At 40.1% G+C, this 288,358-nt stretch overlaps 1 protein-coding gene and 1 long non-coding RNA gene across 12 annotated transcripts; one reads left to right on the forward strand and one right to left on the reverse strand.

The window, feature by feature from the left end:
- The first annotated feature begins 12,694 nt into the window (after positions 1-12,694).
- DISP1 (dispatched RND transporter family member 1) lies at positions 12,695-237,794 on the forward strand. 11 transcript variants are annotated; one of them, XM_069545416.1, is made up of 9 exons: positions 12,713-12,829; positions 55,573-55,635; positions 178,580-179,105; positions 214,816-214,845; positions 222,432-222,555; positions 223,383-223,510; positions 223,871-223,968; positions 226,314-226,411; positions 234,164-237,794. In XM_069545416.1, exons 1-9 carry the CDS (start codon positions 12,778-12,780, stop codon positions 237,773-237,775), a joined length of 4,731 nt encoding a protein of 1,576 aa, XP_069401517.1. In that variant the 5' UTR covers positions 12,713-12,777; the 3' UTR covers positions 237,776-237,794. The 11 variants fall into 11 exon arrangements, with proteins under 11 accessions (XP_069401516.1, XP_069401524.1, XP_069401518.1 ...); XM_069545415.1 differs by lacking the exon at positions 55,573-55,635 and having other exon boundaries at positions 12,695-12,886; XM_069545423.1 differs by lacking the exon at positions 55,573-55,635 and having other exon boundaries at positions 12,705-12,829; positions 178,580-178,743.
- On the reverse strand, positions 210,264-228,471 carry LOC138416380 (uncharacterized). The gene is made up of 4 exons (XR_011247658.1): positions 227,487-228,471; positions 226,821-226,881; positions 223,705-223,842; positions 210,264-212,762 (listed from the first exon to the last, which is right to left on the reverse strand). It is a non-coding gene; the product is annotated as an uncharacterized lncRNA (long non-coding RNA).
- Positions 237,795-288,358: the final 50,564 nt, after the last annotated feature.

Raw genomic sequence — 288,358 nt, forward strand, 5'->3', positions numbered from 1 at the left:
TGGGGCAAAAGGCTAATAAGACTGATTTAAGGGTACTTTCCTGGTGGTCTAGTGATTAGGTCTCCATGATTCCACTGCAGAGGATATGCATTTGATCACTGGTCTGGGAACCAAGAACCGCATGCTGCAGGGCCGCAAAAACTAAACCAAAAAAGACCTATTTAAAAAGACTAACAAGGACAGTATGCTGTCTTCGACATATTGATTTCTGTTCTACAGAGAGAGAGCAGTTGCAAGAAGAAAATGAAGATAGTGTTTGACAAAGTATATTTGCTAAGATGGGTTTCAGCAGCGCAACTTTGTGTTTAGGGGATAGAGTGAGACCTGAGTGGGGAGACAACGTTGGCAAGTACCTCCACAGCGGCGCCTCAAGGCTTAGCATCTTAGATGACAGATGTAGACAGGTTCCTTGGCCCAGGGTAGCAGCAATGTCTCAGAAATTATTTTATATACATTTATCTCTCTTGGAGTGAATACTAAACAGAGTGTGGAGGCAGATAGGTCAGAAAAGTTCATATCTACTTGTTAATGCTTTTTTAAATTTTATTTTCTAAAATTTATTTGTTTTTAATTGGAGGATAACTGCTTTATAATATTATGTTGTTTTCTGCCATATATCAACATGAATCAATCATAGGTATATGTCTATTTGTTAGTGTAATCTCACTTCTCCATTTTCTAAAAATGCCGTATAAATTTCTCCAGCATTCTTTGGGCTATAGTCCTCTAGTACCAAATTTCTACTTGATTGCCAAAAGAAAAAAAAAAGAAAGAACAAAAAATACAGAACATAATTAAAAAAAAACAAAACTAACCAAATCCACCCTACAGAAAAATACTTTAAAAGTAACTACAGTGAAAAGACTAATCTGGTTCAGTAGTACTTGTCCACTTTGTGCTTAGGTAAAAACTAGACTCATATACTAAATAACACCCAATCCACAAGTTATTACCTTTTAGCTACATGAAAATCAGATCAGTTTCTCTAATTCAGTCTTATATAATTTCTATTTAGTCCTTAACAATATTTACCACAGATCTTTGATCTTGCTTCTCTTCTTTTTTAATTGTAAAATGTTAAGATGGATACAAAGGTGGGCAGTTGTCATATAGTGTGTTAACAGTCCAATAGTTTGTTCATAGTTTTGTGGGAGAAAAGTAGCCTTGATGTATTTAAGAAATCTTTCCTTTAGTAATGTTTAACAAATTCTCTTGTGTGCAAAAGGGGTACTAGATTTAGCAAGCAAAAATATAGGATTCTCAGTTAAATTTGAATTTCAGATAAGCAATAATACTTTCTTGCTAGAAGTATATCCATGCAATATTTGGGAACATATTAATACTTACATGAAAAAATAGTCTGAAACTCAAATTTAAGTGGGTGTCCTGTGTTTTATCTGATGACACTGTGTTCAGGGTACTTTCCTGGGCAGTGAGTATTTGCCATGGAGAAAGTCTACTTCAGGATGAAAAAAAAGAGGACTCAGAAAATAAAACCCTCTATGATTCTGTCACGGCTACTCATGGCAGATACATTCAACACGTGCAGTATTGTTTGATTTGTAACATTCAGGAAGCAACAGTTAGAACTGGACATGGAACAACAGACTGGCTCCAAATAGGAAAAGGAGTACGTCAAGGCTGTATATTGTCACCCTGCTTATTTAACTTATATGCAGAGTACATCATGAGAAATGCTGGACTGGAAGAAACACAAGCTGGCATCAAGATTGCTGGGAGAAATATCAATCACCTCAGATATGCAGATGACACCACCCTTATGGCAGAAAGTGAAGAGGAACTCAAAAGCCTCTTGATGAAAGTGAAAGAGGAGAGTGGAAAAGTTGGCTTAAAGCTCAACATTCAGAAAACGAAGATCATGGCATCTGGTCCCATCACTTCATGGCAAATAGGTGGGGAAATAGTGGAAACAGTGTCTGACTATTTTTCTGGGCTCCAAAATCACTGCAGATGGTAACCACAGCCATGAAATTAAAAGACGCTTGCTCCTTTGAAGGAAAGTTATGACCAACCTAGACAGCATATTGAAAAGCAGAGACATTACTTTGCCAACAAAGTTCCATCTAGTCAAGGCTATGGTTTGTCCAGTAGTCATATATGGATGTGAGAGTTGGACTATAAAGAAAGTTGAGCATGGAAGAATTGATGCTTTTGAACTGTGGTGTTGGAGAAGACTCTTGAGAGTCCCTTGGACTGCAAGGAAATCCAACCAGTCCATCCTAAAGATCAGTCCTGGTTGTTCATTGTGGGGACTGATGTTGAAGCTGAAACTCCAATACTTTGGCCACCTGATGCGAAGAGCTGACTCATTTGAAAATACCCTGATGCTGGGAAAGATTGAGGGCAGGAGGAGAAGGGGACAACAGAGGATGAAATGGTTGAATGGCATCACCAACACAATGGACATAGGTTTCGGTGGACTCCGGGAATTGGTGATGGACAGGGAGGCCTGGCATGCTGCAGTTCACAGGGTCGCAAAGAGTCGGACATGGCTGAGTGACTGAACTGAACGGAACTGAAAAATAAAGGAAGTGCAGTCTTCCCTGGTGGTTCAGTTAAGAATCCTTCCAATGCAGGGGACTCAGTTTTGATTTCTGGGTGAGGAACTAAGATCCCACTTGCTGCAGGGTGGCTAAGCCCAAGCCCCACGACTAGAGAACCTGTGTTCCACAACTAGAGAAGCCCCCTTGCATGGCAACTAGAGAAGCCCCCTTGCATGGCAACTAGAGAAGCCCCCTTGCATGGCAACTAGAGAAGCCCCCTTGCATGACTACTAGAGAAGCCCCCTTACATGGCAACTAGAGAAACCCTGCACATGGCAACAAAGACCCAGCACAGCCAAAAAAAAAGGAAGTGACTTCTTACTAATTCATCGTGATACTTTTGTAGAGAGGGCATATTCCTCTTTAAGACATACTCCTGTTGTTTTCACAAGGAAAGTTTTGTCTCAGTCTTCTTAGACTGTAGTTAATTTCTTCTTGGGAAATAAGTTTGTATTGTTGAGACCCTAAAGTAGAAAATGGCAACCAACTCCCGTATTCTTGTCTGTGAGATCCCATGGGCAGAGGAGCCCGGCAGGCTACAGTCCATGATGTTGCTAAGAGTTGCACACAACTTAGCAACTAAACAACGAAATTGAGATTCAGGGCTAAAAATTCAGTCTATTATTCTACCTAATGGTGAGATTTTTAAGTTAGAAGTAGAACTGTGTGTCTGTTTCAGTTACCAGGCCAGCGAGAGAAATCTTTATTGAAGAGGAAAGGCTTGTTTTCTTAGACTTGTTGGAATTTAGCAGGTGAAGCTTTTTCTGGCAGGAGCATTCCTGTTTAGTTTTGATTTTGTTGGAAAGAAAACAAAGTGAGGTTTGTGCCCCAGTCAGATGTGTGGAATGTCCATGGCTTTTGCAGAAAGGAAAACAAGGATTGCAGTTTAAAATCGTTAATGTGTATAAAAGTCCTTCCAAACATAGCCACCCAAACTTTCAGTTAATGAGTATCATGTCAAGTGTCCCTGGTGTGTTTCTCCCTTACATGTGGAATTCCCATTCGTGTGGATGTTAAAGAAGTAGAAACATCTGATCATTGTACAATGTGCCCCATGGAAATGATATGTTACATTTGAATTCCACAGGGGAAAAGAGGTGAATAAGTTCAGTTCAGTTCAGTTCAGTCGCTCAGTCGTGTCCAACTCTTTGCGACCCCATGAATCGCAGCACGCCAGGCCTCCCTGTCCATCACCAACTCCTGGAGTTCACTCAGACTCACATCCATCGAGTCTGTGATGCCATCCAGCCATCTCATCCTCTGTCGTCCCCTCCTCCTCCTGCCCCCAATCCCTCCCAGCATCAGAGTCTTTTCCAATGAGTCAACTCTTTGCATGACGTGGCCAAAGTACTGGAGTTTCAGCTTTAGCATCATTCCTTCCAAAGAAATCCCAGGGTTGATCTCCTTCAGAATGGACTGGTTGGATCTCCCTCTCAAGAGTCTTCTCCAACACCACAGTTCAAAAGCATTAATTCTTTGGTGCTCAGCTTTTTTCACAGTCCAACTCTCACATCCATACATGACCACTGGAAAAACCATAGCTTTGACTAGACAGACCTTTGTTGGCAAAGTAATGTCTCTACTTTTCAATATGCTATCTAGGTTGGTCATGACTTTTCTTCCAAGGAGTAAGCGTCTTTTCATTTCATGGCTGCAGTCACCATCTGCAGTGATTTTGCAGCCTAAAAAAATAAAGCCTGATACTGTTTCCACTGTTTCCCCATCTATTTGCCATGAAGTGATGGGACCAGATGCCATGATCTTCGTTTTCTGAATGTTGAGCTTTAAGCCAACTTTTTCACTCTCTTCTTTCACTTTCATCAAGAGGCTTTTGAGCTCCTCTTCACTTTCTGCCATAAGGGTGGTGTCATCTGCATATCTGAGGTGACTGATATTTCTCCCAGCAATCTTGATGCCAGCTTGTGTTTCTTCCAGTCCAGCATTTCTCATGATGTACTCGGCATATAAGTTAAATAAGCAGGGTGACAATATACAGCCTTGACGTACTCCTTTTCCTATTTGGAGCCAGTCTGTTGTTCCATGTCCAGTTCTAACTGTTGTTTCCTGACCTGCATACAGATTTCTCAAGAGGCAGGTCAGGTGGTCTGGTACTCCCATCCCTTTCAGAATTCTCCACAGTTGATTGTGATCCACACAGTCAAAGGTTTTGGCATAGTCAAGAAAGCAGAAATAGATGGTTTTCTGGAACTCTCTTGCTTTTTCCATGATCCAGCAGATGTTGGCAATTTGATCTCTGGTTCCTCTGCCTTTTCTAAAACCAGCTTGAACATCAGGGAGTTCACGGTTCACGTATTGCTAAAGTCTGGCTTGGAGAATTTTGAGCGTTACTTTACTAGCATGTGAGATGAGTGCAATTTGAGCATTGTTTGGCATTGCCTTTCTTTGGGATTGGAATGAAAACTGACCTTTCCAGTCCTGTGGCCACTGCTGAGTTTTCCAAACTTGCTGGCATATTGAGTGCAGCACTTTCACAGCATCATCTTTCAGGATTTGAAACAGCTCAACTGGAATTCCATCACCTCCACTAGCTTTGTTCGTAGTGATGCTTTCTAAGGCCCACTTGACTTCACATTCCAAGATGTCTGGCTCTAGATTAGTGATCACATCATCATGATTATCTGGGTCATGAAGATCTTTTTTGTACACTCCTTCCGTGTATTCTTGCCACCTCTTCTTAATATCTTCTGCTTCTGTTAGGTCCATACCATTTCTGTCCTTTATTGAGCCCATCTTTGCATGAAGTGTTCCCTCAGTATCTCTAATTTTCTTGAGGAGATCTCTAGTATTTCCCATTCTGTTGTTTTCCTCTATTTCTTTGCATTGATTCCTGAAGAAGGCTTTCTTATCTCTTCTTGCTATTCTTTGGAACTCTGCATTCAGATGCTTACACTATTTTATTTCCTGTTTATAAATATGTTTACTTCAAAAGGGTATGAATTAGTGTTGAAAATATTTTAATGAAATATAGAAACCCATAAAATTAGACCAAAATTAAATTTAGGGGAGGGGAGAATGGGGAATCATTGTTTAACAGGTACAGAGTTTCAGTTTTGGAAGATGCAAAAGTTCAGGAGATGGATAGGAGTGATGGTTATTCAACACTGTGAATGCACTTAATACCACAGAAATGTGTAATTGGACATGGCTCAAATGAGCAATTTTATGTTTTGTATATTTTACCACAAAAAATTTAGACGAAAATATTAAAGACCATGTTTTCAAAAATATTTCAATTAAACTTGAGCATTTCTGGGGCAGCTCCCCCTTTAGGAAGAAGACACCACCCTCAGTGTAATAAGACTCATCTTTCACTTTAAGTGATATTATTTGAGCACAGAAGACTGAGATCTTCACAGAAAACACCTTTACTTTTTACCTTGCGGTAGAGCTGGGAATTAGTAACTGGAGAGCACTGGATGACCTTAATTGTCATTCAATTCATAATCTTTTACTAATATAATTTTATTTATACCTCAGAGAACATGCTATTGTGATTGCTTCCAACTATAGACTAGTTTGGGCTTCCCTGGTGGCTCAGGTGGTAAAGAATGTGCTGGCAATGCGAGAGACCTGGGTTCCATCCCTGGGTCAGGAAGATCCCTGGAGGAGGGCATGGCAACCCACTCCAGTATTCTTGCCTGGAGAATCCCATGGACAGAGGAGCCTGGTGGGTTACAGTCCGTGGGATCCCAAAGAGTCAGGCACGACTGAAGCGACATAGCACGCACGCACGTAGACCTGTTTATTTTGCCACAAATTACTAAACTACTGCATGTACTGCTTGTTCATGACCCAGATAACCATGACGGTGTGATCACTAATCTAGAGCCAGACATCCTGGAATATGTAGCCAAGTGGGCCTTAGAAAGCATCACTATGAACAAAGCTAGTGGAGGTGATGGAATTCCAGTTGAGCTGTTTCAAATCCTGAAAGATGATGCTGTGAAAGTGCTGCACTCAATATGCCAGCAAGTGTGGAAAACTCAGCAGTGGCCACAGGACTGGAAAGGTCAGTTTTCATTCCAATCCCAAAGAAAGGCAATGCCAAACAATGCTCAAATTGCACTCATCTCACATGCTAGTAAAGTAACGCTCAAAATTCTCCAAGCCAGACTTTAGCAATACGTGAACCGTGAACTCCCTGATGTTCAAGCTGGTTTTAGAAAAGGCAGAGGAACCAGAGATCAAATTGCCAACATCTGCTGGATCATGGAAAAAGCAAGAGAGTTCCAGAAAACCATCTATTTCTGCTTTCTTGACTATGCCAAAACCTTTGACTGTGTGGATCACAATCAACTGTGGAGAATTCTGAAAGGGATGGGAGTACCAGACCACCTGACCTGCCTCTTGAGAAATCTGTATGCAGGTCAGGAAACAACAGTTAGAACTGGACATGGAACAACAGACTGGCTCCAAATAGGAAAAGGAGTACGTCAAGGCTGTATATTGTCACCCTGCTTATTTAACTTATATGCCGAGTACATCATGAGAAATGCTGGACTGGAAGAAACACAAGCTGGAATCAAGATTGCTGGGAGAAATATCAATCACCTCAGATATGCAGATGACACCACCCTTATGGCAGAAAGTGAAGAGGAGCTCAAAAGCCTCTTGATGAAAGTGAAAGAGGAGAGTGAAAAAGTTGGCTTAAAGCTCAACATTCAGAAAACGAAGATCATGGCATCTGGTCCCATCACTTCATGGCAAATAGATGGGGAAACAGTAGAAACAGTGTCAGACTTTATTTTTCTGGGCTCCAAAATGACTGCAGATGGTGACTGCAGCCATGAAATTAAAAGACGCTTACTCCTTGGAAGAAAAGTCATGACCAACCTAGATAGCATATTCAAAAGAAGAGACATTACTTTGCCGACTAAGGTCCGCCTAGTTAAGGCTATGGTTTCTCCAGTAGTCACGTATGGATGTGAGAGTTGGACTGTGAAGAAGGCTAAGTGCTGAAGAATTGATGCTTTTGAACTGTGGTGTTGGAGAAGACTCTTGAGAGTCCCTTGGACTGCAGGGAGATCCAACCAGTCCATTCTGAAGGAGATCAACCCTGGGATTCCTTTGGAAGGAATGATGCTAAAGCTGAAACTCCAGTACTTTGGCCACGTCATGGGAAGAGTTGACTCATTGGAAAAGACTCTGATGCTGGGAGGGATTGGGGGCAGGAGGAGAAGGGGACGACTGAGGATGAGATGGCTGGATGGCATCACTGCGATGGATGCGAGTCTGGGTGAACTCCGGGAGTTGGTGATGGACAGGGAGGCCTGGCGTGCTGCGATTCATGGGGTCGCAAAGAGTCGGACACGACTGAGCAACTGAACTGAACTGAACTGCATGTGCAAAGGGAAGAAGGGTGTGGTTTTGGATGTGACTGTTAATGACATTGTTGTTTATACTGGTGATGAAACAAACAAAGATAAGAAAAACGATCAGGTATGAACTTAAAGAGAATAGAGAATTTGTGAGTACACTTTTTAAACATCTAACCTTATTAGCTCTGTTAATTAACCCGTCTATCTGTCTGAGCCAGTCAGAGAGTACTGAAAAAAAAAGTAGGAAAACATTCCTTAGGATGTTCTTTCCTGGTTCAGAGGAATTATCTATCACCGGTGACACTCACAAGTGTCTTCTAAACAGTTGCCATGGTTCTGCAGTCAGATTGATGCCATTATATAGACATGAGTGAACTCTAGAGGCCAGGAGAGAGTAGGCTGGAAAGTACTGTACTTTTAAAAATATATATTTAATTATTTTGGCTGCACCAGGTCTTAGTTGCGGCAGGAGGGAGCTAGTTCCCTTACCAGGGATCCAACCTGGACCCCCTGCATTGGAAGTGCAGAGTCTTAGCCACTGGACCACCAGAGAAATCCCTATAGGACACTTTTAAGGTTTTCACAATAGCCTTTTGAGAGTATTAGACTCTTTCCACAGCAAATAATCAGGTAAGTGGACTGGGAGAGAGATTTTTGAACTAGTCCTATCTCTGGGACTATTGAACTATTCAACCTTAGAAAAACTGCTATGTTTAGCTGGACTTTAGCTCCCGCCTCTGTATAATGAAGAATTTGAAATGTTGGTTTCTATAGAAAGACTCATAGACTTAGAAAACGAACTTATGGTTTTTGGGAGGAGGGGACAGTTAGGGAGTTTGGGAGGGTCATGTACTCACTGCTATATTTAAAATACCAACAAGAACCTATACAGCACATGGAACTCTGCTTAATACCTTGTGGCAGACTGGATGGGAGGGGAGTTTGGGGGAGAATGGATACATGTGTGTGTATGGTTGAGTCCCTTCGCTGATCACCTGACCCAATCACAACATTGTTAACTGGCTATACTCCAATACAAAATAAAAAGTTCACAAAAGAAGTGTGGGTTTCCAAAATCTTCCTCCATATTTATATACTGATGGCGGTATGATTTGCTCCACCCATCAACGCCATGGTAACGGACAGTTTTCCTGTAGGCAGCAGTGGAGGTGTGATCATCTTGCTCCTGCTTTTGGGCCTGGGGCGAGAAGCTGACTCCAAAGTTCTGGGGAGAAGAGAGTGATGCAGAAAAGGGAGTGAACAGGCAACCTTGAGTCTTGTGGACTGATGTCTTGGCATTTCATTGCTAGGAGTAAAAACCTACTAATACTAACCCAAGTCAAATGGCAAATTTACTGGAAGGACACAGCATTTCCATAGAATTTAAGGACAGAAAGTTTAGCTGGACCTCATAAAGGTTTGGATTAAAAAATGGAAAAGATAGAAACTAAGATGACCTAATTGTTTCTCAGATAGTTGTCTTCTCTTTCCCCTTCTTTCTCTCTTCCATATTGTTTCTCTCTCCTCTTCCTTCTGGTTCCCCTACCCACTTTTTTTCTACCAGTGTGGGACAACTTGCTCATGCCTAACCCAATCCTAGGTTTATGTTACATCTCTATTTCAACATGAAAGGGAGACCAAGTGGAGGGCTATATGTCAATGCGTAAATCCATGCATGAGAGACCCTCTTAGCCGATTTGGGTTGTGTCTACATCCACTTCAGCTTCCTAGGTAGCTCATTGGTAAAGAATCTGCCTGCCATGCAGGAGACACAAGAGAATCAAATTTGATCCCTGGGTCACAAAGATCCCCTGAAGGAGGGAATGGCAATTCAATCCAGTATTCTTGCTTGGAAAATCCTATGGACAGATGAGTCTGGTGGGTTATAGAGTCACAAAAAGTTGGACATGACGGAACACATGCTACATCCATTTCAGTTTGCTGTGGCAATGAATGTGCATCATTTGACCCAGTGCCTATTCAACAGGAGCTCTGGGAGCAGATTGTCTTAAGCAAAATTACTTTGGTTACAAATAGCAGAAATCTTTCTTGCCTAGTCAAGCAAAACAAAAAAATGTTTCAGAAGTACACAGGGATATTTCCTGTAATCAAAGAAAACAGGTCAGGTCCTGGATCTTTGGTAAGGGGTGTTAATAGATCTTTTCTTTAGGGCACTGCCATGTGACTCAGCTTTAATGGCCATTTTCTCTCTGTGTTCCCTCAGTTCAGTTCAGTTCAGTTCAGTTCAGTTGCTCAGTCCTGTCTGACTCTTTGCGACCCCATAGACCACAGCACACCGGGCTTCCCTGTCCATCACCAACTACCGGAACTTACTCAAACTCATGTCCATCGAGTTCGTGATGCCATCCAACCATCTCATCCTCTGTTGTGTCCTTCTCCTCCCACCTTCAATCTTTCCCAGCATCAGGGTCTTTTCCAATGAGTCAGCTTTTCACATCAGATGGCCAAAGTATTGGCATTTTAGCTTCAGCATCAGTCCTTCCAGTGAATATTCAGGACTGATTTCCTTTAGAATGGATTGGTTGGATCTCCTTGCACTCCAAGAGACTCTCAAAAGTCTTCTCCAACACCACAGTTCAAAACCATCAATTCTTCCATGCTCAGCTTTCTTTATAGTCTAACTCTCACATTCATGACTACTGGAAAGACCATAGCTTTGACTAGACAGACCTTTGTTGGCAAAGTAATATCTTTGCTTTTTAATACACTGTGTAGCTTGGTCATAGCTTTTCTTCCAAGGAGCAAGCGTCTTTTAATTTCATGGCTGCAGTCACCATCTGCAGTGATTTTGGAGCCCAAGAAAATAAAAGTCTCTCACTGTTTCCATTGTTTTCCCATCTATTTGCCATGAAGTGATGGGACTGGATGCCATGATCTTAGTTTTCTGAATGTTGAGCTTTAAGCTAAAATTTGTGTTTTTCTACTCCATCCAGAGGTGATACTATGCCCTCTAAGTATATAGACGTTCTACAAGATGTCCAGTCTTCCTTTTATTTTACCTTAATTCTATCTCCATATATTGCAACATAGTTTGTTGCTGGCAAAAGGAAAAGAATTGGAAAAAACTGTTATACCATTTATTTCTAAAAAGGAAAAATGGGGTTTGGTGTGCAAGAGGGTACTGATTAAACAGTAGTAATAGCAAGTAAGAGAATAGAGGCAACAGTCCTCATTACTGTAGCTGGTAATGAAGTTTCTTCCTTCTCAGCCCCTTCATCCCATGGTTGCCACAGCTTCAGCTGGCCACTCAGCTGGTTCGGGTGATTTGCCCAGTAGAAAACCCCAGGGGTCTGAGCTCTGGTGGCCTTGCCTTTGTAGGGTTGTTGTAGTCATCCATTGTTTTTACATCTGGGTATACCAGTTTAAATTGATGCTTTTGCACTATGGTGTTGGAGAAGACTCTTGAGAGTCCCTTGGACTGCAAGGAGATCAAACCAGGCAACCCTAAAGGAACTTTGTCCTGAATATTCATTGGAAGGACTGATGGTGAAGCTGAAGCCCCAATACTTTGGCCACCTGATGTGAAGAACTGACTCATCGGAAAACTGACCACCACTCATCAGAAAACTAATGCTGGGAAGGACTGAAGGCAGGACGAGAACGGGCAACAGAGAATGAGATAGCTGGATGGCATTACTGACTCTATGAACGTGAGTTTAAGTAAACTCCAGGAGATGGTGATGGACAGGGAAGCGTGGCCTGCTGCAGTCCATGGGGTCACAAATAGTTGGACGCAACTGAGTGACTGAACTGACGACAGCTTGAGTAAACACCCTCACAATGTTTTATCCATGATCTTTCAAGTTATTTTCCTTTGATGAGTAGGCCAATCATCCTAATCAACCCATGACTCAGTGTTTTGTCTGTTCCCCTACAGATAATGCACTGATTCCCTGTTGCCTGGAGTCTAAAGTCTAAATTCCTTAGTATAATACAAAGCAGTCTTCCAGATCTGGGCTTGCCTCCTCTCATTGTTCTTCCTCCCGCCTTTCCGATCGCAGACCTTGCTAAATTAGCTGTACCCTCCTCTAGATCCCTAATTAAACCAAGGTTTCTCTGGCATCCTTCTCCTCTGCATGCCCTTCCCTACCTTGTTTGACCTTTAACTCTTATTCATCATTCATTTCAGACTCACTGAGGAGCCGGTATTTCTATAGAGTCTTGTGTCTGCTCACCTTCCCACCGCCACCACTGCCTTCAGCTCGGCCATAGTTCCTCTAATGCTCGATGGTTTCATTGCACTTATTTGCCCATATATCTGCCCCTATACTACCCTAAGTTTCCCGAGGGACGAGTAGCTGTTTGATTTACTCTCTGCCTAGTTCATTGCCCTCAGTGCCTCCCTCGCTTGCATCTGTTTACAGCCTAGTCGTTCAATAAGTGATATATAGCAGGTGATAAACATCTGGATTAAGGAATGAAGCAGTGCTGCCTTGTGGTGTTATTCATCTCTGTTTATGTCAATTTTCAACTAGATTGTGGGGGCAGGGGTCAGGGTCTGAGTCATCTTGTTCCCCTGGGGGCGTCAGCAAGAACGGCCCCTTGGTCAAGCGATTGCAGGTGCGTTGGCTCAACGGCTGTAAAGAGAAGCTGCAAGGAGAAAGACTTTTGGCGCCTTGGCCCTTAACAGTAAGCCTGTTTTCTCTCGGCCGGGTGCCTACGACCCCTGTTAACCCCCAGACAGTCCTCCTCACGCCCTGGCTAGACCCCACGGTGCGGTCTTTGCCCGCCGGCCGGCGGGGAGCGGGCGGGACTTCCGCTCCCGCTCGCGAATGCCTTCCGGCGCGAGGCGGAAGCCCGGCTCCGGTCCAGATCGGAGCCGGAGAGTCCCCAGGCACTTGTCTCCTCAGTGGATGCTTCTCGGCGCCCCTGTCGCCGCCCCGCCTCGCGGGACGCGGAGACCGGGTAGGGACGGGAGAATCGGGACTCCCCGCGCGGGCAGAGGGAGAACGGTGACCCCAGGTTTGAGGGAGGGGACTAGAATTGGGGGTCGGGGACCGGGGGCGGGGAGCTCAGGGAAGCTGTGAGGGTCTGGGGAGGGAGGCACTGGGGACCCTGAGGCCGGAGAGGCCCTGAGAAGGGGAGGGGGAGTGGCTGGTGACACTGGGCAGGAGGCGTCTCGGAGGAGGGCTGTCCTGCTTGGGGGAGTGTCCCGGGACTTGGCAGATCGTCTGTGAGGGTGGCATGAGTTGGCAAAGGTTGGCTTGCTGAGGAGGTTTGAGAGCAGGGAGTCAGCCCTTCTGTGAGGGTCGTAGGTGAGACGGACTCTTGACCTAACGGATTAGAAAGATGATCAGACCACCTATTGGATGCTGAACTCCTGTTGCCTCATTTGCAATTAATGCTGGTTTACTGATGCGGCTTCTTTTTTTTTTTTTTAAACCCCTGTGAATTTCAGGGAAGAATTTACATTTCCAGGGAAAACTTGAGCTCTTCCGCACCCAGGTTCAACTCATGTTGCATTTCTTTGTCAAATAGATAGTACTTTAAAGTTATCCTTATACCAATAAGCCAGCCAAAGTTTCCCTTTTGGAATCTTTGCTGCCTTGCAGAGTTCAGGTTGTCTTATTTCCTTTGTCATGCAATCAGCTTCTAAGTGCGTTTAGAATTACAGTGATAATTACATGGAAAGCCAGTGCAGTCACGTTGTCAGTTACTGTCCATTGTTTTTCTGCATGACTTTGTAATGTATTTTTACTAAAAGTTATCCTGTTGTGTTTACTTTGTAATGTATTTTTACTAAAAGTTATCCTGTTGTGTTTAGTTTTTGAGTAGCAATTCCCATGGATTTACTGTTACTTTTTATTTCTGCTACAAGGAGAACATGTTTTTTCCATTGATAGATTTAAAAAAATACTGATAACCCAAGATCTGTTGTTATATACACATTAGCATATTTAGTTTTACTTATTGGCGACTGAGTAGTGTGTGGGCTTGCTTTTATCATTACCAGAGGTAATTATTATCAATTTTAGTTATTGTCTTCATTTTATTTATGTTTTATTGACCACAATTAATATGTAGTTCCTAATCTACATCATTATAGTGTCTCACTTCTGTGTACTTACAAAGAGTGTTTTAGCTTTAGGTAATGGCAAATTTTGTTTTTTTGTGACAAACTGGGCAAGGTACTTAGGGAGAGAGTTATCCTTGGTGGAGGGTGATATCTGATGATTGAGTCTTTTGCTTGTTTCAAGCAGTTTATATTTAGGATGTTAACATTTTTTTAGTTTTAAAACTACAGTATTGGTTTGTAGAGCTTTTAGATCTGATTTAGTGGTTTGACTTGCACTAATTCAAGTAAACCTGAGTAGTTTATGTATATTGATGGCTTGGTGTCTTGCTAGCTTGTAAACTCTTTTCCTCAGCTTTAATGAGGCATAATTGACAAATCAAAATTGCGTATACTTGAGGTGTACAACGTGATAGCTTGATATGTACATATATTTCGAAATGATTATCACAGTCAAACTAATTAACCATCACTTCACATAGTTACTAATTTTTCTCTTTTGTTTTGTGGTGAGAATGCTTAAGATGTACTCTTTTAATAAATTTGAAGTATACACCATAGTATTATTAAGCTAAACTCTTGATGGCCTTGAAAATTTATGTTTGCGTAAGATTATTATAACTTCCTGTGTTTAGGGGCACACCTGAAACTTTCAAGTGGAAAGCATTACGTAAACATAAACAATGCTGTAACATGAAAGGAAATTGAATAATTTTTCAAATTAGTGAAAAGATGACACTGATCTTTAAAGCTATTGAATTAAATGTCAGGTAGATTTCTATATGTTTTAATTCAATCTTATTTCTTTAGAAATTGTACTGTTTTTCTGAAAAGGCCTTTTCTGATTTTTCCATATGTTGTTGATTTTAAAATGTTTTCTTTTCCCCTTTCTTTTGGTTTTAGGAGAAAGCCTGTAGGTTCTTAGACATTAGTTCATAGGAGAGGAAGTGCTCATTTTTGAAACATAAGAGTGCTGCCTTCTGTAGCAAGTTTCTAGATATGTGTTAGAGTAGTATGTTTGAAATTTGATTGCTTTGTGTTCTGGATTATCTTTGGAATTTTTGTCTTTTGTTCTAATGTTGAGTAAATTTCTTAGCCTTCCCTAGATAAATTCTAAGTATTATTTTGTAGGATTTAGATGTATTTTACAGTTTAACCAGTAGTGGCATTTAAAAAAAATCAGGGTGTGGGAAATTACTCATTATTCTTATGAATTTACTATTTTTTATTTCTGCTGCACTGAAACATGTATCTGTGCATTGGAAGAACTGTTAAAACAGCTATAATCAAAACTGCCTTGATATATACATGCTAGCACGTTTCTTTTTAATCACCAGTTTGTAATACGTGAAGTAGCTTGTTATATTGAGTTTTCTGGTTCTGTACTCTGATTGGGCTTTCTTGGTGGCTCAGTGCTAAAGAACCTGTCTGCCAATGCAGAAGATGTGGGTTCGATCCCTGAGTGGGTAACATCCCCTGGAGAAGGAAATGGCAACGCACTCCAGTATTCTTGCCTGGGAAATCCCATCACCAGAGGAGCCTGGCGGGCTACAGCATGGGATTGCAAAGAGTTGGACACGACTTATTGACTAAACAACGACAGCAGCTCTCTGATTATCAATTTTACGATTATGTAGTCCATTTTCACTTACCTGCACGCCCTAGTGGGCAGCCATTCCCTGCCTTTTGATGCAATCAGAAGGATTTGTTACAGCTGAGGAGTACAGCTTTGAACAGGGAGATACCAAGCAGAGTGCTGATCTGCTGATTTTACCATCCAGCTGTGTACTGCCTTTGATGCAGGCCCTTGGCAAGATTAACCGAGGCATAGTCGACCCCTTCTTTTAAAATCTCTTTCTGTCCTTTTTCTTTCTCTGAGTTAGACCTTTTTTTTCATAGTGACTAAGATGACATGGCCCTCCGTATGATGCAAGGTGAGCAGCGTGGCCGAAAGGACTGCAGTTATGCGAGTAGAGCCTTGTTCATTCTGCTGAGTCTGAGCCCATAAATCTTGGCAAATTTTCCAGCCTTCAGGCGTTGGGTTATGGCTGTGAACCACTTGTTTACATTATTGTTGTTTGAAAAATAGTTTTAATGCTAAATCATAATTGATTGAGGTGATATATAGAGACTCTTCTTAGTTCTGTTTGAGAGAAGCATCACATTAGATTTTATATGAGCTTTTCTATTAAAGTAATAATGATATGCCTCACAGTTACAAATATTGTAGAAAGTACACTGATTGCTTTTAATATTTGTTGTTCTTATTATTATTAGTTTTTGTTTTTATTTTGAGATCCCAAGGTAAAGAAAAACTATTGGATAAAAGATTTGGGCAGAGGTTGAAGAGGCTGACCATTACTGATGATGTAAGGGGTAATGTTTGAAGCTGTCTGCAGTGGTTGGAAGGAGTGTCTAAACATTAAGATTGTTTCATATTGCCAGTGCCTGGTGATGATAAGAAGCAGAAAGACTATTAGTTGCTTTTATTATTGTTTTAAAATTCCCTGCAGACAGTGTGCTCCCTCATTGCCAGTAGCGGGCAGGGAAAAAAATCCCTTCCATCTCTCCCACCTCTGTGAGAATGACCTGGCAGAGGCTGGAAAGTCAGAGTTTATATGGTAATTAGGAGTGTTGGAGAGGTTTAAGGGGAGGGTTGAAGGTTCAAGAAGTATCAGTCGCTTAGTCCTGTCCAACTCTTTGTGATCCCATGGACTATAGCCCGCCAGGCTCCGCTAGTCCATGGGATTCTCCAGGCAAGACAAGAGGGAGACGATATATATGTATATGTTTGTATGTGTGAAAGTCACTCAGTAGTGTCTGACTCTTTGCGACCCCATGGACTATACAGTCCATGGAATTCTTCAGGTTAGAATCCTGGAGTGGGTTGCTGTTCCCTTCTACACACACGCACACACAAACACATCCATGAAATACTCCAGGCACACGCGCACACACACACACACATGCACACACACAATTTTGATTTGCATTGTTGTATGGCATAAACCAACACAACATTGTAAAGCAATTATTCTCTAATTAAAAAAACAAATTAAAAACACATGTGAATAAAAACAAATATCGAAGTTTATTTGCAAAATTGAGAGGAAGTAAGCATTGGGATCAGAGAAGGCAATGGAACCCCACTCCAGTACTCTTGCCTGGAAAATCCCATGGACGGAGGAGCCTGGTGGGCTGCCATCTATGGAGTCGCACAGAGTTGGACACGACTGAAGCGACTTAGCAGCAGCAGCAGCAGCAGCAATAGCAGCAAGCATTGGGATTGATGAGAACACTGCAGATGCCAGAAGACCAAGCACCATTTATGAGTGAACTTGTGTTAATTACAACAGAGGAGGGAGGGCAGGCCCTAGGAAGTGATACATAATCAAGTTATAGGCTTTCCCACAAGAACTGGTAAGATAAGCAGTATCAGTCAACTCCTAATATTTTAAACCTAAATGATGACTATTTCATAGTAATGGAATAAAGTTGCAAAAATAAAAATAGTTCAGGGAACCACCTGGATACTGTTTACTCAGATTCACCTATTTTTTAACGTTTTACCTTATTTGCTTTATTACTTAAGTAAGAGCACTTTGATGAAAGTAGAAAGTTCATATAAAACATGCTCCCAAGTACAACTGCTAACTTTATTTCTTTTCCTAGTAAAGTTATTTATTGGTTCTAACTCTGAGTTCTAGAGCTGGAAAGGACCTTGGGAAATAATCTGATTTGACTCCATTAAGCACATCGTGAGAAACACTGGGCTGGAAGAAGCACAAGCTGGAATCAAGATTGCTGGGAGAAATATCAATAACCTCAGATATGCAGATGACACCACCCTTATGGCAGAAAGTGAAGAGGAACTAAAAAGCCTCTTGATGAAAGTGAAAGAAGAGAGTGAAAAAGTTGGCTTAAAGCTCAACATTCAGAAAACGAGGATCATGGCATCTGGTCCCATCAATTTATGGGAAACAGATGGGGAAACAGTGGAAACAGTGTCAGACTTTATTTTTCTGGGCTCCAAAATGACTGCAGATGGTGACTGCAGCCATGAAATGAAAAGACGCTTACTCCTTGGAAGAAAAGTTATGACCAACCTAGATAGCACATTGAAAAGCAGAGACATTACTTTGCCAACAAAGGTCTGTCTAGTCAAGGCTATGGTTTTTCCAGTAGTCATGTATGGATGTGAGAGTTGGACTGTGAAGAAAGCTGAGCGCCGAAGAATTGATGCTTTTGAACTGTGGTGTTGGAGAAGACTCTTGAGAGTCCCCTGGACTGCAAGGAGATCAGTCCTGGGATTTCTTTGGAAGGAATGATGCTAAAGCTGAAACTCCAATACTTTGGCCACCTCATGCGAAGAGTTGACTCATTGGAAAAGACTCTGATGCTGGGAGGGATTGGGGCCAGGAGGAGAAGGGGACGACAGAGGATGAGATGGCTGGATGGCATCACCGACTCGATGGACGTGAGTCTGAGTGAACTCCGGGAGATGGTGATGGACAGGGAGGCCTGGCGTGCTGCGATTCATGGGGTTGCAAAGAGTCGGACACGGCTGAGCGACTGAACTGAAGGATATTAAATGTTGACCAATCCAGCACAAGTAGGTTTTGAGTTCTAAATCTCTGTAGCCTCTTCCAGGGTCTTATCATCTTGACATGTTGGATTCGTTTCATTTGATCTCAAAAGAAGTATGTAAAATGTTATTTTCTAGACCTGTCTGTAATCTCGCTTGCAACCATTTAAGTCCACCTCTTCCGAGTCTCATTTCCTTTTCCTATAGAAAACAGCTGAACAGCATTCTTTAGAAGAACACACAACTTCTTCTATAATAAGTACCTTGTTACTTTTCTTTGGATAAGACTCTCTTTTCCTTGACGTTTTCTACCCAAAACATGCTTTCTGTGTCTCTACTTAAATCACAGGATCTGAACTTGGTTGATTTTATATGATAATAGGTTTTTCATATCCTTTTTAAAGTGAGGTGAACAGAGCTTAGAAGAGTCTGACTAATGTAGAACAATAACAATGATAAGTTATGTATAAATTATTTAGGTAGTGCTTTTCTTATTTGGTCCTCTGATCCTTGAGGCAGGAGAGGTGGTATCCTTAGTTCAGAGGTAGAAAAACTTGAGCCATGGAAAGGTTCACTGACTAGCTGGGCTGGGCTGGAACTGGGATGCAGGTATTCAGCATTTTTGAAAGAAAACGCTGCGCTTGTATAACTGATTTTTAAATTGAGATGCATGACTTTATACTTGCTTCCTGTTAAATTTTATCCTGCCTGTGTTTCAGCTATTCACGATTTTAAATGAAAAGTCTTCCAACCCTAAATCCGGTTCTCTTTTCAACTGCATCTCACTTTGAGGTCCTTACATACCATGTATTTTAAAATGTACCTTAAAATCACTTGGCTGTCTTATTTCTTCTCTCCATTCTCTAACATAGCTTGCTACTAGGGAAATAAAGTGTCTGTTGCCTCAGCTTGTACTTTTTCTTCTGCACTTAAAAGAATGTTATTGCAGAATTGGATGAACCTGTAACAGTTGCTTAATCTATTCTTCTACCTGATTTGGGTACCCTGATAACACTTCTTATCCCAGAGGACTTCAGGCCCTTGCCCAAATACATAGAGTGACTAGGTGTTCACTTCCTTTTTATGCAACAGATCCAAATTACCTATTGTGTGTATTTTTAAAAAATCTAGTTGGTTTTAGTTGTAGAGAGACACAGAAGAACTATTTCCTCTTTGCTATGTAAAGTTTTGTCACATATTTAAAGATAACTGTGTCTTATTATCTCTTCTTCAGGCTAAATAATGCCAATGTCTAGATCTCTCACTATCCCAATTGTCTTATTCTGGATGCAGTAGATTGTCAGTATTCTGAAAATTCAGCTTCCATAACTGTCTACACTAGTTTAGATGTCTGATCAAGGCAGCAAATAGTGGGACTGTTAACTTCCTGTAAGGTGGACACCATACTCTTTTTGTCCAAAATTGTGTTAATATACAAGCCGACACATCTTGCTCTTAAGCATTTGGTAAGCCAAAGCCCCCTAGATTTCTGCAGGAACTCTCTGTTCTGTTAGTGGTCCTTGTACCTGCAGAGCTGAGTTTTAAATTGAAATGCATGACTTTACACTTACTCCCTATTTAATTTTATCCTACCTATGTTTCAGCTATTCAGCATTTTAGCTTGTAAAGATGTATATTGGTCTCAATATTCTTATTTGTGTATTAGCCATCCTTTTCAGCTTTGTCCTTTCTGTTTATAATACTTATTCCTCAGAGATTGTGTTGAGTCAGGGCTGGCTTTGGGCTGTTTGTGGCTAAGTAGCTAATGCACCTTGTAGGTTTAGAAGTGGGTCATATAGAAAGTTCTCTGCAGAGAAATGTGAGAAGTGCTAGTTCCCTGGACCTGGTTGCCTTATTCCCTGGGAGACCCAAGAATTACTTATAGACCATTTCAAAGCCTTGCTGTTTTTTTCCTCTTCCTTCCACTCACTTTTACATGCATGTCTCTGAAGAATAGAAAAATAAATAAATCATTGAAATTATGTTCTAATGTGCCTGTCTCTCTTAGTTCTCAAAACTGAATGTCACTATTTAACCTAGAATAGTTGGAAACTTGGTTTAAAGAAAGTACCTGGGACCCACCCTTTCTTATGTCTACTGTGTTGCTTTGGGATTTAGTCTTTGAAATACTTAAAGACTATAGATGGGGAAACAGTGGAAACAGTGTCAGACTTTAGTTTTTTGGGCTCCAAAATCACTGCAGATGGTGACTGCAGCCATGAAATTAAAAGACACTTACTCCTTGAAAGGAAAGTTATGACCAACCTAGATAGCATATTAAAAAACAGAGACATTACTTTGCCAACAAAGGTTTGTCTAGTAAGGCTATGGTTTTTCCAGTGGTCATGTATGGAAGAAAGCTGAGCGCTGAAGAATTGATGCTTTTGAACTGTGGTGTTGGAGAAGACTCTTGAGAGTCCCTTGGACTGCAAGGAGATCCAACCAATCCATCCTAGAGGAGATCAGTCCTGGGTGTTCATTGGAAGGACTGATGCAGAAGCTGAAACTCCAGTACTTTGGCCACCTCATGCGAAGACTTGACTCATTGGAAAAGACCCTGATGCTGGGAGGGATTGGGGGCAGGAGGAGAAGGGGACGACAGAGGATGAGATGGCTGGATGGCATCACCGACTCGATGGACATGAGTTTGGGTAAACTCCTGGGAGTTGGTGATGGACAGGGAGGCCTGGCGTGCTGCGATTCATGGGGTTGCAAAGAGTCGGACACGACTGGGCAACTGAACTGAACTAATGACTTACTTACACTCTAGGGCTTCCCTGGTGGCTCAGTGTTAAGAATCCACTTGCCAGTGCAGGAGATGCGGGTTTCATCCCTGAGTCAGGAAGATCCCTTGGAGAAGGAATGCGAGCCCACTCCAGTAGTCTTGTCTGGAAAAATCCCATGGACAGAGGAGCCTGGTGGGCTACAGTCCATGGGGTTGTTAAGAGTCTGACGTGACTTAGCCACTGAGCATGAGCACGATTCACACTCTAAGACTTAAAACTGCCATGAACTATAAAAAGGTATTTAAAGAGAGACTTGTACTTGGAAACAATAATTAACATTCTTAGAAACTAGGCTTGCCGTTGGCCTTAGTCTATTATATAGGTGTGTGTATAATATGTAGACTTATGTGGAGATTATTTCCACTTTTGAATCTAGTAATTTTGAATTTTGAATCTAGTAATCTCTTACATAGACGGTGCAGATACTGAACGTTTCTGCCCTCTTGAATGCTGTTCTAGAGTTGTTCTGTGCAGAACAAGAGACAGCTCTCAATAACATAATTGAATGTGGAAAATGGACTGGCTCAGAGTAGAATCTTTCTGTCTGATACTCAAGGGCAGTTGCCTCGGTGATGACTGGGTTCTTTCACTGACTCTGTAACAGTGCCAGTTCTCTTCACAATTGGTTGGAAATAATCACAGTGACAGCTCCAGTGTGCTGGAAGACTTAGAGGTCCTAAGCCATTTCTTGTGTATTTAATACAGCAAGGGAGAGGAGATATAGAAACTGCACCTACATTGAGAGATCTGTGTTTTTCTGTAAAAATGACTTCAGCTAGCCAGTGAAAGTTGTGTTTAAACTCTTGAAACACATTAGATTTGTTTCAAAATTGTGGGCAAGATTGGTGTCTTTGTTAGTGAAATTTGGTCAAAAAGATTTCATTAGTTTAGACCAGTGGTTTTTAACCTGGCAGAGCCGATGCTCTGTTTTTAAAACATGTCTTGTAGTCCCCCCTTTACTATGCTGAAGTGAATTCATAGATATATTGTAACTACTTGCAAACCTGACTGCAAAGAAATGAACATAATGTTCCAACTCTAAATATAAAGGAGAAATAAAAATAAAGTCATTAAATATATTTTTCAAAACGTATATGTTCTATACATAGCAAGTGGTAAACTTTGTTACCTGTATCTGGAATTATTATAAGTAAATAAGTAAATAAGTAAAAATTCAGGTTTATTCAGATAAATTGTACTTACATACACTGAATTATATTGCAGTCATTGAGATGATTTTCCAAAATGTTGAATTAACTCTTGGCAGAATTCAGAAAAAAATTTAAATACAGTCTTGCCTTGACTTTCAGAGCAATTACATTTTGGGCGAGCTTATGTATTATTAAAGATGAGAAAAAGAGAATTCCTATTTGTATGTTAAATGGAGTTACAGTCTAGACTTAGTAATTTAAACAGGTCTGTTTCTAGTGGGATATTAAAAAATCGAGGAGGATGCAGGATTATCCTTTGTTGTACAGCAGTGCCCCTCATTCCTCAGTGTGCCAAGTGCTTTCGGTGGCCCCGGTCATTGTCAAAACCAAGAAATGTTCACACAAACTTTCGAAACATCCCATAGGGTTTAAAATTAAACCATATTATTTTTCAGCTTCATAAGCTTGAAGGCGATGGCATCCCACTCCAGTGTTCCTGCCTGGAGAATCCCAGGGACGGGAGAGCCTGGTGGGCTGCTGTCTATGGGGTCACACAGAGTTGGACACGACTGAAGCGACTTAGCAGCAGCAGCAGCAAGCTTAAAGGAAGCCAGTTTCTTTTCTGTGTGTGTGTGTGTGTGTAGAACTATCTTTTTAGATTAGGGATAACAAATGTGTTTTAATGTCACAGTTCTGGTTCATTGGTGATGGTTGCCTTGAGCATTGTATTAAACATTTTGAGGCGAAGTCCAACCTCAGTAGGAAATAGTATTGTGATTGATTAGTCATGTCTGCCCTAGGTAGAAGGGGAAATGGCTGCGTGGACAGCTGCCGCATATCCCATCTCAGGATAGCTCAATATATCTTCACCCACTGGGTACCAGTACCCGCACCTTATGGGATTTGGGAACACGGGGTGGGGAAGGTTTTGGTTGTCATAGTGATGGATGTGTATTTGTGACTGTTCATGAAACCAGGAATGCTAAACGACCTACAGTGCTCTAGATAGATAGTTCCACACTGTAGGAAAATATCCTATCCAAAAAGCATGAAGTCGCTTATTGAGGACTAACCAATCTAGCTTGGAAAACAATTTGTTTATAGAACCTGTTCTGAGCCAGATGGTCACTGGCATTGGATATAGAGATATCTTGGCATTGAATGGGAGTTTGCCATATGATCTCCAGGGTCTTTTCTAGCTCCTTGATTTCATGTGTATAAATCAGAGCTTAGCAAACTATGGTCCACAGGCCAAATCTGGCCTGTTTTAGTAAATCAAGTTTTATTGGAATATCAGCCATACTCATTCATGTACTGTCATTGGCTGCCTTGGGGCTACAGTGGCAGAGCTGAGTAGTTGCCAATGAGACTTTATGGCCTGCAAGGCCTAAATATTACTGACCCTTTACAGAAAAAAAGTTTATAGGTACCTAGAATCAGTAACACTTTTTGAATGAAACCAGCATATGAACTGATATTTCTAAATATGTCATTCTATGTCTTTAGTAGTTTCTGTGTATCTTGGGATTTCTAAAATCTTCTTCTGTGTCAGTATACCATGGCAGGCTAACTAGTTGATGGATCAACAATAAAACTTAGAGCTGGAAAATTCCCCGCTTGATTCTGCAAATATACCTCAGTAAAGTACTGCAAAGTCTACTACTTCTCTTTGCCTGATTCCTTAGTCTTTAAAATTGGGCCGGTAAGTGACTTTCTTCAGTAATGTTATATAATGTCTAGTTATGAAACTCTTTGAAGGCCATGAAAATGAGAAAAAAAATTGAATCTCAGAATTTTCTGAAATCAGTTTTGGAACTTAACAGTTCAGTGTGGAAAACATCACTATTCTTTTTCTTCCTATGTATTTTAATAAAGAAAAGCACAGTGAGATAATTGTTGCAGTAACATTCTGAATACTTATTTAAAATCCTTTAATATTTTAAAGAGGTTACCAGAGACAGACATCTGTTAATTCTTACTTAAAAAGGAAAATACTAGTTTGAGTATTTAGTATGTTAGTGTAGCAGTCAGGGTTCTCGAGAGAAACAAAACACTCTCATTTGTAGTGCATCTGTGTATTTTTAAAAAGAGATTTGTTTTCATGAATTGACTCATGACATTGTGGGGGGACAAGTTCAAAATTTGTAGGAAAGACTGCCAGATTTAAGGTCAGGTGATGCTTCAGTATTGAGATAGGATTCTTTCTCTGGGAAAACTCGGTTTTTACTCTTAAGCCCTTAGGCTGATTAGATGTGTCCCACCCACATTGTCAAGGGTAATCTTCTTTACTTAAAGTCAACTTACTGTAGATATTAACTATATCTACATAATACCTTTACAGTAACACCTAAATTAATGTTTAATTAAGTGACTGGGTACTATATCCTAGCAAAGTTGACAGATAAGACTAATCTTCACAGTTAGCATTTGGAATACTTTTGGTGTGTTAAACACATATGTGGTATATGAAATATTGCAGTAGTGATTAGTTAATAGGAGAGTGTGTATGTTCACAGCCCAGTAGTCTTTAAGGGATTACCTGGGTTTTCAGTCATGTGTCAAATAGAGAATTGAAAATGGACAACTTAATCCACCTTGTCACCCTTTGAAATTTAAGTTTTTCTCTGTTTTTGTGGTTTTAATATATTGTATATTAATTTTTTAAACTGTAAGATGGCTTAAGTAATTTTAATCATTTCATAACAATTCTTCTGTTTTTACAAGTTAATGGCTTTTGGTAGCCTTTTTATAGGAAAAAAAAAATGTAGATCTAGGAATTAGTCTTGAACTTATTTAGTCTAATTCCCTTCAGTAACAGTTGAGAAACTAGTCCTGCAAAAGTGGAGTGATTTGCCCTGGTAACATATCCTACTGTAAAAGAACCAAGATTAGAAGCCAGATCTATCCAGATCTGGTTTCCAATCCAGCGCCTTTTCTGCCACCAGAATGGTTACAGTTAAATGATGCTAATCATGGGCAGGTTTTCTGAAGAGAAAGTCATTTTGAGTCTTATTTAAGGGAGTGAATATGAATTAATAGTTAAGAGAATAGTGGTGAAATTCATGCCATTCAGTGACTCTGAAAGGAGAGGGAGGACAGAGAGAAGTGTGATACTGTAAGATATTTCCAGTTGGACCACATATCCAAGTGACATGGGATACCCTTGGGGCTTGAAGAGATTTTACTAGGAAATATAATACAGGCCAGCCACTGGATGATTCACAGGGGATATTGCAGAGGATCTTAAGAGTAGGTAACACTTGGACCAAGATAAGTTACTGAAAGCTTTCTTTGTTGAGGAGATTGAGAATAGAGAAAAATGTAGCTGTTGTAACTCAAGTGCTCTCTGTAAACCCACATAGGGCAAGGGTTTGGAATTCCTCTAGGAGGGAATTTTAAGGACCTTGGGGCATAGAGAAAAGTTGTAGGATGTAAAGGGATCCTTTAGAAGGTTGCCAGGTTTCAGGTATGACCTGAGCTTCCTTATCTGTAAAATCATAATACCTGATTAACATAGTTGTTATAAGGAGTAAAGGGGATACTGTATGTAATGTGGTTAGCATAACGTCTGGCACATAGCATTCAGTAAACAATAGCATTTATTTTATTATGTCATAGCAATTGGCTGAGGGTCTAGAGTGAGATCCTTTTTTTCCCTACTTCCTTATTCTTTATGTCTCCTCCATTGCTCTTTATCGTGACTTTTCCCCCCTCAAGTATTTTTTTAAATTTCTTTATTTTTAATTAGAGGGTAAATGCTTTACAATATTGTGTTGGTTTCTGCCATATATTGGCATGAATCAGTCAAAGGTATATGTGTGTCCCCTCTTGAACCTTCCTGGCACCTCCCACCCCATCACACCCCTCTAGGTTGTCGCAGAGCACCAGATTTGAGCTACCTGCACCCTGCGGCAAATTTCCACTGGCTGTGTCTGTTGTACATAGGTAATGTGTATGCTTCTACGCTGCTCTCTCAGCTTGTCTCGTCCTCTCCTTCCCCCACTGTGTCCATAAGTCAGTTCTCTTTGTCTGTCTCCATTGCTGCCCTGTAGATAGGTTCATCAATACCATCTTTCTAGATTCCATATACATGCATTAATATATGATATTATCCTTTCAACAAAGGAGAAAGTTATATGAATATGAAACAGTGGGGAACTCTTCAGCATGCTTTCTGTTTCAGGTTTCTTACTTCTGGGAAGGTGCATGTCTCTGACTCTGCTTAGTGCTTCTCTACCTCTGTGACCCTCAGGCTAGCTCTTTTTTGAATAAACTGTGCACTTTTTTTGCGGGGGGGGGGGGACCATATTTCAATTTCAAAATCCATCTCCTCAAATTAAAAGGATGTACTTTCCTAACAGCACTATCTCTAATTAACTTTTTGCCTCTTCCCCCACCCCGCCGCCACCCCCAACACTCTTTGGAATTTAACTGTGAAGATATGGTTGGAAGGGAAGTGGAAAGTACAAGACTTTGGAGTAACTTCTCACTTTCCTCTTCAGAGGGTTATTTCTTTTAGTTTTGAGAAAAAAGTGAACTCTTTGATGGATGTCAACTCCTAAGATAACTGGTTTAAAAAAAAGGAATTTTCTATGTTTATTGTGTGTTAAGATAGAAAAACACTCAAGAATGTAGACTCAGTGGTAATCAAGTGACAGATTTTTTCAGTGTGTAGGCTTATGGGTTTTTTTGTTTGTTTTTGGGCCATGTCTTAGGGCATACAGGATCTTAGTTCCTTGACCAGGGATTGAACTTGTGCCCCCTGAAGTGGAAGCACAAGGTCATAATCACTGGACCATCAGGGAAGTCCCATGGGCTAACTATGAGGCTTAGAGTATATATCTCAACTTTACTGCAACTGTTTCTGAACCAAACCTGGAAACCATTGCCCTAGTGTTCAGAGGCTGGTAAAGTTTACACTTAACTTGGAGTGACTTAGTATGTTATCATTTGAAGGAGCCTTTGCAGTGCTTGAAGATCTGTTAAAGAAGGGTTCTTTCTTGGAACCCTTAGAGGTGAAAGAGAGGTTCTGTGCACAATTTTGTATGCTAGGCTTTTAAATTTAAACTGAGAAATTTGTTGTATGTCTACATTCATAAGCAAAGGAGTTCAGAAAAGCTTGAAAGAGGCCTTTAAGGAGAAGTGAATTTGACCCTTTCTTTCTAGCTATCCCTATTTTTTTCCCCAAAGATGCAACTAAATAAACATCACTTTTTTAGTGATTTTTGATTTTTCTATAGTTTGATCATAAGATAGAACACCTTCCTGTTTTCAGGCCCCAGTGTTTCAAATTGTATGGTGTTCTGTTTCACAGTCCTACAGTTGATAAGTATTGGTGGTCTGTAGTAGCATTTGGTCAGTGAGACATGCTGGTGATTATTGTCTCAAAAAAGCAAGTGCTGTGTTGATCATTAGTGTTTGTTCTCTGATGCATACTCTCCTGCATTTTCTTCCTGTCCTGGCTGTTATTTCCTCCATTGGATATAACGACGCTTTCTCATCTCACAAGTGCCCTATGCATTCATAACACTGTGTTTTTCTTTGTTTTGTCCTTTAATCTCTCCCCCAAATGAAATCTCCGTTTGTCTCATAACTGATAGCTAATGTGTAGTTATTTGGTTAATTCAGAGTAGGAATGGAATGATTGATAGACCTAATCACAAGGTATATTATGTAAGTTAGATGTATTTTAAAGTGAAATTTATGAAACTAAATAAAAAAACCTGTCAACTCAGAGAAATAGCAGATGGTTTCATATTTAGAGATGACGTGTTTGCTTTATTACTTCTGACTTCCTTTTTTTTTTTGATTGCCAATTTCTGTGAGAGCATATTTCTTCCCTCCAGAAATTGAGAAAGAATAAAAGGAAGAGACAAGGTGTTTGACAAATAGGGATAGCTACTTCTTGACTCTTCCTTCTCCAGGCCTTCCCTCTGTAATGTCACTATATGTTTTTTGCTTGTTTAGTTAGATACTCTTCTTGTGAAATATAACTCATCTCTTAGTTCAGGTTCCTGTCTTCCAACTTGTCAAAAGAAATTTTCCTTATTTAAATGTTGTCAAATCATGTGTTCGTCTATGAAACTTATGATTTTACTTTCTTTTTCAGAACAGTTTTAAGTGACATGAAGAATTTTTTCCATCAAGGAGTAAAAGTCACTACTAACTGTGTCCTGTTGTTGAAAATGTCTCTAATAATACTAGTCTCTCTGTATTGACAATGTATTCAATACTATATTCCAGGCGCTACACTGGGCATTTAATATATATATTATATTCAATCCTTATAACAACCTTTATATAAGGTAAATATTTATATTTCCCTTTTAGAGATGAGGGAAGTTTGGAGAGAGTAAATCATTTGTGTAAGTTTATACTACTTGTAAATGGTGGAACTAATTTTAAAACTGATCTGCTTTTGGTTGTACACTGTTTTCCTCTGCATTTGAAAAGCACCTGAAATATTTTGGTGCCTGTACCTACAGTACTTTTTAGAGAGCATGAGCAGCATATTGAATATAGAATTTTTTTGTTTTGTACATCCGTGTACTCCTGAAAGTGTTTTATGATTCATTTGTTCCACTTTAAACTTTTATTAATGCAATCAATTTATTGCTGATAAATGTTTTGTTTTGTTTTTTTTTTTTTTGTTCCCCAATGATGGTACTATATAAATGTAGCATCTAGCATAAGGAAGTAGATACCTAATATTTGCTGCATGAATAGAAACAACAACAAAAAGAGAAATGACAGGTAACATGAGGGGGTGTTCACATAAAAATTCATTTCTTTTGGAATGTGAGGCAGGAACATTCCTCATATTACAGCATGCTGCAGGGCAGGGTTAGAATCCAAGCTTTGATTAAAATCATCCAAACTCTTTTATTTCTTTGCTTTACAACCACAGATTTTTGCAGGCTGAAAAGAATAATGGAGAGAGTAATGATGAAATACATTTCCATCTGCTGCAAAAAAAGCAACAAAACGACATTTAGACAGTTTCATTTTTTTTAAACCTAGATTAAAAAGGCTGCTTTGAAATGAAGAGTAAATTAGTGACTACCTAATAAGTAGTTATTACGTTCCTGTGCTGGAAGCCTGTGCAGGTGATACTGAAGGTGCGGCTGCCAGTTAACAGTTCAGTCTCAAATAGTTTCTCCCTTGGGGATAGTATAAGCATTCAAGCATTCTTGAGAAGCTTTCCTTTTCATCCCCAATTGAGAGGTTTTAGATAAAGGTGTTACCTTCCCTGAACTACTTAGGTTTTCTTAGGCTGTCAAGGTCAAAAGCAAACCAAACATTTAGAATTATCTGCAGTAGATCGTTTTACTCACTGGAACAAGAGAGAATGAAGCTGTTTTGAATAGCTACTATCTCGAATATATTTCCCTTCTCACCAGCCACTAGAGCTATCGGATTACGGGGGCATACTGAATTTCTGTGTTTACAGAATAGTTTATGGTTCTTGATTCTTTTAGACATTGTATGGTTTATTGTGGTTGCCCCTCAGATCACTTTAGCAGCAATATGTTGTGTAGTCGCTAAGTCATGCTCAACTCTTTTGTGACCCCGTGGGCTTCCATGGTGGCTCAGATGGTAAAGAATCTGCTTGCAGTGCAGGAGAACACATTTAATCCCCGAGTCGGGAAGATCCCCTGGAGAAGGAAATGGCAACCCACTCCAGTATTCTTGTCTGGGAAATCTGGTGGACAGAGGAGCCTGGTGGGGTACAGTCCATGGGGTCGCAAAGTGAGTGGACATGACTGAGCGACCTAACACTTTGACTTTATTTCACTTCCACTGTAGCCCACCAAGCTCCTCTGTCCATGGGATTTCCCAGGCAAGAATACTGGAGAGGGGTGCCATTTCCTCATCCAGGGGATCTTCACGACCCAGAGATTGAATCCTGGAACCAGTGTCTCCTGAACTGCAGATGGATTCTTTACCACTGAGGCACCTGAGAAGCAGCAGTATAGTGTAGAAGAAATTCATTAGTCACTTAATACTGTAATCCAATTATTAGTAATTAGATCTCTGAGCTCAAGTGAGTAGATTAGTAGTCACCTTTATGGATGTGAGAGTTGGACTGTGAAGAAAGCTGAGCGCCGAAGAATTGATGCTTTTGAACTGTGGTGTTGGAGAAGACTCTTGAGAGTCCCTTGGACTGCAAGGAGATCCAACCAGTCCATTCTGAAGGAGATCAATCCTGGGAGATCTTTGGAAGGAATGATGCTAAAACTGAAACTCCAGTACTTTGGCCACCTCATGCGAAGAATTGACTCATTGGAAAAGACTCTGATGCTGGGAGGGATTGGGGGCAGGAGGAGAAGGGGACGACAGAGGATGAGATGGCTGGATGGCATCATGGACTCGATGGACGTGAGTCTGAGTGAACTCCGGGAGATGGTGATGGACAGGGAGGGCTGGTGTGCTGCAGTCCATGGGGTCACAGAGTCGGACACGACTGAGCGACTGAACTGAACTGAACTGAACTTATGCTTTACTAATTTTTAATGATTTAATTTGTGGTTCTTCGGTGTTGGCTTCCAGGTTATTATATTTGCTGAATGTTGTATGATGGGCATTAGGATTATCTGGTCCCATCAAGGAGTGAGAACATAATTTCTTAATTTAACTCCTTCAGGTGATTTTTTGACACTTCTGCTAGTGTGGTGCTACAAAGCAGTTTTAGATAGAGGATAATAGTTATACAACTAGCTAATAATAAATATTTACTATGTGCCAATCATTGTGCTCAGTGGTTTACACCTGTTATCTAATTTAATCCTCGTTGCAGTTTTATTAAGGACCCTTATTGTGCCAACTTCATAGATACAGGAGAAGGCAATGGCACCCCACTCCAGTACTCTTGCTCGGTAAATTCCATGGATGGAGGAGCCTGGTAGGCTACAGTCTGTGGGGTCACGAAGAGTCGGACATGACTTCACTTTCACTTTCACTTTAATGCATTGGAGAAGGAAATGGCAACCCACTCCAGTGTTCTTGCCTGGAGAATCCCAGGGACGGGGGAGCCTGGTAGGCTACCGTCTCTGGGGTCGCACAGAGTCGGACATGACTGAAGTGACTTAGCAGCAGCATGGAGGCTAAATAGCTTGCTTACGTTACACCGGAATTAGAGGTGGGATTTGAATGGGGACAACCTGACTTCAGGGCTTTAGCCCTTAACTGCTCTACTGTACAGCAAGTTGATGCCTTTTGTTTTATGCATAACAACTCTATTATTAAGATTTCCACTTGTAAAATTCTCCCATATTGTTTCCTGTTAGAGTCTGTATACAGATTTTCCATTTCTATTCTTATAAAACTTTCATCTTTAGTTTTAGAGGTTACCAGTTGGTTTCCTGCAAAACTTTTAAAAGTTTTTACCATTTTTATTCCAGGTAAGAGGGTTGTGTCACCTTGGTATTTGACATATGTGCTTTAAAGTTGGCAGTAGTCAATCCTTTGTCTCAGTAGAAATGAACAGTTAAAGTACTTATACTTTATTTCAGATTAGAAAAGTTTGTGGGTAGATTTGCCATTTTATGTTTATCTTAGACACATGTAGAAGTTCATTTTTATTCTGTAAATGTGCAGATGGGGAACTTCTGGAAGCATCCTTATGCAAAAGAGAAAAAGAATCCCCTCTGAATTAAGAATTGGTCATGCTGAATTTAAAAAGTGAGTGGGAGTGTGGATAATCCATATATAGGTTGTTGAATGAAAAGTTTTTAACTTTTTTGTCCTTAGTGCCAACCCTTATAACACTGTTATTGGGAAATACTTAACTGAACTTTTACTGAGGACTTTAATTTTCAGAGCACAATATCTAATCCATGAAAATAATCTTCATGCAATAAGGTATTTTATTTTATTATGGGATTACATCCTCATTCTGAATTTCAACAAATTGATTAACCAAAGTGAGTTACACATCTTTGAGGTGACATAACTAATAGTCATTTCTTTTTCTCCCAGCAAGTTATAGATAGGAAGAGTAGGTAGCTATTTAATAAAGCAGCCACTGGGTTTTCTTTGTCTTATATGAAGTGTTAACCTTTGCCTTTTGCTATGGAAGAGGTATTTGCTTCAGGTTAAACTTAATCTTTCTTTGAAAACCTAAATATGTTTAAGCATAGTTTTGAAGCAGTAATAAACTGGAGGTACTTACACATAATGTGATTTTATTTGGAAGGTTTTTAGTCCTGAATAAGGAAGGCATATAGCAGAAAGCTGAGGAAGCAAGGATGACAATCGTATGTAGTAGTTGTGAAATTCATGATTAAAGTGTCTCATTTAGACTAAAACAATGACCTGCTTATTAGTGAATGTACTTCAGTGTCATGAAAAGGGAAAGGAAAAAGGTATTTATGCATCTTTATGGCAGGCACTGTGCTACTATTGTATGTTTGCACAGTAGCTCAGGTCCTGGGTTTAATGACTTTGAGCTTTTATCTCTTTTTTTAAAGATGAGGAAATGGAATTTTAAATAGCACATGATTCGTCTGTGGTTAGAACTAATACTTGGCAGGGCTGGGATTTGAACTCAGTAATATCTTATTCTAAGGTGTTAATTGATATCCTGTGCTGTCTTTTTTGTTTCCCCTTGTTTTCTTATTCCATTTTTACCTTTCAACTCTGTTGGAAGTTTTCAGTTTTATTTCTTTTCTTTTAGTGGTTACCCTAAGAAATATTGATATGTATACTTAACAAATTCTAAATATGCGTAGTATTTTTACCTTCTTCCTGAGCATGACCAGTGATGCGAAGAAGTTGAAGTTGAATGGTTCTATGAAGACCTACAAGACCTTTAAGAACTAACACCCAAAAAAGATGTCCTTTTTATTATAGAGGACTGGAATGCAAAAGTAGGAAGTCAAGAAATACCTGGAGTAACAGGCGAATTTGGCCTTCGAGTACAGAATTAAGCAGGGCAAAGACTAATATAGTTTTGCAAAGAGAATGCACTGGTCATAGCAAACACCCTCTTCCAACAACACAAGAGAATGCTCTACACACGGACATCACCAGATGGTCAGTACTGAAATCACATTGATTATATTCTTTGCAGCCAAAGATGGAGAAGCTCTATACAGTCAGCCAAAACAAGGCTGGGAGCTGACTGAGGCTCAGATCATGAACTCCTTGTTGCCAAATTCAGACTTAAATTGAAGAAAGTAGGGAAAACCACTAGACCATTCAGATATAATCTAAATCAAATCCCTTACGATTATACAGTGGAAGTGAGAAATAGATTCAAGGGATTATATCTGACAGAGAGTGCCTGAAGAACTATGAACAGAGGTTCATGACATTGTACAGGAGGCAGGGATCAAGACCATTCCCAAGAAAAAGAAATGCAAAAAGGCAAAATGGTTATTTGAGGAGGCCTTCCAAATAGCTGTGAAAAGAAGAGAAGCAAAAGGCAAAGGAGAAGAGGAAATATATACCCATTTGAATGCAGAGTTCCAAAGAATAGCAAGGAGAGATAAGAAAGCCTTCCTCAGTGATCAATGCAAAGAAATAGAAGAAAACATCTAAAACTTAAAAAAAAAAAAAAAAGAAATAGAAGAAAACAATACAGTGGCAAAGACTAGAGATCTCTTCAAGAAAATAAGATACCAAGGGAACATTTCATGCAAAGATGAGCACAATAAAGGACAGAAATGGTATGGACCTAACAGAAGCAGAAGATATTAAGAAGAGGTGGCAAGAATACACAGAAGAACTGTACAAAAAAGATCTTCATGACCCAGATAATCACGATGGTGCGATCACTCACCTAGAGCCAGACACCCTGGAATGTGAAATCAAGTTGGCCTTAGGAAGCATCACTATGAACAAAGCTAATGGAGGTGATGGAATTCCAGTTGAGCTATTTCAAATCCTAAAAGATGATGCTGTGAAAGTGCTGCACTCAATATGCCAGCAAATTTGGAAAACTCAGCAGTGGCCACAGGACTGGAAAAGGTCAGTTTTCATTCCAGTCCCAAAGAAAGGCAATGCCAAACAATGCTCAAACTACTGCACAATTGCACTCATCTCACATGCTAGTAAAGTAATGCTCAAAATTCTCCAAGCTAGGCTTCAACAGTATGCGAACCGTGAACTTCCAGATGTTCAAGCTGGATTTGGAAAAGGCAGAGGAACCAGAGATCAAATTATGAACATCTGTTGGATCATCAGAAAAGCAGGAGAGTTCCAGAAAAACATCTATTTCTGCTTTGTTGACTGTGCCAAAGCCTTTGACTGTGTGAATCACAACAACTGTGGAAAATTCTGAAAGAGATGGAAATACCAGACCACCTTACCTGTCTCTTGGGAAATCTGTATGCAGATCAGGAAGCAACAGTTAGAACTGGACATGAAACAACAGACTGGTTCCAAATAGGGAAAGGAGTACGTCAAGGCTGTATATTGTCACCCTGCTTATTTAACTTGCATGCAGAGTACATCATGAGAAATGCTGGGCTGGATGAAGCACAAGCTGGAATCAAGATTGCTGGGAGAAATATCAATCACCTCAGATATGCAGATGACACCACCCTTATGGCAGAAAGTGAAGAGGAACTAAAAAGCCTCTTGATGAAAGTGAAAGAAGAGAGTGAAAAAGTTGGCTTAAAACTCAGCATTCAGAAAATGAAGATCATGGCATCTGGTCCCATCACTTCATGGCAAATAGATAGGGAAACAGAGACTGTTTTTCGGGGCTCCAAAATCACTGCAGATGGTGACTGCAGCCATGAAATTAAAAGACACTTACTCCTTGGAAGAAAAGTTATGACCAACCTGCTGCTGCTGCTGCTGCTAAGTCGCTTCAGTCACATCCGACTCTGTGCGACCCCATAGATGGCAGCCTACCAGGCTCCCCGGTCCCTGGGATTCTCCAGGCAAGAACATTGGAGTGGGTTGCCATTTCCTTCTCCAATGCATGAAAGTGAAAAGTGAAAGTGAAGTCACTCAGTCGTGTCCGACCCTCAGCAACCCCATGGACTGCAGCCTACCAGGCTCCTCCATCCATGGGATTTTCCAGGCAAGAGTACTGGAGTGGGGTGCCATTGTGTTCTCCATGACCAACCTAGACAGCATATTAAAAAGCAGAGAAATTACTTTGCCAACAAAGGTCCGTCTAGTCAAGCTATGGTTTGGTTTTTCCATTAGTCATATATGGATGTGAGAGTTGAACTATAAAGAAAACTGAGCACCGAAGAATTGACGGTTTTGAACTGTGGTGTTGGAGAAGACTCTTGAGAGTCCCTTGGACTGCAAGGAGATCCAAGTAGTCCATCCTAAAGGAAATCAGTCCTGAATATTCATTGGAAGGACTGATGCTCAAGCTGAAACTCTAGTACTTAGGCTACATGATGCGAAGAACTGACTCAGTTGAAAAGACCCTGATACTGGGAAAGATTGAAGGCAGAAGGAGAAGGGGATGACACAGGATGAGATGGTGGATCATCTCCGACTCAATGGACATAAGTTTGAGTAAACTCTGGGAGTTGGGGATGGACAGGGAGGCCTGGCGTGCTGCAGTCCGTGGGGTCGCAGAGAGTTGGATACGACTGTGCGACTGAACTGAACTGACCGAACTGAGCAATAAGATCAACCTCCTTCTGGTATAAATTATTTTTATTAGATGTTATATTCCTCATACTTGATCTTTTAACCACAGAAATGACAGAATAACAGTGTTTAGATTTATCTGTATTCATTTATAATTTCTTTTTCCTTCTCATTGTATGCCTGTTCTTCATGCATATTAGCTGGAAGATGAATTGGTTTTTAGCCACCCCCCGTACAGAGTTCCCCCAGCTCCCTGGTTCTCCAGCTTCCCTGTGGAAAGGCTGCTGCCCTAGCTCTCCACCTTGAACAGGCCTTTGAATTCTGCTTCCTGTTACCCTGTGTCATATGACTTCCTTACTTTCCTCAATCAGAAGAATTTTAAACTATTGTCTCTAGCATTTTTAGGCAATTTCCAAGCATCAGATCTACACTGCCAGAAACAGAAGTTCGTGCTATCATTGTGCTTGACTGGAGTGTTTTGCATTGACCCTGGGAGGTGGGGAGAGGACCTTTATTTTAGTCTACCATACCTATTCCTAGTAACTGGCAAAAATCTTTTATTGAGAGCATATGAAAGAAACTATTTGAGGGAGAATAATGGGATTCAGGACATTCTACCCCCCAAATATGACACCTAGACATATTGAATATTTTAAGCTGAAGGGGTTTGAGAAATGGCAAGTGTAGCTCCTAACCTTCCCCTAGGCAGGCCATACGACACCTCAGTGTATGAGGTGTCCTCCATGTACACTAAGGAAAAGAGCATCCTTATCTCCTAAGATGGAGGAACACCAGAGAAATCTAAATGTACAGTCCTTACTAGGTTTTCCCCAGTTCACTACTCTTAGCTCATACAACTTTTTGTCCTATCATATTTTTACATGACTCTTCTTTTCATCAAACTTGGTATAAAGGCCCAGGTTTAACCATTTCTTCGGTCTTGATATCCTTGTGAAGGCTCTTATGCCACATAAAACTGAATTTGTATGTTTTTCTTTTGTTAATCTGTCTTTTGTTACAGAGAGCCAGCTGAGAACTTAGAACCATAGAGAGAAAAGATAGTTTTCCTCCCCTACAGTTTCTGGTGACCAGAAAATGATGACTGGGGCACCCTGTTTGCTCTAGAAGCTGCAGATGGAATCTTGGGAAAACTGACAAAAGTCAGAGAAAGAAAACAATTCTTAACCAGTCAGTACTCCCAGATCTCTGTCTATAGTGCTCAGTCAAGAGAGGAGGGTAAAAATTGCTTTGTCCATTCTTTTCCAGATTCAGATCAGCAGGAGAAAAACAATTAGTTGTAACAATTAGTTCTTTGAAGTTTGACTGTTGTGAATATGTCTTCTAGTAGCTACTGATTATTAATCCTGTCCCTCTCAGGGATTGCTGTTGTTCTCTTCCTTGTCTCCTTTTGTGTCCTGAGAACTTGGCTTGGCTTTCCTCCTGCTGGGGCATTCGGGTTGTTAAATCAGTGTGAGTGGGCATCAATTGTCAGATTGGAGGTACCTAGAATGTGAATGGCACCTAGAATGGGTTTCCCTGGTGGCTCAGATGGTAAAGAATCTGCCTGTAATGCTGGAGACCTGGGTTCGATCCCTCGGTGGGGAAGATTCCCTGGAAAAGGGAATGGCTCCCCACTCCAGTATTCTTGCCGGGAGAATTCTATGGACAGAGGATGAGGTCGAGAAGAGTCAGACATGACTGAGTGACTTAACACTTTCAGAATGTGTCTGGACAGAAATGTGGAATGCACCCCATTTGCGGGTAGTGTCCTCCCCACCATTGCCAGTTCTTGGGTAGAGTGGGGGGTTGGGATCTTGGGAGGGCTGTATCTTCTGCACCCTCTTTGAGGAAGCCTCTTGTGTCCATGATTGAGCCGTAACAGGCTCATTGGTTTTAAGTCATGAAAAGCTTAACAGTTTCGAGTCACTTGAGATAGGCATAGCTTTGGTTTTAAAAACAAAACAGAACAAAAAACAGGCAAAACTTCCAAATATTTACTGCTTGCCTTATGTGATACCTGGTTTTAAGATATTTGAAAGGATACAAGAGCTCTATGGTCAGAAGTTGGCATAATTGAAAGCTGATATTCATTACTTTATAGGAGTTTTTTGGTTTGTTTTTTAAAGTCCTTTCTGTTTTTCCTCTTTGATCCTGCTCTTCTAAATTGAGTGAAACTCTCTTCTGGAACTCTTGCTGACTGTCTGTTCCACCAGCTTTGTCTAATTCACTTCTGACTGGCACAGTTTTGCTGAGGATGGTTTAGAACTTTGCTGGCTTCTTTGGGAGACTTAAGATCTCAAACTGGCTCTTCTGCGACCTCTCTTCCTTCGCTTATGATTCTATTTCCTCATTTTGCCACCTTCATTCTTCCAGCTTTCTGGAATCCTTTGATAGGTCCCTCTCCAAGCCCCTGTCTCTTCCCCCCTTATTTATCTCTGCCAGATATTCTCCACTCCAGCCCCTTGGTTGCTTACACTCTGGCCTCCTGTTCTCAGGGGACACAGGGTCCCCCCAACCAGAGTAACTGTCTGAGGTCGAAAAGGAAAAAGGCTAATTGGATGGAGTATTTTATGTCCTCAGATGAGCTTTAGAGACATCCAGACAGCTGCTCAATGTCTCCTCAATCACTTGCCTAAAATGTAGTTCACAGGCTGCATCAGAGTATATATTAGAGAAGGTGAAAATTTAAAAAGTCTTCTCCACAAATATTGATAAAAAACATTAACCTCATGTTGAATAAATTACCTCAACTGATCCCATTTTCTGGAAATAAAAATATAAAGTGAGTAAAATCCAGTGATTTTTGTATTACTATGTTTTACTGACACATGGCTAAAATTTTAGAATAAAGGTTATAAAATCTTTGTTTGCGTTTATCTGTGTGTATATATATGTCTCGGAGAAGGCAATGGCACCCCACTCCAGTACTCTTGCCTGGAAAATCCCATGGACGGAGGAGCCTGGTGCTATTTTTCTTTCTTTGGAAGATATTACCAAATTAATTTATAAGATCCCTTGAAGTTCTGTTCAAATTGGCTTAGAGATGAATGAACATTTATATAAACTAAATATTCCTAAAATTCTTAGGAGTATAGAAATTAACCCCAACCTTAAAAAAAAGTTAACCCAAACTTTTTAAAGTTCGCATTATCTGGGATACCCTATGGTAAATAAGGCTAGTTTTAATAGTCTTTGTAAAATAAGAACAGGTATGCTCTCATAGTTTTCAGTATTAAATATAATGCAGAAGTACACTTTTTTTTTCTACCTAGGTTTACTAGTCAAACAAACCTGTATTAGATATTTAACATTATGAAACTGTAAGTCCAACCTAGCAGCAAAATATGTAATAAAAATAAATTGCTTGATGTATGTCAAGCGCAGCAGGTTAAAAATAAAAACAGTTGAAGGGAATCTTGTTTAACTTTTTGGGTTCTTTGTGTTTGTGATATTTTTTATATTTGCCTGATTTATCAATAAGAAAAATAAAATGATGGCTAGCTTTGTTTAATGTCTCATGAAATTTTCATGAACAAGTCAGGCATAATTGTTAAGAATAAGTGAGTTAATGTAAGTAGGATAAAAATTTATAAATGAAATTTTCAGTGATAATTATATCTTATAATATGTCTACTTGAGAATAATTTCCAAAATCTTTTTGGTAACTTGAAACAGAGCATACTAAGTTATATTGAAATGATGGGTGTTCATTGAATATCTGATCATTTCCACATAAAATGAAATACTGAAACGTTGATTGCTGGACATGGCTTATCTTCTTGTGGCATCCTAAATTTTGTAGAGGCCAAAGATACTTCATTCTATTAGCAAACATCATCTTTGCCACATGGAAAAACTATACTAAGAAGAAGTATATGCCTCTAGAAATTGTGAAATGGCATATTTATAAATTTTCAAAGCTACCACATAATGTTAGTATGAGGTAGGCTGTTCACAAATGGATGCTTTTTATTATGTTTTCACTGAAAAATAGAATGACTAGGGATTAAAAATTTTTATCAATTATGTTAATGAAACTGCTAAGAATAATAAGGACAAAGGAAAAAAATCTCTGTATCCAAAGTATACAAGGAAAATAGAATGTGTTTCTGATAAGGAAAAATATACACGGTATGAAGAATATGTTTTTGTTAAGGGGAAAGGAAGGTAATCTTATCCTAAAATAGAATGACTGGCTATTCCACAATGAGAAAGAGGAAAAGCATGGGACAAAAACATAGTGTATATATAGAAAAAAAGCAGGAGTGTAAAAGGTTTGAGGGAAAGGAATTTTATGTGTGGTCAATCTTCTAAGATTGAATAGATTTATTTATAAGTTAAAAATAAAAAGATAAGCCTCAATATCAAAAGGATACTGGATGTAACTAGAATGACAACATTTTCTTGGATTACTGGTCTTCCCTTATTAAGAAATTGTTTAAAAGTTTTTCTTTTAAGTAATCTGTTTGAAGAACCAAATTTTTCTGTCTTATCAGAATGATTTCTTGTACTTCACAGTTGTCTTTATCAGATCTTTGATTACTTAAGATTAAAAAATCTAAGGGTTTGTTGACTATATTATCTTCTGTATCTGCCTTTTAAATTTTTTATTGTTACTTTGGTTAAGTAGATAATTAAGTATTATTTTATAATCATCTGCATTCCTATTTAATCAGCTGCTCAAACCTTTTGACATTTTTGACAAACTTCCCCAAATCAAATTCTAACTAAAGTGTTTTTTTTTTTTTCCACTTTGGGGTTTCCCAGAGAGTCCTCAGAAAATCTTAAAAGATTTGTCTCTCATCTTGTTAAAGGAGAGATGTTAAACTAATTAGGTTTATTTGATATATTAAGCTGAGTAGGAAGCATTGTCAAATAAGTGGTGATGTACTTCTTTAAGCTGTATTTGTGGGGGCATATGTTATATAAGTATTTCAGAAATGGTATGAAGTTCAAAGCAATTTGTCAATACTTGGTGTTCATATGTTCAGCATTATGTTATCAGTCATGTTTCTGGTTATTATGTTAAAATATTGTATGTCACTGAAATAAACAAAGTTCCATGTCAATTATAATGACCTCGCATCAGATTTTTAACCATGGTCATTTCAAAGTCTTTTGTCATTTCCAGACAGTTTTGTTTTACTCCTAATGCTTCTCTGAAAGTGTTTATAGTCAGCTGCAAGCGAGACAGCTCCGTGATGCCATCACTTGAATAGCTTCGAGACCAGGCCAGTGGAATAAGAATTTTCTGAACTAATGAAGAAGTTCATGGATTCACAAAACTGCTAATCCAAGATCAAACAGAACAAGTACTAATCACATGAGACTGGATGAACTGATGAGGATGATTATAGTTTTTTAATGACATTTGTTTGAAACATTGCCTATTCCTTAATGTTCTGTTTTTCTCTTTTCTCTTAAGCTATCTATCAGTCAGTCAGTCAGTCAGTCAGTTCAGTCGCTCAGTCGTGTCTGACTCTTTGCGACCCCATGAATCGCAGCACGCCAGGCCTCCCTGTCCATCACCAACTCCTGGAGTTCACTCAAACTGACATCCATCAAGTCGGTGATGCCAACCAGACATCACATCCTCTGTTGTCCCCTTCTCCTCCTGCCACCAATCCCTCCCAGCGTCAGAGTCTTTTCCAATGAGTCAACTCTTCGCATGAGGTGGCCAAAGTACTGGAGTTTCAGCTTTAGCATCATTCCTTCCAAAGAACACCCAGGGCTGATCTCCTTTAGAATGGACTGGTTGGATTTCCTTGCAGTCCAAGGGACTTTCAGGAGTCTTCTCTGTAAGTTACAGCAATTTGGTAAAATATACATTTATGAACAAAGATGAAACAGTTTATTTTCTCCCTACCTGATCTCTTCAGAATTCAGAAACTTATTAAGTATTTTTATTTTCATGGCAATATAGTTATTTGCACAAGTTCAATAAGAATCTGTTTTCCTTGTAATAGAACATAATAAAACATCACTTGTATTACCAAGGCTTTAACTGGACTTTTATATTTCAGAATGATGTATAAAATCAGGTATGACCAGACAGCTTTAAGGAACTATGGTGGTCTTTATGGAACTAATGCTTATAAATCTCTTGGAAAAAAACAAAACAAAAAACTGGCCTGGTACCTGGCTTACAGGGTGCTCAGTATTAGAGGCAAGTGACAAATATCAGTTCCATGGAGACTCAGTCAGTCAGTCAGTCAGTCAGTCAGTTCAGTCGCTCAGTCATGTCCGACTCTTTGCGACCCCATGGAGGGCAGCACGCCAGGCCTCCCTGTCCATCCCCAACTCCTGGAGTTTACTCAATCTCATGTCCATTGAGTCAGTGATTCCATCCAACCATCTCATCCTCTGTTGTCCCCTTCTCCCGCCTTCAATCTTTCCCAGCATCAGGGTCTTTAAACATGAGTCAGTTCTTCACATCAGGTGGCCAAAGTATTGGAGTTTCAGCTTCAGCATCAGTCCTTTCAATGAATATGCAGGACTGATTTCCTTTAGGATGGACTGGTTGGATCTCCTTGCAGTCCAAGGGACTCTCAAGAGTCTTCTCCAACACCACAGTTCAAAAGCATCAATTCGGTATATTCAGCCAAATCTGCACGTTTGAAGGGAAGTCTGGTGGCAAGTTTCTGGCTTGACTTCATAGCCTTGAGAGGCTTTTAAAAGTCTCACTTGAGATTCCTTATTTTAAGTTTTAGCAAACTTTAAAAAGAGTCTGTATGGTCTATCACTATTCTTGCTGCATTTATGTAAATATCAGGCCAAATTTAAGAAGATGAGGCTAATTTTGCAGACAGATTAGTCATTTATTATCTTTGCTGGAAATGGGGGTGACTACCAAGATCATGGCATCTGGTCCCATCACTTCATGGGAAATAGATGGGGAAACAGTGGAAACAGTGTCAGACTTTAGTTTTTGGGGCTCCAAAATCACTGCAGATGGTGACTGCAGCCATGAAATTAAAAGACGCTTACTCCTTGGAAGAAAAGTTATGACCAACCTAGACAGCATATTAAAAAGCAGAGACATTACTTTGCCAACAAAGGTCTGTCTGGTCAAGGCTATGGTTTTTGCAGTGGTCATGTATGGATGTGAGAGTTGGACTGTGAAGAAAGCTGAGCGCCAAACAATTAATGCTTTTGAACTGTGGTGTTGGAGAAGACTCTTGAGAGTCCCTTGGACTGCAAGGAGGTCCAACCAGTCCATCCTAAAGGAGATCAGTCCTGGGTGTTTATTGGAAGGACTGATGCTGAAGCTGAAACTCCAATACTTTGGCCACCTCATGTGAAGAGCTGACTCATTGGAAAAGCCTCTGATGCTGGGAGGGATTGGGGGCAGGAGGAGACGGGGACAACACAGGATGAGATGGCTGGATGGCATCACTGATTCGATGGACATGAGTTTGAGTAGACTCTGGGAGTTGGTGATGGACAAGGAGGCCTGGTGTGCTGCACTTCATGGGGTTGCAAAGAGTCGGACATGACTGAGCAACTCAACTGAAATGAACCAAGAGAAAAATAATGTTTCAATAGGAAACTATAGTACGCCCTTGTGTGTCTTAAGTTCTAGTTCTGACCATTGTTTTTAAGGTTTTATCTACCTGTAATTGGACTGGATCCTGAATTCTTCTAGTTGCCTCCAGTGTTTAGCTATAAGTGAGCATTTCCAGTTTTTCTCCCACCCTTCTGACATGGAATCATTGAGAAATAAAACTGTCCTTTTTCCTGAATCCTGGAATCTGAGGCTGGCTGACTTGAGTTAAACTTCAGAGAAATCATGACAATAGATCAAGTATGGGCAATTTCATGCCTGTTGCTGTGTAGGCTACTCAGAAAGTTCATGGACCTCACTAAAGACATTTTAAACAGCCAACCAGGAAAATCCATCAGATTTCTACTACCCGTCCTCACTCTACCATCTAAAGGTACTTTTAAGCCCAACATCAAGAAATTTTAACTGACTGCCCTCTGGACTCAAAAACTGAGTTCATGTTTGTTCTAACCATTAACCTTTACATATTTTTCTGTTTGTTTTGTCCCTTATTAAGTGCTTGATTGCTCATACTGTATAGAGAACTAATTGGTAGGCATTTACTCCTGTCTATGCCACCACCTCCTGAAATGAGACACAACTGTTTGAATGGACTGACCATTTTCCAGGACTGAGATTGATTCAATTGGTTATGGGATAGTCTACCAACTCAGTTTCTGGGAATGAAAAGTCTTTGGGAAGTTTCATATGGGAGAGTGACAGGGTTTAGGACATGCTGTCCCCAAATATGGCATCTTGGCATGTTGATTGTCTTAAGATGAAGGAATTCGAGAAATGACAGGTACGGGACTTTCTGATTTCCCCCTGAAGCATGTCATAAGATCTCATGTAAGAGATGCTGTGCCCATCCCCAAAGGAGAAGGATTTGAACAAACTGGCCTTGCTAAGTTTCCCTCTGTTTACTCCTCTTAGGTTATAGTGCTTTTTGTCCTGTAATACTTTTCCATCACTCTCTACCCTCATCAAATGTAATATAAAAAACTCAGGCTTAACCATTGTTTTGGTCTTTATTTCTTTATGAAGATTCCTATGGCACATACAATTTAAGTAAATTTGTGTGCTTTTCTCTTGTTAATTTGTCTTTTGTTATAGAGATCTAAGAGGGGTAGAAGGAAAAGATACTTTTCCTCTCCTATAAGACCAGATGGTTTCTACCAAAGGACTTTCCAAAAAACTTTTTAAAAGCTCTCTTTAGTGGAGACTTATGTTGACTGCCCTCTGGAGGAAGAAAAAAATATTTGAAAACAAATCTTTAATGAGACATTAAATTGCTTTCTCTTGCATCTTATTCTGAAATAAACAGGAGCTAAGGATTACTTGATATGAGCATGGATTGTCACTTATAAAGCTCAGGTAGGAGCAAATGTTCTGAGATTTATTTAAGCTGAAATTCCCTGGTGGTTCATATGGTAAAGAATCTGCCTGCCATGCAGAAAGCCAGGTTTTGATCCCTGGGTAGGGAAGATCCCTTGGAGAAGGGGATGGCTGCCTGCTTCAGTATTCTTGCCTGGAGAATTCCATGGACAGAGGAGCCTGGTGGACTACAGTCCATGAGGTCACAAAGGTGTCGGACGCGACTGAGTGACTAGCACTGAAATGACAGTGAACATGTAAAAATGTATTTGTATTGGAATTTTGCAGAGTTTGTATCTTCTTCAAGGGCCTCAGTAATCTTCAAAGAGAAGATAACCATACTTTATCAGTTCTCATTAAATTTTAGGCTCAAAAGTAGTTTTTCATTTTTTTATAAAACATTTATACAAGACAAGCTTTTCTCATGTGTTTTAATTGATTTTCAAGTGAAAAAATCATGCATTATGAAAAATGGTGCCTGTACTGCTTTTTACTTGTTCTCCTTATTTATTAATAAATATTATGAGGATATCTAGAAGTAGAAAATAACTTTAAAGGAGTATTTTCTTTATTCTTCTTTCTTTCGTATGAACCTGTGACCTAGTTTCTGTATAAGATGTATGTGTTTTTCTTTGCTCACTAGATAAACACTGTAAAAATAATATTTTAATTGAAGAGATACTTACACCATATTTTTTAATAGTTAAGGTTAAAGTTTTATCAAGTTATTATTTTGTAGTGGGAAGTGTTAATTTACTGTTTTTAGCAGTGATTTTGTTAGTGCTAATACAAAGGATGAGCATTCGAAGGGAAGCAATTGCTTGCTTTATGAGTGGTGATGTTGAGTAATGACTAAATACATTCATTTGCATGGCCATTATAGACTCCAGACAGATATTTCCATATTTTTCCACAAGTGGGTCATGTGATTTGGTGTTTATCACTGACTTGAATTATCTTCAAGTCTTACAAATCATATAACTTGACCATGAAATCAAGCAGGTGTTTCAAAGGACTCTTTACAAGTAGATTTTCATTTTAATATTTTTTGGCCACTACAATGAAAAGAAGATTGTGCAGTTTGTGTATGCGTATTGGAACTTTGTTTCTCTCCCTCTCTGCCTCTTTTGTTCATGGAATTCTCCAGGCAAGAATACTGGAGTTGGTAGCCTATCCCGTCTCTAGTAGATCTTCCCAACCCAGGGAACGAACCTGGGTCTCCCGCATTTCAGGCAGATTCTTTACTGTCTAAGCCATAGGGGCTTTCCAGGTGGCACTAGTGGTGAAGAACGCACCTGCCAGTGCAGGAGATGTAAGAGATGTGGGCTTGATCCCTGGGTCGATCCCATGGACAGAGGAGCTTGGCAGGCTACAGCCCATAGTCGCAGAGTGGGACATGACTGAAGTGACCTACCACGCACACACGCTCCCTCCTTTCCTTTCATCCTTTCTTCTTTCTTTGAAGCAAGTTTCAGTGGAAAGATTTCTATAGTACTTTTTGGTTGGTCTTCCCCGCATGATCCCTTTGTGCTAGGGCTACTAGGCCATTATATTTTTCTAGATCTGAGTCAGCATCTCTGAGATTGCAACCTCTGCATTTTATTTAAATCTGCTCTCTGTGCTTTTGCTTTATGGTTAATGGAGAAGCCTAATCTCTATAAAGAATGGTATCTAAGTTTGCGAAGAACCTGCTGGGGTTGTTGTGGTGGCACATGTGATTGGGGAATCTTTTAGACTTAGATTCCTTCAGTGTTTTCAGCACATGTTTAGTATTAGAATTGTTCCTAGCTCCTTTCTTTTGCAGGATATATATACAGATTGATTGTATAGAATCTTTAATATGCCGACCTTCAATTGTGCTAAAGTGAAATGATTCTCTGACCTCCTACAAACTAGGTTCTTTTTTTTTTTTTTTTTTTTTTACTGTGCCATGTGGCTTGCAGGGTCTTTGTTCTGCATCCAGGGATCAAATCCATGCACTTCCAGTAGAAGTGCAGAATCCTAACCACTGGACTGCCAGAGAAGTCCCTAGGTTATTTCAAGATTGAGAATTTCAACATTATTATCTGATAAAAGCTATTACTCTATTTTAAGTATTACACAGTTTGGCATTTACATACACAAATATATATGTGGAATATTGAATTAAAGTTAGGTTAAAAAAATGGGACAGTTATATCAGAGGCATTGTTTATTTTTTGATAATAAAGGCATCTTAAGTTGACAGATATAAGCTAAATGCCCACGTAGAACTTGTTTGATACTGGATAGAATTTATAAACAGCCATAGCTTCTTATCCCTTAACCTTAAAAACCCTATAGCTGTACTTGGTGAATGTAAGTGTTGTAGTAGTTCTGATGAGAGATTATCACAGGATTAGAGAAAACTTTTTGGACACTGAAGATAGGATTTGGAAGGCGTAGGTGTAGAGGAGGAAGTACCCAGTAGAGGGCGCTGAGGTGAAGGTGAGACATTGCAGATGTTTGAGACCAAGCTGGTTGTAGTGGTATGAAACACATGTTAGGGGAACAGGGAAGGTAAGACTGGAGCTGGGGCATATAGGACACTGAATACCATCATGAGAAAGCTCTAAGTCTTGTAAAACTATGGGTTGATTGAGGGCCTAAACTTCCAGGTCTGAGTCCTGATTCACTACTTGATGGCTTAGTAATCTTGTACACGTGTTTGGATCCTTTCTGACAGAGCTAGATTGGTTCTAGTTGACAAATTTGCAAATCACCAAATCATTGATTTTACCAAAGTTTCTAATGTTTAAGGTCTTAATAATTCTTATAAGAAAGACCCTGCGTTTTGGGTTACTGATCGTAAAATACATAGAAAATTATCTTCTCATCACTAACAAAAATTTTATTACCTAGCAGTTTTCTAGTTGAGGATTTTTTAAATAAAGGACTGTTTTATATAGTTTTGCTTTCTTTTGGATATTGTTGATTTAATTTTGAGTTAACTTTAAGGTGAAAGTAACTGTAAGTTAAATTAACATTTTAAGTTTAAATAAGTTAAAGTTCAAAAGCACCCCAAAGAAATCAGAGCTAATAAGAACAGTTTTGTACCCATCCTGTGGATGGAATGGAAACATTGAGGCTCTTGAAAAGAGCCGTGTCTTTGAGAACAGACATTTAATGAAGTGGTATGGATAGCTGAGATAAGTCACAAGTACAGCTTCATAGGAGCTTATATTAGAGTGGCCACAGTGTGGGTATTAAGTAGGTCCTTCCAGACTGTCTCCTTTCTTGTTGAGGGCTACTCTGCGGGCTCTGATCTTGGGTTGACAGTAGTGTTTGGATAATCCACAACTATCCTTTTGTACCCTGCTTTTTGTGACCATAAACTACCTTTTGACCTCTGAGACTGTTGGACAGTTTAGTTATATATTCAAACTGCATGGAGAGACTTGTAACTGAGAGTGGTAAATGGGGTTTTGTTCCAGGAGAAAGGGGGTAAGAGAGGCTTGGGCCTGCTGCTGTACCTCAGTCTTTAGAATCTGTCCCTTTGGTTGTTGACCGCGTTCCTCAGATGACCACTGGCTTGCCATGACGGTGTGAAACTATAATGTGATGTGTGGGTTACGAGGAATTCATTTCAGATGTTATAAATTGGGCTCTAAATTCACCTGACAGAAACCAGACTTCAGAGATCATTAGTGAAGGAGAATTGGAGCCAGAGGACCTGCTTCTTGGCTCCTGTTCTTACTATTTGTGTCACTCTGCAAAAAAAAAATGTTTTTCTTAATCTTTTTTGTCTTGAATAAAGGGAGGGATAGTCATTTCTATCGCAGGTTGTTGCTTAGATAGGATGCTAAGAGAGGATTTTATAAAATTCCAAAGAGCTAATTAAATGTGAAGCGTCATTGGTAGGTTGTGAGTCTTTGGAGGCAGGCATGTGTCAAGAGTACCCACAGTGCTAAGGCACAGGTCTGTGAGGGCAGGAGCTTGTTTGTTTCACCACCATGTACCTAGTGTTTTAATTTGGTTGTACTTACATCATGTTCTCTATTTCTTAGTTTAACAACTTTTACTTTTTTTGTTTGTTTGTTTCTCTATTTCCTCAGAAGTTTGATTATCCCTTCTCCGTCTTAGAGAGGATTCCTTGGAGAAGGGTAGGCTGCCCACTCCAGTATTCTTAGGCTTTCCTGGTGACTCAGATGGTAAAGAATCCATGTGCAATGCGGGAGACCTGGGTTCGATCCCTGGATTGTGAAGATCCCCTGGAGGAGGACATGGCAACCCACTCCAGTATTCTTGCCTTGAGAATCCCATGGACAGAGGAGCCCAGCGGGCTATAGTCCATGGGGTCGCAAAGATTTGGACGTGACTGAGCAACTAAGCATGCAGGCGCATCATAGAGAAATAGTGTAACAGAACGTAGCACCATATTCTGTGGCTGGAGAGATAAGCTAACTCTTTGTTGGCTAATCCCTCAAGTAAAGAGGTGGGATCTTAACAGCAGGTTCGCTGTCTGCCTCATATAAAAAGGAGCAAGATAGTAGGTGGGAATCTGGAGGACGCAAATATTGAAAAAGAATGTTTGGGTCCTTCTTTAAGGTAACTTTGGCATCTGTTGAGAAATTTAGCTTAATTCAGCAGACATTCTGGATTTCTGTTTTGTATTTAGGACAGTAGCAAAAAGTATCAAATAGAGTAAACAGACCTTGTATTAGAGTATGAATAATTTTGACTGAGATGGAAGGAATATGGTGTTTCATTCTCTGAGGGAAAACTGGTTACTGGACTCTTTCGGTGACCATGAAGGTAAACACAATTAAGAGAAAAATCAGACTTCAGTTATTCTATTCTAATGATGTTTGTAAGTGAGCACACTAGATTTTAGAAATATCTGTACAGACAAACTGTTGACTGTGAAGGTTTCCTCCTTTAACTTTATGTTGGTAAAATAACATTGCTTGATACATTTTCAGTAAATGTAGAGAAGATTACTAGTGTGGCCAAACTTTAGGATTTACTTGGGATTGGAGCTTTATAATCACCTGAAGGAAAAAATTATCATTTAAACTATTTAACATCTGGGAATGACTATAATTGTAATAGACAAACCTACTCCACTACAAGATGGGATAGTGAAAAGAATGCTGCAATGGAAGTCAGGAGTCTCGAATCTGTCTACTTACCTTGTATATCCAGCAGAACCGTCTGTCAACCAGACCCAAACCTCCTCTTCCTCTCAGGTGACTGACTACGTAGGTGCAGGTGCACAGGGGGAGGAAACAGAGGCAGCGTAGCAGAAGTGGGACCATGAGCATCTGGGCTGCTTCTTTGCATGTCTTACCTATGCCTTCATGGCCTGCTGAGCCTGATCAGGTGCACACTGCTTCCATTTGACAGTGATGTGTTGCTGTGCATGCCCAACTTCAGGGCTCGATGGGTCATATAACACTCAGTTTGTGATGGGCAGCTCAGGTCTCATGGTAACTTGGTAGCCTGTGGTCAAGCATTTGATTTGAAGCCCAGTAGCAGGCCAAAGGAGAAGGCAATGGGACGCCACTCCAGTGTTCTTGCTTGGAAAATCCCATGGACAGAGGAGCCTGGTAGGCTGCAGTCCATGGGGTCACTACTAGTCGGACATGACTGAGCGACTTCACTTTCGCTTTTCACTTTGATGCATTGGAGAAGGAAATGGCAACCTACTCCAGTGTTCTTGCCTGGAGAATCCCAGGGACGGGAGAGCCTGGCGGGCTGCCATCTATGGGGTCACACAGAGTCAGACACAACTGAAGCGACTTAGCAGTAGCAGCAGCAGCAGGCCAAAAATTGTCTCTTAAAGGGAGAGTGATTATCTGGAGATGATGTAGGGTCTTGCTCCCACATCCTAAAGTTCCACGCTTCCAGTGTGAGGGCCTGCCAAAGGCTCACACAGCATCGCTGTCTGACAGTGATCTTTCAGGCACTGTGGGATCTACTGCGTCATGTGGCCCGAGTGCAGAGCTGCTTGCCCAGCAGCCGAAACCTGTCATAAACCTTCTGTTATTCTGGGACCCCCTCAAACCGCAGCTCTTCTGATCACTTGGTAAATGGGCTGGAGTAACACAGCCACATGAGGACTGTGTTGCCTCCAGAATCCATCGTGGTCCCCTAAGCGTTGTGCCTCTTTCTTGGTTGTGGGAGGGGCCAGATGCAGCAACCTGTCTTTTAGCTCAGGAGGGATGTCTCGACCTGCCTCATACCAGTGCCCCCTAAAAATTTCACTGAGGTAAAAGACCCCTGAAGTTTAGTCAGATTTGTCTCTTGTCTTCTGATATACAGATGTCTGGCCAATTAGTCTAGAATAGTTGCTGCTGCTCTGCAGTTAGCATCATGTCGTGGGTATAATGGAACAATGTAATATCTTGTGGAAGGGAAAGACAGTAAGATCCCTGTGAAGTATACTGTGACACAGGGCTGGAGAGTTGATACACCCCTGAAGTAAGATAGTGGAGATGTATTACTGCTCTTACCAGCTGAGAGCAAACTCCTTTTGTTGGGTCTTATGGACAGGATAGAGGAAAAGGCATTTGCCAGGTCAATAGCTGCATACCACATCTCAGGGATTGTATTAACTTACTGAAGCAATGAAAACACATCTATTGAAACTCCTGCTATTGGAATCACCACTTGGTTAAACTTAGCATTAATCCGTCACTCTGCAAGATCCATCTGTCTTCTGCACAGGCCAAATAGGAGATTGAATGGAGAGTGGTGGGAATTGCAACTCTTGCATTTTTCAAGTCCTTGTTGATAGCCTGATTTCTGAAGTCCTCCCAGGAATGTGGTATTGCTTTTGATTTACTGGGTTTTCCTTGGTAGAAACAGTTTTAGTAGCTTCCACTCAGCCTTTCCCCATATGGTAACCCCCACTCCACAGGTCAGGGAGGAGACAGTGTGAAAATTCTGTCATCTAGTAAGTAGGTGTGTTATAATTATGTATCCTGGAACTGGGGAACCCACGGAGTGGGTTTGGGGACCCACTGGGCCCACTGTAAATGGACCTGAGCTAAAACTCCATTGGTAACCTGTCCTCCGTAAACTCCTACTCTGATTGGAGGGCTGTTGTTTTGGGTTCCTGGAATCAGTGTCAGTTCAGAGCCAGTGTCCATCAGTCCCTGGAAGTTCTCATTATTTTCTTTTCCCCAGTCCGTAGTTACTAAGGTTGGGAGAATGATTAACAGCATACGATTTCAGTAGTCTACTAGGGTCCTTCTTCAAGGGAACTGACCTTTTCATTTAAGGGGTTCTGGGTCTGTAAACTGGCTGAAGTCTGTGATCAATTGAGGGGCCATGACTCTCTGTTTTTATGATTTGAATTAGTATTTTGTTCCTTTGACCTAGAGTTTTCTGCTTATTCAGATCAAATAAGAAGTTAGTAAGCTTCCTATCTATTTCACTTCTAGCAATGCCATGATTAGCCAACACCGTAGGTCTGTATGAGTCATACTATTCCAATTGCTTTGACTCTGTTGTTCATTACAGTGACTGTACCCACCTTGCTTTGGCAGCTAAATGCTGCCAGTTGGTCCCTGCCACCTTGGGACCCAATTACTTCCATTGTGTGTAGGTTTTCTGGTTGAATGGTTGGGGTTCCCAGTGGAAGGTCTAGTTTACAGGGAAGAGTAATCAGAAGGCTTTTCAAGGATGTTGGGGCACCTGTCACAGATTTATTTCTCGGACTTTTCTGGATCCTTGCATTCTGGGCAAATAGGTCTTAATTGACAACTCACTCTTAACAGTTCAGTTTTCCTGCCTTTGAATCCCTCCTGCATTAGACCAAAGGGGACCCAGGGTTGGGGTGATTTAAATTTGCTCATGGTATACCATCTTTTGATGTTTTGGCCAACCAGCCAAACTGTTAGAGCCCTTTCTAATGACCCCAGCTGGAACATTAAAGGCAGAATCTTTGCTTACTGAGCCCTTATCAAGAAATTCAGCCTGGTTCAACTTTATGTTCCTTGTACCATTATCCCATACTCTTAAATACTCATTTCCAGACACGTTCCCTCCATTTCTGCAAGCATAAATTATAATTGAAAACCCAAGTAGTTCTTTTGGAGTGTACGTAGCAAATCTCCTTACTTTGTACCTCACTTTTAGGGACCTGCTGGGACTTGAGTCTAGTCAAATCTAGAAGAAAAGAGGGTTGGTGGAGGTGAGTCAGCATTGTCTTACATGGCAGCTCCCTCTGGGGAGACCCTTGCTGTTTCATTAGGCAGCATGGGGTTAATTCCCTCAGAGGTGGAAAGGCTGATACCAGTGTGGGTCAGGTGGCTGCTACTGCTGGACACCAGGATTATGGTTAGAATCAATCCAGTTCTGCCACATTTAGCAAAAAATTGTATAATATATATACATTCCTATTGTTACTTAACATGATATAGGAGACATAAGAGATATGGGTTTGATCCCTGGGTCGGGAAGATCCTCTGGAGGACGGTGTGGCAACTCACTCCAGTATTCTTGCCTGGAGAATCCCATAGACAGAGGAGCCTGGTGGACTACAGTCTGTTGGTTTGCAGAGTCAGACAAGACTGAAGCAACAGTATGCATGCACAGTAGAAATAGTACAGGATCAAGATGGAATTGAATCGTGGCTTAATTATTATTCGCCATATGACCTTTAGGCAAACAGTTCTGATTTTTCGGTTTCTGCATTTATAAAGTAGAGATTATAATACATTTATAAAGTAGAGATTATAATACATTCTTTTTTTCTTTTGAGAAATGGATTCCCAGCCCCACCCCAAGTTTTAGCCAGCATGACCACCCAACTACAATTGCATTTCTCAGCTGCTGCTGCTGCTGCTGCTAAGTTGCTTCAGTCGTGTCCGACTCTGTGCGACCCCATAGATGGCAGCCCACCAGGTTCCGCCATCCCTGGGATTCTTCAGGCAAGAACACTGGAGTGGGTTGCCATTTCCTTCTTCAACGCCTGAAAGTGAAAAGTGAAAGTAAAGTTGCTCAGTTGTGTCCGACTCTTAACTACCCCGTGGACTGCAGCCTGCCAGGCTCCATGGGATTTTCTAGGCAAGAGTACTGGAGTGATTGCCTTCTCCGGCATTTCTCAGCTGCTGCTGCTAAGTCGCTTCAGTCGTGTCCGACTCTGTACGACCCCACAGGCAGCAGCCCACCAGGCTCCCCTGTCCCAGGATATACCTAAAAGGGGCCTATAACTAAGTTTGAGACCATAAGATGTTAAAGGAAGAGATGTGGATAACTTTGGGGGTGATCTTCTTAAAGAAAATGTCATTTGCCTTGGATGTCCTCTTCTTTTTCTCTTTGGGAAAGGACAAGAACTGAAGCAGGAACCTTTATCCAGAGATGGACTCTGAATGATGGAGATGGCAGAACCAGCTAGCTAGTGTGGGTTCCCTGGAGCAGAGCTGTTCTTGCCGTAGAGTACTCACTTACCTTCCACCTATTATGTGAGAGAGAAATAAACTGTCTCACATAAGCCTTTAAATATTCTTTTTTCCTTTATTATAGCTGTTGACAGTTTGTTATAGTCTGCCTAAACACTACCTTAAAGAGCTGTGACGATTAGAGATTATAAATGGCCTAGTTCAGTGTGACATAATAAGTGCTCTGCCAGTGTTTTTTGTTGTTTGTTAAATATTTACTCTCTACCTGTTGTGGGTGAGGCACAATGCTAAATATAAGGATAATGAAAATGATTTTTGTTAACAGTGGATTTAAGAAAATTAAAAACAAGGGTTCTTTGAATTAAAAATATGATAAATAGCTAGCAGTAACCAGTTAGAGAACAAAATTTTTATGGTGTCATTCAAGATAGTAACCAAAAATATACTTGTCTAGAATGAAATAATAAGAAATGGGCAAGAGGATCTGTATGAGAAAAATATTTAAATTTAAAAGAATTTAAAAATGAATAGAGAGATTAAAATATTTAATAAAATATTTCCATTGTTTTATGCTACTTAGTGTCATAAAATGTCTCTTACAGAGGTTAGTTTATAAGTTTAATTAATGTTAAAAGCTCAAATAATGAGGTAAAGTGTGTAATGAAAAATGTTGATCCTTGACTAATTCTTCTCAACCTTGGGTTATTATCCCCAGGGGCAACTATTTTTAATTCTTCTTTAGCAGTTTCTTCTGGTATACTTTCATATTTTTCATTGTTATTTATGAGCTCATTTCTTAATTTTACAATTTTAGTCAGTATATGTTGACTTTCTAATAAGACAAATGAAGATTTAGCTCTTTTATACCTGCCTTCCATTAATTCTTTCCCTCTCCCCATCAACTTTCTTCTTCCATAATAGTTAGTACAGTTTTTGGTTAGTCACTGTCTTTATTATTATAATTATGTATTATTCATAGCTGAGCCACAAAGTGATTATTATGATTATACTCACTTTTCTTTATAACTTGTTGTTCTTGGATTTTATGGGAAATTTTCTTTTATTATATCTTCAATAATTTCTTCTTCTTTTTTCTGTCTTCCAGAATTTCTATAGTCTAATAATAGCTATTCTAGATTTTGATCTTCCAAGTTTCTAGAGTCTGGGTGATTTCCTCAGCTTTATTTTCAGCCTTACTGTTATATATATTTTTAAAGTTTCTGCTCTCATTTAAAATTTTCAGAAGTTTTTTTCTTATTTTCTAGGTTTTCCTTTATGTATCCCCTATTCTTGTTTTATGGATACAGTTTCATCTCATCTTACTAAAGGTATTAATTTTTAATTTTTTTAAAAAACAGTTTATTTGTTTACTGTATAGTTTTGGTTTTTTTTCCTATCTGATTTGGTTTCTTTTTTATTCATGATAGAATCATGTCCCAGTTGTTCCTCAAATGTTTAGTTAATGCAGAAAATTTTAGTGGAATCTCTGTGTATATGAATTGCACTCTAGGACTGTTAGTTGAAAGCAAGATTTATATTATTGAGATATCTCTTGATTCTTAAAACTTACAGTCTTTTCTTTTGGACTGATTTTTCTTCACAAGGAGGAATCATTATCTCCTGCCTAGGCAGTACTTGAGTAAGAGAAGAGCTTGGGAGTTGGGGGTGATCTCACTGCTTAGTAAGTAAACTTGTATTTATGCTTCTTGTTTTCAGTACAGTATCTCATCCTCACACCCAGTGTCTCTAGATCCTAAGTCAATTTTGTTAGGTTCAGTTTTTACCAGAGAGTAACTGCTTTTCTCTTGCTGGAATGAGTGTTAGTGGGAGAACTGGAAAGAGGTGTCCAGTGTGTAGTTGTTCCTTATGAAAAGTTTCATCATCCTCCTGATTTTGGCTGCGCTCGTAACTCTGCCTCATTCTGTGCCTTTCTGGGATTCTTTATTTGTGGATTACTTTCTTGTTGGCATCGTTCTCTTAACTACAGGTTGTTAAGTTTCCACTCTATCTGTTCTGCTAAATCAGAAACTGTTTCAACTCTTTGCTTTCCATCATCCAAAATTTTATTAGCTTCTTTTGTCTTTAATTTCCTCCAGTCTTTATCCCAAGTATTTAAAACTTTAAAAAAATTTTCCTTTACTGTCTTTTTAGTAGAGTTTTGGGAGGGAGTGATGATAAATGCATATATTATGCATATATAATGAGAGATCTCTCAATTTTTAAAAATAGTAAATAAAGTTTAAGCAAAATAGCATGAAAACAAAAAGACTGGCAAGAGGAAGTAGTTTCATACTCTCTGGATTTCTTTAGAGGCAAACTTCATTTAAGAATGTCTTGTTTTCTCTCTGGCTCCAGCATCTTAACTCTCATCTGCACAGTTGTCTTAGGACATGCAGGGCCTCTGGTGTTTGGAATGCTCAGTTTTCCTGGCTCCTGCAAATTACTTTCTCATGACTAGTGAAAATCTCCCATACCAAGCATTTTCTCATTTTTTTCCCCTAAGTCATTTCTGTATTGTATCTTAATAAATTTCTAGTCTAAAATTTGTTTTGAGTCTAAATCAGTGGAAATTTTAGTGATAAATCACATAGAGCTTTAACCATATATCATATATATCAGATAACGTTTCTAGTTACAAATAACTGAAAACTTGACTTGGTAAAACAAAGGGAATTTGTTTCATTTACTTAACTGGAAAGTTTAGAGATAGGTCAGTCTTCAGATGCTATTTGAGCAGGACTCTGGCTCTGTTTCTTTATAATTCTCTTGGCTTTGCTCAAATCTTCATGCTGATTTTGTTTTTAGGCTGGCTTTCCTCGTGATTGCAAAATGGCTACAGCAGTTCTAGGCATCATATTTCATACCACCATGATACAGAAGAGGAGAGATGTTCTTTTCCAAAAGTTCCCATGAAACTTCTCCAGACGTCAGGGTGAAGTAGGGGATATTACAGTGAACACCTTGAACCTGAGTCCTGTGCCTTATTGCTAGAGTGAATGTGGTTGCCGTCCCCCTAAATCTAAAGGCTGTGTGAGGCAGGAGTAGTGCTCCAGAGGCAAAGTAGGGCACATGGTTGCTGGGGGTGCAACCACCATGTCCATTACAGTGTTCAGTTTTAGTATTTCTGCTTTCTCACTGTATCGTCGTTTTTATATTTTATATTATGTTTTTTATAAGTTCGGTTCAGTTCAGTCGCTCAGTTGTGTCCGACTCTTTGCGACCCCATGAATCGCAGCACGCCAGGCCTCCCTGTCCATCACCAACTCCCAGAGTTCACTCAAACTCACGTCCATCGAGTCAGTGATGCCATCCAGCCATTTCATCCTCTGTTGTCCCCTTCTCCTCCTGCCCCCAGTCCCTCCCAGCATCAGAGTCTTTTCCAGTGAGTCAACTCTTTGCATGAGGTGGCCAGAGTGCTGGAGTTTCAGCTTTAGCATCATTCCTTCCAAAGAAATCCCAGGGCTGATCTCCTTTAGGATGGACTGGTTGGATCTCCTTGCAGTCTAAGGGACTCTCAAGAGTCCTCTCCAACACCACAGTTCAAAAGCATCAATTCTTTGGCGCTCAGCTTTCTTCACAGTCCAACTCTCACATCCATACATAACTACTGGAAAAACCATAGCCTTGACTAGATGAACCTTTGTTGGCAAAGTAATGTCTCTGCTTTTTAATATGCTGTCTAGGTTGGTCATAACTTTCCTTCCAAAGAGTAAGTGTCTTTTAATTTCATGGCTGCAGTCACCATCTGCAGTGATTTTAGAGCCCAAAAAGATGAAGTCTGACACTGTTTCCACTGTTTCCCCATCTATTTCCCATGAAGTGATGGGACCAGATGCCACGATCTTCGTTTTCTGAATGTTGAGCTTTAAGCCAACTTTTTCACTCTCCTCTTTCACTTTCATCAAGAGGCTTTTTAGTTCCTCTTCACTTTCTGCCATAAGGGTGGTGTCATCTGCATATCTGAGGTGATTGATATTTCTCCCGGCAATCTTGATTCCAGCTTGTGCTTCTTCCAGCCCAGCGTTTCTCATGATGTACTCTGCATATAAGTTAAATGAGCAGGGTGACAATATACAGCCTTGATGTACTCCTTTTCGTATTTGGAACCAGTCTGTTGTTCCATGTCCAGTTCTAACTTGCTTCCTGACCTGCATATAGGTTTCTCAAGAGGCAGGTCAGGTGGTCTGGTATTCCCATCTCTTTCAGAATTTTCCACAGTTGCTTGTGATCCACACAGTCAAAGGCTTTGGCATAGTCAAGAAAGCAGAAATAGATGTTTTTCTGGAACTCTCTTGCTTTTTTGATGATCCAGTGGATGTTGGCAATTTGATCTCTGGTTCCTCTGCCTTTTCTAAAACCAGCGTGAACATCCAGAAGTTCACAGTTCACGTATTGCTGAAGCCTGGCTTGGAGAATTTTGAGCACTACTTTACTAGCGTGTGAGATGAGTGCAATTGTGCAGTAGTTTGAACATTGTTTGGCATTGCCTTTCTTTGGGATTGGAATGAAAACTGACCTTTTCCATTCCTGTGGCCACTGCTGAGTTAGGATTCCCCTAATTATTCAAGTTTCATTAGTCTTACCAACAAACAAAGCATTTTTGTCTTCATGCTAGAGGCTTTCCTTGAAAATTTGTTTCATAAAAATTCTCCCCCAAATTCTTTTGTCTTTAGAGACTTTTTTATTCTTTCTTATGATAGTCTCTTATAAGGAAAGAGAATTTTTGTTCTCCCTCCTTACCTTCTTTCATTTTACTTTACCTTCCTTCTCGTATCTCAGTGAAGCCCCAAAAGAAAAAGAATTGTGTTTTTACTGCTTGACAAGCACTCCCTCCTGAGAGGAATTAGTGTTCTGTGCTTCCTTCTTTCACATGCTGTTTGATCCTGTCTCCCCTTCTGTTTTCTAGATGTGCTTGTTGAATGACAGGAATATCAGCATAGAGCCTTCCTAATGTCTTACTGTGTTTAATTTTCATTTGCAGTGTACCATTTAGTTTCTTCCTCTTGAGACCATGTTCTCTGATTGCTTTTGAGATAATCTCTTTGTCTTTGGTGTCTGTATAGTTTGTTGACAATGCATCTTAGTGAGAGGTGTATGTAGGAGGTTTCTCAGTCTGATGATTATTGCCTTTCATCATTTTTGGAAAATTCTCACCTATTATTTCCTCAAATATTGCTTCTCATTCTGGTCTCTTCTTGATTTGCTGCAAGTTGTTACTACGTCTTTTTTCCTATGCTCTGTATTTTTTTTTTTTTTCTCTTCCCATTTCTTTTTTTTTTTTTTTTTAACTTTACAATACTGTATTGGTTTTGCCATACATTGACACAAATCCACCACGGGTGTACATGCGTTCCCAAACATGAACCCCCCTCCCACCTCCCTCCCCATAACATCTCTCTGGGTCATCCCCGTGCACCAGCCCCAAGCATCCTTTATCCTGCATCAGACATAAATTGCTCCGTATTTCTCAATGCCATTTTTCACTTTCCATGTCTCTGTTTTGTATCTGAGTAATTCCCTAAGCTGTTTCTTTTCTCCCCTAATGTTCGTTTATGTGTTTGCCTGCGCTGGCTCTTGGTTGCAGCATGCAGGACCTTGTTGTGTCCTGTGGGATCGTTCATTGCAGTGCGTGGGCTCTCTAGTTGTGGCACACGGGCTCTAGAGCTTGTGGACTCAGTCGCTGTGGCACTCGGGCTAGTTGCCCCACAGCATGTGGGATCTTAGTTCCCCCACCAGGGATCGAACCTGTGTCCCCTGCACTGCAAGGCTGACTCCTAACCCTTGAACTACCGGGGAAGTTCTAACTCTTGGTCTTTTTTAAATGGTTTCTTAAGCTGTGTCTTAACCTGCAGCTTGCTATGCTGTGCTTAGCTGCTCAGTTGTGTCCAACTCTTTGTGACCCCATGGACTGTAGCCCATCAGGTTCCTCTGTCCATGGGGATTCTCCAGGCAAGAATGCTGGAGTGGTTTGCCATCTCCACCCAGGGACTGGACTGGGGTCTTCTGCATTGCAGGTGGATTCTTTACCATCTGAGCCACAAGGGAAGCCCAAGAATACTGGAGTGGCTAGCCTGTCCCTTCTCCAGCGGATCTTCCTGACCCAGGATTTGAACGAGGGTCTCCTCCATTGCAGGCAGATGAGCTAGATGAGCTCATTTACTAGATGAGCTACCAGAGAAGCCCAACCTGCAGCTTAGTAAAATATATACATATACATAAATCTATTTTAATTTCAATGCTTATAAAACTCCTATTCCCCCTCCCAAATCTGTCTGACATTTTTGATATGTTTTATAATGTCTTTTAAATAATTTTAAGCATGCTTATTTTGTAAGTTTTATCTGTACTATTAACTGAAGTTTTTAATTGTCTAATTTTATGTCTTTTTTACCATATGGTGGGTTATTTCTTCAAGTGCTTTGTAACTTTGGATTGTAAGCTCATCTTTAGTGAGGCTTTATTTTTAGAAATTCTCTAGGTCCAGAGTAGTTTTGCATTTGTTTTTGCTAGGTATCCCAGGAGTACTGTTGGCCTGAGATGAGTTTTTTTGATAAGTTTCTGAGCCTTGGATTTCTTGACCCATGCAGCTAATATATGTTTGAACGTCAGACCTCTCTAAAGGCTGGGCCACAACTCTCAAGTTCTCAGTGTAGGCTGTTTTTGTCCATTAGAACTCTGGCCAAGACAGTTAAACCTCTTAGCTGGGTAACTTGGTTTTATGAGAGCATTTTATTCTAACTCTCTGTTTCTCAAGGGTAAGGCCCCATTTCCAGCTACTTAATAGGTGTTAAAATTCAAGCCTTTTGGTTATTGAAACTGGCATGTCTCCCCACAGCAACCACAATCAATTCATGCTTACGGCTCTGGTTTTCTCAGTTCCTGTCTCTTATTTTTGGCCTCTCACTGCTTAATTTCCTTCTATGTGTTTAAAGGATTATTGTTTTATTTCATCTAGCATTGTGAAATGTTTAAGATAGTCTTAGGTCTCGTTCTCCAGGAAATAAGAGAGTTGAGGCAGAGATTTGCGTGGAGGAGGTTTTTGAGGCAGTTCTCTTGGGAATAGCATCTGTAGTAAAGTGAAAGATTGTGAAGTAGGATTGAGCAGAGGGAGAAGCTAACCTACAGTGCAGTTGCAACCAGGATTTCAATTCTGTGGGGAGCTCTGGGCTGGGCTCAGTGTTTAGAGATATTTCAGAATCAGGCATGGGGCCAGGTCTTTGTACCTCAGGGAACCCTGCTCTCTAATATTATTTCCTTTGGTCAGACTGGCCTATGAGGACAGCTACCGCTGAGCTGGACGATGCTCACCAGTGCGTTCCTTACTGCTTTGGGGATACAGTGTCTTCTGGGCCCTCCTATGGAGTATGGTGGGCAGGCACCTTTTTTTCAGCCTTAACCTGATATGTGCTCTCTAGGGTCGCACTATTCCTTCACTTTACCATCTTCAACAGCAATTCTGGCATTTTCCTGTCACTTACTATAGACCTTTACATCATCATCCAAGCTTTTAAGAGCTATCTTAGTAGTAGAGTAGTATCATTTCCAAGGTTCTCGTCTAGGTGTTAAATTCTGTATCATGGGAGGATACCTGCTTTCAGCTAGATGCATGCTCAGTCCCTCAGTCATGTCGAACTCTTTGTGATCCTATGGATTGTAACCTGCCAGGCTCCTCTGTCCATGGGATCCTCCCGGCAAGAATACTGGAGTGGGTTACTTCTCCAGGGGATCTTCCTGACCAACAAATTGAATCCACGTCTCCTGTGTCTCCTGCATTGTCAGGTGGATTCTTTACCACTGAGTCACCTGGGAAGCCCTTCCAATTAAGCTCTCCTTTATCCAACTTTATATTCCATCTCCCTTGATCTGCACTTTCAGGATCAAGCCCTACATGTACTTTTCCAGCTGCTGTGGGTAAATGTTGGCTAAGTCAGTCCTGCGGCTCCTTCAGCACGTAGTCCTCTTCTACCATAGCACGTTCCGCACTTCCCAAGCATAGTTGTTTGTGATTGGTCTGGAGGCTGGAAGGGGAAGTGGAGGTTGATTGTGGAGGACATAAGTTGTCTTGTATAGTAGAAACCTTTGCATCATCTTCAGGCAAGGAAAAATGTTATTAATAATTCCTCAGGGTCAAATAGATCCTGGGAACCTGGAGATTCAAGATTTTCAAGCACGTCACTCAGATATCCTCATGCTAAGCCTTAGGGTTCCATGCCTTTCTAATCAGAACCCTGACCCTGATGTAGTTGATTTGAGGGGATTGAAAATCCAGCCTGGAGCTCAGCTACCCTTGTGTTGAGTCTTAGGCTGAAGCTTCGGTTTTCTGTTGTTGTTGTTGGAGATGAGAGGCTCTTTATATGCTGCCAAGGAGGTCCTTTGACTTTTGCACTTTACGTTCAGTTGGTGATTAATCAGTCAGTTGCCCAGAGCACCAATAGCATCTAGTAACAGCCATCTAATTTCACAGTCCTTATAATTACTGCTTTACTCTTAACTTCTCAAATCCTGAAACGTGATACCCACCAGCTCATTCATCTTATACTGGTGTCTCATTCTAGATTACAAGTGGTGAAAGTTTTAACAACTGTCCTGCCACCTGCCAGGGGCTAATGGTACTCCATCTCCTCCTAGTGATGGGAGTCTTGGGATGAGGGCAATTCCTGGTGTGACTCTTGGCTGTGAACCAACAGTAGCTAACATTCTTGGCAGCTGGGGAAATTGAGTCTTTAAGCGCAAGACCTGGAAGATGAATCATAGTGTCCACTCCAGAAGGGTTTCTGGTATCTTAGTGTGTAGTACAGCCAGAAATAAAAGCTAGCCCAAACATGTAGAACATAAATTCTTATGTGGACTCTTTTTCTTAGCAGGTAACAAGTTTGGATATGATTTCTTTGAGTCATTCAATCCTCAGCAGAAATTCCGTTTTCAAAGTATATAAATCATTAATCATATTACTGGAATGAGAGATCATGATTTTCCGATAAACCTAGGCATTATTGATTGATTACTTTAAGGGGTAGATACTACTTTTTGGTGATATAATTTCTTTTCTTAGAAAGTTTTGTAATAGGGTGTCATGTTGCCAGCTTATTGAAAGAATACTTTTTACAGAATCTATTCCTATAGCTTTAATTACAGACATTCACGGAAAAGAAAAGTTAGAAAACATGCTCATCCAGTCTAGTGGCTTCCCGTTTATTCACATTTGGTTATGCAGCCATTACATCTAAGTTTTGAAAACTTTTAACACTCCTAAAGAAACCCCATACTTGTGAGCAGTCACTCCTCATCCTGCTCCTTGCCCTTCCTCCCCCACCTCAGCACCAGAAACCACTAGTCTCTTTTCTGTTGGTATGGATTTGCCTCTTCTGGACATTTCATAGAAATGCAATCATACAATAGGTGACTGCTTTCACTTAAAGCCAGTACCTCTTTATTCCACTGTAGATTAATCCTAGTAATAATTCTCTGTCTTATAGTGAGAGAGAGAACATTGCACACTAAAGCTGAAACCCTTCTAATACCACCTCTACTTTATGCCACTGCTGTTCCATCAGCTATGGCTTGGCGAGAAGTTTCTAGTTTTGGGTAGCAACCATAGTATATCATTGAAGTGGCTGTATTTCAGCAGTCTCATGAATTAAGCAGTAATGGATGAAGTCATTTCAGAGATCTATTTATTTACTTAGTTTGTTGATTGATTCATTCATTCAAACTGGCTTTGTGGTAGGAAAAGAATGAGGTATCATATATATGTCAGCCCGTTCTAATGAAAAACTGCATTCTAAGTAATAATGGGTGGTGGTTTTGACTTTTTTTTCCTAGAAAGGAGCATCTCAAGTATTTTTTTTTCTTTTAGAGAACTAGAACAGTTTAATTTCCCTTCTATTGTTATCTGATTATAAGAGAAGAAAAGTGCCTGTCATCATCATGGTTGTAATCCTAATATCATTTGTTGGCTGCTTATAAGCTGTTGGACACTGTACTAAGCAAGTCACATGAATTATTCTCTATTATTCTAACAGCCTTGTCAGTTTTGGTATTATCTTCATGTTAGAAATAGGAAAAATGAAACTCAGAGATTGATTAATGTTCAGATTAACATCTGTGCCAGCTTGAGTGTTCATGCATTTCTAGATGGCTGTTTTCTGATTATTCTTTTAAAGTCTGTAATATTGATGTTAACCCCTACAAAGCATCCATGTAATGCGTTGGCCATGATTCAAATGATACCTTCATGAAGGCCCATGGAACTCCATAGTTGTCTGCCCTACAGCTCAGTAACAGTGTTCCTTCTTAATAGTGTGCCTAGAGAGCTGTTTGTTCAAATTTATCAACGTATATTAATAGTACCTGTTTTAGGCTAACATTTATTGGGTGTTTATATGTGCCAGACTCTATGCTGAAGGCATTGTCTCATTTGAACTTTAAAACAACTAATGTGACTGTGACTTCTGATGTCCTCATTTTCTGAATAAAGCAGCTAATGCTTTGAGAAGTTAAGATACCTCCCTTTGGTACCCTAAGTTTATATCTGTATAAAGAGACCACACTGGGATTAGAAGAGTGTGTGTTAGCACACTCTTAACACACTGTGCTATGCTGGCTCTCATGTTGGATGTTGCTAACGGTCATTTTTGCTTGTCTTTGGTGAGCTGAGTCTTTCTTTCCATTCCTATGCCTTTTCTACTTATTGATAATCTTTGTCTTCTTTCAAGACCACTTGTTCATTTGCTAAGTTGTGTCTAACTCTTTGCAACACTGTGAGCTGCAGAATTTTGCCAGGAGAATGCACTGGTCATAGCAAACACCCTCTTCTAACAACACAAGGGAAGACTCTACACATGGATATCACCAGATGGTCAACACCGAAATCAGACTGATTATATTCTTTGCAGCCAAAGATGGAGAAGCTCTATACAGTCAGCAAAAACAAGACCAGGAGCTGACTGTGGCTCAGATCATAAATTCCTTATTACCAAATTCAGACTGAAATTGAGGAAAGCAGGGAAAACCACTAGACTATTCAGGTATGACCTAAATCAAATCCCTTATGATTATACAGTGGAAGTGAGAAATAGATTTAAGGGACTAGATCTGACAGATAGAGTGCCTGATGAACTATGGACTGAGGTTCATGACATTGTACAGGAGACAGGGATCAAGACCATCCCCATGGAAAAGAAATGCAAAAAAGTAAAATGGCTGCCTAGGGAGGCCTTACAAATAGCTGTGAAAAGAAGAGAAGCACAAAGCAAAGGAGAAAAGGAAAGATATAAGCATCTGAATGCAGAGTTCCAAAGAATAGCAAGAAGAGATAAGAAAGCCTTCCTCAGCGATCAGTGCAAAGAAACAGAGGCAAACAACAGAATGGGAAAGACTAGAGATCTTTTCAAGAAAATTAGAGATACCAAGAGAACATTTCATGCAAAGATGGGCTCAAAAAGGACAGAAATGGTATGGACCTAACAGAAGCAGAAGATATTAAGAAGAGGTGGCAAGAATACACGGAAATGTACAAAAAAGATCTTCATGACCCAGATAATCACGATGGTGTGATCACTCACCTAGAGCCAGACATCCTGGAATGTGAAGTCAAGTGGGCCTTAGAAAGCATCACTATGAACAAAGCTAGCGGGGTTGATGGCATTCCAGTTGAGCTATTTCAAATCCTGGAAGATGATGCTGTGAAAGTGCTGCACTCAGTATGCCAGCAAATTTGGAAAAGTCAGCAGTGGCCACAGGACTGGAAAGGTCAGTTTTCATTCCAATCCCAAAGAAAGGCAATGCCAAACAATGTTCAAACTACTGCACAATTGCACTCATCTTGCACGCTAGTAAAGTAATGCTCAAAATTCTCCAAGCCAGGCTTCAGCAATACGTGAACCATGAACTTCCAGATGTTCAAGCTGGTTTTAGAAAAGGCAGAGGAACCAGAGATCAAATTGCCAGCATCCACTGGATCATGGAAAAAGCAAGAGAGTTCCAGAAAAACATCTATTTCTGCTTTCTTGACTATGCCAAAGCCTTTGACTGTGTATCACAATCAATTGTGGAAAATTCTACCAGACCACCTGACCTGCCTTTTGAGAAATCTGTATGCAGGTCAGGAAGCAACAGTTAGAACTGGACATGGAACAACAGACTGGTTCCAAATAGGAAAAGGAGTACATCAAGGCTGTATATTGTCACTCTGCCTATTTAACTTCTATGCAGAGTACATCATGAGAAACGCTGGGCTAGGAGAAGCACAAGCTGGAATCAAGATTGCCGGGAGAAATATTAGTCACCTCACATATGCAGATGACACCACCCTCATGGCAGAAAGTGAAGAGGAACTAGAAAGCCTCTTGATGAAAGTGAAAGAGGAGAGTGAAAAAATTGGCTTAAAGCTCAACATTCAGAAAACGAAGATCATGGCATCTGGTTCCATCACTTCATGGGAAATAGATGGGGAAACAGTGGAAACAGTGTCAGACTTCATCTTTTTGGGCTCCAAAATCACTGCAGATGGTGACTGCAGCCATGAAATTAAAAGACACTTACTCCTTGGAAGAAAAGTTATGACCAACCTCAGTTCAGTTCAGTCGCTCAGTCGTGTCCGGCTCTTTGCGACCCCATATTGAAAAGCAGAGACATTACTTTGCCAACTAAGGTCTGTCTAGTCAAGACTATGGTTTCTCCAGTGGTCATGTATGGATGTGAGAGTTGGACTGTGAAGAAAGCCGAGTGCCAAAGAATTGATGCTTTTGAACTATGGTGTTGGAGAAGACTCTTGAGAGTCCCTTGGACTGCAAGGAGATCCAACCAGTCCATTCTGAAGGAGATCAGCCCTGGGATTTCTTTGGAAGGAATAATGCTAAAGCTGAAGCTCCAGTCCTTTGGCCACCTCATGCAAAGAGTTGACTCATTGGAAAAGACTCTGATGCTGGGAGGGATTGGGGCCAGGAGGAGAAGGGGACGACAGAGGATGAGATGGCTGGATGGCAGCACTGACTCGATGGACGTGAGTTTGAGTGAACTCTGGGAGTTGGTGATGGACAGGGAGGTCTGGTGTGCTGCGATTCATGGGGTCGCAAAGAGCTGGACACGACTGAGCGACTGAGTGACTGAACTGAACTGAACTGAGATGCAGCGTGCCAGGCGGTCTTTCACTATCTCCTGGAGTTTGCTCAGATTCATGTCCGTTGAGTCAGTGATGTCATCCAACCATCTCATCCTCTGTTGCCCCCTTCTCCTCCTACTTTCAGTCTTTCCCAGCATCAGGGTCTTTTCCAGTGAGTCAGCTCTTTTCATCAGGTGGCCAGAGTATTGGAGCTTCAGCTTCAGCAGCAATCCTTCCAGTGAATATTTAGGGTTGATTTCCTTTAGGATTAACTGGTTTGATCTCCTTTCTGTCCAAGGGACTCTCAAGAGTCTTCTCCAGTACCACAGCTTGAAAACATCAATTCTTTGGCGCTGAGCCTTCTTTATGGCCCAGCTGGTCTTGTCTTTTTATTTTGATGGAATGGTGAACTGATGTGTTATTTATACTTGTAGATTAATTGTATTTTTAGTCAAAAAATTTGAATGATAATACATGATAAAGCCAATTAAAGTATTTATAAATTTTTTTCATTGGAGAAGTAACATATTCACTGTAACAAAGGGGAAAACACTTAAAGCTATATGTATATTTATTCCTTTTTCTTGATACATTCCTTTTTCTTCTTCAAATTTTTGTTTCATTTTAAATGTTCGTTATCTGTTATCATCATAAGAAAGTAATTAATCATCAGCTGATAAGTGGAAGGAAGTTAAAGTGGCTGTGCATTAAAAATTGCACTGTGTATATGTTATATCCCAAAGGTAAAACTTGATTCACCTTTAAGGATGAAGACAGGGAAGGGCATGCTCTAATCTATTAATAGTTTCTTCCCCTTAATTCAGATAGCCTTTGGCATCTTGGAGGAAGATAAGCCCAGAGGTAGAGATCTGTATCTATTAATATTAGAAGCATACTTTTCAGAGGTGCTGGAGAACATTTCCTCTGCTTGCTGGCTCCTTTTGGGATCTGTATATCTCATGGCCCCTTAGCATATTCGTGACAAGAAGGCCTTCTCCCCTTCCTCCCTTCCCTGCTGAGTACAAGTTACATTTTCCTAAATCTCAACTTTTTCCGCAACCGCATACTCCTGGTTATAATCAGTAGATTTCCTGGCACACTTGTACATGCTCTAATATTTAGTAATGTTTTCTTAAGGAAATCTCTTTTCTGGAATGTTGGAAGCATTTCTGTGCCTCTCCATGTTTTACCTCCTATACAAAATTTTTGATAAGGAAATATTTCACTAGAAAACATAGAGATTTTCCTTATGCTCGTTCTTTTCACCCAACTTTCTAGGCTAAACAAACCCTAAATGTTTGTGCTAAAAACATCAAAAAAGTTGTAATAATTTACATGTTCTCCCTTTTTCTCCTCCTAGTGTAATTCAAGCATATTTTAAATAGACTAGGTTTTAAAATAGAATCATTGGTAAGTGATTTAACAGTATTTATCCAAACTTTTAGTACCTGTTCTCTGGACCTTATTATGTGCAATTTGGAGTACCACAGTTAAAATTTTAAAGGGGCTGATTAGAGTTGAGTGCATCCTTTTTGCCTGTAAGATAGAGAAACAGGAAATTAATGATACAATGTATACATGTGTGTGGGGGGGTAGGGGGGAGTGACTTTGTAATAATATAAAAGATTAGAGAGTATATTGGTGTCATTAAAATTTCATGGGTGAGCATGACTGGGGGAAAATGTCTAAAAAGGCACCTTAGGGAGATGATAGGAATAACCATCTAGAGTATAGATAGTTCTCATGTAGCATGTTATATATTGTTCTTCAGTCACTAAGTTGTGTCTGACTCTTTTGCAACACCATGGACTGTAGCCCTCCAGGCTCCTCTGTCCATGGGATTTCCCAGGCAAGAATAATGAAGTGGGTTGCCGTTTGCTTCTCCAGGGGATCCTCCCGACCCAGGGATCAAACCCGTATATCTTGCATTGGCAGATGGATTCTTTACCACTGAGTCGCCAGGGAAGCCCACACCTATATAGGGTAGTTATTATCTCTTGGTTCATATATACTAACATTTTTATGTCAGTGCATTTTTGTATTATGTTAGCTAAGAGTCGGGCACGACTGAGCACTTTTCACTTTCATGCATTGGAGAAGGAAATGACAACCCACTCCAGTGTTCTTGCCTGGAGAATCCCAGGGACGGGGGAGCCTGGTGGGCTTCTATCTATGGGGTCGCACAGAATCAGACATGACTGAAGCAACTTAGCAGCAGCAGTACATATTTATATGTAAAATATGTAGTAGTTTGTATACTATGTATTTTATATGTATATAAAATATATGTGTGTGTATAAAATATACACACACATATATAATTTATATACATATAAAATATGTGCTGTTATATTTAATATAGCATATTTTATATGTTAGTACATATTTATATGTAAAAATGTACATTTTTATATTCTGGATGCTAGCCTGCTTTAAATAGCAAAATGTCTAATATTGAATAGAAAGCCCTGTAATAACATGGCATGTGTTGATTTCATCTCCCAAATCTGCATTAATCACGGGATTTAAAATATGTAGCATTCTTAGAAGTTTCAAAATTTGTTTTTATTATCCAGCATGAAGTTGTCATTTGAAACTAAAAGTAAAGATTTCTTTTATATTTAGCATACTTATTTTTTAGAGCATTTTTAGATCTATATAAAAATTGAGTGGAAGTACAGAAAATTCCCATATTCTTTTCCCACTTCTGTCCCCACCCTGCCAGTTTCTCCTATTGCTAACTTTTTGTGTTGTACAAGTCTGTGAGTTTTGATGAATGCATCATGTCATATATACATCATTGTAGTTTCATACAGAACAGTATTACTGCCTTAAAAATGTTAAATTAATGTTAAATGAAAATAAGAAGTTCTTTATTCGACACACTTTTCCAGTCTGACTCCAAGAAACTACAGTTAATATTTTCTAGTGTGTATTTTCAGAATTGTCTTGCAATTTGACTTTTTAATGAAACAATGAATTTTGGACCTCTTTCCATATGGTATGTGGAGATACTGCCTATTTTCCAGTGGCAGCAAAGTAAACATTCTGGAACCCTCTTGAAGGAAGTTTTAGTGACTGTGGGGACCAAGCCCACAATGCATTTGCTTTGAGCAGTGCTCTTAGAAGGAGACAGTAAGGTGTCATAGCTAAATGCTACACAATAATGACACTTTGGTATGAAAATTGAATGTTATAACATAGGCATGGTTTTAGGATTATTGAACACATAATAACGTATTATTAACTGGAAGATGAAGAAGTGCTCTGACACATAGGCATACATGTATTACGTTCACTTCATAAGTACCTTTGTCTAAATAGAAAAGCTTTTACTTAATATTATTCAGGACTTAATAATAGTTCCTCATTCTGGATATTTTAAACCTTTAAATAGCTTTCATTGATTATATGATTAAATGCTTGTCAAAAGAGTGTATTGTGTTTCCTCTTTGAAAAATGGAATTTGAAAAAAATGTCATTTAGTGAGGTTGTAAGGATGTTTCAGGAAAAAAAAAATCAGTCATCAGTTTAAGCTTCCCCATAAAATTATAAGAATATTTGCTGTGGAAAAAAGATTTCTGAGTACTCCTGCATGATAAATTCTTGATATGTGTTAATTTTAGATATAAAAATTAGGCATTGTTCAATTGACCTGGTAGACGTTTAAAACTAATTGTGAAAGATAGAGAACTTAGTGACAATTCAAATATATGCGGGCCTTTCGCTATTTTCTGTTTACCAGTCTTTAAAAGTAACTTTATTTATGTCTTTGTTGTTTGGCTCTGCCGGGTCTTTGTTGCTGCGTGGGCTCTTCTCTAGTTGCGGAGGTGCAGGGGCTTCTCGTTGCAGTGGCTTCTCTTGCTGTGAAACAGGAGCTCTAGAGCCCACACGCCTCAGGAGTTGTGGCACACGGGCTCGGTTGCTGTGTGGCATGTGGGATCTTCCCAGATCAGGGACTGAACCTGTGTCTCTTGCATTGGCAGGCATTACCAGTCTATTGAATGGAAATGAGCACTCTTTATTAGAAAACCAAGTGATAATTTGTTTCGGTATTTTTCTTACCTTTCATATTCATCATTGAATAATTTAGTAATATGTACTTTAAATGAATCATCTAATTTACATTCATAGCAGCATTATTCGTGATAGACACAGGAAGCAACCCAAGTGTCCATCAGTGGATGAATGGTTGAACAAAATGTAGTATATACATACAGTGGAATATTATACAGCCTTAAGAAGGAAGGAAATTCTGACACATGCGGTACAACCTTGAAGACATGCTAAATGAAATAAGCTAATCACAAAAAGGCAAATACTGTATAATTCTACTCATATAGGTAACTAGAGTAGTCAGATTCATGGAGACAGGAAGTAAAATGGTGGTTTCGTTTATTGTTTAATTTGTGTAGACTTTCAGTTTTACAGGATGAAAATTTCTGGACATTGGTTGTACACAGTGTGCTTGTATTTAACACTACTGAACCATACACTTAGAAGTGGTTCAGATGTTAAATTTTATATGTATATTCTAATACAATTAAAAATTTTAAAAATCAGTTTCAAGATAGACACTAATTTTTTTCCCGTGGAGTAGTCTAGCAAGGAGTAGAGAGGTCTAGCCATTTGAGAGACTTTTCCCAAAATTGTACTATCTCATTTCCTAAATATTTGGGAATATGTTGCTGGTTCAGACTGCCATGACAGTGCAGAGGGAGAGGGATTAGTTTGATAAGTATTGTCTGTTCTTAAAAGGATATATAGACTTAAAGCTTTAAAAATTTCTGTATGAGAGTTTTCTTTTAAAGACCACTTATTTGACTATTTATTGGTATCCATTGTTTTGTGTGCATGGTGTCTCCAAGTCAAATAATATAATCTAGGGGTTATGAGGCTAAGTAGATATAAGGCCAAGTTAGAAGATTTCTGTGTCATAATGCTAAGATGCGGGTTGAAAAGGATAGCCTACCCACAACAAAAATGTGAGGAGGTAAGAGCAACCATAAATCTGCTTCAGAGCAAAGAGGCAAATTGCATGCTTCAAATTACTCCTGTTCATTTTTCTCAGAGTGATCAAATTATTTGATAACAGAAAACCATATTAGTTTCTTTCAAGTTTAACCACCACAGCCAGGCTTTCATATCCAACGTTCTTTAGTTAGCTGCTGCGTTCTGAGAGAAGAGTAAGGAGAAAATGTGTTTGGATACACTTGTCTGTCCGTTTCACCAGCCTTCAGCTTTTATTTGCAATATGTTTAGGAGGGTTCTTTAAAAAATGATGACAGCAACAAAACCACATTACTGTGCATAGTTACATCATTTAGTTAACTACAATGTAAGCGTGACATTTTCTTTAAATTCTTAACAATGAAAGTGAGCAGAGTACCTGGTTAGTCTTGGGTCACAGATTTTATCTTAATTAACTCTCTTATTTTATCATATTTCTCTCTTAATACCTAGCCCAGTGCTAGGAAAATAAAAAGCTATTAGTAAATGTTTGAATGAATGAATGACTAAATCAATGAACATGCACTCATTTGTGAATTGGAATAAATGCCAGTTTCATCTATAAATCTTTCTTTTATGAATATAATGTTTCATTTGCCTTCCCATGATTAATCTCGTCAGATCTGTACACCCTTATGGATTCTGTGTCTGCTTATGCTGTCAGTTACTGTAAGAGAAGCATTGAAGTCACAATTGGGAATGTGAATTTGTCTGTTTCTTTTTTCATTCTCTCCAGTTTTGCTTCATGTAGTTTGAATCTCTTTTTTGAGTGGGCATGCATTTTTAGAATTGCTGTGTCTTTTTGATGAATCAGCCCCTTTGTCATTATGTAGTGCTCCTCTCTACCCCTGGCAATATTCCTTCTTCTCAAGTCTACTTTGTCTCATTTTAATAAAGCCAATAAGTAAATAAATAAATAAAAATGAAAGCTTATTTACTACACTTTCTTTAAAATAATTTTCTTTTGTAATAGGATTCTATAACAACAACCTTTATTTGCAAATGTGTATTTAAAGGTTTATTTAACAAAAATTTGTATAGTGCTTACATATGCCTTGTATTGGTCTCTGTAGGTCATGAAAGCTCCTTGCCCAGTTTGTCCAATTCTGTGATCTAAGGAGTTCTGAAGATTCAAACTCTCGTCGAGTTTGAGTTCGATTATTTCACAAATCAAGACACTCAATTCATATTAATGGTTATATGCAACCATTCTTTAAAGCCTTTTGGGGTATTTCTTAGTACTTTGGTTGTTTGAAGTCCCTAAATAGTTACATTTTTTAAAAGTCTGAATTCACTGTGATATTTATTAAACAAAACCTGTCATCTTTTTAAAAAAGAAGGAATCATCTATTACATTCAAATATAACTATAGCAGAAGGCTTAAATATGAACAGAGCACTATTTATTTTATCAGGTGTAGCTGTTTTAGAGAAGAATACCTACATATCTGGTTTTTAAACCTCATATCTTCCCTTTTCACCCAGATAACTAGTACTCTCACACATATAGTATCTGACAGAAATTGCTTTATTGTTATTCAGTCACTCAGTCGTGTTCAACTCTGTGACCCCCATGGACTGTAGCACGCCCATGCTTCCCTGTTCTTCATCATCTTCCAGAGCTTGCTCAGACTCATGTACATTGAGTCGTTGATGCCGTCCAACCATCTCATCCTCTATTGTCCCCTTTGCTTTTGCCTTCAATTTTTCCCAGCATCAGGGTCTTTCCCGATGAGTTGTTTCTTTGCATCAGGTGGTCGAAGTATTGGAGCTTCAGCTTCAGTCCTTCCAGTGAATATTCAGGGTTGATTTCCTTTAGGATTGATTGGTTTGATCTCCTTGCAGTCCAAGGGACTCTCAAGAGTCTTCTCTAGCATCACAATTTGAAAGCAACATTCTTCTACTCTTTATTCTTGTGTTTTAAAAATAGCATTTATGTATTTGTTTGCTAAAATCTTGTCAAACCAGTATTCTTACCAGGCTTTAATAGACCTGATGTGTTCAGATTTCCTCCAACTCCTTTCTACTTCCTTTGATATTGTATATTCCTTTGTGGTAAGCAAAGGGTGGTGTAGTATCACCCATTTTGTAGAAATGGGGAAATCAAGGCAAAGGTTAATTGGCTCTTTTAGGAATGGAGGGAAGGAGGCTTTCAAATGTCACTCAGAAGCCAGGAGTTTGGTATTTTTTTAAAAATATATGTGCTGCTAAAGAGAGCACAGGAATTTGGTATTTTTATAGGGAAAGAATATTATGGCTAATTGAGCAGACTTTATGAATTTAACTTTTTAATGCTTGATTCTACACTTAAGTATTAAATCTTTCAAGTATTATCTGTATCAGTACTAACTAATCTGCCTTTCATTATATAATGGATAGCTGATCCAGCCTTGCCTTTTAAGAAAATCCTTGATGTATTAGATCGTTAAAACAAATTCTAACATTTGGTATTCATTAGTGTTGTGACCGAAACAAAAACATTTTAATGGTTGATCCCAGAGTATTTTGAAGTTAGTATAACTTTGCTGGAAAGGTATTTAAGCTCTAGTATCAGTTGCAAATAGGCCATGAGCCAGTCTTCAAAGCTGTTTCTAAGACATTGAGTATGTCAGACTGCAAAAAGTACATTATGTGGCACTGTGCCATGTGGCAAGGAGACAGAATGAAACAATTACAGTGGGATTTGTATCAATAATTGTGTTTCTGAGTAAGTAGTTTAAGATACTATGAAGCAGAGTTTAGAATAACTCCCTATCATGTTCACCAGTCACTTTATTTGTTTGAAAGAGGTATTTTGAATAAAAAGAAGAATGAGAATTGTTTGATAAATGGCTAAGATTTCAGGCTCAACGTTTAGGATTTATATCTAATTGACCTGCTGATTATCATTTATCTAGCAAGGTAAAATAATGACTTTCTGTAATCTAGTGATTAAAAAGGTAAAATTTTCACTGAAGGTAACTCACAGCTTATTCTTGACAAAAATAGTTCTTCTTTGAAAGAATACTCAAATAATTTACTTGTGGTAAATGCTTCCCCCCGCCAAAAAAAGGGCACAGTTACTGTTACATGCACATTTGAAATTGAAATTTTGTACTTCATTTGCCATCCTAATGCAAATAAGAAACTGAAGAGAGAGTAATTGGATTGATAGTAAATACAGCCTAATAGTTACATGTGTGTTTTGACATGTAACCATAGACATTATTACTTGCAAGAGTTCTTTTTTAAAAACAACAACATTTTTTTATTCAGAGTTGCCTTCATTAGTGTAATTTTTCAATGTAAGATAAAAGGTTTAAAATTCACATAACTATTAGATCTGTTTTCAACAAATGTTTCTGAAGCATATGTAGATTTGCAGTGTTATTCACATTACCACAATAAACATTTCCTAACACAGTCCTTTATGAGTTTCTGGTTATTTGAACATGTTTAGGTTGTTTTGAATTATTTTTATTATGACTGAACTGATTTGTTTTCATATGTGTATTTGTGTATTTTGGCTTTATCCAGATCTCAGATAGTTTAATGCCAGTTCTGTCAGGAGATAATTTTGAAACCTTACTCTTCACTTTTTTCCCCCTCTCTGATATACAGCTTTTTGGTTGGAAATACATTTGAGGATGTAGTAGTTGGATTGTGTGAATCACTTGGTGAGCTTCAGTATTGAGAATAATTTATAGTGAAGCTGGAATTTTCAGTGGCTAATCAGTATCCTTTATTTGATACTTTTACTCAAGTAACTGCAAATTTGTTAGGTTGAATTTAAGGATACTTTGAAGAAATATTGATTTTCTATCTTTAATTTTGAAAAAATTCAACTCAGTTAAAAATTAAGTTTTAGTTTTTAGCTTATTAATGGTTTTTTTTGTGTTAGTTTATTATTTATTTTGTTCTCAGTTCACATGATAGAACCTTGCTGTTACCATAAAATGTCATTAGATCCAAATAGGCTTGAGTAATTTTTTAAATCACCCTTATGATATTTCAGTAATTTTCTGTTTCTTGAGCCTGTTCTTTTGAGTGAATGTTACCTTCTGACCTTTCCTGTGTTAGCCAGTATGATTTGTATGCAGAGTAAGCTATGTGTGTTCATCAGGGAGAAAAAAAATAGAAGATAGGCCAGTTTGTTGGAAAGCGTTTTCAATGATGTAAACACTGACATACTGACTAATAAAATAAAAGTGTTATTTTTATGATGATAAATAAGTGTAGGTAACAAATATGAGAGAATTTAAGAACTGGTGTCAATTTCTGACACTCTTTCTATTCAAAGGTGCAGTAAAGCTAGAAATCTGTAAAGCTGTAAGAGGAGATCATCTCCCATTTTCTAATTATGGTAAATATTGCTGTTTTATGAGTAATGGCTTATATATATTTTAGATTACTTTTAAAAGTAGATACCATATACACACAGTACAAAATTAAAAAGAATAAAGATTGAGTATCAATCTCTCTAACCTTGCCCTTCAACCCACCTGTTCCTCTCCTTAAGGGCAACAGTAATACCAGTTTCTTAAATATCTTTCCAGAGATTTTATGTGAGTACAAGCATATATGTAATGTGTGCATCTATTTTATTTTACAGTTTATTATTTAAATTATAATAAACTAAGAACAGTGTAATATCCTTTTTTTTTCCTTTTCCCCCATTTAACAACATATCTTGGAGATCATTTATTTGAGAGGTGTTAATAGAGTGCCTAGTCTCCCTCCTGGGAATACAGCAGTGAACAAAACAGACGAGGTCTCTGCTCCTATGGTGCTCAGGTTCAAGTAAGGAGGATAGAAGGGGAGAGAGAGAGAATACTAAGGTAAGGTTTTGTGGTGAAAAAAATGACTAGATTAGGTGCTTAGGAAAGGTCTCTGAAGAGGTGACTTAAAAAAAATTTATTCTCTTTAATTTAGTGTATATTAACTGTTCTAATATTCAGAATACTTCTGAAGTTCATATTATTGCTAATCTTTCTTGTATTTATGAAAACCAAGTGGTGAGTGAAGTAGTGCTTGTATCATGAGTTATAAGAGAGGGGCACTTGGAAGAGCCTGATGGGTTTCAGAGCCTGAGATCTTCCAGTTTTAGCAGGAAGAGATATGCACCCCACCATGAGGCATGCCCATTAAAAATTCCTTAATGGATCTGGGGTTTGTTTTCTAGATGTTGAAAATGTTCTGCTATTAGTGGTGATGGTTGCAAAATGTACTAAAAATGACTGAATTGTACAATTTAAAATGGTCAAATTGACAGAATTTATGTTCCGTCAATTTTATCTCAGTAAAAAATAGTAAATGTAAAAAAAACAAACAAGCAAAAAAATTTATTTATTTTAAATTGAAAGATAATTGCTTTATAATATGGTTTTGGTTTCCACCATACATCAACATGAATCAGTCATAGGTATACATATATCCCCTCCCTCCTGAACCTTCCTTCCACCTCCAGGATGGAGCCCGGAATGACGCAAAGGGACTGGCTGGAAGAAGATCAGGGGAAAGAGGCTCCAGGGACTTTAGGAAGGCTAGTGTAGATGGAGCATGGGAGGTGAAAGGGATTAGATGGGCAAGAGCTAGCTGGAATAGGGCCAAGGTACAGGATTTCATTTTTAAGTGTGATGAGAAGGCATTAGCAGGTTTGTTTATTTGCTCATTTGTTTTCGTCAAGACTATGATATCTGCTTTAAGTTTTTAGAAGGTAATTCTGACTGCAGTGAGAATTACAGGTTGTAGATATGGGTGTGTGCAGAGCTGCTTGGTTTCCGTTGTACAGATGGATGCAATGTATGTACTTAGTCCCCTTTAATGGACCTTTAAGTTGTTTTCATTCTTGGATTTTTTTATGTGAACAATATAGTTGTACGTTTTTAATGTACAAATCGTATTTGAAAAATTTAAAAATAATTTGGAACAGTGTTGAAACAGGATGATTCTTATAAGAGAGGACTAATAATATGCATCTAAACTTTGTACTACCAAATAAAATTTTGCAGATGGCCAAATACCTTTACCCTGAACAGTGTGGGGCCAGGAAAGTATCAGAAACACTACAGGACCACAGTAACCAGTGTGGAATGAACATTTTTTAGTCTCTCAATTTTATTTTCTTTTAAAATTAACTTTATGGAGATGTAGTTTGTGTATAAAATGTTAAGTGTATAGCTTTAGGTGTTTGACAGCCATGTAACTACCACCGCAATCAAGATATAGAATATTTCATCCCCTAAAAAGTTCCGTGGCACACTTGGACCCTTCAGTTTCCCCTCCTGCTGCTGGCCCCGGGCAACCACTGATCTGCTTTTGTCACAAATTTAAAACAAATGGCACTATACAACATGCCCGCTTTTGTGTCTGGCTTGTTTTGCTCAGCGTAATATTCTTGAGAGTCATCCACGTTGTATGTGTGAGTAGTTTGTTCCTGTTTATTGCTGAGTAGTTTCCATTTTATGGATATATCACAGTGCATTTATTCATTTGTTTGTTGATGGACATTGGGCTTATTTCTAGTCTTTTTGGCCATTACGGACAAAGTTTCTGTGAACATTTGTGTGTAACTCTTTGTGTAGAAATGTGTTTTCACATCTCTTGGGTTAATACTCAGAAGTAGAATTGCTGGGTCACGTGGTGAGCTTATGTTTAGCTTGAAGAGAAACTACCAAATCGTTTTCAGAGTTGTACTGTTTTACATTCCCACTAATTATATATGAAAGTTCTAGAGGCGTCACATCCTTATCAGCTGATGATAGTGCTAGTCTTTAATTTTAGCCATTTTGGTGGTTGTGTAGTGGTGTTCTCATTTGGTCTGAATCTGTATTTTTCATGTGTTTATTTTCCATCCATGTAGCTTCTTCTGTGAAAGGTCTTTTCAAGTCTTTTGCCTGTTTTTGACTTGGGTTTTCTTCTTGTTATTGAACTTTTAAGAGTTCTTTATATATTCTGGATACAAGTAGTTTGTTGAATATTTATATTGTGAATATTTTCTTCAGTCTATGTCCTGCCTTTTCATTTTCTTGATGGTGGTTTTTGAGGTATACATTTTTATTTTGATGAAGTTTAGTTTACCTATTATTCTTACACAGTTTGTACTTTTTGTGCCATCTCTTACCTTGTTTAAGAGATCTTTGTTCAGCGTAGGGTTTTGAAGATTGCCTCTCAGATTTTCTTTTGGAAGTGTTATTAAAGTTTTTAGCTTTTATTTTTAGGTCTGTAGTCCACTTTGAGTTGATTTTTGTATAGAGTGAATATGAATTTGTGTGTGTGTGTAGTCAGTAGAAACCTGTTGAAAATGGTTGTATACAGAGACAACTTTAGTGACAGTGTAAAGGCTGCAGTGAAAGGGTGAAAAGGTGAATGGTGTGAGTTAATAATGACCTGAACTAGAGCACCAGTCATGCACGTGGCATTTTAGAGATAACTTTGGATAGGGAGGAAAGATGAGGCTAAGCTTATGGTTCCAGGAAATAGTATGGCCTGTAACCAGGACTGGAATATAGGATAAGGAAAAGATTTATGATGAATGGCGAAGGGTCCTGCTTTCACCTTATTGAATTATGTGATAGTTGGATCTTTAGTCCACGTTCACAGGCACACATGTTGGGGCATAGCCAGATTCTTAGAACATTTCTTTCTTTAACTCACTGTAACCAGTTTTCTATGTTGTTACATAGTCTCCATTATGTTAATTTTTATGGCTTTACAATTTTTAAGTTTTATAGTGAAGCTACTCGGAGAAGGCAATGGCACCCCACTCCAGTACTCTTGCCTGGTAGGCTGCAGTCCATGGGGTTATGAAGAGTCGGACACAGCTGAGTGACTTCACTTTCACTTTTCACTTTTATGCATTGGAGAAGGAAATGGCAACCCACTCCAATGTTCTTACTTGGAGAATCCCAGGGACGGGGGAGCCTGGTGGGCTGCTGTCTATGGGGTCGCACAGAGTTGGACACGACTGAAGCGACTTAGCAGCAGCAGCAGCAGTGAAGCTACTATATTTGCAGTATAAAAGAATGATGTTAAAAATTGTTTCCACTGTGTTTCTCTCCATCCATCACAGCATAACTGCTAATAAAATTATTCTTTCAGTTTTTGTCTAGATATGCAGACATATACTTTTCACATAAGTAAGACTGCGTTATTTTTATTTTGATTCTCCAAATTATCCTAGAAATGGCCTGTGAAAATGGGTTACTTCAAGCTGACTTGTGTCCTTTTGACATGTCCCTGGTGGCTCAGACAGTAAAGCGTCTGCCTGCAGTGCGGGAGACCTGGGTTTGATCCCTGGGTTGGGAAGATACCCTGGAGAACGAAATGGCAACCCACTCCAGTACTCTTGCCTGGAAAATTCCATGGACTGAGGAGCCTGGTGAGCTGCAGTCCATGGGGTCGCAAAGAGTCAGACATGACTTCACTTTCACTTTCACTTTGTGATTGTTTGAACACTTTCTTATATTCTTTCATAACGGCATATTCTCAGCTCATTTTGCACTTTCCCTGCCTAAGCCCTGTACTCAGTCATTTCTCCAAGCATCTCTGGTTCTTTTTAGTGGAGAATGGTACTTAGAAACAAAGATCGAGATATTAACTATGCTCATTGCTACTAAGGCCTCATTGTTTTTAGGTCCTATCAGCGTACAGAACTTGGAAATTATATATAAATGTGTGTATATACATATAGGTGTATATACACACAGACATATATAGAAGGTACATATGTATACTTACTTTTATATCGCCTATTTATATAGATAATCATGAGTTCATACCTATACCATTAATTGTACTCCAGTGTCATGGGCTTTTTCCCTTGGTTTTCCTCTTTGCTTGTAAGGAAGCCTGTCTTTCATTGACTGCAGTATATTTGCTTATTTGCTCAGTTCCCTGGTACATTGCAAATCTTCTGGGTACAGATGGCCAAATTTTTCCTGCAGGACATGTCAACTCTTCTTTCTCCAGCCGCTGTGTCCAGCCCAAGGGAATGGGGAAAAAGATGAAAGAGAAGGTTGGGGGGGGGAGGTCTTCCTCATGAAATTTGGCTCAATTACTCCGTTGGATTAAGAGAACTAAAGAAAGGGACCTTACAGAATTTTAAACTTAAAAATAGTAAATCTGTCTTTTAAAATATATTTTTTCTTCCATCTCACTTTTTTTCTTTTCTTTTTAACATTTTAATCTTTAATAGACCTAAGATTTTAGAGGGATATTTAGGATCTAATTGTATTTTGCTTTTCCAAATGTATAGTTATTCTAACATTAATATTAACTAGTCTGTCTTTTCCCCAATGAGGTGAAATGCTCTCTCCATTGGATCCTGTTTTACGTTGTTCTGTTTCTATACTTTTATGTTCTGTTTACATGTTTGTTTCATCCATTGCATGCCTGCTAGTGGGACAGTGTAATAGTACCTTGTAGGGTGACTGTGAGCATTAGATGAGAATTGCACATAAAATGAATAGATACCAATGATATAGTAGACAATAGTCAACACATATTAGCTGTTATTATTATCATCTCAATAGAAAATGAATCAATTTTGGGGGGGTTATGGAAGAAGCACGAGCTGGAATCAAGATTGCCAGGAGAAATATCAATCACCTCAGATATGCAGATGACACCACCCTTATGGCAGAAAGTGAAGAGGAGCTCAAAAGCCTCTTGATGAAAGTGAAAGAGGAGAGTGAAAAAGTTGGCTTAAAGCTCAACATTCAGAAAATGAAGATCATGGCATCTGGCCCCATCACTTCATGGGAAATAGATGGGGAAACAGTGGAAACAGTGTCAGACTTCATCTTTTTGGGCTCTAAAATCACTGCAGATGGTGACTGCAGCCATGAAATTAAAAGATGGTTACTACTTGGAAGGAAAGTTATGACCAACCTAGATAGCATATTGAAAAGCAGAGACATTACTTTTCTGACTAAGGTCCGTCTAGTCAAGGCTATGGTTTTTCCAGTGGTCATGTATCAATGTGAGAGTTGGACTGTGAAGAAGGCTGAGTGCCGAAGAATTGATGCTTTAGAACTGTGGTGTTGGAGAAGACTCTTGAGAGTCCCTTGGACTGCAGGGAGATCCAACCAGTCCATTCTGAAGGAGATCAGCCCTGGGATTTCTTTGGAAGGAATGATGCTCAAGCTGAAACTCCAGTACTTTGGCCACCTCATGCGAAGAGTTGACTCATTGGAAAAGACTCTGATGCTGGGAGGGATTGGGGGCAGGAGGAGAAGGGGACGACCGAGGATGAGAGGCTGGATGGCATCACTGACTCGATGGGCATGAGTCTGAGTGAACTCCGGGAGTTGGTGATGGACAGGGAGGCTTGGTGTGCTGCAGTCCATGGGGTCGCAAAGAGTCAGACACGACTGAGCGACTGAACTGACTGATTTTTAATTAATTTATTTCTAATTGAAGAGTAATTGCTTTACAGTATTGTGTTGGTTTCTGCCAAATATCAGCATGAATCAGCCATAGGTATACATGTGTCCCCTCCCTCTTGAACCTCTCTCCCTCCTCCCGCCCCCTCCTACTCCTCTAGGTTGTTACCAGGCCCTGGTTTGAGTTCCCTGAGGCACACAGCAAATTCCCATTGGCTGTCTGTTTTGCAGATGGTAATGTCTGTTTCCATGTTGCTCTCTCCATACAACCCCCTTCTCCTTCCTTCACAAGTCTCTTCTCTATGTCTGTGTCTTCACTGGTGTCCTGCAAATGATTTCATCAGGACCACCATTCTAGATTGGAAAAGGAATTAATTTTTTAAAAGGTAGGGGAGTAAATTGCAAAAGGAAGAAGTATAGTAAGAGATACAGACATCTCTTTTTTTTCCCATAAAAGCTTAGAGCTCCTAATTTTTTATACTATGCTTATAGGAATGTCAAGAGCTCATATTCTTTTTATACAGATAACATATTTTAAAAAAGTGCAACTGAGATTAAATGATAGGTGTTGTAGATTACAACCCCTTTGAGGGCCGAGACTGTGTCTTAATTCATTTAACAGATGTTTATTGAGCACCTCAGTGTGCCAGGCCCTGAGCATAAAACAAGATATAACATCCATCAGTCTTGAGCAGCTCACAATCTAGTTGGGGAAACAGACACATAAAAAAATAAATACAAACACCCACCCACACACACACACACACGGATGTTTTTAGTTGTCTTCCAGTAATGTGGGAATATTTATATCAGAACTGCACACATTCAGTCACACGTTTTCCTAAATGTAAGGATGGGATAATGAGAATATTTAAACAGTGTTGTTTTGCTCTGTTCCTGTGAACTGTTTCTCAAAGTGCTTATTTGACCCTCTCAGAGAAGGCAATGGCACCCCACTCCAGTACTCTTGCCTGGAAAATCCCATGGACACAGGAGCCTGGTAGGCTGCAGTCCATGGCGTTGCAAAGAGTCGGACACTTACTAAGCGACTTCACTTTCACTTTTCACTTCCATGCATTGGAGAAGGAAATGGCAACCCACTCCAGTGTTCTTGCCTGGAAAATCCCAGAGACAGGGGAGCCTGGTGGGCTGCCGTCTGTGGGGTCGCACAGAGTCGAACATGACTGAAGCGACTTAGCAGCAGTAGCCCCTACCCCCTCAACCTTATATGATATGTCACAAAGAAGACAAAAAGTCACATTTTTGGAATGTTTCTTTTGTATGTTTTCTGCTTTTAAAGATCTTAACTCTATTTATTGCATGTTTAATCCTGAATAGTGAACGCATATACTATACTACATATTAACAAAATGATGGCGATTTCAGTACTCATTCTAATATTGTTTTCTATGAATGCTTCCTCTAGTTCTGTGACTAAAATCATGTAATCGATTTCTGTTTTTATAAGATCAAGTTAGTGAATTTTAAAATCCAAGCATCTGTTCTATATATGTTCCACACCTGTGACAAGATGATTTTCACCATTCACTTATAAAAGAGAAACACATTTTTAGGAAAGGGTCCCCCAGCTTTGATGCCTACGTTCTATTTTTTGCTTGGTAACCATGTGAAAAATACCAATTACTGAAACTCTGAGAAGAATGAAGTTACTTGTAAACCTAGTATTCATACAAAAGAGGCCCTCTAAATCAAAACCATACCAAGATGCAATAGACCAAATCTGTATAACATAAAACTTTCAGGATCAATGTAGCTTAAAAAAAAAAAACCCCATGATTTGGGAAGGCAGCTTTAACAAAACAGTATTGTGGAAAATAACTAAAGTGAAACAGCTGGCCGCCAATCTGACAAACATGGACCCCGCCAGGAAGTTGGGGGCTTAAAGCACTGGAGTGAGTATTCAGGTGGATATTAGTGGACCATTAACAGGCCCTATTTCTGTACATTTTTGATAACCTTTTAATGCATTGGAAGTGTCTTGACAAGTGGAATTATGTAATTTTCTAAGATTAAAAACCTAAATAAAAGTTCCACTTCAATTGAAATGAAAATCATGACACGCAATGTTACATGGCAATTGTTTCTTAATAAAGCTGGGATAAAAAAGAAAATCATGACAATTTCAGACTTTGATGAGAGTGTAATTTAGGTTTTGGTATATGGGAGACCCTGGTTTGATTTCTGGGTAGGGAAGATTCCCCTGGAGAAGGGATAGGCTACCCACTCCAGTATTTTTGGGCTTCCCTGCTGGCTTAGACAGTAAAGAGTCTGCTTGCAGTGCATCATACCTGGGTTTGATCCCTGGGTTGGGAAGATCCCCTGGGAGAGGGCATGGCAACCACTCCAGTATTCTTGCCTGGAGAATCCCCATGGACAGAGGAGCCCGGCGGGTTGTAGTCCATGGGGTCGCAGAAAGTGGGATACAACTGAGTGTAAGCACAGAGCACACACACAGTCTATTAAGAAAGATAATGTAACAAAGAGTCACTTTCATTATTAGAAAATTTCTTCAAGAGGAATACAAATATGAGAGGTCTAGGAATGCCTTTCAAGTGGCAGAAAAACAGGTTGTATTGTGAGTATTGCTAAAAAATGTAGAGGCTGGCTTTGGGAGGAGACAACAGGTTGTTTAAGTCCTAGCTCTGCCTTTAGTCTGTTGAACAGTATAGTTAACCTTTCTGTGCTTCAGTTTCTTGAGCTGTGAAATTTATAAAATAGATCCCTTAAAGTGGTTGTGAGATTTACGTTGGGTGAATACGTGAAAAATGCTCAGTGTGTTATTAGCACTCGAGCAGCACTTGGTCAGTGCCGGCAATAAAGTTCAGTGTAAACACACATTCTCCCCTCACGCATTTTCTCTCCAACTTTCTTCTCTCTGCTTACTCTTATTTTCATTTCCCCCTTTCTCTTAGTTTTCTAATTTTCCCACTTCTCTTTTTACTCCACTCCCTCCTTTGTTCACTCTTGGTCTCTTTCTTTTAACTCTGCTTTCTCCCACTTTAGTCCAAGATTTTATCTTTGGAAATTTCCCAGCTCCTATTCCTTTGTGTGACCTGGTGGCCACACTTTTTATCCTTCATAGGTCTTCCTGTATCTCTGCCTTGGGAGCTCTTAAACCTGAGATCTTTGAATGCCCTTCAGAGGGCCTAAAGAACTTCTGAAATTATATGTAAAATCTTATGAAGAAGCAACTTTTAAGGGGCACTTTCCATAGGCCCTGGTTGCTCAGAGGGTAAAGCGTCTGCCTGCAATATGGGAGACCTGGGTTTGATCCCTGGGTCAGGAAGATCCCCTGGAGAGGGAAAAGGCAACGCACTCCGGTACTCTTGCCTGGAAAATCCCATGGATGAAGAAGCCTGGTAGGCTACAGTCCATGGGGTCACAGAGTCAGACATGACTGAGCGACTTCACTTCCACTTTTCCATAGTTCATTACCAGGGTTTTAGAGAGTTTCACAAATTCTCTGAGGTTGAGAACCATTGCTTCATGGAGTATAGCAGCTACCCTCCCTTCCAGATGGTATCTTGGACCTTTGACCATTTGCCTCACTGGTATTGAGGCACGTTTCTACACATGGAAAAGTGTTCACTACTCTGTTTTCTGTGCTCAGAGAGCACCTGAGATTTGCACCATAGTAATTATTATAAAGGAACTTAATTCCCAGGTGATTCATCGATGGTTGCATTACTATGTTGTGATTTCATATTTATATGTATCAGCTTCATTTTAAAAAATGTTAGTGGTTTTAGAACTACAACATTATGTATTCCATAAAATTATTTTCCCTGTTTCAAATATTCATAACAAATGGCCAGCTTAATGTAAAACAAAGTAGATATTTCTCAATTTATTCTTATTTTCTATTTCTGGAATCAAAGCTCAGTATTCTGGAAACTCAATATTTTGAAGCCAATTATTCAATGAAAAAGCATATTTGGAATCAGTTATAAATTCATTAGGAAAAATATTCCATATTGACAAGCATTTGGGGTTTCTTTTTAGCCTTTGAAGGAAGGCATGTCAGCTATGACAAAACAGTAATGTAGACTTTTAGTATTTTTTTCTAGTTGGTCAAAGAGCCAAAATTGTTTCCTTAACTAAAATCGGCATTCACATGAATCATCATGACAGCTTGAAAATTTTAGAACTCCTCTAGGAAAAGGAGATACCCAAGTATCACATTCTTCATATATCTTATCATGTGTGTGAAAGTCTAGAGAAGAAAAATATTCCTTTGGAAGCAGTGCTTCTTTCATCTCTCTCGTGATTATTCTAACCTCAAAAATAAAACACCCATTTTCAAGGGCTTTGATTCTACTGGGGAGTAATCAAACCAAATTAACAAGCACAAACCCCATGTCCTATTCCACCCACCCTGTCTTAGCTGATACCTGGCTTAGCTGATACCTAAGTGTCATAATTGTGTGGAACTTAGCTAACACAGTGCCATATACATACATAACAAAAATAAACCAAGTGCCTAGTAGGAGCTAGGATATTGGTGTACAGTACTAAACATGGCACCTAAGGTTCTTGCCCTTGGGAAGAACAAATACATGTATATGTATATGTATATGATATATACACACACATGTATATGTATATATATTTACACATATGTAAATATATGTATGTATGTCTTCATATACAAACAGTGAAAAGTGCAGTGAAGAAATGAATAGGGCCTGAGAAGGAGTCAGTTTGGCTTTATAAAGCCACCTACTTATTTGATAGAAAAAGTAGAGCTCCTCCCTTAGTCTTGATTAATCTGTTTTCTGTGTCTTAATAAAGTTGATGGCAGCCCATGATTTTTGGCTGTACCACAAAGAAGGCACTCTGGTCATCCAAAAAATTTGTGTACCTTGAAACATAAAATTTGCTCTGAAATGAAAAAATGTAGGTACACATTCAAGAGATGTTGGCCACAGCCTATAGCGGGGAGTAAGGCTGGAAGAGCTTTATTGTTTTCCATCACCGTGTTTCCCTAACTAGTAGATCCTTTCGGAGAAGGCAATGGCACCCCACTCCAGTACTCTTGCCTGGAAAATCCCATGGGCAGAGGAGCCTGGTGGGCTGCAGTTCATGGGGTCGTGAGGAGTCGGACACGACTGAGCGACTCCACTTTCACTTTTCACTTTCATGCATTGGAGAAGGAAATGGCAACCCACTCCAGTGTTCTTGCCTGGAGAATCCCAGGGACGGGGGAGCCTGGTAGGCTGCCGTCTATGGGGTCGCACAGAGTCGGACACGACTGAAGTGACTTAGCAGTAGCAGGAGCAGTAGATCCTTTAAACAAGGCTGAATCATAGAAGCTGAGGTCCTAGAGTTCCTGTTTTGAAAGTAGCTATGAACCCTGGGCTCTAAGGAATAATTTTAACATCACCAAAATTAGTCTGACCCTTTCACTTTTCCGGTGTAAAGTGAAGTGCTTTATTGCCCTCCTTTTGTATTAGTTGATTAGAGGGGGATCTTACTGCAGAGCCTAAATATTCTGATCCAGTGTTTTGTTCCTTTTTTTTTTTTTTCATTGTAAATGGCTACCCAGAAGACTGTGCTTTGAAACCTGAGTGTTAAGGAGGTGAGATAATCCCAACTTCTTGAGATAATCAAGATTTGAGGCAATAGGAGAGTAGCTTCTCTAGAATGCCAACAATTCTATTTGTTTCCTGGGGAACTGAGGCAGTACAGTCAAACTCATTTTCAAACTTGGCTTTGTAGCTTAGGGACCTTTGGGCTGTCAGTGGAAGTAGGTTTGTTGAGAAGGGAGAAGTCTCGGCCTGTATCCCTCCACCCTTAGCTAGGGGGCAGATGCAAAGCAAAACAAAGAACTTGAAAACAGTAAACGGATTCTTTGTCATAGAACCTTCCTGAGATAGAGGCTTTGTTTACCAACTCTTGAGGATTCCAAATGAAAAGGAGCCTCATTAAGACCTTTCAACTGGACTCCCATCTTCTTTTCTCTTTCTGCCATTCCTCCTCTGCCCCTCTCCTCACGCAGCCCTTTTGTGCAAAGGGAAATAAGAAAAAGAAATACAACAATTGAACTTTCCACACTGTGGGAGCTGAATAATATTGGTTAGAGATGATAGATGTAAACAACTGATATTTGAAAGCCCTGAAAATTGTGTTCTTAAATTACCTAATTAAATGGGAAAATATATTATCTTCATTAAGAATATATGTAGAAGTAACTAACATGCTGAACTATTTAGAAAGCAACATATTTTAGCAACATATTTAACGAGTCTTAACCTTCACAGGATTAGCACATGGAAAAATTTTTATGTACCGGTAGATAGCTCCATGGCACCATACTTGTCAAGGATGAAGTCCTCATTATGTCAGGGCTTTCTGCTTTTTGCAGTGAATCTTAGTTGGTTGCTAAGTGCTTTCCATGTTTAATGAAACAAAACTTAGATAACTTAATTTTGCAGTGTAAAATACTTCCTCCTTTTTATTTTCAAACATGTTTTTCTCCCTACCTTTTGAAGATATTTTGACTTATTCAAATTTTGCATAGTATTAGAGTACCATAATTTATAAGCTGTAATAGTATGTGATTTGAATGCTTTCTATCTAATATGCTTGGAATTTTCCTCCAATTAGAGGAGAGGCGAGACCATCATTCTCCAGTTTCAAACAAAAGAATGCAGCTGCTTGCAAGGGGAAAGCTAAACTAACAGAACATTTAATATTTTGAAAAATATGTCCTGGGGGAAAAGGCTTTTCTGTTCAAAAAGATATTAAATTATTTAGCTTGGCAGCTCCAGGGTGTGAATATTTTGAGCCCCATCACTGTCATTTATTTTTTTATTGCATTCAATTGGAAAAATTGAAAACTGTTCTGACATGGAGCCCTTTATTAGATCTCATATAAAGCTTTGGCTGCAGCTGCCTACATGTTACTGTGATCTGCATAGGCACATTCCATTTTTAGTGGATCAGTGTTTAATTTTCAAAATTCTCAGCAAATAGCAGAGCTGCAGCCAAAAATTCCTCCACTGAGATTCCTTCCGGCCCAGATGAAACTAATAGTTCCAAGCTGTGTTGCTGTCATTCATTACTAATCCAGGTATGGCTGCTTACTGTTTTTAATTTTCTTTTTCTGAACTTAAAGGCAGTGTTTGCCTTTTTCCCATGAGAAGCCGGTGATAATGTGCCTGAAATTCCAGCAACTGGAGATAGTGGGGCTTTTTCACACCGACATAACTAGGCTTTGTTTTAGGGCTAGTACATATAGGAACTTGATGATAGACATAATACAAGGGAAGACAGGCTTACATTAGGGTTTTAAGGAAAAATAGGGATGTATTAGGGATTTGCCCCAAGTTTTTGAAGTTGGTGTCATGGAAAGCAGCTGTTTGCTACCACAAGTTATCCTTTGATGCCACTTGCCATTTGGGGACAGAATGTTGAATTGGGATAGACAATATATTTTCATGTTTTTTTAGAATTCTTGTTATAAAATTAGTAGAACTTTCAGAAACATTCAAAATGTTATCACCATTACCATATTGTTAAAATCAGAGTCATACTGCATTTTAACCTGTTTTAATTGATACTGAAAAATAGTGTGTACAAAATAAAGATCATAGAATTTGAAATTGGGCAGTTCTGACTTTATCTCAGCTGGCTCTGTCCTTAGGTCAATTAGAAAAAGTCTTTAAGTCTCAGTTTTTTCATTTGTAAAATGGGATAATAGAGATTCTGGTCCCATCTTTGAGTTGGCAAGATTCCCTGAAGGAGGAAATGGCAACCTACTCCAGTAATCTTGCTCAGAAATATCCCATGGACAGAGGAGCCTGGTGGGCTACAGTTCACGAGGTCACAAAAGAATCAGGCACAACTGAGTGCTTAACTAACAATAACAGCAAATTGATACTGAAAAAACAGTTTGTACAAAATAAAGATCATGGAATTTGGAACTGGACAGTTCTGGCTTTTTCTCAGCTGGCTCTGTAACCTTAGGTCAGTGATAGAAGATCTCTTGAGTCTGATTTTTCATTTATAAAATGGAATAATAGATTATAGAGTTAGTGTGAGGATTAATAACATGGTAGATATAAAAATATGCCCTATATAAGGCTTATGGCATATTTGGTACTCAGCACATGGTATATTGTATATTTATTATAAATTACCTGTCCAGTCTATTCACGTGTCCACCCATGTGCCTATTTACTTATATTTATCTTCTAGTTCTTTTTTGTTGTTGTTCAGTCACTAAGTTGTGTCCAACTCTTTGTGACCCCATGGACTGCAGCACACCAGACTTCTCTGTACTTCACTGTTTCCCAGAGTTTGCTCAAACTCATGTCCATTGAGTCAGTGATGCCATCCAATCATCTCATCCTCTGGCTTCCCCTTCTCCTCCTGCCTTCAGTCTTTCCCAGCGTAAGGGTCTTTTCCAATGAGTTGGTTCTTTGCATCAGGAGGCCAAAGTATTAGAGCTTCAGCAGCAGTCTTTCCAATGAATATTAAGGGGTTAATTTCCTTTAGGATTGACTGGTTTGATCTCCTTTCTGTCCAAGGGGCTCAAGAGTCTTCTACAGTAGCACGGTTTGAAAGCATCAGTTCTTTGGTACTGAGCCTTCTTTATGGTTCAACTCTCACATCCGTACATGACTACTGCAAAGACCATAGCTTTGACTGTACGGACCTTTGTAGGCAGAGTGAAGTCTTTGCTTTTTAATATGCTGTCTAGGTTTGTCATTTGCATATCTGGGGTTATTGATAGAAAGTGAAGAAGAACTAAAGAGCCTCTTGATGAAAGTGAAAGAGGAGAGTGGAAAAAGTTGGCTTAAAGCTCAACATTCAGAAAACTAAGATCATGGCATCTGGTCCCATCACCTCATGGCAAATAGATGGGGAAACAGTGGAAACAGTGGCCAACTTTATTTTTGGGGGCTCCAAAATCACTGCAGATGGTGACTGCAGCCATGAAATTAAAAGACGCTTACTCCTTGAAAAGAAAGTTATGCCCAACCTAGTTCAGTTCAGTTCAGTCACTCAGTCATGTCCGACTCTCTGCAACTCCATGAACTGCAGCATGACAGGTCTCCCTGTTCATCACAAACTCCCAAAGTTTGGAGTCTACCCAAACTCATGTCCATTGAGTCGGTGATGCCATCCAACCATCTCATCCTCTGTCATCCCCTTCTCCTTCTGCCCTCAACCTTTCCCAGCATCAGGGCCTTTTCAAATGAGTCAGCTCTTCGCATCAGGCGGGCAAAGTATTGGAGTTTCAGCTTCAGCATCAGTCCTTACAATGAATACCCAGGACTGATCTCCTTTAGGATGGACTGGTTGGATCTCCTTGCAGTCCAATGGACTCTCCAGAGTCTTCTCCAGCACCACAGTTCAAAAGCATCAATTCTTTTGCTCTCAGCTTTCTTCACAGTCCAACTCTCACATCTATTCATGACTACTGGAAAAACCATGGCCTTGACTAGACAGAACTGTGTTGGCAAAGTAATGTCTCTGCTTTTGAATATGCTGTCTAGGTTGCTCATAACTTTCCTTCCAAGGAGTAAGTGTCTTTTAATTTCATGGCTGCAGTCACCATCTGCAGTGATTTTGGAGCCCAAAAATGAAGTCAGTGACTGTTTCCACTGTTTCCCCATCTATTTCCCATGAAGTGATGGGACCAGATGCCACGATCTTCATTTTCTGAATGTTGAGCTTTAAGCCAACTTTTTCACTCTCCTCTTTCACTTTCATCAAGAGGCTTTTTAGTTCTTCAATTTCTGCCATAAGAGTGGTGTCATCTGCATATCTGAGGTTATTGATATTTCTCCAGGCAATCTTGATTCCACCTTGTGCTTCTTCCAGCCCAGCATTTCTCCTGATGTACTCTGCATATAAGTTAAATAAGCAGGGTGACAATATACAGCCTTGATGTACTCCTTTTCGTATTTGGAACCAGTCTGTTGTTCCATGTCCAGTTCTAACTGTTGCTGCCTGACCTGCATACAGATGTCTCAAAAGGCAGGTCAGGTGGTCTGGTAGAATTTTCCACAATTGATTGTGATACACAGTCAAAGGCTTTGGCATAGTCAAGAAAGCAGAAATAGATGTTTTTCTGGAACTCTCTTGCTTTTTTGATGATCCAGCGGATGTTGGCAATTTGATCTCTGGTTCCTCTGCCTTTTCTAAAAGCAGCTTGAATATCTGAAAGTTCATGATTCACGTATTGCTGAAGCCTGGCTTGTAGAATTTTGAGCATTACTTTACTAGTGTGTGAGATGAGTGCAATTGTTCGGTAGTTTGAGCTTTCTTTGGGACTGGAATGAAAACTGACCTTTTCTAGTCCTGTGGCCACTGCTGAGTTTTCCAAATTTGCTGACACATTGAGTGCAGCACTTTTACAGCATCACCTTTTAGAATTTGAAATAGCTCAACCTAGATGTCATATTAAAAAGCAGAGACATTACTTTGCCAACAAAGGTCCGTCTAGTCAAGGCTATGGTTTTTCCAGTGGTCATGTATGGATGTGAGAGTTGGACTGTGAAGAAAGCTGAGCACCAAAGAATTGATGCTTTTGAACTGTGATGTGAGAGAAGACTCTTGAGAGTCCCTTGGACTGCAAGGAGATCCAACCAGTCCATCCTAAAGGAAATCAGTCCTGGGTGTTGATTGGAAGGACTGATGCTAAAGTTGAAACTCCAACACTTTGGCCACCTCATGTGAAGAGTTGACTCATTGGAAAAGACCCTGAGGCTGGGAGGGATTGGGGGCAGGAGGAGAAGGAGATGACAGAGGATGAGATGACTGGATGGCATCACTGACTCGATGGACATGAGTCTGGGTGAACTCCGGGAGCTGGTGATGGCCAGGGAGGCCTGGTGTGCTGCGATTCATGGGGTTGCAAAGAGTCTGACGCGACTGAACTGAACTGGTACATTTTAAGTATTTGAATAAATGAGTCAGTAAATAAAATATCCTTGCTGTTAACTCTGTATATCCTCATGGCTGTGACTGGTACTTGGCATGAGGTAGATGTTGATTAAAACTTTGTTGAACAAATGGTTCTTTACTCTCCAGTATCTTCATTTTTAACTTTCAAACAAGATGAGATATGACTCCATAAGAATATTCTTGTTTTCTCCCGTATACAGCGTGAATCTAGATAGATTACTCAATGAATATAAAGTCAGTCCTTTTTCCAATAAGAAAAAGTCATAAATAAAAACAAAATTGCTCTATAAGAAAAATAGTTCCTTTGTTTTGTTTAAAAAAGCTCAAATGTGGCCTTCACCATTGAAAATTTCAGCATTTTCAGTTACAAATATTGTAGCTTGCAGAGTCCCTCTGGCACATTTTTCACATTTGTCAGCTCTGGTGATGTAAAATATGTTCTTCATCTGAATTCTCTTCCTATACCTCTTGCCATCAGGCAAAAAGAACTTACATTTCACTGCTGCTTGTCATTAAGCTGCTATAAACAAGAATGCCTGACGATAACTTATGAGCAAGGGACTTGAAATTTCTGATAACCTTAAGACTCATTGCCAAATTATATTACTAACTCTGTGAATAATCTGGGGAAAACAGTAGGGTTTCAGTCACCTCTGCCCTCAAAGCTTATAGATTTACAAGTTAGGACAGCCATTAGTGATGGTACCCCTTGAAGTGGATTTTTTTCTCCCTTAAACCTCAGGAAATGTGGTCTATTTCTCTCTCTGATATAATTAAAGCTAAAAACTCCTTGCACATAAACTCTCAGTTTATCCCTAAAAAGTTGCTTAAAAATTACTTTATATTTAATTTTTCTGTTTAACTAAAGTATGTTAGGTATAGCATATGCAAGGTAATCTATACTGTAGAATTCATAACATATAATTAATTTCTCATGTCATACTACCAGAAAAGTAGGAAAGAGAAAAGAAAGTTAGTTTTATGTTAAGAATGACTTTTCTATCAGATTGGCTGGGAATTGATTATTTTTGTTTTAAGGAAGTTTTTCTCCAACATAGCTTCTTTAACCCTTTATGGAAACATTTATTTAAAAAAATTTCCCCCATGCATATAAGGGGAAATATCAAGTTTCCTTTAAATTAAATAGAAAAATCATGACATTTAAAGCACTTCAGTCTTGAAAGCCTTCTATAAAGAAAAACTAAAGCAGTTTATATAAAGTCTTCTTTCCCAAGACTGAATTGTTGAAGGCAGGGTTTTAAAGTTTCTATGGATTCATCTTTTCTTTTTTTAAATTTGTGATAGTGTTTTGTTGCAGTCTAAAGGTTATCTTCTTTGTTGTTGTTTCAGGCTTTTTTTTTTCCCATCCAGTTTTATTGAGATATAACTGACATACAGCATTGTATAAGTTTAAGGTAGAGCATAGAGTTTTGACTTATATAAATCACAAAACAATTACCACAATAAGTTTAGTAAACACCTATTATCATATAGAAACAAAAAAAGAAAGTGAAAAGACATTTTTCCCTCCTGATAAGAATTCTTAAGATTTACTCTCTTAACTTTCGTATATAACATAAAGCAGGGTTAATTATATTTATTATGTTATACTTTACATCCCTAGTACTTATTTATCTCATAACTGGAAGTTTGTACCTTTTGATTGTTCTCCATCCCTGTCTGATAACCACAAGTCTGATCTCTTTTTACTATGAGTTTGTTTTGGACGTATAATTGATATACATCATTATGTTAGCTCCTGGTATACAACATAGTGATTTAATATTTCTATACGTTACAGACTGATCATCTCAAGAAGTCTCGTTATTATTTCTCACCATGCAAAGATACTACGTTATTATTGACTTGTATTCCCTACACTATGATTATACAGTGGAAGTGACAAACAGATTCAAGGGATTAGATCTGATAGACAGAATGCCTGAAGAACTATGGATGAAGGTTTGTAACACTGTACAGGAGGCGGTGATCAAAACCATCCCCAAGAAAAAAAGAGAAGAAGAGAAGCAAAAGGCAAAGGAGAAAAGGAAAGGTATACCCATCTGAATGCAGAGTTCCACAGAACAGCAAGGAGAGATGAGAAAACCTTCCTAAGTGATCAATGGAAAGAAATAGAGGAAAACAATAGAATGGGAAAGACTAAAGATCTCTTCAAGAAAGTTAGAGATACCAAGGGAACATTTTCATGCAAAGATGGGCACAATAAAGGACAGAAATTGTATGGACCTTAAAGAAGCAGACGATATTAAGAGGTTGCAAGAATGCACAGAAGAACTATACAAAAAAGGTTTTAATGACCTGGACAACCACCCAGAACCAGACATCCTGGAGTGTGAAGTCTAGTGGGCCTTAGGAAGCGTTATTACAAACAATGCTAGAAGAGGTGATGGAATTCCAGCTGAGCTATTTGAAATCCTAAAATATGATGCTGTTAAAGTGCCACACTCAATATACCAGCAAATTTGAAAAACTCAGCAGTGGCCACAGGACTGGAAAAGGTCAGTTTTCATTCCAATCCCAAAGAAAGGCAATGCCAAAGAATGCTTAAACTACTGTACAGTTGCACTCCTTTCACATGCTAGCACGGTAGTGCTCAAAATTCTTCAACCTAGGCCTCAATAGTACATGAACTGAGAACATCCAGATGTTCAAACTGGGTTTAGACAAGGCAGAGGAACCAGAGATCAAATTACCTATGATCTACCTCCGTTGGATCATAGAAAAAGCAAGAGGATTTCAGAAAAACATCTACTTCTGCTTCATTGACTATGACAAAACGTTTGTGTGGATCACAACAAACTATGGAAAATTCTTAAAGCAATGGGAATACCAGACCACCTTACCTGCCTCCTGAGAAACCTGTATGCAGGTCAAGAAGCGACAGTTAGAACTGGGCATAGAACAATGAACTAGTTCCAAATTGGAAAAGGAGCACATCAAGGCTGTAAATTGTCACCCTGCTTATTGAACTTATGTGCAGAGTATATCGTGTGAAATGTCGGGCTGGATGAAGCTCAAGCTGGAATCAAGATTGCCAGGAGAAATATCAACAACGTCAGATATGCAGATGACACTACTACCCTTATGGCAGAAAGTGAAGAAGAACTGAACAGCCTCTTGAAGAAGGTGAAAGAGGAGAGTGAAAAAGCTGGCTTTAAACTTGACATTCAGAAAATGAAGATCATGGCATCTGGTTCCATCACTTCACGGAAAATAGATGGGGAAAAGATGGAAACAGTGACAGACTTTCTTTTCTTGGGCTCCAAAATCACTGCAGATGGTGACTACAGCCATGAAATTCAAAGATGCTTGCTCCATGGAAGAAAAGCTATGACAAATCTAGACAGCATATTAAAAAGCAGTGACATCACTTTGCCTACAAAGGCCTGTCTAGTCAAAGCTATGTTTTTTCCAGTAATCATGTATGGATGTGAGAGTTGGACCACAGAGAAGGCTGAGTGCCAAAGAATTGATGCTTTTGAACTGTAGTGCTGGAGAAGATTCTTGAGAGTCCCTTGGACAGCAAGGAGATCAAGCTAGTAGTCAGACTGAAAGGAAATCAGTCCTGAATATTCATTGGAAGGACTTAAATTGAAGCCTGAAGCTCCAATATTTTGGCCACTGATTGAAAGAGCTAACTCATTGGAAAAGATCCTGATGCTGGGAAAGATTGAGAGTGGGAGGAGAGGGGGCAACAGAGGATGAGACAGTTGGGTGGCATCATCGACTCAATTGATGTGAGTTTGATCAAACTCTGGAAGAAGCAAGGACAGAAAAGCCTGGCATGCTGCAGTCCATGGGGTCACAAAGAGTCGGATACAGCTGAGCGATTGAACAACACAAAGTTCCCTACACTGTGCAGTTCATAATTGTGCCTCATTTATTTTGTAACTGGAAATTTTTACCTGTTTTTAATCTCCTTCACCTATCTTTCTCACCCCTACTCCCCTCTTCTCTGGCATATACCAGTTTGTTTTCTGTATCTGTGACTGTTTCTGTTTAGTTATTCATTTATTTTGTTGTTTATATTCCGCATCTAAGTGAACTTATATGGCATTTGTCTTTCTCTGGCTTATTTCACATAGCGTAATATTCTCTAGTTCGTGTTGTTGCAAAAGACAAGCTTTCAGTCTTTTTACAGTTCAGCAATGCTCCATTGTACATGTAAACAGAACTTCTTTCTCCATTCATCTGTTGATGGACACTTAGGCTATTTTAAATACTGTTTTTATGAACATAGGGGTGCATATATCATTTCAAATGAGTGCTTTCATTTTCTTTAGGTAAGTACCCAAGAGTGGAATTGCTAGATTGTATGATAGTTTTATTTTTAATTTTTGAGGATTCTCAGTACTGTTTTATATAGTGACCACACAAATTTACATTCCCACTAGTGATGCATGAGGGTTTCCTTTTCTCCACATCCTTGTCAACTCTGGTTATTGTTGTTGGTTTGATAATTGTAACAGGTATAAGGTGGTTTCTTGTTGTGCTTTTTATTTGCATTTCCCTGAGGATTCATGGTGTTGAACATCTTTTCATGAGCATCTTTATGTCACATTTGAAGAAATGTCTATTCAGGTCTTCTGCGCATTTTAAAATTGGATTGTTTGCTTTTTGGATGCATGAGTTCTTGGTATATTTTGGATATTAATCCCTTGTCATATGTATCATTTGTAAATATCTTCTCCCATTTAATAGGTGGCCTTTTTTGTTTTGTTGACATCCTTCACTTTGTAGAGGCTTTTTAGTTTGGTATTATCCCATTTGTTTATTTTTTGCCTTTTTTCCCCTTGCCTGGAGGGTAGGGGCATAGACCAAAAAAAAAAAAAAAAAAATTTCTAAGACCTATACGAAGAAATGTACTACCTATGTTTTCTTGTAGAAGTTTTATGATTTCAGGTCTTATATTTAAGTTTTTAATCCATTTTGAGTTTATTTTTGTTTGAGGTATGGGAAAGTAGTCTGATTTGATTCATTTGCATGTGGCTGTCCAGTTTTAGCAATATCATTTATTTAAGAGACTTCTCATTTTTGCATTGAATATTTTGGCCTCCTGTGTCATAGATTAATTGCCCATATAGGTGTGGGTTCATTTCTGGGCTCTCTCTTCCATGTTTATTGATCTATGTATCTGTTTTTATATCAGTTCCATACTGTTTTGAGTACTATAGCTTTGTAGTATAGTTTGAAATTTGGGAGCCAAATACCTCCAGCTTTATTCCTCTTTCTCACAATTGTTTTAGTCAGTCGGTATCTTCTGTGGTTACATATAAATTTTAGAGTTATTTGTTTTAATAGTGTGAAATATGCTATTGGCATTTGATAGGGCAATTTTGTATCCTGCAGCCTTACTGAATACATTGATGAGTTCTAGCTTTTTGATGGCGTCTTTATGATTTTCTATGTTTAGTGTCATGTTATCTGTGAACAGTGACAATTTTACTTCTTTTCCAATTTTGATTCATTTTATTTCTTTTTCTTGTCTGATGACTCTGGCTATCTTGGTTTTACTTCTGATCGTAGAGGACATGCTTTCAACTTTTCACCACTGAGTATGATGTTAGCTATGGTCTTATTATATATGATCTTTATAATGTTGAGATAACATTCTCTCTACATGCACTTTGCAAAGCTGTTTTTTTTTTTTTTTTACCATAAATGGATGTTGAATTTTGTCAGAAGCACTTTCTGCATATCTCTTGAGATGTTCACAGGATTTTTATCTTTTAATTTGTTGATGCCATTCATCACATTTTTGCAGATATTGCACCATGTTTGTATCCCTTCTACCAATCTCGTTGTTGTTCCTATTTTATATCTTTAGTTGCAGAAGAACTTTTCTGGTCGTCTCCAGGTTTTTCTCACCAATAGTTGCTCTGTAAACAGTTGTAACTTTGGTGTGCCCATGGGAGATGGTGAGCTCAGTGCTTTCTATTCTTCCATCTTGGCTTCTCTGGTTTTATGTCTTTTAAATATAGGGCTATAAAGCTAATATCCTAAAATTGTTGCTTAAGAAGTATTTGGGGGTGGGTGGTATTGTCATGTCATTGATTCCTTGTTGCCTGTTTTGGTTATCTCTATAAAAAGAAATAGCTCCAGCATCAGCCTAGTGTTAATAAACTTTATACAACCTAATATTAATGATTTTCATATCACACATGTACACAGTACTAACTATTAGAGTCTGGTATTCTTGGCTTATTCCAAAAGTATCTCTGCACCTTTAGCCAAAGTTATGTTTTTGTTTTCTCCTTGAATTTTTATATAAGAGCTCTCTTGTCTTTCTCTATTTGTTAGTCATTTTGTCTGGAGTAAATGGCATTTTCTCTCCTTCACTCTCTTTCCTCTTACCTCCTTTTTTATTTTTACTTTTTTATTTCTTCTTTCACAGAAGAATGGTGCCTCAGAAATATGATCAGTGCATGGTATTCTTAGGATATTTTTATATTTTCTTCTATATGTGTTTTTATTTTTTTATTTTTTTTAATTTTTATTTTTATTATTATTATTTTTTTTAGTTTTTTATTTTTTAAATTTTAAAATCTTTAATTCTTACATGCGTTCCCAAACATGAACCCCCCCTCCCACCTCCCACCCCAAAACATCTCTCTGGGTCAGCCCCATGCACCAGCCCCAAGCATGCTGTATCCTCTGTCAGACATAGACTGGCGATTCAATTCTTACATGATAGTATACATGTTAGAATGCCATTCTCCCAAATCATCCCACCCTCTCCCTCTCCCTCTGAGTCCAAAAGTCCGTTATACACATCTGTGTCTTTTTTCCTGTCTTGCATACAGGGTCGTCATTGCCATCTTCCTAAATTCCATATATATGTGTTAGTATACTGTATTGGTGTTTTTCTTTCTGGCTTACTTCACTCTGTATAATCAGCTCCAGTTTCATCCATCTCATCAGAACTGATTCAAATGTATTCTTTTTAACGGCTGAGTAATACTCCATTGTGTATATGTACCACAGCTTTCTTATCCATTCATCTGCTGATGGACATCTAGGTTGTTTCCATGTCCTGGCTATTATAAACAGTGCTGTGATGAACATTGGGGTACATGTGTCTCTTTCAATTCTGGTTTCCTCGGTGTGTATGCCCAGCAGTGGGATTGCTGGGTCATAAGGTAGTTCTATTTGCAATTTTTTAAGGAATCTCCACACTGTTCTCCATAGTAGCTGTACTAGTTTGCATTCCCACCAACAGTGTAGGAGGGTTCCCTTTTCTCCACACCCTCTCCAGCATTTATTGCTTGCAGATTTTTGGATCGCAGCCATTCTGACTGGTGTGAAGTGGTACCTCATTGTGGTTTTGATTTGCATTTCTCTAATAATGAGTGATGTTGAGCATCTTTTCATGTGTTTGTTAGCCATCCGTATGTCTTCTTTGGAGAAATGTCTATTTAGTTCTTTGGCCCATTTTTTGATTGGGTCGTTTATTTTTCTGGAATTGAGCTGCATAAGTTGCTTGTATATTTTTGAGATTAGTTGTTTGTCAGTTGCTTCATTTGCTATTATTTTCTCCCATTCAGAAGGCTGTCTCTTCACCTTGCTTATATTTTCCTTTGTTGTGCAGAAGCTTTTAATTTTAATTAGATCCCATTTGTTTATTTTTGCTTTTATTTCCAGAATTCTGGGAGGTGGATCATAGAGGATCCTGCTGTGATTTATGTCTGAGAGTGTTTTGCCTATGTTCTCCTCTAGGAGTTTTATAGTTGCTGATCTTACATTTAGATCTTTAATCCATTTTGAGTTAATTTTTGTGTGCGGTGTTAGAAAGTGATCTAGTTTCATTCTTTTACAAGTGGTTGACCAGTTTTCCCAGCACCACTTGTTAAAGAGATTGTCTTTACTCCATTGTATATTCTTGCCTCCTTTGTCAAAGATAAGGTGTCCATATGTGTGTGGATTTATCTCTGGGCTTTCTATTTTGTTCCATTGATCTATATGTCTTTGTGCCAGTACCATACTGTCTTGATGACTGTGGCTTTGTAGTAGAGCCTGAAGTCAGGCAAGTTGATTCCTCCAGTTCCATTCTTCTTTCTCAAGATTGCTTTGGCTATTCGAGGTTTTTTGTATTTCCATACAAATCTTTTTTTTTTTTTTTTAGTTTCTTTTTTTTTTTTCCCCCCCAGGGGACTTTTTTTTTTTTTTTTTTTAATTTTAAAATCTTTAATTCTTACATGCATTCCCAAACATGAACCCCCCTCCCACCTCCCTCCCCATAACATCTTTCTGGGTCATCCCCATGCACCAGCCCCAAGCATGCTGCATCCTGCGTCAGACATAGACTGGCGATTCAATTCACATGATAGTATACATGTTAGAATGGCATTCTCCCAAATCATCCCACCCTCTCCCTCTCCCTCTGAGTCCAAAAGTCCGTTATACACATCTGTGTCTCTTTCCCTGTCTTGCATACAGGGTCGTCATTGCCATCTTCCTAAATTCCATATATATGTTCCATACAAATCTTGAAATTATTTGTTCTAGTTCTGTGAAAAATGTGGCTGGTAGCTTGATAGGGATTGCATTGAATTTGTAAATTGCTTTGGGTAGTATACTCATTTTCACTATATTGATTTTTCCGATCCATGAACATGGTATATTTCTCCATCTATTAGTGTCCTCTTAGATTTCTTTCATCAGTGTTTTATAGTTTTCTATATATAGGTCTTTAGTTACTTTAGGTAGATATATTCCTAAGTATTTTATTCTTTTCGTTGCAATGGTGAATGGAATTGTTTCCTTAATTTCTTTTTCTACTTTCTCATTATTCGTGTATAGGAGTGCAAGGGATTTCTGTGTGTTGATTTTATATCCTGCAACTTTACTATATTCATTGATTAGCTCTAGTAATTTTCTGGTGGAGTCTTTAGGGTTTTCCATGTAGAGGATCATGTCATCTGCAAACAGTGAGAGTTTTACTTCTTCTTTTCCAATTTGAATTCCTTTTATTTCTTTTTCTGCTCTGATTGCTGTGGCCAAAACTTCCAGAACTATGTTGAATAGTAGCAGTGAGAGTCGACACCCTTGTCTTGTTCCTGACTTTAGGGGAAATGATTTCAATTTTTCACCATTGAGGATAATGTTTGCTGTGGGTTTGTCATATATAGCTTTTATTATGTTGAGGTATGTTCCTTCTATTCCTGCTTTCTGGAGCGTTTTTATCATAAATGGATGTTGAATTTTGTCAAAGGCCTTCTCTGCATCTATTGAGATAATCATATGGTTTTTATTTTTCAATTTGTTAATGTGGTGAATTACATTGATTGATTTGCGGATATTGAAGAATCCTTGCATCCCTGGGATAAAGCCCACTTGGTCATGGTGTATGATCTTTTTAATGTGTTGTTGGATTCTGATTGCTAGAATTTTGTTGAGGATTTTTGCATCTATGTTCATCAGTGATATTGGCCTGTAGTTTTCTTTTTTTGTGACATCTTTGTCAGGTTTTGGTATTAGGGTAATGGTAACCTCATAGAATGAGTTTGGGAGTTTACCTTCCTCTGCAATTTTCTGGAAGAGTTTGAGGAGGATAGGTGTTAGCTCTTCTCGAAATGTTTGGTAGAATTCAGCTGTGAAGCCGTCTGGACCTGGGCTTTTGTTTGCTGGAAGATTTCTGATTACAGTTTCAATTTCCATGCTTGTGATGGGTCTGTTAAGATTTTCTATTTCTTCCTGGTTCAGTTTTGGAAAATTGTACTTTTCTAAGAATTTGTCCATTTCTTCCACGTCCATTTTATTGGCATACAACTGCTGATAGTAGTCTCTTACGATCCTTTGTATTTCTGTGTTGTCTGTTGTGATCTCTCCATTTTCATTTCTAATTTTATTGATTTGATTTTTCTCTCTTTGCTTCTTGATGAGTCTGGCTAATGGTTTGTCAATTTTATTTATCCTTTCAAAGAACCAGCTTTTGGCTTTGTTGATTTTTGCTATGGTCTCTTTTGTTTCTTTTGCATTTATTTCTGCCCTAATTTTTAAGATTTCTTTCCTTCTACTAACTCTGGGGCTCTCCAATTCTTCCTTTTCTAGTTGCTTTAGTTGTAGAGTTAGGTTATTTATTTGACTTTTTTCTTGTTTCTTGAGGTATGCCTGTATTGCTATGAACTTTCCTCTTAGCACTGCCTTTATAGTGTCCCACAGGTTTTGGGTTGTTGTGTTTTCATTTTCATTCGTTTCTATGCATATTTTGATTTCTTTTTTGATTTCTTCTGTGATTTGTTGGTTATTCAGAAGTGTGTTGTTCAACCTCCATATGTTGGAATTTTTAATAGTTTTTCTCCTGTAATTGAGATCTAATCTTAATGCATTATGGTCAGAAAAGATGCTTGGAATGATTTCGATTTTTTTGAATTTATCAAGTTTAGATTTATGGCCCAGGATGTGATCTATCCTGGAGAAGGTTCCATGAGCACTTGAAAAAAAGGTGAAATTCATTGTTTTGGGGTGAAATGTCCTATAGATATCAATTAGGTCTAACTGATCTAATGTATCATTTAAAGTTTGCATTTCTTTGTTAATTTTCTGTTTAGTTGATCTGTCCATAGGTGTGAGTGGGGTATTAAAGTCTCCCACTATTATTGTGTTATTGTTGATTTCCCCTTTCATACTTGTTAGCATTTGTCTTACATATTGCGGTGCTCCTATATTGGGTGCATATATATTTATAATTGTTATATCTTCTTCTTGGATTGTTCCTTTAATCATTATGTAGTGGCCTTCTTTGTCTCTTTTCACAGCCTTTGTTTTAAAGTCTATTTTATCTGATATGAGTATTGCCACTCCTGCTTTCTTTTGGTCTCTATTTGCATGGTATATCTTTTTCCAGCCCTTCACTTTCAGTCTGTATGTGTCCCTTGTTTTGAGGTGGGTCTCTTGTAAGCAGCATATAGAGGGGTCTTGTTTTTGTATCCATTCGGCCAGTCTTTGTCTTTTGGTTGGGGCGTTCAACCCATTTACGTTTAAGGTAATTATTGATAAGTATGATCCCGTTACCATTTACTTTATTGTTTTGGGTTCGGGTTTATACACCCTTTTTGTGTTTCCTGTCTAGAGAATATCCTTTAGAATTTGTTGGAGAGCTGGTTTGGTGGTGCTGAATTCTCTCAGCTTTTGCTTGTCTGTAAAGCTTTTGATTTCTCCTTCGTATTTGAATGAGATCCTTGCTGGGTACAGTAATCTGGGCTGTAGGTTATTGTCTTTCATCACTTTAAGTATGTCTTGCCATTCCCTCCTGGCCTGAAGAGTTTCTATTGAAAGATCAGCTGTTATCCTTATGGGAATCCCCTTGTGTGTTATTTGTTGTTTTTCCCTTGCTGCTTTTAATATTTGTTCTTTGTGTTTGATCTTTGTTAATTTCATTAATATGTGTCTTGGGGTGTTTCGCCTTGGGTTTATCCTATTTGGAACTCTCTGTGTTTCTTGGACTTGGGTGATTATTTCCTTCCCCATTTTAGGGAAGTTTTCAACTATTATCTCCTCAAGGATTTTCTCATGATCTTTCTTTCTGTCTTCTTCTTCTGGGACTCCTATAATTCGAATGTTGGAGCGTTTCATATTGTCCTGGAGGTCTCTGAGATTGTCCTCGTTTCTTTTAATTTGTTTTTCTTGTTTCCTCTCTGATTCATTTATTTCTACCATTCTATCTTCTATTTCACTAATCCTATCTTCTGCCTCCGTTATTCTACTATTTGTTGCCTCCAGAGTGTTTCTGATCTCATTTATTGCATTATTCATTATATTTTGACTCTTTTTTATTTCTTCTAGGTCCTTGTTAAACCTTTCTTGCATCTTCTCAATCCTTGTCTCTAGGCTATTTATCTGTGATTCCATTTTGATTTCAAGATTTTGGATCATTTTCACTATCAATATTTGGAATTCCTTCTCCGGTAGATTCCCTACTTCTTCCTCTTTTGTTTGGTTTGGTGGGCAACTCTCCTGTTCCTTTACCTGCTGAGTATTCCTCTGTCTCTTCATCTTGGTTATATTGCTGCATTTGGGGTGGCCTTTTTATATTCTGGTAATTTGTGGAGTTCTCTTTATTATGGAGCTTCCTCACTTTGGGTGGGGTTCTATCAGTGGCTTGTCAAGGTTTCCTGGTTAGGGAGGGTTGTGTTGGAGTTTTGGTGGGTGGAGCTGGGTTTCTTCTCTCTGGAGTGCAGTGGAGTGACCCGTAATGGGTTATGAGACATCAAAGGTTTTGGGATAATTTTGAGCTGCCTGTATATTGAAGCTCAGGGGAGTGTTCCTGTGTTGCTGGAGAATTTGCGTGGTATGTCTTGTTTTGGAACTTGTTGGCCCTTGGGTGGAGCTTGGTTTCAGTGTAGGTATGAAGGCATTTGATGAGCTCCTATTGCTTAATGTTCCCTGAATTCAAGAGTTCTCTAATGTTTTCAGGCTTTGGATTTAAGCCTCCTGCTTCTGGTTTTCAGTTTTATTTTTACAGTAGCCTCTAGACTTCTCCATCTATACAGCACCGATGATAAAACATCTAGGTTAAAGATGAAAAGTTTCTCCACATTGAGGGACACTCAGAGAGGTTCACTGAGTTACAAGGAGAAGAGAAGATGGAGGAGGTAGTTAGAGGTAACTGGAATGAGATGAGGTGAGATCAAAAGAGAAGAGAGCAAGCTATCCAGTAGTCACTTCCTTATGTGTGCTCTATAGTCTGGACCACTCAGAGGTATTTACAGAGTTATACGGGGAAGAGGAGAGGGAGGAAGTAGACAGAGGTGACCAGGAGGATAAGAGAGAGGAATGAGTAGGAGAGAGACAAATCCTGCCAGTAACCAGTTCCTTAGGTGTTCTCCACCGTCTGGAACACACAGAGATTCACAGAGTTGGATAGAGAAGAGATGGGGGAGAAGAGACAGAGGCCACCTGGTGGAGAAAAAGGAGAGTCCAGAGGAGGAGAGAGTGGTCAAGCCAGTAATCTTGCTCTCAGGTAAACTTGGGTAGTGAAGTTTGGGTTTTTATATGTACAAAATTGACAACAGAAACCTAAGAGCAAAGATTAAAAATCTAGAGTAGAGGTTGGATTTTCAAAGATACAATATTAAAGAAAAGCAGAAGGAAAAAGGAAGAAAGAAAAAAAAATTATTAAAAAACAAACAAACAAACAAACACAAAAAACCACCAACAACCATCCAAAGACTATATATGGTGTTTGCCTTAAAAAAAAAAAGTCTTTTTTTTTAAAAAATAGTAATAATAGGTTATAGAAATAAAAATTAGAGGAGAAATAGAAGACTTAACGATTAAAAAAAAGTTAGAAAAAAAAGAAAAAAGAAAAACAAACAAACAAAAAGCAAAAAAAAAAAAAAAAGGAATGATTTTAAAAATAGTCAAAAATATAACTGGCCCTTCTCTGATGTTATGGGCCGTGTGGGATCACTTCCAAGGTGGTTCCCTCTGTTTAACTTCTTCTGTTTGCTGGTTTTTTAGGCTCACTAGTTCAGTCGCGCTGTGGGGGGAGGGGGGATGCTGCAAACAAATAGCACTGTCGTGTGCACACAGTATCTCAGCCCCGCTTGACCTGTCCTTTCTCGCGGCGCACAAACCCCTCCGGCTCTACGATGCTCATCCGGGAACCGTCTGGGGCCGGCCCTAGGCTGCGTGCACTTCCCCGGTCCAGGCCGCTCAGGTTCGGCGCTCAGGCAGCCCTCAGAGGCACAAATTCGGCTGGGACTGCGCTTTGTGCCCTTCCCAGGTCCGAGTAGCTCAAGAGTTTGGCGAGCACGATCGCCGCGGCTTGTCACCTTTTCTGCCGCTGCTGCTCAGCTCTCTGGGTGGACCGCTGGCGCACCCCGTGAGTCAGATTGTGACTGTTCAGCACCCCAGAAGTCTTAGCAAAGGAGCCTGCTTGCAGTTAGGTAAGTAAAGTCTCTCCGGGTCTGCAATTGCCCCTTTCCAGTCCTTACGGCTCTGGCTGCCTGTCCCCGGCGGGGGATGGTCTGCAGCCGGCTTTTCCGTTCCGTCCTTTGTTCTGTGCTCGGTCCTGGCGGTGTCTTATGTTCGAGCTTTTCGCGTGGTAGCTATCCCACAGTCTGGTTTGCTAGCCCTAGTTAGATCGTTCTGGTTGTGCATGGGGCGTTCCTGCCCGATTCTTACAAAGCTCTGCAGCCCGCGCCTCCCGCGCGTCCCTGCCCTGCCCCCACTTCCCAATGGCGGATGCAGGCGTCTGTGCTGCTTTTCCGCTGGGGGAGTTACTGTTGGGCTTGTAATCTGTTGGTTTTAATTATTTATCTATTTTTCCTTCCTGTTATGTTGCCCTCTGTGTTTCCAAGGCTCGCCACAGACTCGGCAGGGAGAGTGTTTCCTGGTGTTTGGAAACCTCTCTTCTTCAAATTCCCTTCCCGGGACGGGCTTCCCTTCCCGGGACGGAGCTCCCTCCCCACCTCCTTTGTCTCCTTTCTCGTCTTTTATATTTTTCCCTACCTGTTTTTGAAGACAGTGGTCTGCTTTTCTGGTTGCCTGATGTCCTCTGCCAGCCTACAGAAGCTGTTTTGTGGAGTTTGCTCGGCGTTGAAATGTTCTTTTGAGGAATTTGTGAGGGAGAAAGTGGTCTTCCCGTCCTATTCCTCCGCCATCTTTTTCCACTTCCTCTATATGTGTTTTTAAGTCAAAGATGAAGCAAAGTGAAAATCCAGGTATATTTTAATATTGCTTATGAGCTAAATATAGTTATGGATATTAAATTACTAATTCCCACCTCTTTCCTATAAGTTTGCTAAACGTTTCTGCTAGTTGAAGTGACGACTAATTTTTTTGTTGTTGTTCTTTAACAGTGCAGTGGAATGTTTGCAAGAAAATGATACATGAATATTTTTAAAGATATATATTAAAACTTAAATGAAGTTGAAAGCAAGGGCCAATTTGAATCAGAAAACAGTCTGAAGTGCAGAATCATAGAATGATACCGTCTTAGCACCGGGAATAGTTAGGGTGGCCATGTTTTTGGTTTTTTTTTTCACAACTGTATTCTTAGTACAACAGCAGAATATCTGCCTGGAACATTGTAGATGCTTGGTAAAGATCTGTTGTATGAATAAGTGAATCCTAAAAGCTTTGGAGATACTTTTTAATTTTACAGATGAAAAAACTTAATCTAGAAACTGAATCTCTGAGGCAGAAGTGGAGCCCAAGTCTCGTGATGACCATTCAGTACTGGCTACATTTTTAAAAGAAATTAATTTTATTTTTAAGGTCTGTAATAATGGGAACCAAGCTGAGCATATATAATAACATAAGATTTCTTGGCCTGTTGTTTCAATGAATTGGCCATTGTGATTAGCATATTATTTGTCTGTAAATATGTAATTATGTTCTTATGGAGATTCTTAAACTTTGCTTTCTTGTTTAGTTATAATATTTTTTTCTTTTGAGTATTGTTTGTACTGTTAATTTGTTAGTAAACCCTTTGTGGAAGTTATATAGAGGTTCCTTTAGAAAACTTATTTCTCTGGGCTATTATAAAGTCTGTATTTGTTGGATCAGTACCATTATTATTTACTTTAGTGTGAAGAGACTTTGGAAACTTTCTAGTTCAAGCGATTCATTCTTTAGAGGAGGAGATAGCCCTCTAAGGAGTTCAATTACTCGTCAGTGTCACATCAGTCATGCAGAGCAAAGCTGTAAGTAGGGCTCGGGTTTTATGGTTCTCTGTCCAGAGTATCTTTTGCTATTAAAGAGATCTAATAGACAAAAATTAAAAACAATCTATAGCTTTTTGTGTATGTTATTTTTTAAATGAGCTTGTAATAGTGAAGTTAGGTAATAGAATTTCCCACAGGAGAAAAGATACAGATTATCTGGCCACGGGATTGCTAAACTCGGGTGGTTTCTGATACGCTTAAGTTCTTCAGTAATAATGTACATACAGAAAGAAGCATCTTGAAAATAATTTTTAGATATGCTTTTTCTATGATCAAACTTTTCTAATGGTAATATTCTTGATTTACATAGTGTAAAGTATTTTTCAACTTATTTTATTTTAGAAATCTTTTGTGTTTAGCAGTGAACTGATTAGTATATTCACTAATGAAGGTGAGTATTGTTTCCATGTGAAATCAAGGCTAAAATATTCTCATAATGCTCTTGAGTCAATTAAGACTCAAACCTTCTCTTTGTCAAGAAAGGTATATATATGTAATGTAATTAAAGTTTTTGATTAAAGAGGGGGCAAAATAAACTCTTTGCATCTTGAGAATTTTTATAAATTCTAAGTCTCTGAGCCTTCAGTAACTCTAAATAAGTGTAAATGCCTTGTACTTTTCCACCATTAGAGACGTCTCAGGTCCTAAGTGGGTGGTTGTTTGTTTTAAATGACAGGTGCTAATAAAAGAAAAATATTTTTGAATGTAAATATTTACCAGGAGTCTGTTAGTCATAGGTTTCATGTAACACTAACAAAGGAGTTCTTCACATAAAATTTAAAAACTATAAGAAAAATACCAGTAACAATTTGAGTGTATTTGGGATGGAGAAAACAAAATACTAACCTTTTTCTTGGTTAAGGTGTGTGTTATGAGTTGCTCTTGTAGCAAGCTTTTATTTTTTTTCACTGAAGTAGCTCCAAATGAGTATCTTTAAAAGACCATAAGTTTGTAACCCAGACCTGATTCAAGCACTACCTTTTTAACAAGGGAATTCTTTCTCTCTGAGGAGCTAGTAAAGCTTGCAGAAACCATGGGCATCTGATCTAAAAGCTCATGATAGCTTTAAGGATTAGTTGATTCAGGCTACAAGGATCTGGTCTTCTTCTTGGTCTTTTCCACGTTTTGAGATGTAACTTATAGGCATCTAAATTTGCATAGATTAGTTTTATAAATTATAAGTTTGCATAGTTTCCATTCTAGTGAAACATTAAAATTAACCCTTCATGAATTCTGACCATCTCTTATACTTACTATTTTTATAACTCTAAGTGAAAATTAGATAATTGTGAGGTCAAAGGAAGCCATTACTTTAATATCCTAATTTTTTGGAAGGGGTAAGGTGAAAATAGAAAATGAGAGAGAATTCTGGGCTGGTAATGTGGTGGGGCAAGTGGGTCATTGAGCTTGGGTCTTAGTTAATATTCTTGGAGGGCCTTAAATTTAAGTTTTTAATATTATCACCAAATAAGGTCCATGATATGATATATAATTATATGTGTTTTGTCTCTGTTTTAAAAACATTACACTGTAGAATATACTATAAATTATTTGAACTCTAGTTTGGCTTTTTTTTTTTCCCCTTTTCCATATACGGGGATCCCAAAATGAGTGGAAAGGCCAGAGCCTCTCTTGATCTTGTAGAGGGGCAAAGAGTATTTTTGGATAGGGAATAACATCAGAAAACATTTTTAAAATGTTTTTATTATGAATTAAATTTAAATGTTCTTGATCTTGCTATTGCATTTTAAGATATGCACATGATTGTAAAGTTTACCTGGAAGAAGAAAATATGAAAGCAGCCAGGAAAATTTTGAAAAAGAGAGTTATGAAAGGAGACTTGATCTATCAGATAACAAAATGCAATAACAGCAGTATTTACTTTTTAGGGTTTTCATGAAAATTAAATGGGGTATTACTTATTTAAAATTTTCAGAATAGTGTCTGACATAGTACAAATGTTTAATAAAATTTTAACTTCTATTCTTACCTGATTTGGGTATTCATTTTATTTCATAAAAATTCATTACTTGCAGTGTGTGTATGGGGAAGAGGTACAACTGATCAGTCGTGGTGAGGGGAGAAGAGAGTAAGATTCAGCTTCTGGAGTATATAATGTGATTTGTCTTTAATCTTTAATAAGTATGTTAAAAATGGAAGTAGAGTACCAACACTTTGGTGAGCAGTTTTGCCTTTTCTGTGCACATTTTTTATTCCTTCTTACCAGCAGTTTCACTTCTTAATGAAATACACTGGAGAAATTCCTGCATATATATGGGAGATATACATAAACAGATTTTTTTACAGCGCTGTCTGTACTTGTAAAATATCAAAACTACCTACATGTTCATAAAAGAAGAATAAATAAATTTTTATGTCTTTATATTGTTAAGCAGTTAAAAAGAATGAAATAGAGCTGTATGAACATAAATCTTCAAGCCAGCCTTGAGTAATAAGGTTGCAGAGTGATAGATACCGTATGATAGTATTTCTTTGAAGTTTGAACACATGCAAAATACATGAATTACTTATAGATACAGATGTAGTAGTAATAGTAGTATAAGATAGGCTTCTGTGCACGCTAAGTCGCTTCAGTTGTGTCTATCTCTTTGTGACCCAATGGACTGTAGCCCACCATGCTTCTTTGTCCGTGGGATTCTCCAGGCAAGAATACTGGGGTGGGTTTCTGTGACCTTCTCCAGGGGATCTTCCCAACCCAGAGACTGAACCCACGTCTCTTATGTCTCTTGCATTGGCAGGTGGGTTGTTTACCATTAGCACTACCTGGGAAACCTAGTATAAAATAGGCATGGAATGAAAACTGAATTTAGGATAGTGGTTACCTCTTTGGAAGGAAGAAAGGAAATAGGATTCTAGAACCATCCACAAGGTCTCTGTTTTGCTTGTAATGTTTTACTTAAAGAAAAGCAAAGAAGTCCAAATTTTAAGATTTTTATGAATCTGGGAAACAAGTACATGGATATTTATTAGGCTTTTTATTTCTCTTTGTTGAAGTATTTCACATGCAGGCAAATTAAGATGGATATGTGAAGATGTTCTACAAGCAGTACAGAGAGAAAGAAGCTGGCCTCTGGAGTCAGAGAGGCACAGGTTTGTCCTGCTTGCCTCTGTAGCCTCGGGCAAGTTGTTGTGTCTCTCTAAGATTGTTACCTCATCTATAAAATGAATATAGTAATACTTCCATCCCAGTTTATTGTGTGAAATAGATTACACATCTAAAGAGCCTTTTTTAGCTCTTGAGATGCAGAAGTGTCAGGAATATGGTGTGAATGACAATAGGCATTGTCATGCCACCCTTATATAACTTTAGAGTCTAGATGGGGAAGTAAATGATCAGTTGATCACTCAAATAAAGGTACATGGTATCTGTGATCTGTCTCTTAAAGGACAAGTGCAATGTACTATTGAGTTCTTCTCATAGGCAGAATTATGGATTGTGTGTTTGTGTCCCCTGGCCCAAATCCATATGTTGAAACTCTAATTCCCAATGTGATGATATTTGGAGGTGGGGCCTTTGGGAAATAAGTACTTAAGTGTGAATGTGGAGCCCTCATGATGGGATTAATGCTCTTAGGAGAGAATCTAGAGAGCTTGCTTCCTCTCTCCCAGCTGCCATGCCAGGAAACCAGCAAGGGGGCTGTCAGTTGAACCCAGTCATGCCGGCACCCTTATCCAGTACTTCAGCCGCCAGAGCTGTGAGGAATCAGTGCTTGTGGTTTATGACACCCCTTTGATGGTATTCTTATTATAACAGCTCCAACTGACTGGGACAAGGGGAAATCTTGAAAGGGCTCCCTGAGAAGTGCCTTAGAGCCAGGCCTTGAAGAACAGGAACCTCAGTGCAGAGAAGAGAGTAGCGTGGTCCAACCTGAGTGAGCAGCTTGAAATGTTGTAGGAGGGAGCGGAGCCATTAGAAGGAGCTGAAAGGAGGCAAGGGGGATGGAGCAGAGAGTTCTAGGGAGAACAGATGTGCCCTGGAGTGCTGAAGAGGTAGGAAGGCGGGGTCTGCAGAACTCTGTAGGCCCCGTGGGATAATTAAGAATGTGAGAAGAGCAATTAGAAGACACTACTAAGCTGGAGTTTCATGAATTCGGGCGAACGGAAGAAATGCTTGGAGGACAGTTTGGAAACCACTTTAAACAACGTGACATTGTTAGGGGATTCTAGAAAGTGGTCAGCTGAACGGGTCCAGAACAGAGCTAGTGTTGATGGCCTATTAGAAGACAAGAATTAAGAAGCTGAAGTTGTATATACAAACCAATGGGTAGTTTGTTGTAACTTTTACAGAATCGGAAGGGTATTGGTCACCCAATAATCCCACCTTTTTTTTTTTAAACCAATAATTGCTCACCTTATTGGCCATCTTCTTTAAATATAGAGTCCTTAGTTGTACAGATTATGAATTTATGCTGTATTGTACAAACACAAAGTTAGAGTCTTAAATAAATAGTGAACCAATACCAAGGAATTTGACAGTATTCAAGATGGATTCCATTGTGTGGAACCACTGTTACCAAAATGACCAAAGATATGCTTACCCCCAGAGAAGGCAATGGCACCCCACTCCAGTACTCTTGCCTGGAAAATCCCATGGACACAGGAGCCTGGTAGGCTGCAGTCCCTGGAGTTGCTAAGGGTCGGACGCAACTGAGCGGCTTCACTTTCACTTTTCACTTTCATGCATTGGAGAAGGAAATGGCAACCCACTCCAGTGTTCTTGCCTGGAGAATCCCAGGGATGGGGGAGCCTGGTGGGCTGCCATCTATGGGGTCGCACGGAGTCGGACACAACTGAAGCGACTTAGCAGCAGCAGCATGCTTACCCCTCCATCAGCTGAAGTGCTTAGTACATTAATGTTTAAAATGTTTTCCATAATTAGTGAATTAAATAAATACTTGTTGAGGGTTTATTATATCTGTGTCACATATACAGGTGATTGATAAATGAGTTTGTTGTTGGTCTTTTGTTTCTCAGTCTGAAAGGCTATTCCCTTCCCTTCCCCTGCTTTGGAGCTGCTCCCCTTGTTTCTGAAGCATTTTCATGTTGCCCCCAGCAATAAATAGGTGATCAGAAATTGGAAGAGAGAAGGAAGGAGGGAGTGAGTGGGTTGGTTTTTAAAATTATCTTCAAAAAAGAAAAAAATCTCTTGCCTCATTTGTCAAATTTAGAGGATGCTAAGAAACCAACTTATTCTGAAAACTGGTGGCTAAAGGAAAAGAACAAATAAAGGTTTTAAAGTATAAATTTAAACATAGAGAAATACGAAGAAAAATATTTTTTTCTTGGCTACATACAGTTCTTTTACAGGAATGGACCTTAATTGATTTAACTACTTCCCTGTTGATGGATAATTTTTTTTCTTTTCTCTCTCCTCTTCCTTCTTTTTTCTTTTTCTCCTTTACTAAATAAAGAATAGTACCACAAACATCTTGTATCTGTTATTTTGATGAACTTTCAGGTTAGTCATAGGGTAAACTCCTGTGGTAATGGGATTTCTGGGTTACAGGTATTTTTAAAGATATATTTTTAAACTGTTAGTAACAATTGCTGTGTGTCCTCTACAAAGGTTGCTCTAGTTTACATTACCTCCCACAGGCATAACAGTGTACATTTTCCCACACCTTTGCCAGTGTGAGGTATCAGCAAACTTCAATTTAGCCTGTGTGACAAGAAAAAATAGCATCTGAATGTTTTGATTTGAGTGTAATGTAGTTATGAGTAAGTTAATTTTACTTTATTGTTAATTTTTGGCCAATTGTTCACATTATTTAGGTAGTGCTTCTAATTTTCCATGTCTAACCAGGAGTCCTTAGGTGGGTCAGCAGCTTTCATTATGCTCCCAGACATTGGACTTTATAAGCAGGCATTGTTTCAGAAAGATCTTGAGGGTGGGAGGTTCGGTCTGTGATTAGCTCTATGGGGAATCATGTACTGTTGTCAGCGTAGGTGCCCTCTGTGAGTTGGGGATTACAATGATGAACAACAGCATCTGATGGCAAATGTATTTTTGTAAACTCCAACGTAGCATGGAAGTAGGACGCATTAGTTTTTTTCTGAATTTATTTACTTTGAAAATAAAAATCTCCAGATGTTCTGTTTTATTCTTAAAACATCTTTAAGGGAGCTTCTGTAATGTTAAAAAGTTAATTTCAGGAAAGCAGAGATCTGTCCTTTAATACGGGGCTTCCTAGGTGGTCCTAGCGGTGAAGAACCCGCCTGCCAATGCGAGAGACATAAGAGATCCAGGTTTGATCCCTGCATTGGGAAGAGCCCCTGGGGGAGGAAACGGCAACCCACTCCATTATTCTTGCTTGGAGAATCCCATGGACAGAGGAGCCTGACGGGTCACAGTCCATGTGACTTTTATACACTAAGATATTATGTGTAAGGAGACTAAATGTTACTACCTGCTTTGGGGTTATAACTAAAAGCAGCATTTTATTAATAATTGATGTCTGCTTGTGTCGGGCAGCTTGGTCTTTTGATTTTTTTCTTCTCTTCTTTTGAGCAGTTAAAGATTCTGCCCTGTAATAGACGAGGGGCTCTAGTAGTTTTGCTTTATACTGAAATTGATTCTCTCAAAAAAGGACTTTTTAAAATATATATATTTTTTTATCAAAGTATAGTTGATTTACAGTGTTTCAGGTGCACAGTAAGATGATTCAGTTTTGCATATATACATATATTATTTTTCATATTATTTTCCATTTTAGGTTATCATGTGATACTATTGTTCCCTGTGCTATACAGTAAACCTTTGTTGCTTGCTGTGTACCTTATTTTTTTTTAATTAGAAATCTAGCATTCTTTTCATTCTAATTCAAACAAGTGGAATCAAAATGTCATCAATTTTTTAGCTAGGTAAGAAATTTAAAAGTTTTAAAAAATATATATTTTACGTACTATTTATATATATATATATAAAAGCTTTTCTACTATGGTTGATAAAGGCTTGAGAAAGAACATCAAGTGAAAAAGAAGAGATGGAGAAGTTGGAAAATATAAGCTAAATGAAATGGGAGCACTAAATATGAAACAGAATGTGAAACAAACTAGATAAAAGTAAAAGATCATTATATAGCCCAGTTGTTGTTAAACATGACTGCTCATTAGAAACACATCTGGAGCTCTGGAGGAAAAAAAGCAATACCTAGGTATTTGTATGTTTCAGAAATACCAAGATAATTCTGATATGTGTCTGGATTTAAACAGTTATTGTAGGTTTTTCTATTAAATGGTAGTTTTAGTGATATACAATTCTGTTAATTTCTCTTGACCAATTATGATACACTAGTATTAAGTGAATAATAGTAACATAGTCACAAAAGTAAAATATATTTATCAGTTTTCACAATCAATAGCCAGACAAAAAAATGAAAGATAATGACAATTGCAAGCCATAATGGAAACATGAGTAACCTAACAATATAAAATAATTACATATGATTTGAGGGGTTAAGTAGAGTGATATGGTAAGTGGAGGTGCATACATGCACGTGTTTTCATCCCCTTAGCCAGTCTATGTCTTTTGGTTGGTGCATTTAATCCATTTACATTTAAGGTAATTATCCATATGTATGATCCTACTAGATTTTCTTAATTGTTTGGCATTTATTTTATGTATGTCTTTTCCTTTTCTGTGTTTTCGAGGATGGACTCTTGACTTTAGTTTTTAATTTGTATTTGTAGGTGTAACATTTGTTTTAAAAACAGAATTGTTTAATATCTTAAGGGACCGTCTCCTCACTGGTGATAAGACACCAGGCTTAGATGTTTAAGACCTATGTGCAGTATTTTTACTTTGCCATGTAAAATATGTTGATGTGTTTTAAACCCAAGCAAGCAAAATTGGTGCCTGTTTATTATACTTGAATATGTTTAGCATGGTTGTTAAGAAGTGGGGAATAACTATGTTGGTGAAGGAGGTGGTAATGATGAAAAGAGTGAATTATGTTCTGTTTACTTATTTTTTAAAACCTCATATGATATCATGACTTGAACTGAGGAAATTTTTGAAATTATATAAAGAATATCTATATAATAGAATTTTCAGTTTCTGTAAAATGCAATTGTCTACATTTTCCACTATAGATTATGAAGAATGTATTTTAAATTTGAAGTCATTTTTTAGGACATAAAATTATAAACAGAGAAGACAGAAAGCTAGCTAGTAATGCTATAGTTGCATCAAAAATGACAAGATTGAGATCTGTGAACTATAAATTGTTCACAGAAGAAGACTAAAATCTCAATAGACAAAAAGGCAGTTCACAAAAGAGGACATATATATTACTTGTATATAATGGAAAAGATTTGGTTTTCCTAATAATCAAAGAAATGTACATTTTTAATAAGATACTGTTTTTACCTAGTAAGATTAACAAAATATATTTTAACACTCCAGACTGTTGAAGATTTATTGAAATGAATATGTATCAAGACTCCACTTCTAGGAGTTTTAAGGAAACAATAATTATGCAAAAAGGTCATGTATAAAGTATTCATTGAGGTATTTTTTTAATTGTAACGAAAATCAGAAGTGATCCTAATGTTCATTCATAGCAGGGAATGTTTGAATAAATTATGGAGTGCTGTATGATGAAATATGCAACTGTTGCAGTTTAGATTTATAAAATTTAAATTAACTTGAAAAAGTGATTGTTGTGATATTAAGTGGGGAGAAAGGATAAAGCACAACCTTAGTTATATTTAAAAAAGACATGGGTATATTAAAAAAGACTAAAGAGGCCAAGATGTTGAGAAGGTATTTAGGCGTTAGGACCATGGATGGTTCTTTCACTGTTCATGCTTTTCTGTGTGGTCCAGTTTTTCTTCAGTTGGTGTGTACTACGTTTGTACTTATAGAGAGAATGGACATTATTTTCTCAAAATCATTTATTTGTGTGCTGACATTCCATGCTAGGGAATTCAGTCAGTCCAGGCTTTTGTAGCAGATTCTTTTTCCATGGGGTAGGCTATTTATCACAAGGGAGAACTTAGTTTTTTTTTTTTTTTTTTTTTTAAGAGAGGGCAACATTTTCCTCTTTGAACCACTCAAGAATAAATATATTTCTGTGGAAATTCTGACTATGCTGACTGTGGAGAGAGAAAGCCACACGTAACTTGGTGGATAGTCATCCTAAAATGTAATGTCTAGAAGAGTTCTAGAAGAGTGTTATATATAGGAAAATTGGTTTTAACTTGTTTGGGAAAACTGAGAGGCCTGCTTTATCCTTCTAAAGCAGAATTTGTCAGTTTCCTTGAGTTGTTAATAAAGAAACATTTCAGTTCATATTAATGGATTTTAATAAAGGAACAAGATGGTCACACAAGTGCTTTTATTTCTCCTTCCTTCTTGCAGTTCTCTTTACAATGTTCAAGTAAGAGCTGTGTTTGCAGCTTCATAATGGATTTATTGACAAAAGCCTGCTGACATTAGGGATCATTCAAACTTGTAAAATTAGCAACATTTATTTTCAGTTGTTATGCTCAAAGGTTTTTACAGGTCATTTATATCTTCAGTTTGGTTTAAAGGAAAAATACTGCTTTGACAATTTTTAATTCTAGATTTTTGGAAGGAACACAAAAGATACTCTAATGAGAGTGAGTTGGAACACTTTTTTGAGTACTTCGTATGTATTCATGTGTGTTTGTGTATCTGACATGTACACATAAAGTAAGACTGTTGCACTAAATTAAAACATTTATGAAGACAGTTAACAAGATTGAACCAACAAAAGGAAAATTTTAAGGTGGGTGAAGAGGATTATGGATTTTAAACTTAACATTTAGAGAAAACAGGTATTTTCATTTCTATAAAATTGGCATTTTGACAGATATTTAAAGGAAATGTTGTATGAACATCCAAGAAATTATCTAATTTGTATCTGAAATTGACATAAAGAAGTTTCAGATTTTCTTAATTTTTATTGTATGTTATTTACCATATGTATTCCATGTTACAAGGTAATCAAGAATAAACCACTGTACACTGAAAATAATTTTAAAATGTACATTGCAAATAAAAAAATAATTTAATTTTTAAAATAATTTTGTCTCCTTTAAAATTTACCCTCTAAATTTAATTCCTCCTTGAAGGCGTGTGAATCTTGCTTTACTTCTAGAGGGCTATTCCATCATCTGCACTACAAAGGAGCAGATTCTCATTCTATTTTAGTAATCTGGGAATGGCAAATATTTAGAAGAACTCCAATACAATGGCAGAGGAGAGGGAAATTGAAGTGTGGTGGGATCTTGTCTTGTCTGCGCTACATTTAAAAGCATCTTTGTCTAGGGAGAAAAGAAATATTGCAAATTTGCAGGTTAATATAAAAGAATAAAATTTTTTCTCTTTGTAATTTATGAATGAATGGAGAAAATTATTCTCTGTATGTTTTTTTTGTTCCAGTTTAAAAAATCCCTATGTTTTGTGTTTGACTTTTAGGCTATTTCTCATGTCTCTGACTTGGTTTTCTATAGAATTTGACAGAGCAGAGAAAGCATTTTATGATGGAATTATATGAATTCCTTATCTTCTTATGACAGGCTAAACCTACTGGAAATAAATGATGATGATGATAATTAAGAATATCTTTAAACATCAGAATAGTGCATCTATGTGAATATTTAGAAACTAGTGAAAAAAATGAATATTGTAGAAACAAAAAAGGTAAATTTTTGTCAAGAAATTTTTCAAGAAGGATGCTGAAGTCTGTTACATGTAAAACTTCAGTGAAATAGGTAAGACTATAATTGGCCAAGGCTTTAGAACACGTATGTATATATATTAACATAGAAAAAAATGCAGAATATATGTAAATATAGAAAAAATATGTATCTCCACGTAGCAAAGAAGTTTGTGGAATAGCATCATTACTTAAAGAAATGCCGGTTAAAATAAGGTAAGAGAATAATTTCATATCTTTTACACTAAATTTTTTCTTTAAAGGTGATAAGGCCTGGTATCTATCAGACTGTTGGATGCTGAGTACAATTTGACAGTGCAATTTAAGCTCTATAAATATGTTCATATCCTCTGACCCAGCGATTCCAAGCATGAAAATTTATGCTAAGAAAATAATTTAAAAGATGACAAAGAGGAAAGCAGCAACAACCAAGGGTGTACATATGTACAAAGCTTTTTACAGAAACATTACTTTTTTTAGTTTGCACATTTTTCATGATAAAGGTCATACATTGTATTTAGAGACAGACTATGCAAGAGTTACAAGAATTAGTTGCATAGGTATAAGCATACACCAGTTAGTTAATTATACACATGTAATTATAAATGTGCTTGTAAAAGGTTTATTGTGTCTCATATATGAGACTGGAAATGCACAATGTGTCATGATATATTTCTGTCCTTAAACAAGGGAACGGGACAGTATGCTACATTTGCTTACAAGTAGACAAAATGCAAAATACATCTTCTGTGCTCAAGTGGAGGGCTACGCATCTGAAGTAACACTACTCACCTGGAGAGTAGTTAGTTGACTAGCAGTAAATGATTACTATTTGGATCTGTCTTTTTTTTTTTTTTCCTCAAAATCCTGGTCCCTAATTAGGTTCCCAAAGCCCTACTGGGTGACTGTATCACAGTCACATGGGTTATTTAAAGATATAGTTTCTTAGGTCTCCCGCCTCTGGAATTCTTACTCATTCACCTAAGCCTGGAGGCTTTTTTTTTTTAACCTTTCATTTTTTAAATAATTTAAAACCTTCAGAGACTTTACAGAGTTTCCACTGACCTTTCACTCAGGATCATTTGTTACTATTTGTATTCAGTTTGGGGTTTTTGGTTTTTGTTTTGTGATTATAGTGAAACATCTTGGACATCCTAAGAGTCAGAGCAGTACAAAACAGTACACTCTGCGAAGTGTGAGTCTTATTTTTAAAAAGTCCCCCGATGATTCTGATATTCAGCTGTTTTCAGAACCACTCACTGGTTTAGCCCATAGGCTTTGAAGTCAGACCTGAATTTAAATGCATTTTCTCTCAGGTAGGTAATGGGGGTACGTTACTTTCCCTCTCTGAGCTTCTGATTCCTACTTCTATGGGTGGTTGTGAGGATATAAAAATATACATGAAATGTTTATGACAATGCCAGCAGAGAGTGGAAACCCACATAATAGTTGTATTTATTCTCTCATACATTCAGTTCAGTTCAGTTCAGTCGCTCAGTCGTGTCCGACTCTTTGCGACCCCATGAATCGCAGCACGCCAGGCCTCCCTGTCCATTACCAACTCCCGGAGTTCACTCAGACTCACATCCATCGAGTCCGTGATGCCATCCAGCCATCTCATCCTCTGTCGTCCCCTTCTCCTCCTGCCCCCAATCCCTCCCAGCATCAGAGTCTTTTCCAATGAGTCAACTCTTCGCATGAGGTGGCCAAAGTACTAGAGTTTCAGCTTTAGCATCATTCCTTCCAAAGATCTCCCAGGATTGATCTCCTTCAGAATGGACTGGTTGGATCTCCTTGCAGTCCAAGGGACTCTCAAGAGTCTTCTCCAACACCACAGTTCAAAAGCATCAATTCTTCCATGCTCAACTTTCTTTATAGTCCAACTCTCACATCCATACATGACTACTGGAAAAACCATAGCCTTGACCTTAGTCGGCAAAGTAATGTCTCTGCTTTTGAATATGCTATCTAGGTTGATCATAACTTTTCTTCCAAGGAGTAAGCGTCTTTTAACTTCATGGCTGCAGTCACCATCTGCAGTGATTTTGGAGCCCCCCAAAATAAAGTCTGACACTGTTTCCACTGTTTCCCCGTCTATTTCCCTTAGCAAATATTGATTGCAATGTTGCTAAGTACTGAGGCACTATACTATTTCCCAGTGATAGAAAATACCTAAGACATGGTTCATGGCCCTTGAGTAGTTCACGTTTTAGGGGGCTCATAGCAGTTTTTCAGAAAATACAATGACTGTGCAGTGTAAGAGGCTAAGGTAATAATTAAGTCATGATTTTATGGAAGCTTTTCTCTAGAAAGACTAAGTATCATGGTTCAAAAATGTCTAGAGAAACACATAATTATGCATCTCTGACTCTCAAATACAAATCCTTTTAGGGTTTGAAAAATGTATAGATATCAGACCGTTTGAAGTTGAATTTTCTAGTGAGTGCCTGTAGACAGGTGATAAACAATCTTAGGTACTAGACTTTCAAGTGATAAATACGTCACTTGTTTTAGAGCAGTGTTTTTATTATTTTTTAACGACATTTCTCCCATGACTTTTTTTACAAACTTAATTTTTTTTTAACTTCCAATTTTATATTGAGATATAATTGACATACATAGGCTTCCCAGGCAGTGATAAAGCATCCACTTGCCAGTGCAGGAGATGCAAGAGACACAGGTTTGAGCCGTGAGTTGAGAAGATCCCTGGAGTAGGAAATGCAACCTGCTTCAGTATTCTGGAAAATTACATGGACAAAGGAGCCTGGTGGGCTCTAGTCCATGGGGTCACAAAGAGTCGGACGCAACTGAGCGCACACACACGCACACATAACACATTGTATAAATTTAAGGTGTATAGCATAATGATTTGATATATATACATCACAAAGTGATTACCACAGTAAGTTTAGTGAACTTCCATTACCTCACATAGACACAAAATAAAAGAAAATTAAAGAAAATTAAAAGAAAATTTTTTCCTTGTGATGAAAATTCAGGATTTACTTTCTTAACAAGTTTCATATATATCATAGAACAGTGTTAATGATATTTATGTTGTACGTTGCATTCCTGATACTTATTTATCTTATAATTTGATCTTGTGTATGATTCTCTTTGCTTCCTGACCTGGATATCTGTTTTCTTTACCAGGTTAGGAAAGCTATTAGCCGTTATGTCTTCAGATATGTACTCTGCCCTTTTCTCTGTCTCCCTCCTCCTTCTGGGACCCCTGTAATGCAAACGTTAATATGCTCTCTGTTGTTCCAGAAGTCTCCTAAACCGTCCTCAAGGTTTTCCATTCTTTTTTCTTTTCTGTCTCAGCTTGAGTGATTTCCCCTGCTGTGTCTTCCGGTTTAATGATCTGTTCCTCTGTATCATCTAATCTACTGTTGATTCCTTCCACCGTATTTCTTATTTCAGTTAGTGTGTTCTTTACTTATTCTTTGTATTTTCGAATTCTTTGTTAAAGTTTTCACTGTATTCTTCCATTCTTCTCCCAGGTTCATTGAACTTCTTTATGATCATTACCTGGAAATCTTTATCAGGTAGATTGCTTATCTCACCTTTGCTAGTTTTTCTTTTGAGGTTTTATTCTTGTTCGTTCTTTTAAAAAATATTCCTGTATTGCCTTGTTTTTTTCCCCAATTTTCTGTTTTTATTTGACTATATTAGGTAGGTTGGTTATGTTCCCCATCCTGGAGAAGTGGACTTACGTAGGTGATGCCCTGTGGCATCCTGCAGCACACTCCCTTCTGTTCACCAGAGCTGTGTTCTCTAGGGGTGCCCACTGTGTGGCTGTGTGGGTTCTTCTGTTGTGGCAGGGTTGACTACTGTGGGAATGCTGGTAGTTGTGACTGGTTCCCAACCCATTTTGTTGTTCAGGCCCTGCCTAGTGTGAAGGCTGCGGAGTACTGGAGGGCAGAGCTGGGTCTTGGGACTGGTCTGCTCATGAGTGGAGCTAGTCTGAGATGATTGGCTATGAGTCTGGGGTCCAAGAGCTGGCATTGGCCAGCTGGTGGATAGGTCTCTGGTTGGGGTTGTCCGAGGGCTGGTGCCACCCACTGGTGGGCAGGGCTGGGTTCTGGGGAGTACTGATCCTGGTCCAGGCTCTTGGGAGGTGGGGTCATGTTCCAGTGTGCCTGCCTGCACAGCCTGGGGAGTTCTGGTCTGAGTGCCAGCCCACTGGTGGACAGAGCTGAGTCTCAGGGTCTCTGGCTGCAGGCCTGGGGTTCCAAAAGCTAGTGTCAGCCTGCAAATGGGCAAGACTAGATTCCAGCTGCTGAGGGACTCCTGAGTGTCTCCTGCCCCTGCTCATTTGCTAGTGATTAAGGCTGTGTTCCTGTGCAGCCAGCTGCTTGACCTAAGGGGCTTTAGGACTGGTGCTGACCAGCTGCTGGGTGAGTTTGGGTCTCGGCACTAATAAGCTAGAGGGAGTGCTCCAAAATGACCCTTGCCAGCACCAGGGTCCTCCTGGTAGACTGAGCTCCCCAAATGGCTGTTGCTAGTGTCTGTGTCTTTAGAGTGAGTCTTTGCCTAAGTAGTTGCCTGCTGCTTCTCTGAGGGGCTCTCCTAGATCTGAAAGTAGGTCTGATCCAGGCTCCTTTCAAATGATTGCTTCTGCCCTGATGTCAGAGCATGTGAGATTTTGTGTGCACTCATTAAAGTGGAATGTCTGTTTCTCACAGCCCTCTGCCTTTCCCCAAAGCAAGGCCTTCTGGCCTTCAAAGCCAGACATTCTCAGGGCTCATATTCCAGTCTCAGGACCCCCAGGCTGGGTAGCTTGAACCTGATGTCAGGCTTGGACTTCTTGCTTCTAGGGAAGAACCTCTATAGTTCTCCCATTTGTGAGTCACTTCCCTGGGGGTGTGGATCTTGACTATCTGTCTCCACCTCTCTTACGTCTCTGTGTCTTCAGTTGTAGGAGATCTTTTTCTTTTAGTCTTCCCTTTCTCATTGATAGTTTCTCTCTGTAAACAGTTGTAACTTTGATGTGCCCCTGGGAATAGGTTTGCTCAGGATCTTCCTTCTCTACCATTTTGGCTGCACACCCAGTGCTTCCCAATTTTAATATGCATACAGATCATCTGAAGGTCTAATTTAAAAGATCTCAAGTTAGTAGATCTGGCAGAGGGACTGAGAATATGGATTTACAACAAGATGCAGATTCAGTGATGTGGGTTACACTTTGAATAACAAGAGTTTATTGCACTGGCTTTGAAATCATATACTTTCTGGCCTTGAAACTCAGTTGTTCAGCTTCTTAGATACATGCATTTATTAAGGATTATTTTCACTCTATGTGCATATTGTACTTTGAGTTATTAGCTATTGAAGTTACCACTTACGGTGTTTTAAGATTTTAAATTAACACTTGGTACATGAAGGCAAACCTCTAACAACAAATGGGTAGAATTGAAAAATGAGTGCCAACATTTGGTAATGCAGCTAAAGATGTGTGCTTCTTCCATTTGGATCTGTATATCATTTGTGAGACTTTATTCCCCACTGTGACAGCCACTAGAAGTAATTAAGAAACTGAATTTGGGAGCTGACTTACAAATCCCTTTATCACAAAGGGTTAAATCAAGATTTTCTTTAAAAAAGCATATGTAACACTCTACCACTGTATTAATATATAAATAATAAAACAATGTTTTGTGAAACAGTTTTGGAGCCATTAATAAATAGAATGCTTACTTTAATGTGTTATTTCCTTCATCTTTCCTTTAAATTTTTCTAATTTGTATGTGTTTAAGTTTATCTAATTTCTTGGTATAGAAGTTCACCTCTATAATTTACATTCTAAACTGGGGGTATGTGCACAAGAATACTTTGTTCATGGTGGGGTGGCAGAAAAAAGTTTAGAGTCTGTGTAGCACAGAAAAGGTGACTTTCTTTTGGAAAAAAACAAACAAACTGAGGGCAGATGTTTAATAGCTTGCCACTTCTACTAAATAAAAGTCTCATTAGGGTGTTTTCAAGGTGTCTGATTCTGAGACGTTCTTTATGACCAGCCCGTGTGGTTTAGCTTGAATTTGGTGCTTGTCATTCAGAACTAAATATTTATGGCAATACAGGATCCCTTCCCCCATACAACACCCCCCACCCCGACAACAGAGGATAATAGATCTTTAAGTGATTAATTAGTGTGTTACATTAGTTAAATTAATTTGTCTAGTCCCAATTAATGAGACTTCTAGGATCCTCAAAACAAAAAATAATTATTATAGGGACATTATAGGGCTATAAATATCAATGAATTAACTCACCCAGACACTGTGAAAATGCAAGTTGCTTAGGTTTTATTTATTCTAAGCCCTCATCTAAGTCTCTGATATGTGTCTTTTCCTTAGCACTGTCCTTTCAATCTTTACCTAGTCATTTCCTACTCTCTAAACCAGAGGCTGTCAAAAGTTTTGATCTGTAGAACCCTTTATACTATTAAAACTGGTTGAGGACCTCAAGGAGCTTTTGTTTATGTGAGTTATATCTATCAATCTTTGTCATGATAGAAATAAAAGCAATTTAAAAGTATTCAGTAAGTCATTAAAAAATAAACCTGTTACATGTTTACATAAAATATTTCATGCAAAACAACTATTTCTCAAAAGAGTAGTGGCATTATTTTCCACTGTTTACAAATATCTTTATGACGTGGCTTAACAGAAGACATCTGGGTTTTCCTAGCTGCTTTTACATTCCATTTGTTGCAATATTGCACATCATGTGGCCTCTAGAAAACTTCATTGGCCACTCAAGAGAGAAAGAGTGAAGAAGGAACATAATGACTTGATATTGTTATAGTTTTGATCTTTTAGATTCCCCTAAAAGGGTCTCTGAGACCTACAGGTGCTGCCTTTCTCCCTAAGCTAAGGAGGGAGTTGCTATGGCTGCCTAGGACCTCCAACAGACTCCATCTACTGTTCTGAAGAGGTTTGCCAGGGGCATAATTAGGGGATGCTTTGGAGATGCAGCCACCCCCTCCATTTTACTCTCCCTGATTATGTCATAGCTTCATTCTCAAGCACTCTGATGTCTCACAAGCTCCTGGTTTATATCTCTGCTAAGTACATAAACATGACATGAGTGTCACTGACTCAGCGGACATTGAGTTTGAGCAGACTCAGGGAGATAGTGAAGGAAAGGAAGCCTTGCCTGCTGCAGTGCATGGAGTCACAGAGGGTCGGACACAACTTAGTGACTGAACAACAAGTACAGTAATGGTGGTCTTTTCCAAGTTGGCTGAAAATGACAAATGGATAGAATTTGCTCAGTTTTTAATTTTCTCATAAGTTTTCATGTTACTACTTTCTGTTAGTAAACATTAAATGGTAAGACAAATAAACAGTTAAATGATATTATCCTTGATGATCATATAAAATTCATAAGCTTATTTTGTATTGTGATGTATGAACCCTTGGTTGAGTTTTATTAAAAATATATACACAATAATATTGTCTGCTGTGAAATCATCCCTGACTTGTATGGCAGAATTAAACACACCCTGTTTTATAATCTCTCACCAAGAGTCAGCATGATATCTCATAAAAAGCATCATGATTTTCTGGTGCTATACCCTATAAGTAAGAAAACCCTTGTAGAAGGCAACTTGGAAGGAGATTTATACGCTTAAACCAGTGTGTTTAATATAGCATATAGAGCCCTGCCATCGACATCTCCAGTATAGGGAGATAGAGGAATGAAGGAAAAGATTAGTCAGTGATACCTCTCATTGGATAATGGTGCTGATGCACTTTTTTTCTGATGCAAGTGACAAAGAGAGCTTGCTAGGCAGTGGCAGATGTGACTTAGTGAGGGCTGGGAGATCACCTGAGACAGGAAGCAGAGCAACATCTGAGGTTTATTAGGTAACACTCCAGATGATGGGGGCTTCTCCTGGTAGCTCAGCTGGTAAAGAATCTGCTTGCAGGGCAGGAGATCCTGGTTCTATCCCTGGGTTGGGAAGATCCCCTGGAGAAGGGAAAGTCTACCTACTCTAGTATTCTGGCCTGGAGAATTCCGTGGGATCCAGATGATGGGGGCAGCTGCCACACCCATTAGTTTGCACTTGCTTTGTCCGCCATTCATGAAATGTTTATTGAGTACTTACTGTGTGCTCTAAGATTACATTGAAAAAGTCAACAAAGCCCCCAAATTTATTTTCAGACAAAGCTCCACTGACTCTAAAAAGACAAAGTTTAGACCTTTCTGGTAAATAATACCTGCATTTCTTCCCTAGGGAGGATTAATTTAGTATTGGAGGCTACTGAGCACAAATGTGTGGCTGGCTGGGGGCCAGCTCTTTGAAGTTCCTTAACTTGCACAGACTAACCCTGTCAATTCCAAAGGTATAGGAAGCTGGAGTGTACTTTGATGTCAGAACTGTTTTGAGAGACCATCTTCGGTTGCGTTTCCTTTGAAGCAGAGTGACTCAAGGCAATCTTTGCTTACATAGGGCCAATCATCTGACCTAGAAAGCCTGGAAAGAAAAAATCCTTTGCCAAAAGGGAGTTGAAAATAGCTACAAGTGATTTGAAACATCATGTTTACTTAAAGAGTTTCCAGAGAGATCATTTGGAGTTAATCTGATTTACCTAAAGGCAGAGGATTAGTTGTTCAAAATGATTCCTTATGGGAATTTATAGTTCGATGTAATCTGTCTCTCAGAATTCTCAGGCACCGATGCATTTAACATCAGACATTTTTGGGAAGGACCAGTTTATTGATAAATACACAGCTCTACATAAACACAGAGTGTGTAGTTGAGATATTTTTAAAAGTCAGCCAAAAAGGACTTTAAATGGGAAAAAGAAATCATAGAAGCTGAAGGTCCAATTGCAGAGATACCAAGTGATCAGGTTTCTTCGTAATGTCAGGTTAATGGGAAATTGGAAACTGAAAGCTGGTGTGTGTTATCCTCTTCCATCTTAAAATGTTGCTTGTTAAGACAGGCACATTTTTAAAATACTTGTTTGAATACCTGAAGTACAAGCCCTTATTTTCCTGCCTGTTTGTCATCCTTCTTATTGGCTGTTCTTCTGATCATAGCCAGAGCATCTGGATATTTTTGGGATAGTCGACATTAAAAGAAACTTGTCAAGGTATTGTCTTCATTATGCTGAAATTCGTGGTTTAAAATACTTGTTAGTTTCAGGCATAAAAATTTCCTGAACTAGATAATTATTTATAAATATGATATTCATTTTATTTTTAATATTTTCATTTTAAAAATAATGATGTCTTTGAGAATGGAAACATAGCTTTTGTCCTAATTTAGCAGATCAAAACAGGGTGTAGAGGTCATAGTAGCAGAGAAGTGATGCTGCTGACCCATTACCATTTGATTGTGTCAGTCACTAATCTGAGTTATTGACCCTGCGTTCAGATTGGGACACTTCTGAGTCCTTGGCTACAAATCCTTGGAATATTATTGACTGTGGGACTTCAAGGAGTCTACAGTTTTGGGTGGGTTTGCAAAGTGGCTCTACCTGAATATGAGGAAGAGGTTTGCATTTCATACCATTTGTATCATTTAAGAGCCTTTCTGTAGCATCACTGATTCAATGGACATAAGTTTGAGCAAGCTCTGGGAGATGGTGAAAGACTGCTGCAGTCCATGGGATCACAAAGAGTAGAACATGACTGAGCGACTGAACAACAACAAAGCCCATTTCTAGGAAATGGTTTTATAGAGTTACCCAAAAGTCACAACATAGCCCTACTTGAGTTTCCCCCATTCACTGCTAAGCGATGGGTGTGCAGTGGAGAGAAAGGCCCACTAGTAATTTTTAGTTTTATACTAGCTGGTTGTACTAGCCAATCATAATAAGCATCACTTGTGATATACAGGCTGACTACTACCTGTAGGACATGAATGAGTTGAAGCACATCTCTGCATGCAAACATGTATAATATATATTAAACCACCTTTTAAAAAGTAAACACATCAAGCTATTATGTGCACTGGACAAGCCAATCTTAAGAAGGAAAGAATCTTTAAAGCAGAATTTTTTGTGATTTTTTTATCAAATGTAAAGAGTTAAAAATTCTACTTTCAGTAAATTTTTTTCTAGAGCAAGGGAATGCTGAGGGTGTGGCAGTATAAAATGAAGAAATTAGAATTTCAGTAATGGGAGAGTATTTTTAAATTTTGAGTTTTTTCAATGTTTTTATCAGAGTGTATTCTGATAATAGAATAAATATGCTGCACATTGAAGATAGCAGATAAACCAGGAAGTGTTTAGGTAATCCTTGTTTTCTCCCACAACTGGGAGAGAGCAACTAGATCTTCGTAAACATCAACAGTGTTAACTTTTATCAGAACTATGAAAATTTTAAGATTTCTTTTTATATCATTTGTTAACTACCTTATCTTCAGTGACTGGTTTTGTTCAGTTTTTTTTTTTTTCCCTATTTGAAAGACTTTTAAGAAATGCCTTAGTTTCTTTGGTTGTTTGCTTCTTTTTAATCTTAAAACATGTAATATAAATGTTTTATCCTGAGATTCTGATAAAAATACATGTTATACTTTTAGTAGCACCTGCTTTATATTTCTGATAATGTGATTTGGGGAAAAGGTGTTGGGATCTTTGTGAGGTCAGAAATATTTAAGGTTAAGAGTGAGAGAAGGAAAAACTTTCAAATTCTAAGGAAGCTAGTATTAAATAAATTGATGTTTAATCTATTGAAAGCCAGGGTTTTGTTTGGTATCCAGTTAACTTGTATGCTTTGTCTGTTGAACTGAGTAATGATAGGGGAATCTGTTTTCCCCTGAATAAGTGCTTTTCTGCAATTCCTAAAGATTCGTGTTTAAAAGGAACTCTTTCAAGAGATCTTCAGATTAGAGGTGACAGAATATAAACAGTAGCTTTTGGACACTATCTCTTGGCTTTTGTAGTACTGTTTTTCTTCCAAATGTAGTTTTTAGTTGGTTTATCATTTTCTGCATGTGATGATTTTTCTTATAGTTGTAGTCACATGCTCTTCAGCTACATGAAATATATACGCTTTGGGGCAAAGTCTACAAGAAACGTAGAAAAAGGAAAATACCTACTGCGTTAAAGACGCGGGATAATGGCTGAAAGTAATTTTAAAAAAATGTCTTAGTGTTGCTGGTATTACCTCAGCAATACATCGCATTCAAAGGAAGACAATTTATGTTTTTGACAATTTTGAAAAAACTTTTTTAGAGCCTTTTCCATTTTGCTTTTTTAGAAAAGATATCTTTATGAAGAAAATGGTAAGTTTTATATCTTCATTCCATGAATTTAAATAATTTTGAGATCAGCCATAGCTAAAAGCCATAGCTGGGCCTTTTGAGTTCTTTTGTTGGCAAATATTCTTAAATATTAAATATCAAGTGGAAAGCAGAAGCAAATTGATGAATAAAATATTCTTACTGTAAAAGATTTGCTATATTATATGGAAGGTTACAATCTCCAAACTTTTACTATATTTAAACTTCCTGATAATGATATGCTTGTCATTATTAAATAGGTTCATTCATTCATTTATTCAACATGTATAATTATTTTTATTTGTAACTTATAAGTTTAATATTATATATATTTGTTACTTTAGACATTCTAGTATAGCTTGGTAAGCTATTTTCCAGAGTTAATATCTCTATATCAATGTAAAAAGGAAGATGTTACATTATCTAGAATGATTGAAAATGGGATATTTTAAAATTGAATGGTAGATGAAACTTATCTATCATGAATTATGTGAACTATAACCTGTCAGAGTGGGAAATGACATAGCTCATAACTCAAGAACAGGGAGGGCATCCTGGGAATAGGTTAAGTTTTGAATTGTTCATGTCTTTTCATGGACATATTCCTTCCATTTAGAGCAAAGGTTACCATTGTTGTCTGAGCATATGTAATTATTGAGTGCTTTCATATGACCATATATCTTCCTATATGTTGAGCACTGGAGACACAGTCACTAGTGAGCAAAACTGTCAGAGGTTTTCATCTTAGCGTTTATTTATGCCTTAGTTCATTTAATAGATAACTACTGAACACCAACCATGTCCTAGGCACTGTTCTACAAGCTGGAGTTATGCTCTGTGGAGGGAGAAACACATGATAAATAAGGATGTAAATAAGTGATTATGATCATTTCAGGTGGGGATCAGTGCTTCAAAGACAGTGATGCGGGAAAACTAATCATGTACATGTGCTGATCTGTTTGGTGGACTAGTCGAGGAGATAAGAATCAGTACAGTGAGCCGTGCAGGCCCGTCTGATGAATGCCATAAAGGAAGAGGAGAGAGCGCCGTGAGGCCACGTCCATTTTGAGGGAGTCAGGGAAAACTCTCTGGAGGAAGCGACAGTTGAGCTAAGATCTGAGTGATGTCTACAAGTGTTAGTTTCCAAGGGCTGCTATAACAAGTGCCACAGACTGCATGGCTTGAGCACTAGAAACTGTTTCACAGTTCTGGAGACTAGAAGTCTGAGATCAAGGTGTCTGTGTGGTTGGTTGCTTCTGAGGGCTTTGAGAGGGAATGGGTCCCATGCCTCTCTCCCAGCTTCTACTGATTTGCTGGCAGTCCTTAGTGTTCCTTGCCTTGTAGACACCTCACCTTGACCTCTGCCTTCATCTTCACACGGCAGTCTCCCTGGGTGCATGTTTGTGTCCACACTCTTTTTTTCATAAGGACACCAGCCATATTGGATTAGAGGCCCATGTTCCTCCATATGACCTCATTGTAATGCATTATTCTGCATCAGCCCTATTTCCAAATGAGGTCCCTCTCTGAGGTACTAGGGATTAGGATCGCAACATATACATTTGAGGGGAATACAGCTCAATCCTTAGCAGCAGGAGTTAGCAAAGTGAGGAAGAGGGGAGGGGAAAACACCTTTCTAGAAAGTGAGAACACCTCTTTAAAGGTCTTACGTTAGAAAGACCTCATTCAGGGAACAATCTGTAGCTGAAGCATAGAAACTTCAGAGCAAAGGTGGAGTGAGATGATTCCAGAAATATTTTGAAGGTAGGATAGATAGGTAGGATATCATGGCCCACTGAATGTGGTGTGAAGGAACAGATAATCAAAGATAACTTCCTGCATCTCTAGTCTTGTTGAGTTAAAGTGCTATTGCCATTTCCAGGTAAAGATACCCAGGAGACAGAAATTTGTATCTGCAGGTCAAGAGAGCGCTGAGGCTACAGAAAGGATTTGGAAGTCAGCTGAGCTTAGTGTTAGTGTTAGTTGCTCAGTCGTGTCCAACTCTTTGTGACCCCATGGACTGTAGCCCACCAGGCTCCTCTGTCTATGGGATTCTTCTGGCAAAAATACTGGAGTGGAAAAAAAAAAAAATACTGGAGTGGGGTGCCATTTCCTTCTCCAGGGGATCACGAGTCAAACCCGCATCTCCTGCATTGGTAGGTGGGTTCTTTGTCACTGAGCCACCAGGGAAGCCTGAGTGATTCACTTGTTGCTTGCTAAGTCGCTTCAGTGGGTGTCTGACTCTGTGCGACACTATGGACTGTAGCCGGCCAGGCTCCTCTGTCCATGAAATTTCCCAGGGAAGAATACTGGAGTGGGTTGCCATGCCATCTCCAGGGGATCTTCCCCACCCAGGGATCAAATCCAGGTCTCCCGCATTGCATTGAGGTCAGAGTTAGCTAAAATGACTCAGGAAGAGTGTTCTAGATGAAAGGGCTGGGAGTTACTTAGAACCTTGAAAAAACAACCATATTTAAAGGGGAGGCCAGAACAAAAAGCCAACAAAAAGGCAAAAAGCAATATGCAGTAAAAACAAACAAACAAACAAAAAGCCTGGATGAAATACTACTTAGAAAACCAAGTTAGAAGACAGTTTGGGAAAAGACTTGTTTTGGCATCAAATTCTATACAAAGATCAAGTAGAGTAAGAACTGAAAAGAGGTCTCATTTGCCAATTCATTAAGCAACCGTTAGTAAGACCAGACCCTGCAGAATGGTAAAAGTGGAAACTAGGGTTTTGTATGTTGAGTTCAGTTCAGTTCAGATCAGTTGCTCAGTCGTGTCTGACTCTTTGTGACCCCATGAATTGCAGCACGCCAGGCCTCCCTGCCCATCACCAATTCCCAGACTTCACTCAAACTCACATCCATCTAGTCGGTGATACCATCCAATCATCTCATCCTCTGTTGTCCCCTTCTCCTCCTGCCCCCAATCCCTCCCAGCATCAGAGTCTTTTCCAATGAGTCAGCTCTTCGCATGAGGTAGCCAAAGTACTGGAGTTTCAGCTTTAGCATCATTCCTTCCAAAGAACACCCAGGGCTGATCTCCTTCAGAATGGACTGGTTGGATCTCCTTGCAGTCCAAGGGACTCTCAAGAGTCTTCTCCAAAACCACAGTTCAAAAGCATCAATTCTTTGGTGCTCAGCTTTCTTCACAGTCCAACTCTCACATCCATACATGACCGCAGGAAAAACCATAGCCTTGACTAGACGGACCTTTGTTGGCAAAGTAATGTCTGTATGTTGAGTAGTGAAAGGCAAATGAGAAAGCAGAGGAGTTAAAATAAAAAATATATTTATATACTGTATTTATATACTTACACTGTATCATATGTTTATTAAGAATTGGCAGTGAAATGAAGGGGATAAGTAGGGGGCCACATGATTGGGAGCCAAGAGCAGAAAATCAGTGGGAGTAGGGGTAGGGGTCGGAGTGGGGGGTTATTGATAGGGAACCTAAGGAGAAGTGTTTTCATGTGGGGTTTGCGTTGTTTTCATCAGATGCCAAATAGTGGAGAAAACAGCAAAATGGAGAAAGTTACAATGCTCCTGTTAGAATTAAGGTTTAAGAATCAAGGCAGAGATTGTGGATTGAAAGGAGTTCACTGATACTAAGTCCAAAGCAAAAGCAGGAGCCATTGACCCAGGGGGTCACAGGTTAAGATGGACATTTCTGAGAACCTGGGTAGGAGCACAGAGGAGAAAAGGGTTCACAATCAGTCTTGCTTGTGGCTCTTGCCATGTGTTAGTATGTATTCCTAGTCCTGTCTACTGCTTATTGTGAATCATTCTTGCAAACAACATAAATATTAATAAGTTTATCCACATAGTCCACTTTGTATAATTCCAATGAGTGATGTCCCAAGAAATAACAAGTTTCAATAGCAAAATAAGTTCTTAAACTGGCAATTCAGACGTGTTTCTATGTTATATTATTAACTTGCTGCTGCTAAGTCGCATCAGTTGTATCCGACTCTGTGCGACCCCATAGACGGCAGCCCACCAGGCTCCCCCGTCCCTGGGATTCTCCAGGCAAGAACACTGGAGTGGGTTGCATTTCCTTCTCCAATGCATGAAAGTGAAAAGTGAAAGTGAAGTTGCTCAGTCGTGTCCGACCCTTAGCGACCCCATGGACTGCAGCCCACCAGGCTCCTCGTCCATGGGATTTTCCAGGCAAGAGTACTGGAGTTGGTTGCCATTGCCTTCTCCATTAACTTGCTAGGAGATATGAACATTGTGTACTTCCCATACTATCTAATAACGTTTAAGTTTCCAGTGTTTGGTATTTGCCACAGGCTACAATTATTTGTAAATACATTAACAGAACAAATACAAAGAAATATGAATCTGGCCATGTAATACTTCACCATGAAATCAGAATCTGATGTGTCATCTGAATTAGCAAAGCACCATAGTATAGTATGACTTACCAGCTGGCGCTGGTGGTAAAGAATCTGCCTGCCAGTGCAGTGCATGCAAGAGACATAGGTTTGGGTGGGGAAGATCCCCTGGAGTAGGAAATGGCTACCCATTACAGTATGCTTGCCTGGGAATCCCATGGACAGAGGAGACTAGCGGGCTATAGTCCATGGGGTTGCAAAGAGTCAGACACAACTGAGTGACTGACCACTCATGCTCGCAAGTATAGTATATGGTTCCATTTACAGAGTTCTAGAACAGGCAAAAGTATTGTATGAGTGCAGAAATGAGATCATTGGTAGCCTTGAGTGGGATACACTGGGGAGATTGACTATAAGAAGGTACAAAAAAACTTTCTGTGGTGGTGGAAATATTCTGTAGTTTGACTGGGTTTGTAGGAACATGGATATGTCTATCCATTTGTGAAAACTCATTCTGCTATATACTTAAAATCTGTACTTTCTATTGTGTGTAAATTATATTTCAATAAAGTTGGTTAAAAATAAGAAAATGATGAAATTGTTTTTAAAATAGTTAAAATATTGCTAGCATCTAGTTTTGTGTATTTTTGAAAAAGCATCTGACACTTAAATTTATGGGGAGTTGCTCTGTATTTCTAGGATGCTTTATTAAACTTTCTGAGAGGCAATTCAGTGATCCTGTCATGAATAATTTAATTTTGCACCTAATAGTTATAGTTAAATCCAGAGATAATGAGGTAGACCCTATTCCCTTGAGGAAACATTTCTTAACATCCATAGCTTTCACTTTGATTTGAATGTTTTTATATCTTAAAAATATGTACCAGTTTTATTATATTTATTCTGTTGTATTTTCAGAGGCCAAAGTTTTGGGGAGTTTTAGTCAAACTGCACATGCCTTAAAAATAAGAATATACCATTTTCGATTTACTTTCAAAAACATTCTATATCTAATCTGAATCACAAGAATGTCTTTTTCAGTCCAAGTCTTAAATCTTCAGTCAGTAGTGCATTTTTACTGTCATTTTTTAAATTTTGCTTAGTGTCTTGATGTCCTACAGATGAATTGTTGACATCCGATTTTCACTAGCCGTGTTCTTTGAGAAAAACCATAAGCTTTCTTAGTAAATCTTATTTGTAAAGTTCTGGTCACTTTCTCAGGGATTATAGCTCTTAGTAGATGGAAGAAATTTAACTGCAGGGACATAAACTTTGTTTTGAATGGAAAAAGTCCACACTAGCTGATATATTATAAAAGTTTAAACCAGTATCAAAGTTTCTTTTTCAGAGGTGGTAAAGAGAATTTTTTTTTTAATTGAGGTCATACAGCAGAGAAGGAAACACAATTATTGAAGTTTCACCTTTATTTTTAAGAATGTGGCATAGAGTGTTCTTTAAAGAGTAAAAGTGATTCTGCTGAAAAACAAATGGAAAATTCTTAGATAATTTATAACTCTCCTCCTGCTGAATTTTTAGTTTAATAATAGCAATAATAATCTTTTTCAATTAAAAATGTCTAATGGCTTAAAACATTTTTAGATGCATCATCTCATATGACCTACACATCAGAGCAGCTCACTGTGAAAGATATGGTTTTCATTTTTAACAGATAATGTGTGAGGTTGCATCAGGTTTGGCTGTATTACATTACTTTCATTCCCTTACATCTGTCTCCTATATATCTGAGCTCAGCTTTTGACTAGCTTAAATTAAATTATCCAGTTCGTGTACTTGGGTCCTTATTCTGGTTTTTCTAAGCACTCACTTAACGCTGAGTTAGTTTAACTCTTGTACTGTTTAGCCTTTAATGTTTCTGGAGAAAAGACTTAAACGTTTTCTTAGTAAATAAATTGTAAATACCTTTCAAAGCAGCTTCTATGTAAAATAACACTTGATATGAATATAGCCTTTTTTAGTTGATTCCGACAATAAGGCCATGAGAAAACCAAAGTTCACAGAAATTAAGTTTAACACATAGTCTTTCTATGTCATTGTGCTCTCTCCCCAAAATTTCAACCTATTGATTTTAGGGGGGAAATCAAGAAAAAAGTGTCTCAGATTCTAATGCTAAGAAAAAGTTTAAGATACTTTTTAAGGTGATTTGCTTTCAGTATCTGCCTGAGAAAATTAGAACATGTCTTCTAAGTTGAGGAATTATCTGTGATTTTCAAGTTGTGAAATGGTCAATAGTAGTTAAAAAATGGTTGAGAGTAATTAATGAGCATTAATTCCAAGTTTTATGTGGACTGAGTATGCAAAATAAAATCTCCATTTTAAATATGTGTTCACTGTAAAGAGTGAGGGCCTTGTATTATATTGTCTGCCTTGAAGGAATAAGAGTATTTAATAAAAAGCAAGAGGAAATTCAGTGTTACGCACTGTATAAAGCTGGCTTTTGCTGTAAGAAAAAATTTTAAAAAGCAATTGTTTAACACCCTCAAAGATTTCTGACTTTAAATTCAAACAATTTTATTATGAAGTTTAATAAAAGTATAATATATACTGTATAATTAAGAATTCAGTAAGATTAATTAAAATAAGTAAAATTCAAGTGGTTTAATTCCTAAAAGTACTAATAGGATTCATGTGTTGGATACTGTACATTTCCTTATTAACATAAATCCTGAGATTGAGATTGATAATACAATGGTTAAGAGTTTAAGCTCAGGATTCAAACTGCCTAGGTTTGGGGGTCAGTCCTGCCACTTTCTCGTTGTATAACTTGAGATAAGTTTTATTTTTCTTATTGAGAAATGAGGTTAGTCATAGAACTTGCCTCTACAGGTAACATTGAGTATTAAATGAGATAATATATGTGAAGAATTTATATCGTACATTCAAACTCAACATGATACAGTTAATGTGGATTATTATCTATGATATATGAGATACCTAAAAAGGAAATCTAGTTGCTGAGTGGTTTTGACTTTACTGTACTCTTAAGTTGGTTGATTTTCAGTACTTCTGTTTTCTTTCTTCTGTTGGAGATCCTAGTAATGGATTAGTCAGAATATGGAAAAGTAGTGACTCTCAACAGATTAGCAAACTGGATGACACATAACTGGAGAGCGACGCCCAAAATAACCGAGAACCTACTTTAAAAAAAACAAACAGACTTTATTTTTAGAGCAATTTTTAAAGTTAACAGCAAAATTGAGAGGCAGATAGAGGGATTTATCATACAACCCCTTTCCCCACACATGCACAGCTTCCTCCACTTTCAGCACCCCCACCAGAGCAGGATGTTGTTACAAATGATGAACCTATGTTGACACATCATAATCACCTGAAGTCCAGAGCTTACATTACAGTTCACTCTTGGTGTTTACATTCCATGGGTTTGGACCAAGGTATAAGTATTCATCATAATAGTGTTATATAGAGTATTTTCTTTGCCCTAAAAACCTCTGTGCTTTGCCTTTTCATCTTTCCCTCCTTGCCTCAACCCCTGGCAACCACATTTTACCATCTCCAAAGATTTGCCTTTTTCCAGATTGTCATATAGTTGGAATCAGTCAGATTGGCTCCTTTTACTTGTTAATATGAATTTAAGGTCCCTTTTCTGTATTTTCATGGCCAGGCAGCTCATTAGTTTTTAGGGCTTAATAATACTCCAATGTCTGGATATACACTAGTTCATTTATCTACTCATCTACTGAAAGACATTTTGGTTCCTTCCAGAATGTACTTTTAGTGCATTAAAATAACACCTGAAAAATTAGAGAAAGGAGATCAAGATAAAATTAGTGAACTATGATCTTAATTGATCACAATATGATTCCAATTAGGTTAACTATGATCTTATTGTAAATAAGTTATTATCTCAACTAATTATATGAACAGAGAACTGAGGGGGAGCTGAAGTTAGGTGATTTGTCTGGAGATTTGGGCAATAGCTCAAGGGAGATGTGGACCAAGAGAGGTTTTGGTTTGTTTTGTTATTTTAAAATGGGAAAAGTAAAAGCATGTTTGTAAACTGATGGGAATAGTCCAGTAGAAAGAGAAAATTTTATGAGGAAAATGAAAATTGCTTGACAGTGTTCTTTAGTAGGTGCAAGGAATGGTATCTTGTACACATATGTCATGGTTAGCCCTAGATAAGAGAACAGTTTACCTCCAGAAACAGAGGAGATGGCAGAAAGTGAATTTGTGTAGGTGAGTAGCTGTGATGACAGGAAGCCTTGGAAGTTATCTTCTGATTGTTTGTGTAGTGAAATAGATACCCAGGTCATGAACCCAACATGAGGACAGAGAAGGATTTGTCAGAGGGATGAAGGGCCAAGAAAAGGTATGAAATAGTCATCTCTAAGAGAAAATATTAACAGTGACCAGAGACAAAAGATAGGTTTCGTACCAAGAATGAAAATTAAGATTGACCCCAGACTTCTGGTGGCTCAGATGGTAAAAGCGTCTGCCTACAATGCGGGAGACCCGGGTTCGATCCCTGGGTCAGGAAGATCGCCTGGACAAGGAAATGGCAACCTGCTCCAGTACTCTTGCCTGGAAAATCCCATAGATGGAGGAGCCTGGTAGGCTACAGTCCATGGGGTCACAAAGAGTCAGACACGACTGAGCGACTTCACTTCACTTCAGACTTCTTTACAGATGCCAAAAGGCTGTGGAATAATGTGTTCAAAGTACTGAGGAAAATATTTAATAAGAGTATGAGGGAAAAGAAGGCATTTTGAAATGTGGAAAGATTGAAGATGTATACTATTCATAGATTTTTGCCAAAAGAGCTACAAAAGCATATGTTTCAACTGGAAAGAAAGTGAACCCAGATGGAAAGTGTGAAATGCAAGAATCAATATGAGCACAGAAAAATGGGTAAATATGTTGCTGTGTCTAAGTAAGCATTAATTGTAAAAAGTAAGTTTTTTTTTAAAGTAAGTTTTAAAATGTAAAGTTGTATATTTAAATATATTTACTAATACAATGACGTGAAGAATTCGGAACATAGGTTTTTATTTTATCAAGTACCTGGGTTATTGTGTTTTCCCTTTAGGATGAGAGAGAAAACAAAAGCTCCATAAGCTGGTTTTAAAGATCTTGTGTTATTTAGACTGGAAAGGAAAAAGAGTCTGCTTATTCCTTTCCCTAATCAGGGAAGATGAAGCTAATAGTTGTTGGACAATGGCTGAAAAATATTCTCATGTCCTTTATGTAAAGGCCTACACATCCTTAGAAGTCACTTGAAACATGGAAGGTGTTTGATTACTTGCCATTGTGAAGTTTTTCATCTCTTTTATTTTTCCAAAGCTGAAAAGTTATCTCCAAAATATATTTATGGGAGCCTTCCTAAGCCTCTGCTCTTAAGTGATCATTCAGTCTTTGGTCTGTTACATTGTAAGTCATTACTGAGCCATTTATTGTTATTTACATGCTAACATATTTTTAGACTTTTCCATTGTCAATTAACATTAGCATTCTTTTTAAATTAATTACTTAATTGATTTTTCTTTTTGGCTGTGCTGGGTCTTTGTTGCTGTGTGTGGGGTTTCTCTCGTTGCGGTGAGCAGGGGCCTGCTCTCTAGTTGAGGTGTGCAGGCTTCTAATGGTGGTGGCTTCTCTTACTGTGGACCACAGTCTCTAGGTGCACCAGCCTCAGTAGTTGCAGCATGAGGGCGCAGTAGTTGTGGCCCATGGGTGTAGTTGCCCTGTGGCATCTGGGATTTTCCCAGACCAGGGATTGAACCAATGTCCCCTGCATTGCAAGGCAATTCTTCACCACTGGACCACCAGGGAAGCCCAATACTAGCATTCTTGTTCAAAAGAGGCTAAAAGTTCATTTCTGAAGTCTTTTCTCTTATTATGATACTTATATTAAATTTAGAAGGAATAATTTATCTTTAATTTATTCAGGGGCTCGTGTCCTAATAAAGTGATTTCTACTTATTATATTATTGGAGTAGTTTATTAACCTTATTAAACTATATTTTACTATGTTACTAGAAAAATATAAAGTATACTCGTGCTGCGAGTGATGTATGCTGGTAAATGCAAATCCTAATTTATGTTGAGGCTGATCTTATTGACATTTTAGATGAGGATTTAATTGTTAATATTTCTAAAATAAAGAAATTAAGTAGCTGCCATAAACCCTTTTAGGAACAAGTTGGAGCATAAAAATGCAAAAATGGATTATGACATAGTAAGTGTTCTGTTGGGTTAACATTTTATTTTAGTATTAGTTGAATGATTTAAGAAACATTTCTTCCCTTCAATGTTAATTCCAAATCAGGCTAGTATGAAATACATCTTAGTAATGCTCAGAATGGAAAATATACACCTGTGGTAGAAGAATATGTCATAGTAAATATGTTTATACAGCTGTGTGGTAATGTTAGTTATTACAGAGTACATTTACAGAATCATGTAATGAGACTCATTTTCAAACAACCATTAACTTCGGCATAGAAATAGCTAATTAAAGAATAACTTCATTTTTCAGATGCAGACTATATAAGCAGTATCTAGCATCACTGTAGCTATCTGCAAACTCTGAATGCATAAGTTTGATTATAAGTATATGTTAGCTAATTTCTGAGACATTACAGACTTCTATAAGACTATGTTTTATTTATAATTTATGTTTTCACTGAATATAATGTCTACTCTTAGTACCAGACTGAGTTTCCATTAAACTTTATTGCACTTACATGGACTCTTCTGTCATACTTTAATAAAATTATAACATTGATTTAATTGGGTCTGTGTGAAAGCTTCTTTTAGCATTAATAATTCCATTTATTCCATGGGGTTATTAGTTTTGGATAACTTGTATGACTTCATTCAGATTTGTGCTAGAATATGAATAAATATTATTTAAAAATTAAGTAAGCATCAGTAAAAGCAAATTTTAAAATGTACTCATAGGACTTTGAGGATTTAAGAAATATTTGATTCAAAAGAGTGAATAAAATGTTACCATTAAATATGTATTGCTATAGTGTTATCTATAAAAATGTTTTATATGAAAAATTTAAAGAACATTGAGTGGTTTCATCCTTTTATCTAACTTCTGAGCATTTGTTGTGTGATTTGTGAAACTCCAGAGACAACAAGATGTAAGGTTTATTTTCTGCCCTTTTTTCAGTTTTCTTTTATCTGTAAAGAATACCAAGCATCAACTTGTAATTACTAGCACTTACTTTTTTAAAGCCTATTACGTGAGAAGATATTGCAAATCTATTCAGCTTATATGTAATGGCATCTTTTATTAAATCCTTAACTCTTTTTACAATGGATTCTAACTTATAAGAGGATCCCCTATTCCTTCTCCAGCGGATCTTCCCGACCCAGGAATCAGACAGGGGTCTCCTGATTGTAGGTGGATTCTTTACCAGCTGAGCTACCAGGGAAGCCCTTATAAGAGGATCAGGAAAGAGAGTATAGTAGGTTCATTGTATATCCATTTCCACTTCTGGAAAAACCAGTTTGAAATGCTTTTGGGGGGTCAGAAGTTTTTGATTGTTTAAGCAATCTAATTTCTAAGAGAGATTTAGAGTCATGGGGTGTTTGGTGTTGATTCAAGGTTAATTATGGAAGATTTGACCTCAGCTTTTTTCACAGCACCAAGCATAGTGATTAACCCATAGTACCCACTATGGTGGTACTTCACAAATATTTATTGAACTAGTGAGTGAATAAATAACCATTGATTAAGAAAATAGTAAAAATTTATTGGCAGAAAAAGAGAACCTCCTTGCAGAGGGTGAACAGAAGTGGCAGAATTGTGAAAGGGTTTGCTTGGTTGGACAAGAGATGAGGTCAGAATGAATGAGGAATTTTGATTTATAGAGGGGCTAATGAAATTAAAAGATGCTTACTCCTTGGAAGAAAAGTTATGGCCAACCTAGATAGTATATTCAAAAGCAGAGACATTACTTTGCCGACTAAGGTCCATCTAGCCAAGGCTATGGTTTTACCTGTGGTCATGTATGGATGTGAGAGTTGGACTGTGAAGAAGGCTGAGCGCCGAAGAATTGATGTGTTTGAACTGTGGTTTTGGAGAAGACTCTTGAGAGTCCCTTGGACTGCAAGGAGATCCAACCAGTCCATTCTGAAGGAGATCAACCCTGGGATTTCTTTGGAAGGAATGATGCTAAAGCTGAAGCTCCAGTACTTTGGCCACCTCATGCGAAGAGTTGACTCATTGGAAAAGACTCTGATGCTGGGAGGGATTGGGGGCAGGAGGAGAAGGGGATGACCAAGGATGAGTTGGCTGGATGGCATCACAGACTCGATGGACGTGAGTCTGAGTGAACTCCGGGAGTTGGTGATGGACAGGGAGGCCTGGCGTGCTGCGATTCATGGGGTCACAAAGAGTGAGCAACTGAACTGAACTGAACATTAAATGGAGTAGCTTTAGTAAGAGAGTGGTAGATGTTTCATGAATGTCTGGTCTGAGGAGAATTCATTTGATTGGCTTTGTAGGATATAGTAAGAAGGGAAAGAAGCTAGAGCAGTGCTTCTCAAAGTTGACGCCTCGACTAGCAGTTTCAGCACCTTCTAAGAGCTTGTTAGAAATGTAAATCTCAGGGCCCTAGCTTGAAACTAACAAATCAGGATCTGGTGGGGAGTAGGGAAGGGGAAGACCCAGTGATCTGTGTTTTAATGGACCTTCTAGAGAATTCTGATATCAGTAGGCTCATCAGGTAATAGCTAACAGTCATGAGATTAGCAATTCTATAAAAGAGGTGACCACTAAGGTCATTTCCAACTGTAAACTGAATGATAAAACAATTTGATGACCTAGTGTAGCTGTGCTGAAATTACTCATCACTGAATGTACAGAGTTTTAAATGAGGTAGAGATGTTTGTACTTTGGTGCAGTAACCTCAGACTTTCAGCATTGCTGGTGAAAGGACACTTATCTGTTTAGCCAGTAGTAACTGAAGACTTATTTATGAAGTATAATGTCAACTTTTTTATGTTATGGTGGGAACAAAACTAGCTCAGAGCAGAACAATACACTTCCATTTGCTGTGTTTATTCTCCTAAAAGGTAAACTTCTAAGTCAGAGAGGTCCTATGATAGAGAATTAAAGGCAATTGGATATTTTTAAACATTATTTCTTTTGAAATCAGTAATCTAATGAACTTTCTTTCTCTGTACCAGTGAAAAATAAAATCAGAAGACCATTTCCAAAATCAAAGACCATTTTCTCTTGGCCAGTGCTCAAGACCCTGGATGGATTTTTTTATTCTTTGACCTTTTCTTTTTCTTTCTTTCTTCCTCTCCTTTTTTTTTCTTTTTTTAAGAATACCTGGGGATAATAGCTCTACTTTCTGTGATGTTATTGTACTACACTTTGTAAATGTATTGCATCCTGTTGTTTCTTGGTGTGCTTTGGAATACCTTTTCTTCTTCCTTAGAGTATACTCCTCTTACAAAAAAGCTTCTAGGGGTGACTTTCCTCTGGGAATGATATGTGAATGAATTTGCTAAATGAGTATGGATTGATGCATGTTAATTTCTGTTTCTGATTCAAGATAAACTTTCCTTGGAATGATATCACCATCAGTATATTGTATGTAGAGAACAAAGGGATTCAGGAAGAGATAAATCAGACACTGTGGTTACTGTTTTATGCCAATTAGCTCACTCATTTTCTTAAAATTATAACTATTTCAAGCTTATTATGAATTACACAGGAAGTTATCACATTCATGTGATTGACATGCACAGTATGGTTATTTTTAATCAGAGCAAATAAAACATATTCTACTATAAGTGTTTATGAATGTGTTAGTGTTCCTCTATTGTGATTCAAGATTCCATTGACATGTTTTCATATATACACATTTACTTGCACTTTTTGTGTGAAAGTTACTTATTGAGAATCTCTTCTGTGTTTGGCACCATACTGGGCACTGAGGTTCAGACAAGAGATACAGGAGAGTTCTGGTCAGGCTTGGTCCAAAAGGACTTGTTTCAACACCATCCTCCACATGGCAGTGGCCAAATATAAAAAGAGAACAAAAATGTCATAGCTGACTCAAAATCAAAACAAACATCTCAGATGACCTGAAAGTGATCAGAAATAGAAAGTTGTTGGTACGACCGGAACTGTTAGCCTGCCAAGCTCCTGGCCAGAAGGCAGAAGGTTGCTCAGCTGCTCCTCAGAAGATGGGAAAGGAGCCAAGCTTATTGTTTAAAGGAAGGAGTGGAGTGAGGAGAACCCTTTCTCCCCAGCCTGATTTCCATTATTGTGTCTGAAGCCTGAAAAGTTGCCAGCACTGCCAACTTTGGGAAACCATAGTGTTATTAGAAACTGTGAGTTAAATGGAGAAAGTAGGATAAAAGCACAGTTTAATGTTCAGAAACTGAGTTATTTTGTCTCCTGACTCTATATATTCCTAATATCACTGTAGAGGTATAGTTTTTAAATGTTATTGTCTGGACTGTTTTAGAGCTAAGAATTGTACAAAATCCGGCTAGGAGAGGGAGCAAGTGCAAGCAACTGCAAAAACAATTGTCAGGAGAGGGGAAGAAAGAAAAACTGGGTTAAAACAAAATACTCCCATTTAAAAATGAACCTGCAGTTACCAAAAATACAAGTTTAAAAATTTTTTTTTTAATTTTAAAAAATTGCCAAAAAATTTTTTAAAATTAGAATTGAATTCACTACTATGCAATTTAAACAAAGGTTGTAAAATAAGTATGTTCAAAGGGCAGAGGAGGTTACTATCTCAGATTTTCCAGAATTGATGAAAGCCATGAGTCATCACATCAAAAGTGCACCCAGCTACTAAACAGGGTTGTTATTGAGTCACTTAGTCATGTCCTACTCTTTGTGACCCCATGGATTGTAGCCCTCCAGGCTTCTCCTGTTCATGGGATTTCTGGAAAGTTCATGGGATTTCCCAGGCAAGAATACTGGGGTGGGTTGCCATCTCCTTCTCCAGGGGATCTTCCCGACCCAGAAATCAAACCTGAGTCCCCTGCATTGCAGCTGGATTCTTTTCCCCTAAGCCAACAGGGAAGCACCCCTTCCCTCTACACTAAACAGGGTAAATAAAGCTAAATCCACATCAAGAAACAATATAGGAGAACTGCAGCAAACAAAGGAGAAAATATGAAAACAGTTGGGAGAAAAAGTCCCTTTACCTAAAGGGACTTAGTTAGACCTATACTAGATTTCTCATTGGCAACACAGATGCCAGAAGACAGAGAACTAACAGCTTCAAAGTTCTGTTAGAATATATAGACTTTTGTATTCTGCTAAAGTATTATTCCAGAATGATAGCAAAATTAAGAAAATTTCAAGTGTTTAAGAGTGTTCACTATTCACCTAACCTCCCCAGAAGAAATACTAAATTAAAGGTGCACTCAACAATAAGAAAAGTTATCCCAGAGGAAAGGTTTGGGCACAAATACAAAACAATACTGAAGTTGATTAAATATGTCAGCAAGGTGTAGGAATCCTGTCTTTGAGAATGTGTGTACATGATATATTAAACAAGAATATTAATTATTCTCACTACAAAAAAATGTGCTATTATAACACTGTAAATATCCAATACATGTTATAGAAACCAGTTGTTTAGTAGACAGAAGAGAGAATGATCTCTGTGAGGCAGAGCAGTCTAAAACGAAAAAAGGAAATTACCTGTACCTTGAAGAAATAGGTAGAAGTTAGCTTTGTCAATGTTGTGGAGGTGAGTAGGGAGAGAGAAGGAGCAATATGACCAAATTGTATGTAAGTGATAAAGTTCAAGACTCATTTTGAGAATAGTTTGGCTGGGCTTGAGAATTTATGTAAGAACATGATTGGGAAGGTTCTTTTTAACCTTTTGGAACCCTTCTGGTAGACAAGAGGGAATCTTTGTATCGAGAGTAATGGGATAGCATTGTTTTTAAAAAGTTGACTTTGTCTAGTCAAAAATCTAGTATTTGTATTCTATAAATGATCTATATACATTTATTTAAGATTTAATAGTAATTGATTTAGTGGGTTTCCTTTTTTTTTTTCTGGTCAATTCTTTTTTCTCAAGCTGTCTTTTCTTTTTTCCTGATGAGTAGGTTATTTGAAAGCCTCCATCTCTCTTATGTTATTTTAATGTACAGTTAAACCTATTTTTCATTTTGTCCCAAAGTTGATCTTTAGACTGAATAAATGCTCTATAGGTATCATAAGGTTATCATAGTATCAGAGATTGTCTTCTCTAAACCAAAATCTCTTGCTGTTTCCAGTTTGAATTGCCTAGGAGATAAAGGAACCTGAACAAAAGGACTGGGAAAACGTGGATTTACTCTGTTTCAACTATTATGAGACTGTATAGAGCAAAGCTAAGGAACTCTTAAAAGGAAGGATGCCATTATCTGGTGGCATCTTTTTATTATTATAAAAATATCTTTTTATTTCTTTGGCAGATGGGAGAGATTATTTTAATGAAGAAGTGAGGTGGTGATTGCCACCTCAAGAAGTAGCGAGGGGTGGGTGCATGGTGGCAGACAAGAGTTAGCGCTCAATATGACCCTTGTCCATAGGTCAGAGGAGGCTGACTCCCATCTCTGGTAGTCCAGTAGTCCTCTGTTTTTCATAAGCTCTTACTAATGTGCTTTAATCAAGTTCCTGTGTGTTCACAATTACAATGAATGTTATGGGGTTATACAAAAAGTCGGCTGGAATTTTAAGAGGAACCATAGTGTACAGGAGTGCTTAATTAGACCTCTGCAGTAACTGTAGCTATGTGGAATGTTGTAGTTTCTTCATTTGTATTTTTTTCTCCTGATGAATTGTTTTTATTTATTAAGCAAAGCAAATAAATTGTTTTTATTTATAAAAGCAAAGATTCCCACTCTGTGTTAGATTACAGCATGAAACACCTAACTTTTCTTCTGCCGTATCTATTTTCAGTGCTGTATTTCCTCTTTTCCCTTCAGCTTTCAATTGCCCTCTCTCACTGCCTCCATTTCTGCCTTGCTCCTTTTCATCCCCATTACTTGTGTATGTCTTGAATTTGTCACCCCAGAACTATGCCATTTTCCATTTCCCATGCTCCTTTTACCATTTGCCTTCTGTTACTCCTCTCTTTACTATCCATTGGCTTTAGTTTCTTCGTATGTTGAACTCTCTTTCTGTACAAGCGATTTCTTAAAGTTAATTATAGGGGGTTGACTCATGTATTAATCAAATTGTTCCTTTTAATTTTATTCTCAGAACTTATGAAGCAGTAGAAAATAAATGGCAATCATACTATATTCCTAAGCTTCAGTAAACTTTTGTTGAACTTATTTGGTTATTTGAGGTTTCACTAAAGAATGTGAGCTGGAAAAATAGCAGGGTGATAGGAAAGTGCTTTCATGTCTGAGTATTGACATATGAGGTAGTGGGAGCAAGAATGAAGTTTCGCCGCTATATGCAGTGACGTGACACTTGGGATACGAGACAGTGTGCAGGACTCAGCCCATAGAACTAGATTTTTATAGCAGGAATGCTAAAAACAGAAACACAACTGTACCATAAAAAACTTTGAACTATACTTCAGAGTTTTAGAATAAAGTAAAAAATATTGACTGGAACTTAGAATGTTAAGATTTATTTTGATGTGAAAAATACTGCCCTACACCCTTTCTCCTTGATTCTTGATCACTTGTATTCTCTTTAAAAACTTAGCTATGAAATAGTTTGAAGTGAAATATAAAATTAAGTGAATCATTTTATAAAAAACATTAAGAATCAAGCAAATACATTAATGGATTAAATTTGTTTTTCATGGATGACATAATTTGCTTTCGCATGTTAGTTTGTATGTATCTGTAAAGAGCAGAGAGAATGGAGATGTTACTCTTATATCCATATTATCTAAAATATGAGCTTCCACGTTAGAGAGTTTATTTGAAAAAGAAGTTGGTTCATAGCATATTAAAACTACCTGAACTATATTCTTTTTATTTGCTTAGCACAAGATTCTGCCTTAGCTGGTCTTCCTTTGCCTCTTTTCCTCTACTTTTTAAAACAAAACCAAACAAAACACTTGTCTTAAAAAAAAGTGACATGATGTTAGCATTAAACATTTAGTTTAAAAGTAGATAAAAAATAAAATAAGAATCTTTTCTTAGCATTCATCTTAGAGATAAGTTTTATGAAATTTGAAATACAAACACTCCAGAGCCAAGGAGAGATAACTTGTTTTACTCCCAAATTCATACTTGAAATGGAAGTAGTCTATTTTTAAAAAATTCTAAACAAAAAAAAATGGATATGGTCTGCTCGTCTAACTAATACTGTTACATGTTTCTCTTACCCACATCAGTATAGGCTTACTCTGATGCCAGCTGATCCAGAGAAAATCATTAAAATCTTTGGGCTGTTATAAAATTCCTTGCTCTTCTATTTGAAGTTAGTTTTGATCAAAGGGACCAGTATTTAATTTTTTTAAAGGAACTTTTAAAACATAAAAACTCTTCTAAGGAGACTTGTACATGTCCACAGTAAAACCTTTCATGTATACTAGTACCAGAAAACAGGAATAAATGTGTATTTCTATATATAAACTTAATTGATTTCAAAATGCATTATACCATTGAGATATTAGTTTTATGCTCTGAAGTTGGGATCAGAAAAAAAGTATTTTTCTTGTGACCTGGTGAAATTTGTGCATTATTATTAAGTTGGATTCGAGTTTCCTTTGGACTAGTTCAAGGGGCTTTGCCCTCAAAGATAAGATAACATGAACACCAGGACCTTACCTCCTTTTTCAGTCTTCTCACCTCCCCTCTCTTTTTTTCACTCACCCTCTTGGCAAGGATACAGAGTTATTTATCACTGTGAGAATAAGCATTGCCAGTATTGTTCCCCTCTTAGGAGGCATAATGACAGAGCTTGTAAAATTTAATCTCTGACAGTGTCAAAAAAATACATAAGGAAGTTTAGATCATAGTAGCAAAGACTGAGTATCTTTCATATACTTCTGGATCTATAAAATCTGAGTTTAGCTCTAGCTGTCCTGGATACTGTTTGAGTACTAGTTGTCAAGTGTGTATCAATAGTAACCATCATTGCAAATAATCAGAGATTAAGAAAAACAGTTATTTCCAAAAGTTGGGCTTTTTTGATCTAAGCAAAAGATGTATCTTAGCTTTATGCAAGATTAGGGATCATTTTAGAAATTTGTGACTATTCTACTTGTTGCTGTATAGAGGATCTGAGTTGGATCTTTGATGCTGGGTTTGACTTGTTGCAAAGCCAACAGGGTGTGGATGCATATTACTAAGGCATTCCACTTGGCAAAGAAAGGAATGAACACGGCATGGCCTAATATCCCAGAGGGATGGTGATGGGGAGTGTGTAATGTCCCTTCACTGTGACTGACGGCTGTGTTGACAGTGTACTATGTAAGGAAATGTGACTTGAGGCTATTAAGTAAAACACATACTTAGGAATTCTTGGTCATTGACTGAGATATCCAGGAAAGCAGTCTGTTGGGTGACTAACAAGGTGGATGCCATAATTTAGAAATAAAGAACTATTTAGTTCAGTTTCTCTGACTCCTCAGTTTTTTTCACCCTTCATTCTCCTGTAGTGTGACACTTTCGTTGACAGTTCTTTGTGAAGTCTAAATACTGAATAATAACATTGATAAGTTGGTAAATATTGATAAATATCACTTCTCTGTTTCTTTTTAAGGCAGAGGTTTTCTTGGTGGTATTCTGTTGTTAACATAACGTGGAACTCAGATACAGTGATCTGCTTAATAAATCATGTACTTTCTTGATGTCAGTAGTTGTGTAAGTTTATTTCCTTGCTGCTGTTGCTTTGTATTTAGAGTAATGGAATTCCTATCTCCTTTGGTGTTTCTTTGCAAAGGCAGTGCTTGAACCTATGCTTGTTAAGTATCTGTCATGGTAATTTTTAATATATAATTAGGTTTTGAGTTTTACTATAAAGGAATAGAAATATTTAAATTTGCTTTAAATATTTTCTCCCTATGTTTTTGTCAGAAGTTTTGTGATCTTGGATTATATGAGTACCTGGAACAAGTTAGCAAAGAAAGTTGTGGGCTTATCTCTCTCAAGATGTTTAAGGTTAAGGATGCCTCAAATGGCTTGTTTCATCCACTCCCAGTTATAGTATCTTAAGTTCTGGGGGATGCCAGAATCTAATGATACATGTCACAGCCCACACATGGTGGTTTGGAATGGGCATTGGACAGTTGTCTTGTGTCCACACTTCCCAGCACCGGAGCTAGAGAATTTACCAGTACATACCCAGGAGGTCCATTCTGGCTGACAGCCCAGAAAGGTCCACCATTCAGGGATGGTAATGACCATCTAGAGCGTGCTTATACTTTCTTCATTTGAGGTTATATGAATGTGCCAAAGATGCCTTGTTCTTGAGGAGTGCCAGTCATGGTGATGATTTCTGTTTTAGTGTTTTTAAAGTGGCATTTGTGATGCTATTAATAAGTTACTATGTTAAATACATTAAGATACCTTTTACTAGCATAGAAACAGAGGGAATATTTCCTAACTCATTCTATGAGGCAAGCGTTATCTTAATACCGAAACCTGACGAAGACATTACAAAAAGAAAACCACAGATCAGTATCTCTTGACATAGACTAAAAAAAAAATCAATGAATTACATTATTAGCAAATTAAATCCAATAACATAGAGAATTAGAGTTGACCCTTGAACAACATGGGGTTTAGGAGCCCCAACACCTTGTGAGTGGAAAATCATGTATAAGTTTTGACTTCCCCCAGACTTAACCAATGACAGCCTACAGTTGACCAGAAGCTTTATGAATAACATGAAGAGTCAGTTAACACTCATTTGGTATGTTATTTGTATTATATTCATATTCTTACAATAAAGTCAGCTAGAGAAAAGAAAATGTTATTAAGAAAAATCATGAGGAAAATACATTTTCCTACAGTACTATATTTATTGATACTGTAAATTTACACTGTCTGTTTACAAGATGAATTACCTTTCAGTACTTACATCAGTGTTGCTGTATATGTTACAAAACACTGTAGATGCTATGCAGGTTAATAACACTAGAAATAAAAAATAACATGGGAAAAAGAGATAACCTTTTATTGTCCATAGTAACTAATTCTAGATTCTAATATAACCCACTTACAAATGAGTTCTTTCAGCCAGATCTGTATTTTGAATCTGACTGCCCTCCTATATGGAGTATTTTAGTATTCTAGTATATGTCTCATATTCTTACAGTCTTATAGAAATAAGTATTCTTACTCCTTTCCCACTTGTTATTACATTATTTCTAATTTTTTTAGTCATCTCACAGAATTTTATTTCATGTAGATGACTTTTTGAAGCCACACATAGCCTTAGTTTCATAATTTTGAACTGCTTGAACTGAATATCTCATGTGTGTGCTTTCATCATATAAAACAACTCCTGCTACATTTTTGAAATATCTTCTAACCCTAATAAATATCTTCTGTCTTAGAGTTTGGGTAGTTTAGGGTTCTTTCCTTGCCAAAAATAATATTGCCACATGTTACAAAAAGTATAAGTAAATAAAATAGGATTAGAATTTTCATTTACTTTCTCCCATACAATTTCATTTTATATCAGAGAATGCAGTGTGTCATAGTGTTACTTGATCAAAGCCTTTAGTAATGACGATAGGTATTTGTACGCAAGTGACGCATATTTTCCAATAAACTCTGACTTTTGGAAAATTAACTTGCCTGTATTTTTATTTCATGACATAAGGAAAGTTGGTGTCATGTTCTCCATCAATATTAGAAGTCTAACTTACAGAGAAATTTCAATTTATTGGTCATAATTCTTCCTAACATATGCATACTGCATTCATTTTTAGATTCACTGCTGGTTTAGTAACAATACAGCTGTAACCATTATAATAATGTTCTAATTAGATTAGAGTTTAGACACACTAATCTTCATTCTAGGAGTATATTTCATGTTAGGGGCATCTATGGTAAAATATCTTATTTTGAAATCCTATATTTCAAACCAAAAATATTTTGGAACCTCTCCAGAGCCCGTGACTGCTCTGTGCTTTGCTTCTAAATCATCACACATCACAAGATTATATTCTCAGATGATCTACAGTCTAGTTATTTTGTTATGGCTGAAATGATCCAGCTTGTTTTTTATATGAAACTATCAAATCTGAGCCTCCTCTCCTCCTCTAAAATATGAAACATTCTTTATGCCTTGTGTGGGAGAAAGGCTCTCAGGCAGCATGCTGTTTATGCTGCTCATGTCAAGACAAGATATTCACCAGAATACCAACGTGAAACCTACAATAAACTAACCTGCTTGAGTTATTTTTCACATTTAAAAAGTTCTTTTTGATAGTAATTTTTTTTTATCTTAGGAGAGCTGAAATGTTTGCCTATTTTTTTTTTTGTATTGCATAGTAAGATATTTTTTCTTCACAGAACAAAGGCCTTCATTTTCTCTGAAAGTTACTAATCTCTGTGCTTTTTGCTTAAGATATATTTTCCAGCTTCTGATCTTCATTAAAAATTTTGGTAGTGTATGGATTGATAAGTAAATTTCATTCTGGATGACCAGAATGCTTTCTGGATTGTTGAGAAAATGCATATGATTACCTGGTTTCTAATTAAGCAAAGGACGTAATGAATACAGAAATTTCTCAGATTAATTAATGCTTGTTTCCAAGGCATTTTATCACAGAAGTCATATTTGCTACAGTAAGATCAGCCGACAGTTAAACAGAAAGTCTACTGTTCATTAAATTGAATGGCTCGCTGTGGGGGAAAACTCATTTATTTTCATTCCTTAAAAATATTTTTTGCTAATGCCAAGGAGAATCTTACCTTAGAAACTTGACAAAAAGAAATTTAAAACCTGTCCAGGAATAAGCTTGCATCTTAGCTTCTGGAGTGACCTCTACTGGTTTGGAGAACAGGGTGAGAAGCCAGTTACTGACATCTCTGAGTATTTAGCAGAAGTTTAGTACTCAGAGTTTAAAAGCAGAGAACAGTACAGCATGTCGCAGTCATATTAAAATATATTGAATCTCAGCTGTTGTTTCTTTCCTACAACCACAGTGGACGTGGTCCTTGGGGCTCATATAAATCAGCAGGAAAAATAGGATTTTGTGTATTGAATTTTACTTTGCAGACTACATTCCAAAGGTACATTTATTCTGTTTAATAAAAGATAGAGGTAATAGTAACACATTGTAAAAACAAACAAAAAATCACTTCTTCAGTAAGTATCTGTCAAGTACTCGCCAGCTACTAGATCTTCTTGAAGGATGTAAAAATTATAATAGAGCTTGTGCTGTTATGTGTAGATTAAGAGGGTGAGAGATGTGTACAAATGACCATGATAAAAACTTAACATGTGCTGAGTGCCACAAGAGCGCTCTCAGGGTCATGTAACTTAGAAGAGGATGAAAGAATTCCTGTCTTAGGCAAGCAGAGAAGGCTTCATGGAAGATACGTTATTTGTCATGTGTTGTAAAGAATGGACGGGATGGTGGAAGTTGGAAATGTGAGCAAAGAGCGCTGCAAACAGAAGGAAGAGCATAAGCACTGAGCGGTTGTGTGCCAGTTTCTTTGGGCTAAAGCACATTCTGTTTGACAAGGGCACTGAATAGGAAGGGAAAGGACCCGGACATTGGAGGGTCTTGCATGCCAGCTAAGTAACGTGTTTAAACTTTACTTAGTGGCACGCAGGAGCCATTAGATGAGGCGCATCTTGATCAGATCTATCTGTTATGGTGAGAAGTCTAAAAGTTCTGTGTTGCTTTGATTGGAATTTTAGGGTACCATCGATTAGATCATGTCTGGTAGGCTGTTGCAGGTTTCCCTGCTGGCTCAGTGGTAAAGAATCCACCTGCGGTGTAGAAGATGAGGTTTGGGTCCCTGATCCAGGAAGATTCCCTGGAAAAGAAGATGGCAGGCCACTCCAGTATTCTTGCCTGGGAAATCTCATGGAGAGAAGAGCTTGGCGGGTTACAGTCCATGGGGTCACAAAGAGTTGGACATGATTGAGTGCCTAAACAAGTAGGCTGTTGCCATAATTCCAGGGCACAGTGCATAGAAGGTAAGAGAGGAAAGGGAGAGGAAAGGAGGGCTTATGTGACAATGGCTAGATCTTGAGAACAAATAAATAAGGGTAGATAGTGGTATAAAGGTCAAAGGTACAGGTCAGGTGTTCAATGAATAAATATTTAAGCTAAAATTTGGGGCTTAAGTGACTGAGTAAATAGAAATAGGAAAATCAAGAAGCTGTTTGAAGATGATAAGATAATTTGTAGTGGACATTACTGAGTTTGAACTGTTGGCAGGACATATATATTGAAATGTCCTTAGATAGCAAACATTGCAAAAATGGAACTTGGAAAGAAGTTGAATGGGATGACATAGGCAGGAAGCATAGAACAGAAAGGACAGGTGACAGAAGGCTTGGGACAGTGCCTGAGATTTAAAATAAGAGAGTTCAGAGGATCTGCTAAGAAAATGGAATAGATGTTAAAGAAGTCGTGAGTGTTAAAATGATGGGAACTGAGCAAGGAGAAAAGGAGATTGCCAGCGGGGTTGGGATATGAAGACATGTAAAGAAAATGAGTATTGAGAAAGGAATTTTGTTTCTGAAGTAACAGTTCTATTAGATGGTGAGTAAGATTGTTAGGGGCTTCCCTAGTGGCTGAGATGGTAAAGAATCTGTCTGCAGTGCAGCAGATGCGAGAGACATGGTTCCATCCCTGGGTCAGGAAGATCCCCTGGAGAAGGGAATGGCAACCCACTCCAGTATTCATGTCTAGAGAATTACATGGCAGAGGAGCCTGGTGGGCTACAGTCCATGGGGTTGCAAAGAGTCAGACCCTGCTGAGCGACTTTCACTTGGGCTTCCCAGGTGGTTCAGTGGAGAAAGAATCAGCTGCAATGCAGGCGACCTGGGTTTGATCCCTGGAGGAGGGCATGGCAACCCACTCCAGTACTCTGGAGAATCCCAGGACAGAGGAGCCTGGTGGGCTACAGTCCACGGGGTCACAAAGAGTCAGACACAACTGAAGTGACTGAGCATGCACTCACACAAGATTGTTAGAAGTTAATGAATGAGAGGAAGTGAGGCTTGAGTATTGCCTGGCAGTGAAAGGAAAGGAAGAGAGAGACCTGAACACCAGCAGGCCAAGACAAGGAATGACTTGGTTAGGCTGTGGGAAAAACTAAATATTTTTTTTCTAAGAAAATAAAGAAGTTTCTGGGGGGAAAAGAGTTGTAGATGGACTTGGGGAGGAAGGGTGAGACAGGTTAAAGAAACAAAGCAATCTGGAACAGGTGGATCTAGAGGAGAGCTGTTCACTGAGCCTTCGTAGTGATGGGCATCTTCTCTTCTCTGCTCTGTCCAGTGCAAAAGCCATGAGCACGTAGCCCTGAGCGGGTAGCCCTGAGCACATGAAAATGTGGCAATTGCATTTGATTTTAATTACTTTAAATATAAGTAGCACATGTGGCTACTGGCTACCGCATTGGGTAGCACAGACCTAGTATGTAAGTAGTTAATTTAGGAAAGAGGCATGGACATTGTGAAAGATAGGGATGAGTTCCAGAAGAAGTGTGAGGTAGAGATGATACTACTTGCAAGCACTCATGGTCATTTCTTTTTCATAAAATAGATAGTATTTTTCATGGAGAAGGTTAAAAGATAGGGAGCATGGGAAAGATTTCCAGCAGTCCCTGTGGGGATTTTGGTGAAGAATCTGTGATAGATGAGATGAATCTCAGCAGCTTGGGGAAACCTCCAGAGGTGAGAGTCTGCATTTGGTTTAGGTCTCCGCCTTCCTGTCTAATGACTTTTTTCAGTAGCATTCCCAAACCTGGAAGGAAGGAAAGATAGTGGGAAAGCAAGTTGAGGGGAGACCTTCGAAGGGCCAGCCCAGTAGAAGGCTTGTAAAGTAAATAAATGCTGACCATAAAATCTGAATCAAGGAAGTGCAAAGCAAGGAAAAGTAGAAGAGGCCTTGGTAAGGACTCCAGGGCTGGAGTGAAGAGCGAAAGACGGGTGAAGAGGTTCACCCTCAAGTTCCTTAGTGGTCGCACCGTGGAAGGTAAGCAGGGTCATCACATTTTCATTTGTAAGCGTTGTAGTTTTTAAAGATAGTGTTTTCAACAGGAAATAAGGTGTGAAAAGAAGGTGTAAGATATTTAAATGTGAATTATCAGGTGAGAGGAATATGTAAGACTGATGCACATATTTCCATCTTGATGGAAAGGAATTTTAGCATTATGGTTATTTTGTTTCTGCTCCAGTTTTCTTACTTTATTGTTTTTACTCCAAACTCACTGATTCAACTGTGACAGTATAGGTTTTTTTCTTAATCCAAATTTGAATAGTAAAACTGTGGTTCATTTTATCCATTTGAGTGATATGCAAATTCATAAAAACTGAATTCATAGTCAGGAGGGACCTGTGAGATTATTTCATCTAAGGTATGAAAGTGAACATGTTGGTTGCTCAGTCATGTCCGACTCTTTGCGACCCCATGGACTGTTGCCCACAGGCTCCTCTATCCATAGATTTTCTCCAGGCAAAAATACTGGAGTGAGTTGCTTTCCCTTCTCCAGGGGATCTTCCCCACCCAGGGATCGAACCTAAGTCTCCTGCATTGCAGGCAGGTTCTTTACCTTCTGAGCCACTGGGGAAGCCCCCATTGACTTTATAAATAGGAGGTCCTAAGCTCTGGATCAAGTGACTAGTTCATGGTGCAGAGCTGGTGAGTGGCAGAGCTGACACTGCACCTCAGGACTCCACTGAGTTACCAGTTCTGACTCTGACTTGAGCAGCGTAATGTTCCAGGCTGAAGTCTGTCATGTACCTAACAGTCTGTTCTCTAAAAACGCTAAAACACAAGGTAGGATGTTATCTGAAGAACTTTCTTGTCATTACTTTTTCTGAACTTGTACTTTCCAGTTACAAAGCTATTGACTTGACCATACTGAAATAGAAATCTGGCCGAAGCAGAACTCTCCCATCTACCTTAGACTGCAGTTTATTCACAGCCAGCTATTTTGAAACTTAACACACACACAAAGATTAATAGGTGGGACTTTTAAATGTCAATAAATATAACAACATCTGGAATCACATTCTGGACTGAGGTCAGATGTGGAAGAGTTTGTTACCCAGTGGGTGTTTTTTTCTTTCACTTTTTAAAAAGTACCACCTGTTGTGCGTCTCCGGCTAGTTCTTGTCTCTCTGTCCCTCTCCTGTGCTGTTCTGTCTTCCTAGTAATGAAGAAAGATACCTAAGTAATGTGATCTGAGAAAAACTAGGATTTTGTTTTCAGAAAACATCAGAACTTTGTAAGGTTACTAGTGTTTTCTTTTTCATTCTAATATGTTGAGAAACATACAAACCGATTGGAAATAATCCTGATTATCTATAAAATAATGATTTCACATGACAATACAAAAAGTGTACTTTAAATTGTAACTGTATTTTAATGTAGACCCATTTTAAAAAATTAACTTTTACTGAAGTATAGTTGCTTTACAGTGTTCAGCTAGTTTCTACTGTACAGCAAAGTGAATCAGCTATACATATACATAGATCCTCTCTTTTTTTGGTTTCCTTCAACACAGACCCATTTTTAAAAAACTTTTTACTTTGAATTGGGGAATAGCCAGGTAACAATGCTGTAATAGTTTCAGGTGAACAGCAAAGGGACCCAGCCATACATATACCTATATCCATAATCCCCCAAACTCCTCTCCTATCCAAGCTGGCACATAACATTGAGCAGAGTTCTTGTGCTATACAGTGGGTCCTTGTTGGTTATCCATTTTAAATATAGCAGTGTATATATGTCTATCCCAAATTCCCTAACCACCCCTGACAACCATAAGTTCATTCTCTAAGACTGTGAATCCGTTTCTGTTTTGTAAGCTTATTTGCATCATTTCTTTTTAAATTCACGTATAAGGGATGTCATCCAATATAACATAGACCATTTTAAAATAAAGTGATTAAATGTACAAATTAGTGCCTTTGGTAAAAGGAGAAATAAGAGTTTACATATTTATGAGTTAGGAGTTCAAGTCTTTGGTTTCTGTGCACCTTAACTAATTTAAGAGGTTTCCTGGAGTAATTTATGGGATCCACACTCTAGAACCTTTGTTTACATATCTTAGAATGATGAGCGTAGTGAAATGGGGTTAGCTTTTTTACTAAACTAAAACAAAGTACTTTTCAGATGACCAAAGAATGATTAAATACCTTAATTTTAAATTTTTTAATTTTTAATTAGAGGATAATTGCTTTACAATGTTGTGTTGGTTTCTGCCATACAACACTGTGAATCAGCCATAAATATATATATATTCCCTCCCTCTTGGACCTCCCTCCCATCGCCCAACCCAGTCCTGCCCCTCTGGGCTGTCACAGAGCACGAGGTTGAGCTCCTTATGTTACACAGCAACTGCCCACTAGCTATCTGTTTTACACATGGTAATGTGTACATTTCAATGAACTTTCTCAGTTTGTCCCACCCTCTCCTTGCCCAGCTGTGTCCACAAGTCTGTTCTTTATGTCTGCATCTCTATTTCTGCCCTACAAATAGGCTCATCAGTATCACTTTTCTAGATTCCATATTTATGCATTATATACAATATTTGTTTTTTTCTCGTTCTGATTTACTTCACACTATAACAGGCTGTGAGTTCATCCACATCACTAGAACTTGCTCAAATTCATTCCTTTTTGTGGCTGAGTAATATTCTTCTGTATATATGTACCACAATTTCTTTATCCTTCATCTGTCAGTGGACATATAGGTTGCTTCCATGCCCTAGCTATTATCAATAGTGCTGCAATCAATATTGGGGTACATGTGTCTTTTTGAATTATGGTTTTCTCAGGGTATATGCCCAGTAGTGGGATTGCTGAGTCATATGGTAGTTTTATTCCTAGTTTTTAAAGAAATCTCCACAGTGGCTGTATCAATTTACATTTCTACCAACTGTGCAAGAGGGTTCCGTCTTTTCCATATCCTCTCTGGCATATATTGTTTGTAGATGTTTTTATGATGGCTATTCTGACCAGTGTGAGGTGATACCTCACTGTAGTTTTGATTTGGATTTTAATTCTTTAATTCTCTGGGGTAGATTTTTAGGTGTTACAGCCTTTGCAATACATAAGGCATGAAGTCAGCATACCATAAGTTTGCAAGGACTGACTCTTTCAATATATTTACTTGATTAAATGTTTCTTATCCCGCCCACCCTCTTTTTCTTCCCCAAGATTGGCTCTTTTTAAGGGAAATTTAGAAGATACAGAGGTGAAAGTTACCTTTCCTGCCCTCCAGAAGCTTATACATTGTCTTTAACACACTGGTTTTCAAAATGTGGGTTTCAGACCAGCAGAGTCAGCATCACCGGTGGTCTTTCAGAAAAGCAAATTCTCAGGCCCCATCCCAGATCCTCAGAATCAGAATCTTTGGGAATGAGCTGTAGCCATTCTGCCTTCTCCCAAACTTCCTAGAAGGTTCTGGTGCACACTCAGGTTTGAGAACCACTAGTCTGCTACTGCTAAGTTGCTTCAGTCATGTCCAACTCCGTGCGACCCCGTAGACGGCAGCCCACCAGGCTCCCCCGTCCCTGGGATTCTCCAGGCTATTCCATACTGGAGTGGGTTGCCATTTCCTTCTCCAAGAATTTTATACCTTTCTTATTTTTCTATCAGGAACTTCCCAGGAGGCGCTAGTGGTAAAGAACTTGCCAATCAATGCAGGAGACATAAATGCGGGTTCAATCCCTGGGTCAGGAAGATCCCCTGGAGGAGGAAATGGCAACCCATTCCAGAATGCTTGCCTGGAGAATCTCATGAACAGAGGAGCCTGGTGGGCTGTAGTCCATGCGGTCACAAAGAGTTGGTCATGACTGAAACAACTTAGCATGTACACAAGCATTTCTCTATCAAGGTAAAATCCACATATCATAAAATTCACTATTTTAAAGTGTACAATTCAGTGAGTTTTAGTGTATTTACAAAGTTACAAAACCATCAGCACTGCCTAATTCTAGAACATTTCTGTCACCCCAAAAGAAACTCAGTACCTGTTAGCAGTCACTCTCTCTGTCCTCTGTCTCTGCCCCCCAGCCCCTGGCAGCTACTAATCTATAGATACACTTTATCTGTATGGATTTGACTATTCTGGATATTTCATGCAAATGGATCATATGATATGTGACCTTTTGTGTGTGGCTTTCACTTCACATAGTGTTTGCAAGGTTCATCCATGTTGTAATATATATCAGTGCTTTTATCCCTCCTTATGTCTAATAATATTCCATTGTATACATGCACTACATTTTGTTCATCCATGCAACACTTGATGGACATTTGAATTGAGTTGATGCCTTAGTTGTTGTGAATAATGCTACTGTGAACATTAGTTATAAGTTCTTTCATGAACATAACATTTTTAGTCCTCCTGGGTATATACAGTTGATTCACCTTATTTGTGGTAGTTACAGTCTTTAAAGTCTCTGCAAACACTGCATTAACGCATGCTAAGTCACTGCTCTGCAGGTAAATACAGGCTTAGGTTCCTTCAAGCCTCTGGTCACATTTGTGACATCCAATCAGTACATGCCCTTGTTTTTGTGTGTTTCTGTTTAAAGATATCTTACCAACTATATGGGGCTTCCTCACTGGTGCAGTTGGTAAAGAATCCGCCTGACAATGCAGGAGACACAAGAGACATGGCTTTGATCCCTGGGTCAGGAGGATCCCCTAGAGCAGAAAATGGCAACCCACTCCAGTGTTTCTTGCCTGAAAAATTCTGTGGCTGAGGACCCTGGTGGGCAACAGTCTATGGGGTGCAAAAAGTTGAACATGACTGAGCACGTATCTAATATCTATTGTTGACTCATTAACACTGAACTCATACCAGCAGCACTATAAAGTGGAAGTGAAGTCACTCAGTCGTGTCCGACTCTTTGCGACCCCATGGACTGTAGCCTACCAGGCTCCTCCCTCAATGGGATTCTCCAGGCAAGATCACTGGAGTGGGTTGCCATTTCCTTCTCACTCCTAAATACAGCTTACTGAGCACATGTATTTTCTCTATAAGGCACATCACAGCCTTCTTGAGCTTTGAAACTCCAAACAACACTGTACATGACGCTTCAGGACCATTTTAAACAGTGAAATTGCCAACAAAAAGCACGAAAATGTGAAAAACGTGGCACCAGAATAGACTGCAAAAGGAACACTTGTTTTCAGGGTGAGAGCTGAAACAAGAAGGCAGTATGTCACCTTGCTGAACCTCACCTGGGAACTTGTGTGTTAGAGGACTCAAATTTCCCCCTATTCTCTGTATGTTCACACTGAAGGACTAAGAAACACCAAGAAGATTGTTGGGGATTACAAACAAATTTTAGCATGTAGGCATATTTGCAAATATGGAATCCACAAATAATAAGGTTCAACTGTACCTGGGAGTAAAATTGCTGTGTCATATGGTAACTCTTTATTTTTTGAGAAACTGCTGGACCGTTTTTCATAGTGGCTATACTGTTTTACATTCCCACCAATGTTGTATGATGTTCCAGTTTTTCCTTGCCAACTCTTCTTCTCTCCCTCCTTCCCTTCTCCTTTCCTGCCTTTCCTCTCCCCTTCCTTCCTTTCTTCTCCCCCTCCCTTATTCCTTCCTCTCTTTTTTTGACTGTAGCTATCATGTGTTAGTCACCAACTCTTTGCGACTCAGCTTCCTCTATCCTTGAGATTCTCCAGGCAAGGATACTGGAGTGGGTTGCCGTGCCTTCTGCCAGGGGATCTTCCTGATCCAGGGATCAAACCCGAGTCTCCTGTGGCTCTTCCATTGCAGGGAGGTTCTTTACCTCTGAGCCACCAGGGAAGCCCTAGGTATCCTTGTGACTGTCAAGTGGTCTCTCATTGTGGTTTTAATTTGCATTTCCTTAATAACTAGTGATGCTGAGCATCCTTTTATGTATATATTGGCCATCTGTATATTTTCTTTAGAAAAGTCTCTATTCTAAAACTTTGCCTGTTTTTAAATTGGATTATTTGTCTTTTTATTGTTGAGTTGTAAGTTTTATATATTATGATTTCTAGCCTCGTAGATATGTGGTTTGCAAATATTTTCTCCCATTCAAAAGGTTTTTTCACTTTCTTGATAGTGTTCAATATATAAAAGTTTTTTATTTTGATGAAGCCCAATTTCATCTATTTTTTTCTTTGACTGCTTGTATTACCTTCTTTAACTTTGAAATTGCTATCAATACAGCCCATTGTAAAAGTTGTTTACACATTTTTATTAAAGTCATAAAAAGTTAGATTTCATGGATTCAGTAAATTATCTCTTATTTGCTGATAGCTGTCATAGGTAATTTTAAAGCATTTATTTGCAGGTATTTATAAGCTTTTTATGTTGTTGTGACCATGGAATTTTAAATACTGGCATCAACAGGACCACAAATTTATAAAAAGCAGTGTCAAATTCATCTAACTGTTTTTGTTAAGGACAATTGAAGAGAAACACTTAAAACTGCTTTAAATAATACTTTCTTTTTTAATAAAGAAGGCTGTCTCTTTGAAAAACTATGAACTTTCTGCCTTAAAAGCAGTCTCAAGAGCCATTTGTGAAAGAACACAAGAATCCCCGGAACTTGGAAATAAACACGATTGGTGTTTATTTGTGTTAGTTTAAATGCAGTAGCCCTATGTGTCAGAAAACTGAATCTGCAACACTTAAGTTAGGCTAAGCAAGCAAATAATGTCAGCTAACATGGCTTTAATCTACTAAGTAACTTTAAGTCCAAAAGATCAAAGGAAGTTATAACTAAAAACAGTCCTTCGTGCAATTTCCCTGTAGAAGCAGGAAAAGGCTAGAAATTACATGTCAGCTTCATATCCTGGCTTGCTGACCTTGTGCTCAGATCAAGCCCCTCTGTATGCCAGCTGTTACCATTACCGAGACCTTGCCCCCAGGGTAATAAGTAGGAGAGAACGTCTCCTGTCCTATAGGAGAGCAAACTCGAAAGTCCCAGCCCCTGACATGCCTAATTCAAAGCACTCTGCATGTGCTTGTCATTCGCTCTGTCCTGCCGCTCGAGGAGCTGCTCCTGCGACTCTCTGGTCGCCCTCTGCTGTGCTGTGCTCGTGCGGCCACTTTCGGCTGTTGCTACTGCAGTCACTTGCAGACCAAACCGAACCAGGAACGTGCTTCTCTTAACAGAAAGGTAATACATTTACTCACGCTGCTGTGAATGTATTTGGGGAGAATTTCTTTTAAAGCTGAACTTTGCTGTGTGCTTCTCAGATTAAATTTAAAATTCTAGTTCACAGTTTTCTTTCAGTGTAAGCTTTGAACGGCATCCGAATGCATTAAAATGCCTCATGAAGTGTTTTGAATGTTAGTCTAGCACAGTAGGGTAAGGTAAGCTGTTTCTTAAGGTTTATTCTAATGTGCTTTCTTTATGAAGTTGGAAAGAAACCTCAGATGTCAAGTTGCTTAGCTGTTTCATGCTTTGAGCTTCTTTTTAAATCACTTTCTAATCAGAAAAGTCAGAAAATAAATGCTTCTCTCATTGCCAGTTGGTCAAAAAATAGATGTAGAATTGTAGGAAGTGCTTTAATTACTTTTTGTGAATTAAATGTTGTAAGAAAATAATAAAATATTAACATCTTCCAGCTTTTAAAAAGAGAAATTGGGAACTAAGCTTGGGAGCCAAGCTTCCATAGCAAGTTTAATTTTTATCAATGTTCGTTTTAAACACAGAGCTTGCTCTACACTCTCAAGTTGTTTTTGAGATGATTAAATGTTTCATGTATTATGTTCATTTTAATGGTGGCAATAAGAGCTACATTATAATTGGATTTATTACCCATAGTAGAAAGCAGAATGTATTTGCCATGTTTACTTTTGCTCAGAATTAAAGTGGATGCTTTATATGTGACTGGTAGAAAATTTCAAACTAGATTAACTTGTGAAATATTTTTACGTTTTGTAGCAAAATGTGAAAATTTTCTAAACCAAGTGGGTAAAATATTTGCAAAAACTGGAGTATATCATGCAAATCATGGACAGAACATAAATTATTTTTTCAGGGATAATGTAAAAAATGGACAGCATACTTTACAGTTTGCTAAAATTTTCTGTAATAGGTATTCCTGTTGAAAAGAAAAGAATGAATATGTCCTGTTTACCCTCAAGAGGGTTATCTTAGATAATAGTATTTATACTTAAGAAAACTCCAGTTCCTTTTGATGGCTGGGAAGTCACTAAACTGTGTAAATAAACTCTAGAATGTTCTACTGGTATACAGTGGCTTTACCACTTCCCATGGTTTTAATGTCTGCTGACACATTTCTACTTTTTAAAGTATTAAACAGTCTTGGCATTATTTTTAAAATATCATTTAAAAAATTATTATACTTTAAAAATTACATCTCTTAATAAACTATCCTATGCTTTCATTGTCAAATCTTGAGTATTTTATTCGTTGATTATACTTCATTTGTCAGTTTTTGTTTTAGTATACGAAGATAAGACAGTATTTTTTTATGTGTCTTCTGTTTCATATAGCTTGCATCTTAGACATGGATTATAGAAGTATGAGCATGAGCTATTTGAATTGATTATGAAAGGTGCATAATGTTTAAGAGTCTGAAATGATTGACCTACAAAGCAATGTAGTAAAATACATGTTAACCTTGCCTCGGTCCGGGAAATGATATGTATTATAAAATGGACTTGTCCAAAATTTTAGTCTAGTTCCAGTTGTCTTTTTAGTGTTTATTAAACCACTCAACTCTTTTGGTAACGGGAGATCTGCCTTTCAGTGTTTGCTGTGCATCAGTTCTTTACCTTTCATTCTAACTACTTTGATTTCTGGGATTGGATCAGAGCCACCCTCAGCAGTACAACTCTTACAGCTCAGTATGGGTGATGGAAGCCTTGACATACTGACTATACGAAGATTTCTGATTTTTCAAAAATTGCAGTTCCTTATCGCATCCTAACACGGGAAAGAAAACTGAGTGTTTAGGATCAAGACAAATGAACTGCTTAACCTCTCAGCCTTTTGGAAAAATATAAAGCAAAAGAACTATATATATGAATAAAGCAAGACTTGGGGAACAGGGTGGCCCTTTGTTCTCTCTCCCTTAATTTCTATTCTTTTATCATTTTAATCACTATTCAACAGGCTCACTTATTTCAGGCTCACGTATTAGATTCCAAAAACACTATTCACAGGGAACATGGTAGGTACTTATTGTATGCTTGCTAAATAAGGACACTCACCTATTGAACTGAAAAATACAGTTTAATTACCTTTGTGAGCAAATGAAATTCCCACTTGAACAATGTAAATGGAATTTCAGTTCACCTGATACATACAGGAAAGAAAACAGCAGAATTCACAAGCATTTATAATGGTAATTTAAGTAAGGAACAGAAAAAGATTTATGGAAGATGTACCCAGACTCTTGCTAAGGGTTACTTTACTGATCCAATTCAAGTAAGAAAAAAGCAATCAAAATTTGATGTTTTTCTAAGCTGAAAGTAAATCTCAGTGTCCTTTATTTAAGTAAAAAGATGTCTTCAATTGTGTCTCATACAAATACCTTGAGATATGTCTTCCAAGTTGCTCAGTAGACTAAAGGATACCCCTGAGACTTGATTTGCTGAACTCTGCAGGGAAGAACCCATTTGGGGAGCTGCTTGAGGAAATTTGATTTGCTACTTCTCAAACTTCACGGAACAGCAGGGAGCGGAGCCTGGTGTCAGATGCTTAGCATTGGTGGGAAAAGCTTAGATAATTCTTAAGTGTAGGATGAAGAAACAACAGGTTACCATTTAAATCAAACAACTTTCAAGTGCTTAATGATGATTGATCTCAGGTTTTGGCTTTATGGAAGACGTTTTAAAAATTCCTTCACATTCTTTTGCTTCGCAGTATGTGGATGTAGAATTTTCTTATTTTGATTTATCTCTGTGATGATGTTTTCCTTTCAGCTGCTAAATTTTGAGGTTTTGAGATGTGTGAAATATTAAACATTCATGGTGTCTTTAGACTTGCTTGTGATCTTTGTTCAACAGCATGAGTCAAGCTCAGTCATATGATTCTGTTTCTACTGGGGAAGAGCTATAGTGATACAGACAGATTGCTCAATGCTTTATGATTTTAATTGGAGCAGAATAATTTCAGATGAAATCTTATGACCTAAAGATAGATCTATCACATCTTGGGGGTTCTGTTTATTACCAAAGCATCTTGTGATTAATTGTTTTTTTTTTCTTTTAGTGGGATACGAGGCTAGATTAGGAGGTCTGGTTTCTGGAGGCTGTCTGACTCTAGAAATGGAACGTTTAAAATGCTTAAAATGCAATCAGAAGGCTTTTTCTTTCTTTTTCCTTTCCTCTTCCTTCCTTCCTTCCTCCCCTCTCTTTTTTTTTCCTTCTTGCTTTCTTCCTTCTTTCTCTTTCTCCCTTTTTTTCCTTCTCTTTTTTGGCAGAAAGCTTTAGGGAGCATGCTCTTTTAATAGAGAGGCTTGGGACTTCACACTGGAGATTGACCAGGGGTTGGGGAGATATTTTTTACTTGAGGGTTAAATAAACTTGTTAGTGAAATTGGCCATATCCTATATGGCCATCATCCTATTCAGATGATCCATAAGTATGGGCTTGGCCAAAGAGTTCACTCAGGTTTTTGCATAACATCTTATGACCAACCCAATAATTGAGACCATGTGACAAGTTGTTTTATATATCCACAACATTGTTCCACATGAATTTCACACTGTTGCCTCCCAAACTAATGTGTTGTTGAGGATTTCTCTTCCCGGCACCCTTGTCCCCACCCTTATAACTTCAGTGGTAACCCAAAAAGAAGTAAAACTAATCCAAATACTATAATACATGTCTAACATGAAGTACCAGGTCCAAATGTTTTAGAATATACAGTAACAGTCTGCATTTCAAGCAATATTTTCTGAAACAGTATTGAATATTTTGAGAGTTAGTTGCTTGCTCTTATAACTTGATCAGCATTAATTAAATAAAGTATAAATCAGTAGTTCTCAATCCTAGCTGCACATTAGAATCATCTGGGGAGTATTTAAATAATGCTAATGCCCATACCCCATTACAATATGAATTAAATCATAACCTCTGGGACCAGAGCCCAGTGTCTGTAATTGTTTCGTATTACCGAAGTGACTCTAGTATGTAGAAGGAGCTGAAACCGCTGTAATAGACTTGTAACTTTGTGAATATTTGTTATATTGAGTATGTTGTTCCCTTCAAGACTTGCAGCAAAGTCCAGATGAATGTCTCAGCTGATTTTTCAGTTAGATAACAACTTTTTAGAGGGCTTTCTAGAATTTTTTTGAAAGACAAGAGATTGACATTTTTTTAAAAAATTGAAGAATAGTTGATTTACAATGTTGTGCCGGTCTCCACTGTACAGCAAAGTGACTCAGTTATACATATGTATACTTTCTTTTTTTAAGTGTGCTTTTCCATTATGGTTTATCACAGGATATTCAGTATGGTTCCCTGTACTGTACAGTAGGACCTTGTTTATCCATTCTAAATGTGATAGTTTACATCTACCAAACCGAGACTCCTTCAACATATCTGATTATAGAAACTTCTCTAGTTTCATTTTGCATATTCTTAGTTATGCAAATGAACATAAAATCTTCAGATTTAGGGTTAAAAATTGTTCCCGCATAATATAATTGAAACTCATCTGAAATAGGAATCTGAAAACAAAAGAATACTTTCTCTTTTTTAAGAGCATTGATGCTTATGGATATAATATTTTCAAGTGTGGGGAGAAGTGGTGAATATTTTGTGGAACGATGATTTTGGTGGATAAACTTGGAAAAGAGAGCTCTAAAAACTGCTTTAATAGCTACAGTATAGTGATAGGGCTCTTGAAATGTATTTTTAGATAGAGAAGTGTTTATATTGGAAAGAGAATGTTCTCGACTGTTATTTATCCCAGACTACAAAAGATAAACTTTCTTACACCCACATTTCTCTTCTCACATAGACCTGCTACCAAAGGTACATCAGATATAAAACAAGAGAAAAATGAGAGTAATGTTTCCATAGCAGTAAAATTCCTATCACTCAGTCCTATAATATGAAGCTCAGCTAACTCACATCTAGCAATAAGACTGTTTTCCAAATTCAGGGTCTTCAGATTTGCTATGGCACTATATATCTTCTAACATTGTTTAAATCTTATCTGTCAATACAGTTTTGTAAATCGGGGCAAGGGCAAAACTGTATCTGCTCATTTAAATTTTTCTTCTGTATCATTGCGCTGTTTGTAAATATTATGATTGTTGTTTAGTTGCTAGGTCAGGTCCAACTCTTGTGCAACCCCATGGACTGTAGCCCACCAAGCTCCTCTGTCCATGGGATTTCCTGGGCAAGAATACTGGAGTGAGTTGCCATTTCCTTCTTCAGAGGATCTTCCTGATCCAGGGATCGAATCTGTGTCTTCTGTATTGGCAAGCAGAATCTTTACCACTGAGTCACCTGGTCAATGGACATGAATTTGAGCATACTTCAGGTGATAATAGAGGACAGAAGAGCCTGGCATGCTACAGTTCATGGGGTCACAAAGAGTTGGATACGACTTAGAGACTGAACAAAAACAGCAAGTATTATGAATGGTTTTTATAAAAGTGAAGCATATACCAATTTATCGGTGCCTTTATCAATATATATCTTGTGTGTGATCCTATTTAAGAAGTTATATAAAAACATTAGGTGTATTTCATTTCAAAGATGTGGTTTGTTATTATAAGTTGAAACTACCTTCTTGATAATATAAAGTTAAAGGAAACAGTGAGTTTTCATTGTACAAGAATAGTGATTCCTTGCTTTCAGACTGCCTAGAACTCAGTTTGCTTTCTCATGGTGTGATGGAAAGCATAGTAGTACCTAATGGGTTCTTACAAAATGTTTGCTTAGTAGTATAGATTCTCAAATGTATAACATTGTTTCCTTAAGAAAATGGCTTCTAATTTATTGCAGTTTATGATTTAAGGGAAATGATATCAATAATGCCTTATGTCTGTAGAGTTCTTTGCAACACATAAAATGCTTATAGGTGATTAAATGAAGATATTTAAAGTGCTCTTATTGAAGGAGAGTTTTACTATAGAAAGTTCATGAACTCAAAGAAAAATAAGAAAATTTAATTTGTCTCAGAAGGGAAGAAGATTGTTTCTTTATTTAAGACTATACTTTTTAGTTCCCTAAAAGGACTTGATTCATTGATTAAAGATACAGATTTTGCTGCCAGGTAACAATTACATTATTTTAAAATAGTCCAAATACTACATGACAACCAAAATCAATCCATCACCTTGCTTTTTACTGTTTGCATTTTGTGATACATGGGTGGATAGCACTTCTTTTAACTCAGTGAAATATGTCTCTCACACTCTTGAATCCTGAATAGTACCATTTAAAACTGTCTTGGGAAATATCGAGTTCAGAGGATATTTTTCATGTGGACCTTCAGACTGAATTTTATATCAGTATCCTTCAGTGGTCCTATAAAAGCTAGTTGAACTTGGCATTGCCCTAGAAGCATCTTGAGATTGTTAGAGAAGCCTTACTTTTAGAGACATGCTGGTCTGAGATTAAATCCCAGCATGTGATTTGGATTAGTTACACTATATTTTTGACCTTCAGTTTTCTCTAAAATGGGTTTAATAAGATCTTTGTAGAGGTATTGTGAGGGAAGTGTCTGACACAGTGAGATGTTAAAAAAAACCCAAAACACATACACACACATTTGGATAGCCCTTTGAAGTTAGTTAGCCCTCTAAGTAGTTAGAGACGAAACCTGGCTGGTGTCTTTCCACTATCCAGTTTTAATAGCTCCACTGTAGAAGTTACCTCAGATTTTCTTTGTCATTTCTCTGGTGCATTTAGAGAAGCTATTTATTCTCTGGCCATAGCACTAAATATTAATAGGTCATTTTGGTACCAGTGATAAGAAATGAGACCATCAAACAATTTTAGGGGACTGATTTCATATCAAAACAGGTTTGGTGCATAATGAATAGAGGTACTCCCAAACTGCCTTTATACCTGGAGTGGAGAAAAAATCTTATATCTGAAGATCCAGTCTTCCTCTCTAGGAAGGAAGAATTCCTATTTTCCAATATCTAGTACACTTGAAAGAAAAAGATTGTCACATGCAGTTACCTGGGCAAGGTGCTTCAATTCACATATATTACACTAAAAAGATTAAAATCTGATGGGTTGCTATTTCTATGCACACAACAGTTTAGGGGCCTGAAACAAGCCATAATTAAACTTGGTTATCAATTAGAACTTCTTCTGTTAAAATTTGTTACTCTTCTCTGTCTTAATTAGAAAAATGGACCTTTTGTTTCTCTGTTAATTGTTATCTTGTCTGCTTTCATTGAGCATCATTTTGCCATTGCTTAGGCCTAATTCTCTTGAAGCCTCCCCGCCTAGTTGTGTCTTTGCCTTGCTATACAAAGTATTTTTTTGAACCAACAGTATGGAAGATTGGAAGATTTTGTCACCCCACTCCGAATGGACTGTATCAGAATCTACATTTTAGCAGCATCCTCAAGTGATCCCTATGTTTGAAAAATACCATATCAGTGTTGTGTATTTTGTCTAATAAAACTGTGTAATAGGGAACATCACTCTTCTTGAAAAAGCTGATTGTCTACAATATGGAATCTTGTTTTTGATACAGTCTTGCCATTTATTGTTAAGTTTGGTGTTATGAATCTAATGAAGCAAAGGGTTGTTCTGGAATACATTGTCTGAGCTTATGGAATGTAGTTTAGCAGAAAGCCCTCAAAACCTCAGCATCAGGCTTCCTGACCTTAACTATTTGAGGCTCTGTGCCTCAAGTTTTTCTTTGGCAAAGTAGAGCCACAATGCCTGCCACACCTGTTTTTCTGAGGGCTATTAGGAGGATCAACTCGAGTGAGATCATGTGTGTGAAAGTGTTTGGCAATACCAAAGAGGTGTGCCATTGTAACTGTTGATGTGGATGAAGATGTTCCTTCAGGCTATCTGAGCCTCGTGTTTGTCAAGGGGTAGTGATGACTCCACTGAGTGGTTACTGTGGTAATTGGAACATGTCTGTGTAGTCTCTTCAACATTACATATAGATTTTAACTTGACAGTTTTTTGGCCATACCAGCAGTTCTGGCTTCCAATTACAAGGAGTTACCATGAGGTTTTTGTAACCCTTTTATTAATATCAATAGTGTGATTGCATCTTTTGGGTGGGTTGTATGTCACTAACAGACTTTAATAAATGATATGTTGATGAATAACATTTCCATAATTTTTTCAGTTCCTACTATGATTATATGATAGCATTTTCAATGAGATACTACTTTTAGTCTTGGAAGCAGGGTAATTTCCTTTTATCTTACAGGTGTTAGTGTCCTGAGCCCCAAGCCAGAGTAGGATATAATTGTTTGAACCTTCTAATCACGTGAACTCTGATGACTTTTCTCTTTACATTTGATTGGAACACCTCTATATTTCTCCTCTGTTTCTGTTTAATGCTTATGAAACTAGTCGTAGTAATTTTGGTTCACAGATAGCTTTGGTCCAACAAATAATAATTTATGTTTCCCCAAATTTGGACGCAGTGAGATTGAAAACCATTTTCTAAAAGTTTGTATTCATCTGCTCTTTCTCCTTAGCTAGGTTTTGATTTCCTGCTTTATCCAGTTATTTGATATATTGTGTAGGGTGTTATTATAAGAGAGCTGATATATACTGGAAGACAATTTAAAATGCATCCAGTGACTAGATGACTATTAATCCTTTAAGGTAAAGTAAGTTTGTTTCTGTTCTTGCATTTTAATAATAATTATCTTCTGCTCATTATTAGTCACCATGCTAGAAACTTTACATGTTGTTTCATTAATATTTTATTACTATGAAAGTAGCACATTCATACTAAAAGTTGCAAGCAGTACAAAAAGTAAAATATGAGTCTTCTCTATACTTCCAAATGGCCCAGGGCAACACTCTAGCAGGAAACAGTGTAAGCATTTTCCCGTATTCTTCTGGAAACTATCTACATATATACACTAGCCATATATGTGAGTCTTCCCCACTTTTTCAGTGAAATGTGTTCATACCACATTGGCTTTTCTGCACCTGGATTTTATTCACATATGAAGAGGTGTTACTTTGGACTTCTTTCCCTAGAAGTAATCCTGATTTAACTCACTCTTTTTTATTGTACAGAATACCAAATTTATGGATATGACAGAATTTAAGTCCCTATTGATAATTTCTGGACATTTATCTTTACACATGGCTGAAGTATATCCAAACTGTGTAAACCGTAGTAGAATTGTGAGTCAAAGGAGGAGGTGTGAGATTAGTGGCTTTGGATATATTGATATTGGCCTGTTATTCTCATGAACAACAGGAAATACACACTAAAATACTGGCTATTGGGCCTCACCACATCTCAAGCCAGAGCCTCAAGAATAGCTTTCTTTTGGCAATCCCTGTGTGTTATGGCCCTGGGGAAAACAGGTGATTTCAACATAGCTCTTCTAAAGTCATTCATTATATTTGTTTTTTTTTTAACTTTTTATTTTTACTTTATTTTACTTTATAATACTGTATTGGTGGATTCATGTCAGTGTATGGCAAAACCATTCATTATATTTGATCCAAGACTTATTTTAAACTTCCAATGTAAATTATAACTGTCACTGCATTTGTAATCACATAGCATTACATTTGTCACAATAGTTCCTTTTTATAATGTTGAATCTTCCTCTAGCTCATCACTTTCACTGTTCTTTCTGACTGAGATCAATTTTTTTTTCACTTGTTTCAGTGAAAAAACTTCAGTGAAAGTTCTAAAGAGACAAAGTCTTTCTCTTTGTGGCCTTAAAGTCAACTCTTGACTTTAGATGGAAATTTTGCCATTGTCCTGGTCACCTGAATTCTTACACAGATAGATTAATTGAACTTAATCTGTAAACATTTCTGAGAACAATTTTGTGCCAGCTTTTGCTTTTTCATCATTTTTAACTTATAATCTGCAGCTTATTTATATGTCAATTTGATTGTTCCCAGTTTATGCTTAAAGAAACTGAATCTCAGAAAGCTCATGTGAGTTACTTCAAATACAAACCAAAGTCACAGTTCAATTATTCTTTACTATCCACTCATACCTACTTCATTACAAGAAGTCTCCAAGTTACCAAACAAGTTATGTTCCAAAAGTTCATTTGTAAGTAAGTTATTTGGCACTTGAACTGCAATTTACCACACCGGGGGGAAAAAATGTTATAAATCGTGATTAGGTCCCTTGGCTGACCTGCAAAAATCTATTTAACTCTTATGTAACTACAAAATGATGCTTTGGCAATAAAAACAAGAGAGAATGGTAGCTGTCATTCTTGTTACACAGAAAAAGAGAAATTGTTTTTCCTGATGAGAAATAGAGTCAATGAGAAGACAGGGAAACAGAGACATTTTGGATCATCTAGAGGGGGCCTCAGGGTACTTTCACGAGCAATCAGGGTTGAGGTCACTCTGTCTGAAAGTCAGTTTCACCTGAACCTTGAGGATTTTTGTTAGATACTTCTCCCTAGCCTAACTCACCTGATACCTATGATTAGCGGCAGTAGGAGTGATTGAATTAAACCAAAATAGACTCTCTGAAATGATATTAACCCACCTAGTATGGTCAGAACAAACCAATAGACCCAAAAAAGCATATTCCTATTCTGTCTGTCTTAATAAAAGGGCCAAGAGGAGGTCCTGATTTTCTCAGCAGATCTCATCAGCGCCAGTAGCTTGGCTGAGGTCCGTAGAGGAGTCTTGGGAACATGAGTCATGGGTAAAGGCAAGAGAAAGCATGTGCCTTCCGTGATTTCTCTAGAGCATTTGTACAACGAGAGTTTCTGATGCTGAGAAATGACTACATTTTTATCTCATCAAGTGATTACTTCTTACATTTTCTAGGTGGTCTTTCACTTAACCATGAATATAAACATCTTAAGTTTCAGTTAACTTTTCATGAAGTCCAATGCCTTTTTAGATGGCCCCTGATTAGTATGTTTTATCACTTTCAGAACATTTGCACACAGCTTTTTGTTTTGTTAACAACAGAAGAAAGGATATATCCTTCAGTAAATGGAAACTTAAGGGAGCAGATCTTGCTGAGACGGCAGATTAAGAAAGGGATAGAAAGAAAATTAGAGTCTGTGCCTCCAGGATCAGTTTAGGGCTCTTAACCAGTTTATCTACACTGTCTTCCCACTAGTTGGATAATACATTTAACTACAAATGCTCTGTGTTGGGGATATCATTTGAATGTTTTTCAGTGGGTATTTATACCCGGAGTGATTTAACTGAAGGACAGGGCATTTTACTACAATTCAAAATCTTTCTCAGTGGTCATTATAATAGGAATTTGGGACTAGCAGACCACTTTTCAAAAGTGACGCTAAGGCTGATGAGAGAAGTAGCATCTACTTGATTTATATATACGTTTGATATTTATAAATGTTATATCTTTTCCACTAAAATCATGGTGTCGCAAAGAGTCAGACACGACTGAGCAGCTGAACTGAACTGAACTGAACAGTGATGTTCCTTGGAAGAATAGCTGTGCAAACTTAGACAGTGTTTTAAAAAGCAGGGACACCACTTTGCCAACAAAGGTCTGTTTAGTCAAAGCTATGGTTTTTCCAGTGGTCATGTATGGATTGAGAGTTGGACCATAAAGAAGGCTGAGCACCAAAGAATTGATGCTTTCGAACTGTGGTGCTGGAGAAGACTCTTGAAGGTCCCTTGGACAGCAAGGAGATCAAACCAATCAATCCTAAAGGCAATCAACCCTGAATATTCACTGAAAAGACTGATGCTGAAGCTGAAGCTGCAATACTTTTGGCTATCTAATGCAAAGAGCTGACTCATTGGAAAAAGCCCTGATGCTGGGAAAAATTGAGGGCAAGAGGGGAAGGGGGCAACAGAGGATGAGATGGTTGGATGATATCACTGACTCAATGGACATGAGTTTGAGGAAACTCAGGGAAATAGTGAAGGACACAGAAGCCTGGTGTGCTGCAGTTCATGGGGTCACAAAGTTGGACATGACTTAGCAACTGAACAACCACAACAACAAAGAGTATCTTCTGGGTGTTAGTATTCAGATTGAAACATGCATTGTTCTGGCATTCTCTGCTCAGAAAGGTCCCTGTTGAGTAGTTTATAATCTGGGTGAAAATATGCATAGGAATCGTCCTCATGGGGGATGATTTCTTCTGGTACCTGTGTGTCTGCCAGAGGTGGGGAGGGACTGGAGAGAGATTTCTCCTGAAGTTGTTTTGTCTACTCTGAAGAATGCTATGCCAGAGGGTTAGTGAGCCAAACAATGGTTTTCTTTTTTATTCTTGGCATCATGTGTAGGTCAAATAGCATTGATGATCAATAGCATTGATGAACCAATAGCATTTGATGATCCATTTTTCTTACTGCATTTCCAGCTTTTGTATGTGTGTTGGTCAGAAGGTGGTAAAGTAAGAAAGAAGGTTGTTTTTGCTTTTGTTTGTTGACCAGGCAGAAAAAAATATTACTGGTAATTTGAACATTAATTTTTCCTCTATATTTAAGGCCTGGACCCTTTGATAGAGGGGAAAAAATTAATTTAAAAATCTCACTTGAAGCAAATCCCAGCCATAGTACTATTCTTATGTGCAAGCAATACTACCCTATAGGACATAACATAGAAAACAAGTTAATAAGATCACAGCAACTTATGTTTATTATTTTTTTAGCATTATATTTGTTGGTTTAGGGGATAAAACTTTTGCATCTGATATCTTGGTGGCCACAATTCTTAGCTTAGCTGATTAGCTTCTATTTTCTTTTGTTTATTTGTATTCTAAGACCTAAGTGACGTAGACGGAAAATCATATTTCCTTGACATTTTTAAAAGATGTAAGACATTCTTAAGATTATTCACATTATCTTAACCCACACAACTTATTGCCCTCACAAATAATCACCCTCGGCTTCATTTTGCCTGTTGTTTCTGTATCAGAACACCTCAAGCATGATATTATTGAAAAGCTAAAGAATGATATTGGTATCCCCTCTCTATTCTACCACCTCCCCACCCCCATCCTAAAAATATTCTAATTCTTTTTTTTTTTAAATTTATTTGATTACATATTGTCTTAGTTGTGGCTCACAGGCTCCAGAGCATGCTTAGTAGTTGAGGTGCATGGATTTAGTTGCCCTGCAGCATGTGGAATTCCCCAACCAGTGATCGAACCCACATCCCCTGCATTGCAAGGTGGATTCTCAACCACTGGACCACCAGGGAAGTCCCCAAATGTTCTGATTCTTAACTGATGATTTTCACATCTAGGATGAGGAGAGAAGATAGATAAATACTGAAAACAGAGGTGGGGCAGGGAGGAAGGCATGGCAGCCCACTCCAGTATTCTAGCCTGGAGAATCCCCATGGACAGAGGAGCCTGGCGGGCTATAGTCCATGGGGTTGCAAAGAGTCAGATATGACTAAGCGACTAAGCACACAGGGAGGAAGTGGTCAATGGGACAGGAGAGGGTTCTGCCTGGTGTGGCTGGGAGGAGAGAAGTGGAGGGCTAACCTACCAGCTGGTTCTGTTGCACAAGTGGTAGGGCTTCCCCTAATGCTTTCACAACTCCTGCAAGAACCCTTGTTTTCAAAGAGCTATTTAAAAATATTTTTCCTGTCTTTTCTACATAATTGTCTGTCTGACTGTAAGTGGTTGATTTTATATTGTTTTCTTTCTTAGGGTCAGGAAACTGGAGCATGGCTATGAGCAACGGAAACAGCGATTTTATGGTTCTGAGCAATGGCAGCATTGCAACCAGTGCTACCACGCCTAGTCCCCTCACCCCCTGTGATGGAGACCCTGCAGCCCAGCAGCTCGCACCCAAAGAAGCACCCAGAACAAAAGTGAGTCCAAATGGATGCCTGCAAGTTAATGGCACCGTTAAATCATCCTTTCTGCCTTTAGACAACCAAAGAACGCCTCCGGTGTTACCCCAGTGCTGCCATCCTTGCCCATACCATCACCCTTTGACTCCCCATGACAGTCACCAAGAGTGCCATCCCGAGGCTAGCCCTGCAGCACCTCCTGCTTTGGCCTCGTGTTGCATGCAGCCACACTCAGAGTACTCTGCATCTCTCTGTCCAAACCATTCACCTGTTTATCAGACAACGTGCTGTCTTCAGCCCTCTCCATCCTTCTGCCTGCATCATCCGTGGCCTGACCATTTTCAGCATCAGCATGTGCCGCAGCACATAGCCAACATCAGGTGAGTGGTCCGCAAGGTTTGCTGGGCTTTAGCATTTGACTAATTCCATGTGAATGTGACTGCTTGTGCTGATTTCTCCAAAAGGAGGAGAGAAGAATGTATCAGGAAAAGGGAATTAATGAAACTGCTTACTTTGTGGATTGTGTGAAGGCTGTTAAAATGCAAATGAAGTATTATTTTATCTGTTTTATCCAGTGACTTCTTAGTCAGTTAAACCCTCTCTTCCTTATTTTCCTGTTGGTGAGCTGATTAGGTGGCCCTGCTAGGCCTTGAAGTATAAAGTTCAGTAAAAAGATTTATTGTCAGTAATTTCTATTATTAAACATGGGAGATGGATATATTTGTGATGAGGCTGCCTAAACAGGAGACTTTATTTGCTGCTATTGATAGTGATCAACATTTATGAAAAAGAAGTATAAAACCAGATGCTTCATTATGGCTGTACTCACAGTTTCTATTCAAATCATTTGGCTGATTATATAATATGTTGAGATGATACAAAAGAAACAATTTCTTTCATAGCAGGTAGGACCTATAAATCTGTAGCATAGGACTTTTTTAAAAAATGTGTTTTGTAAAATAAAGCATGTTCAGATCTGGTAGGTTGAAAAATACTAGAAAATCTGCCATTGCCAGTTCTCCTTCCTATCTCCCGCCGTGATTTCTCTGATATATGCTTTCCAGCTTTTTTTTTCCATGAGTAAGTTTAAAGTCACACATACTGCAGGTGAGCAATCATAACATATTTTATAAAATCCTAAGTACTTAACAGAGACCAAGAATTATATTTTTTGGTTGTTAAAAGAGCTAGAAGAGGACATTCTCTTTTAAAATTAGGGTATGATTTTTATACAGGGAAATGCATATATCTTAAGTGTGTGGTTTGATCAGCTTTGACAAATGTATACAGTAGTATAAGGCATACCTCGGTCAGATGTAAAACATTTCTGTCACCCCAGAGAGTTCCTTTATGCCACTGCTTAGCCATTCCTTCTCTCTTCACCAGAAGCACTGTTCTGAGTTCTGTTACCATAGATTATTTTGTTTGATTTAAAACTTCATATGAACAGAATCATACAATAAGTACCCTTTTCTATCTGACAATTTTGACTCAACATTTTAGAGACTACCTAACTGCTATGTGTGTTACTTTCCCTTTTTATTGCTGAGTAGTAATTCATTGTGTGCAGATAGCAAATTCACTTGTAAGTAAAGGAGTACAGACTTCCAGTTCTAAAATAAATAAGTCATGAGGATGTAATGTACAGGGTGGTGACCATAGTTAATAATACCGTATTATAAAGTTAAAAGTTGATAAGACAGTAGATCTTAAAAGTTCTCATCACAAGAAAATTAATTTGTAAATATGTGGTAATAGATGGTAAGCAAACGTAATGTGGTGATCATTTTGCTGTGTATACAAATATCGAATCATTATGTTGTACACCTGAAACTAATGTTATATGTCAGTTATATCTCAATTTTTTAAAAAATCACATCCAGACAGGGATTAAGTGATAAATACTTTTCACTTTTATCAGGTTTTAGATGCTGCTGAGATTATCTGGTTTCAGTCCTTTGAAAAGAGAGGAAGAGAAAGATTGGGGAAGGACAAGGGATGGGAGGGAGGGCATGGGGATCCTCTGCAGCGTGTTTCTGCAGTTGCTGAATAGTTTTTTCCTATCAGATGCGAGACTCTTTTAGTTTATAGAACTATGGTGAAAGCACTCACCAAAGCCATTTCTTAGAAGATTGGTCCTGACAGCATTGCGCAGCATGGCTAGTTTCAGACTCTTTCCACTTTGAATGAAACAGTATAAGTGATTAATTTTAAAATTATATGGTCATAAATATTGATGTTTTAGAACCATAAATTATATGGTTTCAGGATGTGAGATGATATTTTGAAGCTGATCCCTCCTTTAAAAACTGTCACAAAATAGTAGAACAATGGGCAAGAAACCAATTGTTTCAACATGACAGACATATCAGTACTTTCAGGATTCTGACTTAACATTTCTCAATGATCTAATTTTAAAGGGATGAAAGTCCTATATGCATATGACTTTAAATAGAATGGTATTTTTAAAAAACCAAACTGACTTTTTTAAAGTACCATATTTGCCCATCAGGCAAAACTGTAGAAGAAACTGGAATATTATGTGAAATTTTTTTCATATAAGAATTTTATCTCAAGAATTTGAACCTTTTGACGAACCGTTTGTAACAGACATAGACTTTTTTTTAAGATGCCTGTGAAGGAATGGTGTGTGTCTAGCTGTGTATATTACATACTTTATTGTAAAATATGTGCTTCCAGAAATTCTTCCCTATCTGCTACATTTATGTATTTAACATGTATATAATCAGTAGTATTTACTGAATATTTATGTGTGCCAGACACCAAAGACATAATTCCAAATGAGATGAGACTTTTTTTTTTCCCTTCATAAAACTGGAAGCTAGTAGGGACGGAGACAGGAAAACAAACAGGCAGCTACTGGCAGCTCTTATCTCTTATTGTGATGAGAGATGCCAAGAAGGGATGAAAAAGAAAAATGTTACAAATGGAGAAGAGGTGGTCTGGTCGACAGTGGGAATGGTCTGTGTAAAGACTTACAAAGTAGTGTGAACCCAACTCCAGCATGGTTGAGTATGACTAGGCGCCGGAGAAGAAAGTGTACTAGCAAGGGGAGGGGTGCACTGGGCCTAAATCCTGAGGGGCATGTGAATCACCTGAGATTTCTGGACGGTATCCTGAGCCAGTGAGAGGCAATGTGGATGTTTGTGTATGCATGACTTTTTTATTGTGAAAAAAATGTACAGAACATAAAATGTATTATTTGAATCATTCCTGTGAGTACAGTTCAGTAGCATTAAGTACATTCGCATTGTTGAGCAACCATCACTACTCTCCCTTCTCCAGAACATCCATCATCTCCCCAAACTGAAACTCCTTACCCATTAAACAATAATTTCCCCTTCTTCCCTCCCAGCCCTTGGCAACCACCATTCAACTTTCTATCTCCATGAATTTGGCCACTCTAGGTACCTCATATGAATGGAATCATACAGTGTTTGTTCCTTTGTGACTGATTTCACTTAGCATCATGTCCTCAAGGTTCATCCAAGTCATAGCATGTATCAAAATTTTCTCCTTTGGAAAGGCTGATTAATACCGCATTGTATGTATATACCACATTATTTTCATCCACGTATCTGTCAGTGGACACTTGAATTGTGAACAGTGCTGCTGTGAACATGGGTGAACAGATACCTGTTTGAGTTCCTGCTTCCACTTCTTTTGGTTACATACCCAGAAGTTAATTACTGGATCATGTGGTAATTCTATGTTTAACTTCTTGAGAATCCGCTACACTGTTTCCACAGCTGCTGTGCGCATCCTTGCCAACACTTGTTCTTTTCTGTTTGTTTTTAATTGTTTTATAATAGCCATCCTAATGGGTGTGACATTATAGATTCTTAAGCAGAAAATTCAGATTTTCTGAATTTTCAGAAAATAATTCAGATTCATATTTTAGAGAAGTCTGTAACCTGCATTGTGGAGAGTAGATTGAACTGGGTCAGTAGACTGTCGTAGAAAGACCTTTAGAAGCCTTTTTGCACATGAGAGAAGGTGATGACTTCATCCTGGACTCAGAAATAATTTCACACTAGGAAGATTTATGAGGTAGAATCTACTAGGTTTGGTGAGCCACTGGTTATGGGGGAGGAAGAGAAAGAATCACAACTAACTTGCAGTGTTCTGGTTTGAGCAACTAAGCAGGTAGATGGGGATGCCAGTCACTAAAATGGGGAGGATAGAAGGCTTAGCAAGCAAAGCTTCTGGCGTTGAGAGTGGGTAGTAACAATGGAAGAGTACGGTCCTTTGAGCTTTCTTGAAAGAATAAGGATGCTGAGTTACACATGACAGTTTCACTGAGGGTAACGATACTGTTGGAGGTGGTTGTAGGATGAAAACGAGCATTTAGACTCGGCCCAGCGTGCATGTATTTGCAGCATTGTACTATGGACAAGGCACTAAGCCAGGTGCTGTGTCTGTCCTTCCCAAATCAGGAAGACATCCACTGAAACAAATGTGGATGTGGATATAGCTACTATGTAAGAGCAGGACAGTTTGGGATAGAATACACAGGATGGTCTAACTAGGAAATGCTGAAAATGAGGATGTTGCTGCCTTTTATTAGTTACTCTACCCAATACTTTTAGGATAGTTATTAGAACAAAGATTCTAGATGCTGTTCCTCTACCAGGAATGCTGATTCTCTAAATCTTTTTGTTTTCTTTTTGTGATTTCTTGCATGTTGCTTTTTTAAAAATTGATACTCTCAAATACTTAATGAAATATTAAATTAATGTTTGGGATGTACTTCTGACTTGATAATAGTATAGAATGTTCACATCACTTTAAGATTATCTTAAAGGTTGTCAGCCTTGTAGTAAAATTATATATAGATGGAAGATCCCAGATATGTTCAATTGCTATTCCTTTTTGCACCTACAAATGCACCTACCTGGTTGGTATTTTAAAGTTGCTATTTGTTTATAAAGTACTTAAGCCACATAGAATGTCTTAAAAAGCCAATCAAATAGAAAATATAATTTTATCCCAGCTCATTTGCCACCTCCTTTCAGTTGCTCATATTCTCATTTCTCTTTTGCCCACCTTCTGTACTACAGTGGGTTCTCTTTCATTGTTTCTTAATTCTCTAAGCTGTAATAAATCTTTCTAAGAGATTCATTATAGTCAATCACTCGTGTGTGTGTTTTTGCTGTTTTTAAAATTATCTGTTAATCATCTGACTGATTAAGATCATTGCAGGGGTCGCATGTAGTATATTCTCTTTTGATTCTATTAATCACCACATTTTAAGTAGTTCAACTTAATCTTGTTTTAAAGCTTCTGGCTTTTTCATGTATAGATTCCTATCCTCATGCCCATCAATCAGCTGATAATATGACTAATTGAGAACACTCAGGATTATTTTTTAAAAACTGTTTTATTTTGTATTGGGGTATAGCCGATTAACAATGATATGATCATTTCAGGTGAACAGTGAAGGGACTCAGCCATACATATACATGTATTGATTCTCCTCCAGACTCCCCTCCCATCCATAATATTGAGCAGAGTTCCATGTGCTATACGGTAGGTCCTTGTTGGTTATCTATTTTAAATATAGCAGTGTGTACATGTTTGTACCAGTTTCCCTAACTATGCCCCATCCTTGCCTCCTGGCAACCATAGTTTCATTCTCAAAGTGTGTGAGTCTGTTTCTGTTTTGTAAAGAAGTTCATTTGTATCATTTCTTTTTAAAGTCTACATATAAGGGATGTCATATGATATTTCTCCTTCTCTGACTTACTTCACACAGTATGACTGTCTCTAGGTCCATCCATGTTGCTGCAAATGGTATTATTTCATTTTTAATGGCTTAGTAATATTCCATTGTATATATGTACCACATCTTCTTTATCCATTCCTCTATCAGAGAACACTGAGAATTTTGAAAAGGCAGATAGTAGTCTCTCCCTACCATGAGACGGAGCCTATATCCACCAGTCCTAAACCTAGTTGATCATCAGTACCCACCAGGGGAATTAAAGAATAAGATAAGTTTGATAATAATGAGAAGTTTAGCTTGCAGTAGAAACGATAAAGCATTCAGGAGTTCAGAAGTGGGAAGGATCCCTGTAGGTTGATAAAGTTAGGGACAGTCTGACAAGAGAGAGCTTGAGTGACCCTTGAAGGGTGACCGGGAATGATGAAGGGACTGCCTGCATAGTGCAGAACACAGAAGGTGGTGGGGAAGCCTGGAAGGGGAAAGCGTACAAAAATAAAAGCCTACGTGAGGAAGAGTAAGGAGAACAGGATGGCCGGGGTGAAGGGATCATTTGTACTGTCAGGAGGGACAGCTTTTCCTAATTTTACATCCTGAGTACAGTCAAGTCCTCTAAAAGGCTGCCTGGTAATGATCTGCTCTTTATCCTCAAAGCTCTGGAAAAACCTCTCAGGAGCCAGTCACATTCCATGTGTGCTCGTTGAAGCAAAGTTTTGAATGATTCATTTGGGAATCTTCTTATTGCTATATTAAAGTGAAAGGGCAATGGTATTATGACAATTAATACAGAGTTCTGCATCCAAAAATAGCATTCAAGATTTCTAATCTAAACTATACTTACCTTTTAATTTGGTGTTGCAAAAAATGTTCCTGATGTTCACAGAGGGCTGCATAAAGGATACTTGGCAATGACCAATAAACTCGTTATCATGGTAGGGAACCTGTGATAGTTTTGGGTGCCTGCCAAATGCATTTTTATTTCTCTGAGGGTGATTTCATAGACAGATGGTCACTTTGAATGTTCCCCATGGCACTCTGGAGGAATTAGGGCTATACCGAGTTAAGAAGACTTGGCACAGAGGGGGACCATGGAACCCTACCATTAGTTCAGCCCCTGAAAGGTTAAACAAACATTGTCCCTACCTCTGCATACATTGTGACTATATAATTTTTGTAACCTATATTTCCTTTCTCCTTGAGTTCTTTATTAGTTTTCCAATTTCAGACTCGCTTTTCTCCGAGGTTTTCTTTTTGCTTCCCCTTAGGACACTAGTTACTTTCTCTGAAGGGAACAATTTTTCCTAAAAAGTAAGACCTGAGAATTCTTGTATTTGGTTAAAAGAGATAGAATCTACCACTTGGAATCTGGTTCCTTTGTGTATGTTGTATCATAACGTCCAGGGTTAAATTATAGACCTGAGCACCATTTTCCAAAGGGTCTTACTTTGCTGCACCTGGCCTGCAACACTCCACCCTCCCCCTTCCCTAAGCCTGCCAATGATGTTATTTTAGTTAGCTAGGAAATTTGAACTGAAAGTCCCTCTGAACACTTCATCAGCAGTGTAGCATGAACTTGGCATTGACACAGATCCTGGAGTCTCTGATTTGCCCAGATCACCAGACTCAACTCAAATGGCTTTTCTGAGATGTTGGAGCAATGAGTGGAGAAATTTCAAGGTTAGTTACTCACTTATTTAGTAGGTATTTAATAAATACTAAGTGTTAATTGCTGGAGACAGGGGTAAAAACTGCAAGCATGCGTCCCAATTTCCAAGATGTAGAGGTAATGCGGACAGGGTAAGATGCTCAGATTTTAGCATGAGTTGACCTCAGATAGACAGCCCTTTTTGATCAACAAATATTGACTGCAGAGCTGCTCGGTTCTCTGGAGCACAGAAGTTAAATATCAGTGCTTTTACAGAGACACAAGCAGGGTTTATATATTAACAAAAAAGGAGAACGAGACTGTCTACTGTTTTATAAATTCATTTTCCCCTCTTTTCCTCTCTTACCATTGGGAGATTGTGTGCATGTGTGCTAAGTTGCTTCAGTTGTGTCTGAGTCTTTGTGATGCTATGGACTGTAGCCCAGGTTCCTCTGTCCATGGGATTCTCCAGGCAAGAATACTGGCGTGGATTGCTGTGCCCTTCTCCAGGGGATCTTCCCAATCTGGGGATCAAATCCACATCTCTTATGTCTCCTGCATTGGCAGGTGGGTTCTTTACCACCAGCACCACTAATAGCTAAACAGTCATTTGTCTTTATATACAATTGCTACAAATTATAACCTGGCCAGGACTGCAGGGAGGTGTCTTTGTTCAGGATCATCAATTCAGCTCTTCAGTCACACTGGGCACCTTGCAAGTGCTCAGTAGCCACATATGGTAGCCACATATCGGACAGCACAGATATAGAACACATCCATCATTGCAGAAAACTTTTATTGGAAAACTATCTTTCTTGACTCTGTTAAAGCAACTGGAATCCCTTTTTAACCTCTATAGCAACAAGTGGAGCATGTACGATGTAGAGTAACAGCAGTATTTGACAGTGAATACCCTTTTTGGTCAACATAATTCTAATTCATTGGAGTATGGTTGCTTGCATTTTGTTTATAACAAGGAAATGACAAAAGATAAAATTCCCTTTCTCCAAAAATCTGAAAGTCTAAAGCCCCATATTATTACTTTTTTTTTTTAATGTAACAGGTCAGCAATATCCTTCAACATCTTCTAGAAGCCATAGTTAATGTCTAATAGAAACTACTACAGATCAATCTGGAGGCAAAAGTGCCAGTGTATTGAATTTATAGTTGCCTGCACTTTCTATTTGTGGATTTAAAATACAAAAAACAAAGTTTTCCTGAAAAGTAGATAAGCAAGTACAGCTAGCCTCTGGGAGTAATCATGGCTACTACATTACAGCTCTCGTTTTTCTTTGCTCAATCCTTCTTCCTTTCTTTCCTGTACAACGTGAGGTGGGAAAAGCATAGACTTTAGAAGAGATGCCCTATGTTTGAATCCTGGCTCTACCATTGAATACCTTTGTGCTCTTCAGTAAATATTGCATCTCTCTCAGCTTTCGTTTCTGTCTCTATAAAAATGGGAGTAGTGTGCCTGTGTGCTTAATCACTCAGTCGTGTCTGATTCTTTGTGACCCCGTGGACCGTAGCCCACCCGGCTCCTCTGTCCATGGAATGCTCCAGGCAAGAATATTGGGGTGGGTTGCCATTTCCTCCAAGGGGTCTTCCCAACCCAGGGATGGAACCTGCGTCTCCTGTGTGTCCTGCACTGCAGGTGGATTCTTTAAAGTTGAGCCGTTAAGGAAGCCCTAGAACCAAGCCTAGTGCCTAGAACCAGATTATTAGTCTCCTTTCTATTCTCTTTCTGCTTTTGTTCCTTTCATTTTCTTCCCTTAAGTTTTTGTCGTTGTTCTTTGCTTTGTGTACTTATTTTTGTTAATATTGTTTCAGAAATCAGGTTATTATTGAATCTCAATTTAAATAAATACCTGATGTGTTGCTTTTCACTCTCATTTATGAATTGTGTATCTTTTTTTACCCCATCAACCTACAGGAAAGAACAAATAGGAAAGATGGTCACTAAGTTGCCTTTTGGAAGAGGAAAGGGGAGTTGTTGAGAATAAATGGGCCTCTCCAACCCCAAGACTCAGAGCCTTTATACTTTATACTAATTGTATAATCTGATTATGACAGTTAATTTTAGAAGTCTGGTAGGATTTAATCTTGATTTCACTGAAACCAAGGTTTATTTTTACATTCCTTAAAGTAGTCAAAATTAACTTTTTAAAACAGGATAATGTTTGTAAAATTTAAAATGTTCCAAGCTTCCTTGCCAAAGTAAGTCAGTTTGGCAGTCAAATTGAGTAAAGGCCTATTTTATTAGTAAGACGTCTTTTAGAGACGTCTATATACTATAAATGAACCGATTTTAGAGTGTGCTATGCCTCATGGAATGCATTGCACAGTCTGTAATACATTTCAAAATATGAGCCTTGGTCATCTTTTACTTTAATAATAAATGTCAGGAAACAATACCCTCTTTATTTCTTAAAACTAATTAATATAACATTTTGGAATGAAGCAAATGTATTCTCCAATTGCCCCCTTTCTATAGTGTTCCTACTTGTTTAGCAGATTCTAGAAACTGAAGAAAAAGAGGAGTGGTTCAATTTTTTCTTTTTCATTAAAAAAAAAGTTTAAAAAGGTAAAATATTTGGCAAACAGCAAAACATAAAAGATATTGTTATGAGTCTGTTACATCTCTAATTGCAGGAAAGAACCAACTGTACTACTAAATCTTCTTTCCAAACTTAAGTGGATTGTTAGGTGTAATTTAAGAGACTTTCTAGGGCTTCCCTGGTGGTCCAGTGGGTGGGAGTCCACCTTGCAATGCAGAGGACACTAGTTTGATCCTTGGGCCGGGAAGATACTGCATGCCACAGAGCAGTTAAGTCCGTGTGTCGCAACTCTGAGCCAGTGCTGTAGAACCCACGATCCTCAACTGCTGAGCCCATGCACTGCAACTGCTGAAGCTCTCATGCCTAGAGCCCAGGCTCCACCACAAGAGAAGCCACTGCAATGAGCAGCTCACACACCACAATGCAGAGCAGTCTCCATTCACTGAAGCTAGACAAAGCCTGCGTGTGACAAGGAAGACTGACCACAACCAAAAATAAATCAGTGAATTTTAAAAAGAAAGGTGTAGAAAACATCTTAAAAAGGAAAGAACTTAACATCTATAGGAAAATTTTTATTGCTATACTATGTTGTGGTCTTTTCAGCAAAATTTATTCTACAAAATTGTATCTTAAAAAACACAAACCAGAGAGTCGGCTGCTTAGCATTTTAGAGTTTGAAATACAGCCTAGTCTGGGACATATTTGGAACTCAAATATTTATTGAATGACTTATTACTGTCTCCCTCCTGCCCCCAATTCTCAGGGCATCTTTTTTTTAGTTGTGAAAAGTTGATAAAGCTTAAATTTTTTAAAAACCTCACAAAGCCAGATTGCACACTGCCATCAAGCCGTTTATTATTTAATAGAGAGACTGGGGCAAAAGTAAACCACTGGCTTCCCCCAGTGGTTCAGCAGTAAAGAATCTGCCTGCTATGCAGGAGACCCAGAGAGTGGGGTTCGATCCCTGGGTCAGGAAGATCCCCTGGAGGAGGAAGTGGCAACCAACTCCAGTATTTTTGCCTGGAAAATCCCATGCCTAGCAGGCTACAGTCCATAGGGTTGCAAAGAGTCAGACACAACTGAATGACTGAACAACAGCAGCAGCAACAAAAACCACAGTCTCTGGAAACCAGAATCAGAGTTTAGAGGCTTATGTGAGTTGCAAAGAGGAAGGTGGAGTCATAAGGTAGCTTAGAGAAGCAGCCTTGGGAGATGCAAAGTCTTTTAAAAATAAGACAGGAGACCAGTTGCCCCAAATATGGGAAAGGCGGCTGGGAGGAGACGAGAGTGGGAGCGAGTGTGAGGGCAGCCTGGCAAGCAGCGTCCTCTGTCTGGGGAAGAGCCCAGAGGGCGCGGCACACTGTGACCACTGGGCTTGTTTCATTTGACCTTTGGATAACAATAGGCTATAGTTTGTCAAAGACTGCTCCACTGAAACAGTGGATTCTGAATGTTGTGGAGTCAACATAAAGGACTTGGGAAGTATCTGAGTACTTTATGTGTAGTGATGTCTATAGTTCCTATACCTTTGATGCACTGATATTTCCTTAGGCTCGCTTGTTGAACTATTTCTTTAGTATTGCCTTTGGGTACCAGCTACCAAGATGCCTAGCATTTAGCGAAGACTTGGAAATTGTTGAGTGAAATGAATAAATAATTGAATACCAGGCAAGTCCTTCTTAGGCGGAGCTTGATTTTATGATGTTTTACTTTGATAATGAAAATCAGACACATTGGTCTCCTGGAATAAGATATTTCCCACACAGTGGCAAAAGGTTTAAAACATTTTGTTCCCTTAAAGACCCTATTTTATTAATTGTCAAGTCTCTTTGGGGGGATATCACCTCCTGTCCTTTAAATCCCCCCTCAATGCATTGGTTTCTAACTTTAAAAAAAGCTTACAGCCTCATTCATGAAGTAAGAAAGGAAAGGTAGAACAAGATGGCAGAGGAGTAGGTGGATGTGGAGTACATCTCTCTCCACGGATACATCAGGAATGCACCTTCAGACACAGAAGTGCATGCAGAGCACCAGCTGAGAGCGGACAGGAGTACCTGACCAGTGGAAAGAATACATAGAACCACACAAAACTTGGTAGGACAAAGGAACTAGGGGGGGAAACAGGAGGGTTAGTAGCACTTGACCTGTCCTTGGTGGATGGGGGAACTGAGGCAGGGGTCCTATCCCCACATCAGGGCAATTGTCTGAGTCAGAGGTGAAACATTTAAGGCTGAGAGTGAAACAGCTGATCTGTGGCAGCCTAAATGGAATGAGAATCAGACAGTCCTTGCCGCAACCAAACTTATCCAGGACAGGGATGCAGGTCCCCTGGAAGGTGCAGTGACTGGGAGCCGGAGTTTAGGGATTGTGGAGCAATCCCAGGTCGAGGGCTGCTGCTGACTGCAGAGAGACAGATCGAGAGGATGTGAGAGAGAAGATTGTGGTGGGAAATGCCTATGGAGGAAAGCCAGGCAGCCATGGAAGCAAGGCAATACTGCTGAGTCACGTGTAGGGGGTGGAGCCATCACCATAGCCTCTTTTTCCCCATACACCAGCATCTGAAGCTCAACAATAGGGAGGCTGGCCCATTGAAGGCCTGACTCACTGAACTACAGAGCAGGACCCTACCCAGGGGGCCCCTTTAAGTGCCTGATGCACCACAGATCTACAGAGAAGGACCCCAGCCAGGGGGATCCCTCTATGTGCCTGACTTGGCAAACAATAGAGAAGGACCCCTAAGGACCCCTAAGTTCCTGAATGGTCAGAGCTACCGAGAAAGACTAGCCAAAGAGGCCTTCTGTTTGCCAGCTACAAGAGGCCAGAAAAAAGACTCTGATAGGGTCATAACTCCTGGGGCAGAGGCAGTCCATGTCCCTGCACACTTGGCGCCGCAAGGATCCCCGCAAGCCAAGCAGCTGCACAACCTTCACACTCAACTCTCACTGGGGCAGAGCTGCCACAGGCAAAAAAAATCTTGCCTCTATGCGTGCAGGATCACTTCAGTCGTGTCCAACTCTTTGCAACCCTATAGACTGTGGCCTGCCTGGCTTCTCTATCAGGGAAGGGGGTTCTCCAGGCAAGCATACTGGAGCATAGTGGCCAGTACTGGTCGCCATACCCTTCTAGAGCACTATATTTCCTGCTGCCCCAGCCGCCAACCCCCTGAGTACCTTGTGCTGCCAGAACCCCTGGGACCCAAGCAGCTGCACCACCTCCACACCTGGCCCTCACAGCGGCAAACCCAAGCCCTCCAGGGCAGACTCAGGAGCAAACCCCAGTGGACGACCCACATGAAGAGGTGGAAATAAAACCACAGTTGAAACCCAGGGGAAGCATGGCTAAGGAAGAAGACCCAAAACCTTCCCACCAGCTGTACAAGCTGCAGGTTAAATCTACACAATCAACTAGGCAGACTCTATGGAATATATAAAAGGCCATTGAGCATTCCCACAAAAGAAAACGCACTAGTTCTGATAGCTGTGGACATTGGAGGCAAGAACACACAGGAGCAGGACCAGATTAGAATCAGAGCTACCCCCACAACAGGTCTGGAGATCAGCACAGTGTTGGAGGGCATCCTAGTGAGAAGAGGTGGCCTATAACTCCCAGCAAGGGAAAGGGCTCTTGACAGCAATGACTCAAGAAAAACATTTATTATTCTTATGTTTTGACTTGTTCTATAGATTCTTTTGGATTTTTTTTCTGTTTTTCCTTTTTTTCCCCCCTCTGTTGTAGTTGTCGGTTCTTGGCACTATGAAATCTAATTAAGCTTTTGAGTCTTGTTTTTTTATTTCTTTTTTTTCTCAGCCACATTTTTTATTGCTATTATAAACCTCTGCCTCTACATTGGGCTTTTGCAGTTTTGTGGAATTTTCCTTTTTTTTTTCTTCTTTTCTCTTTTTTTAAATTTTATTTTTTTAAACCTATTATTATTTTTTCTGCATTTATTCCTTTCTTTGCTTTTTCTACTGTTCTTTTCCCCTTGCAATTAATCTTTTATATATAGATCTTCTTCATCTACCTCTGTTTAAGACACTAATGAAAGAAATCAAAGATGACATAAACAGATGGAGAGATATTCCATGTTCTTGGGTAGAAAGAATCAATACTGTAAAAATGACTATACACCAAATGCAATCTGCAGATTTAATGCAATCCCTATCAAATTACCAATGGCATTTTTCACAGAACTAGAACAAAAAATTTCACAATTCACATGGTAACACAAAAGACCCCAAATAGCCAAAGCAGTCTTGAGAAAGAAGAATGGAGCTGGAGGAATCAACCTTCCTGACTTCAGATTATACTACAAAGCTACAGTCATCAAGACAGTATGGTACTGGCACAAAAACAGAAATAGAAACCAATGGAACAAGATAGAAAGCCCAGAAATAAACCCATGTACCCATGGGTACCTTATTTTTGACAAAGGAGGCAAGAATATACAATGGGGCAAAGACAGTCTCTTCAGTAAATGGTGCTGGGAAAACTGGACAGCTGCATGTAAGATAAATTCAAAATCAATTAAAGACTTAAATGTAAGACTAGAAACCATAAAACTCTTAGAGGAAAACATAGGCAGAACACTCAATGACATAAATCAAAGCAAGATCCTCTATGACCCACCTCTAGAGTTACAGAAATGAAAACAAAAGTAAACAAGTGGGACCTGATTAAACTTAAAAGCTTTTGCTCAGCAAAGGAAACTATAAGCAAGGTGAAAAGACATCTCTCAGAATGGGCTAAAATAGTAGCAAATGAAACAACTAACAAAGGATTAATTTCCGAAATATATAAGTAGCTCATACAACTCAATACCAGAAAAACAAACAACCCAATCAAAAAGTGGGAGAAAGCCCTAAACAGACATTTCTCCAAAGAAGACATACAGATGGCTAGCAAACACATGAAAAGATGCTCAACCTTCCTCATCATTCAGTTCAGTTCAGTTCAGTCGCTCAGTCGTGTCTGGCTCTTTGTGACCCCATGAATCACAGCACACCAGACCTCCCTGTCCATCACCAACTCATCATTAGAGAAATGCAAATCAAAACTACAGTGAGCTATCACCTCACACCAGTCAGAACGGCCATCATCAAAAAGTCTACAAACAATAAATGCTGGAGAGGGTGTGGAGAAAAGGGAATGCTCTTGCATTGTTGGTGGGAATGTAAATTGATACAGCCACTGTGGAACATGGTATGGAGATTCCTTAAAAACTAGGAATAAAACCACCATATGACCCAGCAATCCCACTCCTAGGCATATACCATGAGGAAACCAAAATTGAAAAAGACACGTGTATCCTACTGTTCATTGCATCACTATTTACAATAGCTAGAACATGGAAGCAGCCTAGATGTCCATTGACTGATGAATGGATAAAGAAGCTGTGGTACATACACACGGTGGAATATTACTCAGCCATAGAAAGGAGTGCCTTTGAGTCAGTTCTAATGAGGTGGATGAACCTAAAACCTATATACTGAGTGAAGTAAGTCAGAAAGAGATAAATATCGTATTGTAACGCATATATATGGAATCTAGAAAAATGCTACTGAAGAATGTATTTACAGGGCAATAGTGGAGAAACAAAGAGAATAGACTTATGGACATGGGGAGAGGGGAGGAGAAGGTGAGACATGTGGAAAGAGTAACATGGAAACTTACATTACTATATATGAAATAGATGGTTTAGTCACTGAGTCATGTCCAACTCTTGCTATCCCGTGGATTGTAGCCTGCAAGGCTTCTTTGTCCATGGGATTCTCCAGGCAAGAATACTGGAGTGGGTAGCCATTTCCTCTCCAGAGGATCTTCCCGACCCAGGAATCGAACCTGAGTCTCCTGCATTGCAGGCATATTCTTTACTGACTGAGCTATGAGGAAAGACCCTAAATAGATAGCCAGCGGGAATTTGCTATATGGCTAAGGAAACTCAAACAGGGGTTCTGTATCAATCTAGAGGGGTGGGATGGGGAGAGAGATGGGAGGGAAGTTCAGACAGGAAGGGATATATGTACACTTGTGGCTAATTCATGTTGAAAACAACAAAATTCTATAAAGCAATTATCCCTTCAATAAAAAAATAAATTAATTTTTTAAAAAAGAAAGGAAAGGTAGAGACCCAGTTCACTCCCACAGTGGCTCCTAAGCCTCTTTCATAAATAATTCTAGAGCCCTTTTGAGAAAGACAGGGCGGGGCCAGGAGACTCTGTGCCCAGGGAGAGTCAGCATCAGCCCAGAATAACCTTTCTGTTTGCTCAGCTCTAGCCACCTTCAGGATATTTGCAAATCTAGTAAACGTGGGTTTATAAGCAATCAGCAGATTATAGAACTGACATTCCTAAATAGTAGTCTGGACTTTTTTTGGTCCATATGTATTTTATGACTTAGAATAAAAAGAGAGGACACAGGGTCAGATTTGATGCCTTAGTCTGTGAATTTGCTAAGTTGTTGGTTTAGTTAAATCAATTTCTTTTCCCCATTTGAACGGTACAGGGCTCTGATGGTTATCAAATAGCTTGAGATTCAAACATGATGCTTTCTACAGGAATGTGAGGAATTTACTGTTTCTAAACACTATTTTGTGTGTCTACTGAGAAGTAGGGATGGACAGTTAACACATTCATTCCTTCAGACCCTCTTTCTGTGCCTGTGGTCACTTGAATCTGCCCACCTCCCTCTCCCTGAAACACTGCTTTCATTATGTCACCGCTGTGCTCAGAAATCTTCCATGGTTTCCCCAAACTCCTTGGCCTGACATTGAAAGTCCCTTTAAAGGGATGGAGTGTGTTTTGTGGGGGAAGGAAGGGTAGCTCGGGGAAGAGGAATCTTCTAGCCCTGGTCAGGAAGAAGGTGACAGATCTCAGTGAATGAGATTACTGTATCAGATTTTTCCCCCTGCACTTTAGAAGCTTAAACAGAAATCTGATCAATGATTGTATCCCCATTTCCATTTATGTTAATATGTAGTTGGGAACTAGACTCGGATAATTTTTTTGGTCCTGGTCAACACTAAATATTCTGGGTCTTTGTTTTTAGCTCTCTGTCATTGGCTACCAGAAACTGAAACGACTTCATTGTAAAGCTGTCCCCAGGAGAGATTTATTTAAATGTATCATTTGATTGTTAAAAGGTCTCCCTCTAATGCAGAATTAAACCCTACCTTGAGCTCCAAATTGTATTAATTTTTTTTTTTAACCTCCTTACCCGTGACCTCCATCTCCCAAAGCTCAGAATTCTGAGTGAGCAGCATTAGTATCTGGTGAGTATTTTGGCTTGAGGATTTTAAACTTCATTCCAGCATTCCAACCTCTTAAGTTAGTTAAATTTAATAAGATTTTTCTGGCTTTCTTATGAGCTTTTCTTGGATCTGCTATTAGTGATTATTATTCACATCTTATTAAGAAAAGTATATACTATACTCTCATTTAGCATGTTTTGTTTCGGGGCTTACAGCAAGTCTGGCACGGAAAGTCTTGAGTTTAAGGGCAAGTGCTTTATAATTTAGTATAACTTTAAAATGTAACACATGGGGCTGTTCAGTTTATAACTCCAGCTAAACTATGCAAATTTAACTTCATGGGCTGAGGAAGAATGTTTCTTTTAAGCAAAGATACTTTTCAACTGTTAAAAAATATTTTTAATTAACCAGTTGTCTTTTTCAGAATGCTCATTGTTTTAAACTATTTCTTTTAAAATCATTCTTAGATTCCTTTTGGGGTGTGCATTGTATAGGACCAGAACCATATGAAATTCTGGCCTCCAGTACTACAGGGACAAAATGTATTTGAAAATGGCAAAGGCAAAATGTATCTCAAAATGAATTTCCCATGCTCTGCTTCCCTCTTCTTTCAATGAATGGCAGAATAGCTGCCCTTTGACGACTGATCCACCAGGCCTAGAACTTCACCTTTTTAAGAAGAAATAATTATTTAATTATATAAGAGGAAATTACCCCCCTCCCTGTTCACACCCAGATCCGTATAACACAGTTCTTTTCTTATTTATTGCAATAACTTGGGAAAAAAATAACATTTCTTTCTTGCTTATTAGGGCCAGGCTCTACTAATAAGAGAAAAATTTCTTTTTAACTTAAATTGGAACTCAAGCTGTTACATGAAAGTCTGATTCGTTCCAGCTTTATAGGGTTTTGAGTCTGAGTGGGACAGACAGGGAATATTGTACATTATGTACAAAGCATATTTTTCTTATGAACATCACACAGAAATGCCTTTGTGGGCTACCAGTCTCAATCACGAATTGAAGTGACGTCTAGTAGATCCAGTGAGTGGGCAGTTTTGCCTGTCAGTTTTCCCATTGGACTAACTTCCTTAAATATCAGATAGTTGTCTTTACCAGCAAGTTTAGTAAAGTTAGCATGTGGGGTTTATAAATATGTGGAAATGCACATTTTTATCATTGTTCACAGTAATCTTTTATCATATCTCTGAGGTATTCCTAATGTCCCTAGGGAGAAAATTGAAAATTATTTAACAGCTAAATTGGAGGTAAGTTTTTCTTAGCTAAATAATAGCCGCCGATGGCTTAAGCAATAGAAGGAGGTAGAAGATGGCAAAGGAAATTCAGCTGTTGGATTGCCTATAATCCATGGACATTTCTTCTGCCTTTGGCTGGCATGTTCCTGTCAGTTATCAAAACAACATACATTTTTATATTCAAAGTATAGACATTTATTACTGAAGGCAGGAATGGTCATAGTCAGGGGTATAGATATATCTTGAGAGAGAAATTCAACATGGGTGTAAGTCTGATTTTAGTATCTCATAGTTTAGAAATTAATTTTTTTCATTATTTAAAATAACTAATCTCAGATGTTCTGTTTAAAAACCGTGATTTAAAAGAAAAACGATTCATCACTGAATAGTCTGTAAAATTTAAATTATAGAGTACACCTAAGCCGAACATTATACGTGTTTCATCACAGTTTCAAAATGGGAAGAGACGAAGAACATTTTGAAGAGGTGTATCTCCTTTTCTCACCTACAGATGTAGGCTTTGCATGGAAATATAATTACCTGTAAATTGTTTCTATATTACTGGAGTACTTGACTATATCTGACTGGTCATGTAAGCAATTAAGAATATTTAGTTCCTCACCAACATTGCAATTTAGACTACATTTAATTTCTTATTCTGCTATCACATGAGTGTCTCTTTTGTGTAATTTTATAAAGTAATCTTTCAAAGAATTTTTAATAGTAAGTTTTATTATTATTACAAATATTCTAAAATATTCCAAAATAATGAATAATAGTCTCTGAATGTAAAGAATTTTTTTAAATTGTGAATTGGAACTGATCTGGTCATGTGTTGTACCTGTATTTGGTGAAGAAAATGGACATTAATAGCATAAAGTCTCAATTAAATTTACAGTAACAGTATTAATGATTTTACTGAACCCTTACTATACACCAGACATGGTGCTATATTTTCCACATACTCTCTGATTTAATCCTGAAAATGACCCAAGGAATTCAGAGCTATTCTTGTCATTTCCATTTTATAGATGAAGAAACTATGGTTAGAAAAAATTTAATAGTGTTTAAAAGATCAGTTAAATAGTGATAAGCAGTAGAGCCTGGAATTGAGTCCTGGTCTGTCTGATTGTGAAGCCTGTCTTCTTAGTCACATCTATGTGCTGCTCAAATGTAAGAGAGAATTTTGTTTTTGTTTTTACTGATTTTTTTCTAGCAGTACTTCAAGAAACAGTTACTGAGTGCTAGCTACATAGTTGGATGGCATCACTGACTCAATGGACATGAGTTTGAGCAAGCTCCAGGAGTTGGTGATGGACAGGGAAGCTTGGCATGCTATAGTCCATGGGGTCGCAAAGAGTCAGACATGACTGAGTGACTGAACTGAACTGAACTGAACTGAGCTATATAGTAAACACTGTGCAGATTCATCCTTGAAACCACAGAGCTAAGATGGCACAGATCATAGATCACAGTCATGAGAAGCACAGATGACTTGCCCCAGGCTTTCCAAGTCCTTTTTAGATCACAGAAAGGACATATTCACAGCAGTACCTTGTACAGACCCCAAGGAAGAATCCCACTTGATTTCTCCCATCTGTTTGTTACAGGTCCACTCACAGGGGGACACCCAGATGGCACAGTAGTAAAGGAATCTGCCTGCCAGTGAGGGAGATACAGGAGATGTGTGTTTGATCCCTGGGTCAGGAATATTCCCTGGAGGAAGAAATGGCAACCCACTCCAGTATTCTTGCCTGGAAAATTCTGTGGACAGAGAAGCCTGGTGGGCTACAGTCCATGGGATCGCAAAGAGTCAGACACAACTGAGCAATTGAGCATACACTCACAGGGGGACACACAGCAGATACTTGGACAGGCTAGGAGTAAGAAATAGATGTTCCACATTTTAGGTATAATATTTTCTTTGCACCTAAATCATATTTTCTAGTCTAAATGTCGCACTCCATGCTATCATCGTCAGGATTTTGGATGCCTTTGCTCTGGCTCCCAGACTGCCAAACAATGCTCGCTATAACAAGGTGGAAACTGTAGACCTTCCTTATTATGACTTCATGTAGTCTGATATACCTCGGTCCTCACTGCTAACTCCTCAATATACTTTCTCCAGCAGCATTTTCCATGTGCTCTTCTGTCTGTCGTTTACTCAAACCATAGTTGACTCTCTCCACCCCTGATCTGTAGGCAGCATCACTGACCACTATATTATGAAAACAGTGGGAACTTGTGTGGAGTGCACCTTTGAGATTAAAGGGGAAGGCTTGTAGTCAATTGCCTAGGTCTGAATCCTGCCTCTAACGCTTACTGTGTGAGCTTGGGCAATTTACTTAACCTTTCTGTGCTTCACTTCCTCATCTGTAAAAATCTACTGCCTAGGATTGTTTTAAGAATTAAAAAATGTTTCAATATATGTCAGGGCTTCCCTGGTGGCTCAGACTGTAAAGAATCTGCATGTAATGCAGAAGACCTGGATTCAGTCCCTTGGTTGGGAAGATCCCCTGGAGAATGGAACAGCTACCCACTCCAGTATTCTGGCCTGGAGAATTCCATGGACAGAGGAACCTGGCACACTACAGTCCAGGGGGCCACAAAGAGTCGGACACAGCTGAGCCACTTTCACTTCAATATATGTCAAGTGTTCAGGACAGTGTTTGGCACATAGTGAGGTTCTATAAATGTTGACTATTAGTTTTTTAAAAATATTAGTATATTTAATGCTTTTACTTTGTATTACCTCTTTCCTTTTTAATGCCTTGCAGTCTGATTTATGCCATCACTCCTTTCCTGGCGATCCTGGGGTCAGTGACCTCTTTTGACAAATTCATTTCTTCTCCTCCTTCCTTCAATGGCATGTAATTCCCATTTACCATCCCTTCTTCAGCTGTCCTCTTTTTTGCACTCTATCACTGTATGCTTTTCCTTCTTATCCAATGTGCTGTGACCATCCTGACCTCTCTCACTGTTGATGGAGACTCCTTTTCTACTCTTTCACATGACTGTCATTTCCATAATATCTTGCTGGCTTTTTTTTTTTTTCATCCACTCTCAACTGTTAAAAATTTCAGATCCCCATTTCCTGTCGGAGTTCTCAATGTAATGGATATTCCCATAATTCACAGTAGTCTGTAGGACATCTTTATTTAAATATCCTGCCAAAGTGTCAGAGGATGAGTACTTTATAATCCTTCAGTTGAAGCACTTGCACCCTAAGTAAGCATAGCCATTTACTGTAACTAGATATTGTTGACTCAGGAAAGATCTTGAACTTTGGAAGAAGCTAAAATGTAAGGAAGCAGAGCAATAGGGGTTTTGAAAAAATAATCTTCTCGAAAGTAATATAATGACAGATAATAGTATAGGACTAATTTGCTGTAGATCAGTGAAGCTCTGTTGCTCATCCAAGACCATTTATAGGTAATCTAAGGTCTATACCTTATAAGTCATCGGGACAGATATTTCTAAAACTTCAAAAGAAGTTGACTTATGACTCATCCAGGAGTTACCCATTTAAAATGTTATTGGAACTTCTTTTTTATGTTTCCCCAAACTTGAGCTAACCTAAATCTTAGCTATCTAAGGTTCTACTTAAACTTTTGTCTTTGGCTATCTTGAAAAGGGTGATACTATAGGCAAAACCTATCTGTGGTGATACAAGCCTGCATGTTGGCTACTTCTGATTGTGATTATTGATTGGAAGGGGCACATGCAAGCCTTTTGGGTTTCTGGGAAATGTTCTATATCTTGATCTGAGTGGTGGTTCCATGGATGTAAAATCCATCATATTGAACACTTAAACTTTGTGTCTCTTATCAAAGAGTTGGTAAAATAGGAAGGGTTTAAAAGAATGATGTAAGGGATTTAGGAATCTCTCCCCTTTAATTCTAAAATATCCTTTCACATTCTTGGTCAGTCCATATATACACTTGGAAGCAGAAATAACATTCTCTTAAATTTTATATTCCTGATTATGCATTGGGAGAGAGGTTGGAGGTTAGGAGGAAGGCTTAATAACAGCTACCATACTCACCTCCTCCCAGCAGAGTTTCTTAATAAACCAAGCTCCACTCTGAGTTGCCACCTTGCTGTTTAAATATGTATGTTTTTTCCTCTTTTGAAGATAGTAAAGTTAAGCTGCATTTTTGAACTTTACATACTTTTATTTTTAAATTTTATTTTACATTGGAGTATTAACCATGTTATGTTAGTTTCAGGTATACAGCAAAGTGATTCAATCATACTTATACATGTATCTATTCTTTCTAAAATTCTTTTCATGTATAGCTTATTCCAGAGTATTCAGCAGAGTTCCCTGTGCTATACACTAGGTCCTTGTTGGTTATCTATTTTGAATCTATGAGCTGTATTTTTATTTCAGAATCTGAAAAATGGAGTCTTTTGTGACATCACATTCTTGCACACACCTTACACCTTGCCTTATTTGCTTCCCCACTTACATCTTCTGTCAGCCTTCCATCTTCCTATTTTGGTATTTGAAAGTAGAAATTGCATTTTTACTTTTTACTGCTCAAAAGTGCTTAGCAGACTGGAATTTCTCGGGTGGAGAAAAGATAACAAAATGAATGATTTAATAATGCTGAGAAAATCAAGGGCTGTCCTTGGACAGTCTTCCTTAGGAAAGGTAATAAAGCATCTTTCCCAGCCTTCTGCCAAACATTTCATGATAGAGGTAAGCCAAGATTATAAAAAGATTTGTTTTCCTTGTGGAAGAGACAGATTTAGGGCCAGGAAGAAGGAAAAGAAAGGGTGTTTTTAACATTTATGACAAGAGAGAGCCCTTGGATTCTACATACGTAAGCCTTTTCCTCCAAAATACTTCAACCTATGACATAAGTCAGGTTCTGGGAAAACTTACTGTGCTCAGTTGACTTAAAATTGAATGTGAGTTTACTTTGCAAGAAATACCTGTGCACAAAGAAAGCATAGGGGAAACTTGCTATAATACTGCCCTTGAGGTTCATGCAATTGTGTTATTATGAAGTTTTTCCAAATAAGCTGAAATTTCCTTTAGAATATTTGTTCTAGACTATCATTTAGCATGTGTATGTCATCGGAGGGTTAAGTTTCCTGTATTTGGTTGGGGACCCATTTAAAAATCGCTTTCAATCTTTCACTAACTGAAATTGTTTTTAAATTACCAACGCAAGAATAATACTATGAATCTATTAATTCTTCAAAGGAAATTAGGATTTCCTAAATATATTCCATCCTGGGACTTTGGCTATCTTGAAGCCAGAGTAACTAAAACATTGTCATTCTATGGAAGTAATTGGACCAAATAGACCCTAGTATGTGTAAAACTTTAATAAAGTAAAACTCCTTAGAAACTCAGTGGGCTCCTGTCTTCCACCTAACCCCTTTTCTCAAACAGGGCCAGACTCAAATTCTTATCATCTAATCATAGGCAACCCTCTTTCAGGAAGTGAAAGATATCTGTTTCTGTATTTCTCTCTCAGCCCAGTTTCCCCACATCTAGATAACAAAATGGTACCAACTAACTGGGAAATTTCTATTACCACTATGATAGTCCTGGAAGGATGAGTCAAGCTCCAAATCCACATTTGTCCCCACTGATAATTAAACCCAAGAGAACAACTGTTACTAGATGGCTCCAAACCGTGTACTAGGATGGATTTGGATGGTTCAGCCAGACCACGGGAATTTCATTCTCCTAGCTGAACAGGTGTACCATGATCAGCTTATTATTCTCACAATTTCAAATGCCATATATTTTATAAAAATGGATTTTTTGACTCTATTTTTCCCCTTGAAGTGAGACCCTGTTGAAGTATCACAAAATAATAGGCCTGGCCTAGATTATCAGTAAGTGGAATTGGAAAAAACTGACATCTGGATTAAGAATAATTCTTTAATTGTAAAAATAGTCACCCAAATTACAAAGGAAAATACAGGCATTGAAATTTTTAGAACGCATGTCAAAAATCGTGTTTAAAAACGTATCACAAACTAGGAAAATCTTGATGTTTCAGAGCTTTTATACTCTTTTATAAATAAGTAGGAAAGATATATATTAATATAAGCAAAAGATGCATAAAATAATATGTTAATGTGATTACAGCTATATGCATATGTTAAATGAATTTGGGGAATGAAACATTATACAGCTACTAAAATCATGTTTTTCCTGTTTTTAGAAGGTTTTAATTATTTATATGTGGGAAAGACTCATAATCAAAAGTGGTAACACTTCATGCATCTAGTATGATCCTAACTGTGTGCATAGTTAAGGTGTATATTTAGGCACAAAGGAAAAAATACTAAAAGGAAATAGATCAAAAAGAATTACAGAGGTTAGATTGGTGTAGTAAGAATATGGCTGATTTTTGTCCCTTCATAATTTTCTGCATTTTTCAGAATTTTTTGAAAAAGTGTGTGTTTGTTTTATAATCAGAAAACAAAGCTAACATTAAAGCAGAAGATATGTCCCCTCAGAATAGCCCTTTTAACTTAAGCACTTTGTCATGCTTGCTCTTCTGGTAAAATGTATTAGGCTGGGGAACTAGGTGATTCCTCACCACTTCTTAACCACCAGCATCTTCAATAACCTGGCATGATTCCCCGCAGTGTTTTCTTCTTCCTTTGACACATACTAGCAAAAATATGTTACTGGCATCACAGTTCATCAGTCTTCATGTTCATTAACCCAGAGCACCCTGCCCCATCCTCCTACCTACTCCCTTTTTTCCTTAAACCGTTTATCTAGCTATTTAGAAGGCCGGTCTCTCGAGCTATTCACATAAGGAGCCAGCATTCATTTTGAAACCTAAGTTCATTCTTACCTGCCTTATGGGGAGGGGTGTTGTTTTTTAATTGATTATTCACATGAAGTATTTCAACATGGGAATTTTGATGAGGATAACCTGGCCTCCCAACTTTTGGCATGGTAGAGTATTGAAATACTTAGGTGATAACTTGGATTCTCTGAAATTCCACATGAGAGTACAATAGAATTTCACAGCAGGAAAGGACCTTAGAAATAACTTAATCCAACTCTCTTTCAAAGATGAGGAAATTGAAGCCAGAGAAGTTAAAGCTCAAGATTAATCCCCCAAGTTAGTAACAGGTCCTCTTACTTCTCGCTGTGGTCTTGTTAATACATTATTCTTAGAATAAGTTCCTCAACCTGGTTTCATGGTCCTTGGTATGATAGGTTTTGGGGTTGCAGGCAGAATCTGCACCATTATGAACTGAATACAGCGCCTGATCACCCTAACACTAGAGTAGAAAGAGGCCCTCAGCAGAGCCTGAGGACACATGGTCCCATCATCCTGGGGTTTTCTTCATTTTTCTTCAAAAATTCTCATTTCTTCTCAGTCTAATTCTTTTAAACATAGTTGATTTTTTTTTAACCTTGACTTTGGCTAACAAGACTCTTTTCCTGCCAGTATTATTTTTATAAAAACTGTGTTGGACTTTTATTTTGATTTCTTTTAGTAAAGCTTCTAGGCTGTTGAGGTATATAAATGTAACTTTTTAAATTAAAGGATAAATATGAGAAATTTTAGTTAAGAAAGAAAAACCAATTTCACTATATGTTGTTCTGAAAAGCATAACTAAAGAATTTCTATAGTAGTTGAGGGAATAGTCTATCCTCCTGGCCAGTAAAATGAAGATATCACAACAGCTGCAAGGTATTGGTTACACCGTTGGAATTCATTTTGATACAGTGGATTTTTATTATTTTTTTAACTTCCCCACCCTCCCCTCAAAGTTTTTGATAGCAGGTGTGACTTTTAACCTTCCAAACTCAAACTTGTTTGATACTGAATAATTTTGTGGGGGCCAAAATAATCCAGAATATGTGGGAAATGAATTTAAGAAAGATTAATTATCTTCTAACGTGGAGTTTGAATACATTTTGCTTGGGGTAAGATCTTTAGTTCCTACATTGAACAAAATGCAGACGTGTTATACTAAAAATTGAAAACCAGCAATATTGGAGAAAATAATTGGCAAGTTTGTAGATTATGATTATGTTTATACTTTTGATCTCCAGTCTAATTGATGAAGGTCTTGTCCTATTAACAAAATACTAATAGATAACTTATTTTCAGGAATGCAAATAGACCTCACTGAGGTTTTAATTAACATACAAACTCTTATTTGTATACTTTGTAATAAAAATGCCGAACATTTTTACTTTTTTACAGGTAGTGAAAGTGAAAGTCACTCAGTTGTGTTTGACTCTTTGTAACCCCATAGACTGTAGCATGCCAGGCTCCTCTGTCCATGGAATTCTCCGTGCCAGAATACTGGAGTGGGTAGCCATTCCCTTCTCCAGGGGATCTTCCCACTCAGGGATCAAACAAAGGTTTCCTGCATTGCAGGTGAATTCTTTACCCTCTGAGCTACCAGGGAAGCCAAGATCCATAAAATTTTGAGTGGTGAAATGTTTGTGTAACTTACCTTAATGAGAGTAATGAAATGTATTTGTTGAATACATTTCAACCTTCTCAAATATACTTAAAGAACTATGCCCTCAACTTCCAGACTAACCTTTTGGACAACCCCTTTGTGTTGTAATTCAAATGATCTCTAGCTTCATTTCAGTAGGTACCACAGCAATTTTTAATTCCTTGTGTAAAGATAAGTGAAGTTTTAGGCATTTCTAATTGTACTTAAAGTTCATCATTATGTATATTGAATAAATATTAATGGGCTTTGCTGGTGGCTCAGATGGGAAAGAAACCAGCTGCAATGCAGGAGAACTGGGTTCTATATAACTGAGAGTATAAAAGTGTGTTATACATAGAATATATAAATTTATCCAAAAGTTCACCAGAGTCTTTTTCATGTAATGTATATTTTTTAATATTATTGATTATATAATTACATATTAACCTTGTCTATATATTTTATATTAATTACATGATAGATAATAAATATGTAATTAATAACATAATTATATAATCATTTGTTTTATTTTTCCAATTTTTATTTATTTTTAATTAATTTTATTGACATATAGTTGATTTCCAATGTTGTGTTGGTTTCTGCTGTACAGAAAAGTGAATCAGTTACACATAAATAGGTGTGTGTGTGTGCGCGCTTAGTCACTCAGTTGTGTCTGACTCTTTGCAGCCCCATGGACTGTAGCCCACCAAGCTCCCCCATCCGTGGGGATTCTCCAGGCAAGAATTCTGGAGTGGGTTGCCATGCCCTTCTCCCGGGGATCTTCCCAGCCGAGATCGAACACAGGTCTCCCACATTGCAGGCAGATTCTTTACCGTCTGAGCCACCAGGGAAGCCCATGATACCCATTCTTTTTAAGATTCTGTTCCCATTTAGGTCATTAGAGCATTGAGTAGAATTCCCTGTGTTATATAGTAGATTCTTATTAGCTATCCATTTTATATATAGTAGTGTGTATATGTCAATCCTAATCTTATTATATATTATATAGTAATATGTTTATGACAACAGATAATTGTATTTTGATTGACATATGTATGTATAAGATTCTTAGAGGCTTTCTGAATCACTAAAGGAAGATTAAACTCTTCGTCATTTCTTTTTCGCGCCACGCTGTACACCTAGAACACTACACTAGCTCCCAACCTGGTCCAGTAGCCCTCCGCACTCTTCCTTCATTAAGTCCTATTGCCATTGCTCACGCTGCTGTGGGAAGGTGTCTGGCACAGGACTTAGTACTGTTTCCAAGGAAACTGTGCCTCCTATTTATCTGTCTGCAATCTAACTATCCTTGAAGACCTAGCCCAGATTCTACTTATGTCGAGTTCAGTTGCTATTCTTTGTGGAGTGCCCTGTTCCAATATTATCTCCCCTTCTCAATATTTTGTGCTATACCTTTAAGTTTTTATTATTTTCTTGTCCTATTCTCTAATTGCTTCTTGTCTGAAAGTCACATTTTCCTGGCAGGTTGTCCTAAGCAGTGGTTCAAGCTCTGACTGTGTAGGCTCTATTCCAAGACCTACTGAACCAGATCCCTGAGGACCCTGGAAAATCTCTTTCTTAAATAAGCTACCCAGGTGATTCCAGTGAAGATCAGATTACATGGTGTCATTTAAACTGTGCGGTTAATATTTGAATTGAACAAAATTAACTGTAGATTTTGTATTAAATGTATTTTGTTTTAAGTTCTTTGATAATTTATGATCTGTGTATAGTGTTAGCTATTTTCATCTAGTACATAGTTAGCTGGGATGTTTTCATTCTTCCTAAAGTCTATGTCAGTGAGAGAAATTTTCAAATAAAATATTTCAGTCACGTGTACCTAAATGAATAAGTATGCAATTTCTGTAAAGTTCTCTTCCATTTCTTTGTAACTGTACAACGAATATATGAATACAGTCTCATGAAGGATTCAAAAATATAAAGTAAAACTCTCTTGATTCCTTCTCTCATGGTAAACAAGGCTATTGATTTTCCATGTTCCCTTCTGAATTTTAATGTATATTTACATATTTTATATAGTTTTTCTCAAAAATGCCATATGAAATTATATTGAACTTTCTCACTTTGTCTTGGTGCCCTTTCTGTATCAGTATACATCTGTGTAAGTGTACCTCTAAGAATTCGTTCTGTGCAGTGTTCCACAGTATAGATGTACTACCATTAATTAAGTATCCTTCTATTAATAAATGGGCCTTTAGGTTGCTCTCACTTTTTTCCTTACTGTAAACCACACCTCAGTGAACATCCTTGCAAATGCACGCTTATGAACACGTACCATTTGCTCTTAAATAAGATCTTGCTCTGCCCTCCTTTCCATTTTTTGTTCACAAGCAGTATCTCATAACCTCCATCAGTGTACTCTTTTCCAGGTTGTGGCCAGTACAGGATCAAGGCAGAAAATTCACATTTTAGACCTGGCTCTTCATTGACTTTCTCTGTAAACTTGTACCTTTTTCTCCTTTGTTACGTGAAAACAAAAATTAGAGGGAAGACTTTTAGAGTTTCCTACGGTTCTAACAATTTCTTGTTCTAATTAGGCTTGCAGGTATGATACCATTTATTTTTATTGTATTCAGCTAGTAGCAAGTGCCGTTTGAATCTTGAAAAGTAAATCATAAAGGTTCACTATGCTTATGAACAAAAGTGCATTTCTTTAGTCTTCATTAGTCTCCTGCATTGCTTCCTTACTGAAGCTTAAATGCCATTTCCAGATGAACTACTAGTAATGGTGGTGGTGGTAGTGTGGTATTAATAGTAATGGTAGTAGTAGTAACAGAAAACTATTACTCACGGAGTTCATTCTTTGTATTATTCTTTTCTCACAAATACTGAGAAATTAAAGGACTTGTTCAAGATAGTTCAAGTAATGAGTTTCATTGGTTTAGACTTTAACTCACATTTTTTAATACATGCATATATATTCTTTTTCAGATTCTTTTCCACTATAGGTTATTACAAGACACTGAATGTAGTCCCCTGTGCTATCCAGTAGGACCGAGTTATTTATCCATTTTAACTCACGTTGTTTGATTACTAAGTTCACCTGTTTTCTTAAAGACAGTTGTCTCATACTCAAATATTTAATTTCTGCTCAATTTCTCAACATTTATAAAGATTTGTCTATTTATTACATGCTCTCTAAATATTAGTCCACATCCAACTTTTCCCTTGCTCTCCTCATTTATTTTTTTAAAGATTTTTTTATGTAGACCATTTTTAAGGTTTTTATTGAATTGGTTACAATATTGCTTTTGTTTTATGTTTTGGATTTTTTGGCCCCAAGGCATGTGGAATTTTAATCCAGGAGATGGTGATGGACAGGGAGGCCTGGCGTGCTGCGATTCATGGGGTTGCAAAGAGTCGGACATGACTGAGCGACTGAACTGAACTGAACTGAACTGAACTGAGGAGGGATCAAACTCGAACTCCCTTTTTTGGGAGCAGAGTCTTAACCACTGGGCTGCCAGGGAAGCCCCTCTCCTAGTTTATATTTTTTTTATGGTAGTGGGATTCTGGTCAGTTACAGTAGTTTGAGATGTCAAAGTGACCAGTACTTTTGAGTCAACATCTCTTGAGCAGTCAGGACATGCGTTATGCAAGTAGTTGTGGTTATTGTTATCTTTCAAATCACTTGACACAGACCGTAAACATTTAGCTCTGGTGCATGAAGATGAATTAAAGGCCAAGCTTAGCTTGTCTACAGGGTATCTGTTTCATCTTCACGTTAGACCCCAAGCGTGCCAGTGATGATTCATGGAAATACTTAGTGATGAAGACTGGTTTTGTTTTTGTTGGAAATCTTTTAAAGAATGCTTATCAAAGTGTGGGTTCTTTATTTTCAGATACTTTCTTCATAACATGCCAGCATTGAACTGAAGTTATTAATTGCAGAATACCCCTTTTACAAAAAGGCAATGCGGCACAATCCTGTGGGACTAAAATATGGAACTACTGAGACTAAGATATGCTACTTTAAGTATTTTTTAATTTAAATTTGGTTACTACCATGAAGTGCAAAATGTATTTCCTTCACAGCATTCTAGTTGTTCAGAAATACACAGAACTCTTTTTTTCCACAGCTTTGGTTTTCCTGAATGTAGGAAAAGCTATTTGGAATTTGTGAAACTTGATACTGTCACTTTCTAAGTTGTTACATTAATTCTGCAGTTACCTCAACAATTGAGCTCTCTAGATGGGTAGAATGTTTTCATGTTTTAGCAGTCCCATTTCCCTCACCCTACAATCTGCCATTCTTTTCCCAAAAATTATCAAAAGAAAGAGGAAAGGTGAGGGAAACCAAGAAACAGACCATTTGTAGCTTTTCTACATTCCTTCCTGTTTCCTGTTAACTTTTTCCCTCCCATACTTTTTTTAATGACCTTTTTAAAAGATCTTCCTTGCTTCTGTATTTCCCCCAACCCCCATTGTCATGATTACCCTTCTTGGTACCCCCCACCCTCCCTTCTTCTGAGAACTCCACACTCTCATTAGTTGGTCCCTTGACCAATATATGTGCACATACCACAATTCACTGGTCATCTGAGCTGGAGCCAAGGTTCTAACTGCTATTACAGTTCTCAAATGTGAAGTGCCAGAGGCAGTTAATTACTTAGCATGAGTACTGAGTTTGCAAGTGCTTTATTTCTTTTTTTGGAAAAAGAGTTGAATTTAGCTCTACAATCATGTCACTGTTACCCAGTCACAATACAGAAATATTTTCTTGAGTGGGAGAGAGAATGACACTCCAGCTAGTCATCTGGGGATTGTGCACAACCCAAGCTTATTTACAATACAGCCTGTAGAAGTTGTGCTGTGGAGCCTGCAAATGTCATCCACCTTGGGGCTTTTTCTCAGTAAAGAAAATGTCTATAACCCTAACCAAAGAACAAGCAGATGTTTCCACCTAAGATTATTATTTTTTATTTGTTTTTTTGGCATGGGTTTTGACCAGATGCTATTAAAAGGTGAATGAACCTTGGAAAAACATGCTTTCTCTCTTTTTGTTTTTACCAGTTGTTGTTTAGCAACACAAGACTGAGGTTAGGAGGGAAAAAATCATTCTGCAGATTTTATTAGATAGCTATTAAAAGTAGCAAATCAGAAAGATGGTACCAGTGAAGAAAGACCAGTTTTGGTCATGAAAGTATATGGTGGATTCTCTCGCCTGCCTCCTTAAACAGCTATGTTCTGGTAAGAGGTTGTAGAGCAGAATTCAAGATGGCAACACCTTAAACCGTAAATCAAACAGGTTTCATGTTTTACTTGCAGTTGTGGTTTTGGTGTTTCAAACATCTGTTTGTCATGTCCATTAGTATAAAAACTTCAAAGGGATCTAATGTTTTCCCAGAAGGTATCTTTGCAGTAACCTCAATTTTTCTTTCTCAGCTGATGTCAACAATCTCTTCTTATTGTCTCAACCTTCACATAAAATGAAGTTTTTACTTAAGCAGAAAGAATGTGATGAATATATAGTTGTTTCTGTTCCTTGGGAATAAATTAGTTGTAGATCCATGAATTTCTCAGTTTAAAAAAAAGTTAATGGGGGTGAATAGGAGGGAAAAGAGTGTTTATATTTGTAACAACCCAAAATGTATATAATAAAACATCTTTTTTTTTTTTTTTGCAACTGCTGGGTATGATCCAGCCCAGAGCTATGGCTCTGGGGGTCACCTTCAGTCTAAAGACAGCAAAATCTGTTAATTTCTTGTGGAAATTCGAGGTAGTTTTAAGGATGTGTAACTTGAAAAGTGAGTGACAAATTAAGGTTTCATGTGCAAGTTAAGTGACTGGCTTCTTTGGTCATTGTCTCTCTGTAAAAATAAATCTTCTTGCAAAGCTCATTAATAGCTTCATCATTGGTGTTCAGATAGCATGTTCTTTAAAAAGCAGTGTGTGGTTGTGTTGATGGGCACACAACTCTGTGGAAGCACTAAGACCCAATAACTTGTACGCTTTAAATGGAGTAATTATCCTTGGAAAGAAAGCTGTAACAAACCTAGAGAGTATATTAAAAAGCAGAGACATCACTTTGCCTACAAAGGTCTATATAGTCAAAGCTGTGGGTTTTTTCAGTAGTCATGTATGTAAGAGTTGGACCATAAAGAATGCTGAGTGCCAAAGAATTGATGCTTTTGAACTGTGATGCTGGAGAATACTCTTGAGAATCCCTTGGACATCTAGGAGATCAAGTCAGTCAATCCTACGGGAAATCAACCCTGAATATTCATTGGAAAGACTGATGCTCAAGCTGAAGCTCCAATAATTTGGCAACCTGATGGGAAAAGCCAACTCTTTGGAAAAAACCTTGATGCTGAGAAAGATTGAAGGCAAAAGGAGAAGAGGACAGCAGAGGATGAGATGGTTAGATAGCATCACTGACCCAACAGACATGAATTTGAGCAAACTCCAGGAGATAGTAGAGGACAGAGGAGCCTGATGTGCTGCAGTCCATGGGGTGGCAAGGCATCGGCATGACTTAGCAACTGAACAACAACAAATGTGAACTATATCTCAGTAAAACATATTTTAAAAAACATCAATATATAATTATATTTGAGAAGACTGTGGGGGTTTTCCCTTGGTAGATTTCCCTTGGCATCTGTGTCTGCATTTGGGTTTCCCTGGTGGCCCAGACAGTAAAGAATCTGGCTGCAATGCAGGAGACCTGGGTTCCATCCCTGGGTTGGGAAGATACACTGGGGAAATTCCATGGTCAGAGAAGCCTGATGGGCTACAGTTCATGGGGTCACAAAAAGTCAGACATGACTGAGCATAAGTTACAATTAGATATGTAAGGAATGTCTGTGGCACTTTTAAAGAAGTTTTTACTTTAACCTTTCTGATTAGCCACCAAATTAATGATTCTTGCAGCATAGAATAAAAGGGCCTCTATTATAGGATTCAGAGACACAAACGAAAACTTGCCAAATATAGTAAAGTGGTAAAGGAGCTTAGGATTCGCAGATATAAATGTGTTTAAGTTACAGAGGGTGCGTTTGTGTCTATTTGTGTGTTTAACAGGTAGATAAACAAATAGAAAATAGAGCTAAATTTACTTGTGTTGATATTTATGTCTTCGTTTTCTTGCTGTCCATTGACTAGTGATTTCACATCTGTTGAACCTGAGAAAAGTAATAAAAGAGTCATTAATTTTCATTAATAAAAGATTCATTAATTAACTAATTCATTAATTCAGAAAACTCTGATCTGACATCTACAAGGGACCCTGCATTATTCTAGATTATGGAGATGTGAGCACAAATAAGATAGGTCCCTGTGTGTGCTTTTAATGTCAGTTTTTAGCTTTTAAAGGGAATTCTCTTTATTGTATATATATTTAAAAAGAATACATTTTATTTATTTAGTAATGCTAAATAATGATTTATTTAGTAATGATTAAATGCTAATAATGATTTATTTTGTAATGCTAAAGAATATTCACAAATATTTGGCCTCATATTTATTTGTGAAGCAACAAGGTCTCTTATGCTCTTCTTACTAGAAACTCTAAATTCCATATCTCCCCACAGAAATACTACTTATTTTCATATATGACAGATGAATACTTTATGATTATCCCTATGTCATTTTTCCCCCTTGGTATTACAGATTGACACACACAAGACTAAGAACAGCAAATTAGGGATCAGGAAACATGAATTCTCTCTTCAGCTCTGTTCCTAAGACCCTGAATGACCAGAGGCAAACAGAGGCTCATCTCTAAAAATAGGACTAGGATGGAATTGGGATATGTCTTCTCTAATGTTTCCAGTGCTTGCAGTCTCTGGGGTTGTTGCACCTCCTTGAGTGTAATATTTTTAAGGGGCTTGGAGTCATCAATGAGGACATGTACAAAACACATGAAATTTAGAACATATGCATCTTTTCTGTAAGCATACAAAGTGCATTCCGGAACGTGAGTTCCCTGAAGTTTAGGACCCTGTTGGTCTCATTCATGGCAATACCAGGAGTTAAATAAATATTTTTTAAAGAATGAATACATATATATTAGTGAGACATATAAATAGAGAGGGAGGAATAAGAAAGGAAACTTTAGATCTCAAAGAAAATCTAAAACAGAGGTCTAACTACTGGAAGAGTAATAGATTGAAGTAGAAAAACCAAAAATAGATGTTTCATTTTGTTTTGTTTCCTCAAAGTATGGGACAGCCTGATGGCAGATTTAGATTAGGAGAGAGTACACAGGTAGGAAATTACTCATTTACTAAGCAAATATTTAAGTATCCTCTCAGTATTATTGTAATGGTTATCAAACCTTTTGATCTCACAACCTTTTTACACTTTCAAAATTACTAAGGATCCAGAGGTATTAATATTTCATGTGTTATGTCTGATAGGTACCACATTGGAATTGAAACTGAGAAATTTAAATTTTTAAATTTAACTCTTAAAATAATGATTGTAAGCCCTTTACATGTTAACATAAGTTATGAAAAATAATTTCCAAAATGAAAAAAAAATCTTTAGTGAGGCGATTAGCACTGATTCACATTTTTGTAAGTCTCTTTGATGTGTGGTTTAATAGGAGACAGCAGGCTTCTCATACTTGATTCTGCAGTCAGTCTATTGCAGTCTGCTGTTTGGTTGAAGTATATAATATTATGGAGGAAACCCAGCCTTAAAGAGGTATGGGGTTGGAAAAGGGAGGCCCTGAAAAACCCTGAAGGATATGAGGAACTCCCAGGGGTCTTCATCCCACATGGGGAGGACCATTGTCTTCCAGCATGGTGAAACATGAGCAGTGAATTTTGTAACTGAAGAGGCGATATGATATTTCTAGCTGAAGAAGGTATTGATGTCCAAATTAAAAGAAAAAAGATATAAGTAAGAAGCAGCTCGGACTGGAGACAGGTATGTGGCTTCCTGTTGTGAGAGAGATGAGGGAATCTGTAGCTATAGGTTTGGAGAATGTCTGGTATGACTATGATTCCCCTAGGAGGGTGTAATGAACATCTGAGAATATGCCACCTACTGGCATACAAGGTGGTCAACATTCATTATTAAATCCAAAATCTCTCAAATAGAAATGTCTTTTTCAACTCAAGGATTCTTTCATAAGGAGAGATAATAAGTGAAATGTTAAATGTATATTTAAAGCATTTGTTTCTATTATGATGCCTTGTTTCTGATTGTTTTTCCTTTGCTTTTTTCCAGACCATCCAGACCTTTCAAGTTACCAAAAAGGTAAAGTAGTCTGGATCATCTTATGAAATAAGTATGTGCTTTTCCCATCTTAGTATTTTCTTTACGTTTTGCTGCTGTTTTTGCATTCCTCGTGTGTATTTTTGTGTAGGAAAATTATATTTCCTCTGATTTGGCTGCTTGAGGAATCCTGAACTCCAGAAAGTGGTTTTAATCCCAAGGGAGTCTTTTAGCCTTTAAATTCTAGTTGGGTTTGATCATTTATGGGCTTCCCTGGTGGCTCAGCTGGTAAAGAATCTGTCTATAATGCGGGAGACCTGGGTTCAGTCCCTGGGTTGGGAAGATCCCCTGGAGAAGGGAAAGGCCACCCTCTCCAGTATTCTGGCCTGGAGAATTCCATGGACTGTACACCATGGGGTCGCAAAGAGTCTGACACGACTGAGCAACATTCACTTTCACTTTGATCATTTATATTTGCATGATTATTTTGAATTCTTTCCTGTAAGGCTTGGCTTCTCAATGTCTTACTTATTGATGAGAGAGAAACCATCCAGCCAACTGCCATGACTTGAACTCACAGCAGTTTATTTCAGATGGCTCGTCTGTGTCTCTTTATAAAAATTTTGTTATCATGTTAAGATGGAGGTACTCTTTTATGTGAAAATTTTTAAGTTTTCATTTTTTAGTAGAAAATCAAAGTTTTAAATGGACAAGTGTTTCCCCAAAAAAGCATTGTCTCATCAGATGTCCTTTTGTATGGTGATTCCAGATATGAGGTTGTTAAGAAATTCTTCATGATATTTGAAATTCATTTGCTAAGGAAGCTCAGATGCTGATAGCTCTGAAGCCTTCCTCAGGAGAGTTATTCTCTCACTGGAGTCAGATTGCTACATAAATTTTAATTAGTAAATTCCTTTTATATTTAAAAATATTAATTTTTAAATTGTAATCAAATAGACATAGCATAAAATTCACCATCTTAACCATTTTAAAGTGTTCACTTCTGTAGCATTAAGTACATTCACATTATTGTACAAACATCACCACCATCCATCTCCAGAACTTTTTTCAATTTGCAAAACTGAACCTCTGTACCCATTAAATAGTACCTGCTCATTTCTTCCTCTCCCCAGCTCCCGGCAACCACCATTCTCCCCTGTCTCTATGAATTCCATTACTCTAACATTTCATGAGTGGAAGAGCACAGCATTTGTCTTTTTGTGACTATCTGATTTCACTTAGCATATTGTCCTCAAGTGTCATCCATGAGCATGCATCAGAATTTCCTTCCTTTTTAAGACTGAATGATATTCCATAGTATGCATATACTACATTTTTTTAACCCGATTTTGCAACAAAAAAAATTATGGAAAAAAGATGAAGGACAGAGATTGTACAAGCAAATATGACGCATGAAGAAAATGAATTTCCATTTTTCTGGAAATAATAGGGTCTTCTTAAATGACAAAAAGTTTTACAGTTTGAAAGAGTCATATGTTTTGTGTTTTTTTTTGTATTTAAAGATTTTATTTATCCTTAGATTCTAAATTTTTCAAAGGCAGTGAGTGTCCACAGTTTTTTTTCTTCTTTTTTTTTATTTTTTTATTTTACTTCATTTCACCCCACAATACTGTATTGGTTTTGCCATAATATGTATTTTTCTCTGTTAAAAGTTTTGTATTCTTAAAGTTTTAATTTATTCTTTTCAGTATACGCACATGTAAATATAATTTCTTCCTAAAATTCGCTTTTTCTGATTCCCCTTCCCACCCTAGCTGGAAGTAATCTTTTCCTTCATAGAATTCACAAAATTTTTTTATCTGTATCCCTGTAAAAATGTACCTCTGTTGACCTAGTTCTGTAGGTATTTGTGTACCTGTCTGATTTTCTGAATTAGGCTCTAAGTTCCTTGAGGATAATATCCATATCTACTATGATTTTATTCCCAGAAAGATACTAACTGTTGAATGAGTCTATTACTTCATAAGAAAGAGTTCTGTACTGTTTTCTTCTGTGAAATTCCATAAGCTTCAAATATTCCACTAAATTGATAGTTGATGCCACTAGAAATGGCACCCCACTCCAGTACTCTTGCCTGGAGAATCCCATGGGCAGAGGAGCCTGGTGGGCTGCAGTCCATGGGGTCGCGAAGAGTCAGACACGACTGAGCAACTGACTTCCCTTTCACTTTTCAATTTCACGCATTGGAGAAGGAAATGGCAACCCACTCCAGTGTTCTTGCCTGGAGAATCCCAGGGACGGGGGAGCCTGGTGGGCTGCCGTCTATGGGGTCACACAGAGTCGGACACAACTGAAGTGACTTAGCAGCAGCAGCAGCGACTAGAAAAGTTAGGATTGGTAACATTTAGAAACGCTTACCCTTAAAAGAGAAGAGGGATAAGGAAAATATATTAAAGGAAACAGAAGGGAAGAAACTCAGGAGGAAGAGATATTTTTAGGAAGCAAGCGATAGCTAAAGTGTTAACTATTGCTTAGGTAAAAGAAGATGAAAACTAAGACAGTTGACATTGGCAGTTTCAGAAGACTCATCAGAGCAAAAGCCAGGCTATTAGGGGTTAAGGACTGGGTAGTTGGTCAGGAAAAGAGTACCTCAGGTCCGAGGTACTCATACTCTCTAAAGCCTGGCTCTCCACTCGGAAAGGAAGGGGAGAAAGAGGAGAGGGTTTCCAGAAAGGCAGCAAAAGTCAAAAGAAAAACATCTTTGTAAACTAAGAGAGGAAAGCTTATTCTGGAGGGTCTTATTGTAATACAAATGGTCCATTTAAAACAGGTCCCCCTTATAATGTCACGTGAGCATAAGTTCGCCCTGTAAGATACTTCAATTATTTGTTTTAACAGTTATTGCTGATATTTTTCCAGAGTAAACCCAATAATAACGTGATTGAGAATCTATGAGTATGTTTGAGAGACTTCCCATGTATGTGTGTGTGCTTAGTCATGTCGACTCTTGGCGACCCCATTGACTATAGCCCACCAGGCTCCTCTGTCCATGGGATTTTCCAGGCAAGAATACTAGAGTGGGTTGCCATGTTCTCCTCTAGGGAACTTTCTGACCCAGGGATCAAATCCAAGTCTCCTGCACTGCAGGGAGGATTCTTTACCACTTGAGCTATCAAGGTCCATATACCTCATGAAAACTTTAGCAGGGCAGGAACAGCTTGAACCAGGGTGCTAGGCAGCCTGCCCACTCACTCAGATCTGCAGTTCACCCACAAACGCAATCCATTGTCCCTGCTCCTTCTGTTATCTGTCATTTTATAGAAGGAGAATGAATCCTTCATATCTGTACTGTTTGATATGTGACCTGTTGAGATGATGATGTGCTCTTTCATATTGGGTTGGTCAAAAAGTTCATTCAGGGTTATCCGTACCATCATATAGAAAAACCCAAACAAACTTTCTGGCCAACCCAATACAACAGTGCCACGGGTAGTGCTGTGGGCCTAACCTAAGCAGCTGATCAGCAGTAGGGCCTCGAGGAAAACCATCACCTGGTCAGTCAGTCACTAAGAAATGACTGCCTGCTGTCACCCAGGAGCCAGAGAAGTGGATGGCATGTACAGTTATGTTGTAGTGTGGTCTAAAGATGTACAAGATTAGATCAGGCAGATGAAAGACAATTACTACATGGTATACAGAGGAAAATATTATAGTAAAAGAGTGGTCCTTTGGAAAATTCTTCCAATGCATGTGTAGTTGACTTTTCAGAGAAAAGAATGTGCAGGTCCTTTATTCAAATTTAAACTTAGAATATGTACCTTGAACTCAGATGCATCATGAAGGGAATTAGCTAGAAAAATATAGCTGTAAGATTTATAGGTCATTTTTAATTTCCTTTACTTCTCCAGTTTTCCTGCTTTATTAGATTTTTGTCATAATATTACAACCATTGTCTGGGTTTCATATTATACATGAAACTTTTGTTTCCCACATGGTGCCCATAGCTACACAACATCTTAGCATAGATAGCAGGAAGCAGAAATAGCCTCAGTCACTGTATAATATTTAGGAGAAACCACTGTCTGAGTGATATTTACTCAAAAGAGTTAGGGCTTTCCCCCTGTGGAGCTTTATGTCCTCAGGATAGTGATTCCATTTCTTAAGTGCAAGCAGTTGTCTCTAGGAAAGGTTAGCATGTGAAGCATGTACTGTGTGAGGAAGTGGACTTGTAACAGGGTAAGGTTAAATGTGTTTGGAAGAAATATGCTGAAATCACTAATACCGTAAAGTTTCCATGTGTAGTCCATGCACGGATATAGTAGAGAGCAGTGCTGTAAAATCAAAACCAAATGTTTTCAAAAGCAAGAAAAAGCAATTATTGAACGAGTTTTTAAGATTGCTGTGCATGTGTGCAGATTTTTCAAGAACACAAACAAAAAGTCATTATATAGGTAAATTAAACCACAGTATGAAAACTAAGCAATTCGGGGCCCATGGCCTTCTATTGATAACATGTTTGTAGGTAAAAATGTATAACTTCTGGTTTATTTGAAAGAAAATTGATCCATTTAATATAAAGTATAATGAGTAATTGTGTAAGCCTGGAGCCCTTTTCACTTCATAGGGCTGATATTTTAAAGGTCTAAAATGTAAAGGACTTTTTTTAAAACCTGAAGCAATGAACAGAAAGTCTCAAATGTGCTATTGACAAAGGATTTTATTGCTTCAAACCAGTTACTTTCATCTTGGTTTGCACTTGGTGGAGGAGGAAATAAAGTATAGAAAATATAAGCATTGGGTGTGTTCTGGAAATACGAACAATTCTGACCACTTGGTGTTTACATTTGAACAACTACAATCAACATATTGTGATTTATGTGTGTTCAATACATTCAGAATTATTCTTGAGTTATTCCACCTTACCTAGCATAATTTTTCCTTAATGAGTTTTTAAATGCAGAACTTACAGTTAGTGAATTATGTTCAAACTTGAAGTCCTTTGGGTCTATATGATTTTGCACAGAGAAATTAAGAGTGTGGCTTAGGAATTTAATTCTAAATGACAGTTTTGGAAAGCATCTGTTTGTGGCAAGTTGACTTATTCTTGATGTCTTTTGTTTCTCTTGTGTTTGAAGCAAGAGATGATATCATAGTGGCTAAGAAGCCAGACTCTTAAACCAGACTACCTGGCTTCCTAGCTTTGTGACTTTTTTTTAAAGATATAATTGATATGTAGCATTGTATTAGTTTCAGGTGTATAACATAATAATTTGATATTCATATGTATTGTGAAATAATCACCACAATAAGTCTAGTTAACATTCATCACTACACAAAGTTACACATTTTTTTTCTTTCTTGTAGTGAGAACTTTTAAAATCTACTCCCCTAGCAGCTTTCAAATATACAGTATAGTATTATTAACTGTAGTTACTGTGCTGTACATTACATCCCCAGGACATACTTGTTTCATGACCAGGGCCAGCTTGTGACTTTGAACAAGTTATTCAACCTGACCGTGCCTCAGTTTCACCTCATAAAGTTGTTGTGAGAATTCTGTGAGATGATAATCTATGTAAAGAATCAGAGCAACTGGAACTCTTAGTGGGTGCAAGCTATTATTCTTTATTCTCCTAAGGTTGCTTTTAAAAGAAAAATAATGAAAAATGCCTGGGCAAGTGCTCCCTTAAAGCATAATTATGTTATATTTTAACTTCCTTATTAAAATTTAATGTGAATATCTCCATGAAGCCAGATCTATGAAGTTGAGCGATCAGAATATAAAAATCAGCCATCTATTCTTAGAGACATCTTGTAGCTTTTTTCAGAATTGTAGAGCCACAAGCTTTCTTTAAACTGCCAGCATGATTTTGAAGAAAAAACTCAAAGTATCTGAGTAAGAAGTCTATTTCAAATGAGCCAGAAATAGCCATCACAGCAGCCCAATGAGCTAACAGTGTTGAGACTTGAATAGTAATTGTCCAGAAATTAGATGTTTCTTTTCTTCTCTGATAAAAATTCAAGAAACCTGAAGTTGGCAGAATACATTTTGAATTTTAGAAGAGTTCAGTTTAGTCAGCTTCTATTTAAGCACTAAGTTGTTAGCAAGAACTGCAAGCATCAGGTTAGGAAGGCCTGGTCCAAGATCTTATGGAAGGGCCCAGAAACAGGTCTTTCAGTGGAAGATAGTGAATGAGGGTATGGGAAGGGTATTGGGAGAAATGACTTGACTGTGGGATATGGTAACAGAGAGGAGTTTCTGAGGTATAGTAAGAAACCACAGCCAGGCCATGGTGATTAGAGAATTGAGGGAAGATAGATACATGGGTGTTTGTTCATCTAATCAATAGATAGTGACCAGGCACCTTTTAAAAGACACCGTTTTGCAGACAGGATCATCCATATCATTTTTCTGTTTGCCCAGCAGAAATAGAGACACAGATGTAGAGAACAGCTGTATGGATATCAAGGGGGAAGAGAGGATGGGAGGAATTGGGAGATTGGGATTGACATATACATACTACTGATACTTTGTGTAAAATAGATAACCAATGAGAACATACAGGGAACTCTACTTAATGCACTGTGGTGACCTGAAATGGAAAGGGATTCCAAAGGGAGGGGATATATATATATATATATATGTATGGCTGATTTGTTTTGCTGTACAGTAGAAACACAATATTGTAAAACAACTATACTCCAATAAAAAATAATTTTCAAAAAAGAAAGTATATAAATGTTTAGCAAAAAGAAAGAGGCACTAATATTGTACTAAATCAACCACTCAATCAAATTAAAGTCTCTGCCCTCATGTAGCTCACAGTCTGGTGGATAAGTTCATCATTGTTCTATGTCCAACTTTTTGTTTTAACTAAAAGAATGGTTAATAGGTTTATGGGGAGGTTTCAAGTTGGTTTGGTTATTCTTAAGACTTATAGGCTTTCCCGGTGACTCAGCAATAAAGACCCCGTCTGCCAGTGCAGGAGATGCAGGTTTGTTCCTTGGGCCGGGAAGATCCCCTGGAGAAGGAAACGGCAACCCACTCCAGTATTCTTGCCTGAAGAATTCCATGGACAGAGGCAGCTGGCAGGCTGCAGTCCATAGGGTCACAAAGAGTTGGACATGACTTAGCATCTAAAACAACAATTCTTAAAGCTTTAGCTGAACCTGTTTATGGGCTGGGTTCTTTTTCAAGAAGTGATGGAGTGAAAGTAGGGAGAAAGAAATAACTGGAGAAACAAAAGTTCTGGAAGAGACTGCAAAGAGGATGGAGCCTCTGTTAAAATATATTTCTTTCCACTTAGAAAGTGTAGATTCAAGATCTTTTTCCTAGGCACAGATAGAGCAATGAAATATTACGTGTCAGAAATGGACATTATGCTCACTTTCAGGTGGTTAGATAGCATCACCGACTCCACAGACATGAATTTGAGCAAACTCCAGGAGATAGTGAAAGACAGGGAAGCCTAGCATACTGCAGTTCATGGAGTCACAAAGAGTAGCACCTGAGGAGCGACAGTTTATAATATCATTAGGTCTTTCATTGATAAATACCGGTACTAGGTCTGAAGTAGGAAGAATTAACTAATTGCTCCGTTAGGTAGTGAAAAAACTTCACTCTGCTCCTAAGAGGCTTTCTCTGTGCTCTCTCTCTGCTTTTGTAGTTACGCAGCCCTGATAGCAGACTGGCCTGTGGTTGTCCTGGGCATGTGCACGGTGTTCATCGTGGTCTGTGCCTTGGTTGGAGTATTAGTGCCAGAGCTTCCTGATTTCTCTGATCCACTGCTGGTAAGGAAAACTGAGCCAATAGAATCTGCTCGTCTATTTTATTTAGCCTTCCACCATCTCAAAAGAGTAAGCATTTTAGGACACTTTATCTTATGTTATCTAGTACCCTCTCTTTTGCAACCTTCTCAAGCCATCAGTAAGTATAGTCACTTTCTGAAAGAGGGAAGACTTGTCTGTATTCTCAGGTTCTCAAAGGCAGTCAAGGAACTCGCTCACCTTCAAACATCTGGAAAGCTGTTTCCTGGTCTCCAGGTTAAGCTAAAAAGCTGTAAATTGGAGAATCTGCAGACTATAAAAACATTTTCACAAAATCTTTAAAACTAGAATGTCACCTCTCTTTTCCTGAGGAAGTTAAAGGAATTTCAGTGTTACTAAGAGAGCAGGGTCTGTTTTTAAGTACTGATAGATGTCCCTCGGGTATGGAATAGGGAGGAAAATATGAATGAGGATAATGATAACGATAAACTCTTTGTAAAACATGCATAATGTAATTTAATTTGACCATGATGTTTTATAACATAAAAATAAGTATTTACTAAATGCTAGGGATGCATATGGAAGAGAAGCTTCAGATAAGTTTTCTATCCTCTTTCCTGAGATATGTAACATACCAAAGAATCAGGCTGTTTTGTCACAGAAAATAGGTGATCATTATTATGTCAAATCATCTTGTTTTAATGCAGTTCACCTCTGGAGTAGCTGTGAAGAACGTATTTATTTTCTGTTGAAAGCTATCCATCACCTTGACATTGCCTTCCCAAGCTGTTATAACTATACTTAGCCTGAAATGAAGTACACTAATGGGAATTTGTAATATTTTGCCTTAGGGTTTTGAACCAAGAGGGACTGCAATAGGCCAGAGACTGGTCACATGGAATAACATGGTGAAAAATACAGGATACAAAGCAACATTAGCAAATTACCCCTTTAAATATGCAGATGAACAAGCCAAAAGGTAACCGTTTATTAACTTTTAGACAAAACATTGCTAATTAATTCCACTTATAAACACTGCCTGAGCAAAACAATTACATCTAAAATGTGTGGCTCAAAATCTTTACCACTGAATGTGTTGAAATTGTCATTGTCTTTTAAGATTGTGTTGTCTGTTAGTGAAGGTTTGGGTTTGGGTTTTGTTTTCTTTTTTACCTTTTTCAGAAGTGAGAAAATTAATGGTGGTTGCTTATGCCCATCCATCCAACTTCATACCAAGCACTAAATAGGTCTTGACTTTGAGGCAGTATTGTTACCAGTAGGCTTCTCATCCTTGGAATGGTGAGGACTTGACTGAAGATCAAATTGTGTTCCATTTCAGCCATCGGGATGATAGGTGGTCAGACGATCATTATGAAAGAGAGAAGAGAGAAGTTGACTGGAACTTCCACAAGGACAGCTTTTTCTGTGACGTTCCAAGTGAGTGGCATCATAAATGACAAACCTCTCCGAGTTTCCTGGGATTGAACGTGACTGATAACCTATACTGTCCGGGTGTATGTGACTGATCAAACAGCTTTAGTGTTTCTGTCATGCTTCAAGAGATTTTGTTTAATTAACTTGTAATTTTACTTCTCTAGGTTAGTCAACCACTAATCTGAATTTATTTACCTATAATTAAAAAAAATAATGAGGGAAAAAGAAAAAAATAAGAAAGAGAGCATTGAGTTATAGCCAGTTTTAAGACAGACGTAAATCTAATAAAATTACTGACCTTGCTCAATATTGCAAGTCATTTTAAAAAACTCCTTGTACATATTTTTAGATTGAACCCTGAAACAATCTACTGTCAAAACACCTGTATTAATAGCCTTCTTGTGCCTGCCTTGTCATCAGGCATTAGTGGAAGAAAGACGAACAAATAAAGTCCAGAGGTTCAAAGCTTGCATGCCTCAGCGACCCAGCTCATATATGGATGAGATAAGTGAACTGAGTTAAGACAGCAGGAAGTGATGGTGATTGAAGAGTATATGGCAGAATATGGCCTTGAAAAAATGAGGGCCCAAATATTGTAAGAAATTCCCAGAGGCCAGGAATCTTGATTTCAATATGGCATCACAGATCTCTAAATGTTGGCAGCAAATTCACTAAACAAAATCTGCTGTAGTCTGTAGAGTCAGCCTGGTTCCTCTGTAGCTGCCAGGAAAGAAGAGTTCAGGGCCTCAGAGAAACATGTTTAACTTTGTATATCATGGATTAGCCCTCATGGTTACAAGTGAGGAATTGTGATAACTTCAATTTCTGATTAACTAAATATTAATATTGAAGCTCCTTTGGTTTCAGCTTTTTTTGTTGTTGCTGAAAATCCTTCTAAGATGTGTTTTTTTCTTATCTTCTTAGATCACTAGGGGACCTGATTGGGTCTTAGATGTTTCTTATATCTATTCAAACTTCAGGGTCTTTGTCTTGAAGACAGGAGTTTACTAAAGAAAACTTTGTGACCATTAATAAATGCTCATGTAATAAATTATTACTAAAGAAAACTTTGTGACCATTAATAAATGCTCATGTAATAAATATATTGTAATAAATAAATATAAATAAATTATTACATGAGCATTTATTAATGGTCACAAAGTTTTCTTTAGTAAATGCCTGTCTTCAAGACAAATGCTCATGTAATAAAGGACTTCCCTGGTGGCTCAGACGGTAAAGAGTCTGTCTACAATGCAGGAGACCCAGGTTCGATCCCTGGGTCGGGAAGATCCCCTGGAGAAGGAAATGGCAGTCCACTCCAGTACTATTGCCTGGAAAATCCCATGGACAGAGGAGCTTGGTAGGCTACAGTCCATGGGGTCGCAAAGAGTTGGACACGACTGAGCGACTTCACTCACTCACTCACTCATGTAATAAAGCTTTATTCATAAATTTGCAAATTGACTTTCTTTGTTCACACCATTTGGCATTTTCGATCGTATAAAATTAACCTACTTTGTTTCAGTTCACTTATGTTAATTTTTTAATGGCTGAGGGAGCAGAAACAGTACTTATTGAGCACCTGTTTTCCAGTATCTCATTTAATTCTCAACACCTACTTGAGAAAGTGTTGCTGTCTTTATTTTACAGATGAGGAACTGAAGCTCAGGGAAGCTGTTAGTTACCTAAGATCACCTAGCTAATAAATGATAGAAGCTGGTTACAACCCAGTTTTCACTCTAAAGACCACGTTCTTTCCAGGATATCACACAGCCTCCCTTGTTCGGAGATATAGTTTGTAACAGTATGATTCTCAAAATATTTTTTCTAGAACTCTGAGCACTCAGCAAGAATGAGGAGTATGTCTGTGATCCTTGACTTTTGTTAGTGCTTTAAAATTGATCGCTTGCCATCTTTGCTCTCTAGTTAGCTGCCACAGAGAACACCCTTATAATCCATTCTTGATATGCCTTGGTGCTTCATTCTTTGATTTCATATACCACTGCGGTGATATGTTGTGAAATTAAGAGGGAGGCATTCGGTTGATTTTCTGCCAAAAGTTCTTATGGATTGGTCTTCCTAATTACAGTTTGATCAGAACTAGATATGTTACATAACTGCTACAAATTTTAAGATGCAGTGAGTTGACAAAGGCTTTGAGCTAAAGCAATATTTAAAAAAAATTTTTTTTTACATTTTTCTCCTAGAATTTAATGAAAGACAGGATTCCCTACTGCTAATGAATTGCCCATGTGGTTTCCCAGTTTGAATTATTTCTGAATGCTGAGTCTTCTGAAATAAATGAATAATTTATAAACCTTTTTCTTTTTTTTTCCCCCTGTCACCAGGTGACCGATATTCCAGAGTAGTGTTTACTTCAGCTGGAGGGGAGACACTGTGGAATTTACCTGCAATTAAATCAATGTGCAATGTAGATAATTCAAGGGTATGTAAAGTAAAACTGAAATCTGCTCAGCAAAATAAGGTTATATTTCTGAAACTCCTTTTACTGCTGAGCCTGGTGCCTGATCAGATGAAAGCACTTAAGTGGCTTACCTACTGAAGAATAAACAGCAGGAGAATGGCTTTGCATTCTTTCCGACCCCAGGATCAAAGTGTTTCTGTTTCCCCACGTTTAAAACATACCATCTTCCTTAATAAAGATCTCTTTCTTTCCCACTCATGTTCTTTGTCCTTGACAGTCTTTTGTGTTATTTCACAGCTTATTTCCTTTCGGGATAATAGTTAAGCCTTTTTCTTCTTTTGTTGTATTTTCTCTTTCCTAGTTTCATTGTTCACTCCACTTTCCCCCTGAGGCAATTGTCAGCATCTTAATTATGCAATGAAATGCTCACCTTTCTGGCAATCAATGGATCCTGTTGGCCGGTGACCTCAAAGGAAAATTTAGGGCGCAGGCTAGGAAAGAGGACATCAAAGAACATAAATACAATATCTATGGAAATAGCCTGAGTAATCCAATCCAGATTGTTCTGAATTCTGAACACCTTAATGCTTTAACAGGACATAAAGATATAAGAAGACGGGCACTTCCACTCCTAATCTGTAAAGCACCAGAAAAAATAAAGTCACCTACAGGCTTGGAAGAGCAGTCAATTTCATGTGTTCAGACGTAGTTTCTCCAAGTAGAAACTGCTGTCTAAGGACACTAATGGCCTCGTCCAAGCACAGTAGCAAGGCGGAAAAGAAACTTGTATTCTGAGCATTTCTATTCTCAATTAATGTCTTGATTTGACCACTATCAACTTCAGCTGGTCTACCTGACCGTGGAGCATTGTCAAGTGAGAAACTCCAGCATGAAACCCAATAAAATGTAAAATCACTTGTCAGTCAAAAATCTAATCACATGCCCTAAGAGCCAGCCTGACAATCCAGGGAAATCACCTGTTCTATAAACAGGGTTCTTTAATGCATAGGAGGTAGAAAGGACCCTTTGAGGTCACCCACAGGCCAGCACTATCCCTGTGCAGATAAAAGGACCTTCTGAGAACTGAGTGGCTTACCCAGGTCACCTAGTTAGTTGGTCCCAGATCTCCTGACTTCATTCTTCATTCCGAGAGGCCGTTTATATATTTTGAAAATAACTTTTGCATTGATGAGGATATCAGGATTTTCTGTGAGTGCCATCTTGTCTCTGTGCAACTCCAAATAGACCAAAGTCACAAACCATCTATAAACAGCCTACAGTTTCTTCATCGGTGAGCCATTTTTGTCATATTTTGTTCTGTTCTACAACAATCAGTGGATTTTTGAAAGCTACTATGAGCATATTTCTCCTTGTTATGGGTTACAACCGTTCTCATATAGAAAGTTGACTCTAACTTTGAAGAGCACTTGCTGTGTGCAAGGCTTTATGCTGAGTATTTTACATCTCTCACAGTAAACCTGTGACCTTGGAATAATACCTTTTAACAGATGAGCAGTTAAGCTTAGAGAAGTTAAGCCAGTCTGGTTACTTTATAATCACACCTTGGATGAAAACAATTCATTAACCTCTTAGACCCTGTTATTCCTACCCTTGCAGTTAATCTTTAGACCTTACCTCCCTTGAAGACACTAAAGTGATTGAATTCACTCAGTTGATTAACAGCTGATGTTTTTTGGGTTTATTGATATTTGTCAGGAAGTGTTCTAAACACTTTAATGAATTATTTAATATAATCCTCACAACAGTGTTAGGAATGAAACACTTATTTTGCCTGTTTTTCAAATGAGGAAGTTCACACAGGTAGTAACTGACAGATGCAGGATTTGAACCCAGACAAGTCTTAATTCCACTGCCAACACAGGTGCTGTGGGTTCAATCCCTGGGTCAGGAAGATCCTCTGGAGGAGAAAATGGCAACCCACTCCAGAATTCTTGCCTGGGAAATCCCATGGACTGAGGAACCTGGCAAGCTACAGTCCATGGGGTCTCAAAGAGTCAAACATGACTGAGCAGCTAAACAACAACCAAAGTCTAATTCTAGAGTCTATGCCTTTACCCTCCATTCTTTATGCTTCCATAATGCAGATTACTGCTCCCTCTCCCATTTATGCTTTGCATTGTTCGCTATATATGCCATTTCCCACTCAAATGAACCTCAAAGAATCATCAGGGCTTAGAATAGAATAAGTACCTTTTTTAAAAAGCTAGCAATTTATTCTATGAGTACATCTTAGATTTTTAATAAACTCAAAAGCCAGTAAGCAGTACTGTGCCATTATAGCTTTCATAAGTGAAAAGAGTATATTATATATACATATATGAGTCTATTTCAGATGATAAAATATCAGCACCAATAGGAACTTTGCAAAAAGGCATACAGAAAGGATAGATAATTGAATGAATTACTTGAAGGGACAATAGTGGGTAGAAAATAAAGCTGAGGATGAGACTGGACATACAATAATGCATACCCCACAATTCTGTGTATTTGCATGGTGGTGAGCTCAAATTTGTCTTTAATCTTCCTGGCAACCAGAGCAAAGAAGAATTCATGATCGGAGACAAAAGTCACTTAAATAGAGCGACAAGTTTGTTTTTTAGAAGAAACCCATCTTGCCTTCATACTAAGACAGGAAAGGATTGTTCCCATACTTCCAAAAGAAGTATGATGTTCTGAAGAAAGTTCTTAACAGCAGGTTTAGCAGGTTTACGAGAGGTACAGTATTGATTCTTACTTGGTTTGTAAACCATATCTCAGGTAGGTTGGTACTTGAGATATAGCAGAAGTTTTCTACAAGAGATAAAGTAATGAAATCTCAGTACGTGGTTTCTAATGGTTTGGCTTGAAGCCTCTGCAAAATTTAAACTATTGAAAAAAGTAGATGTACTTTGCTTGTCTGTTTTTCTCTACTGAGCTCATAATAAGAATGTTTAGCTGTGACTTCAAGCCTGTACTCCCTGGGAAGAACATAACGATTTGTAATGCTCTTGTGAAAAGGTGAGGAACAGACCCAAAGGCGCATCTGAATGAATGGTCAAGCCACTGACAGATACATACCAATAAATGAATAAACATAACCATGGTCCTGAAATTCTACCTCAAGGAATATGGTTGTAATTTGAGCTTTTTAAATTAAATGCTATTTTTGCCAATTGCAAATGCCCTTGTATTCTAGCCTCAAACTCTTGCTGTGAACCTAGAACAACGTGTTTCTCACAGAGATAATATATTTAGTGATGTGTGCACACTCAGTCGTGTCTGACTCTTCGACCCCATGAACTGTAGCTCTTCAGGTTCCTCTGTCCATGGGATTTCCCCGGGAAGAATACTGGAGTGGGCTGCCATTTCCTCCTCCAGAGGATTTTCCTGACCCAGGGATCAAATCCACGTCTCCGGTGTCTCCTGCATTAAAGGCAGGTTCTTTACCACTTGAGCCATCGGGGAATAATATCTAGTGGTTAATGGTTTAGATTACAGATTATTACTGTACCTTTTTGAGTCTCCCAGGTCAAGACCCTTTGGGGATTTTTATTTGTTACGGTGCTTTGAGCAAACGGTGTCCTGAGGCTACTTGGCAGTCTTTCCTTTTCCTCCCCTCCCCAAATCCTTGCTATTGTACCTAAGCACTTGATTATTAATCAAGTTGAATGAGACACATATGAAATGATCCAGAGCAGAAGAGCTTAATCGTTGGTCAGTTGACTCCAGAAAGCATCTGGTAATCAGTGTGATGTCACCATGAGACCAGGTGTTTCCATTGTTGCCTGCCTCTGTTGATAGCACATTGAGTTCAAACACCAGTTCCCATTTAAATTACATGCCACTTGTACTCACAGTTCAGACAGGTACTGGTTTCCAGACTGTAGAGCTTCTGTTTCTGATGCTGCATCTGTCTCCTCACAGAATGCTTGATTTCTTAGATTCTCTCAAAAGGGGAGTCAGTTGCTTCTCCTAATCTTCTTCATTACTTTTCCTACACTTCTGCGTTCCTCTAGGGCATGCTGGCAGAGAGTCATTAGTAACGAAGATGTTTGTGTGTCTAATCTTGACTCTGCTGGAAACTCTTTACCCTGTTTTTAGTCTTTGTACACTGTAGAAGTTGGTGCTCAGAGGAATCAGCTTGTAGTAGGGATTTGAAATTTGGTACCTAAAACCCTTTTTACTTAGGTAGCTTTTGTGGACAGCTGGAATACACCCCCCTCCTCTGAAGTTTAGAAGACTCTAGAAATGTGTTTCTGGATGATGCTTGGAGATTTTGTTTTGTTTTGTTTTATGTTTTGGCTGTTTGGTTTTATGTTTTATGCAGCATGTGATGGGGGCCTCTAAGTTCCTCAACCAAGGATTGAACACAAGCCCTCTGCAGTGGAAGCTCAGAGTCTTAACCACTGGATTGCCAGGGAAGTTCCCTGATGCTTGTTTTAAAGACAGCTGTGGAGCCCTTGCTTTTTCTTTCATCTCTAGGCTCCCTTCAACTTTTATACATGAGGAACTTAGTCACGTGGGGAGTGAGAGTCCAGCAGTTGATTGAATCTGGTATTAAGGGCTTCATTTTCTTGCCTTTATTGTTTTCTCGGCATCTTACCATATCTCCAACTTGGCCATTAGATTTGAAAGTTATTGTATCACTTAAACTATTCTGGTTTCTTCTTTTTCTCTATTTGAAGGCAACTCCACCCCTGCTCCCATCTGACCAGGGAAGTGTGCAAAGGTGTGTTATCACCACACAAGCAAAATGATTTCCTAAAACTCCCATCTGTGAATACCTAGAATGAAAAGGGCAGCCCTCATGAGAGCTGCAAGATATGGCTCTCAGAAACTCCATCCTTATTTTTATAAACTTCAAAGATTTCAAAATCATTCCTATGATGGCAAAAATATGCAAAGATACAGCTGCGTTCTGCATGAAGATACACCTGCTTGCCAAGCCCTTTCAGCCCCACAGTGTAACATATGACTCTGTATTAGGGTGTCTCCATCCCAGATGACTAAGCCATGCTTCTCTCTCATTGCACTTACAGACTTTGGCACTCTGTATACAGGTTCACATAGACTCTTAAACATAATATGTTGCTTCTCATGTGAATTGTCACCATTGCTTTTCTTGTCTGATTTCCCCACCTCACCATGAGCAACTTGAGGGCAGAACAATTTTCCCTTATTTGTCTTGCATAGGTGCTCAATAAATATTTTTTCTTTTGGATGGATGGATGGATGGATGGATGGGGACATACAGCATCACTCCCTGAAAGCCTAGATGACCCTTGAGCTCCATGACTTTAGGTTTAGGGCACTGGCATCCAACTCAGGATAAATATCTTCTCTGTCCTTATTTTTTACCCTCTAAAACAGTCCTCAAAAACTGTTTTCCAAAGGTTGTACATCAGCCAGCATCACTTTGAATTTGAGGATTGGCCCTCCAGAGGCTCATTAGCATTTATTTTTTATAGCAGCCATTAAAGTAGTATTTGGTCTGTTTGTCGTGTCCAGCTTTTTAATCTCTGGTCAGAATCACACATAAAAAACCCTCTGCAATTCTTTGAAAAGGTTAGTCAAGGACAGAATTCTGTGCCTTTTCCCCTAGTTTTAGCTGGCAACCCTGTTTCCTTTATGTTTGGCATTTGGTTATTTGGACAAGTATAAATATGTTCCTTCTAGCTGATACTGGGTTTTGTAATGGATACAGTTCATTTTCTTCCATCTGAAAACTGTCAGACACTATGCATTACCTTTCTTTCAATTCAGTGGGCTGAGCCCAGGGACTTACCTGTTCTTTCTTTATGGGATAAAACTGGTTACCTGAGAGATGCTATTCCAGGATTTCCTATTATTTATTAGGTGCTTCAGTTCCCTCTGAGTGAGCTTATGAGAATGTTTTCACCTAGGAACAATTAAATGTTAATTATCCCGTTTTATGAAATGTCCAGTAATTATCACTCTCTAAAAATGAGCTTGAAAATTAAGCCTTTGTTAAAATCAGCATTATTTTAGTACATTGTATAACAACACTTTGATTCATTTTTTTAAACTCCCAATAGAGTATCTTAAAAAAAAAAAAAGACAACTTTTTATTACGGAAATTATCAAACAGATGCAAAAGTAGAATAGTAGAACAAATCTCTATGTGCAGGTCAGAGAACTTCAGCAGTTCCCAGTATGTGGCCAATCTCCTTTCATCTACACTTTGCCCCTTGCAGGATAAGTCCCAGTAAAGTATGCTGATCACCAGGGCTTAGTGAGTTACAAGTAACTTGGTTCTTGGATAAGTCTGAGTTCTAAAGATGATTTGTGCCAATGTCTCTACTTTGAGAAAATATTTCAGTGCATGATTGATAAAATGGCACCCCACTCCAGTATTCTTACCAGGAAAATCCCAAGGACAGGAGCCTGGCAGGCTACAGTCCATGGGGTTGCAAAGAGTCGGATATGACACTTAAAAAAAAGGGAAAGGGTGGTTTTAATCTCATTAGAAAAAAAATACTGAAGCCCTTCTTGAACTTTGGAGTTTCTTCCCTGGAACAACCTTTGGTAGATAGAGATGATTAAAGTGATAGGAGTGGGTCATCTTTAGCCCTGGTGCTTCCAGAGAAGTCAGTGGACAGGCTTGAGAGCACGGGGTATTTCTTACCCTCAGCCTCAGGGTAGAGGGGCCATTCATCTAATTTATAGTTTTTTAAAGCAATAGGATTATGCAGACCTCACTCTAACCTTACCAATGCCACCTTTGGCATTGGAACAGATTTCAATTTTCTATAAGAAGAAGAACCATAAGAAGAAAAGCCTTCTCCAGGAATAGTGTTCCAAATGAAATACTGCCCACATTAAATTCAGAGTTGTTACTTACTAATATGCAGCAGACCTTTGTTTACCAAACAGAAAGTTCCCCAAAGAGGGAGGGGTGGTTAGCCAACTTGAATAAACTTGGACGGCTGTGGAAGAAATAAATTCCCGCTTAAGTATTTTATTACCGGTATATATTCATTTAAAATCATACATATTTTAATTTAGAAACATTCCCCTTTCTACTTATATACCAGGAAACCATTTTATTCCAGGTTTTTCATGTATCTTTAGCATCTGCTTCTGATATTACCAGGATCACTTTTTGATTCACTGACAGTTTCCTAGAGAATATCATCTTTGCTTCCACCTAAGATGATGGAAATACAGTACCTCTGTCACCAAATATTTCATACTGATCACCAAAAATTTTAGATGAAACCACAGATTCATTTCATATATCAATTGGGCAGTTGTTCTCTTAGTTAATCCAGTAGGTGTTCATACATATGCTTCACAGCCTATCCATTTAATTGCTTTTTAAAGTGACTTTGAAAGGGCTTGTTTACCAAAGAGGTGTTAATTTTATCTCCTTTTTGAAACCAAACTGGCATTGATTGAAATTGTTTCACACTTGGATGTCATCCCCAAATAGCAATTTACTGTTCAAAATGAAGTAACCTAGCAGGAAAGCCTGATGTGCTGCAGTCCATGGGGTCACCAAGAGTCAGACTGAGCAACGGAACAACAAAGTGAGCCTTCTGTAGCCGAAGAAAGCAGACTGGGGACGGGGGTGGGGTGGGGTGGGGTGGGGTGGGGTGGGGGAGGGAGTCTCACCTTGTGGTCAAACTGACACCTCCAGAGGATGATTCTGTAACTCCAGTAACTTTCCTGCCCCTCAAGGCCACCGTCCTTCAGACCTTTGCATGAACCGATTTTAAACGGCAGTCCTTCCGCCTGTCTCTGTCTCCGCAGATCCGATCGCACCCGCAGTTTGGCGATCTCTGCCAGAGGACCACGGCTGCTTCCTGCTGCCCCAGCTGGACGCTGGGGAACTACATCGCTATTCTGAACAACAGATCATCCTGCCAGAAAATCGTGGAACGCGACGTCTCTCATACCTTGAAGCTTCTCCGGACCTGCGCCAAACACTACCAGAACGGCACCCTGGAGCCAGACTGCTGGGACATGGCAGCCCGGAGGAAGGACCAGCTCAAGTGCACAAATGTGCCGCGGAAATGCACCAAGTACAACGCCGTGTACCAGATCCTCCACTACTTGGTGGACAAGGACTTCATGGCCCCGAAGACGGCCGATTACACGCCCACTCTGAAGTACAGCATGCTCTTTTCGCCCACCGAGAAAGGCGAGAGCATGATGAACATCTACCTGGACAACTTCGAAAACTGGAACTCATCCGACGGCGTCACCACTGTCACCGGCATTGAGTTTGGAATCAAGCACAGCTTGTTTCAGGATTATCTTCTGATGGATACGGTGTATCCCGCCATCGCCATGGTGATCGTCCTTTTAGTCATGTGCGTCTACACCAGGTCCATGTTCATCACCCTGATGACGATGTTTGCCATCATCAGTTCTTTGATCGTGTCCTATTTTCTCTACCGCGTGGTGTTTAACTTTGAATTCTTCCCTTTTATGAACCTCACCGCGCTCATTATTCTGGTGGGCATTGGAGCAGACGATGCTTTCGTCCTGTGTGACGTCTGGAACTACACCAAATTTGACAAGCCTCACGCGGAAACATCAGAGACAGTGAGCATCGCGCTGCAGCACGCCGCCCTGTCCATGTTCGTCACCAGTTTTACCACGGCAGCTGCCTTTTACGCCAACTACGTGAGCAACATCACGGCCATCAGATGCTTCGGGGTGTATGCGGGGACAGCCATCCTCGTCAATTACGTGCTGATGGTCACGTGGCTTCCGGCGGTGGTTGTCCTGCACGAGCGGTATCTGCTTAATATCTTCAGCTGTTTCAAGAAGCCCCAGCAGCAGATTTACGACAACAAAAGCTGCTGGACGGTGGCCTGTCAGAAGTGCCACAAAGTCCTTTTTGCCATTTCAGAAGCATCTCGAATTTTTTTTGAAAAAGTCTTACCGTGCATTGTTATTAAGTTTCGCTACCTCTGGCTATTCTGGTTCCTGGCCTTAACGGTGGGCGGGGCCTACATCGTCTGCATAAACCCAAAGATGAAGCTGCCCTCCTTGGAGCTGTCTGAGTTTCAGGTGTTCAGGTCGTCCCATCCTTTCGAACGTTATGACGCCGAGTACAAAAAGCTGTTCATGTTCGAGCGTGTCCATCACGGAGAGGAGCTCCACATGCCCATCACAGTCATCTGGGGTGTATCCCCAGAGGACAACGGCAACCCCCTAAACCCTAAGAGCAAAGGGAAGCTGACTTTGGACAGCGCCTTCAACATCGCCAGTCCGGCTTCGCAGCTCTGGATTTTGCACTTCTGTCAAAAACTGAGAAATCAGACCTTCTTTTACCAGACGGACGAACAGGACTTCACCAGCTGCTTCATCGAGACGTTTAAGCAGTGGATGGAAAACCAGGACTGCGATGAGCCTGCCCTGTACCCGTGCTGCAGCCACTGGAGCTTCCCCTACAAGCAGGAGATTTTCGAACTGTGCATCAAGAGAGCCATCATGGAGCTGGAGAGGAGCACAGGCTACCACTTAGACAGCAAGACCCCGGGGCCGAGGTTTGACATCAATGACACCATCAGGGCGGTCGTGTTAGAGTTCCAGAGTACCTACCTCTTCACCCTGGCTTATGAAAAGATGCATCAGTTTTATAAAGAGGTGGACTCGTGGATTTCCAATGAGTTGAGTTCTGCCCCTGAGGGCCTCAGCCACGGCTGGTTTGTCAGCAATCTGGAGTTCTATGACCTCCAGGACAGCCTCTCCGACGGCACCCTCATTGCCATGGGGCTGTCCGTGGCCGTGGCCTTCAGCGTGATGCTGCTGACCACTTGGAACATCATCATCAGCCTTTACGCCATCATTTCGATTGCCGGAACTATATTTGTCACCGTGGGTTCTCTCGTCCTGCTGGGCTGGGAGCTGAACGTTTTGGAGTCAGTCACCATCTCAGTGGCTGTGGGCCTATCTGTAGACTTTGCTGTCCATTATGGGGTGGCTTATCGCTTGGCCCCAGACGCTGACCGAGAAGGGAAGGTGATCTTCTCTCTGAGTCGCATGGGCTCTGCCATCGCCATGGCCGCGCTGACCACCTTCGTGGCCGGGGCCATGATGATGCCCTCTACGGTTCTGGCTTACACCCAGCTGGGCACCTTCATGATGCTCATCATGTGTATTAGCTGGGCTTTCGCCACCTTCTTTTTCCAATGCATGTGCCGGTGCCTTGGGCCGCAGGGGACCTGCGGTCAGATCCCTTTACCTAAAAAACTCCAGTGCAGTGCCTTCTCCCACGCCTTGTCTGCAAGTCCTGGTGACAAGCGACCAAGCAAAACACACACCCTGAATGCTTATCATTTAGATCCCAGGGGCCAGACAGCAGAAATGGAACATGAGTTTTATGAATTGGAACCTCTGGCAGCCCACAGCTGCGCAGCCTCTGAGAAGACCACTTACGAAGAGACCCATATCTGCTCTGAATTTTTCAGCAGCCAGGCAAGGCATTTAGGGCTGCCTGTCCACACAGCTTACAACAGTGAACTCAACAAAAGCACCAAAAATGACACGAGTCCTGCCTTGTTGCAGACCTCTCTTGAACAGCACACCATGTGTCACTTCTTCTCTCTGAATCAGAGATGCAGCTGCCCAAATGCCTACAAACATTTGAAATACGGCCCGCCCTCTTGCCAGCAGATGGGTGACTGTTTGTGCCACCAGTGCGCTCCCACTGCCAGCAGCTTCGTGCACGTCCAGAATGGCCTGGTGCCTCTGAAGGCCGCACACCAAGCCCCCGAGGGCTTCGTGCATCCAGTCCCACACATCCACCCTTGTCCTGGCCTACAGTGCAGGGCAAAACCACCTGGAGCCCCGAATGCTCTGTCCAGGAGTTTCTTCCTCCACCCAGTACAGCACATTCAGGCCCAAGATAAAATCACTAAGACCAGTGTGCACAGTCTTCAGAGCCTCGAAGAGCATCTTCCAAAGACGGTAGAGCCATCATCGTTGGTCTGCAGAAGTGCTGGAGCCTTACACAAAGCCTGCTGTGGTCCTGAGACTCACCCAAGGGGACTCTGTAAGAACAGAGACCTCGGGACCACAGAGGGCAGTGGCGGGGCCGCCGACAAGGACTCCGTTTCAGTGAGTCAGACCAACAAGGCAGAAAGGCAGGTGGAGCCGAGCCCATCACAGACTGATGTTATTATGAGCTCAGAACATTTAAATCAGAATGAACCCAAATTTCTATTTAACCATTTAATAGGGGAGGCCGGTTATAGGTCCTGCCCAAACGATCCACAGAGCTGTGGCAGAATTGTGAGAGTTAAGTGCAATTCTGTGGACTGTCAAATACCAAACATCGGAGCCAATGTGCCTGCTGTATTAACACCCTCGGAACTTTCTGGCGAAAGTTTGTTAATAAAAACACTTTAATAAATATAGTATTAAACCAGTGCCTCAGTCGTTCCTTTGAAATAAACGTAAAAATCCAGAAGTTTAGAAACAGAGTCCAAAAATACAGGAACAAACAAGTTTCACTTTGTCAAAAATCATGAAGTATTGTTAGGTTCCATATGAATAATCAACAAACGCTTGTATCTAATGAGTGTTAAGAGTGTTAGCTGTTTGGGGTTTTATATTTTCAAAAAGTACAGTTGTTTTTTGACATTTATACTCAGCTTGAGCAGTTATTACCTGTTTCTCTACCCTCTCTTAGCAGTGAGTCGAAGATTTAGGGTCTGAATTATCTAGAACTTTCATTTCTCCCTGGCGGTTGTATTTACCTGATAACCCTTATTCTGGTGCCTTTGATTGTCAGTAGTTCGGGCTTTTGATGACTTAAGATAAATACTGATTTTTAAGAACGCTACTTCAGTTGGGATCCAGGATCTAAACAACTTTAAAATGGCTAATTTTGATGAGACCTCATTCAGAAATGAACTGCCAAGCATTTAAATAGTGCCTTCCACCTGTCTGCGTGGGTAGACTGTCCATGAAGCCAACGATCCATTTATATCGAAACTGGCATCTTTCTTTTCAAATTAGCCAAAATGTACAGTCATTCCACAGTTACACCTGTTCACTCAGGAGTCATGGGCACCATCTTGGGTCTGGTGACAACGATGTTAGGGCCACAGAAGGAAGAGCACAGATGTAGAGAGGTGATCACCTGAAATGATAAGTTTCATCTTGACTAGAGAGCCCCAGTTCGGATGAAGCAGTCAGAGAAGAACTTGTTCTATGCAGTTTTGTTTCAGTCTTGCCCAACCCCCAGGGGAATGTGTTCAGAGGGCTGTGTTCTCCTGGGCTAAGATGTCTTGGGATATGCATTGATGATTTTATTGTGCAGCTAACACCTGGAAATGCTGAACCTACAGGCAGCGTCTTAACTGACACTCCTGTATCTTGTGTTAGATCAAGCTCCAATCCTTGAGCTGTCGGAGCACGCTTTCTGGGTAATTCTTCAGGTGACAGAGCCTCCTTTCAGGCTGTCATCTGACAGAGTGTGCATTCCTGTCCCAGGCAGGGAGCCTTCCACTGCATTCTTCCTTCTGGGTTCTGCCTCCAGTTTGATCCTCTGAAGAAAACTGGAGGAAATAATTCTAAGTACAAGGTTCATTCCAAAAATTCTGTTATTTTCTCAGAATGGTTGTCCATCTTAGATCTGCATGTTATTCAGGACCTGAAAAGGCTGTCAAGAGTTGGAAAGGGTCTTACAGTTCATTGACTCCACTCCATCTCCACCACACCACCTTTCTGTGAAAGCAGCTTTCCAGCTTTCGCTTGAATACTTCGGTGACAAGAAACTTACTACCTGACTACCTTGCGTGCATGCTCAGTCATTTCAGTCGTGTCCGACTCTTCGTGACCCTATGAACTGTAGTCCACCGGGCTCCTCCATCCTTGGGATTCTCCAGATAAGAGAATCCCCTGGAGTGGGTTGCTGTGCCTTCTTCCAGGGGATCTTCCCAGCCCAGCGATTGAACCTGCATCTCTACGTCTCCTGCATTGGCCAGGTAGGTTCTTTATTACTTGTACCACCTGGGAAGCCCCACCTGACTACCTTGGTTGAACCCAAATCTGTTGTATAGTTTTTCTATGCTATTTGGTTCTCATTCTGTTCTCTGAAGTGGAAACACATGGCTCTCATCTTTCTGCCAGATGGCATCCCTAAAGAGATTTGAAAACAGTAGTCCTGTCTTCCCACTCATATCCCTAGTTCACTCTACTGTTCTTCTCATGACTAGGTTTTAAGTGATTGAGCAATTACTATCTCTGGATAAGTAAAGTTGTTGAACTCCTTGCCCAAATACCAGATCCAAGCAGACTCCAGTAGAGCACAGGAAGGAGGGCCAACCCCAAGGAGACAGGATGGTGCTTCTGGTAGCTCACTTAGAGATGGAAATAACTTCTGGCTCAGGCCTGACAGCTGCCTCACATTGCAGCTTTGAGGAACCTCAGCCCACTAAATATCTCTCCTGGACTGCTGCCAAGCTGCCCCTTCAGACCGATTCCTTTCTGACCCTGATATTTGGGATCATATGTGCATACCCAGTGCACTCAAGCTCCCTTAGAAAAATCCAAGGAAGAGAAGGGAACACTGGAAAACAGGACTCACGATCCCCAGCACTATATCCTTTGTTTTCCTTCTGAACATGTAAATATAAAGTTGGCCACTGAAAATGCAGTGATCCGAAGGCACTTCTTTTTTTATGCTGAGCAGGGATACAGATTGAATTAAAGGGCAACAAGAGAAGCAAACTTCTTTACCAGGAGTCCAACCCACAAGACTCCTGTGAGCTAAGCGCTATTTCATGTAGAAATTAAAAACTGGGATGAAAGGGACTTAGGAGGAGGAGAGAAGTCCTTTGTCTTTTCCCTTGGGCCTCGGTCCAGCACCGCTCTTGATCTGCCCCTGCACCTGCCCTGGTTTCGGGGGGCTGGAGGGGCCTCTCTTCCCTCCCACACCACCCACTCTGCTTCATCACCCTCAACCTTGAATGCTGTCAGAACCTTTTCACATTGATTTCATCTACAGACTCTGAACTGTGAATTGACTCTATTTTTTATGCAAGAATTTTCTAGAGAATTTGTTAGCTGGGACTAGAAAGTTGTTTTATTTTTAATTATTCCTCATTCTGGGCAGCAAAGGATCACGATTTGTAGCTCCGTTTCACAAAGACAATTTGTCCACTGTCCTCTTCTAGAGGGACTGCAAAACAGAGGAGGCTAATTTGTACATAGGGGGAAAGAGTCCTTTTACTGTGAAAACTATTTGTAACTTGGAGGGTATTTGCTTATGAAAAGGATGTTCTTACACGCTTGTGCAACAGAACACACCTCTGAGGTCTGACTCCAAGTTACCAAGTTTGTCGCTGACTTCTTCCTTGCAAGGCCACTTTTTAAATCCCTTTTGTAGTGGTGTAGCCACCAAGTCACGTCCGACTCTTGAACCCCAAGGACTGTAGCCCGCCAGGCTCCTCTGTCCATGGGATTTTCCAGGCAAAAATACCGGAGTGGGTTGCTGTTTCCTTCTCCAGGGTTTTAAATCCCTACTTGATGGAAAAGTGGAATAGGCCAAGAACACAACTTTTCACAGAGAAGCATTATATTGTTTGAAATAAACTGCACGGCCTTGTCTGCGGATATTCATTTGTGTATCATTGTTGTAAAATGCACATCCTCCTAAAACAATGTTCTTTGAAGTTTTGCTAAGCTGATATTATATTAAATTTCATGATGATAATCTATGCCCCAGCCTTAATCATTCCCAATGTTAAAACTTTTGCAACGGGTGATTTGAAGAGTAGTTTTACAAATGTGGTCTTACAGGAGATTAGGAAATGTTCCTCACTCACATTGTCTCACATGGAAACCATCTTTCTGCCAGCAGTTTAGGACGGATTCTGAAGGAAATATGAGGAAACAATGACTTTGAAAACAGCTGCATCTTTTTAACAAGGAGAGTCATTTTAGAAAAGAAAGTTAAGCCTATGTTAAAAAAAAATCTGAAGATTCCATTGGGTTTTCTTCATAAGATTCAGACGTGGCCATGAAAGGAGAAATTTGTTGAGTCATGAGGGGATTTTTTTTTTTTTAATGCAGAAAGAACTATCATGTTCAAATACCCTTTATACCCTAGTGAATCTTTCCAAAATGCTTGCTAGCATTATATTAATCTACACTGTTTCATTGTGAGACAGCCACTTTAAATAATGTTTGATTCTGTGCACTAAGAGGTTTCCTATTTTTGCATTAAATATATACCAAAAAAGATAAGCAATGAATTCTGACTGGCTGACTAGTCATGCCTTTTGTTCTTCACAATGTTATAAGGGCCCTCATTTTGGATTTTTCATGGGGAAAAAAGTGTCATTTCTCTTTTCATCAGCTATAGAAACCACAGCATGCACACTTAAAAACAACTCATTAAGTAACCGAGATCAACGCAGTGTCTGTCAGCTCCCCTAGTCCATCAGTTAGAACATGAACTTGGCAACACAAGTGCCAACTAGGACACGATTTCCTAACTCAGCAAAGCCTGATGGATATTTGTCACCTGTAAGTCTGACATCCTAATATTTGAGGCGTGAGAGTGCTGTATTAAGTTGGGGGCAAGAAATAAAGCAGTGATGTTCTGAGTTCAGAAACCATAGTGCAAGAAATGGCCCCTCCAAGCCTGGATATTCCTCTAGTGTTTTCTTTCAGGAAAATGGGGAACCGTATACCTTTTTAAAAACTTGTTGTTTTGTGTTGGGGTATAGCCAATTAACAAATGTTGTGATTGTTTCAGGTAAACAGTGAAGGAACTCAGCCACACGTGTACCCGGACCCATTCTCCCTCAAACCCCCCTTCCATTCAGGTTGCCACGTAACTCTGAGCTGCGTTCCCTGTGGGTCCTTGTTGGTTATCCATTTTAAATACAGCAGTGTGTACATGTCCATCCCAAACTCCCTGACTATCCCTTCTCCTCACCCTTCCCCCCAGCAACCGTAAGTCTGTTCTCTAAGTCTGTGAGTCTCTATTTTCTAAGTTCGTTTGTCTCATTTCTTTTTAGATTCCACGTATAAGGGAAGTCATACCAATATGTCTCTTTCCCTGTCTGGCTTACTTCACTCAGTATGACACTCTCTAGGTCCATCCATGTTGCTGCAGATGGCATTTCTTTCTTTTTAAGGGCTGAGTAACATTCCAAAGTATACGTGGACCGCATCTTCTTTATCCATTCCTCTGTCAATGGAAATTCAGGTTGCTTCCTTGTATTGGCCATTGTAGACGTGCTGCAATGAACACGGGTGTGTGTATCCTTTTGGATCAAGTTTTTCTACAGATATATGCCCAGGAGTGGGATTGCAGGATCATACTATAGCTCTATTTTTAGTTTTTTAAGGAACCTCTTACTGTTCTCTAGAGTGGCTACACCAGTTTACATTCCCACCAACAGTGTTGGAGAGGAACCATATACTTTTAATTTTGAGTAAGAAGATAAGTCAGTGGCCTAAGTTGTTGACAGGAACTCTGTAGAGTACGTACCCTCTTCTTAGGGGTTTTAAGCCAAGGTTTGAAATGGTTGTCAACCCCTCTACTCTTCTTACCTAACACGTAAAACTGGATAATTTCATGATCTTGTGCTTATTATAAACAGCTCTGTGGTATCCCTGACCCTGTGACTAGCAGTGAAATTGGAGTTACACTTGATGTCATCAGGTCAACTGGAATACTGTGACCTTTACCCTTCTAATCATATTTTTTCCGTGTAACTCTGCAGTGTAATCTACATCTTCCTAAAAGTGGAGATAGACTCTTTACAGTAAGATACACTTTCTCTTATACGAGCTGGTTTTAACCTGCCACAAAGTAACAAAAAGAGTGAAACTTGTTCAACTGCTATCCACTAGTTGGACGTTTTTGATTAATGAAATGGACTTGAGATTTCCACTATTTAAAGGGGAAAGGATTTGCTATGTAAATCAATAATCTAAACAAGATTACAAAGAGCCTGTTCATCCTGCTTAAGAAAACAAACCCCTAAGAGTTTTAAAAACTACTGTAGTGTTACTGGCTTTGCAATATAACATGATCATTTACAAATCTCATTGACTAAAAAAAAAAAAAAAGGTCTAGTGGGAGTATCTCTAGGTAAAACTTTACCAGATGTTTTCAATACTAGTTGAGAGTATTAAGTACTATCTATTTTTAAATGTCTTAAATGTGATCTTTGTTGGATGCTCCCCACTCCCGTGAGAACCTTTGTTCTACCTTGGGAAACTCTTTGGTCTGCAGGGTGACCTAGTTCTCTGCATTTTGGCAGTAAGGAAGTGCTTAAGTCAATGTAGCCTTAAAGGATGGGATCTGTAAAGCCACAAGCTTTATCCTCCCTCTGGCAAAATTTCCTTTTCCTGCAGAGATCTGAGGCAAGGCTGTGAGAAGCACGCAAATCTCTGGCAACACCCTCACTCAGACTAAAGCCCACTGATGCGTGTTCCTTTCTACAGTCTGATCTCTTTACCTGAGGTGTTCTGAAAAGTGTATGTGTTATGAGTCACATACGTCAGGTGGGAGAGATAGATGCTGAATAATCTTGAATTGTTTTAATAATTCTTTCACAGATCCCTTCTAGAATTTCTTTGCCCTACCCTGAAAAGGACTCTAGGCTGTGACTGGCAGGCGCAGTAAATTTCCTTCAGTGAATGACTTCCCTGCCAATCATGACAAATTATACAGCACTTTGGTAAATATCTACACGTTACCAGAGAGTAAGCAGAGGTTAGAAAAGCCCATTTTTGAGACAAAATTCAATCCTTCCTCTAAATCACTATGATTCAGAAAACTAATTTAGGCACAAATCCTGCCTTGGAAACAAAAGCTGTGATTTTTCTCATCTGTGGGTTGATTCTTTAAAAACACTCTGGGCTGGAGGAACTCATCTTGAGTTTCATTTTCTCTGTGTTTTGATGTCATTATGTGGGTCTTGGGAAAATCAGCCTAATTAATCTTTTTAAGCAGTTTGTGCCACTCTGAAGAGAACTACAGGTAACCTCACTTGCTCAAACTCCACACTTCTGTTAGAGTAGGGAGTCTCTGACACCAAGGATCACCACCAGCATCCATCACCTACTGTTTTCATTGACTGGTTACCTGCCTGTCTCACTAGTATAAGCTCTTAAGAGCAGGCACTCTTCAGCACCTTGCTGTGCTGAAGTAACAAAGCTTCACCCAAAGTCCACTGTATTTGGGACACAGTGGTAAGCCTCTAATGATGAAGAACCTCTGCTTTCAAGATAGCTACCATCCTTAAAAAGCAAAATGGATGCCCTCCAAGAGAAAGGAATTTACAAACAACTGCACAAGTAAGACTTTTTTTTAAGTGGGAGATATGAAAAATGTTGAAAGTAGGGTTTATCATTTTAGAGTCATCCTGGTGTGAAGTAACAAGGCCTTAAAACATCCCAAGGGATTTGGATTTTAAAATCCAAAGACTTAGGTTGAAGAGTGAAGCCAACCACTAATGCCTCAGCTTCCCCATCTATAAAGCTGATGATACCTACCTCATAGGATTGCAAGCATAAAATGAGTGACCTGGTAAAAATATCACTTGTAGACTACTAGAGTAGATTCTGTTGTCTGCAACTTTGTGAATTCTAAGGAGAGAGAAAGAGGTTCCTTACAATCTTAGTCTCAGCTTTATATAAGGAATGAGCAAGAAATGAAATAAACATAAGGGGTGCTGGCCTCTCTACCAACACTGGTCTTTACATCCCAGAGGTCAGTGAGTTCCAATCATGTTTAGGATTTACCCTGGTGTTTTAAGCTCTACCCAGAAGCCATTGATTATTTTATTTATTTACAAGTATGCTCAACATTCTAACAATAATGTTTGGCCCTCATAACCTCTGAAACATCCACTTCTCCAGCAAGTGCTAATAGTGGAAACAACTCCACCCAAATAGATAGCTGCAGGGCTATGCCTAATTCCTCCAGCAACTTCTCCATGAAGTTTACCCATCTGAAAAAGAATGTGAACAGTTGAAGCTCTGGAGGACAAGAAATGGGGTAGATCTTTTGAGCCAACAGTGTGTGAGCTCTCTCTTCACCACATTCAGAAGGCAAAGACTAGGGTCACCAGCTTCCCTAAGGTGCAGACACTGGGCTGGCGGGAAAAGGCAGAGGACTGCAGTGCCCTATTGGAGCACCAGGAATCTGTCTCTGCTGCATCCAGGAGGCGCCAGCCAGGTAGACCATTGCCTGGCCAGGTCTGCCTGGTATCGTTACTGAGTCCAAGCCTATACTGTGAGCTGCACCATAAGCCAATAAGTTGAGACACAAGTTTTTGGGGTAAGGAACAGTTACTTTATTTGGAAAGCCAGCAGACCAAGAAGATGGTGGACTAGAGTCCTAAAGAACCATCTTACTCAAGTTAGAATTTCAGTTCAGTTCAGTTTAGTTCAGTTGCTCAGTCGTGTCCAACTCTTTGTGACCCCATGAACCACAGCACGCCAGGCCTCCCTGTCCATCACCAAACCCATGTCCATTGAGTTGGTGATGCCATCCAACCATCTTATTCTCTGTCGTCCCCTTCTCCTCCTGCCCTCAATCTTCTCCAGCATCAGGGTCTTTTCCAATGAGTCAGCTCTTTGCATGAGGTGGCCAAAGTATTGGAGTTTCAGCTTCAACATCAGTCCTTCCAGTGAACACCCAGGACTGATCTCCTTTAGGATGGACTGGTTGGATCTCCTTGCAGTCCAAGGGACTCTCAAGAGTCTTCTCCAACACCACAGTTCAAAAGCATCAGTTCTTCGGTGCTCAGCTTTCTTTATAGTCCAACTCTCACATCCATACATGACCACTGGAAAAACCATAGCCTTGACCAGATGGACCTTTGTTGACAAAGTTAGAATTTAGGCTTCTTTTTCACTCAAAGGATGGGAGGGTGGTTGGTTGTTGCAAACTTCTTAGCACAGGAATCCTTTTTTTGTTGCAGCTGTTCAGGTGGATCTGGTCATAATGTTCCTATAAACCTCTATCAAGACAATTGTTATTCTCTGTTCTGCAACTTTTTATCTCTTTATGAATGGAAACATGTTATACCTTTAAAGGTCAAAGCCTTGAGAATGGGCGATCCTGTATATTTCAGGCTATAGGCAATATTTTTTTTATTAATACAAAAGATGCCGAGCCACCATGACTAAGCACAGGCTACAGAGCACCAGATTAGAGCTAAAAAATAAATCCAGTATGGAGTCAGCTTTGTTTTTCGTTACAGTGTCAACTGACTGGGTGGCCAGTGGGTTGGTTGGTTTCTCATCTGAGCTGCCATTAAGTGCATAGCTGAGGGGGCCCTGGGTGGGGAGAAGGGGCCTGTCTTCTGCAGAAAGTGAAGCAGTTTCTTGTGTGTTCATTTTTACAGGGTGCCGGGGGCCAGATCAGCTGGGCCCTTTCTTGCCACCATCCTGCTTGCTGTCACTTCCCTTGGGCTCCCTGTCCCCTGCCTTCTCATGCTGAAGGTCTTGTGGCACCCACCCCACCCCTTGGGAAAAAGCCCACTGGGAAGTGGCTGCCTGCAGTTAGGCAGGAAGCACACAGGGCGCGGGAGGAGAATGGGCTGCTCTTCCTTATCTGTGGCTGAAGCAGGTTGAGAGGAATAAACAGAAGGCCGTCCAGCCCTGGAAATTCCTGAGCACAGTATTTCTTTTTAACTGAAAAGAAGGGATATCCTGACATTGATCGCTGAGATGGGCCTTGCTCGGCATCTTTTCCAGACCCACAAGAGGAAGGGCTGGGACACAGGCTGTGTCCTGTGAACTGAAGGCCAGGCCACTCCCAGGCCAGGCATGAAGGGACAGAGCAGGGCAAGTGCAAGGAGTCCTGGCTGTGGGGATGCAAGTCCGGCCCCCACCCCCCACTAGTGACGCCTGAAGCCCATCGCTTCACCTGCCTGGGTCTGGGTGGTGAGTGGGAACAGGGCCTCTGGCCTCCCCGGGCTGTGTGTCACCTTGGCCCCAAATGGACAGCCTCTAGGGCACCCACGGCCTTGTTCTCTCATCATTCAGAAGCGATGGCTTGACTATGAGGGCAGAGACATGAATGGAGGACCACCTGTCCCAAGGCACTTGGTCTCTCAACACTGGTCCCTCTTCTGCTGAGACTCTGGAGGACAGAGCCTAAGGGGACATGGTGGCCACTTGGAGACCAGGAAATGCAGGTCTGGGCTGGAGCCTGAGTAGAGCTGGGGATACCAGCTGGGAGTCAGCCAGTGTCACTGGTCCCCGTGAGATACATACAGATCGCCACCAAGTCTGCAAGGAGGGACCCTCTGAGGATGCAGGAAGGACCACCTGGCACAGAATCCCTGAGGAGGGGACATGCACCTCTTCTGTATCTGGGCAACAGAGCAGAGCTGGAAACCAGCCTCTCAAAGGGACAGTGAGGCCCGATAACCACCAGTCCCAGGTGCCAAGTGATCACTTAAAGCACGGCTCGGGTGATTGAGGAGCTGAATGTTGAATTTTAATTCCTCCCAGATGGCTAGCAGCTGCCAGAGTGGACAATCCTGCCCAGGCATCACTGGTTCTCAAACCTGCATAAAAACAAGCATCACCCGAGCAGCTCAGTGAGAAGAGGCCTCTCAGAGGCTGGGTTTCTGCAGATCGGGAGAGAGGCCCTGAGGGGCGTGAGCCGTCCAGCTAACTCAACCGCTAGCCACTCTGCCCCTCCCCCTCCTGCCTTTCTCCCCAGGTCTCGGCCTTCTCTGTCACCCCCTTCTTTCTCCTTTCCCTCCATCACTTGGTTTCCATTCTTCTCTGCAAATCTAACTGAACAGACAAACGAGTGCTGAAGGACGGTGATGCAGGCTTGATGGTGGGGGCTGGGGTGGGGAGGCCAGACCGTGGTCACTCAGCCTGAGGCGGGGAGGCTAGACGGACTTATGAGCATGGACACTAACTCTCTGTAGTGTCTTCATCCGAAATGTCAACAACCTCAAATATGCAGATAATACCGCTCAAATGGCAGAAAGTGAAGAGGAACTAAAGAATCTCTTGATGACGGTGAATGAGGAGAGCGAAAAAGCTGGCTTAAAACTCAGTATTGAAAAAACTAAGATCTGGTCCCATCAGTTCAGTTCAGTTCAGTTGCTCAGTTGTGTCCGACTCTTTGCAACCCCGTGAATTGCAGCACGCCAGGCCTCCCTGTCCATCACCAACTCCCGGAGTTCACTCAGATTCATGTCCATTGAGTCAGTGATGCCATCCAGCCATCTCATCCTCTGTTGTCCCCTTCTCCTCCTGCCCCCAATCCCTCCCAGCATCAGAGTCTTTTCCAATGAGTCAAGTCTTCGCATGAGGTGGCCAAAGTACTGGAGTTTCAGCTTTAGCATCATTCCTTCCAAAGAAATCCCAGGGCTGATCTCTTTTAGAATGGACTGGTTGGATCTCCTTGCAGTCCAATCACTTCATGGCAAATAGAAGGGGAAAAGGTGGAAGCAGTGATAGATTTCTTCTTCTTGGGCTCTAAAATCACTGTGGATGATGACTGTAGCCATGAAATCAGAAGATGAGCTGCGATCCAAAAATCTGCAAGCAATAAATGCTGGAGAGGGTGTGGAGAAAAGGGAACCCTCCTACACTGTTGGTGGGAATGCAAACTAGTACAGCCACTTTGGAGAACAGTGTGGAGATTCCTTAAAAAATTGCAAATAGAACTACCTTATGACCCAGCAATCCCACTGCTGGGCATACACACCGAGGAAACCAGAATTGAGACACATGTACCCCAATGTTCATTGCAGCACTGTTTATAATAGCCAGGACATGGAAACAACCTAGATGTCCATCAGCAGATGAATGGATAAGAAAGCTGTGGTACATATACACAGTGGAGTATTACTCAGCTGCTAAAAAGAATACATTTAAATCAGTTCTGATGAGATGGATGAAACTGGAGCCAATTATACAGAGTGAAGTAAGCCAGAAAGAAAAACACCAATACAGTATACTAACACATATATATGGAATTTAGAAAGATGGCAATGATGACCCTGTATACAAGACAGCAAAAAAAAAAAAAAACCACAGATGTGTATAACGGACTTTTGGACTCAGAGGGAGAGGGAGAGGGTGGGATGATTTGGGAGAATGGCATTCTAACATGTATACTATCATGTAAGAATCGAATCGCCAGTCTATGTCCGACGCAGGATACAGCATGCTTGGGGCTGGTGCACGGTGATGACCCAGAGAGATGTTATGGGGAGGGAGGTGGGAGGGGGGTTCATGTTTGGGAACGCATGTACACCCGTGGTGGATTCATGTCAATGTATGGCAAAACCAATACAGTATTGTAAAGTAAAATAAAGTAAAAAAAAAAAAAAAAAGAAATCAGAAGATGATTGCTCCTTGGCAGGAAAGCAATGACAAACCTAGACAGTGTGTTGAAAAGCAGAATCACTCCACCGACAAAGGGCTGTCAAGGCTGTGGTCTTCCCAGTGGTCATGTACAGTTGTGAGAGTGGAGCATAAAAAAGGCATAATGCCAAAGAATTGATGCCTTCGAACTGTGGTGCTAGAGAAGACTCCTGAAAGTCACCTTAACAGCAGGAGATCAAACCAGTCAGTCTTAAAGAAAACCAACCCTGAATACCCAGAAGAAGAACTGATGCTGAAGCTGAAGCTTCAATACTTTGGCAACCTGATGCAAAGAGCCAACTCATTGGAAAAGTCCCTGATGCTGGGACAGATTGAGGGCAGAAGGAGAAGAGGGTGTCAGAGCATGAGATGGCTGGATGGCATCACCAGTGCAACGGACATGAACTTGGGCGAACTCTGGGAGACAGTGAGGGACAGGGAGGCCTGGTGTGCTGCAGTTCATGGGGTCACAAAGAGTAGGACACGACTGGGCGACCGAACAACTGCAGTACAGTCCAAAACATCTGCAAGCGCTCAGTGGCACACGGTGGAATCCAGCAGCAGCGGGTCCTATCAGCATCCAGCTAGCCCTCGCTCTCCTCTGGCCCCTTCTGGTGACCTAGCACCCCTGTAAGTTCAGCATCTCCCCTCATACCTCTCACTGAGTCTGATCACAGACCCACCAGCCAGCATCCTCTTTTCCCCACTGTGAACACTGCCTCTACGTGCCCTTCAACATCTTTGAATTCTAAACTTTTGGGGTTTTCATAAGAAGGGTTTAGCAGGTCAACTGAGGATTGGGGCGGGAAGATTCCTGCCTTGCACTGTCTCCAGGAGGCGGGGAAGCCCCCCATCATGGTAGATCAAGGGAATCAGAAACATCCCAATGACCCGGGCATTGGATGAGTGTGAAGTGGGGAATGACAGGCTGTCCTCAGAACCTGGCAGCAGCTCTCTGAAGGCTCAGGGCCTCAGCAACAGCCACTGCGTCTTGGCAACTGCCCAGGGGGAGGTGTCAGTCTGGGCCCCGTCGTGAAGTCTGGCAACGATCCGTCCCATGCTCCAGGGCCCCCAGGTCCCTGCTTCCCGAGTGAGAGGGAATCACTTTGCAGTGAGGAGATGACTCTTTCATCCCAGTACCGCCCCCTCCCCAGGGTCACAGCGGAGGCTGGTGGTTTCTGTCCGCCAAGCTCTTCTCAATAAATTATAGGCTTCTCAGCTTTCTCAGAGTGATCTTATTACCCCTGATGTGTTTCAGGTTCAAATAATGCAGTCCACCTTCCTGGAAACTGGATATTGGGCTATTCGAGGGCCCAAGCACAATTGTTCCCTGATGTGGTGAAGGAGCCGGGGAGGCGGCCAGCAGCCTCACCTCTGACTAGCTGCTCTGAGTTCTCTGATGGCCCAGGGTGGTGGGTGTGCTGAGGTCAGGGGGCCAAAGGAAGCCTGGGATTCCTGAGGAGGGAGGCAGCCAGCAGACCTTAGGGGATCCAGACGCCGCCCTGGATCTAGGACCAAAATCAGGTCAGCCTGTGATCCTTGAGCTCCCTCTCAGCTCCCAGGACCCTCATGGAGAGAGTTGAGAGGCCTCCTCCAGGTGAGGAAGGCTGGACACCCCCGGAGCTGGCCTGGCCTCTGGGATCAGGGTTGTGGGACCGCCTGGCCTGGCCTGCTTCTGCAATCTGACCTTACATGAATGACCGGCTTGCACAGACCAGAAGTTTGATCTCTTTCAAATTCAGTGGAAAGATTTTTGTGAGAGGACTTAGGGGACCACATGGCAACCTAGGGCAGGCTTCCAAGAGGACCTGGCACCCAGGCTCAGCCCCAGGCTCCATGGCTACTTCTCTGGAGCGACACGATCGCCTGTCTGTGCGTTGGCCTCTCTCCATCTCTCCTCTTTCTCAGTGTGGATCCGCTCCCTCTGCCCTTTGCCCAGGCCTGTCAGGGCTGCTCCAAAGTGAGCCTTCTTCCCTGAGCCCACAGCTCTAGCTGCTCTCTGCCCTGGGCTCCTGGAGTCTTGATGGCAAACTGCAAACCTGACAGCCTGCAAACCCCATTTGTCAGTTTGTGGGGAGTAATGCCACCAGGACTCGGCTTTGGTCTCCCTGGGCAGCATGGGCAAGCGTGGCAGGGGCAGGAGGGCTGTGAAGGCAGCTCTGTGAAGCCGGTTGCCAGTAGCTTCCAACGCCCTTTCAGCTCTGAAGCTGCAGAGCGCTTACCTACATTTGCCCGTCAGGAGGCTGGTCAGGCCCAGAGAGGGCTGGAAGACCAGCTGAGCAGCAGGGCGGATGGTCCTGCTGGACCTCGCTTTTCTGGCAGCAGGAAGCACACTGCTCTGGCCTGTGGCTCCCTTATTCCCACCAGCCCCTGTTTGAGGAGTGAATTCCACCCACAGGTCATTGGCCCCCAGATCCCCCATCCCTGGGTTCTGACCCCAGCACTTCCTCCCGGAGGGTTGCTCAGGTTGTGTTCAGGGACCAGCCCCTCTGGGTGCTGAAGACCCCCTGAAGTCACTGTGGTTGTCACTGCTCCCTAATCAAGGCCCCTAAGGCTGAGCCTCCTTTTGCACCAGATTCCCTGGTCTGTCGCCTGGCCTGGTCGGGGTCCATCTCCAAGCTCCCAGTTGCTGGGGCTGGCTGTCTCCCTGGGTCCCCACTGCCCAGGGAGGCAGCTGCCCCTGTCCATCCCTCAGTCCCTGGTTTACATCCCAGAGGCCCCATGAAACTCACAAAGGGAAGGAAGGCCGAACTGGGGTCCCTGGGGGCAGGAGGAGTCAGTGGGGAGAGAGGAAGGGGACAGCAACAGGGGGCTGACCCAGAGCTTTGGGGGCAGCCAGGCAGCAGAGACCAGGCGGGGTCCCCACAGTGCACCCCAGCCTGGAGTGTCCCCCCTCCCCTCCTTCAGGGATTGGGCCCCCGCCCCACACCATCTCACCACTGCATCCTCAGGCTTCTTGCTGTGACAGGCTGGGATGGAGGCCTGACATGAAAAACAGCTGGAGCCCAAGGCATTCACACTTGCTCAGATTTCACACTGTTGTTATTTAGGATTAGCAGGAAGGAGAGGCAGATCAGATGCTGCCGCCATTAGAGGCTTATCTCCCCCGGGGCCAGCCCTCAGCCCTGCCCTTTCCTCCTTCCGGCTCCTCTCCTCTCTGCAGGGCCCACCCTTCCTTAGGGAGCTCAGGACGGCCGCAGCTGGTGTGGGTTTCAGGCCATAGGATGTGCTCTGTGAGTCTAGTAGCCTCAAAGCTCTGGCCCCATGTGGCCAGCGGTTCAGGCAACCAGGTGGGCTCCGGGCTGTCCATGGAGAAGATGTTGGGCGCTTCCAGCAAGCAAGAAGCACCTGGATCTGCCTGGAGTAGGAGCAGGACTGTGGATCTGTACACTTTGAAGCTCATTCGGTTCAGTTAATTACTTGATGCACGCATGTGCACGGTGATTGAACACTACCCCGTGCTATCAGTGTGGGGGGGGAGGGGGGACACTGGGGCAAGAGAGGCTGTGGCCTTGCCCGAAGTCTAGTGAGAAGGTAATGAGCAATCAGAGTGTAAACAGTGTCCAGCTGGGGCTGTACACAGGACAGTTCCCCAAAGTTCCAAGTGTAATCTAGTGCAGGGATGGGATCTAATGCCTGATGAACTGAAGTGGAGCTGATGTAATAATAGAAAATGAAGTGCACAATGAATGTAATGCACTTGAATCATCCAGAAATCAACCCCCCTCCATCTCAATCCGTGGAAAAATTGTCTTTCTCAAAACCAGTCCCTGGTGCCAAAAAGGTTGGGGACCACCGGTCTAGTGTCTTGTTATTCAAAGTGAGCCTGTGCACCCAGCCGGAGCAGGCCACTTTGATGCCTGTTTGAAGTGTAGAATCTCAAGCCCTAATTTCTCCTTACTGATTCAGACTCTTCCATTCAACAAGATCCCCACTGGATTCTCACACACGCTGTAATGTTTGTGAAGTACCAGCCTGATACACGAGTTCTTCATCCTGCCCTGGAGCTTGGAAACATACACGTAACTGGCTCCCTTCCCATAGATTCTGATTGAATTGGTCAGGATGCGGCTGTCACCAGGGTGTTTAAAAGATCCCATGGTGACTCTAATACACAGCTAAGACGAGAACCACTGGTCTAGAGGAAAATCCTTCTGGAGGAAATGACATGCAAGCTCACTGACTCACTCATACCCTCTCTCAGTCCTCCGTTTGAACAATACCATTGATTCAGCTTCAAGAGGTGAAGAGAAATCAGAACACTCCAACCCTTCACAGCTCATGAGCGGAATACAAGCAACAGCAGAAAAACTAGAGAGCAAGGAGCAAGGGTACAATTTGCAGAAAGCTTTTTAAAGTGAATGCAGTGACCCCCAAGGGTAGCGGTGGTCAGGAGGAAAGTTGGGGTGCACTGGGTCTCCAGGCCAGGGTCATGGGCACAGTTGTGGGTTTGGGATATGGGAGGCTGGGGGTGGGGTCAGGGAACAGGATCTGCTTCTTCTGGGCAGCAGTGGGTGGAAAATGGGCACTGGAGTGAAACTGCCCAGTAGGGAAGAACTCGAGAGCCGCCCTGGACTAAATGGAGCAGGGCTCACTTCTCTGGCAGAGCAGATCAGGGAGTTCCTCTTTCCATACCCAAGATGGTCTGTCTCCTTGGCAACAAGTGTCAGAGAAGGGCTCAGCATCCCCTCAGACTGGTCAGCCTCCTCCTATGGACTAAGCGTCTGGCGTGTCCTCAGTTGGTGATGTAGGCGGTGGGGCCTCACGTTACTGTTGCGGCCACTGCAGAGCACTGCCTCTCTCCCCGCTTCCCTGCAGAATCCCTCATGCTCAGGACTCCAGGGCCTGGACCAGGCCTGTCACAGACAGATGTTGGGAAAATCCAAGTGGCCGCCAGAGTCTGGTCACCTTATTTCCTGCAACTTCCTTGGAATTTTCTTCCTTCCTGGGGATGGGAGGAAAGTTGTGTTTTTAAACCTCACATCCTAGTGGCCCTTCCTTCCTGGAAAGAAATGCTCTCACCCTGTTGTGGAAAGTGAAAGTCAAGCTCAGTCCTGGGTCTGGCAGGGGCGGGTGGGGGTGAGTGCAGGGAGAGGGGGCTGCCTGTGCTGGTAGCCCAGGAGCGGGTTGCCCAGGGACAAACACGTTCCGGCGCTTTGCAGATCCACACCACGTCATCCTCCGCCCCAGCCAGCCCATGGTTTCCTGGCAGGCGCCCTACTCTCCCAGGTGGAGTCCTGGCTTAAACACACCTGGGCCCCTCAGAGACTTTCCAGGACTCAAGTTCATGGCACTAATCACTGGTCTGTCCTCTCTTCCTCCGAGAAACTTCAGACGGTTGGGAAGATTTTCTTCCCCATTTCAAAAGAACATAATAACTAAGCGTTGTGAAGGGCAGACAATTGTCTAAGTTCAGACTGGATGCTCTACCAGGAAATGACAGCGGCTGCTGCCAAGAGGTGGCTTCCCTTGTAGCTCAGTCGGTAAAGAATCTGCCTGCAGTGCAGGAGACCGGGGTTCGATTCCTGGGTGAGGAAGATCCCCTGGAGAAGGAAATGGGAGTCACAAGCAGGGCTGGTGAGGCGAGAGGTCATGTACCACAGAAGTAGGAACGAAAGCACTGCGGACCCTCGAGGGGGTGCGCAGCCCCTTCTCAGCACTGTTGTGAATTCCATGTCTAGTCCTGGGTCAAAGAGACCCAAAGGCAACTGGAACCTCGCCTCCACCCCTCAGAAGTCCCAGGCTTGGGGGGTGTGGGCAGGCTGGCCTGACATTGCACCTCCAGACCGAGTCCTCCCCATACCAAGTGGGACCAGGACCCTGAAAGAATACCCCATTGAGAGGCATTCGCCACCGCGAATGTTTCCCCTCCTCCCTAAGGCCCCAGGCTGTGGAATTGCCTTCCCAGAGGCCTCTGGGCTGGGAGACACACTCAGGTCAGCTGTGCCCCCAGCAGCCTCCATCTCTGAGCCCGAGGCTGGCTTCTCAGGCCTGCTAGGAGCTCCTGTGGTTCTAGAATGCTCCAGTGACCAGACCACACGTGGCTCAGGTAGATGGGGTATGAGGGTGTCAGGGCAGCACCTGGTGTCAGGTCAGGATGGCACAAAAGCACCACACCCGCACCTCCCAGGGTCTCCCAGGCAATCACGGTGGCTCTGGGTCACTTCCCCACACTTGGCCAGATCCGGAGCCAGGCCTGCTGCTCACCCTCTGCCCCCAGGGCCAGGCTCTAGGCCTGCTTGCCCAGCAAGGGCCTTCGTGGAGCAGGACTTGCTTGATGCCCATCAACTCCTTGAGAGAAGGGGCAAAACTGGGTCTTGGACACCCTGTTCATCACAAGGCAACCACTAACGAGCCAACAACCAACGACTGCAGCTACTATTTGTTCAAAGTCTCTGCCTACCTGGCACTTTATATCCATGGTTCCTAATTATTCAACTAGGGCAATAGAATTTCCATCTCCAGATGAGGAAACGGGCTCTCAGAGGTTAAACGACTTCCTTAAGGACAGAAACAATGCGAGCTGGAGCTGGGCTTTGCACCTGGATTTGTGCGCACAGCCCATCTGGTTTCCACTTGCTCACTCCCATATTGAAGCCATTAGGGGCTCCTCTCCCTGCCCCCCACCCTGCCCCCATCTTACTCCCATTTTCCTTGCTCACTCCTCTCTGGGAAGGGCACAATGAACTGCCGGGGAAGGGCCATAGCAAGCCAGACATCATCCAGCCCCTCTCACCAGCAGGGGCAGAGGGGCCAGGGCCCTGGGGCTCCCCACTGGCAGCCTCCTAACTAATACAATGCAGGCCCTACTTGTAGCCCCCCAAATCCATTATTTATCTGACATTCAAATTTGACTGGGAGTCCTGCTATTTGCCTGGCTGCCTGGCCCTGCCCAGAGTCCTAGTAGGGAGGTGGACTGGAGGTTCAGGCAGGAAAGGGAGAGATGGGGGTGGGGGGGCAGGAGGAAAGAGAGGAGTGAGAGAGGAGGGGGAGGGAGGCCCCTCAACTCGCCCAGCCTGGTGCCTGTCTATCCGAAGGCACAGGAGAGGAGGGCTGGGGGCTGAGATCCCACAGCTGGCAGGGCAGGGGTGAAACACAGTGCCACTGCCTCTGCCCCCTGAAGCCCTGAGGTGGTTCCTTTCTCGGAGAGAGGATGGAGAAGGGGGCATCCAGTGGGCGACCTCTGGGGTTTGCACCCTGGATGAGCCAGGGATGAGTGCCACCCAACGGGAGAGCCAACAGTTGTGTCTGCTCAGGCCTCCTGCCAGAGAAACAGTTCCAGGGACAGAGCAGGGCCAGGGAAGGAGGGTTGAGTATGTGTCCCATCTTATCCCCTCTGGACTAGAGGTGATGGCCCTGGGGCTTTCACCCCTTGTCTGAGCAAGAATACCCTCTGGTGGGCCCTGGAGTGGGATTGTGCAAGGCTGGCTCAGGGCATTCAGCTTCTACCCTTGAATCTTCCTAAAGTTCCCCTGGCTCCTCCTTCTCCTGGAAACATAGTCTCTGCAGCTTTTTAAGGGGTGATTGCATGTTTCGCCCTGTGGCTTTTTCAACTGGGTGTTTTTGCTTTCAGACAAAATTGGGTGACTTCTACTTCTCCGGTCTCGCCTCTCTCTGCGTTGCTATGTTTGTGGGATTCCTGTAACCAGGCAGACCTATTTCCAGATTCAAGAAAGGGTGGCAGCCCGCCTGTGTAAACGCCTCCGCTGCGTGTGGGGGACGGGCCCCCCGGGGCCCAGTGCTGGTCGGCGGCCTCTGAGCGTTTCCTGTGCGGCTCACAGACGGCCTTTGTGTGAAGAGCGGCCTCCACAGGACTGTGACCCTTGGCCAGTGGCAGCAAGGCTGTGTCCATGGGGCCCAGAGGGGCGTGTGGCGTCCAGTAGAGACCGATAATGTCCAGGTGGCTCAGTAAGGACCAGGTATATGGACATGGGAATCCACAAGACATCAGAGTTAGATGAAACAGGGCCCTGGAGAGGGTGGTGGTGGGGACCAGAAAGGCGGGGTCAGTGTTCAGCCGTGCCACCAGACCATGTTGCTCACAGGGCCCTGGGAAGAGGGTCTGAGTCCATTGTCCTCTGGTCAGGGTTGAGATTAGGGCAAGGGGCGCGAGGTTTAAGGGTGCAAAATTTAAGGAAGCATCATGCTCAGGATGGACCCTGCTCTCGCAGGGCCTCAAGACCTAGAGTGAGTATCTCCTTAAATTTGTGCCTCACTCACCTCCTCCCAACCTTGGCCCCGCTGGCTGTGTCTTGGGTGACCCGGCGGCCACTGCTTTGGCTCCGTGTGACAGCGCAGGTGGGGTGTGTCACGGCCTCTGGGGCTGGGTGGAGTGTTCGCCCTGGTTCTATGCACTCGTCCTGATCAGACAGCTCCATGGACCCAGAGTGGTGACATCCCCATGTCCCCATCTCAGGGAAGGGCAATATCCATTCACCCAATGGATCCAAACCGATGCTGGGAGATCTTTTCCTTCCTTCTTACCTGAATAGCTGTCTCAGGTCCTGATTGGTCTCCTGCTCTCCAGCCCCACCCACTCCCCTTCACTCTCTCCAATCAGCATGGAGAACTTTCTAAATCCCAAATCTGGCATCTCCCCACCGCTTCTGCTTGAAATCTAAAGTGAAGTGAAAGTCTCTCAGTTGTGTCCGACTCTTTACGACACCATGGACTGTATCCATGGAATTCTCCAGGCCAGAATACTGGAGTGGGTAGCCTTTCCCTTCTCCAGGGGATCTTCCCAACCCAGGGATCTAACCCAGGTCTCCCGAATTGCGGGTGGGAGCCACAAAGGAAGCCCAAGAATACTGGAGTGGGTAGCCTATCCCTTCTCCAGCAGATCTTCCCGACCCAGGAATCAAATGGGGTCTCTGGCATTGCAGGCAGATTCTTTACCAGCTGAGCTGTGAGGGAAGCTTGAAATCTACAGGAAAGGACAAAGCCCTCTTTGTCAGGGAGGGTTTCCAACAATTCTTTATCCAATAGAGTGTTGTTTTCAGACTATGAAGGTAATAAATGGGGAACACAGTGAAGCACAGAAAAATGCAAAGAGGAGGATTAGTTCTTTTGGTCCCCATGAAGCTCAGCTCTGGTCACATGACTTACTTTGGCCACTGAGCTGTCAGTGGAGGTGACCTGTGTTACATCAGGCAGAAACTTCCAGAGCCAGTGCTTGATTTTCCACGTTCTCTTTCTGCCACTTGGAGAGTATGTATGTGTCTGACATAGATAAGGCCTCTCGCTGGTGAAAGTGGCCTGGATGGAGGGTAATCGGGCCACATCTCCCAATTAGCCTCCTGCCTTGACATGTTAGCTTTGTACAAGAGTCATCCCATCTCAGGGGAGAAACCAGTCCTGACCCAGCAGCAGGAGAATGTGGATGGTTCCATTCATGCCATTTCCCCTTCTTTGACCCGTTCATTGAACCAATCCCGAAGGTGAGACCAGGCGCTATCTGGCTTTCCAGGACACAAAGGTTGAGTAAGCCGACAAGGGCAGGTTCCTACTGTCCTAGAGCTTACCTTTGTGGGGACCAGGACACAGAGGTTAAATAAAATAATGCAGGGACTTCACTGGTGGTCAGCGGCTGAAACTCCACACTCCCATTGCAGGGGACCCAGGTTTGACCCCTGGTCGGGGAAGTAGATCCTACATGCCACAACCAGCAAGTATGAATGCTGCATGACAAAACGAAGACCTGAGTGCCACAGCTAAGGGTCCCGAGTGCCGCAGCTAAGACCCAGCGCAGCCAGATAAATAAGAAATAGAATAGAGAAATATTTTTTAAAAAATAATAATGCATTGGGGCTTCCCTGGTGGCTCAGTGGAAAAGAATCTGCCTGCAATGCAGAAGACGTGGATTCAATCCTGAATCCGGAAAGATCCCACGTGCTACAGAGCAGTCAAGCCTGTGCACCCCAGCTGTTGAGCCTGTGTCCTAGAGTCTGGGAGCTACAACTACTGAAGCCGAAGTGCTCTAGAGCCCATGCTCCACAGCAAGAGAAGCCACTGAAACGGGAAACCCAAGCACCACAACTAGAGAGCAGCTCCCTCTTGCCGCCGCAACTAGGGAAAAGCCCACGCAGCGATGAAGACCCAGCACAGCCAAAAGTAAATACATACACAAAATTATCTTTAAAATAATGCATTAACTGCAGACCATGCTAAGTGCTTTGTGGAAGAGAAAACCAGGCATTGGGTGGATAGGGGCAGCAAAAGACCAGAAGCCTGACCAAGAAGGGTTTTTCTTGAGGAAGTGGCCTGAACCGAGGAACCAGGACAAAGATCCAGCTGTAGAAAGACACCAGAAAGAGGACCCCAGGCTCTGGAACACACTTGTCATGCTCAAGGGACAGGAAGGGTCTGCTGTGTTGCTGCAAACACGGGACAAGGCTGGAAGGAGGCAGCAAGGGCAGCTCATGGGATGTGGCTCTAAGTGTTGTTGGGAAGCTCTTAGAAGCACTTACACTCTGAGTGTGATCTGCCCTAACTCACCTTTACTTACCTTCTTGGGCTGTTGGTAGAAAACTTGATTGAAGGGGGAAGAGAGAGAGGGAGTGGTAACCTTGATTTAGGTGGTGGCAGTGAGCTGGGGAGAAGCACATACACTTGGGAAGTCCTTTGAACACAGAGCTGATGAGATTGCAGATGAATTGAATGTGGGAGGTCAGACACAAAGACACTGAGGATGACCCCTGAGCTGCTACCTTAAGAAGGTCCAAATGCAACTAAAATTTGGACAGCAATATCTCCAAATGGAAATAACAAGAGATCTTTAAATTTCCTCAGCAGTTTTCCTAAAAGGTCATTCTTAATGGAGCCAGGTGCGGGCTGAGGTCTGCATCCCTTTCGCACTCTTTGTCTTCACCTGGAGGAGTGACTATACGGCCTGCGGTGAAATCTTGAGGAGGAGGCAGTTCATCTGTCCACTTCCTGCCACGTGCCCAGAGGCTGTGGTTTATTACTGCTGGTTTTGATGTGAGTCTTGACTGGCATCTGATCAAGCTTGAGGAGGTCAGGGGTTAATTTCATCCTGAAGGCAGGCATTATGCCTGGCATCTGCACAAGAATGTGGAGTATGTTGAGAACTCTCTGATGTCCAGCTTTGAGTGGAAGTGTGCTCAGGGCTACGCTGGAAATCAGACTTGCTCTGCTCTCCAAGTCGTGGGACATGAGATGACCAACAGAACTCCTGCTCTAGGAGGTTCCTAAGGCCCCAAGTGAGCTATTTGTCCAGGTGGAGCTGCAGAGAAGTGTGATATCCGTGCCTGGTTGGCTCCCTAAGGATTCAGGGCTTGTCCTGGACTCAGCTTCCCCTCCCCCAAAGAGGGAGAGTACTAGTTCTTACTCCTCTTCTCAATACCTTGTGGGGAGAAAGATTAGAGAATAAAACCATTGCATGAGATGCTGAGGTGGTGCAGGGCTGAGGTGGGGGTACAGGTAACAGGTGTTCTGTTGAGATGTGTTATGATTGTTCCTATACTTCATCGCTGGCCTTGAATGTGGGACTGAAGCAACCACATGCTATGGCTGTGAAACAGATCTGCTTTCTCTTTTGACATTTCTCCTCTCATCCTTTCATCTTTAAAGACACAAATAAGTGAAATGAACAAAAATCCCTACATCAAAAAATACATATTCTCATTTCTAAAAAACAGTCAGTTCAAATGTCCCACAACTATTCAGCCTCATTACCCACTTAATTACTAGTAGCAAAAGCATTCTTCTAGAAATTTTCATGCATGAGCAACATATATATATATACATACACATATATGGGACATTTATATAATACATAACATTGCAATATAATTCTGAAATGTAAATGTCAGCGAACTATAAGGCTCTTCTGCATCTTGCTTTTTTCCCTCACATAGCTTTTTAGCAAGTTCCATATCAGCATATATAGATCTATCTCACTTTTCTGTGACTGAATAGTACGCTACCCAATGGATAAACCACGATTTATAGTTTTAACTAGTCTCCTGCAATGGATCGTTAGATCATTTCCAGTTCTTTGATGGTGTGAGAACCATATCAATGAACACATACAAAAACACATCTAGTTAAAGGTAAAAAGTGAAATAAAGACTCCGCTTCACTCAGTTATGTTGAGGTGAAGTCATGCTGGAGGAGGCTGAGCCCCCAATCCAGTGTGACTACTGTCCCAGTAAGATGGCCGTCAGAGGAGTGAGTGACACAGAAGGAGCACTGTGGGAGGTCGGGGGATTGGCTGGTGCATCTATAACCCAAGGAACCTCAAATATCACTCACCAACCACCAGAAATTAGGAAAGGGCTGACCATGGAGATATTCCCTAAGGGCAGTCAGTCATAGACTCCTGCTGCTGTTTCTGCATTTGGAAGAAGTAAATAGACTCCAGATCAATTAGAGATTTCTTTTTTTTTAATTGTTTATTTATTTTTGGGTGCACTGGATCTTCACTGGTGCACACAGGCTTTCTCTAGTTGTGGTGCCAGGGCTTCTCATTGCAGTGGCGTCTCTCGTTGCAGAGTATAGGTTCGAGGTGTGCGGGCTCAGTAGCTGCAGGGCCTCAGTGGTTTGGACTACTGAGTGCGAGCTCAGTAGTTGGGGTGCATGCGCTCAGTTGCCCCACAGCCGGTGTAATCTTCCTGGACAAAGGATTGAACCCATGTGCCCTGCATTGACAGGTGGATTTCTTAACCACTGGACCAGAAGGGAAGTCTCAGAGAGTTCTTTTTAACAGTGGCTGTGGAGAGTCTAATGGCTCAGCAGCTGGTGCCGGCAGTGTTAAAGTCAAGCTTGCAGGGGTGATTACAATGGCCCTGGGCTGGCTGCCCCCCTCCCTTCATTTCCTGGTCAGACATAGGCTCCAGGCTTCCATAATTCTGTGAGCTACTGGTCCTTCTCTACTTAATCAGGGGCTATTTCTATTGTTTGAAACGTAGAACTACGCTGAGTGTTTTACACCCTGTAAGGTTCCTTTCAATTTTAAATGATGACAACTCTCCGTAATTTTTTATCTTTGTTGTTGTCCAAAGTTGTGTCTGACTGTTTGCAACCACATGGACTGCAGCACACTAGGCTTCCCTGTCCTTCACTATCTCCCAGTTTGCTCAAATTCATGTCCACTGAATCAGTAATGCCATCCAACCATCTCATCCTCTGTCATCTTCTTCTCCTCCTGCCCTCAATCTTTCCCAGCATCAGGATCTTTTCCAATGAGTCAGTTCTTCACATCAGGTGGCCAAAGATTGGAGATTCAACTTCAGCATCAGTCCTTCCAATGAATCTTTAGGACTGATTTCCTTTAAGATTGCGTGGTTTGACCTCCTTGCTATCCAAAGGACTCTCAAGAGTCTTCTCCAGCACCACAATTTTTATTCTTAATTACCAGTTAATATTCAATCCAGAACCCACAGAATGCCAATTCCTAATCAGGGGGCCATGATCAGAGAAAGATTTTTCTAGGGTGGGAGACTCCAGCAGTATGCAAAAGGACCAGATTTCAGTTATAACAAGTGAACACAGTTATATGGGCTATGGAAAATTCCAGAGATCATCTCATTCAATCCTGTTCTTTCCAGTCAAGAAAAAATATGAAAGCCTGAATGGGTAAACAAATGATTACTGAGTGCCCTATTAAGTGCACCTGTTACAGCTCTGTAAATTGTAAAAAGCTTAATAATGCAAATGATTTTTCTCTCCCCCCTCAAAAAAAAAAAAAAAGGAAATTAGTTGTATACAGTAGGATGCAACTGATTATTGACTTGCTTTGGATCTATTTGTAAATTCATTTCAGCATCTTTTATCTGCCCATATATACTGAACCAGTAACATCATATGGGTTCCTTCATCAGTTAGTGCACTAAATAAAATGTCTGACATGTTTTCTTTGTTTTAATTTTATGTCAATACAAGAGTCTCAAGTAGATCTTCTCTTAACACAGCAAATGAGAGCTATGGGTCCTGAGATAGTGACTCACCGAAGGTCAGAGTGTTTGTCTGGGTTCTTCAAAAAGCATGTAACAAGATGGGATTAACAGTGCATATATTTTATTAAGGGAAATGCTTATGAGAGATAACGAGGAGGGGACTCAGAAGGCTGGATGAGTTGTCAAACCGCAATGCAAGTGTGACGATGAGTGAAGAAGAGTGGAAGGCAATTTGGGTGGACGTGTCCTTGACCTTGTGCAGTTAAGGTAGGCTTGTCAAGGCCATTGGGAGCCCTTGAGCCACTGGGACTTCAGAGGTGTCCTGTGACTCCTGGCTTTTCCTGGAAATCTTTGGTATTTCTTTCTTCCATTTTTCTGCATTCCTACCTGTTTCATACATTTCCCACAGCTGGGCATGAATATTTGGGATTTCTCCCCTCTTCCCTGGTGGTTCAGATGGTAAAGAATATGTCTGCAATGCAGGAGACCCGAGTTCATTGGTTGGGAAGATCCCTTGGAGAAGGGAATGGCAACCCTCTCCAGTGTTATTCTTGCCTGGAGAATTCCATGGACAGAGAAGCCTGGTGGGCTGCAGTTCATAGGGTCACAAAGAGTCGGACACGATTGAGCAACTAACACTTTCTTTCTTTCTCTCTGGAAGAGGGGATTTTGGAACTGCTTCTGACTCTAAGTTCTCACAGATGAACTCCCAAGAACATGCCAGAGCCCCCACTTCTTGATGAGGCAGCATCCTGTTCATTGGAAAGGTGACTTTTGTTTCCTGGGGACTCCTGGTTCTTAAATACTGTGGGATAAAGGATATCACCCACAGTGGGTGGTGGGAGGTGGGTCAGATTCTATTCTTTCCACATAGGGATCCTTGTCATTTGGGACCATTCTGTGGAACTTTCGACTTGTTGGTTTGATGTCTTCTGGTTTTTACCACACTGTCCCAGGGGCTCCAGTTTGGGGTGAAAGGAAGATGGCTAAGTGCTTATCAAGGTGGGCAGAATAGTCTTGTACTCTGCGATGTTGGGTGTTTTCACATTATTATGGTTGTTTTAAAGATGAAAATCAAGCCCCATAAGATAAAACTCTCCTCGAGCTTTGTGGAGTCTAGGACTGAACTCCCTCCACTCCCAGTCCCTCGGTGCGTGTGCTCCCCGGACCTTCATTCAGATATGTGTGCGTTCACTTTCAAGTGGGCATTGGATTACAAGTGCTCAGCCCTGGTGCACAGGAATGACCCCACATCTTCTCCAGGTGCTCCCATCTTGGGAGAGAAAGAAACTGAGAGGCTGCTGGGGGACCAGGAGAGAAATGCTATAGGAACCAGAGGGCACCAAATCCAGGAAGACATTCTGGAGGAGGTGACATTTCAGCTGAGTCAGGAAGGGCAAAGTGAAAGTGGCCTGGCCAAGAAGCAGGAGGAGATTCTGGGATCGTGGAAGGAGGAAGAAAGAGGGCGTTGGACGCAGAGGGTGAGGGAGTTAGGGGGTGTGTAGAGGAAGCTGGGGGGTGAGTTTGAGGAGGCAGAAGGCACAAAGAGGCTTGAGTGCCACTCCAAAGAATTTTTTCTGGATTCTGGGGGCACTGGAGGCTTGCAAGCATGCCACAACACGATCAGATTCATGTCTCTCTGGGCATACAAACTCATTCTTGAAGAATCTCCTTTGTCTTAATCTGACACTTTGAACTAGCAGGAGGAGGAACCACACAGATAGGTGCAACTGACTCTAGGGACAAGCCTTTTACTCCTTTTTAGGCAGATTTACTCTTACATTGGTGGGACTCAAGGCAAGAGTCCCATACATCATAGGTCTAAATATTTTAAAGTTCTAAGAAGCCAACAAACCATAATGTGTTCTATTTTCCAACTGTGATAAATATACCTTTGTAACAACTGGATGGCCAGGTTTTATGAATTTTGAATTCTTTGGTGTTTGTGCCGGAAGGAAGAGATGCTTGGAGAACCCACCAAGTCCACTCCTTCCCTTCTCAACCTCGTTCTGTCCTGCATTGTTGGGGGGCCTTTCAGGCATACATGTGCCCCCACCTCCAGCCCAGGGTCTTACCTTGTTTCTGTCTCCTACAGATGACTGCTTTTTGGCCACCCCTTGTGAGAGCTGGGCCAGAGGCAGAGTCCTGTGATGGTCCCAGAAGCAGCTCAGGACCATTTGGATAGGACATGAGGGGGCCCTGGGTCCACCGAGCAGGGTCTAAATTCTAAAGGCAGAGCATGGCTCCAGGCAGAGCCATCCCCCTGGTCACACTGACTCTGCCTCAAGGTGGGCGGCTGTGGTTTGAGGAAGCCCTGGGGAGGGTCCTCTGCAGCACGGGTTTCAGGGCAGGAAGACTTTTTGTCTGAGGTGGCAGGGACACCGGGCTTCATTTGGGCCAAGGATAAAGCGGCTGTGACGCGGGCAGTGGCTCACGATCCCCGCAGAGGGTTTGCACTAGTAGACAGGATGGAAGCCCTGGCGGGGGGCCTCCGCCACTTGCAGAACTTTGGCCTCTGCCTCCAGCGGCTTGGCCCAGCTCCCCACTATGGCACCTGAGGTGCCAGTGAGGCTCCTGGGCTCTGTGTCCCCTGGCCCTTGCGGGACGAGGGCAGCGGGAGGAAGACTCTCCACACAGCCCAGCCCAGCCCAGCCCATCTCCTCTCTTGGACTTTCCTTAAATCTGTTTACATGCATTTCCGTTGTTTGTCCTTTTCCTTCCACCGGGCTGGCCGTTCTAATTTTGAGAATCTGGGCAGGGACCAGGGCTGAGCAAGGAGAGCCAAATTAAACAGAGCTTTATCTGCCTCCCTCAGCCTTAATCACGCTTATCTTCCTGCCTCAGCCTCCTCTCTCTCCAAGAAGAAAGGGTCCTGCCTCCACACTCCAGGCATCTCACCAGAGGGTGAGTGGGTGAGGGGGAGTCTGAGAGGGAGGAGAGTTTGGTTGGGCCTTGGAGACCCAAAGATTTATTCCATCAACTGAAACTGAAATATTTTTTCTGGGTTCTCTTTCTGGGAACACTTACGTGTAGGATTAATTTATGACTAGACCCCAAACAAAAACAGTCCCCAAGCCCAACACCCAATAAAGTCCCCATTTAGCTCCTCCTCACATTTCTTCCCCACCCGGCAGGCTCGGGCACCGAGGCTGTTGGCGTCTTTACCTGAGGGCGGGCCGGTCCTTCCCGGGCCTCTGCTGTCGCGTGTCTGGCTCTCGCCACAGCTTTGGCCTCTGACCCATTAGTCAACATTCAGCCAAGCGTCCTGCCTTGTTCATAAATGCTTGTGAGTTCCCTGCTCTTCATTTATCAACTCGTTATTACACTTGGTAGGTTGCGGGTTCTGATTCTGCTCCTGGGAGGCCCTGAGCGAGCCTCTGAGAAGCACTGGCTTACCATCCTTCGTGTGCAAACTCCACACAGAAAAGAGACCCTGAGAGGCAAGGAACGGGGTGCCAGCGGCCTCAGGCTGTCTCCTCCGTGGCACCCAGACTCTTCTATGCCTAGACTCACTGACTCAGAGTCAGAACTGAAAGGACCTTGGGAACCAGCTGATTTTACAAAGAAGGAAACTGAGAGAGAAGTGAGTTGCCCAAGATCATACCTCAAACAAGGATTTAATGCCAGTTTCCTGTTGTTTTCGTGCCAACCAACCTCAGAGGCTTTGGGCAATGCAGTCTGCTTCCTTAGTGGGCCTTTTAGGAGTCATTCTCGCTTGGCCTCTATCCTAGGATGGTGGGGGCGGGGGGGGGGGTGTGCTGCTAAGAGTAGATCCTGACTATGTCAGGCTGCTGGTCTTCCACCCCAGGAAAAGCAGGCTGCTGTTCAAGACCTGGAAAGGGAAGACAGCACGGCATTCTCCCAGAGCTGCAGGAAAGTATGTGTGTGGTGGGGGGGAGGGGGGGTGTTGTGAGGCGTTGTGCAGAGTCGACAGTGATGACCCGAGTGGGGCTGAGGATCTACCCTGGCAGGGGTGGAGGTTAGGTGGACTTCCTAGGCCAGACCCTAGGAGTGGAGCGTTTCTGTACTACATTCCCTGCTCAGCAACTGAGCCCACTCTGTTCCTCGTTACCAACCTCCCCTCCCTCTTGGAACCTTACAATTGCATCGCAACAGGCCATAATATCTTTCACTTTAAACAACTCTCCTTTAACCCTATCTGTATCTGCCTCCCGGAGAAGGCAATGGCACCCCACTTCAGTACTCTTGCCTGGAAAATCCATGGACGGAGGAGCCTGGTAGGCTGCAGTCCATGGGGTCGCTAACAGTCAGACATGACTGAGCGACTTCACTTTCACTTTTCGCTTTCATGCATTGGAGAAGGAAGTGGCAACCCACTCCAGTGTTCTTGCCTGGAGAATCCCAGGGATGGGGGAGCCTGGTGGGCTGCCACCTATGGAGTCACACAGAGTCGGACACGACTGAAGCGACTTAGCAGCAGCAGTATCTGCCTCCAGCCACTGACCCATTTCTTTGCTTCCTGTTGCAGCAAAAACTTTTCACAAGTCTTTCTTTGCCATCCCCTCTTTATCTCCTCCCATTCTCTTTCTTTTTTCTTTTCTGATTTTTTTTGAGATAATCACATATCTTAAGCGAATGAATCTTAAAGTGACATTGTACAGATATAATCACCACCCAGATTAAGACATTCAATTTCCAGCTCCCAAGAAGGCTCCCTCAGGCCCTTTCCTAGTCAATACCTGCTGCTAAGCCTCCGACCCCACCCCTGAGGGGAAATGACTCTTCTAGACTCCAGAGGAAAACTTCAGGGGTGGTGGCATCCTCTTGGGTGGTCAGCTGGCATCCTGCTTATGCAGAAGATGACCACCTGTCCAGAGACAAGAAATCATGTAGTCTGGGAATATTTCCACATGGAAGAGGAAGTCTCCTGGAGATTTCCAGGAGTGAGGGGGAAATCCCAGTGTGCGTGGGTGTCTATATGGATGGACCTGAAGGGAAAGACATCCGCACGAGAACACTGAAGAGCGTTTGTGGGAGGTGGAACCCTTGGGGACTTTAGTTTACTTGGTGCCTTTGAGCAGTGGATATGTTTTCCTGTTGTCTGAGCCAGCAAAGGAGCGCTTGCATTTTATTGCGTTTTTCTTATTATTCATTTTTTCCAAAATGTGCGTTTGGAAGCCCAACTTGGATTAATTCTTGAAATCTAATAAGCAAACCATATTATTTGGGGGATATGCTTGGGAAATTTGGTGTTGAAATGGAAATCACATGTTCTTTGACTCATGGTTCATTACTTCCACATGTAACAGAATAAATTTTCCTAAAACTTTCACACCCTTCCCTCTGTAATTAAGTTCCATTCAGGGCATAATATTTTGCCATTCCAAATGCTCTATTTATTTGTCAAGTATTCATTTGTTTCCCTGTTTTTGTAGCATTCTTTTTATTTTATGCTTCTTTTAATAGGCTCCTTTTTTTTATCAGTTACGTTAGGCATTATAATCTCACAGATCCAGGACTCATTTCACATATAACATGGATGTTATTCTGAACAATAAAATGGTTTGGGGCCATAAGAGAAGGTGGAGAAGAGACAGTGTTCCTGGAGAAAAAGAAAGGTTTCATTAGATGGAGAATGGAACCCACGAGTGGGAGAGTTGGACTCCAGAGGTTTTCTTTCAGAAGCTAGAAACTGTGAGCAGTCATGTGTGAATACATAATGGAGACTGTGGAGACTAGACAGGAGTTACAGAACCCACGAGGCTCCCATGGACTCATTAACTCCCAGCTGTGATGTCAGGAAGCCAATGTTGGCCTCAGACTCTATGTGGCCAACGGTCTTGTCATTTAAGTCCTCTCTGTGCTTGCAGGAGAGTTTGGAGGTGCTCACGGATCAGTGGAAGGATCACATTTTCCAAGTCAGTGTCCAGGACTACATTTACAGGATACACCCAGGATATAACCCCTGGGTTGTGTGCTCACCTGTCCACAGCCTGTTAGGAACCTGGTTGCACAGCAGGAGGTGAGCAGCGGGTGAGCAAAGAAAGAAGCTTCTGCAGCTCAAGGTCAGGCCTATTACTATTTGAACTCCCCCCACCCCTGCCGTCCAGGGAAAAGTTGTCTTCCATGAAACTGGTCCCTGCTGCCGAAAAGGTTGGGGACCGCTGCCCTAGGCGATAGTAAGGGAATCCTTCACCCAGTGTAATACAGTTCTTGACAAGATGGATTTGACAGCTGAAAACAGATTCTATCATAAACCACCAAATAATGCCCTGCTCCAGCGTCTCCTGTATCTGTTATATTTTCACCATCCCTTATAAAAGGCTCGTGTCATACCTTCTCCTTAGAATTTAGCGGTAGCAAGTTTCATCCTTCCTAAAGGCCTTGTAGGCTTCCTGTGACAACCTTGAAAATATGCCACTTGGATCTCCCTCTAAGAAAGGACTTGCCAGTCAGCTCTGAGGTGTGCAGCCAGCTGTCAGCCTCTGGTGGCAATGTTTGAGCTAATGCCACACTCTTCCCAAGTAGCCCCCAGCCAATGACACAGAGAGGTGAGGGCCCCAGGGAATGACTCTTTGTGTCCAACCTGGGACTCTACTAACGACAATTTTTTTTGCCAGAGCTCCTCTTTGGACTGGCCAAGATTTCCTTGGAGCTGCACAGCAGCTGAAGGTGTTTCCTACGCCTTTCTTCTTCCTCCCCCAGGCCTCTTCCTATCACAGCCCTCACAATGGGGACGCTTACTCCTGCTCCTTCCTCCCTTTGTCTTTCACAAGCATCACTCCCAATAAACCTCTTGCACTTCTAACTCCATCTGAGAGTCTGCTTCCCCGAACGGTCCAACTGACACACGGACAAATTCATGACTTCCGCAATTTCTTGGAATCTAATTAAACTCCAATACTTTGACCCCCTGATGTGAAGAACTGACTCATTTGAAAGGACCCTGATGCTGGGAAAGATTGAAGGCAGGAGGAGAAGGGGACGACAGAGGATGAGATGGTTGGATGGCATCGCCGACTTAATGGACATGAGTTTGAGTAAACTCCGGAGTTGGTGATAGACAGGGAAGCCTGGAGTGCTGCAGTCCACGGGGTCACAAAGAGATGGGACATGACTGAGCGACTGAACTGAACTGAACTGAGTTATACTTAAAAAAATATTTACATTTATTTATTTATTTGGCTGTGTTGGGCCTTAGTTGCGGCATGAAGGATCTTCTCTGCATCACGTAGGATCTTTGTTGAGGCGCATGGACTCTCTAAATGTGGCGATGTGGGCTCAGTAGTTGCAGTGTGTGGGCTTAGTTGCTGCACAGCATGTGGGATCTTAGTTCCCCAACCAGGGATCGAACCTGTGTCATTGCAAGGCATTGCAAGGCAGATTCCTAACCACTGGACTACCAGGAAAGTCCCACTAATTATACTTTTAAGCATGTCATTCCAAGTCAGCAACTCTGAGACTATTTTGCAGAATGTTATACTCCAGCTAATGGTGCAGCCACTGTGGAAAACATACAGGTTCCTCAAAGAACTAAAACTAGAACTACCATGTGATCTGACAACTCCACTCCTGGGTCTATATCTGAAGAGAACAGAAAGACTAATTTGAGAAGGTACACAGCACCCCATGTTCACGTGTGCGTGTGTGCTAAGTTGCTTCAGTTGTGTCCAACTCTGTGCTACGCTATGGACCGCAGCCTGCCAGGGAGACTCCATGGGATTCTCCAGGCAAGAATACTGGAAGGGTAGCCATCCCCTTCTCCAGGGGATCTTCCTGACCCAGGGCTTGAACCCAGGTCTCCTGCATTGCAGGCAGACGCTTTACCATCTGAGTGACCAGGGAAACTCATGTCCATAGCAGCATTATTTATAGTAGTCAAGATATGGGAGCAACTTCAGAGTTCATCACCAGATGAATGGATAACAAAGAGGTGGTATATATGTATAAGGAATACTACTCAGTCATAAAAAAAGAATGAAATCTTGCCATTTGCAGCAACATGGATGGACTTGGAGGGAATTATGTTAAGTGAAATGAATCAAAGAAAAAGAAATACTGCATGATGTCACATAGTGGAATATGAAAAAAAAAGAATGAACATAACAGAAACAGACTAATAGATATAGAGAAAACACTAGTAATTATCAGGGAGGAAGAACAAGATAGGGGTAAGGGATTAAGGATTACAAACTGCTGCTGCTGCTAAGTCACTTCAGTCATGTCTGACTCTGTTCGACCCCACAGATGGCAGCCCACCAGGCTCTCCTGTCCCTGGGATTCTCCAGGCAAGAACACTAGAGTGGGTTGCCATTTCCTTCTCCAATGCATGAAAGTGAAAAGTGAAAGTGAAATCGCTCAGTTGTGTCCGACCCTCAGTGACCCCGTGGACTGCAGCCTACCAGGCTCCTCCATCCATGGGATTTTCCAGGCAAGAGTACTGGAGTGGGGTGCCACAGACTGCTAGGTATAAAATAAACAGGCTACAAGGATATATTGCACAACAAAGGGAATATAACCAACATTTCATAATAACTTTAAATGGTGTATAATCTATAAAAATTTTGAATCATGTTGTACATCTGAAACTAATATAATATTGTAAATCAACTGTATCTCTGTAAAAAATTTTCTTTTCCAATTCTTTGTTGCTAGCATATATTTAGAAATATGATTAATTTTTTTATATTGACTTTCTATGCAGTGATGTAGTTAAATCCACTTATTAATTCTATTCATTCTAATTAATCTAGTTCTAATTAATTCTAATTGTGGATTGTTCTAAATTTTTGACGTATAAAATCACAGTTGCTAACAGAGGTAGGTTTACTTCTTTTCTGAACAGTTTCTTCATTTTTCTTTCTTTTGCCTTATGGTATAAAGTTAAATGGAGGTGGTGACAGTGGGTTTCCTTGTCTTTTTCTCCAGAATAATGGGAGAAAGTGCTTTGATGATAAAAGCACTATTGTTGTGTAAGGTAAAATAATTGCATTCGACCCCATACAATCCCACCTTCCCTGCACTGAGAGAGCAATCCAATCAGCATTGTTAAGTCTTGCCAAAAACTGCATTAGTGTCTTAGATATAGCTAGGGCCTTCATCTCTCAGCAAGGAAGGAAAAGGAAGATACTATTACCACTGTATAAATGGAGAAACTGGGTCACAGCATTAAATCAAAGCAGAACTGGGGCCAGAATCTACGCTGCCTACCGCTGCCCAGTCCCCTGGGCCAGGCTGTCCGGAGATATAAATGGGTAGAAGTGGGCTGGGCTGGTGCTTGACCTCAGGCCTAAGTGTTCAGTTTTGTGATCAGAAATTTTGAGTTGAAATGGTTTTGTTTTCTGTGACAGTCACCATTTCAGAGACCCTCAAAACCCAGCACCCTGTCCAGCAGCACCGGGAAGAACACAGACACAGCTCTGCCCCTCTGGCCCCATTCATAGGACAGGCACATCAGTCCTTGGCCTGTGTCCTTCACAGTGATTTTGGCCATCAGATCCGAAAAAGGGCTTCAGACTGGTCCTTGGCTGAACTCAGAGCAAATTCGTTCGTACTGTGATGGTGCCCATACCTTTGTTTTCGTGTGATTTCACCACTTTGCTCACGATATTTAATAACAGTTAGACATCACATCATTGGTGCCTTTCTAGAGCATCACCACTGGCCCCACTCAGGATGCTGGCTGTTGATTTTGGACTAGCAAGTTGAGCTAAGAGAGACTGACCCTGGTTTTACGTCTTCTGTCCATTTCTAGACTAAATGGAGAGCATGTCTGAGTCATTCCCCTTATTATCTTTTGGCTCTACATTTGATCTCATTGCTTCTTACCACCCCCAGGGCTAGGACCCTGTCTTCTCTCCCCAGGGTGCTTGCAGAGCTGCCCAACATTTGTTGTCATTTTCCCTCCACACAGCCAGTGTGAGTGATCAATCTCAAAATCCTGGAATCATCTCCCGCTGCAGACAGAGAGAGCACAACTTCCTCCCAGAACCCACCAGGTCCTGCAGGAAAGTTCCTCCTCTGTTCTGGGCCAGATCATATCTCCCTGCTCAGTGACAGCCCGCTGGCCTCTCTGCTCTCCCCCAAAGTCCTTGCTCCCATCCTGAGCACTTGCTGTTTTATCTGCCCGATTCAATGCTCTTCCCAGACATTCACCCAAAGGGCTCACCCTCCCAGGTCTGTCTGCTCAACAGCCACCTCATCACCACCTTATTCAAAATAACCCTTCTAATCACTCTATATCAATATCTATGCTTTAAGAGTTTATTTTTGTCACAGTGAGTATGCTTACTTGTTTAATTGATCACTGTATGTTGCCCTATTTTAGATTATATACTCCTTGAGGTTGGGCTTCCCTGATAGCTCAGTTGGTAAAGAATCCACCTGAAGTGCAGGAGACCTGGGTTCAATCCCTGGGTTGGAAAGATCCCCTGGAGAAGGGATATGGATGTGAGAGTTGGACTGTGAAGAAAGCTGAGTGCCGAAGAATTGATGCTTTTGAACTGTGGTGTTGGAGAAGACTCTTGAGAATCCCTTGGACTGCAAGGAGATCCAACCAGTCCATTCTAAAGGAGATCAGCCCTGGGTGTTCTTTAGAAGGAATGATGCTAAAGCTGAAACTCCAATACTTTGGCCACCTCATGCGAAGAGTTGACTCATTGGAAAAGACTCTGATGCTGGGAGCGATTGGGGGAAGGAGGAGAAGGGGACGACAGAGGATGAGATGGCTGGATGGCATCACCGACTCAATGGACGTGATGTTTGAGTGAACTCCGGGAGTTGGTGATGGACAGGGAGGCCTGGCGTGCTGCGATTCATGGGGTCGCAAAGAGTTGGACATGACTGAGTGACTGAACTGAACTGAACTGAACTGAACTGAACCCACTCCAATATTTTGGCCTGGAGAATTCCATGGACTATATAGTCCATGGGGTCACAAAGAGTCGGACATGACTGAGTGACTTTCACTCACTTACTCCTTGAGGTCAGGGATGTGTCTGCTTGATTGTAAATCTGAGTATATAGAACAGGGCTTATCATAAGTTCTTAATAGATGAGTCTTGAATGAATGGATGATGAATCATGGATGATGTTCCATGCTGGCAATTTCTGGTCCTGGTTCAGGCAAGGAGTTTGTGTTAAAGGAGATCAAGTGGCAGACGTCCCCACCCAGGAAGCAGAGCTGAGCCTAGGAGGCTCCACGGTGGTTGGTGGCTTGGAAAATAAGGTCAGCAGACTGCTGGTGGCTGGACTCAGGAAGGCAGATCTGTATCGTACTGAGTTAGTTGTGTGCTTGTCTCCTTATTACAAGTTTCTTGAGGACCAAGCCTGTGTTTTATTCATCTTTTTATCCTCAGTACCAAATACAGTGCCTGCCACAGAGAGGATGCTCCATAAAGATTTCTTGAGTGAACAAAAGATTGACTGAATGAGCAACTAGTGTTTCCTGAGCAATACCAATTTTGTGGAATGAATTGTGTCCTCCGCCCCCAAACCCATGATTGAATTCCTAGCCCCTAGTTCTTCAGAATGTGACTGTGTTTGGAGACAGGGCATTTACAGAGGTGATTAAAGCAAAATGCGGTAATTAGGGTGGACCCTAATCCAAGATGACCGATGTCCTTATAATGAAATAGGTACATATCTGACATAGATATGTACAGAGGGAAGACTGTGTGAAGCCACAAGAAGGGATTACCCTGTTGGTCCAGTGGTTAAGAATTTACCTTCAGATGCAGAGGGCACAGGTTTCATCCCCGGTCAGAGAGCTGAGATCCCACGTGTAATTAAGCCCGCACACTGCAACTCAGACCCAACACAGCCAAATAAATAAATACTTAAAAAAAAAAAAAAAGAGTTCACATCCTTAAAAAAAATAAAAAGACACAAGGAGAAGATAGTTGTCTACAAGCCAAGGAAGTCTCAGAAGAATTCAGCCCTACTGACACCTTGATCTTGAACTCTGGCCTCCAAAACTGTGAGAGAATGTACTTCTGTTGTTTACCATACCCAATCTGCTGTGTTTGGTTATGGAAGCCCACACAGACTAACACACCAGTCTAGGAGTAAAATAGTTCACAGTCACAAAGCATAATTTCTCCACATTCATGCCCACCCCAAATTGTCCTCCAATTGCCCAGAATCTCCCAGGAGTCTAAACAGACGTCTCCCCCTGCTCTCGCCTCCTGAGGCCATCCACCCTCCTACCTGTTGTGATGTTTCACATCTCAGCCGACCGTGAAGCTGCGTGAACTGAGGGGACTGGCCAGGCTGCTGCCGCCACCCCATCGCCCAGCAGGCCTGGCTGCGGGCTGCTGGTGCCAGGGGGGAGGCCCAGGACAGCTGGCCTTTGATGGCCGCTGTCATGCTGATGATGGCTGGTGACTGCCAAGGCCACTGATGTCGCCATCATGCACGCTTAGGTGCCTCATATTTGGGGGACCTGGCCTAGAACACAGGGTGACTCCATGGGACCAGGACAGAGCCCAGGGAGCATCGGACTGTGTGCTGAAGACAGATCCAAACTTCTCCAATCCTGAGTCAGCGATACCCTTTGCCAGTTTTTAAAATATTGTTCTTGTTTTAAAACATTCAAACATGACAGATAAAGCTAAAGTCCCCCCCCTTCCTTTGACCTCTACCAACCCTACCTTCTTCCCACGGAGACTCACTGCAGTTAGATCTTTTTCTCTGTATTCACTCACACACCTAACAGAAACATGCAATTTTTAAAATGCATTTACTCATTTGTGGCTGTGCAGGGTCTTCGCTGCTGTGCGGGCTCTTCTCTGGTTGCGGTGCGTGGCCTTCTCACTGTGGTGGCTTCTCTTGTTGGGGAGCGTAGATTGCAGGGCATTTGGGCTTCCGTAGTTGGAGCACATGGGCTCAGTCACTGTGGCTCAGTCCTGGGCTCTGGAGCACAGGCTCAGGAGTCCTGGTGCATGGGCTTAGCTGCTCTGTGGCCTCTGTGATCTTCTCAGGATCGGCAGGCAGACTCTTCACCATGAGCCACCAGGGAAGCCCTGCAGTTTTGGCTTACAAGAGTTTTAATGCAAATGGGGTACTACTATTATTTTGTAATTGGTTTCTGTTACCTAACACTATACTTAAGAGGTATTTTCATGTTAGTAAAATGGAAAACTACTAAGGATAGTATGGATGTGCCATGATTTACCCATTCCTTTTCTTTTAGGGGTCCTTGTTTCCAGTTTTTCTAGTTCCTCTTATTGCAAACAATGTTTCAGGAAACAACTTTGCATGCGAGTTCATGCATCATTATTTCTTTAAGATTTCACGCCTTCAAGTGAAATTTCTGCATCTAAGGTAGTGCTGGCTAATAGAATATTCTACAATGATATAACTGTTCTATTCCATCTTATCCAAGATGGTAGACACTTGCTAACATTTAATTCTTGAGCACTTGACATGTAGTTAGTGCAGCTGAGGAAGTGAAATTGTAACTGTATTTGTTGCTGTTCAGTCACTCAGTCGTGTCCACCTCTTTGTGACCGCATGGACTGCAGCACACCAGGCCTCCCTGTCCTTCACCATCTCCTGGAGCTGCTCAAACTCATGTCCATTGAGTCGGTGATGCCATCCAACCATCTCAGCCTCTTCATTCCCTTATCCTATTGCCTTCAATCCCTCCCAGCATCAGGGTCTTTTCCAGTGAGTCAACTCTTCACATCAGGTGGCCAAAGTACTGGAGCTTCAGCTTCAGCATCAGTCCGTCTAATGAATATTCAGGATTGGTTTCCTTTAACATTGACTGGTTTGATCTCTTTGCAGTCCAAGGGACTCTCAAGAGTCTTCTCCAATAGCACAGTTTAAAAGCATCAGTTTTTTGGTGCTAAGCCTCCTTTATGATCATCCATACATGACTACTGGAAAAACCATAGCTTTGACTAGACAGAACTTTGTTGGCAAAGTAATGTCTCTGCTTTTTAATATGCTGTCTGGGCTTGTCACACCTTTTCTTCCAAGGAGCAAGCGTCTTTTAATTTCATGGCTTCAGTCAGCATCTGTAGTGCTTTTGGAGTCCAAGAAAATAAAGTCTGTCACTGTTTCCATTATTTCTCCATCTATTTGCAATGAAGTGTTGGACTTCCCAGGTGACACTAATGGTAAAGAACCTGCCTGCCAATGCAGGAGACATAAGAGATGTGGGTTTGATCCCTGGGTGGGGAAGATCCCCTGGAGGAGGGCATGGCAACCCACTCCAGTCTTCTTGTCCAAAGAATCCCCATGGACGGAATAGCCTGGCAGGCTATAGTCCATAGAGTCACAAAGAATTGGACATGACTGAAGCAACGTAGCATGATGGGACTGGATGCCATGATCTTAGTTTTTTGAATGTTGAGTTTTAAGCTGGCCTTTTCACTCTCCTCTTTCACCTTCATCAAGAGGCTCTTTAGTTCCTCTTCACTTTCTGCTATAAGGGTGGTGTCATCTGCATATCTGAGGTTATTGATATTTCTCCTGGCAATCTTGATTCCAGCTTGTGCTTCATCCAGAATGGGATTTTGCATGATGTACTCTGCATATAAGTTAAATAAGCAGGGTGACAATATACAGCCTTGACATACTCCTTTCCCAATTTGGAACCAGTCTGTTGTTCCAAGTCCAGTTCTAACTGTTGCTTCTTGAGCTGCATACAGATTTCTCAGGAGGCAGATAAGGTGGTCTCTCTTTAAGAATTTTCCACAGTTTGCTGTGATCCACACAGCCAAAGGCTTTAGTGTAGTCAATGAAGCAAAAGTACATGCTTTCCTGGAATTCCTTTGCTTTTTCTATGATCCGACGGATGTTGGCAATTTGATCTCTGGTTCCTCTGCCTTTTCTAAATCCAGCTTGAACATCTGGAAGTTCTCGGTTTATGTACTGTTGAAGGCTAGCTTGGAGAATTTTGGGCATTACTTTGCTAGCGTGTGAAATGAGTGTAATTGCTGGGTAGTTTGAACATTCTTTGGCACTGACTTTCTTTGGGAATGGATGTTAATTAATTAACACTTAAATTTAGACAAGCACACAAAGCTGGTGGCTTTTGTATATTGGATAACATAGGTCTAAGCCAGCATATGCCTTCAATTTCAATAAATTCAATCAAACTGTTCTCCAAGGGGTCTGTGTGAGCACACATTCTTACAAACAGTGCCTGTTTTCTGACAGCCTCACCAACACTTTTTATTAAAAAAAAACTTGTTGAAGTATAGTTGCTTTACAATGTTGCATTATGTTTTGCTCTACAGCAAAGTGAATCAGCCATACTTATACCCCCACTTTTTTGGATTTTCTGCTCACTGAGGTCACCACAGAGCATTGAGTAGAGTCCCGTGTACTCTACAGTAGGTTCTCATTAGTTATCTCTTTTAGACATAGCAGTGTATATAGGTCAGTCTCAGTCTCCCAATTCATCCCACCCTTTCCTTCCCCACTTGGTATCCACACGTTTGCTCTCTATATCTGTGTCTCTACTTCTACTTTGCAATAGGTTCATCTGTACCATTTTTTCTAGATTCCATATGTATACATTAATTTCCGATACTTGTTTTTCTCTTTCTGACTTACTTCCGTCCGTATGACAGTCTCTGGGTCCATCCACATCCTGCAGATGGCACAATTTTGTTCCTTTTATGTCTGAGTAATAACCTCAGATATGCAGATGACACCACCCTTATGGCAGAAAGTGAAGAGGAACTCTTGACGAAAGTGAAAGAGGAGAGTGAAAAAGTTGGCTTAAAGCTCAACATTCAGAAAACTAAGACCATGGCATCTGGTCCCATCACTTCATGGGAAATAGATCGGGAAAGAGTGGAAACAGTGTCAAACTTTATTTTTGGGGGCTCCAAAATCACTGCAGATGGTGATTGATGCCATGAAATTAAAAGACACTCCTTGGAAGGAAAGTTATGACCAACCTAGATAGCGTATTCAAAAGCAGAGATATTACTTTGCCAACAAAGGTCCATCTAGTCAAGGCTATGGTTTTTCTAGTGGTCATGTATGGATGTGAGAGTTGGACTGTGAAGAAAGCTGAGCGCTGAAGAATTGGTGCTTTTGAACTGTGGTGTTGGAGAAGACTTTTGAGAGTCCCTTGGACTGCAAGGAGATCCAACCAGTCCATTCTAAAGGAGATCAGTCCTGCGTGTTCATTGCAAGGACTGATGCTAAAGCTGAAACTCCAATACTTTGGCCAGTACTCATGCGAAGAGTTGACTCATTGGAAAAGACCCTGATGCTGGGAGGGATTTGGGGCAGAGGATAAGGGGACGACAGAGGATGAGATGTCTGGATGGCATCACCAACTTGATGCACATGAGTTTGGGTGAACTTTGGGAGTTGGTGATGGACAGGGAGGCCTGGGGTGCTGCGATTCATGGGGTCGCAAAGAGTCAGACACGACTGAGCGACTGAACTGAATATTCCATTGCATGTATGTGCTGCATTTTGTTTATCCATTCCTGTGTTGATGGACATTTAGGTTGTTGTCACCAACACTTTTTAACTTTTGTCAACGGATGAATAGTAGCATGTAACTGGGAGATTAAATTCCTTTTGTGTTGTATCTATTTTTGTGTATTAATCAGCCATTTGCACTGCCTCTTCTGTGCTCACCTATTCATATCCTTTGTTTTTATGCCGCTGGATTGGCTTTCTCATATTGATTCTGTAGAGCACTTCCTGTCTTCTGGGTATCCATATGCTCCTGTTATACACATGGTAGGTATTTTCCATCTACAGTAAAACTAGGTCTGCCCCTCACTGCCCATCATCACAAAGAGGCCAAGGAGTGGGGAAGCTGGATTAGGGAGCAAATCAGTGAGCCCGCCCTCAACAAGAGACTAATGTGGGCGTCTTTGCGGCCTATTTGTCAGAATCCTGGATGCCCTGTCCTCTTGTTCTCCCAGAGCTTTGGAGCCCAACCTGAGCTCTGACTGACTCAGCCAACTGAGCCTCAAGCAGGGCCCTGCTCCAAATGAGTAAATGAGGACGAGTCCTGTGACAACGTGTGCCATCTGTTTGCTGTGGGTTGTCCTGTTGGACGCTGATGCTGCCGGCTGAGCACCCTGGAGCAAGGGGCGCTAGGCCATGCCTTTCGGCCCAGAGCCCAGGAGACTCCAGCATGGGAGGGGGTGGATGACATAGCCTCAGAGGACCTTTCTAATCCTAACACGGAGTCCACACCCTTCCTTGCTTTGTCCCAGCAAAGTGCTGGGGTGACTGGTGGACTTGGACTTGTGTCAGAGATGTGCTGTATGACCTTGGGAAGGCCTCTGAATCTGATTTTCCTCATCTGTGACCCAGGGATGCAAACCTACATGTGATCTGAGCACGTAGGGCCGTTGTGCAGTGTGTGTGAAATACTGGAATGGCAGCTGGTGAGCCCTGTCTCGAGCTGTACTGGCATCTGTCCCTCGACCTGGTTCACGTGCCGGAGTCTGGCTGGGTTTCTGTGTAGGAGTCAAACAAGCTGGCAGTCCGGTGGTTAAGACTCTGTTCTGCCAATGCAGGGGGCATGAGTTTGATCCCTGGTCAGAAAACTAAGATCTCACATGCCCTTTGGCATGGCCAAAAGATAAATAATAAAGAGGCATCCCAATTTTAAAAAAGCAAGCTGGAGGCTCACCTTGCCTGTTAGCCTGTCTGTTTCTATTTTCACAAGGAGTTCCTGAGAACTAGAGGGCCAGTCTCATTTTTGAGCTCGCCTGTGGCTCAGCAGAGATGGTTGACCCCTTTTCACAAGGCTGGGGCCAACTGAAGTGTGTGGCCTGGGCATCTCCACCCCTGCTTCTCAGGCACTAGGCTTCTCCCAGGAAGGTCAAGGGCAACTTTGTGGCCTTCGAATCATGGGGGACCCTTGGCAGGCAGTTCCAGGGGTTCTGGAGGCAGGAGGAGGCCTATCCTCTCACTAACAAATGCTGTGTCTGGATGTTTCTCAGAGCAGGAGACGATCTATGCTCTTACTTCCTCTGACTCTCCAATCAAACTTGTGTCAGATATGTGCTGTATGACCTTGGGAAGGTCTTTAGCTTCCCCCTCACACCTCCCCAGGCAGCCGGGTCTCATCCTTTTGCCCAGAGTTGGAAATAAGATTCCTTTGTGGAGTCAGCCCTACTTTCAGCATGGACTGTGTGTGGTTTGAAGCCAGGGTCTGCCACTTACCAGATGGAGGACTCGCTCACCTTGCTTAACCTCTTCCTTCCTCAGTCTTCTCATCTTTGAAATGGACGTATTGATTCCTGTGGCCCAGGATGGTCCTGAGCAGTCAATGCAATCCTTAATGTAAAGCACCCAGCCAAGCGCCTGGTACTCAGAACTTGTTCATCTTTGTCTTATGATTAATGTAATTATTAATGCATGACAAATGTTAGTGTTGAGTGGCTGATACGGAGATGAATAAAACATGCTCTCTGCTAGTTGGAGGCAAAATCTAGTTGGAGAAGAAACACAGGCATCTACTATTTGACTATGAACAGGAGGGAAATGGAGAATGATGCTGGCTTTCCATGGAGAGGGGCAGCTGTGTACAGAGGCGCACATCTGGATGGTTGTAGTTGTAAAATCTGGCTCTGGCTTATGTCATACCAGGCCCAGGCCCAGGGCTACTTCCCACCTGGGCAATGAAGCAGTAGGACCAGGCTGCCTGCCCTTCCCACTCCTCCCCTTGTGACATACCCCAGAGCTCCTGGGGACGCTCCTACTCTCACTGCCTCCCCTGACACTGCCTCCAGCTTATCTCCAGAGCTGCCTTGTAGAATTTAGACCTTCACTCTGATCTGATCTTCACCTCTTGGCTAGAACTCTTGAAACTGAAACTGAAAGTGGAGCTGGTTCTTGACCCCCTACCCTAATTGCAACCCTTCAGCTACACGAGTCACCACCAACCGTCAGCTCTGCCCCACCCGAGCCTTGGTTTATGCAGGGGCAGCAAGCTCTGCTTGTCTGGCTTGGGCATCCAGATAAGAATTGCCCACTCCTGGGGTACTCTGCTATACTCACATGGAGTGGAATGCATCTTTTGAGTTTCCATGCCGTCTCCTTGGAGGCATATGAGATTGGGGGCAGGTTTTGGATGGAAGAGTCTCTCAGCCTCACCCTAGTGATACAGAAATAGGCTGTTCAGTCCTGCCGCTCTAAAACATGTCATTAAGAAAACAAGCAACTGATGGGCATTTAGGTTGTTTCCATGCTTTGCCTATTATGAACAGTACTGCTATGAACATAGGGGTGCATATGTCTATTTGAATTCGAGTTTTGTCTGGATATATGCCCAGGATGGGTTTCCTAGGTGATGCTAGTGGTAAAGAATCCGCCTGCCAGTGCAGAGGACATAAGAGATGTGGGTTCAATCCCAGGGTCGGGAAGATCCTCTGGAGGAGGAAACGGCAACTCACTCCAGTATTCTTGCCTGGAGAATCTCATGGACAGAAGAGTCTGGTGGGCTATAGTCCATTGGATCTCACAGAGTCAGACATGACTGAAGCAACTTGGCATGCATGCCCAAGATGTCCATCAAAAGATGAATGGATAAAGATGTGATACATGTACACAATGGAATACCACTCAGCCATAAATAAGAATGAAATAATGTCATTTGCAGGAACATGGATGGGCCTAGAGACTGCCAAACTAAGTGAAGTAAGTCAGGCAGAGAAAGACCAATATCGTATGACCACTGATACGTGAAATCTAAAATATGACACAGATGAACTTATCTACTGGTAAAGAATCTGCCTGCAATGTGGGAGATCTGGGTTCAATCCCTGCGTTGGGAAGACCCTCTGGAGAAGGGAAAGGCTACCCACTCTAGTATTCTGGCCTGGAGAATTCCATGAACTGTATAGTCCACAGGGTCACAAAAAGTTGTACACGACTGAGTGACTTTCACTTTTCACAATACAGAAATAGATTCATCGACACAGAGACTTGTGGTTGCCAAGGGAAAGGAGGGCTGGGGGAGGCATAGACTGGGAGTTTGGAATTAGCAGATGCAAGCCATTATATAAAGAATGGATAAACACCAAGGTCCTACTGTATAGTATAGTGAATTCTAACATCCTGGGATAAACCATAATGGAAAAGAATATTTAAAAGAATATATATATATGTATATAACTGAGTCACTTTACTATAACATAACATTGTAAATCAACTGTTGAGTTCAGTTCAGTCGCTCAGTCGTGTCTGATTCTCTGCAGCTCCATGGACTGCAGCATGCCAGGCTTCCCTGTCCTTTACTAACTCCCGGAGCTTGCTCAAACTCATGTCCATCGACTCAGTGATGCCATCCAACCATCTCATCCTCTGTCGTCCCCTTCTCCTCCTGCCTTCAATCTTTCCCAGCATCAGGGTCTTTTCCAATGAGTTGGTTTTTCGCATCAGGTGGCCAAAGTATTGGAGTTTCAGCTTCCGCATCAATATCCAATGAATATTCAGTACTGATTTCCTTTAGGAAGGACTGGCTTGATCTCCTTGAAGTCCAAAGGACTCTCAAGAGTCTTCTCCAGCATCACAGTTCAAAAGCATCAGTTCTTCTGTACTGAGCCTTCTTTATGGTTCAACTCTCACATCCGTACATGACTACTGGAAAAACCATAGCTTCGACTAGGCGGACCTTTGTTGGCGAAGTAATGTCTCTGCTTTTTAATATGCTGTCTAGATTGGTCATAGCTTTTCTTCCAAGGAGCAAGTGTCTTTTAATTTCATGGCTGCAGTCACCATTTGCAGTGATTTTGGAGTCCCCAAAATAAAGTCTCTCAGTGTTTCCATTGTTTCCCCATATATTTGCCATGAAGTGATGGGATTGGATGCAATGATCTTAGTTTTCTGAATGTTGAGTTTTAAGCCTGCTTTGTCACTCACCTCCTTCACTTATATCAAGAGGCTCTTTAGGTCTTCACTTTCTGCCATAAGGGTGGTGTCATCTGCATATCTGAAGTTATTGATATTTCTCCTGGCAATCTTGAGTCCAGCTTGTGCTTCATCCACCTCAACATTTCACATGATGTACTCTGCATATAAATTAAATAAGCAGGGTGACAATATACAACCTTGACATACCCCTTTCCCAATTTTGAGCCAGTCTGTCCTTCCATGTACAGTTCTAATAGTTGCTTCTTGACCTGCATACAGATTTCTCAGAAATCAACCATACTTCAACTAAAAAATAAAAGAAAATAAGTAGTGTCTATAAGTGGCAGAAGGGTGCCAAGATCCACCCCTTCCCCCTCTTCTAGAATCATTTACTTCTTGCTGAAGGGGAATCTGTGATGTGAGAATGAGTGTGACCTGAACTAAGCGAGAGAGATGAAGTTCCAAGGCGGCACAGAAGTGGACAATACCTAATGTTAAGAAGCACTGAGGGACCTCCTTGGTGGTCCAGTGGTTAAGACTCCATGCTTACAATGCAGGGGCATGAGTTTGATCCCTAGTCAGGGAACTAAGACCCCACATGCCCCACTGAGGGGCCAAAAAGTTAAAAAAAAAAAAAGAAGCATTGAAGATTTTGTATAAAAAACTGAATTTCCATAAGTGATGATGAAAATCATTTACTCCTAGAAAGTCTGGCTAAGATCCAAGCATTGGCTAAAATCAACATCAGTCAATTAATGAACAGACTTGCAGGAACAAATGGAGAACTGTGACACCATTATCACCATATTAGCTTTGCTAATTTCAGCACACTGAGTGCAGGGCACCAGCTTTAAGCACTGCCAACAGAGAAACTCTCTGTATACCCCCCTCAGATTTAACTGTGTTCAGGCCGTGGCTGAAATTTTATTTTTTAGAATGAGTTAATTATTGTAAAACTCTCCTTCTATTGAGTTAATAGACAGTGAATTAGAAGTAATTGAATTAAAAACACTTTTGAGTACAAAAACAGTGAGACTGATTAACTTAATTGTCTTCTGCTCACAGTTTTCAAGTCACTGGAAGCATGCTCTCTCCTTTTAATTAACCTTCTGGTTTTTTTTTTTTTTTCTTTTTAAGCTCTAAATCAGGCATTTATCAGCTCTTTACTCATGAACAAACACGTAAGGAGATCCTGTAGGGCAGAGGCCAGACGATACCTAGGCAGGTCCCATCCCTCCGAGTGTGAATGCTCTGGGGTCTGTCTGTGTGTGTTATTGAGGATGCCCCATGGTGATTGTGTGTGCTCTGTATTTCCACGCAGCTGTGAGATAACTGTGATCAACATGTGGAGGTACAAACTGACAAGAAGGGCTGAACTCAGGAAGGGCCTACGGGGACCTCCTCTTCACGAATGTGGCAGTCTCACTGTCTGGCTCTCAGCCTCATACGCCCTGAAGCTTTGCCTTCAGCACATCAAGAATGGCTCTGTCTCTTGAGTCAAAGTCACGTTAGCCAAACTCAGATGTATAGACCGGAATGACATCCTTAACCATTCAAGGATCTGCTGAGTGCTTTAGAACTGTGGTGTTGGAGAAGACTTTTGAGAGTCGCTTGGACTGCAAGGAGATCCAGCTAGTAAATCCTAAAGGAAATCAGTCCTGAATATTTATTGGAAGGACTGATGCTGAAGCTGAAACTCCAATACTTTGACCACCTGATGCAAAAGAACTGACTCATTGGAAAAGACCCTGATGCTGGGAAAGATTGAAGGCAGGAGGAGAAGGGGATGACAGAGGATGAGATGGTTAGATGGCATCACTGACATGAGTTTGAGTAGGCTCTGGGAGTTGGTGAAGGACAGGGAAGCCTAGCATGCTGCAGTCCGTGGGGTCATCAAGAGTCAATCACAACTGAGTGACTGAACTGATCTCTATAGCAAAGCTGCTTGGAAAGCTAACTGACAGTTATAAAGTAGTCTTTAAGCCTGGCAGATCCCAAAGAAGATAGGGCCATTTGATTTATCCTTCATCTCTGGCACTTAGCACATAGTAGGTGCTCAATAAATATTTGTTAAATCAATGAATAAGTCCCCAAAGGGTAATTCAGATCTGAACAGCTAAGAATGGAAGGATTGTGGTGATCTGAGGGTGATTAAGAAAGATCGTGCTGAGAAGGTAGGTAAAGGATGGGCAGAGGCTGGGTGGGAAAAGAGGAAGAAGGGTGTTCTTAGCATGGGAACTTGTAAGGTGACTGATGGAATGAGATCTCAAGATGTCATGAGAAATCAGTCTGGACAGATTGGGACCAGATGTGTGGGTTGGCAAGTCCCTTTAAGGGCCCTACTTGTAGCCCCAAGAAAGGTAGTGAAATTGTGAGGAATGGTTAAGTTACAGAAGACTGGTTATCTCAATCCCATATACACAACCAGTGTCACTGGTCTGAAATGAGGTGGTGTGGCTGAAGGGCGATGCTGTCACTCAGCATCAAGTGACAAACATTGACTCAGCAGACACTCAAGGAGAGGCAGGCAGTGTGCAAGTGTACAGGGGACGAAGTGTCCACTCTCAGGGGCCCCACCATTCACGAGTTACTGGTCTGCCTGCACTGAGTTATAATCTTCAAAAACCAAACTGAGTGATGTTTGAAAGACCAGAAACCAGGACTTCTTGGCTTGCCAATCGGAGCTGCCCAGACTTCATTCACCAGAAGTCTAGCTTTTCCCAACTGTTTGTCATTGGAGCTTCCTGTCTGGCAAATGACAGTTTCAAGGATGGATGCATCTTTCCTGATCATTAACAGATTTTCTCTATCAAGTAGCTGGATTCTCTGAGATCAAGCCACAGGCAAAGGGTTATTCTAAAATTAATCAAAGGACTTCCCTGGTGGTCCAGAGGTTAACACTCTGGGCTCCCAATGCAGGGAACCCCGGTTCAAGCCTTGGTCAGGGAACTAGATCCCAAATGCAATTAAGACCTGGTGCAGCCAAAAAAGTATGCTAAAAAATTTTTTTAATAAAAGTAATCAAAATAGTCTTTATTTGGCTCTAAAATAAGAAGCAGGCTACACCTCTGGGCTGATTTATCCCTCGCTCTGGGAGGATGACGTTGGTGAGTCCTCTTGTCATGTAGGTGGGCCCCTGTTCATTGTTCTTGGGACAAACACTGGAGAAATGAACAGAGACAAGACCTGCAGCCTGGGTTGTTATGTTTCCATTTAAGAACATAAAGGCTATATAGGAGAGATTTTTTTGCAAGGAAGAAACTGGCCAGATGGCAAGCTTTTGGGGGTCTCTGGAATAGTGGAGCGGAAATTAGAGAAGGAACTCTTTAAGTTGAGGATAAGATTGTCAGGGTTGGGGTTATAATTCCCCCAAACAAGGGCAACCATTTAGGGGCTCATTCACAAGCCTTGTTGTTCAGTATCACAAGCCCAGAAATGGATGTGGAGCTCACCTCTAAACCATACAAGTTTGCTGCTGAAAATCACAAAATTTTAGACTTTCCCTGCATGGCGTGCCTTCTGCAAGGTTGATGACAGTCCAGTTCCTCCTCATCAGGCATTAGCCTCTACCCCTCCCAGCTCCCCTGCTCCCCAACTGCAGGCCAGTGTGGGGAGCTAGCTTTCCCAAATCTTCCTGGGACTGTACCACATGGATATCGGGTGCCTGTTTGTCTGTCTTTCCATCATCCTGGGGATGTAGACGATGGGGGTGCTGTGGGGAGGGGAGGAAGGGGCAAAGGAAAGTTCTGAGGCCCCGCCAATTCCTTTCAGTCTTGTAAAATTCCAGGGCCAAGTCCAAGCTCCCAAAATAGAAGCTGACAGAAAGCTAACTTCCTGGCTTCAGAGGGGCCCCTGGTGTGTGGAGCCAAGATGTTGGTCTGCA

This window comes from Ovis canadensis, chromosome 12 (genome assembly GCF_042477335.2).
Source record: "Ovis canadensis isolate MfBH-ARS-UI-01 breed Bighorn chromosome 12, ARS-UI_OviCan_v2, whole genome shotgun sequence".
Lineage (NCBI taxonomy): Eukaryota > Metazoa > Chordata > Mammalia > Artiodactyla > Bovidae > Ovis > Ovis canadensis.

Bases quoted from the DNA above. Each gene is read 5' to 3' on its own strand.
- DISP1 (XM_069545415.1), top strand. From the start codon at position 12,697: ATGCCTTCCGGCGCGAGGCGGAAGCCCGGCTCCGGTCCAGATCGGAGC. The intron at 214,846-222,431 runs GTAAAGTAGTCT...CTGCTTTTGTAG, and splicing joins CCTTTCAAGTTACCAAAAAG to TTACGCAGCCCTGATAGCAG. The intron at 223,511-223,870 runs GTAACCGTTTAT...GTTCCATTTCAG, and splicing joins GCAGATGAACAAGCCAAAAG to CCATCGGGATGATAGGTGGT.